This window comes from Schistocerca gregaria, unplaced genomic scaffold, assembly GCF_023897955.1.
Source record: "Schistocerca gregaria isolate iqSchGreg1 unplaced genomic scaffold, iqSchGreg1.2 ptg000204l, whole genome shotgun sequence".
Lineage (NCBI taxonomy): Eukaryota > Metazoa > Arthropoda > Insecta > Orthoptera > Acrididae > Schistocerca > Schistocerca gregaria.
Genome location: NW_026061739.1, coordinates 2,219,020 through 2,507,377, shown reverse-complemented (window position 1 = coordinate 2,507,377; position 288,358 = coordinate 2,219,020). Strand labels below are relative to the sequence as shown.

General features: G+C 41.5%; 1 non-coding gene across 1 annotated transcript; it reads left to right on the top strand.

The window, feature by feature from the left end:
* The first annotated feature begins 122,229 nt into the window (after positions 1–122,229).
* On the top strand, positions 122,230–122,304 carry Trnat-ugu (transfer RNA threonine (anticodon UGU)). Its single transcript has one exon. It is a non-coding gene; the product is annotated as a tRNA-Thr (tRNA).
* The last annotated feature ends 166,054 nt before the right edge of the window (positions 122,305–288,358 follow it).

Here is a 288,358-nt window from a genome sequence, read left to right as displayed (position 1 = left end):
AAAGTCCATAATCGATACCTAAAACTTGAATTGTACTACTTCTTACTGTTTATTTCATCAACTTAAAAGCTTAATCTGTGTTCTACTATAGTGCTTTTAGTGTCTCCGCATACCGCAGCACGCGACATAGCTTTGCAGACGATAAGTACAACCGTTTCAGAGAGAAGAGCGGCCAATGTGACGCACTGCTTTAAGTCGATTCGATAATAAATTACGAAAATGGTCGGATTTCTCAGGTTTTTACTACATATGAACACTTTTCACATCCTCCCGTGCAACTCGGCTGCTAGTCCTCCTTTCATGCAGAATCTTAAGGTCCTAGCTCATGTCCAAGGCACCAAAGCCAGCAAAAAGTACATAATCGATACCTAAAACTTGAATTGTACTACTTCTTACTTGCTATTACATCAACTTAGAAGCTTAATCTGCGTTCTACTATGGTGCTTTTAGTGTCTCCGCATACCGCAGCACGCGACATAGCTTTGCAGACGATAAGTACAACCGTTTCAGAGAGAAGAGCGGCCAATGTGACGATCTGGCTTTAACTCGATTCGATAACAAATGACGAAAACGGACGGATTTCTCAGGTTTTTACTACATATGAACACTTTTCACATACTCCCGTGCAACGCGGCTGCTAGTCCTCCTTTCATGCGAAATCTTAAGGTCCTAGCTCATGTCCAAGGCACCAAAGCCAGCTAAAAAGTCAATAATCGATACCTAAAACTTGAGTTGTACTACTTCTCACTGGCTATCACATCAACTTAGAAGCTTCATCTGTGTTCTACTATGGTGCTTTTAGTGTCTCCGCATACCGCAGCACGCGACATAGCTTTGCAGACGATAAGTACAACCGTTTCAGAGAGAAGAGCGGGCAATGTGACGATCTGGCTTCAAGTTGATTCGATAACAAATGACGAAAACGGACGGATTTCTCAGGTTTTTACTACATATGAACACTTTTCACATTCTCCCATGCAACTCGGATGCTAGTCCTCCTTTCATGCAGAAACTTAAGGACATAGCTCATGTCCAAGGCACCAAAGCCAGCTAAAAAGTCAATAATCGATATCTAAAACTTGAATTGTACTACTTCTTACTGGCTATTACATCAACTCTGAAGCTTCATCTGTGTTCTACTATGGTGCTTTCAGTGTCTCTGAATACTGCAGCACGCGACTTAGCTTTGCAGACGATAAGTACAACCGTTTCAGAGAGAAGAGCGGCCAATGTGACGCACTGCTTTAAGTCGATTCGATAATAAATTACGAAAACGGACGGATTTCTCAGGTTTTTACTACATATGAACACTTTTCGTATCCTCCCGTGCAACTCGGCTGCTAGTCCTCCTTTCATGCAGAATCTTAAGGTCCTAGCTCATGTCCAAGGCACCAAAGCCAGCTAAAAAGTCAATATTCTATACCTAAAACTTGAATTGTACTACTCCTTACTGGCTATTAAATCAACTTAGAAGCTTCTTCTGTGTTCTACTATGGTGCTTTTAGTGTCTCCGCATATCGCAGCACGCGATATAGCTTTGCAGACGATAAGTACAACCGTTTCAGAGAGAAGAGCGGCCAATGTGACGATCTGGCTTCAAGTTGATTCGATAACAAATGACGAAAACGGACGGATTTCTCAGGTTTTTACTACATATGAACACTTTTCACATACTCCCGACCAACTCGGCTGCTAGTCCTCCTTTCATGCAGAATCTTAAGGTCCTAGCTCAGGTCCAAGGCACCAAAGCCAGCTAAAAAGTCAATAATCGATACCTAAAACTTGAATTGTACTATTTCTGACTGGCTATTACATCAACTTAGAAGCTTAATCTGTGTTCTACTATCGTGCTTTAAGTGTCTCCGCATACCGCAGCACGCGACATAGCTTTGCAGACGATAAGTACAACCGTTTCAGAGAGAAGAGCGGCCAATGTGACGCGCTGCTTGAAGTCGATTCGATAATAAATTACGAAAACGGACGGATTCCTCACGTTTTTACTACATATGAACACTTTTCACATTCTCCCTTGCAACTCGGCTGCTAGTCCTCCTTTCATGCAGAATCTTAAGGTAATAGCTCGTGTCCAAGGCACCAAAGCCAGCTAAAAAGTCAATAATCGATACCTAAAACTTGAATTGTACTACTTCAAACTTGCTATTACATCAACTTAGAAGCTTCATCTGTGTTCCACTATGGTTATTTTAGTGCCTCCGCATACCGGAGCACGTGACATAGTTTTGCAGACGATAAGTACAACCGTTTCATATAGAGGAGCGGCCAATGTAACGATCTGGCTTCAAGTTGATTCGATAACAAATGACGAAAACGGACGGATTTCTCAGGTTTTTACTACATATGAACACTTTTCACATTCTCCCATGCAACTCGGCTGCTAGTCCTCCTTTCATGCAGAATCTTAAAGACCTAGCTCATGTCCAAGGCACCAAAGCCAGCTAAAAAGTCAATAGTCGATACCTAAAACTTGAATTGTACTACTTCTTACTGGCTATTACATCAACTTAGAAGCTTAATCTGTGTTCTACTATAGTGCTTTTAGTGTCTCCGCATACCGCAGCACGCGACATAGCTTTGCAGACGATAAGTACAACCGTTTCAGAGCGAAGAGCGGCCAATGTGACGATCTGGTTTTAAGTCGATTCGATAACAAATGACGAAAACGGACGGATTTCTCAGGTTTTTACTACATATGAACACTTTTCACATCCTCCCTTACTACTCGGCTGCTAGTCCTCCTTTCATGCAGAATCATAAGGTCCTAGCTCACGTCCAATGCACCAAAGCCAGCTAAAAAGTCAATAATCGATATCTAAAACTTGAATTGTACTACTTCTTACTGGCTATTACATCAACTTAAAAGCTTCATCTCTGTTCTACTATGGTGCTATTAGTGTCTCCGCATACCGCAGCACGCGACATAGCTTTGCAGACGATAAGTACAACCGTTTCAGAGAGAAGAGCGGCCAATGTGACGCACTGCTTTAAGTCGATTCGATAATAAATTACGAAAATGGGCGGATTTCTCAGGTTTTTACTACATATGAACACTTTTCACATCCTCCCGTGCAACTCGGCTGCTAGTCCTCCTTTCATGCAGAATCTTAAGGTCCTAGCTCATGTCCAAGGCACCAAAGCCAGCAAAAAGTACATAATCGATACCTAAAACTTGAATTGTACTACTTCTTACTTGCTATTACATCAACTTAGAAGCTTAATCTGCGTTCTACTATGGTGCTTTTAGTGTCTCCGCATACCGCAGCACGCGACATAGCTTTGCAGACGATAAGTACAACCGTTTCAGAGAGAAGAGCGGCCAATGTGACGATCTGGCTTTAAGTCGATTCGATAACAAATGACGAAAACGGACGGATTTCTCAGGTTTTTACTACATATGAACACTTTTCACATACTCCCGTGCAACGCGGCTGCTAGTCCTCCTTTCATGCGAAATCTTAAGGTCCTAGCTCATGTCCAAGGCACCAAAGCCAGCTAAAAAGTCAATAATCGATACCTAAAACTTGAGTTGTACTACTTCTCACTGGCTATCACATCAACTTAGAAGCTTCATCTGTGTTCTACTATGGTGCTTTTAGTGTCTCCGCATACCGCAGCACGCGACATAGCTTTGCAGACGATAAGTACAACCGTTTCAGAGAGAAGAGCGGCCAATGTGACGATCTGGCTTCAAGTTGATTCGATAACAAATGACGAAAACGGACGGATTTCTCAGGTTTTTACTACATATGAACACTTTTCACATTCTCCCATGCAACTCGGATGCTAGTCCTCCTTTCATGCAGAAACTTAAGGACATAGCTCATGTCCAAGGCACCAAAGCCAGCTAAAAAGTCAATAATCGATATCTAAAACTTGAATTGTACTACTTCTTACTGGCTATTACATCAACTCTGAAGCTTCATCTGTGTTCTACTATGGTGCTTTCAGTGTCTCTGAATACTGCAGCACGCGACTTAGCTTTGCAGACGATAAGTACAACCGTTTCAGAGAGAAGAGCGGCCAATGTGACGCACTGCTTTAAGTCGATTCGATAATAAATTACGAAAACGGACGGATTTCTCAGGTTTTTACTACATATGAACACTTTTCGTATCCTCCCGTGCAACTCGGCTGCTAGTCCTCCTTTCATGCAGAATCTTAAGGTCCTAGCTCATGTCCAAGGCACCAAAGCCAGCTAAAAAGTCAATATTCGATACCTAAAACTTGAATTGTACTACTCCTTACTGGCTATTAAATCAACTTAGAAGCTTCTTCTGTGTTCTACTATGGTGCTTTTAGTGTCTCCGCATATCGCAGCACGCGATATAGCTTTGCAGACGATAAGTACAACCGTTTCAGAGAGAAGAGCGGCCAATGTGACGATCTGGCTTCAAGTTGATTCGATAACAAATGACGAAAACGGACGGATTTCTCAGGTTTTTACTACATATGAACACTTTTCACATACTCCCGATCAACTCGGCTGCTAGTCCTCCTTTCATGCAGAATCTTAAGGTCCTAGCTCAGGTCCAAGGCACCAAAGCCAGCTAAAAAGTCAATAATCGATACCTAAAACTTGAATTGTACTATTTCTGACTGGCTATTACATCAACTTAGAAGCTTAATCTGTGTTCTACTATGGTGCTTTAAGTGTCTCCGCATACCGCAGCACGCGACATAGCTTTGCAGACGATAAGTACAACCGTTTCAGAGAGAAGAGCGGCCAATGTGACGCGCTGCTTGAAGTCGATTCGATAATAAATTACGAAAACGGACGGATTCCTCACGTTTTTACTACATATGAACACTTTTCACATTCTCCCTTGCAACTCTGCTGCTAGTCCTCCTTTCATGCAGAATCTTAAGGTAATAGCTCGTGTCCAAGGCACCAAAGCCAGCTAAAAAGTCAATAATCGATACCTAAAACTTGAATTGTACTACTTCAAACTTGCTATTACATCAACTTAGAAGCTTCATCTGTGTTCCACTATGGTTATTTTAGTGCCTCCGCATACCGGAGCACGTGACATAGTTTTGCAGACGATAAGTACAACCGTTTCATATAGAGGAGCGGCCAATGTAACGATCTGGCTTCAAGTTGATTCGATAACAAATGACGAAAACGGACGGATTTCTCAGGTTTTTACTACATATGAACACTTTTCACATTCTCCCATGCAACTCGGCTGCTAGTCCTCCTTTCATGCAGAATCTTAAAGACCTAGCTCATGTCCAAGGCACCAAAGCCAGCTAAAAAGTCAATAATCGATACCTAAAACTTGAATTGTACTACTTCTTACTGGCTATTACATCAACTTAGAAGCTTAATCTGTGTTCTACTATAGTGCTTTTAGTGTCTCCGCATACCGCAGCACGCGACATAGCTTTGCAGACGATAAGTACAACCGTTTCAGAGAGAAGAGCGGCCAATGTGACGATCTGGCTTTCAGTCGATTCGATAACAAATGACGAAAACGGACGGATTCCTCACGTTTTTACTACATATGAACACTTTTCACATTCTCCCTTGCAACTGGGCTGCTAGTCCTCCTTTCATGCAGAATCTTAAGGTCCTAGCTCATGTCCAAGGCACCAAAGCCAGCAAAAAGTCCATAATCGATACCTAAAACTTGAATTGTACTTCTTCTTACTTGCTATTACATCAACTTAGAAGCTTAATCTGTGTTCTACTATGGTGCTTTTAGTGTCTCCGCATACCGCAGCACGCGACATAGCTTTGCAGACGATAAGTACAACCGTTCCAGAGAGAAGAGCGGCCAATGTGACGATCTGGCTTTAAGTCGATTCGATAACAAATGACGAAAATGGACGGATTTCTCAGGGTTTTACTACATATGAACACTTTTCACATACTCCCGTGCTACGCGGCTGCTAGTCCTCCTTTCATGCGAAATCTTAAGGTCCTAGCTCATGTCCAAGAAACCAAAGCTAGCTAAAAAGTCAATAATCGATACCTAAAACTTGAGTTGTACTACTTCTCACTGGCTATCACATCATCTTAGAAGCTTCATCTGTGTTCTACTATGGTGCTTTTAGTGTCTCCGCATACCGCAGCACGCGACATAGCTTTGCAGACGATAAGTACAACCGTTTCAGAGAGAAGAGCGGCCAATGTGACGCACTGCTTTAAGTCGATTCGATAATAAATTACGAAAACGGACCGATTTCTCAGGTTTTTACTACATATGAACACTTTTCGTATCCTCCCGTGCAACTCGGCTGCTAGTCCTCCTTTCATGCAGAATCTTAAGGTCCTAGCTCATGTCCAAGGCACCAAAGCCAGCTAAAAAGTCAATATTCGATACCTAAAACTTGAATTGTACTACTCCTTACTGGCTATTACATCAACTTAGAACCTTCTTCTGTGTTCTACTATGGTGCTTTTAGTGTCTCCGCATATCGCAGCACGCGACATAGCTTTGCAGACGATAAGTACAACCGTTTCAGAGAGAAGAGCGGCCAATGTGACGATCTGGCTTCAAGTTGATTCGATAACAAATGACGAAAACGGACGGATTTCTCAGGTTTTTACTACATATGAACACTTTTCACATACTCCCGATCAACTCGGCTGCTAGTCCTCCTTTCATGCAGAATCTTAAGGTCCTAGCTCAGGTCCAAGGCACCAAAGCCAGCTAAAAAGTCAATAATCGATACCTAAAACTTGAATTGTACTATTTCTGACTTGCTATTACATCAACTTAGAAGCTTCATCTGTGTTCTACTATGGTGCTTTAAGTGTCTCCGCATACCGCAGCATGCGACATAGCTTTGCAGACGATAAGTACTACCGTTTCAGAGAGAAGAAGGGCCAATGTGACGATCTGGCTTTTAGTCAATTCGATATCAAATGACGAAAATGGACGGATTTCTCAGGTTTTTACTACATATGAACACTTTTCACACACTCCCGTGCAACGCAGCTGCTAGTCCTCCTTTCATGCAGAATCTTAAGTTCCTAGCTCATGTCCAAGGCACCAAAGCCATCTAAAAAGTCAATAATCGATACCTAAATCTTGAATTGTACTACTTCTTACTGGGTATTACATCAACTTTGAAGCTTCATCTGTGTTCTACTATGGTGCTTTCAGAGTCTCCGCATACCGTAGCACGCGACATAGCTTTGCAGACGATAAGTACAACCGTTTCAGAGAGAAGAGCGGCCAATGTGACGATCTGGCTTTAAGTCGATTCGATAACAAATGACTAAAACGGACGGATTTCTCAGGTTTTTACTACATATGAACACTTTTCACATTCTCCCATGCAACTCGGCTGCTAGTCCTCCTTTCATGCAGAATCATAAAGTCCTAGCTCATGTCCAAGGCAGAAAAGCCAGCTAAAAAGTAAATAATTGATACCTAAAACTTGAATTGTACTACTTCTTACTGGGTATTGCATCAACTTAGAAGCTTAATCTGTGTTCTACTATGGTGCTTTTAGTGTCACCGCATACCGCAGCACGCGACATAGCTTTGCAGACGATAAGTACAACCGTTTCAGAGAGAAAAGCGGCCAATGTGACGCACTGCTTTAAGTCGATTCGATAAGAAATTAAGAAAACGTACGGATTTCTCAGGTTTTTACTACATATGAACACTTTTCGCATCCTCCAGTGCAACTCGGCTGCTAGTCCTCCTTTCATGCAGAATCTTAAGGTCCTAGGACATGTCCAGGGCACGAAAGCCGGCTAAAAGGTCAATATTCGATACCTAAATCTTGAATTGTACTACTCCTTACTGGCTATTACATCAACTAAGAAGCTTCATCTGTGTTCTACTATGGTGCTTGTAGTGTCTCCGCATACCGCAGCACGCGACATAGCTTTGCAGACGATAAGTACAACCGTTTCAGAGAGAAGATCGGCCAATGTGACGATCAGGCTTCAAGTTGATTCGGTAACAAATGACGAAAACGGACGGATTTCTCAGGTTTTCACTACATATGAACACTTTTCACATACTCCCGTGCAACGCTGCTGCTAGTCCTCCTTTCATGCAGAATATTAAGGTCCTAGCTCATGTCCAAGGCACCAAAGCCAGCTACAAAGTTAATAATCGATACCTAAAACTTGAATTGTACTACTTCTCACTGGCTATCACATCAACTTAGAAGCTTCATCTGTGTTCTACTATGGTGCTTTTAGTGTCTCCGCATACTGTAGCACGCGACATAGCTTTGCAGACGATAAGTACAACCGTTTCAGAGAGGAGAGGGGCCAATGTGATGATCTGGCTTTAAGTCGATTCGATAACAAATGACGAAAACGGACGGATTTCTCAGGTTTTTACTACATATGAACACTATTTACATTCTCCCGTGCAACTCGGCTGCTAGTCCTCCTTTTATGCAGAATCGTAATGTCCTAGCTCAAGTCCAAGGCACCAAAGCTAGCAAAAAAGTTAATAATCGATACCTAAATCTTGAATTGTACTACTTCTTACTGGCTATTACAATAACTTTGAAGCTTCATCTGTGTTCTACTATGGTGCTTTTAGTGTCTCCGCATACCGCAGCACGCGACATAGCTTTGCAGACGATAAGTACAACCGTTTCAGAGAGAAGAGCGGCCAATGTGACGCACTGCTTTAAGTCGATTCGATAATAAATTACGAAAACGGACGGATTTCTCAGGTTTTTACTACATATGAACACTTTTCGCATCCTCCCGTGCAACTCGGCTGCTAGTCCTCCTTTCATGCAGAGTCTTAAGGTCCTAGCTCATGTCCAAGGCACCAAAGCCATCTAAAAAGTCAATATTCGATACCTAAAACGTGAATTGTACTACTCCTTACTGGCTATTACATCAACTTAGAAGCTTAATCTGTGTTCTACTATGGTGCTCTTAGTGTCTCCGCATTCCGCAGCACGCGACATAGCTTTGCAGACGATAAGTACAACCGTTTCAGAGAGAAGAGCGGCCAATGTGACGATCTGGCTTCAAGTTGATTCGATAACAAATGACGAAAACGGACGGATTTCTCAGGTTTTTACTACATATGAACACTTTTCACATTCTCCCGTGCAACTCGGCTGCTAGTCCTCGTTTCATGCAGAATCTTAAGGCCCCAGCTCATGTCCAAGGCACCAAAGAAGTGTAAAAAGTCAATAATCGATACCTAAATCTGGTATTGTACTAATTCTTACTGGCTATTACATCAACTTAGAAGCTTCATCTGTGTTCTACTATGGTGCTTTATGTATCTCCGCATACCGCAGCACACGACATAGCTTTGCAGACGATAAGTACAACCGTTTCAGAGAGAAGAGCGGCCAATGTAACGATCTGGCTTTAAGTCGTTTCGATAACAAATGACGAAAACGGACGGATTTCTCAGTTTTCTACTACATATGAACAATTTTTACTTTCTCCCGTGCAACTCGGCTGCTAGTCCTCCTTTCATGCAGAATATTAAGGTCCTAGCTCATGTCCAAGGCACCAAAGCCAGCTACAAAGTCAATAATCGATACCTAAAACTTGAATTGTACTACTTCTCACTGGCCATCACATCAACATAGAAGCTTCATCTGTGTTCTACTATGGTGCTTTTAGTGTCTCCGCATACTGCAGCACGCGACATAGCTTTGCAGACGATAAGTACAACCGTTTCAGAGAGGAGAGGGGCCAATTTGATGATCTGGCTTTAAGTCGATTCGATAACAAATGACGAAAACGGACGGATTTCTCAGGTTTTTACTACATATGAACACTATTTACATTCTCCCGTGCAACTCGGCTGCTAGTCCTCCTTTTATGCAGAATCGTAATGTCCTAGCTCATGTCCAAGGCACCAAAGTTAGCAAAAAAGTTAATAATCGATACCTAAATCTTGAATTGTACTACTTCTTACTGGCTATTACATTAACTTTGAAGCTTCATCTGTGTTCTACTATGGTGCTTTTAGTGTCTCCGCATACCGCAGCACGCGACATAGCTTTGCAGACGATAAGTACAACCGTTTCAGAGAGAAGAGCGGCCAATGTGACGATCTGGCTTCAAGTTGATTCGATAACAAATGACGAAAACGGACGGATTTCTCAGGTTTTTACTACATATGAACACTTTTCACATTCTCCCATGCAACTCGGCTGCTAGTCCTCCTTTCATGCTGAATCTTAAGGACATAGCTCATGACCAAGGCACCAAAGCCAGCTAAAAAGTCAATAATCGATACCTAAAACTTGAATTGTACTACTTCTTACTGGCTATTACATCAACTTAGAAGCTTCATCTGTGTTCCACTATGGTGATTTTAGTGTCTCCGCATACCGCAGCACGCGACATAGCTTTGCAGACGATAAGTACAACCGTTTCAGAGAGGAGAGCGACCAATGTGACGATTTGGCTTTGAGTCGATTCGATAACAAATGACGAAAACGAACGGATTTCTCAGGTTTTTAATACATATGAACACTTTTCACATTCTCCCGTGCAACTCGGCTGCTAGTCCTCGTTTCATGCAGAATCTTAAGGCCCCAGCTCATGTCCAAGGCACCAAAGAAGGGTAAAAAGTCAATAATCGATACCTAAATCTTGAATTGTACTACTTCTTACAGGCTATTACAACTTAGAAGCTTAATCTGTGTTCTACTATGGTGCTTTTAGTGTCTCCGCATACCGCAGCACGCGACATAGCTTTGCAGACGATAAGTACAACCGTTTCAGAGAGAAGAGCGGCCAATGTAACGATCTGGCTTTAAGTCGATTCGATAACAAATGACGAAAACGGACGGATTTCTCAGTTTTCTACTACATATGAACAATTTTTACTTTCTCCCGTGCAACTCGGCTGCTAGTCCTTCTTTCATGCAGAATCGTAAGGTCCTAGCTCATGTCCAAGGCACCAAAGCCAGCAAAAAAGTCAATAATCGATACCTAAAACTTGAATTGTACTACTCCTTACTGGCTATTACATCAACTTAGAAGCTTAATCTGTGTTCTACTATGGTGCTTTTAGTGTCTCCGCATACCGCAGCACGCGACATATCTTTGCAGACGATACGTACATCCGTTTCAGAGAGAAGAGCGTGCAATGTGACGATCTGGTTTCAAGTTGATTCGATAACAAATGACGATAACGGACGGACTTCTCAGATTTTTACTACATATGAACACTTTCCAAATTCTCCCATGCAACTCGGCTGCTAGTCCTCCTTTCATGCAGAATCTTAAGGACATAGTTCATGTCCAAGGCACCAAAGCCAGCTAAAAAGTCAATAATCGATACCTAAAACTTGAATTGTACTACTCCTTACTGGCTATTACATCAACTTAGAAGCTTTATCTGTGTTCTACTATGGTGCTTTTAGTGTCTCCGCATACCGCAGCACACGACATAGCTTTGCAGACGATAAGTACAACCGTTTCAGAGAGAAGAGCGGCCAATGTGACGATCTGGCTTTAAGTCGATTCGATAACAAATGACGAAAATGGACGGATTTCTCAGGTTTTTACTACATATAAACACTTTTCGCGTACTCCCGTGCAACTCGGCTGCTAGTCCTCCTATCATGCAGAATCTTAAGGTCCTAGCTCATGTCCAAGGCACCAAAGCCAGCTAAAAAGTCAATAATCGATACCTAAAACTTGAATTGTACTACTTCTTACTGGCTATTACATCAACTTAGAAGCTTAATCTGTGTTCTACTATGGTGCTTTTAGTGTCTCCGCATACCGCAGCACGCGACATAGCTTTGCAGACGATAAGTACAACCGTTTCAGAGAGAAGAGCGGCCAATGTGACGATCTGGCTTTAAGTCGGTTCGATAACAAATGACGAAAACGGATGGATTTCTCAGGTTTTTACTACATATGAACACTTTTCACATTCTCCCATGCAACTCGGCTGCTAGTCCTCCTTTCATGCAGAATCATAAGGACCTAGCTCATGCCAAAGGCACCAAAGCCAGCTAAAAAGTCAACAATCGATACCTAAAACTTGAATTGTACTTCTTCTTACTGGCTATTACATCAACTTAGAAGCTTCATCTGTGTTCTACTATGGTGCTTTTAGTGTCTCCGCATACCGCAGCACGCGACATAGCTGTGCAGACGATAAGTACAACCGTTTCAGAGAGAAGAGCGGCCAATGTGACGATCTGGCTTTAAGTTGATTCGACAACAAATGACGAAAATGGACGGATTTCTCAGGTTTTTACTACATATGAACACTTTTCACATACTCCCGTGCAACGCGGCTGCTAGTCCTCCTTTCATGCGGAATCTTAAGGTCCTAGCTCATGTCTAAGGCACCAAAGCCAGCTACAAAGTCAACAATCGATACCTAAAACTTGAATTGTACTACTCCTTACTGGCTATTACATCAACTTAGAAGCTTCATCTGTGTTCTACTATGGTGCTTTTAGTGTCTCCGCATACCGCAGTACGCGACATAGCTTTGCAGACGATACGTACATCCGTTTCAGAGAGAAGAGCGTGCAATGTGACGATCTGGTTTCAAGTTGATTCGATAACAAATGACGATAACGGACGGACTTCTCAGATTTTTACTACATATGAACACTTTCCAAATTCTCCCATGCAACTCGATTGCTAGTCCTCCTTTCATGCAGAATCTTAAGGACATAGTTCATGTCCAAGGCACCAAAGCCAGCTAAAAAGTCAATAATCGATACCTAAAACTTGAATTGTACTACTCCTTACTGGCTATTACATCAACTAAGAAGCTTTATCTGTGTTCTACTATGGTGCTTTTAGTGTCTCCGCATACCGCAGCACACGACATAGCTTTGCAGACGATAAGTACAACCGTTTCAGAGAGATGAGCGGCCAATGGGACGCACTGCTTTAAGGCGATTCGATAATAAATTACGAAAACGGACGGATTTCTCAGGTTTTTACTACATATGAACACTTTTCACATTCTCCCATGCAACTCGGCTGCAAGGCCTCCTTTCATGGAGAATCTTAAGGACATAGCTCATGTCCAAGGCACCAAAGCCAGCCAAAAAGTAAATAATCGATACTTAAACTTGAATTGTACTACTTCTTACTGGCTATTACATCAACTTAGAAGCTTCATCTGTGTTCCACTATGGTGATTTTAGTGTCTCCGCATTCCGCAGCACACGACATAGCTTTGCAGACGATAAGTACAACCGTTTCAGAGAGAAGAGCGGCCAATGTGACGATCTGGCTTTAAGTCGATTCGATAACAAATGACGAAAATGGACGGATTTCTCAGGTTTTTACTACATATGAACACTTTTCACATACTCCCGTACAGCGCAGCTGCTAGTCCTCCTTTTATGCAGAATCTTAAGGTCCTAGCTCATGTCCAAGGCACCAAGGCCAGCTAAAAAGTCAATAATCGATACCTAAAACTTGAATTGTACTACTTCTTACTGGCTATTACATCAACTTAGAAGCTTCATGTGTGTTCCACTATGGTGATTTTAGTGTCTCCGCATACCGCAGCACGCGACATAGCTTTGCAGACGATAAGTACAACCGTTTCAGAGAGATGAGCGGCCAATGTGACGATCTGGCTTTAAGTCGATTCGATAATAAATTGCGAAAACGGAATGATTTCTCAGGTTTTTACTACACATGAACACTTTTCGCATTCTCCCGTTCAACTCGGCTGCTAGTCCTCCTTTCATGCAGAATCTTAAGGTCCTAGCTCATGTCCAAGGCACCAAAGCCAGCTACAAAGTCAGTAATCGTTACCTAAAACTTGAATTGTACTACTTCTTACTGGCTATTACATCAATTTAGAAGCTTCATCTGTGTTCATTTATGGTGATTTTAGTGTCTCCGCATACCGCAGCACGCGACATAGCTTTGCAGACGATAAGTACAACCGTTTCAGAGAGAAGAGCGGCCAATGTGACGATCTGGCTTTAAGTCGATTCGATAACAAATGACGAAAATGGACGGATTTCTCAGGTTTTTACTACATATAAACACTTTTCACGTACTCCCGTGCAACTCGGCTGCTAGTCCTCCTATCATGCAGAATCTTAAGGTCCTGGCTCATGTCCAAGGCACCAAAGCCAGTTAAAAGTCAATAATCGATACCTAAAACTTGAATTGTACTACTTCTTACTGGCTATTACATCAACTTAGAGGCTTCATCTGTGTTCCGCTATGGTGATTTTAGTGACTCCGCATACCGCAGCACGCGACATAGCTTTGCAGACGATAAGTACAACCGTTTCAGAGAGAAGAGGGGCCAATGTGACGATCTGGCTTTAAGTCGATTCGATAACAAATGACGATAACGGACGGACTTCTCAGATTTTTACTACATATGAACACTTTCCAAATTCTCCCATGCAACTCGGCTGCTAGTCCTCCTTTCATGCAGAATCTTAAGGACATAGTTCATGTCCAAGGCACCAAAGCCAGCTAAAAAGTCAATAATCGATACCTAAAACTTGAATTGTACTACTCCTTACTGGCTATTACATCAACTTAGAAGCTTAATCTGTGTTCTACTATGGTGCTTTTAGTGTCTCCGCATACCGCAGCACGCGACATAGCTTTGCAGACGATAAGTACAACCGTTTCAGAGAGAAGAGCGGCCAATGTGACGCACTGCTTGAAGTCGATTCGATAATAAATTACGAAAACGGACGGATTCCTCACGTTTTTACTACATATGTACACTTTTCGCATCCTCCCGTGCAACTCGGCTGCTAGTCCTCCTTTCATGCAGAATCTTAAGGTCCTAGCTCATGTCCAATGCACCAAAGCCAGCGAAAAAGTCAATAATCGATACCTAAAACTTGAATTGTACTACTTCTTACTTGCTATTACATCAACTTAGAAGCTTAATCTGTGTTCTACTATGGTGCTTTTAGTGTCTCCGCATACCGCAGCAGGCGACATAGCTGTGCAGACGATAAGTACAACCGTTTCAGAGAGTAGAGCGGCCAATGTGACGATCTGGGTTTAAGTCGATTCAAAAAAAAATGACGAAAATGGACGGAGTTCTCAGGTTTTTACTACATATGAACACTTTTCACATACTCCCGTGCAACGCGGCTGCTAGTCCTCCTTTCATGCGGAATCTTAAGGTCCTAGCTCATATCCAAGGCACCAAAGCCAGCTAAACAGTCAATAATCGATACCTAAAACTTGAATTGTACTACTTCTTACTGGCTATTACATCAACTTAGAAGCTTAATCTGTGTTATACTATGGTGCTTTTAGTGTCTCCGCATACTACAGCACGCTACATAGCTTTGCAGACGATACGTACAACCGTTTCAGAGAGAAGAGGGGGGAATGTGACGATCTGGCTTTAAGTCGATTCGATAACAAATGACGAAAACGGACGGATTTCTCAGGTTTTTACTACAGATGAACACTTTTCACATTCTCCCATGCAACCCGGCTGCTAGTCCTCCTTTCATGCAGAATCGTAAAGTCCTAGCTCATAGCCAAGGCACCAAAGCCAGCTAAAAAGTCAATAATCGATACCTAAAACTTGAATTGTACTACTTCTTACTGGCTATTACATCAACTTAGAAGCTTAATCTGTGTTCTACTATGGTGCTTTTAGTGTCTCCGCATACCGCAGCACGCGACATAGCTTTGCAGACGATAAGTACAACCGTTTCAGAGAGAAGAGCGGCCAATGTGACGCACTGCTTTAAGTCGATTCGCTAATAAATTACGAAAACGGAAGGATTTCACAGGTTTTTACAACATATGAACACTTTTCGCATCCTCCCGTGCAACTCGGCTGCTAGTCCTCCTTTCATGCAGAATCATAAGGTCCTAGCTCATGTCCATGGCACCAAAGCCAGCTAAAAAGTCAATATTCGACACCTAAAACTTGAATTGTACTACTCCTTACTGGCTATTACATCAACTTAGAAGCTTCATCTGTGTTCTACTATGGTGCTTTTAGTGTCTCCGCATACCGCAGCACGCTACATAGCTTTGCAGACGATAAGTACAACCGTTTCAGCGAGGAGATGGGCCAATGTGACGATCTGGCTTTAAGTCGATTCGATAACAAATGACGAAAACGGACGGATTTCTTAGGTTTTTACTACATATGAATACTTTTTACATTCTCCCGTGCAACTCGGCTGCTAGTCCTCCTTTCATGCAGAATCGTAAGGTCCTAGCTCTTGACCAAGGCACCAAATCCAGCAAAAAAGTCAATAATCGATACCTAAATCTTGAATTGTACTACTTCTTACTGGCTATTACATCAACTTTGAAGCTTCATCTGTTTTCTACTATGGTGCTTTTAGTGTCTCCGCATACCGCAGCACGCGACAAAGCTTTGCAGACGATAAGTACAACCGTTTCAGAGAGAAGAGCGGCCAATGTGACGCACTGCTTTAAGTCGATTCGATAATAAATTACGAAAACGGACGGATTTCTCAGGTTTTTACTACATATGAACACTTTTCGCATCCTCCCGTGCAACTCGGCTGCTAGTCCTCCTTTCATGCAGAATCTTAAGGTCCTAGCTCATGTCCAGGGCACGAAAGCCAGCTAAAAGCTCAATATTCGATACCTAAAACTTGAATTGTACTACTCCTTACTGGCTATTACATCAACTTAGAAGCTTCATCTGTGTTCTACTATGGTGCTTTTAGTGTCTCCGCATACCGCAGCACGCGACATAGCTTTGCAGACGATAAGTACAACCGTTTCAGAGAGAAGATCGGCCAATGTGACGATCAGGCTTCAAGTTGATTCGGTAACAAATGACGAAAACGGACGGATTTCTCAGGTTTTCACTACATATGAACACTTTTCACATACTCCCGTGCAACGCTGCTGCTAGTCCTCCTTTCATGCAGAATATTAAGGTCCTAGCTCATGTCCAAGGCACCAAAGCCAGCTACAAAGTCAATAATCGATAGCTAAAACTTGAATTGTACTACTTCTCACTGGCTATCACATCAACTTAGAAGCTTCATCTGTGTTCCACTATGGTGATTTTAGTGTCTCCGCATACCGCAGCACGCGACATAGCTTTGCAGACGATAAGTACAACCGTTTCAGAGAGGAGAGCGACCAATGTGACGATTTGGCTTTGAGTCGATTCGATAACAAATGACGAAAACGAACGGATTTCTCAGGTTTTTAATACATATGAACACTTTTCACATTCTCCCGTGCAACTCGGCTGCTAGTCCTCGTTTCATGCAGAATCTTAAGGCCCCAGCTCATGTCCAAGGCACCAAAGAAGGGTAAAAAGTCAATAATCGTTACCTAAATCTTGAATTGTACTACTTCTTACTGGCTATTACATCAACTTAGAAGCTTCATCTGTGTTCTACTATGGTGCTTTATGTATCTCCGCATACCGCAGCACACGACATAGCTTTGCAGACGATAAGTACAACCGTTTCAGAGAGGAGAGGTGCCAATGTGATGATCTGGCTTTAAGTCGATTCGATAACAAATGACGAAAACGGACGGATTTCTCAGGTTTTTACTACATATGAACACTATTTACATTCTCCCGTGCAACTCGGCTGCTAGTCCTCCTTTTATGCAGAATCGTAATGTCCTAGCTCATGTCCAAGGCACCAAAGCTAGCAAAAAAGTTAATAATCGATACCTAAATCTTGAATTGTACTACTTCTTACTGGCTATTACATTAACTTTGAAGCTTCATCTGTGTTCTACTATGGTGCTTTTAGTGTCACCGCATACCGCAGCACGCGACATAGCTTTGCAGACGATAAGTACAACCGTTTCAGAGAGAAGAGCGGCCAATGTGACGCACTGCTTTAAGTCGATTCGATTATAAATTACGAAAACGGACGGATTTCTCAGGTTTTTACTACATATGAACACTTTTCGCATCCTCCCGTGCAACTCGGCTGCTAGTCCTCCTTTCATGCAGAGTCTTAAGGTCCTAGCTCATGTCCAAGGCACCAAAGCCATCTAAAAAGTCAAAATTCGATACCTAAAACGTGAATTGTACTACTCCTTACTGGCTATTACATCAACTTAGAAGCTTAATCTGTGTTCTACTATGGTGCTTTTAGTGTCTCCGCATTCCGCAGCACGCGACATAGCTTTGCAGACGATAAGTACAACCGTTTCAGAGAGAAGAGCGGCCAATGTGACGATCTGGCTTCAAGTTGATTCGATAACAAATGACGAAAACGGACGGATTTCTCAGGTTTTTACTACATATGAACACTTTTCACATTCTCCCATGCAACTCGGCTGCTAGTCCTCCTTTCATGCTGAATCTTAAGGACATAGCTCATGACCAAGGCACCAAAGCCAGCTAAAAAGTCAATAATCGATACCTAAAACCTGAATTGTACTACTTCTTACTGGCTATTACATCAACTTAGAAGCTTCATCTGTGTTTCACTATGGTGATTTTAGTGTCTCCGCATACCGCAGCACGCGACATAGCTATGCAGACGATAAGTACAACCGTTTCAGAGAGGAGAGCGACCAATGTGACGATTTGGCTTTGAGTCGATTCGATAACAAATGACGAAAACGAACGGATTTCTCAGGTTTTTAATACATATGAACACTTTTCACATTCTCCCGTGCAACTCGGCTGCTAGTCCTCGTTTCATGCAGAATCTTAAGGCCCCAGCTCATGTCCAAGGCACCAAAGAAGGGTAAAAAGTCAATAAACGATACCTAAATCTTGAATTGTACTACTTCTTACTGGCTATTACATCAACTTAGAAGCTTCATCTGTGTTCTACTATGGTGCTTTATGTATCTCCGCATACCGCAGCACACGACATAGCTTTGCAGACGATAAGTACAACCGTTTCAGAGAGAACAGCGGCCAATGTAACGATCTGGCTTTAAGTCGATTCGATAACAAATGACGAAAACGGACGGATTTCTCAGGTTTTTACTACATATGAACTCTTTTCACATTCTCCCATGCAACTCGGCTGCTAGTCCTCCTTCCATGCGGAATCATAAGGTCCTAGCTCATGTCCAAGGCACAAAAGCCAGCTAAAAAGTCAATAATCGATACCTAAATCTTGAATTGTACTATTTCTTACTGGCTATTACATCAACATAGAAGCTTCATCTGTGTTCTACTATGGTGATTTTAGTGTCTCCGCATACCGCAGCACGCGACATAGCTTTGCAGACGATAAGTACAACCGTTTCAGAGAGGAGAGCGACCAATGTGACGATTTGGCTTTGAGTCGACTCGATAACAAATGACGAAAACGAACAGATTTCTCAGGTTTTTAATACATATGAACACTTTTCACATTCTCCCGTGCAACTCGGCTGCTGGTCCTCGTTTCATGCAGAATCTTAAGGCCCCAGCTCATGTCCAAGGCACCAAAGAAGGGTAAAAAGTCAATAATCGATACCTAAATCTTGAATTGTACTACTTCTTACTGGCTATTCCATCAACTTAGAAGCTTCATCTGTGTTCTACTATGGTGCTTTATGTATCTCCGCATACCGCAGCACACGACATAGCTTTGCAGACGATAAGTACAACCGTTTCAGAGAGAAGAGCGTGCAATGTGACGATCTGGTTTCAAGTTGATTCGATAACAAATGACGATAACGGACGGACTTCTCAGATTTTTACTACATATGAACACTTTCCAAATTCTCCCATGCAACTCGATTGCTAGTCCTCCTTTCATGCAGAATCTTACGGACATAGTTCATGTCCAAGGCACCAAAGCCAGCTAAAAAGTCAATAATCGATACCTAAAACTTGAATTGTACTACTCCTTACTGGCTATTACATCAACTAAGAAGCTTTATCTGTGTTCTACTATGGTGCTTTTAGTGTCTCCGCATACCGCAGCACACGACATAGCTTTGCAGACGATAAGTACAACCGTTTCAGAGAGATGAGTGGCCAATGTGACGCACTGCTTTAAGGCGATTCGATAATAAATTACGAAAACGGACGGATTTTTCAGGTTTTTACTACATATGAACACTTTTCACATTCTCCCATGCAACTCGGCTGCTAGGCCTCCTTTCATGGAGAATCTTAAGGACATAGCTCATGTCCAAGGCACCAAAGCCAGCTAAAAAGTAAATAATCGATACTTAAACTTGAATTGTACTACTTCTTACTGGCTATTACATCAACTTAGAAGCTTCATCTGTGTTCCACTATGGTGATTTTAGTGTCTCCGCATTCCGCAGCACGCGACATAGCTTTGCAGACGATAAGTACAACCGTTTCAGAGAGAAGAGCGGCCAATGTGACGATCTGGCTTTAAGTCGATTCGATAACAAATGACGAAAATGGACGGATTTCTCAGGTTTTTACTACATATGAACACTTTTCACATACTCCCGTACAGCGCAGCTGCTAGTCCTCCTTTTATGCAGAATCTTAAGGTCCTAGCTCATGTCCAAGGCACCAAGGCCAGCTAAAAAGTCAATAATCGTTACCTAAAACTTGAATTGTACTACTTCTTACTGGCTATTACATCAACTTAGAAGCTTCATCTGTGTTCCACTATGGTGATTTTAGTATCTCCGCATACCGCAGCACGCGACATAGCTTTGCAGACGATAAGTACAACCGTTTCAGAGAGAAGAGCGGCCAATGTGACGATCTGGCTTTAAGTCGATTCGATAATAAATTGCGAAAACGGAATGATTTCTCAGGTTTTTACTACACATGAACACTTTTCGCATTCTCCCGTTCAACTCGGCTGCTAGTCCTCCTTTCATGCAGAATCTTAAGGTCCTAGCTCATGTCCAAGGCACCAAAGCCAGCTACAAAGTCAATAATCGTTACCTAAAACTTGAATTGTACTACTTCTTACTGGGTATTACATCAATTTAGAAGCTTCATCTGTGTTCATTTATGGTGATTTTAGTGTCTCCGCATACCGCAGCACGCGACATAGCTTTGCAGACGATAAGTACAACCGTTTCATAGAGAAGAGCGGCCAATGTGACGATCTGGCTTTAAGTCGATTCGATAACAAATGACGAAAATGGACGGATTTCTCAGGTTTTTACTACATATAAACACTTTTCACGTACTCCCGTGCAACTCGGCTGCTAGTCCTCCTATCATGCAGAATCTTAAGGTCCTGGCTCATGTCCAAGGCACCAAAGCCAGCTAAAAAGTCAATAATCGATACCTAAAACTTGAATTGTACTACTTCTTACTGGCTATTACATCAACTTAGAGGCTTCATCTGTGTTCCGCTATGGTGATTTTAGTGACTCCGCATACCGCAGCACGCGACATAGCTTTGCAGACGATAAGTACAACCGTTTCAGAGAGAAGAGGGGCCAATGTGACGATCTGGCTTTAAGTCGATTCGATAACAAATGACGATAACGGACGGACTTCTCAGATTTTTACTACATATGAACACTTTCCAAATTCTCCCATGCAACTCGGCTGCTAGTCCTCCTTTCATGCAGAATCTTAAGGACATAGTTCATGTCCAAGGCACCAAAGCCAGCTAAAAAGTCAATAATCGATACCTAAAACTTGAATTGTACTACTCCTTACTGGCTATTACATCAACTTAGAAGCTTTATCTGTGTTCAACTATGGTGCTTTTAGTGTCTCCGCATACCGCAGCACACGACATAGCTTTGCAGACGATAAGTACAACCGTTTCAGAGAGAAGAGCGGCCAATGTGACGCACTGCTTGAAGTCGATTCGATAATAAATTACGAAAACGGACGGATTCCTCACGTTTTTACTACATATGTACACTTTTCGCATCCTCCCGTGCAACTCGGCTGCTAGTCCTCCTTTCATGCAGAATCTTAAGGTCCTAGCTCATGTCCAATGCACCAAAGCCAGCGAAAAAGTCAATAATCGATACCTAAAACTTGAATTGTACTACTTCTTACTTGCTATTACATCAACTTAGAAGCTTAATCTGTGTTCTACTATGGTGCTTTTAGTGTCTCCGCATACCGCAGCAGGCGACATAGCTGTGCAGACGATAAGTACAACCGTTTCAGAGAGTAGAGCGGCCAATGTGACGATCTGGCTTTAAGTCGATTCAAAAAAAAATGACGAAAATGGACGGAGTTCTCAGGTTTTTACTACATATGAACACTTTTCACATACTCCCGTGCAACGCGGCTGCTAGTCCTCCTTTCATGCGGAATCTTAAGGTCCTAGCTCATATCCAAGGCACCAAAGCCAGCTAAACAGTCAATAATCGATACCTAAAACTTGAATTGTACTACTTCTTACTGGCTATTACATCAACTTAGAAGCTTAATCTGTGTTATACTATGGTGCTTTTAGTGTCTCCGCATACTACAGCACGCTACATAGCTTTGCAGACGATACGTACAACCGTTTCAGAGAGAAGAGGGGCCAATGTGACGATCTGGCTTTAAGTCGACTCGATAACAAATGACGAAAACGGACGGATTTCTCAGGTTTTTACTACATATGAACACTTTTCACATTCTCCCATGCAACCCGGCTGCTAGTCCTCCTTTCATGCAGAATCGTAAAGTCCTAGCTCATAGCCAAGGCACCAAAGCCAGCTAAAAAGTCAATAATCGATACCTAAAACTTGAATTGTACTACTTCTTACTGGCTATTACATCAACTTAGAAGCTTAATCTGTGTTCTACTATGGTGCTTTTAGTGTCTCCGCATACCGCAGCACGCGACATAGCTTTGCAGACGATAAGTACAACCGTTTCAGAGAGAAGAGCGGCCAATGTGACGCACTGCTTTAAGTCGATTCGCTAATAAATTACGAAAACGGAAGGATTTCACAGGTTTTTACTACATATGAACACTTTTCGTATCCTCCCGTGCAACTCGGCTGCTAGTCCTCCTTTCATGCAGAATCATAAGGTCCTAGCTCATGTCCATGGCACCAAAGCCAGCTAAAAAGTCAATATTCGACACCTAAAACTTGAATTGTACTACTCCTTACTGGCTATTACATCAACTTAGAAGCTTCATCTGTGTTCTACTATGGTGCTTTTAGTGTCTCCGCATACTGCAGCACGCTACATAGCTTTGCAGACGATAAGTACAACCGTTTCAGCGAGGAGATGGGCCAATGTGACGATCTGGCTTTAAGTCGATTCGATAACAAATGACGAAAACGGACGGATTTCTTAGGTTTTTACTACATATGAACACTTTTTACATTCTCCCGTGCAACTCGGCTGCTAGTCCTCCTTTCATGCAGAATCGTAAGGTCCTAGCTCTTGACCAAGGCACCAAATCCAGCAATAAAGTCAATAATCGATACCTAAATCTTGAATTGTACTACTTCTTACTGGCTATTACATCAACTTTGAAGCTTCATCTGTTTTCTACTATGGTGCTTTTAGTGTCTCCGCATACCGCAGCACGCGACATAGCTTTGCAGACGATAAGTACAACCGTTTCAGAGAGAAGAGCGGCCAATGTGACGCACTGCTTTAAGTCGATTCGATAATAAATTACGAAAACGGACGGATTTCTCAGGTTTTTACTACATATGAACACTTTTCGCATCCTCCCGTGCAACTCGGCTGCTAGTCCTCCTTTCATGCAGAATCTTAAGGTCCTAGCTCATGTCCAGGGCACGAAAGCCAGCTAAAAGCTCAATATTCGATACCTAAAACTTGAATTGTACTACTCCTTACTGGCTATTACATCAACTTAGAAGCTTCATCTGTGTTCTACTATGGTGCTTTTAGTGTCTCCGCATACCGCAGCACGCGACATAGCTTTGCAGACGATAAGTACAACCGTTTCAGAGAGAAGATCGGCCAATGTGACGATCAGGCTTCAAGTTGATTCGGTAACAAATGACGAAAACGGACGGATTTCTCAGGTTTTCACTACATATGAACACTTTTCACATACTCCCGTGCAACGCTGCTGCTAGTCCTCCTTTCATGCAGAATATTAAGGTCCTAGCTCATGTCCAAGGCACCAAAGCCAGCTAAAAAGTCAATAATCGATACCTAAAACTTGAATTGTACTACTTCTCACTGGCTATCACATAAACTTAGAAGCTTCATCTGTGTTCCACTATGGTGATTTTAGTGTCTCCGCATACCGCAGCACGCGACATTGCTTTGCAGACGATAAGTACAACCGTTTCAGAGAGGAGAGCGACCAATGTGACGATTTGGCTTTGAGTCGATTCGATAACAAATGACGAAAACGGACGGATTTCTCAGGTTTTTAATACATATGAACACTTTTCACATTCTCCCGTGCAACTCGGCTGCTAGTCCTCGTTTCATGCAGAATCTTAAGGCCCCAGCTCATGTCCAAGGCACCAAAGAAGGGTAAAAAGTCAATAATCGATACCTAAATCTTGAATTGTACTACTTCTTACTGGCTATTACATCAACTTAGAAGCTTCATCTGTGTTCTACTATGGTGCTTTATGTATCTCCGCATACCGCAGCACACGACATAGCTTTGCAGACGATAAGCACAACCGTTTCAGAGAGGAGAGGGGCCAATGTGATGATCTGGCTTTAAGTCGATTCGATAACAAATGACGAAAACGGACGGATTTCTCAGGTTTTTACTACATATGAACACTATTTACATTCTCCCGTGCAACTCGGCTGCTAGTCCTCCTTTTATGCAGAATCGTAATGTCCTAGCTCATGTCCAAGGCACCAAAGCTAGCAAAAAAGTTAATAATCGATACCTAAATCTTGAATTGTACTACTTCTTACTGGCTATTACATTAACTTTGAAGCTTCATCTGTGTTCTACTATGGTGCTTTTAGTGTCTCCGCATACCGCAGCACGCGACATAGCTTTGCAGACGATAAGTACAACCGTTTCAGAGAGAAGAGCGGCCAATGTGACGCACTGCTTTAAGTCGATTCGATTATAAATTACGAAAACGGACGGATTTCTCAGGTTTTTACTACATATGAACACTTTTCGCATCCTCCCGTGCAACTCGGCTGCTAGTCCTCCTTTCATGCAGAGTCTTAAGGTCCTAGCTCATGTCCAAGGCACCAAAGCCATCTAAAAAGTCAAAATTCGATACCTAAAACGTGAATTGTAATACTCCTTACTGGCTATTACATCAACTTAGAAGCTTAATCTGTGTTCTACTATGGTGCTTTTAGTGTCTCCGCATTCCGCAGCACGCGACATAGCTGTGCAGACGATAAGTACAACCGTTTCAGAGAGAAGAGCGGCCAATGTGACGATCTGGCTTCAAGTTGATTCGATAACAAATGACGAAAACGGACGGATTTCTCAGGTTTTTACTACATATGAACACTTTTCACATTCTCCCATGCAACTCGGCTGCTAGTCCTCCTTAAATGCTGAATCTTAAGGACATAGCTCATGACCAAGGCACCAAAGCCAGCTAAAAAGTCAATAATCGATACCTAAAACCTGAAATGTACTACTTCTTACTGGCTATTACATCAACTTAGAAGCTTCATCTGTGTTCCACTATGGTGATTTTAGTGTCTCCGCATACCGCAGCACGCGACATAGCTTTGCAGACGATAAGTACAACCGTTTCAGAGAGGAGAGCGACCAATGTGACGATTTGGCTTTGAGTCGATTCGATAACAAATGACGAAAACGAACGGATTTCTCAGGTTTTTAATACATATGAACACTTTTCACATTCTCCCGTGCAACTCGGCTGCTAGTCCTCGTTTCATGCAGAATCTTAAGGCCCCAGCTCATGTCCAAGGCACCAAAGAAGGGTAAAAAGTCAATAAACGATACCTAAATCTTGAATTGTACTACTTCTTACTGGCTATTACATCAACTTAGAAGCTTCATCTGTGTTCTACTATGGTGCTTTATGTATCTCCGCATACCGCAGCACACGACATAGCTTTGCAGACGATAAGTACAACCGTTTCAGAGAGAACAGCGGCCAATGTAACGATCTGGCTTTAAGTCGATTCGATAACAAATGACGAAAACGGACGGATTTCTCAGGTTTTTACTACATATGAACTCTTTTCACATTCTCCCATGCAACTCGGCTGCTAGTCCTCCTTCCATGCGGAATCATAAGGTCCTAGCTCATGTCCAAGGCACAAAAGCCAGCTAAAAAGTCAATAATCGATACCTAAATCTTGAATTGTACTATTTCTTACTGGCTATTACATCAACATAGAAGCTTCATCTGTGTTCTACTATGGTGATTTTAGTGTCTCCGCATACCGCAGCACGCGACATAGCTTTGCAGACGATAAGTACAACCGTTTCAGAGAGGAGAGCGACCAATGTGACGATTTGGCTTTGAGTCGACTCGATAACAAATGACGAAAACGAACAGATTTCTCAGGTTTTTAATACATATGAACACTTTTCACATTCTCCCGTCCAACTCGTCTGCTGGTCCTCGTTTCATGCAGAATCTTAAGGCCCCAGCTCATGTCCAAGGCACCAAAGAAGGGTAAAAAGTCAATAATCGATACCTAAATCTTGAATTGTACTACTTCTTACTGGCTATTCCATCAACTTAGAAGCTTCATCTGTGTTCTACTATGGTGCTTTATGTATCTCCGCATACCGCAGCACACGACATAGCTTTGCAGACGATAAGTACAACCGTTTCAGAGAGAAGAGCGGCCAATGTAACGATCTGGCTTTAAGTCGATTCGATAACAAATGACGAAAGCGGACGGATTTCTCAGTTTTCTACTACATATGAACAATTTTTACTTTCTCCCGTGCAACTCGGCTGCTAGTCCTCCTTTCATGCAGAATATTAAGGTCCTAGCTCATGTCCAAGGCACCAAAGCCAGCTACAAAGTCAATAATCGATACCTAAAACTTGAATTGTACTACTTCTCACTGGCTATCACATCAACATAGAAGCTTCATCTGTGTTCTACTATGGTGCTTTTAGTGTCTCCGCATACTGCAGCACGCGACATAGCTTTGCAGACGATAAGTACAACCGTTTCAGAGAGGAGAGGGGCCAATGTGATGATCTGGCTTTAAGTCGATTCGATAACAAATGACGAAAACGGACGGATTTCTCAGGTTTTTACTACATATGAACACTATTTACATTCTCCCGTGCAACTCGGCTGCTAGTCCTCCTTTTATGCAGAATCGTAATGTCCTAGCTCATGTCCAAGGCACCAAAGCTAGCAAAAAAGTTAATAATCGATACCTAAATCTTGAATTGTACTACTTCTTACTGGCTATTACATTAACTTTGAAGCTTCATCTGTGTTCTACTATGGTGCTTTTAGTGTCTCCGCATACCGCAGCACGCGACATAGCTTTGCAGGCGATAAGTACAACCGTTTCAGAGAGAAGAGCGGCCAATGTGACGCACTGCTTTAAGTCGATTCGATTATAAATTACGAAAACGGACGGATTTCTCAGGTTTTTACTACATATGAACACTTTTCGCATCCTCCCGTGCAACTCGGCTGCTAGTCCTCCTTTCATGCAGAGTCTTAAGGTCCTAGCTCATGTCCAAGGCACCAAAGCCATCTAAAAAGTCAATATTCGATACCTAAAACGTGAATTGTACTACTCCTTACTGGCTATTACATCAACTTAGAAGCTTAATCTGTGTTCTACTATGGTGATTTTAGTGTCTCCGCATTCCGCAGCACGCGACATAGCTTTGCAGACGATAAGTACAACCGTTTCAGAGAGAAGATCGGCCAATGTGACGATCAGGCTTCAAGTTGATTCGGTAACAAATGACGAAAACGGACGGATTTCTCAGGTTTTCACTACATATGAACACTTTTCACATACTCCCGTGCAACGCTGCTGCTAGTCCTCCTTTCATGCAGAATATTAAGGTCCTAGCTCATGTCCAAGGCACCAAAGCCAGCTACAAAGTCAATAATCGATACCTAAAACTTGAATTGTACTACTTCTCACTGGCTATCACATCAACTTAGAAGCTTCATCTGTGTTCCACTATGGTGATTTTAGTGTCTCCGCATACCGCAGCACGCGACATAGCTTTGCAGACGATAAGTACAACCGTTTCAGAGAGGAGAGCGACCAATGTGACGATTTGGCTTTGAGTCGATTCGATAACAAATGACGAAAACGAACGGATTTCTCAGGTTTTTAATACATATGAACACTTTTCACATTCTCCCGTGCAACTCGGCTGCTAGTCCTCGTTTCATGCAGAATCGTAAGGCCCCAGCTCATGTCCAAGGCACCAAAGAAGGGTAAAAAGTCAATAATCGATACCTAAATCTTGAATTGTACTACTTCTTACTGGCTATTACATCAACTTAGAAGCTTCATCTGTGTTCTACTATGGTGCTTTATGTATCTCCGCATACCGCAGCACACGACATAGCTTTGCAGACGATAAGTACAACCGTTTCAGAGAGGAGAGGGGCCAGTGTGATGATCTGGCTTTAAGTCGATTCGATAACAAATGACGAAAACGGACGGATTTCTCAGGTTTTTACTACATATGAACACTATTTACATTCTCCCGTGCAACTCGGCTGCTAGTCCTCCTTTTATGCAGAATCGTAATGTCCTAGCTCATGTCCAAGGCACCAAAGCTAGCAAAAAAGTTAATAATCGATACCTAAATCTTGAATTGTACTACTTCTTACTGGCTATTACATTAACTTTGAAGCTTCATCTGTGTTCTACTATGGTGCTTTTAGTGTCTCCGCATACCGCAGCACGCGACATAGCTTTGCAGACGATAAGTACAACCGTTTCAGAGAGAAGAGCGGCCAATGTGACGCACTGCTTTAAGTCGATTCGATTATAAATTACGAAAACGGACGGATTTCTCAGGTTTTTACTACATATGAACACTTTTCGCATCCTCCCGTGCAACTCGGCTGCTAGTCCTCCTTTCATGCAGAGTCTTAAGGTCCTAGCTCATGTCCAAGGCACCAAAGCCATCTAAAAAGTCAAAATTCGATACCTAAAACGTGAATTGTACTACTCCTTACTGGCTATTACATCAACTTAGAAGCTTAATCTGTGTTCTACTATGGTGCTTTTAGTGTCTCCGCATTCCGCAGCACGCGACATAGCTTTGCAGACGATAAGTACAACCGTTTCAGAGAGAAGAGCGGCCAATGTGACGATCTGGCTTCAAGTTGATTCGATAACAAATGACGAAAACGGACGGATTTCTCAGGTTTTTACTACATATGAACACTTTTCACATTCTCCCATGCAACTCGGAAGCTAGTCCTCCTTTCATGCTGAATCTTAAGGACATAGCTCATGACCAAGGCACCAAAGCCAGCTAAAAAGTCAATAATCGATACCTAAAACATGAAATGTACTACATCTTACTGGCTATTACATCAACTTAGAAGCTTCATCTGTGTTCCACTATGGTGATTTTAGTGTCTCCGCATACCGCAGCACGCGACATAGCTTTGCAGACGATAAGTACAACCGTTTCAGAGAGGAGAGCGACCAATGTGACGATTTGGCTTTGAGTCGATTCGATAACAAATGACGAAAACGAACGGATTTCTCAGGTTTTTAATACATATGAACACTTTTCACATTCTCCCGTGCAACTCGGCTGCTAGTCCTCGTTTCATGCAGAATCTTAAGGCCCCAGCTCATGTCCAAGGCACCAAAGAAGGGTAAAAAGTCAATAAACGATACCTAAATCTTGAATTGTACTACTTCTTACTGGCTATTACATCAACTTAGAAGCTTCATCTGTGTTCTACTATGGTGCTTTATGTATCTCCGCATACCGCAGCACACGACATAGCTTTGCAGACGATAAGTACAACCGTTTCAGAGAGAACAGCGGCCAATGTAACGATCTGGCTTTAAGTCGATTCGATAACAAATGACGAAAACGGACGGATTTCTCAGGTTTTTACTACATATGAACTCTTTTCACATTCTCCCATGCAACTCGGCTGCTAGTCCTCCTTCCATGCGGAATCATAAGGTCCTAGCTCATGTCCAAGGAACAAAAGCCAGCTAAAAAGTCAATAATCGATACCTAAATCTTGAATTGTACTATTTCTTACTGGCTATTACATCAACATAGAAGCTTCATCTGTGTTCTACTATGGTGATTTTAGTGTCTCCGCATACCGCAGCACGCGACATAGCTTTGCAGACGATAAGTACAACCGTTTCAGAGAGGAGAGCGACCAATGTGACGATTTGGCTTTGAGTCGACTCGATAACAAATGACGAAAACGAACAGATTTCTCAGGTTTTTAATACATATGAACACTTTTCACATTCTCCCGTGCAACTCGGCTGCTGGTCCTCGTTTCATGCAGAATCTTAAGGCCCCAGCTCAAGTCCAAGGCACCAAAGAAGGGTAAAAAGTCAATAATCGATACCTAAATCTTGAATTGTACTACTTCTTACTGGCTATTCCATCAACTTAGAAGCTTCATCTGTGTTCTACTATGGTGCTTTATGTATCTCCGCATACCGCAGCACACGACATAGCTTTGCAGACGATAAGTACAACCGTTTCAGAGAGAAGAGCGGCCAATGTAACGATCTGGCTTTAAGTCGATTCGATAACAAATGACGAAAGCGGACGGATTTCTCAGTTTTCTACTACATATGAACAATTTTTACTTTCTCCCGTGCAACTCGGCTGCTAGTCCTCCTTTCATGCAGAATATTAAGGTCCTAGCTCCTGTCCAAGGCACCAAAGCCAGCTACAAAGTCAATAATCGATACCTAAAACTTGAATTGTACTACTTCTCACTGGCTATCACATCAACATAGAAGCTTCATCTGTGTTCTACTATGGTGCTTTTAGTGTCTCCGCATACTGCAGCACGCGACATAGCTTTGCAGACGATAAGTACAACCGTTTCAGAGAGGAGAGGGGCCAATGTGATGATCTGGCTTTAAGTCGATTCGATAACAAATGACGAAAACGGACGGATTTTTCAGGTTTTTACTACATATGAACACTATTTACATTCTCCCGTGCAACTCGGCTGCTAGTCCTCCTTTTATGCAGAATCGTAATGTCCTAGCTCATGTCCAAGGCACCAAAGCTAGCAAAAAAGTTAATAATCGATACCTAAATCTTGAATTGTACTACTTCTTACTGGCTATTACATTAACTTTGAAGCTTCATCTGTGTTCTACTATGGTGCTTTTAGTGTCTCCGCATACCGCAGCACGCGACATAGCTTTGCAGACGATAAGTACAACCGTTTCAGAGAGAAGAGCGGCCAATGTGACGCACTGCTTTAAGTCGATTCGATTATAAATTACGAAAACGGACGGATTTCTCAGGTTTTTACTACATATGAACACTTTTCGCATCCTCCCGTGCAACTCGGCTGCTAGTCCTCCTTTCATGCAGAGTCTTAAGGTCCTAGCTCATGTCCAAGGCACCAAAGCCATCTAAAAAGTCAATATTCGATACCTAAAACGTGAATTGTACTACTCCTTACTGGCTATTACATCAACTTAGAAGCTTAAACTGTGTTCTACTATGGTGCTTTTAGTGTCTCCGCATTCCGCAGCACGCGACATAGCTTTGCAGACGATAAGTACAACCGTTTCAGAGAGAAGAGCGGCCAATGTGACGATCTGGCTTCAAGTTGATTCGATAACAAATGACGAAAACGAACGGATTTCTCAGGTTTTTACTACAATGAACACTTTTCACATTCTCCCATGCAACTCGGCTGCTAGTCCTCCTTTCATGCTGAATCTTAAGGACATAGCTCATGAACAAGGCACCAAAGCCAGCTAAAAAGTCAATAATCGGTACCTAAAACTTGAATTGTACTACTTCTTACTGGCTATTACATCAACTTAGAAGCTTCATCTGTGTTCCACTATGGTGATTTTAGTGTCTCCGCATACCGCAGCACGCGACATAGCTTTGCAGACGATAAGTACAACCGTTTCAGAGAGGAGAGCGACCAATGTGACGATTTGGCTTTGAGTCGATTCGATAACAAATGACGAAAACGAACGGATTTCTCAGGTTTTTAATACATATGAACACTTTTCACATTCTCCCGTGCAACTCGGCTGCTAGTCCTCGTTTCATGCAGAATCTTAAGGCCCCAGCTCATGTCCAAGGCACCAAAGAAGGGTAAAAAGTCAATAATCGATACCTAAATCTTGAATTGTACTACTTCTTACTGGCTATTACATCAACTTAGAAGCTTCATCTGTGTTCTACTATGGTGCTTTATGTATCTCCGCATACCGCAGCACACGACATAGCTTTGCAAGGATAAGTACAACCGTTTCAGAGAGAAGAGCGGCCAATGTAACGATCTGGCTTTAAGTCGATTCGATAACAAATGACGAAAACGGACGGATTTCTCAGTTTTATACTACATATGAACAATTTTTACTTTCTCCCGTGCAACTCGGCTGCTAGTCCTTCTTTCATGCAGAATCGTAAGGTCCTAGCTCATGTCCAAGGCACCAAAGCCAGCAAAAAAGTCAATAATCGATACCTAAATCTTGAATTGTACTACTTCGTACTGGCTATTACATCAACATAGAAGCTTCATCTGTGTTCTACTATGGTGATTTTAGTGTCTCCGCATACCGCAGCACGCGACATAGCTTTGCAGACGATAAGTACAACCGTTTCAGAGAGAAGAGCGGCCAATGTAACGATCTGGCTTTAAGTCGATTCGATAACAAATGACGAAAACGGACGGATTTCTCAGGTTTTTACTACATATGAACTCTTTTCACATTCTCCCATGCATCTCGGCTGCTAGTCCTCCTTCCATGCGGAATCATAAGGTCCTAGCTCATGTCCAAGGCACCAAAGCCAGCTAAAAATTCTTTATTCGATACCTAAAACTTGAATTGTACTACATCTCACTGGCTATCACATCAAATTAGAAGCTTCATCTGTGTTCTACTATGGTGCTTTTAGTGTCTCCAAATACTGCAGCACGCGACATAGCTTTGCAGACGATAAGTACAACCGTTTCAGAGAGAAGAGCGGCCAATGTGACGCACTGCTTTAACTCGATTCGATAATAATTTACGAAAACGGACGGATTTCTCAGGTTTTTACTACATATGAACACTTTTCGCATCCTCCCGTGCAACTTGGCTGCTAGTCCTCCTTTCATGCAGAATCGTAAGGTCCTAGCTCATGTCCAAGGCACCAAAGCCAGCTAAAAAGTCAATAATCGATACCTAAAACTTGAATTGTACTACATCTCACTGGCTATCACATCAACTTAGAAGCTTCATCTGTGTTCTACTATGGTGCTTTTAGTGTCTCCAAATACTGCAGCTCGCGACATAGCTTTGCAGACGATAAGTACAACCGTTTCAGAGAGAAGAGCGGCCAATGTGACGCACTGCTTTAAGTCGATTCGATAATATATTCCGAAAACGGACGGATTTCTCAGGTTTTTACTACATATGAAAACTTCTCGCATTCTCCCGTGCAACTCGGCTGCTAGTCCGCCTTTCATGCAGAATCTTAAGGTCCTAGCTCAAGTCCAAGGCACCAAAGCCAGCTAAAAATTCAATATTCGATACCTACAACTTGAATTGTACTACTCCTTACTGGCTATTACATCAACTTAGAAGCTTCATCTGTGTTCTACTATGGTGCTTTTAGTGTCTCCGCATACCGCAGCACGCGACATAGCTTTGCAGACGATAAGTACAACCGTTTCAGAGAGAAGAGCGGCCAATGTGACGATCTGGCTATAAGTCGATTCGATAACAAATGAATAAAAGGGGACGGATTTCTCAGGTTTTTACTACATATGAACACTTTTCACATACTCCCGTGCAACGCGGCTGCTAGTCCTCCTTTCATGCACAATCTTAAGGTCCTAGCTCATGTCCAAGGCACCAAAGCCAGCTAAAAAGTCAATAATCGATACCTAAAACTTGAATTGTACTACTTCTCACTGGCTATCACATCAACTTAGAAGCTTCATCTGTGTTCCACTATGGTGATTTTAGTGTCTCCGCATACCGCAGCACGCGACATAGCTTTGCAGACGATAAGTACAACCGTTTCAGAGAGGAGAGCGACCAATGTGACGATTTGGCTTTGAGTCGATTCGATAACAAATGACGAAAACGAACGGATTTCTCAGGTTTTTAATACATATGAACACTTTTCACATTCTACCGTGCAACTCGGCTGCTAGTCCTCGTTTCATGCAGAATCTTAAGGCCCCAGCTCATGTCCAAGGCACGAAAGAAGGGTAAAAAGTCAATAATCGATACCTAAATCTTGAATTGTACTACTTCTTACTGGCTATTACATCAACTTAGAAGCTTCATCTGTGTTCTACTATGGTGCTTTATGTATCTCCGCATACCGCAGCACACGACATAGCTTTGCAGACGATAAGTACAACCGTTTCAGAGAGAAGAGCGGCCAATGTAACGATCTGGCTTTAAGTCGATTCGATAACAAATGACGAAAACGGACGGATTTCTCAGTTTTCTACTACATATGAACAATTTTTACTTTCTCCCGTGCAACTCGGTTGCTAGTCCTTCTTTCATGCAGAATCATAAGGTCCTAGCTCATGTCCAAGGCACCAAAGCCAGCAAAAAAGTCAATAATCGATACCTAAATCTTGAATTGTACTACTTCTTACTGGCTATTACATCAACATAGAAGCTTCATCTGTGTTCTACTATGGTGATTTTAGTGTCTCCGCATACCGCAGCACGCGACATAGCTTTGCAGACGATAAGTACAACCGTTTCAGAGAGAAGAGCGGCCAATGTAACGACCTGGCTTTAAGTAGATTCGATAACAAATGACGAAAACGGACGGATTTCTCAGGTTTTTACTACATATGAACTCTTTTCACATTCTCCCATGCAACTCGGCTGCTAGTCCTCCTTCCATGCGGAATCATAAGGTCCTAGCTCATGTCCAAGGCACAAAAGCCAGCTAAAAAGTCAATAAGCGATACCTAAAACTTGAATTGTACTACTTCTTACTGGCTATTACAACTTAGAAGCTTCTTCTGTGTTCTACTATGGTGCTTTTAGTGTCTCCGCATACCGCAGCACGCGACATAGCTTTGCAGACGATAAGTACAACCGTTTCAGAGAGAAGAGCGGCCAATGTGACGCACTGCTTTAAGTCGATTCGATAATAAATTACGAAAACGGACGGATTTCTCAGGTTTTTACTACATATGAAAACTTTTCGCATTCTCCCGTGCAACTCGGCTGCTAGTCCTCCTTTCATGCAGAATCGTAAGGTCCTAGCTCATGTCCAAGGCACCAAAGCCAGCTAAAAATTCTTTATTCGATACCTAAAACTTGAATTGTACTACATCTCACTGGCTATCACATCAACTTAGAAGCTTCATCTGTGTTCTACTATGGTGCTTTTAGTGTCTCCGCATACCGCAGCACGCGACATAGCTTTGCAGACGATAAGTACAACCGTTTCAGAGAGAAGAGCGGCCAATGTGACGATCTGGATTTAAGTCGATTCGATAACAAATGAATAAAAGGGGACGGATTTCTCAGGTTTTTACTACATATGAACACCTTTCACATCCTCCCATGCAACTCGGCTGCTAGTCCTCCTTTCATGCAGAATCTTAAGGACATAGCTCATGTGCAAGTCACCAAAGCCAGCTAAAAAGTCAATAATCGATACCTAAAACTTGAATTGTACTACTTCTTACTGGCTATTAAATCAACTTAGAAGCTTCATCTGTGTTCCACTATGGTGATTTTAGTGTCTCCGCATACCGCAGCACGCGACATAGCTTTGCAGACGATAAGTACAAATGTTTCAGAGAGAAGAGGGGCCAATGTGACGATCTGGCTTTCAGTCGATTCGATAACAAATGACGAAAATGGACGGTTTTCTCAGGTTTTTACTACATATGAACACTTTTCACATACTCCCGTGCAACGCGGCTGCTAGTCCTGATTTCATGCAGAATCGTAAGGTCCTAGCTCATGTCCAAGGCACCAAAGCCAGCTAAAAAGTCAATATTCGATACCTAAAACTTGAATTGTATTACTTCCTACTGGCTATTACATCAACTTAGAAGCTTCATCTGTGTTCTACTATGGTGCTTTTAGTGTCTCCGCATACCGCAGCACGCGACATTGCTTTGCAGACGATAAGTACAACCGTTTCAGAGAGAAGAGCGGCCAATGTGACGCACTGCTTTAAGTCGATTCGATAATAATTTACGAAAACGGACGGATTTCTCAGGTTTTTACTACATATGAACACTTTTCGCATCCTCCCGTGCAACTTGGCTGCTAGTCCTCCTTTCATGCAGAATCGTAAGGTCCTAGCTCATGTCCAAGGCACCAAAGCCAGCTAAAAAGTCAATAATCGATACCTAAAACTTGAATTGTACTACATCTCACTGGCTATCACATCAACTTAGAAGCTTCATCTGTGTTCTACTATGGTGCTTTTAGTGTCTCCAAATACTGCAGCTCGCGACATAGCTTTGCAGACGATAAGTACAACCGTTTCAGAGAGAAGAGCGGCCAATGTGACGCACTGCTTTAAGTCGATTCGATAATATATTCCGAAAACGGGAGGATTTCTCAGGTTTTTACTACATATGAAAACTTTTCGCATTCTCCCGTGCAACTCGGCTGCTAGTCCGCCTTTCATGCAGAATCTTAAGGTCCTAGCTCAAGTCCAAGGCACCAAAGCCAGCTAAAAATTCAATATTCGATACCTAAAACTTGAATTGTACTACTCCTTACTGGCTATTACATCAACTTAGAAGCTTCATCTGTGTTCTACTATGGTGCTTTTAGTGTCTCCGCATACCGCAGCACGCGACATAGCTTTGCAGACGATAAGTACAACCGTTTCAGAGAGAAGAGCGGCCAATGTGACGATCTGGCTATAAGTCGATTCGATAACAAATGAATAAAAGGGGACGGATTTCTCAGGTTTTTACTACATATGAACACTTTTCACATACTCCCGTGCAACGCGGCTGCTAGTCCTCCTTTCATGCACAATCTTAAGGTCCTAGCTCATGTCCAAGGCACCAAAGCCAGCTAAAAAGTCAATAATCGATACCTAAAACTTGAATTGTACTACTTCTCACTGGCTATCACATCAACTTAGAAGCTTCATCTGTGTTCCACTATGGTGATTTTAGTGTCTCCGCATACCGCAGCACGCGACATAGCTTTGCAGACGATAAGTACAACCGTTTCAGAGAGGAGAGCGACCAATGTGACGATTTGGCTTTGAGTCGATTCGATATCAAATGACGAAAACGAACGGATTTCTCAGGTTTTTAATACATATGAACACTTTTCACATTCTCCTGTGCAACTCGGCAGCTAGTCCTCGTTTCATGCAGAATCTTAAGGCCCCAGCTCATGTCCAATGCACCAAAGAAGGGTAAAAAGTCAATAATCGATACCTAAATCTTGAATTGTACTACTTCTTACTGGCTATTACATCAACTTAGAAGCTTCATCTGTGTTCTACTATGGTGCTTTATGTATCTCCGCATACCGCAGCACACGACATAGCTTTGCAGACGATAAGTACAACCGTTTCAGAGAGAAGAGCGGCCAATGTAACGATCTGGCTTTAAGTCGATTCGATAACAAATGACGAAAACGGACGGATTTCTCAGTTTTCTACTACATATGAACAATTTTTACTTTCTCCCGTGCAACTCGGCTGCTAGTCCTTCTTTCATGCAATATCGTAAGGTCCTAGCTCATGTCCAAGGCACCAAAGCCAGCTAAAAAGTCAACAATCGATACCTGAAACTTGAATTGTACTACATCTCACTGGCTATCACATCAACTTAGAAGCTTCATCTGTGTTCTACTATGGTGCTTTTAGTGTCTCCAAATACTGCAGCACGCGACATAGCTTTGCAGACGATAAGTACAACCGTTTCAGAGAGAAGAGCGGCCAATGTGACGCACTGCTTTAAGTCGATTCGATAATATATTCCGAAAACGGACGGATTTCTCAGGTTTTTACTACATATGAAAACTTTTCGCATTCTCCCGTGCAACTCGGCTGCTAGTCCTCCTTTCATGCAGAATCTTAGGGTTCTAGCTCAAGTCCAAGGCACCAAAGCCAGCTAAAAATTCAATAATCGATACCTAAAACTTGAATTGTACTACTCCTTACTGGCTATTACATCAACTTAGAAGCTTCATCTGTGTTCTACTATGGTGCTTTTAGTGTCTCCGCATACCGCAGCACGCGACATAGCTTTGCAGACGATAAGTACAACCGTTTCAGAGAGAAGAGCGGCTAATGTGACGATCTGGCTATAAGTCGATTCGATAACAAATGAATAAAAGGGGACGGATTTCTCAGGTTTTTACTACATATGAACACTTTTCACATACTCCCGTGCAACGCGGCTGCTAGTCCTCCTTTCATGCACAATCTTAAGGTCCTAGCTCATGTCCAAGGCACCAAAGCCAGCTAAAAAGGCAATAATCGATACCTAAAACTTGAATTGTACTACTTCTCACTGGCTATCACATCAACTTAGAAGCTTCATCTCTGATCTACTATGGTGCTTTTAGTGACTCCGCGTACCGCAGCACGCGACATAGCTTTGCAGACGATAAGTACAACCGTTTCAGAGAGAAGAGGGGCCAATGTGACGATCTGGCTTTAAGTCGATTCGATAACAAATGACGAAAACGGACGGATTTCTCAGGTTTTTACTACATATGAACACTTTTTACATTCTCCCGTGCGACTCGCCTGCTAGTCCTCCTTTCATGCAGAATCGTGAGGTCCTACCTCATGTCCAAGGCACCAAAGCCAGCTAAAAAGTCAATATTCGATACCTAAAACTTGAATTGTACTACTTCTTACTGGCTATTACATCAACTTAGAAGCTTCATCTGTGTTCTACTATGGTGCTTTTAGTGACTCCGCATACCGCAGCACGCGACATTGCTTTGCAGACGATAAGTACAACCGTTTCAGAGAGAAGAGCGGCCAATGTGACGCACTGCTTTAAGTCGATTCGATAATAAATTACAAAAACGGACGGATTTCTCAGGTTTTTACTACATATGAACACTTTTCGCATCCTCCAGTGCAACTTGGCTGCTAGTCTTCCTTTCATACAGACTCGTAAGGTCCTAGCTCATGTCCAAGGCACCAAAGCCAGCAAAAAAGTCAATAATCGATACCTAAATCTTGAATTGTACTACTGCTTACTGGCTATTACATCAACTTAGAAGTTTCATCTGTGTTCTACTATGGTGCTTTTAGTGACTCCGCATACCGCAGCACGCGACATAGCTTTGCAGACGATAAGTACAACCGTTTCAGAGACAAGAGCGGGCAATGTGACGATCTGTCTTCAAGTTGACTCGATAACAAATGACGAAATTGGACGGTTTTCTCAGGTTTTTACTACATATGAACACTTTTCACATACTCCCGTGCAACGCCGCTGAGAGTCCTCCTTTCATGCAGAATCGTAAGGTCCTAGCTCATGTCCAAGGCACCAAAGCCAGCAAAAAAGTCAATAATCGATACCTAAACCTTGAATTTTACTACTTCTTACTGGTTATTACATCAACTTTGAAGCTTCATCTGTGTTCTACTATGGTGCTTTTAGTGTCTCCGCATACCGCAGCACGCGACATAGCTTCGCAGACGATAAGTACAACCGTTTCAGAGAGAAGAGCGGCCAATGTGACGATCTGGCTTTAAGTCGATTCGATAACAAATGACGAAAACGGACGGATTTCTCAGGTTTTTACTACATATGAACACTTTTCACATTCTCCCATGCAACTCGGCTGCTAGTCCTCCTTTCATGCAGAATCATAAGGTCCTAGCTCATGTCCAAGGCAGAAAAGCCAGCTAAAAAGTCAATAATCGATACCTAAAACTTGAATTGTACTACTTCTTACTGGCTATTACATCAACTTAGAAGCTTAATCTGTGTTCTTTTATGGTGCTTTTAGTGTCTCCGCATACCGCAGCACGCGACATAGCTTTGCAGACGATAAGTACAACCGTTTCAGAGAGAAGAGCGGCCAATGTGACGCACTGCTTTAAGTCGATTCGATAATATATTCCGAAAACGGATGGATTTCTCAGGTTTTTACTACATATGTACACTTTTCGCATCCTCCCGTGCCACTCGGCTGAAAGTAATCCTTTCATGCACAATCATAAGGTTCTACCTCATGTCCAAGGCACCAAAGCCAGCTAAAAAGTCAATTTTCGATACCTAAAACTTGAATTGTACTACTCCTTACTGGCTATTACATCAACTTAGAAGCTTCATCTGTGTTCTACTATGGTGCTTTTAGTGACTCCGCATACCGCAGCACGCGACATAGCTTTGCAGACGATAAGTACAACCGTTTCAGAGAGAAGAGCGGCCAATGTGACGCACTGCTTTAAGTCGATTCGATAATAAATTACGAAAACGGACGGATTTCTCAGGTTTTTACTACATATGAAAACTTTTCGCATTCTCCCGTGCAACTCGGCTGCTAGTCCTCCTTTCATGCAGAATCGTAAGGTCCTAGCTCATGTCCAAGGCACCAAAGCCAGCTAAAAATTCTTTATTCGATACCTAAAACTTGAATTGTACTACATCTCACTGGCTATCACATCAACTTAGAAGCTTCATCTGTGTTCTACTATGGTGCTTTTAGTGTCTCCACATACTGCAGCACGCGACATAGCTTTGCAGACGATAAGTACAACCGTTTCAGAGAGAAGAGCGGCCAATGTGACGCACTGCTTTAAGTCGATTCGATAATAATTTACGAAAACTGACGGATTTCTCTGGTTTTTACTACATATGAACACTTTTCGCATCCTCCAGTGCAACTTGGCTGCTAGTCCTCCTTTCATGCAGAATCGTAAGGTCCTAGCTCATGTCCAAGGCACCAAAGCCAGCTAAAAAGTCAACAATCGATACCTAAAACTTGAATTGTACTACATCTCACTGGCTATCACATCAACTTGGAAGCTTCATCTGTGTTCTACTATGGTGCTTTTAGTGTCTCCAAATACTGCAGCACGCGACATAGCTTTGCAGACGATAAGTACAACCGTTTCAGAGAGAAGAGCGGCCAATGTGACGCACTGCTTTAAGTCGATTCGATAATATATTCCGAAAACGGACGGATTTCTCAGGTTTTTACTACATATGAAAACTTTTCGCATTCTCCCGTGCAACTCGGCTGCTAGTCCTCCTTTCATGCAGAATCTTAAGGTTCTAGCTCAAGTCCAAGGCACCAAAGCCAGCTAAAAATTCAATAATCGATACCTAAAACTTGAATTGTACTACTCCTTACTGGCTATTACATCAACTTAGAAGCTTCATCTGTGTTCTACTATGGTGCTTTTAGTGTCTCCGCATACCGCAGCACGCGACATAGCTTTGCAGACGATAAGTACAACCGTTTCAGAGAGAAGAGCGGCTAATGTGACGATCTGGCTATAAGTCGATTCGATAACAAATGAATAAAAGGGGACGGATTTCTCAGGTTTTTACTACATATGAACACTTTTCACATACTCCCGTGCAACGCGGCTGCTAGTCCTCCTTTCATGCACAATCTTAAGGTCCTAGCTCATGTCCAAGGCACCAAAGCCAGCTAAAAAGGCAATAATCGATACCTAAAACTTGAATTGTACTACTTCTCACTGGCTATCACATCAACTTAGAAGCTTCATCTCTGATCTACTATGGTGCTTTTAGTGACTCCGCGTACCGCAGCACGCGACATAGCTTTGCAGACGATAAGTACAACCGTTTCAGAGAGAAGAGGGGCCAATGTGACGATCTGGCTTTAAGTCGATTCGATAACAAATGACGAAAACGGACGGATTTCTCAGGTTTTTACTACATATGAACACTTTTTACATTCTCCCGTGCGACTCGCCTGCTAGTCCTCCTTTCATGCAGAATCGTGAGGTCCTACCTCATGTCCAAGGCACCAAAGCCAGCTAAAAAGTCAATATTCGATACCTAAAACTTGAATTGTACTACTTCTTACTGGCTATTACATCAACTTAGAAGCTTCATCTGTGTTCTACTATGGTGCTTTTAGTGACTCCGCATACCGCAGCACGCGACATTGCTTTGCAGACGATAAGTACAACCGTTTCAGAGAGAAGAGCGGCCAATGTGACGCACTGCTTTAAGTCGATTCGATAACAAATGACGAAAACGGACGGATTTCTCAGGTTTTTACTACATATGAACTCTTTTCACATTCTCCCATGCAACTCGGCTGCTAGTCCTCCTTCCATGCGGAATCATAAGGTCCTAGCTCATGTCCAAGGCACAAAAGCCAGCTAAAAAGTCAATAATCGATACCTAAAACTTGAATTGTATTACTTCTTACTGGCTATTACAACTTAGAAGCTTCATCTGTGTTCTACTATGGTGCTGTTAGTGTCTCCGCATACCGCAGCACGCGACATAGCTTTGCAGACGATAAGTACAACCGTTTCAGAGAGAAGAGCGGCCAATGTGACGATCTGGCTTTAAGTCGATTCGATAACAAATGACGAAAACGGACGGATTTCTCAGGTTTTTACTACATATGAACACTTTTCACATTCTCCCATGCAACTCGGCTGCTAGTCCTCCTTTCATGCAGAATCATAAGGTCCTAGCTCATGTCCAAGGCAGAAAAGCCAGCTAAAAAGTCAATAATCGATACCTAAAACTTGAATTGTACTACTTCTTACTGGCTATTACATCAACTTAGAAGCTTAATCTGTGTTCTTTTATGGTGCTTTTAGTGTCTCCGCATACCGCAGCACGCGACATAGCTTTGCAGACGATAAGTACAACCGTTTCAGAGAGAAGAGCGGCCAATGTGACGCACTGCTTTAAGTCGATTCGATAATATATTCCGAAAACGGACGGATTTCTCAGGTTTTTACTACATATGTACACTTTTCGCATCCTCCCGTGCCACTCGGCTGCTAGTAATCCTTTCATGCACAATCATAAGGTTCTACCTCATGTCCAAGGCACCAAAGCCAGCTAAAAAGTCAATTTTCGATACCTAAAACTTGAATTGTACTACTCCTTACTGGCTATTACATCAACTTAGAAGCTTCATCTGTGTTCTACTATGGTGCTTTTAGTGACTCCGCATACCGCAGCACGCGACATAGCTTTGCAGACGATAAGTACAACCGTTTCAGAGAGAAGAGCGGCCAATGTGACGCACTGCTTTAAGTCGATTCGATAATAAATTACGAAAACGGACGGATTTCTCAGGTTTTTACTACATATGAAAACTTTTCGCATTCTCCCGTGCAACTCGGCTGCTAGTCCTCCTTTCATGCAGAATCGTAAGGTCCTAGCTCATGTCCAAGGCACCAAAGCCAGCTAAAAATTCTTTATTCGATACCTAAAACTTGAATTGTACTACATCTCACTGGCTATCACATCAACTTAGAAGCTTCATCTGTGTTCTACTATGGTGCTTTTAGTGTCTCCACATACTGCAGCACGCGACATAGCTTTGCAGACGATAAGTACAACCGTTTCAGAGAGAAGAGCGGCCAATGTGACGCACTGCTTTAAGTCGATTCGATAATAATTTACGAAAACGGACGGATTTCTCAGGTTTTTACTACATATGAACACTTTTTACATTCTCCCGTGCAACTCGCCTGCTAGTCCTCCTTTCATGCAGAATCGTGAGGTCCTACCTCATGTCCAAGGCACCAAAGCCAGCTAAAAAGTCAATATTCGATACCTAAAACTTGAATTGTACTACTTCTTACTGGCTATTACATCAACTTAGAAGCTTCATCTGTGTTCTACTATGGTGCTTTTAGTGACTCCGCATACCGCAGCACGCGACATTGCTTTGCAGACGATAAGTACAACCGTTTCAGAGAGAAGAGCGGCCAATGTGACGCACTGCTTTAAGTCGATTCGATAATAAATTACAAAAACGGACGGATTTCTCAGGTTTTTACTACATATGAACACTTTTTGCATCCTCCCGTGCAACTTGGCTGCTAGTCTTCCTTTCATACAGACTCGTAAGGTCCTAGCTCATGTCCAAGGCACCAAAGCCAGCAAAAAAGTCAATAATCGATACCTAAATCTTGAATTGTACTACTGCTTACTGGCTATTACATCAACTTAGAAGTTTCATCTGTGTTCTACTATGGTGCTTTTAGTGACTCCGCATACCGCAGCACGCGACATAGCTTTGCAGACGATAAGTACAACCGTTTCAGAGACAAGAGCGGGCAATGTGACGATCTGGCTTCAAGTTGACTCGATAACAAATGACGAAATTGGACGGTTTTCTCAGGTTTTTACTACATATGAACACTTTTCACATACTCCCGTGCAACGCCGCTGCTAGTCCTCCTTTCATGCAGAATCGTAAGGTCCTAGCTCATGTCCAAGGCACCAAAGCCAGCAAAAAAGTCAATAATCGATACCTAAATCTTGAATTGTACTACTGCTTACTGGCTATTACATCAACTTAGAAGTTTCATCTGTGTTCTACTATGGTGCTTTTAGTGACTCCGCATACCGCAGCACGCGACATAGCTTTGCAGACGATAAGTACAACCGTTTCAGAGACAAGAGCGGGCAATGTGACGATCTGGCTTCAAGTTGACTCGATAACAAATGACGAAAACGGACGGATTTCTCAGGTTTTTACTACATATGAACTCTTTTCACATTCTCCCATGCAACTCGGCTGCTAGTCCTCCTTCCATGCGGAATCATAAGGTCCTAGCTCATGTCCAAGGCACCAAAGCCAGCTAAAAATTCTTTATTCGATACCTAAAACTTGAATTGTACTACATCTCACTGGCTATCACATCAACTTAGAAGCTTCATCTGTGTTCTACTATGGTGCTTTTAGTGTCTCCAAATACTGCAGCACGCGACATAGCTTTGCAGACGATAAGTACAACCGTTTCAGAGAGATGAGCGGCCAATGTGACGCACTGCTTTAAGTCGATTCGATAATATATTCCGAAAACGGACGGATTTCTCAGGTTTTTACTACATATGAAAACTTTTCGCATTCTCCCGTGCAACTCGGTTGCTAGTTCTCCTTTCATGCAGAGTCTTAAGGTCCTAGCTCAAGTCCAAGGCACCAAAGCCAGCAAAAAATTCAATATTCAATACCTAAAACTTGAATTGTACTGCTCCTTATTGGCTATTACATCAACTTAGAAGCTTCATCTGTGTTCTACTATGGTGCTTTTAGTGTCTCCGCATACCGCAGCACGCGACATAGCTTTGCAGACGATAAGTACAACCGTTTCAGAGAGAAGAGCGGCCAATGTGACGATCTGGATTTAAGTCGATTCGATAACAAATGAATAAAAGGGGACGGATTTCTCAGGTTTTTACTACATATGAACACCTTTCACATCCTCCCATGCAACTCGGCTGCTAGTCCTCCTTTCATGCAGAATCTTAAGGACATAGCTCATGTGCAAGTCACCAAAGCCAGCTAAAAAGTCAATAATCGATACCTAAAACTTGAATTGTACTACTTCTTACTGGCTATTAAATCAACTTAGAAGCTTCATCTGTGTTCCACTATGGTGATTTTAGTGTCTCCGCATACCGCAGCACGCGACATAGCTTTGCAGACGATAAGTACAAACGTTTCAGAGAGAAGAGGGGCCAATGTGACGATCTGGCTTTCAGTCGATTCGATAACAAATGACGAAAATGGACGGTTTTCTCAGGTTTTTACTACATATGAACACTTTTCACATACTCCCGTGCAACGCGGCTGCTAGTCCTGATTTCATGCAGAATCGTAAGGTCCTAGCTCATGTCCAAGGCACCAAAGCCAGCTAAAAAGTCAATAATCGATACCTAAAACTTGAATTGTACTACTTCTCACTGGCTATCACATCAACTTAGAAGCTTCATCTGTGTTCCACTATGGTGATTTTAGTGTCTCCGCATACCGCAGCACTCGACATAGCTTTGCAGACGATAAGTACAACCGTTTCAGAGAGGAGAGCGACCAATGTGACGATTTGGCTTTGAGTCGATTCGATAACAAATGACGAAAACGAACGTATTTCTCAAGTTTTTAATACATATGAACACTTTTCACATTCTCCCGTGCAACTCGGCTGCTAGTCCTCATTTCATGCAGAATCTTAAGGCCCCAGCTCATGTCCAAGGCACCAAAGAAGGGTAAAAAGTCAATAATCGATACCTAAATCTTGAATTGTACTACTTCTTACTGGCTATTACATCAACTTAGAAGCTTCATCTGTGTTCTACTATGGTGCTTTATGTATCTCCGCATACCGCAGCACACGACATAGCTTTGCAGACGATAAGTACAACCGTTTCAGAGAGAAGAGCGGCCAATGTAACGATCTGGCTTTAAGTCGATTCGATAACAAATGACGAAAACGGACGGATTTCTCAGTTTTCTACTACATATGAACAATTTTTACTTTCTCCCGTGCAACTCGGCTGCTAGTCCTTCTTTCATGCAGAATCGTAAGGTCCTAGCTCATGTCCAAGGCACCAAAGCCAGCAAAAAAGTCAATAATCGATACCTAAATCTTGAATTGTACTACTTCTTACTGGCTATTATATCAACATAGAAGCTTCATCTGTGTTCTACTATGGTGATTTTAGTGTCTCCGCATACCGCAGCACGCGACATAGCTTTGCAGACGATAAGTACAACCGTTTCAGAGAGAAGAGCGGCCAATGTAACGACCTGGCTTTAAGTCGATTCGATAACAAATGACGAAAACGGACGGATTTCTCAGGTTTTTACTACATATGAACTCTTTTCACATTCTCCCATGCAACTCGGCTGCTAGTCCTCCTTCCATGCGGAATCATAAGGTCCTAGCTCATGTCCAAGGCACAAAAGCCAGCTAAAAAGTCAATAATCGATACCTAAAACTTGAATTGTATTACTTCTTACTGGCTATTACAACTTAGAAGCTTCATCTGTGTTCTACTATGGTGCTTTTAGTGTCTCCGCATACCGCAGCACGCGACATAGCTTTGCAGACGATAAGTACAACCGTTTCAGAGAGAAGAGCGGCCAATGTGACGCACTGCTTTAAGTCGATTCGATAATAAATTACGAAAACGGACGGATTTCTCAGGTTTTTACTACATATGAAAACTTTTCGCATTCTCCCGTGCAACTCGGCTGCTAGTCCTCCTTTCATGCAGAATCGTAAGGTCCTAGCTCATGTCCAAGGCACCAAAGCCAGCTAAAAATTCTTTATTCGATACCTAAAACTTGAATTGTACTACATCTCACTGGCTATCACATCAACTTAGAAGCTTCATCTGTGTTCTACTATGGTGCTTTTAGTGTCTCCAAATACTGCAGCACGCGACATAGCTTTGCAGACGATAAGTACAACCGTTTCTGAGAGATGAGCGGCCAATGTGACGCACTGCTTTAAGTCGATTCGATAATATATTCCGAAAACGGACGGATTTCTCAGGTTTTTACTACATATGAAAACTTTTCGCTTTCTCCCGTGCAACTCGGTTGCTAGTCCTCCTTTCATGCAGAATCTTAAGGTCCTAGCTCAAGTCCAAGGCACCAAAGCCAGCAAAAAATTCAATATTCAATACCTAAAACTTGAATTGTACTGCTCCTTATTGGCTATTACATCAACTTAGAAGCTTCATCTGTGTTCTACTATGGTGCTTTTAGTGTCTCCGCATACCGCAGCACGCGACATAGCTTTGCAGACGATAAGTACAACCGTTTCAGAGAGAAGAGCGGCCAATGTGACGATCTGGATTTAAGTCGATTCGATAACAAATGAATAAAAGGGGACGGATTTCTCAGGTTTTTACTACATATGAACACCTTTCACATCCTCCCATGCAACTCGGCTGCTAGTCCTCCTTTCATGCAGAATCTTAAGGACATAGCTCATGTGCAAGTCACCAAAGCCAGCTAAAAAGTCAATAATCGATACCTAAAACTTGAATTGTACTACTTCTTACTGGCTATTAAATCAACTTAGAAGCTTCATCTGTGTTCCACTATGGTGATTTTAGTGTCTCCGCATACCGCAGCACGCGACATAGCTTTGCAGACGATAAGTACAAACGTTTCAGAGAGAAGAGGGGCCAATGTGACGATCTGGCTTTCAGTCGATTCGATAACAAATGACGAAAATGGACGTTTTTCTCAGGTTTTTACTACATATGAACACTTTTCACATACTCCCGTGCAACGCGGCTGCTAGTCCTGATTTCATGCAGAATCGTAAGGTCCTAGCTCATGTCCAAGGCACCAAAGCCAGCTAAAAAGTCAATATTCGATACCTAAAACTTGAATTGTATTACTTCCTACTGGCTATTACATCAACTTAGAAGCTTCATCTGTGTTCTACTATGGTGCTTTTAGTGTCTCCGCATACCGCAGCACGCGACATTGCTTTGCAGACGATAAGTACAACCGTTTCAGAGAGAAGAGCGGCCAATGTGACGCACTGCTTTAAGTCTATTCGATAATAATTTACGAAAACGGACGGATTTCTCAGGTTTTTACTACATATGAACACTTTTCGCATCCTCCCGTGCAACTTGGCTGCTAGTCCTCCTTTCATGCAGAATCGTAAGGTCCTAGCTCATGTCCAAGGCACCAAAGCCAGCTAAAAAGTCAATAATCGATACCTAAAACTTGAATTGTACTACATCTCACTGGCTATCACATCAACTTAGAAGCTTCATCTGTGTTCTACTATGGTGCTTTTAGTGTCTCCAAATACTGCAGCTCGCGACATAGCTTTGCAGACGATAAGTACAACCGTTTCAGAGAGAAGAGCGGCCAATGTGACGCACTGCTTTAAGTCGATTCGATAATATATTCCGAAAACGGACGGATTTCTCAGGTTTTTACTACATATGAAAATTTTTCGCATTCTCCCGTGCAACTCGGCTGCTAGTCCGCCTTTCATGCAGAATCTTAAGGTCCTAGCTCAAGTCCAAGGCACCAAAGCCAGCTAAAAATTCAATATTCGATACCTAAAACTTGAATTGTACTACTCCTTACTTTCTATTACATCAACTTAGAAGCTTCATCTGTGTTCTACTATGGTGCTTTTAGTGTCTCCGCATACCGCAGCACGCGACATAGCTTTGCAGACGATAAGTACAACCGTTTCAGAGAGAAGAGCGGCCAATGTGACGATCTGGCTATAAGTCGATTCGATAACAAATGAATAAAAGGGGACGGATTTCTCAGGTTTTTACTACATATGAACACTTTTCACATACTCCCGTGCAACGCGGCTGCTAGTCCTCCTTTCATGCACAATCTTAAGGTCCTAGCTCATGTCCAAGGCACCAAAGCCAGCTAAAAAGTCAATAATCGATACCTAAAACTTGAATTGTACTACTTCTCACTGGCTATCACATCAACTTAGAAGCTTCATCTGTGTTCCACTATGGTGATTTTAGTGTCTCCGCATACCGCAGCACGCGACATAGCTTTGCAGACGATAAGTACAACCGTTTCAGAGAGGAGAGCGACCAATGTGACGATTTGGCTTTGAGTCGATTCGATAACAAATGACGAAAACGAACGGATTTCTCAGGTTTTTAATACATATGAACACTTTTCACATTCTCCCGTGCAACTCGGCTGCTAGTCCTCGTTTCATGCAGAATCTTAAGGCCCCAGCTCATGTCCAAGGCACCAAAGAAGGGTAAAAAGTCAATAATCGATACCTAAATCTTGAATTGTACTACTTCTTACTGGCTATTACATCAACTTAGAAGCTTCATCTGTGTTCTACTATGGTGCTCTATGTATCTCCGCATACCGCAGCACACGACATAGCTTTGCAGACGATAAGTACAACCGTTTCAGAGAGAAGAGCGGCCAATGTAACGATCTGGCTTTAAGTCGATTCGATAACAAATGACGAAAACGGACGGATTTCTCAGTTTTCTACTACATATGAACAATTTTTACTTTCTCCCGTGCAACTCGACTGCTAGTCCTTCTTTCATGCAGAATCGTAAGGTCCTAGCTCATGTCCAAGGCACCAAAGCCAGCAAAAAAGTCAATAATCGATACCTAAATCTTGAATTGTACTACTTCTTACTGGCTATTACATCAACATAGAAGCTTCATCTGTGTTCTACTATGGTGATTTTAGTGTCTCCGCATACCGCAGCACGCGACATAGCTTTGCAGACGATAAGTACAAACGTTTCAGAGAGAAGAGCGGCCAATGTAACGACCTGGCTTTAAGTCGATTCGATAACAAATGACGAAAACGGACGGATTTCTCAGGTTTTTACTACATATGAACTCTTTTCACATTCTCCCATGCAACTCGGCTGCTAGTCCTCCTTCCATGCGGAATCATAAGGTCCTAGCTCATGTCCAAGGCACAAAAGCCAGCTAAAAAGTCAATAATCGATACCTAAAACTTGAATTGTACTACTTCTTACTGGCTATTACAACTTAGAAGCTTCATCTGTGTTCTACTATGGTGCTTTTAGTGTCTCCGCATACCGCAGCACGCGACATAGCTTTGCAGACGATAAGTACAACCGTTTCAGAGAGAAGAGCGGCCAATGTGACGCACTGCTTTAAGTCGATTCGATAATAAATTACGAAAACGGACGGATTTCTCAGGTTTTTACTACATATGAAAACGTTTCGCATTCTCCCGTGCAACTCGGCTGCTAGTCCTCCTTTCATGCAGAATCGTAAGGTCCTAGCTCATGTCCAAGGCACCAAAGCCAGCTAAAAATTCTTTATTCGATACCTAAAACTTGAATTGTACTACATCTCACTGGCTATCACATCAACTTAGAAGCTTCATCTGTGTTCTACTATGGTGCTTTTAGTGTCTCCACATACTGCAGCACGCGACATAGCTTTGCAGACGATAAGTACAACCGTTTCAGAGAGAAGAGCGGCCAATGTGACGCACTGCTTTAAGTCGATTCGATAATAATTTACGAAAACGGACGGATTTCTCAGGTTTTTACTACATATGAACACTTTTCGCATCCTCCCGTGCAACTTGGCTGCTAGTCCTCCTTTCATGCAGAATCGTAAGGTCCTAGCTCATGTCCAAGGCACCAAAGCCAGCCAAAAAGTCAACAATCGATACCTAAAACTTGAATTGTACTACATCTCACTGGCTATCACATCAACTTAGAAGCTTCATCTGTGTTCTACTATGGTGCTTTTAGTGTCTCCAAATACTGCAGCACGCGACATAGCTTTGCAGACGATAAGTACAACCGTTTCAAAGAGAAGAGCGGCTAATGTGACGATCTGGCTATAAGTCGATTCGATAACAAATGAATAAAAGGGGACGGATTTCTCAGGTTTTTACTACATATGAACACTTTTCACATACTCCCGTGCAACGCGGCTGCTAGTCCTCCTTTCATGCACAATCTTAAGGTCCCAGCTCATGTCCAAGGCACCAAAGCCAGCTAAAAAGGCAATAATCGATACCTAAAACTTGAATTGTACTACTTCTCACTGGCTATCACATCAACTTAGAAGCTTCATCTCTGATCTACTATGGTGCTTTTAGTGACTCCGCGTACCGCAGCACGCGACATAGCTTTGCAGACGATAAGTACAACCGTTTCAGAGAGAAGAGGGGCCAATGTGACGATCTGGCTTTAAGTCGATTCGATAACAAATGACGAAAACGGACGGATTTCTCAGGTTTTTACTACATATGAACACTTTTTACATTCTGCCGTGCAACTCGCCTGCTAGTCCTCCTTTCATGCAGAATCGTGAGGTCCTACCTCATGTCCAAGGCACCAAAGCCAGCTAAAAAGTCAATATTCGATACCTAAAACTTGAATTGTACTACTTCTTACTGGCTATTACATCAACATAGAAGCTTCATCTGTGTTCTACTATGGTGATTTTAGTGTCTCCGCATACCGCAGCACGCGACATAGCTTTGCAGACGATAAGTACAACCGTTTCAGAGAGAAGAGCGGCCAATGTAACGACCTGGCTTTAAGTCGATTCGATAACAAATGACGAAAACGGACGGATTTCTCAGGTTTTTACTACATATGAACTCTTTTCACATTCTCCCATGCAACTCGGCTGCTAGTCCTCCTTCCATGCGGAATCATAAGGTCCTAGCTCATGTCCAAGGCACAAAAGCCAGCTAAAAAGTCAATAATCGATACCTAAAACTTGAATTGTACTACTTCTTACTGGCTATTACAACTTAGAAGCTTCATCTGTGTTCTACTATGGTGCTTTTAGTGTCTCCGCATACCGCAGCACGCGACATAGCTTTGCAGACGATAAGTACAACCGTTTCAGAGAGAAGAGCGGCCAATGTGACGCACTGCTTTAAGTCGATTCGATAATAAATTACGAAAACGGACGGATTTCTCAGGTTTTTACTACATATGAAAACTTTTCGCATTCTCCCGTGCAACTCGGCTGCTAGTCCTCCTTTCATGCAGAATCGTAAGGTCCTAGCTCATGTCCAAGGCACCAACGCCAGCTAAAAATTCTTTATTCGATACCTAAAACTTGAATTGTACTACATCTCACTGGCTATCACATCAACTTAGAAGCTTCATCTGTGTTCTACTATGGTGCTTTTAGTGTCTCCGCATACCGCAGCACGCGACATAGCTTTGCAGACGATAAGTACAACCGTTTCTGAGAGATGAGCGGCCAATGTGACGCACTGCTTTAAGTTGATTCGATAATATATTCCGAAAACGGACGGATTTCTCAGGTTTTTACTACATATGAAAACTTTTCGCTTTCTCCCGTGCAACTCGGTTGCTAGTCCTCCTTTCATGCAGAATCTTAAGGTCCTAGCTCAAGTCCAAGGCACCAAAGCCAGCAAAAAATTCAATATTCAATACCTAAAACTTGAATTGTACTGCTCCTTATTGGCTATTACATCAACTTAGAAGCTTCATCTGTGTTCTACTATGGTGCTTTTAGTGTCTCCGCATACCGCAGCACGCGACATAGCTTTGCAGACGATAAGTACAACCGTTTCAGAGAGAAGAGCGGCCAATGTGACGATCTGGATTTAAGTCGATTCGATAACAAATGAATAAAAGGGGACGGATTTCTCAGGTTTTTACTACATATGAACACCTTTCACATCCTCCCATGCAACTCGGCTGCTAGTCCTCCTTCCATGCAGAATCTTAAGGACATAGCTCATGTGCAAGTCACCAAAGCCAGCTAAAAAGTCAATAATCGATACCTAAAACTTGAATTGTACTACTTCTTACTGGCTATTAAATCAACTTAGAAGCTTCATCTGTGTTCCACTATGGTGATTTTAGTGTCTCCGCATACCGCAGCACGCGACATAGCTTTGCAGACGATAAGTACAAACGTTTCAGAGAGAAGAGGGGCCAATGTGACGATCTGGCTTTCAGTCGATTCGATAACAAATGACGAAAATGGACGGTTTTCTCAGGTTTTTACTACATATGAACACTTTTCACATACTCCCGTGCAACGCGGCTGCTAGTCCTGATTTCATGCAGAATCGTAAGGTCCTAGCTCATGTCCAAGGCACCAAAGCCAGCTAAAAAGTCAATATTCGATACCTAAAACTTGAATTGTATTACTTCCTACTGGCTATTACATCAACTTAGAAGCTTCATCTGTGTTCTACTATGGTGCTTTTAGTGTCTCCGCATACCGCAGCACGCGACATTGCTTTGCAGACGATAAGTACAACCGTTTCAGAGAGAAGAGCGGCCAATGTGACGCACTGCTTTAAGTCGATTCGATAATAATTTACGAAAACGGACGGATTTCTCAGGTTTTTACTACATATGAACACTTTTCGCATCCTCCCGTGCAACTTGGCTGCTAGTCCTCCTTTCATGCAGAATCGTAAGGTCCTAGCTCATGTCCAAGGCACCAAAGCCAGCTAAAAAGTCAATAATCGATACCTAAAACTTGAATTGTACTACATCTCACTGGCTATCACATCAACTTAGAAGCTTCATCTGTGTTCTACTATGGTGCTTTTAGTGTCTCCAAATACTGCAGCTCGCGACATAGCTTTGCAGACGATAAGTACAACCGTTTCAGAGAGAAGAGCGGCCAATGTGACGCACTGCTTTAAGTCGATTCGATAATATATTCCGAAAACGGACGGATTTCTCAGGTTTTTACTACATATGAAAATTTTTCGCATTCTCCCGTGCAACTCGGCTGCTAGTCCGCCTTTCATGCAGAATCTTAAGGTCCTAGCTCAAGTCCAAGGCACCAAATCCAGCTAAAAATTCAATATTCGATACCTAAAACTTGAATTGTACTACTCCTTACTGGCTATTACATCAACTTAGAAGCTTCATCTGTGTTCTACTATGGTGCTTTTAGTGTCTCCGCATACCGCAGCACGCGACATAGCTTTGCAGACGATAAGTACAACCGTTTCAGAGAGAAGAGCGGCCAATGTGACGATCTGGCTATAAGTCGATTCGATAACAAATGAATAAAAGGGGACGGATTTCTCAGGTTTTTACTACATATGAACACTTTTCACATACTCCCGTGCAACGCGGCTGCTAGTCCTCCTTTCATGCACAATCTTAAGGTCCTAGCTCATGTCCAAGGCACCAAAGCCAGCTAAAAAGTCAATAATCGATACCTAAAACTTGAATTGTACTACTTCTCACTGGCTATCACATCAACTTAGAAGCTTCATCTGTGTTCCACTATGGTGATTTTAGTGTCTCCGCATACCGCAGCACGCGACATAGCTTTGCAGACGATAAGTACAACCGTTTCAGAGAGGAGAGCGACCAATGTGACGATTTGGCTTTGAGTCGATTCGATAACAAATGACGAAAACGAACGGATTTCTCAGGTTTTTAATACATATGAACACTTTTCACATTCTCCCGTGCAACTCGGCTGCTAGTCCTCGTTTCATGCAGAATCTTAAGGCCCCAGCTCATGTCCAAGGCACCAAAGAAGGGTAAAAAGTCAATAATCGATACCTAAATCTTGAATTGTACTACTTCTTACTGGCTATTACATCAACTTAGAAGCTTCATCTGTGTTCTACTATGGTGCTTTATGTATCTCCGCATACCGCAGCACACGACATAGCTTTGCAGACGATAAGTACAACCGTTTCAAAGAGAAGAGCGGCCAATGTAACGATCTGGCTTTAAGTCGATTCGATAACAAATGACGAAAACGGACGGATTTCTCAGTTTTCTACTACATATGAACAATTTTTACTTTCTCCCGTGCAACTCGGCTGCTAGTCCTTCTTTCATGCAGAATCGTAAGGTCCTAGCTCATGTCCAAGGCACCAAAGCCAGCAAAAAAGTCAATAATCGATACCTAAATCTTGAATTGTACTACTTCTTACTGGCTATTACATCAACATAGAAGCTTCATCTGTGTTCTACTATGGTGATTTTAGTGTCTCCGCATACCGCAGCACGCGACATAGCTTTGCAGACGATAAGTACAACCGTTTCAGAGAGAAGAGCGGCCAATGTAACGACCTGGCTTTAAGTCGATTCGATAACAAATGACGAAAACGGACGGATTTCTCAGGTTTTTACTACATATGAACTCTTTTCACATTCTCCCATGCAACTCGGCTGCTAGTGCTCCTTCCATGCGGAATCATAAGGTCCTAGCTCATGTCCAAGGCACAAAAGCCAGCTAAAAAGTCAATAATCGATACCTAAAACTTGAATTGTACTACTTCTTACTGGCTATTACAACTTAGAAGCTTCATCTGTGTTCTACTATGGTGCTTTTAGTGTCTCCGCATACCGCAGCACGCGACATAGCTTTGCAGACGATAAGTACAACCGTTTCAGAGAGAAGAGCGGCCAATGTGACGCACTGCTTTAAGTCGATTCGATAATAAATTACGAAAACGGACGGATTTCTCAGGTTTTTACTACATATGAAAACGTTTCGCATTCTCCCGTGCAACTCGGCTGCTAGTCCTCCTTTCATGCAGAATCGTAAGGTCCTAGCTCATGTCCAAGGCACCAAAGCCAGCTAAAAATTCTTTATTCGATACCTAAAACTTGAATTGTACTACATCTCACTGGCTATCACATCAACTTAGAAGCTTCATCTGTGTTCTACTATGGTGCTTTTAGTGTCTCCACATACTGCAGCACGCGACATAGCTTTGCAGACGATAAGTACAACCGTTTCAGAGAGAAGAGCGGCCAATGTGACGCACTGCTTTAAGTCGATTCGATAATAATTTACGAAAACGGACGGATTTCTCAGGTTTTTACTACATATGAACACTTTTCGCATCCTCCCGTGCAACTTGGCTGCTAGTCCTCCTTTCATGCAGAATCGTAAGGTCCTAGCTCATGTCCAAGGCACCAAAGCCAGCTAAAAAGTCAACAATCGATACCTAAAACTTGAATTGTACTACATCTCACTGGCTATCACATCAACTTAGAAGCTTCATCTGTGTTCTACTATGGTGCTTTTAGTGTCTCCAAATACTGCAGCACGCGACATACCTTTGCAGACGATAAGTACAACCGTTTCAGAGAGAAGAGCGGCTAATGTGACGATCTGGCTATAAGTCGATTCGATAACAAATGAATAAAAGGGGACGGATTTCTCAGGTTTTTACTACATATGAACACTTTTCACATACTCCCGTGCAACGCGGCTGCTAGTCCTCCTTTCATGCACAATCTTAAGGTCCTAGCTCATGTCCAAGGCACCAAAGCCAGCTAAAAAGGCAATAATCGATACCTAAAACTTGAATTGTACTACTTCTCACTGGCTATCACATCAACTTAGAAGCTTCATCTCTGATCTACTATGGTGCTTTTAGTGACTCAGCGTACCGCAGCACGCGACATAGCTTTGCAGACGATAAGTACAACCGTTTCAGAGAGAAGAGGGGCCAATGTGACGATCTGGCTTTAAGTCGATTCGATAACAAATGACGAAAACGGACGGATTTCTCAGGTTTTTACTACATATGAACACTTTTTACATTCTCCCGTGCAACTCGCCTGCTAGTCCTCCTTTCATGCAGAATCGTGAGGTCCTACCTCATGTCCAAGGCACCAAAGCCAGCTAAAAAGTCAATATTCGATACCTAAAACTTGAATTGTACTACTTCTTACTGGCTATTACATCAACTTAGAAGCTTCATCTGTGTTCTACTATGGTGCTTTTAGTGACTCCGCATACCGCAGCACGCGACATTGCTTTGCAGACGATAAGTACAACCGTTTCAGAGAGAAGAGCGGCCAATGTGACGCACTGCTTTAAGTCGATTCGATAATAAATTACAAAAACGGACGGATTTCTCAGGTTTTTACTACATATGAACACTTTTCGCATCCTCCCGTGCAACTTGGCTGCTAGTCTTCCTTTCATACAGACTCGTAAGGTCCTAGCTCATGTCCAAGGCACCAAAGCCAGCAAAAAAGTCAATAATCGATACCTAAATCTTGAATTGTACTACTGCTTACTGGCTATTACATCAACTTAGAAGTTTCATCTGTGTTCTACTATGGTGCTTTTAGTGACTCCGCATACCGCAGCACGCGACATAGCTTTACAGACGATAAGTACAACCGTTTCAGAGACAAGAGCGGGCAATGTGACGATCTGGCTTCAAGTTGACTCGATAACAAATGACGAAATTGGACGGTTTTCTCAGGTTTTTACTACATATGAACACTTTTCACATACTCCCGTGCAACGCCGCTGCTAGTCCTCCTTTCATGCAGAATCGTAAGGTCCTAGCTCATGTCCAAGGCACCAAAGCCAGCTAAAAAGTCAATAATCGATACCTAAACCTTGAATTTTACTACTTCTTACTGGTTATTACATCAACTATGAAGCTTCATCTGTGTTCTACTATGGTGCTTTTAGTGTCTCCGCATACCGCAGCACGCGACATAGCTTTGCAGACGATAAGTACAACCGTTTCAGAGAGAAGAGCGGTCAATGTGACGATCTGCTTTAAGTCGATTCGATAACAAATGACGAAAACGGACGGATTTCTAATTTTTTTACTACATATGAACACTATTCACATTCTCCCATGCATCTCGGCTGCTAGTCCTCCTTTCATGCAGTATCATTAGGTCCCAGCTCATGTCCAAGGCATAAAAGCCAGCTAAAAAGTCAATAATCGATACCTAAAACTTGAATTGTACTACTTCCTACTGGCTATTACATCAACTTTGAAGCTTAATCTGTGTTCTACTATGGTGCTGTTAGTGTCTCCGCATACCGCAGCACGCGACATAGCTTTGCAGACGATAAGTACAACCGTTTCAGAGAGAAGAGCGGCCAATGTGACGATCTGGCTTTAAGTCGATTCGATAACAAATGACGAAAACGGACGGATTTCTCAGGTTTTTACTACATATGAACACTTTTCACATTCTCCCATGCAACTCGGCTGCTAGTCCTCCTTTCATGCAGAATCATAAGGTCCTAGCTCATGTCCAAGACAGAAAAGCCAGCTAAAAAGTCAATAATCGATACCTAAAACTTGAATTGTACTACTTCTTACTGGCTATTACATCAACTTAGAAGCTTAATCTGTGTTCTACTATGGTGCTTTTAGTGTCTCCGCATACCGCAGCACGCGACATAGCTTTGCAGACGATAAGTACAACCGTTTCAGAGAGAAGAGCGGCCAATGTGACGCACTGCTTTAAGTCGATTCGATAATATATTCCGAAAACGGACGGATTTCTCAGGTTTTTACTACATATGTACACTTTTCGCATCCTCCCGTGCCACTCGGCTGCTAGTAATCCTTTCATGCACAATCATAAGGTTCTACCTCATGTCCAAGGCACCAATGCCAGCTAAAAATTCTTTATTCGATACCTAAAACTTGAATTGTACTACATCTCACTGGCTATCACATCAACTTAGAAGCTTCATCTGTGTTCTACTATGGTGCTTTTAGTGTCTCCACATACTGCAGCACGCGACATAGCTTTGCAGACGATAAGTACAACCGTTTCAGAGAGAAGAGCGGCCAATGTGACGCACTGCTTTAAGTCGATTCGATAATAATTTACGAAAACGGACGGATTTCTCAGGTTTTTACTACATATGAACACTTTTCGCATCCTCCCGTGCAACTTGGCTGCTAGTCCTCCTTTCATGCAGAATCGTAAGGTCCTATCTCATGTCCAAGGCACCAAAGCCAGCTAAAAAGTCAACAATCGATACCTAACACTTGAATTGTACTACATCTCACTGGCTATCACATCAACTTAGAAGCTTCATCTGTGTTCTACTATGGTGCTTTTAGTGTCTCCAAATACTGCAGCACGCGACATAGCTTTGCAGACGATAAGTACAACCGTTTCAGAGAGAAGAGCGGCCAATGTGACGCACTGCTTTAAGTCGATTCTCTAATATATTCCGAAAACGGACGGATTTCTCAGGTTTTTACTACATATGAAAACTTTTCGCATTCTCCCGTGCAACTCGGCTGCTAGTCCTCCTTTCATGCAGAATCTTAAGGTTCTAGCTCAAGTCCAAGGCACCAAAGCCAGCTAAAAATTCAATAATCGATACCTAAAACTTGAATTGTACTACTCCTTACTGGCTATTACATCAACTTAGAAGCTTCATCTGTGTTCTACTATGGTGCTTTTAGTGTCTCCGCATACCGCAGCACGCGACATAGCTTTGCAGACGATAAGTACAACCGTTTCAGAGAGAAGAGCGGCTAATGTGACGATCTGGCTATAAGTCGATTGGATAACAAATGAATAAAAGGGGACGGATTTCTCAGGTTTTTACTACATATGAACACTTTTCACATACTCCCGTGCAACGCGGCTGCTGGTCCTCCTTTCATGCACAATCTTAAGGTCCTAGCTCATGTCCAAGGCACCAAAGCCAGCTAAAAAGGCAATAATCGATACCTAAAACTTGAATTGTACTACTTCTCACTGGCTATCACATCAACTTAGAAGCTTCATCTCTGATCTACTATGGTGCTTTTAGTGACTCCGCGTACCGCAGCACGCGACATAGCTTTGCAGACGATAAGTACAACCGTTTCAGAGAGAAGAGGGGCCAATGTGACGATCTGGCTTTAAGTCGATTCGATAACAAATGACGAAAACGGACGGATTTCTCAGGTTTTTACTACATATGAACACTTTTTACATTCTCCCGTGCAACTCGCCTGCTAGTCCTCCTTTCATGCAGAATCGTGAGGTCCTACCTCATGTCCAAGGCACCAAAGCCAGCTAAAAAGTCAATATTCGATACCTAAAACTTGAATTGTACTACTTCTTACTGGCTATTACATCAACTTAGAAGCTTCATCTGTGTTCTACTATGGTGCTTTTAGTGACTCCGCATACCGCAGCACGCGACATTGCTTTGCAGACGATAAGTACAACCGTTTCAGAGAGAAGAGCGGCCAATGTGACGCACTGCTTTAAGTCGATTCGATAATAAATTACAAAAACGGACGGATTTCTCAGGTTTTTACTACATATGAACACTTTTCGCATCCTCCCGTGCAACTTGGCTGCTAGTCTTCCTTTCATACAGACTCGTAAGGTCCTAGCTCATGTCCAAGGCACCAAAGCCAGCAAAAAAGTCAATAATCGATACCTAAATCTTGAATTGTACTACTGCTTACTGGCTATTACATCAACTTAGAAGTTTCATCTGTGTTCTACTATGGTGCTTTTAGTGACTCCGCATACCGCAGCACGCGACATAGCTTTGCAGACGATAAGTACAACCGTTTCAGAGACAAGAGCGGGCAATGTGACGATCTGGCTTCAAGTTGACTCGATAACAAATGACGAAATTGGACGGTTTTCTCAGGTTTTTACTACATATGAACACTTTTCACATACTCCCGTGCAACGCCGCTGCTAGTCCTCCTTTCATGCAGAATCGTAAGGTCCTAGCTCATGTCCAAGGCACCAAAGCCAGCAAAAAAGTCAATAATCGATACCTAAACCTTGAATTTTACTACTTCTTACTGGTTATTACATCAACTTTGAAGCTTCATCTGTGTTCTACTATGGTGCTTTTAGTGTCTCCGCATACCGCAGCACGCGACATAGCTTTGCAGACGATAAGTACAACCGTTTCAGAGAGAAGAGCGGCCAATGTGACGATCTGCTTTAAGTCGATTCGATAACAAATGACGAAAACGGACGGATTTCTAATTTTTTTACTACTTATGAACACTATTCACATTCTCCCATGCATCTCGGCTGCTAGACCTCCTTTCATGCAGTATCATTAGGTCCCAGCTCATGTCCAAGGCATAAAAGTCAGCTAAAAAGTCAATAATCGATACCTAAAACTTGAATTGTACTACTTCGTACTGGCTATTACATCAACTTTGAAGCTTAATCTGTGTTCTACTATGGTGCTGTTAGTGTCTCCGCATACCGCAGCACGCGACATAGCTTTGCAGACGATAAGTACAACCGTTTCAGAGAGAAGAGCGGCCAATGTGACGATCTGGCTTTAAGTCGATTCGATAACAAATGACGAAAACGGACGGATTTCTCAGGTTTTTACTACATATGAACACTTTTCACATTCTCCCATGCAACTCGGCTGCTAGTCCTCCTTTCATGCAGAATCATAAGGTCCTAGCTCATGTCCAAGGCAGAAAAGCCAGCTAAAAAGTCAATAATCGATACCTAAAACTTGAATTGTACTACTTCTTACTGGCTATTACATCAACTTAGAAGCTTAATCTGTGTTCTACTATGGTGCTTTTAGTGTCTCCGCATACCGCAGCACGCGACATAGCTTTGCAGACGATAAGTACAACCGTTTCAGAGAGAAGAGCGGCCAATGTGACGCACTGCTTTAAGTCGATTCGATAATATATTCCGAAAACGGACGGATTTCTCAGGTTTTTACTACATATGTACACTTTTCGCATCCTCCCGTGCCACTCGGCTGCTAGTAATCCTTTCATGCACAATCATAAGGTTCTACCTCATGTCCAAGGCACCAAAGCCAGCTAAAAAGTCAATTTTCGATACCTAAAACTTGAATTGTACTACTCCTTACTGGCTATTACATCAACGTAGAAGCTTCATCTGTGTTCTACTATGGTGCTTTTAGTGACTCCGCATACCGCAGCACGCGACATAGCTTTGCAGACGATAAGTACAACCGTTTCAGAGAGAAGAGCGGGCCATATGACGATCTGACTTGAAGTTAATTCGATAACAACTGACGAAAAAGGATGGATTTCTCAGGTTTTTACTACATATGAACACTTTTCACATTCTCCCATTCAACTCGGCTGCTAGTCCTCCTTTCATGCAGAATCTTAAGGACATAGCTCATGTCCAAGGCACCAAAGCCAGCTAAAAAGTCAATAATCGATACCTAAATTGACTACATCTTACTAGCTAATACATCAACTTAGAAGCTTCATCTGTGTTCCACTATGGTGATGTTAGTGTCTCCGCATACCGCAGCACGCGACATAGCTTTGCAGACGATAAGTACAACCGTTTCAGAGAGAAGAGAGGCCAATGTGACGATCTGGCTTTAAGTCGATTCCATAACAAATTACGAAAATGGACGGATTTCTCAGGTTTTTACTACATATGAACACTTGTCACATAGTCCCGTGCAACGCGGCTGCTAATCCTCCTTTCATGCAGAATCTTAAGGTCCTAGCTCATGTCCAAGGCGCCAAAGCCACCTAAAAAGTCAATATTCGATACCTAAAACTTGAATTGTACTACTCCTTACTGGCTATTACATCAACTTAGTAGCTTCATCTGTTTTCTACTATGGTGCTTTTAGTGTCTCCGCATACCGCAGCACGCGACATAGCTTTGCAGACGATAAGAACAACCGTTTCAGAGAGAAGAGCGGCCAATGTGACGCACTGCTTTAAGTCGATTCGATAATAAATTACGAAAACGGACGGATTTCTCAGGTTTTTACTACATATGAACACTTTTCGCATCCTCCCGTGCAACTCGGCTGCTAGTCCTCCTTTCATGCAGAATCTTAAGGTCCTAGCTCATGTCCAAGGCGCCAAAGCCAGCTAAAAAGTCAATATTCGATACCTAAAACTTGAATTGTACTACTCCTTACTGGCTATTACATCAACTTAGTAGCTTCATCTGTTTTCTACTATGGTGCTTTTAGTGTCTCCGCATACCGCAGCACGCGACATAGCTTTGCAGACGATAAGAACAACCGTTTCAGAGAGAAGAGCGGCCAATGTGACGCACTGCTTTAAGTCGATTCGATAATAAATTACGAAAACGGACGGATTTCTCAGGTTTTTACTACATATGAACACTTTTCGCATCCTCCCGTGCAACTCGGCTGCTAGTCCTCCTTTCATGCAGAATCTTAAGGTCCTAGCTCATGTCCAAGGCGCCAAAGCCAGCTAAAAAGTCAATATTCGATACCTAAAACTTGAATTGTACTACTCCTTACTGGCTATTACATCAACTTAGAAGCTTCATCTGTGTTCTACAATGGTGCTTTTAGTGTCTCCGCATACCGCAGCACGCGACATAGCTTTGCAGACGATAAGTACAACCGTTTTAGAGAGAAGAGGGGCCAATGTGACGAACTGGCTTTAAGTCGATTCGATAACAAATGACGAAAATGGACGGATTTCTCAGGTTTTTACTACATATGAACACTTTTCACATACTCCCGATCAACTCGGCTGCTAGTCCTCCATCCGTGCGGAATCATATGGTCCTAGCTCATGTCCAAGGCACAAAAGCCAGCTAAAAGGTCAATAATCGATACCTAAAACTTGAATTCTACTACTTCTTACTTGCTATTACATCAACTTAGAAGCTTAATCTGTGTTCTGCTATGGTGCTTCTAGTGTCTCTGCATACCGCACCACGCGACATTGCTTTGCAGACGATAAGTACAACCGTTTCAGAGAGAAGAGGGGCCCATGTGACGATCTGGCTTTAAGTCGATTCGATAACAAGTGACGAATACGGACGGATTTCTCAGGTTTATACTACATATGAACACTTTTTACATTCTCCCGTGCAACTCGGCTGCTAGTCCTCCTTTCATGCAGAATCGTAAGGTCCTAGCTCATGTCCAAGGCACCAAAGCCATCAAAAAAGTCAATAATCGATACCTAAATCTTGAATTGTACTACTTCTTACTGGCTATTACATCAACTTAGAAGCTTCATCTGTGTTCCACTATGGTGATTTTAGTGTCTCCGCATACCGCAGCACGCGACATAGCTTTGCAGACGATAAGTACAACCGTTTCAGAGAGAAGAGCGGCCAATGTGACGATCTGGCTTTAAGTCGATTCGATAACAAATGACGAAAACGGACGGATTTCTCAGGTTTTTACTACATATGAACACTTTTCACATTCTCCCATGCAACTCGGCTGCTAGTCCTCCTTTCATGCAGAATCATAAGGTCCTAGCTCATGTCCAAGGCAGAAAAGCCAGCTAAAAAGTCAATAATCGATACCTAAAACTTGAATTGTACTACTTCTTACTGGCTATTACATCAACTTAGAAGCTTAATCTGTGTTCTACTATGGTGCTTTTAGTGTCTCCGCATACCGCAGCACGCGACATAGCTTTGCAGACGATAAGTACAACCGTTTCAGAGAGAAGAGCGGCCAATGTGACGCACTGCTTTAAGTCGATTCGATAATATATTCCGAAAACGGACGGATTTCTCAGGTTTTTACTACATATGTACACTTTTCGCATCCTCCCGTGCCACTCGGCTGCTAGTAATCCTTTCATGCACAATCATAAGGTTCTACCTCATGTCCAAGGCACCAAAGCCAGCTAAAAAGTCAATTTTCGATACCTAAAACTTGAATTGTACTACTCCTTACTGGCTATTACATCAACGTAGAAGCTTCATCTGTGTTCTACTATGGTGCTTTTAGTGACTCCGCATACCGCAGCACGCGACTTAGCTTTGCAGACGATAAGTACAACCGTTTCAGAGAGAAAAGCGGGCATTGTGACGATCTGGCTTCAAGTTGATTCGATAACAAATGACTAAAACGGACGGATTTCTCAGGTTTTTACTACATATGAACACTTTCCACATTCTCCAATGCAACTCGGCTGCTAGTCCTCCTTTCATGCAGAAACGTAAGGTCCTAGCTCATGTCCAAGGCACCAAAGCCAGCAAAAAAGTCAATAATCGATACCTAAATCTTGAATTGTACTACTTCTTACTGGCTATTACATCAACTTTGAAGCTTCATCTGTGTTCTACTATGGTGCTTTTAGTGTCTCCGCATACTGCAGCACGCGACATAGCTTTGCAGACGATAAGTACAACCGTTTCAGAGAGAATAGCGGGCAATGTGACGATCTGGCTTCAAGTTGATTCGATAACAAATGACTAAAACCGACGGATTTCTCAGGTTTTTACTACATATGAACACTTTCCACATTCTCCAATGCAACTCGGCTGCTAGTCCTCCTTTCATGCAGAATCATAAGGACATAGCTCATGTCCAAGGCACCAAAGCCAGCTAAAAAGTCAATAATCGATACCTAAATTGACTACATCTTACTAGCTGTTACATCAACTTAGAAGCTTCATCTGTGTTCCACTATGGTGATTTTAGTGTCTCCGCATACCGCAGCACGCGACATAGCTTTGCAGACGATAAGTACAACCGTTTCAGAGAGAAGAGAGGCCAATGTGACGATCTGGCTATAAGTCGATTCGATAACAAATTACGAAAACGGACGGATTTCTCAGGTTTTTACTACATATGAACACCTTTTACATTCTCCCGTGCAACTCGGCTGCTAGTCCTCCTTTCATGCAGAATCGTAAGGTCCTAGCTCATGTCCAAGGCACCAAAGCCAGCAAAAAAGTCAATAATCGATACCTAAATCTTGAATTGTACTACTTCTTACTGGCTATTACATCAACTTTGAAGCTTCATCTGTATTCTACTATGGTGCTTTTAGTGTCTCCGCATACCGCAGCACGCGACATAGCTTTGCAGACGATAAGTACAACCGTTTCAGAGAGAAGAGCGGCCAATGTGACAATCTGGCCTTAAGTCGATTCGATAACAAATGACGAAAACGGACGCATTTTTCAGGTTTTTACTACATATGAACACTTTTCACATTCTCCCAAGCAATTCGGCTGCTAGTCCTCCTTCCGTGCGGAATCATAAGGTCCTAGCTCATGTCCAAGGCACAAAAGCCAGCTAAAAGGTCAATAATCGATACCTAAAACTTGAATTGTACTACTTCTTACTGGTTATTACATCAAGTTAGAAGCTTAATCTGTGTTCTACTATGGTGTTTTTAGTGTCTCCGCATACCGCAGCACGCGACATAGCTTTGCAGACGATAAGTACAACCGTTTCAGAGAGAAGAGCGGCCAATGTGACGCACTGCTTTAAGTCGATTCGATAATAAATGACGAAAACGGACGGATTTCTCAGGTTTTTACTACATATGAACACTTTTCGCATCCTCCCGTGCAACTCGGCTGCTAGTCCTCCTTTCATGCAGAATCTTAAGGTCCTAGCCCATGTCCAAGGCACCAAAGCCAGCTAAAAAGTCAATAATCGGTACCTAAAACTTGAATTGTACTACTTATCACTGGCTATCACATCAACTTAGAAGCTTCATCTGTGTTCTACTATGGTGCTTTTAGTGTCTCCGCATACTGCAGCATGCGACATAGCTTTGCAGACGATAAGTACAACCGTTCCAGAGAGAAGAGCGGCCAATGTGACGATCTGCTTTGTCGATTCGATAACAAATGACGAAAACGGACGGATTTCTCATTTTTTTACTACAGATGAACACTATTCACATTCTCCCATGCATCTCGGCTGCTAGTCCTCCTTTCATGCTGAATCATAAAGTCCTAGCTCATGTCCAAGGCATAAACGCCAGCTAAAAAGTCAACAATCGATACCTAAAACTTGAATTGTACTACTTCTCACTGGCTATCACATCAACTTAGAAGCTTCATCCGAGTTCTACTATGGTTCTTTTAGTGTCTCCGCATACTGCAGCACGCGACATAGCTTTGCAGACGATAAGTACCACCGTTTCAGAGAGAAGAGCGGCCAATGTGACGCACTGCTTTAAGTCGATTCGATAATATATTCCGAAAACGGACGGATTTCTCAGGTTTTTACTACATATGTACACTTTTCGCATCCTCCCGTGCCACTCGGCTGCTAGTAATCCATTCATGCACAATCATAAGGTCCTACCTCATGTCCAACGCACCAAAGCCAGCTAAAAAGTCAATTTTCGATACCTAAAACTTGAATTGTACTACTCCTTACTGGCTATTACATCAACTTAGAAGCTTCATCTGTGTTCTACTATGGTGCTTTTAGTGACTCCGCATACCGCAGCACGCGACATAGCTTTGCAGACGATAAGTACAACCGTTTCAGAGAGAAGAGCGGGCCATATGACGATCTGGCTTGAAGTTGATTCGATAACAACTGACGAAAAAGGATGGATTTCTCAGGTTTTTACTACATATGAACACTTTTCACATTCTCCCATTTAACTCGGCTGCTAGTCCTCCTTTCATGCAGAATCTTTAGGTCCTAGCTCATGTCCAAGGCACAAAAGCCAGCTAAAAAGTCAATAATCGATACCTAAATCTTGAATTGTACTACGTCTCACTGGCTATCACATCAACTTAGAAGCTTCATCTGTGTTCTACTATGGTGCTTTTAGTGTCTCCGCATACCGCAGCACGCGACATAGCTTTGCAGACGATAAGTACAACCGTTTCAGAGAGAAGAGTGGCCAATGTGACGATCTGGCTTTAAGTCGATTCGATAGCAAATGACGAAAACGGACGGATTTCTCAGGTTTTTACTACATATGAACACTTTTCACATTCTCCCATGTAACTCGGCTGCTAGTCCTCCTTTCATGCAGAATCATAAGGTCCCAGCTCATGTCCAAGGCACAAAAGCCAGCTAAAAAGTCAATAATCGATACCTAAAACTTTAATTGTACTACTTCTCACTGGCTATCACATCAACTTAGAAGCTTCATCTGCGTTCTACTATGGTGCTTTTAGTGTCTCCGCATACTGCAGCACGCGACATAGCTTTGCAGAGGAAATGTACAACCGTTTCAGAGAGAAAAGCGGGCAATGTGACGATCTGGCTTCAAGTTGATTCGATAACAAATGACTAAAACGGACGGATTTCTCAGGTTTTTACTACATATGAACACTTTCCACATTCTCCAATGCAACTCGGCTGCTAGTCCTCCTTTCATGCAGAATCGTAAGGTGCTAGCTCATGTCCAAGGCACCAAAGCCAGCAAAAAAGTCAATAATCGATACCTAAATCTTGAATTGTACTACTTCTTACTGGCTATTACATCAACTTAGAAGCTTCATCTGTGTTCCACTCTGGTGATTTTAGTGTCTCCGCATACCGCAGCGCGCGACATAGCTTTGCAGACGATAAGTACAACCGTTTCAGAGAGAAGAGCGACCAATGTGACGACCTGGCTTTAAGTCGATTCGATAACAAATGACGAAAACGGACGGATTTCTCAGGTTTTTACTACATATGAACACTTTTCACATTCTCCGTGGAACGCGGCTGCTAGTCCTCCTTTCATGCAGAATCTTAAGGTCCTAGCTCATGTCCAAGGCAAAATAGCCAGCTAAAAAGTCAATATTCGATACCTAAAACTTGAATTGTACTACTCCTTACTGGCTATTACATGAACTTAGAAGCTTCATCTGTGTTCTACTATTGTGCTTTTAGTGTCTGCGCATACCGCAGCACGCGACATAGCTTTGCAGACGATAAGTACAACCGTTTCAGCGAGAAGAGGGGCTAATGTGCCGATCTGGCTATAAGCCGATTGGATAACAAATGACGAAAATGGACGGATTTCTCAGGTTTTTACTACATATGAACACTTTTCACATACTCCCGTGCAACGTGGCTGCTAGTCCTCCATTCATGCAGAATGTTAAGGTCCTAACTCATGTCCAAGGCACAAAAGCCAGATAAAAAGTCAATAATCGATACCTAAAACTTGAATTGTACTACTTCTTACTGGCTATTGCATCAACTTAGAAACTTCATCTGTGTTCTACTATGGTGCTTTTAGTGTCTCCGCATACCGCAGCACGCGACATAGCTTTGCAGACGATAAGTACAACCGTTTCAGAGAGAAGAGCGGCCAATGTGACGCACTGCTTTAAGTCGATTCGATAATAAATTACGAAAACGGACGGATTTCTCAGGTTTCTACTACATATGAACACTTTTCGCATCCTCCGTGCAACTCGGCTGCTAGTCCTCCTTTCATGCAGAATCTTAAGGTCCTAGCTCATGTCCAAGGCACCAAAGCCAGCTAAAAAGTCAATATTCGATACCTAAAACTTGAATTGTACTACTCCTTACTGGCTATTACATGAACTTAGAAGCTTCATCTGTGTTCCACTATGGTGATTTTAGTGTCTCCGCATACCGCTGCACGCGACATAGCTTTGCAGACGATAAGTACAACCGTTTCAGAGAGAAGAGCGACCAATGTGACGATGTGGCTTTAAGTCGATTCGATAATAAATTACGAAAACGGACGGATTTCTCAGGTTTTTACTACATATGAACACTTTTCACATTCTCCGTGCAACGCGGCTGCTAGTCCACCTTTCATGCACAATCTTAAGGTCCTACCTCATGTCCAAGGCACCAAAGCCAGCTAAAACGTCTATTATTGATACCTAAAACTTGAATTGTACTACTTCTTACTGGCTATTACATCAACTTAGAAGCTTCATCTGTATTCTACTATGGTGCTTTTAGTGTCTCCGCATACCGCAGCACGCGACATAGCTTTGCAGACGATAAGTACAACCGTTTCAGAGAGAAGAGCGGCCAATGTGACGATCTGGCTTCAAGTCGATTCGATAACAAATGACGAAAATGGACGGATTTCTCAGGTTTTTACTACATATGAACACTCTTTACATACTCCCGTGCAACGCGGCTGCTAGTCCTCTTTTCATGCACAATCTTAAGGTCCTACCTCAAGTCCAAGGCACAAAAGCCAGCTAAAAAGTCAATAATCGATACCTAAAACTTGAATTGCACTACTTCTCACTGGCTATCACATCTACTTAGAAGCTTCATCTGTGATCTACTATGGTGCTTTTAGTGTCTCCGCATACTGCAGCACGCGACATAGCTTTGCAGACGATAAGTACAACCGTTTCAGAGAGAAGAGCGGCCAATGTGACGATCTGGCTTTAAGTCGATTCGATAACAAATGACGAAAACGGACGCATTTTTCAGGTTTTTACTACATATGAACACTTTTCACATTCTCCCAAGCAAGTCGGCTGCTAGTCCTCCTTCCGTGTGGAATCATAAGGTCCTAGCTCATGTCCAAGGCACAAAAGCCAGCTAAAAGGTCAATAATCGATACCTAAAACTTGAATTGTACTACTTCTTACTGGCTATTACATCAACTTAGAAGCTTCATCTGTGTTCTACTATTGTGCTTTTAGTGTCTCCGCATACCGCAGCACGCCACATAGCTTTGCAGACGATAAGTACAACCGTTTCAGAGAGAAGAGCGGCCAATGTGACGCACTGCTTTAAGTCGATTCGATAATAAATTACGAAAACGGACGGATTTCTCAGGTTTCTACTACATATGAACACTTTTCGCATCCTCCGTGCAACTCGGCTGCTAGTCCTCCTTTCATGCAGAATCTTAAGGTCCTAGCTCATGTCCAAGGCACCAAAGCCAGCTAAAAAGTCAACATTCGATACCTAAAACTTGAATTGTACTACTCCTTACTGGCTATTACATGAACTTAGAAGCTTCATCTGTGTTCTACTATTGTGCTTTTAGTGTCTGCGCATACCGCAGCACGCGACATAGCTTTGCAGACGATAAGTACAACCGTTTCAGCGAGAAGAGGGGCTAATGTGCCGATCTGGCTATAAGCCGATTGGATAACAAATGACGAAAATGGACGGATTTCTCAGGTTTTTACTACATATGAACACTTTTCACATACTCCCGTGCAACGTGGCTGCTAGTCCTCCATTCATGCAGAATGTTAAGGTCCTAACTCATGTCCAAGGCACAAAAGCCAGATAAAAAGTCAATAATCGATACCTAAAACTTGAATTGTACTACTTCTTACTGGCTATTGCATCAACTTAGAAACTTCATCTGTGTTCTACTATGGTGCTTTTAGTGTCTCCGCATACCGCAGCACGCGACATAGCTTTGCAGACGATAAGTACAACCGTTTCAGAGAGAAGAGCGGCCAATGTGACGATCTGGCTTTAAGTCGATTCGATAACAAATGACGAAAACGGATGGATTTCTCAGGTTTTTACTACATATGAACACTTTTCACATTCTTCCATGCAACTCGGCTGCTAGTCGTCCTTTCATGCAGAATCATAAGGACCTAGCTCATATCAAAGGCACCAAAGCCATCAAAAAAGTCAATAATCGATTCCTAAAACTTGAATTTTACTACTTCTTACTGGCTATTACATCAACTTAGAAGCTTCATCTGTGTTCCACTATGGTGATTTTAGTGTCTCCGCATACCGCTGCACGCGACATAGCTTTGCAGACGATAAGTACAACCGTTTCAGAGAGAAGAGCGACCAATGTGACGATGTGGCTTTAAGTCGATTCGATAATAAATTACGAAAACGGACGGATTTCTCAGGTTTTTACTACATATGAACACTTTTCACATTCTCCGTGCAACGCGGCTGCTAGTCCACCTTTCATGCACAATCTTAAGGTCCTACCTCATGTCCAAGGCACCAAAGCCAGCTAAAACGTCTATTATTGATACCTAAAACTTGAATTGTACTACTTCTTACTGGCTATTACATCAACTTAGAAGCTTCATCTGTATTCTACTATGGTGCTTTTAGTGTCTCCGCATACCGCAGCACGCGACATAGCTTTGCAGACGATAAGTACAACCGTTTCAGAGAGAAGAGCGGCCAATGTGACGATCTGGCTTCAAGTCGATTCGATAACAAATGACGAAAATGGACGGATTTCTCAGGTTTTTACTACATATGAACACTCTTTACATACTCCCGTGCAACGCGGCTGCTAGTCCTCTTTTCATGCACAATCTTAAGGTCCTACCTCAAGTCCAAGGCACAAAAGCCAGCTAAAAAGTCAATAATCGATACCTAAAACTTGAATTGCACTACTTCTCACTGGCTATCACATCTACTTAGAAGCTTCATCTGTGATCTACTATGGTGCTTTTAGTGTCTCCGCATACTGCAGCACGCGACATAGCTTTGCAGACGATAAGTACAACCGTTTCAGAGAGAAGAGCGGCCAATGTGACGATCTGGCTTTAAGTCGATTCGATAACAAATGACGAAAACGGATGGATTTCTCAGGTTTTTACTACATATGAACACTTTTCACATTCTTCCATGCCACTCGGCTGCTAGTCCTCCTTTCATGCAGAATCATAAGGACCTAACTCATGTCAAAGGCACCAAAGCCATCAAAAAAGTCAATAATCGATTCCTATAACTTGAATTTTACTACTTCTTACTGGCTATTACATCAACTTAGAAGCTTCATCTGTGTTCCACTATGGTGATTTTAGTGTCTCCGCATACCGCTGCATACGACATAGCTTTGCAGACGATAAGTACAACCGTTTCAGAGAGAAGAGCGACCAATGTGACGATGTGGCTTTAAGTCGATTCGGTAATAAATTACGAAAACGGACGGATTTCTCAGGTTTTTACTACATATGAACATTTTCACATTCTCCGTGCAACACGGCTGCTAGTCCTCCTTTCATGCACAATCTTAAGGTCCTACCTGAAGTCCAAGGTACCAAAGCCAGATAAAAAGTCAATAATCGATACCTAAAACTTGAATTGCACTACTTCTCACTGGCTATCACATCTACTTAGAAGCTTCATCTGTGTTCTACTATGGTGCTTTTAGTGTCTCTGCATACTGCAGCACGCGACATAGCTTTGCAGACGATAAGTACTACCGTTTCAGAGAGAAGAGGGGCCAATGTGACGATCTAGCTTTAAGTCGATTCGATAACAAATGACGGAAACGGACGGATTTCTCAGGTTTTTACTACATATGAACACTTTTCACATTCTCCCATGCAACTCGGCTGCTAGTCCTTTTTTCATGCAGAATGTTAAGGTCCTAGCTCATGTCCAAGGCACAAAAGCCAGATAAAAAGTCAATAATCGATAAATAAAACTTGAATTGTACTACTTCTTACTGGCTATTACATCAACTTAGAAACTTCATCTGTGTTCTACTATGGTGCTTTTAGTGTCTCCGCATACCGCAGCACGCGACATAGCTTTGCAGACGATAAGTACAACCGTTTCAGAGAGAAGAGCGGCAGATGTGACGCACTGCTTTAAGTCGATTCCATAATAAATTACGAAAACGGACGTATTTCTCAGGTTTTTACTACATATGAACACTTTTCGCATCCTCCGATGCAACTCGGCTGCTAGTCCTCCTTTCATGCAGAATCTTAAGGTCCTAGCTCATGTCCAAGGCATCAAAACCAGCTAAAAAATCAATATTCGATACCTAAAACTTGAATTGTACTACTCCTTACTGGCTATTACATCAACTTAGAAGCTTCATCTGTGTTCCACTCTGGTGATTTTAGTGTCTCCGCATACCGCAGCGCGCGACATAGCTTTGCAGACGATAAGTACAACCGTTTCAGAGAGAAGAGCGACCAATGTGACGACCTGGCTTTAAGTCGATTCGATAACAAATGACGAAAACGGACGGATTTCTCAGGTTTTTACTACATATGAACACTTTTCACATTCTCCGTGGAACGCGGCTGCTAGTCCTCCTTTCATGCAGAATCTTAAGGTCCTAGCTCATGTCCAAGGCAAAATAGCCAGCGAAAAGTCAATAATCGATACCTAAAACTTGAATTGTACTACCTCTTACTGGCTATTATATCAACTTAGAAGCTTAACCTGTGTTCTAGAATAGTGCTTTTAGTGTCTCCGCATACCGCAGCACACGACATAGCTTTGCAGACGATAAGTACAACCGTTTCAGAGAGAAGAGCGGCCAATGTGACGATCTGGCTTTAAGTCGATTCGATAACAAATGACGAAAACGGACGGATTTCTCAGGTTTTTACTACATATGAACACTTTTTACATTCCCCCGTGCATCTCGGCTGCTAGTCCTCCTTTCATGCAGAATGTTAAGGTCCTAGCTCATGTCCAAGGCACAAAAGCCAGATAAAAAGTCAATAATCGATAAATAAAACTTGAATTGTACTACTTCTTACTGGCTATTACATCAACTTAGAAACTTCATCTGTGTTCTACTATGGTGCTTTTAGTGTCTCCGCATACCGCAGCACGCGACATAGCTTTGCAGACGATAAGTACAACCGTTTCAGAGAGAAGAGCGGCAGATGTGACGCACTGCTTTAAGTCGATTCCATAATAAATTACGAAAACGGACGTATTTCTGAGGTTTTTACTACATATGAATACTTTTCGCATCCTCCGATGCAACTCGGCTGCTAGTCCTCCTTTCATGCAGAATCTTAAGGTCCTAGCTCATGTCCAAGGCACCAAAGCCAGCTAAAAAATCAATATTCGATACCTAAAACTTGAATTGTACTACTCCTTACTGGCTATTACATCAACTTAGAAGCTTCATCTGTGTTCCACTCTGGTGATTTTAGTGTCTCCGCATACCGCAGCACGCGACATAGCTTTGCAGACGATAAGTACAACCGTTTCAGAGAGAAGAGCGGCCAATGTGACGATCTGGCTTTAAGTCGATTCGATAACAAATGACGAAAACGGACGGATTTCTCAGGTTTTTACTACATATGAACACTTTTCACATTCTCCCATGCAACTCGGCTGCTAGTCCTCCTTTCATGCAGAATCTTAAGGTCCTAGCTCATATCCAAGGCACCAAAGCCAGCAAAAAAGTCAATAATCGATACTTAAATCTTGAATTGTACTACATCTTACTGGCTATTACATCAACTTAGAAGCTTCATCTGTGTTCTACTATGGTGATTTTAGTGTCTACGCATACCGCAGCACGCGACATAGCTTTGCAGACGATAAGTACAACCGTTTCAGATATAAGAGCGGCCAATGTGACGATTTGGCTTCAAGTTGATTCGATAACAAATGACGAAAACGGACGGATTTCTCAGGTTTTTACTACATATGAACACTTTTCACATTCTCCCTTTCAACTCGGCTGCTAGTCCTCCTTTCATGCAGAATCTTAAGGACATAGCTCATGTCCAAAGCACCAAAGCCAGCTAAAAAGTCAATAATCGAAACCTAAAACTTGAATTGTACTACTTCTTACTGGCTATTACATCAACTTAGAAGCTTCATCTGTGTTCCACTATGGTGATTTTAGTGTCTCCGCATACCGCAGCACGCGACATAGCTTTGCAGACGATAAGAACAACCGTTTCAGAGAGAAGAGGGGCCAATGTGACGATCTGGCTATAAGTCGATTCGATAACAAATGACGAAAATGGACGTATATATCAGGTTTTTACTACATATGAACACTTTTCACATACTCCCGTGCAACGCGGCTGCTAGTCCTCCTTTCATGCAGAATCTTTAGGTCCTAGCTCATGTCCAAGGCACCAAAGCCAGCTAAAAGTCAATAATCGATACCTAAAAGTTGAATTGTACTACGTCTCACTTGCTATCACATCAACTTACAAGCTTCATCTGTGTTCTACTATGGTGCTTTTAGTGTCTCCGCATACTGCAGCACGCGACATAGCTTTGCAGACGATAAGTACAACCGTTTCAGAGAGAAGAGGGGCCCATGTGTCGAACTGGCTTTAAGTCGATTCGATAACAAATGACGAAAACGGACGGATTTCTCAGGTTTTTACTACATATGAACACTTTTTACATTCTCCCGTGCAACTCGGCTGCTAGTACTCCTTTCATGCAGAATCATAATGTCCTAGCTCATGTCCAAGGCACAAAAGCCAGCTAAAAAGTCAATAATCGATACCTAAAACTTTAATTGTACTACTTCTCACTGGCAATCACATCAACTTAGAAGCTTCATCTGCGTTCTACTATGGTGCTTTTAGTGTCTCCGCATACTGCAGCACGCGACACAGCTTTGCAGACGATAAATACAACCGTTTCAGAGAGAAAAGCGGGCAATGTGACGATCTGGCTTCAAGTTGATTCGATAACAAATGACTAAAACGGACGGACTTCTCAGGTTTTTACTACATATGAACACTTTCCACATTCTCCAATGCAACTCGGCTGCTAGTCCTCCTTTCATGCAGAATCTTAAGGACATAGCTCATATCCAAGGCACCAAAGCCAGCTAAAAAGTCAATAATCGATACCTAAATTGACTACATCTTACTAGCTATTACATCAACTTAGAAGCTTCATCTGTGTTCCATTATGGTGATTTTAGTGTCTCCGCATACCGCAGCACGCGACATAGCTTTGCAGACGATAAGTACAACCGTTTCAGAGAGAAGAGAGGCCAATGTGACGATCTGGCTTTAAGTCGATTCGATAACAAATGACGAAAATGGACGGATTTCTCAGGTTTTTACTACATATGAACACTTTTTACATTCTCCCGTGCAACTCGTCTGCTAGTCCTCCTTTCATGCAGAATCGTAAGGTCCTAGCCCATGTCCAAGGCACCAAAGCCAGCAAAGAAGTCAATAATCGATACCTAAATCTTGAATTGTACTACTTCTTACTGGCTATTACATCAACTTTGAAGCTTCATCTGTATTCTACTATGGTGCTTTTAGTGTCTCCGCATACCGCAGCACGCGACATAGCTTTGCAGACGATAAGTACAACCGTTTCAGAGAGAAAAGGGGCTAATGTGCCGATCTGGCTATAAGCCGATTGGATAACAAATGACGAAAATGGACGGATTTCTCAGGTTTTTACTACATATGAACACTTTTCACATACTGCCGTGCAACGCGGCTGCTAGTCCTCCATTCATGCAGAATGTTAAGGTCCTAACTCATGTCCAAGGCACAAAAGCCAGATAAAAAGTCAATAATCGATACCTAAAACTTGAATTGTACTACTTCTTACTGGCTATTACATCAACTTAGAAGCTTCATCTGTGTTCCACTATGGTGATTCTAGTGTCTCCGCCTACCGCTGCACGCGACATAGCTTTGCAGACGATAAGTACAACCTTTTCAGAGAGAAGAGCGACCAATGTGACGATCTGGCTATAAGTCGATTCGATAATAAATTACGAAAACGGACGGATTTCTCAGGTTTTTACTACATATGAACACTTTTCACATTCTCCGTGCAACGCGGCTGCTAGTCCTCCTTTCATGCACAATCTTAAGGTCCTACCTCATGTCCAAGGCACCAAAGCCAGCTAAAACGTCTATTATCGATACCTAAAAAAGGAATTGTACTACTTCTTACTGGCTATTACTTCAACTTAGAAGCTTCATCTGTATTCTACTATGGTGCTTTTAGTGTCTCCGCATACCGCAGCACGCGACATAGCTTTGCAGACGATAAGTACAACCGTTTCAGAGAGAAGAGAGGCCAATGTGACGATCTGGCTTCAAGTCGATTCGATAACAAATGACGAAAATGGACGCATTTCTCAGGTTTTTACTACATATGAACACTCTTTACATACTCCCGTGCAACGCGGCTGCTAGTCCTCCTTTCATGCAGAATCTTAAGGTCCTACCTCAAGTCCAAGGCACCAAAGCCAACTAAAAAGTCAATAATCGATACCTAAAACTTGAATTGCACTACTTCTCACTGGCTATCACATCTACTTAGAAGCTTCATCTGTGTTCTACTAAGGTGCTTTTAGTGTCTCCGCATACTGCAGCACGCGACATAGCTTTGCAGACGATAAGTACAACCGTTTCAGAGAGAAGAGGGGCCAATGTGACGATCTGGCTTTAAGTCGATTCGATAACAAATGACGAAAACGGACGGATTTCTCAGGTTTTTACTACATATGAACACTTTTTACATTCCCCCGTGCAACTCGGATTCTAGTCCTCCTTTCATGCAGAATCGTTGGGTCCTAGCTCATGTTCAAGGCACCAAAGCCAGCAAAAAAGTCAATAATCGATACCTAAATCTTGAATTGTACTACTTCTTACTGGCTATTACATCAACTTAGAAGCTTCATCTATGTTCTACTATGGTGCTTTTAGTGTCTCCGCATACCGCAGTACGCGACATAGCTTTGCAGACGATAAGTACAACCGTTTCAGATATAAGAGCTGCCAATGTGACGATCTGGCTTTAAGTCGATTCGATAACAAATGACGGAAACGGACGGATTTCTCAGGTTTTTAATACATATGAACACTTTTCACATTCTCCCATGCAACTCGGCTGCTAGTCGTCCTTTCATGCAGAATCTTAAGGTCCTAGCTCATGTCCAAGGCACAAAAGCCAGATAAAAAGTCAATAATCGATAAATAAAACTTGAATTGTACTACTTCTTACTGGCTATTACATCAACTTAGAAACTTCATCTGTGTTCTACTATGGTGCTTTTAGTGTCTCCGCATACCGCAGCACGCGACATAGCTTTGCAGACGATAAGTACAACCGTTTCAGAGAGAAGAGCGCCAGATGTGACGCACTGCTTTAAGTCGATTCCATAATAAATTACGAAAACGGACGTATTTCTCAGGTTTTTACTACATATAAACACTTTTCGCATCCTCCCATGCAACTCGGCTGCTAGTCCTATTTTCATGCAGAATCTTAAGGTCCTAGCTCATGTCCAAGGCACCAAAGCCAGCTAAAAAATCAATATTCGATACCTAAAACTTGAATTGTACTACTCCTTACTGGCTATTACATCAACTTAGAAGCTTCATCTGTGTTCTACTATGGTGCTTTTAGTGTCTCCGCATACCGCAGCACGCGACATAGCTTTGCAGACGATAAGTACAACCGTTTCAGAGAGAAGAGGGGCCAATGTGACGAACTGTTTTTAAGTCGATTCGATAACAAATGACGAAAATGGACGGATTTCTCAGGTTTTTACTACATATGAACACTTTTCACATACTCCCGTGCAACGCGGCTGCTAGTCCTCCTTTCATGCAGAATCGTAAGGTCCTAGCTCATGTCCAAGGCACCAAAGCCAGCTAAAAAGTCAATAATCGATACCTAAAACTTGAATTGTACTACTTCTCAGTGGCTATCACATCAACTTAGAAGCTTCATCTCTGTTCTACTATGGTGCTTTTAGTGTCTCCGCATACTGCAGCACGCGACATAGCCTTGCACACGATAAGTACAACCGTTTCAGAGAGAAGAGCGGCCAATGTGACGATCTGGCTTTAAGTCGATTCGATAACAAATGACGAAAACGTACGGATTTCTCAGGTTTTTACTACATATGAACACTTTTCACATTCTCCGTGCAACGCGGCTGCTAGTCCTCCTTTCATGCAGAATCTTAAGGTCCTAGCTCATGTCCAAGGCAACATAGCCAGCAAAAAGTCAATAATCGATACCTAAAACTTGAATTGTACTACCTCTTACTGGCTATTACATCAACTTAGAAGCTTAACCTGTGTTCTAGTATGGTGCTTTTAGTGTCTCCGCATACCGCAGCACACGACATAGCTTTGCAGACGATAAGTACAACCGTTTCAGAGAGAAGAGCGGCCAATGTGACGATCTGGCTTTAAGTCGATTCGATAACAAATGACGAAAACGGACGGATTTCTCAGGTTTTTACTACATATGAACACTTTTCACATTCTCCCATGCAACTCGGCTGCTAGTCCTCCTTTCATGCAGAATCTTAAGGTCCTAGCTCACGGCCAAGGTGCCAAAGCCAGCTAAAACGTCAATTATCGATACCTAAAACTTGAATTGTACTACTTCTTACTGGCTATTACATCAACTTAGAAGCTTCATCTGTATTCTACTATGGTGCTTTTAGTGTCTCCGCATACCGCAGCACGCGACATAGCTTTGCAAGCGATAAGTACAACTGTTTCAGAGAGAAGAGCGGCCAATGTGACGATCTGGCTTCAAGTCGATTCGATAACAAATGACGAAAACGGACGGATTTCTCAGGTTTTTACTACATATGAACACTTTTCACATTGTCCCATACAACTCGGCTGCTAGTCCTCCTTTCATGCAGAATCTTAAGGTCCTAGCTCATGTCCAAGGCACCAAAGCCAGCAAAAAAGTCAATAATCGATACGTAAATCTTGAATTGTACTACTTCTTACTGGCTATTAAATCAACTTAGAAGCTTCATCTGTGTTCTACTATGGTGCTTTTAGTGGCTACGCATACCGCAGGACGCGACGTAGGTTTGCAGACGATAAGTACAACCGTTTCAGAGAGAAGAGCGACCAATGTGACGATCTGGCTTTAAGTCGATTCGATAACAAATGACGAAAACGTACGGATTTCTCAGGTTTTTACTACATATGAACACTTCTCACATTCTCCGTGCAACGCGGCTGCTAGTCCTCCTTTCATGCAGAATCTTAAGGTCCTAGCTCATGTCCAAGGCAACATAGCCAGCAAAAAGTCAATAATCGATACCTAAAACTTGAATTGTACTACCTCTTACTGGCTATTACATCAACTTAGAAGCTTAACCTGTGTTCTAGTATGGTGCTTTTAGTGTCTCCGCATACCGCAGCACACGACATAGCTTTGCAGACGATAAGTACAACCGTCTCAGAGAGAAGAGCGGCCAATGTGACGATCTGGCTTTAAGTCGATTCGATAACAAATGACGAAAACGGACGGATTTCTCAGGTTTTTACTACATATGAACACTTTTCACATTCTCCCATGCAACTCGGCTGCTAGTCCTCCTTTCATGCAGAATCTTAAGGTCCTAGCTCATGGCCAAGGTGCCAAAGCCAGCTAAAACGTCAATTATCGATACCTAAAACTTGAATTGTACTACTTCTTACTGGCTATTACATCAACTTAGAAGCTTCATCTGTGTTCTACTATGGTGCTTTTAGTGTCTACGCATACCGCAGCACGCGACGTAGCTTTGCACACGATAAGTACAACCGTTTCAGAGAGAAGAGCGGCCAATGTGACGATCTGGCTTTAAGTCGATTCCATAACAAATTACGAAAACGGACGGATTTCTCAGGTTTTTACTATATATGAACACTTTTCACATTCTCCCATGCAACTCGGCTGCTAGTCCTCCTTTCATGCAGAATCTTAATGTCCTAGCTCATTTCCAACGCACCAAAGATAGGTAAAAAGTCAATAATCCATACCTAAAACTTGAATTGTACTACTTCTCACTGGCTATCACATCAACTTAGAAGCTTCATCTGTGTTCTACTATGGTGCTTTTAGTGTCTCCGCATACTGCAGCACGCGACATAGCTTTGCAGACGATAAGTACAACCGTTTCAGAGAGAAGAGGGGCCAATGTGACGATCTGGCTTTAAGTCGATTCGATAACAAATATCGAAAACGGACGGATTTCTCAGGTTTTTACTACATATGAACACTTTTTACATTATCCCGTGCAACTCGGCTGCTAGTCCTCCTTTCATGCAGAATCTTAAGGTAATAGCTCATGTACAAGGCACCAAAGCCAGCTAAAAAGTCAATATTCGACACCTAAAACTTGAATAGTACTACTCCCTACTGGCTATTACATCAACTTAGAAGCTTCATCTGTGTTCTACTACGGTGATTTTAGTGTCTCCGCATACCGCAGCACGCGACATAGCTTTCAGACGATAAGTACAACCGATTCAGAGAGAAGAGCGGCCAATGTGACGATCTGGCTTTAAATCGATTCGATAACAAATGACGGAAACGGACGGATTTCACAGGTTTTTACTACATATGAACACTTTTCACATTCTCCCATGCTACTCGGCTGCTAGTCCTCCTTTCATGCAGAATCTTAAGGTCCTAGCCCATGTCCAATGCACCAAAGCCTGCTAAAAAGTCAATATTCGACACCTAAAACTTGAATTGTACTACTCCTTACTGGCTATTACATCAACTTAGAAGCTTCATCTGTGTTCTACTATTGTGCTTTTAGTGTCTCCGCATACAGCAGCACGCGACATAGCTTTGCAGATGTTAAGTACAACCGTTTCAGAGAGAAGAGCGGCCAATGTGACGATCAGGCTTTAAGTCGATTTGATAACAAATGACGAAAACGGATGGATTTCTCAGGTTTTTACTACATATGAACACTTTTCACATTCTCCCATGCAACTCGGCTGCTAGTCTTCCTTTCATGCAGAATCAAAAGGACGTAGCTCATGCCAAAGGCACCAAAGCCAGCAAAAAAGTCAATAATCGATACGTAAATCTTAAATTGTACTACTTCTTACTGGCTATTACATCAACTTAGAAGCTTCATCTGTGTTCTACTATGGTGCTTTTAGTGTCTACGCATACCGCAGCACGCGACATAGCTTTGCAGACGATAAGTACAGCCGTTTCAGAGAGAAGAGCGGCCAATGTGACGATCTGGCTTTAAGTCGATTCCATAACAAATTACGAAAACGGACGGATTTCTCAGGTTTTTACTACATATGAACACTTTTCACATTCTCCCATGCAACTCGGCTGCTAGTCCTCCTTTCATGCAGAATCTTAGGGTCCTAGCTCATGTCCAAGGCACCAAAGCCAGCTAAAAAGTCAATAACGATACCTAAAACTTGAATTGTACTACTTCTTACTGGCTATTACATCAACTTAGAAGTTTCGTCTGTGTTCTACTATGGTGCTTTTAGTGTCTCCGCATACCGCAGCACGCGACATAGCTTTGCAGACGTTAAGTACAACCGTTTCAGAGAGAAGAGCGGCCAATGTGAAGATCTGGCTTTAAGTTTATTCGATAACAAATGACGAAAACCGACGGATTTCTCAGGTTTTTACTACATATGAACACTTGTCACATACTCCCATGCAACGCGGCTGCTAGTCCTCCTTTCATGCAGAATCTTAATGTCCTAGCTCATTTCCAAGGCACCAAAGATAGCTACAAAGTCAATAATCCATAACCTAAAACTTGAATTGTACTACTTCTTACTGGCTATTACATCAACTTAGAAGCTTCATCTGTGTGTCCACTATGGTGATTTTAGTGTCTCCGCATACCGCAGCACGCGACATAGCTTTGCAGACGATAAATGTAATCGTTCCAGAGAGAAGAGCGGCAAATGTGTCGATCTGGATTACAGTCGATTCGATAACAAATGACGAAAACGGACGAATTTCTCACATTTTTACTACATATGAACACTTTTCACATTCTCCCGTGCATCGTGGCCACTAGCCTTCCCTTCATGAAATATCTTAAGGCCCTAACTCATGTCCAAGCGCCAAAGAAGGGTAAAAAGTCAATAATCGATAGCTAAAACTTCAATTCTACTACTTCTTACTGGCTATTACATAAACTTAGAAGTTTGATCTGTATTCTTCTATGGTGCTTTTAGTGTCGCTGCATACCACAGCACGCGACATATCTTTGCAGACGATAAATGTAGCCGTTTCAGAGAGAAGAGCGGCCAAAAGACGATCTGGTGTTAAGTCGATTCGATAACAAATGACGAAAACAGACGGATTTCTCAGTTTCTTACTACATATGAATACTTTTTCGCCCGAGGACCGCGGCTGCTAGTCCTCCTTTCATGCAAAATCCGAAGGTCCTAGCAAATGTCCAAGGCACCAAAGCCTGCTAAAAAGTCAATAATCGATAACTAAAACCTGAATTGTACTACTTCTTACTGGCTATAACATCAACTTATAAGTTTCATCTGTGTTCTACTATGGTGCTATTAGTATCTCCGGATACCGCAACACGAGACATTGCTTTGCAGACGATAAATGTAACCGTTTCAGAGAGAACAGCGCCCAATGTATCGATCTGGCTTTAAGTCGATTCGATAACAAATGACGAAAACGGACGGATTTCTCAGGTTTTTACTACATATGAACACTTTTCACATTCGCTCGTGCAACGCGGCTGCTAGTCCTCCTTTCATCCAAAATCGTATAGTCCTACCTCATGTCAAAGGCACCAAAGCCGGCTAAAAAGTCAATAATCGATAACTAAATCTTGAATTGTACTACTTCTTACTGGCTATTATATCAACTTAGAAGCTTTATCTGTGTTCTACTATGGTGCTTTTAGTGTCTCCGTATACCGCAGCACGCGACAGAGCTTTGCAGACGATAAATGCAACCGTTTCAGAGAGAAGACCGGCCAATGTGACGATGTGGCTTTAAGTCGATTCGATAACAAATGGCGAAAACAGACGGATTTCTCAGGTTTTTACTACATATGAACACTTTTCACATTCGCCCGTGCAACGCGGCTGCTAGTCCTCCTTTCCTGCAAAATCGTATAGACGTAGCCCATATCCAAGGCACCAAAGCCGTCTAAAAAGTCAATAATCGATAACTAAAACTTGCATTGTATGACTTCTTACTGTCTTTTACATCAACTTAGAAGCTTCATCTGTGTTCTACTATGGTGCTTGTAGTGTCGCCGCATAGCCCAGGACGCAACATAGCTTTGCAGAAGACAAATGTAACCGTTTCAGAGAGAAGAGCGGCCAATGTGACGATCTGGCTTTAAGTCGATTCGATAACAAATGACGAAAACGGACGGATTTCTCAGGTTTTTACTACATATGAACACTTTTCACATTCTCCAATGCAACTCGGCTGCTAGTCCTCCTTTCATGCAGAATCATAAAGTCCTAGCTCATGTCCAAGGCAGAAAAGCCAGCTAAAAAGTCAATAATCGATAACTAAATCTTGAGTTGTACTACTTCTTACTGGCTATTATATCAACTTAGAAGCTTTATCTGTGTTCTACTATGGTGCTTTTAGTGTCTCCGTATAACGCAGCACGCGACACAGCTTTGCAGACGATAAATGTAACCGTTTATGAGAGAAGTGCGGCTAATTTGACGATATGGCTTTAATTCGATACGATAACAAATGACGAAAACGGACAAATTTTTCAGTTTTTTGCTACATATGAACACTTTTCACATTCTCCCCTGTAACGCGGCCACTAGACTTCCCTTCATGCAAAATCTTGAGGTCCTAGCTCATGTCCAAGCACCAAAGAAGGGTAAAAAGTCAATAATCGGTAACAAAAACTTGAATTGTACTACTTCTTACTGGCTATTACATCAACTTATAAGCTTCATCTGTGTTCTACTATGGTACTTTTAGTGTCTCCGGATAACGTAGCAGGCGACATAGCTTTGCAGACGATAAATGTATTCGTTTCAGAGGGAAGAGCGGCCAATGTGACGATCTGGCTTTAAGTCGATTCCATAACATATGACGAAAACGGAAGAATTTCTCAGATTTTTACTACATATGAACACTTTTCACATGCCCCCCTGCAACGCTTCCACTAGACTTCCCTTCATGCAAAATCTTAATTTCCTAGCTCATGTCGAAGCACCAAAGAATGGTAAAAAGTCAGTAATCGATAACTAAAACTTGAATTGTACTACTTCTTACTGGCTATTACATCAACTTAGAGGCTTCATCTGTGCTCTGCAATGCTGCTTTTAGTGTCTCCGTATACCGCAGCACGCGACAGAGCTTTGCAGACGATAAATGCAACCGTTTATGAGAGAAGAGCGGCTAATATGACGATATGGCTTTAATTCGTTACGATAACAAGTGACGAAAACGGACAATTTTTCAGGTCTTTACTACATATGAAAACTTTTCACATTCCCCTGTGCAACGCGGTTGCTAGTCCTGAATTTCATGCAAAATCTTAAGGTCCTATTTCATGTCAAAGGCACCAAAGCCGGCTAAAAATTCAATAATCTATAACTAAAACTTGAATTGTACTACCTCTTACTGGCTATTACATTAACATAGAAGGTTCATCTGTATTGTATTATGGTGCTTTTAGTGTCTCCGCATACCGCAGCACCGGACATAGCTTTGCAGACGATAAATGTAATCGTTTCAGAGAGAAGAGCGGCCAATGTGTCGATCTGGATTTAAGTCGATTCGATAACAAATGACGAAAACGGACGAATTTCTCAGATTTTTACTACATATGAACACTTGTCACTTTCTCCCCTGCAACGCGGCCACTGGACTTCCCTTCATGCCAAATCTTAAAGTCCTAGCTCATGTCCAAGCACCTAAGATTGGTAAAACGTCAATAATCGATAACAAAAACTTGAATAGTACTACTTTTTACTGGCTATTACATCAACTTAGAAGGTTCATCTGTGTTTTACTATGATGCTTTTAGTGTCTCCGGATAACGTAGCACGCGACATAGCTTTGCAGACGATAAATGTAATCGTTTCAGAGAGAAGAGCGGATAATGTGACGATCTGGCTTTAAGTCGATTCGATAACAAATGACGAAAACGGACGGATTTTCAGGTTTTTACTACATATGAACACTTTTCACATTCGTCCGTGTAGCGCGGCTGCTAGTCCTCCTTTCATGCAAAATCTTAAGGTCCTAGCTCATGTCCAATGCACCAAAACCGGCTAAAAAGTCAATAATCGATACCTAAAACTTGAATTGTACTACTTCTTACTGGCTATTACATGAACTTAGAAGCTTCATCTGGGTTCTACTATAGTGCTTTTACTGTCTCCGCATACCGCAGCACGCGACATAGCTTTGCAGACGATAAGTACAACCGTTTCAGAGAGAAGAGTGACCAATGTGACGATCTGGCTTTAAGTCGATTCGATAACAAATGACGAAAACGGACGGATTTCTCAGGGTTTTACTACATATGAACACTTTTCACATTCTCCCGTGCAACGCGGCTGCTATTCCTCCTTTCATGCAAAATCTTAAAGTCCTAGGTCATGTCCAAGGCAACAAATAAGGCTAAAAATTCAATAATCGATAATTAAAACTTGAAGTATACTACATTTTACTGGCTATTACATAGCCGACTAAAAAGTCAAAAATCGATAACTAAAACTTGAATTGTACTACTTCTTACTGGCTATTACTTCGACTTAGAAGCTTCTTCTGTGTTCTACTATGGTGCTTTTAGTGTCTCCGCATACCGCAGGACGGGCCATAGCTTTGCAGACGATAAATGTAACCGTTTCAGAGATATGAGCGGCCAATGAGACGATCTGACATTAAGTCGATTCGATAACAAATGACGAAAACAGACGGATTTCTCAGGTTTTTACTACACATGAACACTTTTCACATTCTCCCGTGCAACGCAGCTGCTAGCCCTCCTTTGATGCAATGTCTTAAGGTCCTAGCTCATGTCTAAGACCCCAAAGCCAGCAAAAAAGTCAATAATCGATATCTAAAACGTTATTGTACTACTTCTTACTGGCTAATACATCAACTTAGAAGTTTCATCAGTGTTCTACTATGGTGCTGTTAGTGTCTCCGCATACCGCAGCACGCGACATAGCTTTGCAGACGATAAATGTAACCGTTTCAGAGAGAAGAGCGACCAATATGACGATCTGGCTTTAAGTCGATTTGATAAGAAATGACGAAAACGGACGGATTTCTCAGGTTTTTACTACATATGAACACTTTTCACATTCTCCCGTGCAACGCAGCTGCTAGTCCTCCTTTGATGCAAAGTCTTAAGTTCCTAGCTCATGTCCAAGACCCCAATGCCAGCTAAAAAGTCAATAATCGATATCTAAAACGTTATTGTACTACTTTTTACTGGCTATTACATCAACTTAGAAGTTTCATCATTGTTCTACTATGGTGCTGTTAGTGTCTCCGCATACCGCAGCACGCGACATAGCTTTGCAGACTATAAATGTAACCGTTTCAGAGAGAAGAGCGACCAATGTGACGATCTGGCTTTAAGTCGATTTGATAAGAAATGACGAAAACGGACGGATTTCTCAGGTTTTTACTACACATGAACTCTTTTCACATTCTCCCGTGTAACGCAGCTGCTAGTTCTCTATGGATGCAAAATCTTAAGGTCCTAGCTCATGTCCACGACCCCAAAGCCAGCTAAAAAGTCAATAATCGGTATCTATAACGTTATTGTACTACTTCTTACTGGCTATTACATCAACTTAGAAGTTTCATCTGTTTTCTACTATGGTGCTGTTAGTGTCTATGCATACCGCAGTATGCGACATAGCTTTGCAGACGATAAATGTAACCGTTTCAGAGAGAAGAGCGACCAATGTGACGATCTGGCTTTAAGTCTATTTGATAAGAAATGACGAAAACGGACGGATGTCTCAGGTTTTTACTACATATGAACACTTTTCACATTCTCCCGTGCAACGCAGCTGCTAGTTCTCTTTTGATGCAAAATCTTAAGGTCCTAGCTCATGTCCAATACCCCAAAGCCAGCTGAAAAGTCAATAATCGGTATCTATAACGTTATTGTACTACTTCTTACTGGCAATTACATCAACTTAGAAGTTTCATCTGTTTTCTACTATGGTGCTGTTAGTGTCTCCGCATACCGCAGCATGTGACATAGCTTTACAGACGATAAATGTAACCGTTTCAGGGAGAAGAGTGACCAATGAGACGATCTGGCTTTAAGTCGATTTGATGAGAAATGACGAAAACGGACGGATTTCTCAGGTTTTTACGACATATGAACACTTTTCACATTCTCCCGTGCAACGCAGCTGCTAGTCCTTTTTTGATGCAATATCTTAAGGTCCTAGGTCATGTCCAAGGCCCCAAAGCTAAATAAAAAGTCAATAATCGATATATAAAACGTTATTGTACTACTTTTTACTGGCTATCACATCAACTTAGAAGTTTCATCTGTGTTCTACTATGGTACTGTTAGTGTCTCCGCATACCGCAGCACGCGACACAGCTTTGCAGACGATAAATGTAACCGTTTCAGAGAGAAGAGCGGCCAATGTGACGTTCTGCCTTGAAGTCGATTTGATAAGAAATGACGAAAACTGACGGATTTCTCAGGTTTTTACTACATATGAACATTTTTCACATTCTCCCGTGCAACGCAGCTGCTAGTTCTCTTTTGATGCAAAATCTTAAGGTCCTAGCTCATGTCCAATACCCCAAAGCCAGCTAAAAAGTCAATAATCGGTATCTATAACGTTATTGTACTACTTCTTACTGGCAATTACATCAACTTAGAAGTTTCATCTGTTTTCTACTATGGTGCTGTTAGTGTCTCCGCATACCGCAGCATGTGACATAGCTTTACAGACGATAAATGTAACCGTTTCAGAGAGAAGAGTGACCAATGAGACGATCTGGCTTTAAGTCGATTTGATGAGAAATGACGAAAACTGACGGATTTCTCAGGTTTTTACTACATATGAACACTTTTCACATTCTCCCGTGCAACGCAGCTGCTAGTTCTCTTTTGATGCAAAATCTTAAGGTCCTAGCTCATGTCCAATACCCCAAAGCCAGCTAAAAAGTCAATAATCGGTATCTATAACGTTATTGTACTACTACTTACTGGCTATCACATCAACTTAGAAGTTTCATCTGTGTTATACTATGGTACTGTTAGTGTCTCCGCATACCGCAGCACGCGACATAGCTTTGTAGACGATAAATGTAACCGTTTCAGAGAGAAGAGCGGCCAATGTGACGTTCTGCCTTGAAGTCGATTTGATTAGAAATGACGAAAACTGACGGAATTCTCAGGTTTTTACTACATATGAACACTTTTCACATTCTCCCGTGCAACGCAGCTGCTAGTCCTCCTTTGATGCAATGTCTTAAGGTCCTAGCACATGTCCAAGACCCCAAAGCCAGCTAAAAAGTCAATAATCGATATCTAAAACGTTATTGTACTACTTCTTACTGGCAATTACATCAACTTAGAAGTTTCATCTGTGTTCTACTATGGTGCTGTTAGTGTCTCCGCATTCCGCAGCACGCGACATATCTTTGCAGATGATAAATGTAACAGTTTCAGAGAGAAGAGAGACCAATGTGACGATCTGGCTTTAAGTCGATTTGATAAGAAATGACGAAAACTGAAGGATTTCTCAGGTTTTTACTACATATGAACACTTTTCACATTCTCCCGTGCAACGCAGCTGCTAGTCCTCCTTTGATGCAAAATCTTAAGGTCCTAGCTCATGTCCAATACCCCAAAGCCAGCTAAAAAGTCAATAATCGGTATCTATAACGTTATTGTACTACTTCTTACTGGCAATTACATCAACTTAGAAGTTTCATCTGTTTTCTACTGTGGTGCTGTTAGTGTCTCCGCATACCGCAGCATGTGACATAGCTTTACAGACGATAAATGTAACCGTTTCAGAGAGAAGAGTGACCAATGAGACGATCTGGCTTTAAGTCGATTTGATGAGAAATGACGAAAACGGACGAATTTCTCAGGTTTTTACTACATATGAACACTTTTCACATTCTCCCGTGCAAAGCAGCTGCTAGTCCTTTTTTGATGCAATATCTTAAGGTCCTAGCTCATGTCCAAGGCCCCAAAGCCAAATAAAAAGTCAATAATCGATATATAAAACGTTTTTGTACTACTTTTTACTGGCTATCACATCAACTTAGAAGTTTCATCTGTGTTCTACTATGGTACTGTTAGTGTCTCCGCATACCGCAGCACGCGACACAGCTTTGCAGACGATAAATGTAACCGTTTCAGAGAGAAGAGCGGCCAATGTGACGTTCTGCCTTGAAGTCGATTTGATAAGAAATGAATAAAACTGACGGATTTCTCAGGTTTTTACTACGAATGAACACTTTTCACATTCTCCCGTGCAACGCAGCTGCTAGTTCTCCATTGATGCAAAATCTTAATGTCCTAGCTCATGTCCAATACCCCAAAGCCAGCTAAAAAGTCAATAATCGGTATCTATAACGTTATTGTACTACTTCTTACTGGCAATTAAATCAACTTAGAAGTTTCATCTGTTTTCTACTATGGTTCTGTTAGTGTCTCCGCATACCGCAGCATGTGACATAGCTTTACAGACGATAAATGTAACCGTTTCAGAGAGAAGAGTGACCAATGAGACGATCTGGCTTTAAGTCGATTTGATGAGAAATGACGAAAACGGACGGATTTCTCAGGTTTTTACCACATATGAACACTTTTCACATTCTCCCGTGCAACGCAGCTGCTTGTCCTTTTTTGATGCAATATCTTAAGCCAAATAAAAAGTCAATAATCGATATATAAAACGTTATTGTACTACTTTTTACTGGCTATCACATCAACTTAGAAGTTTCATCTGTGTTCTACTATGGTACTGTTAGTGTCTCCGCATACCGCAGCATGTGACATAGCTTTACAGACGATAAATGTAACCGTTTCAGAGAGAAGAGTGACCAATGAGACGATCTGGCTTTAAGTCGATTTGATGAGAAATGACGAAAACGGACGAATTTCTCAGGTTTTTACTACATTTGAACACTTTTCACATTCTCCCGTGCAACGCAGCTGCTAGTCCTCCTTTGATGAAAGGTCTTAAGGTCCTAGCTCATGTTCAAGAACCCAATGCCAGCTAAAAAGTCAATAACCGATATCTAAAACGTTATTATACTACTTCTTACTGGCTATTACATCAACTTAGAAGTTTCATCAGTGTTCTACTATGGTGCTGTTAGTGTCTCCGCATGCCGCAGCACGCGACATAGCTTTGCAGACGATAAATGTAACCGTTTCAGAGAGAAGAGCGACCAATGTGACGATCTGGCTTTAAGTCGATTTGATAAGAAATGACGAAAACGGACGGATTTCTCATGTTTTTACTACATATGAACACTTTTCACATTCTCCCGTGCAACGCAGCTGCTAGTTCTCCATTGATGCAAAATCTTAAGGTACTAGCTCAAGTCCAAGGCCCCAAAGCCAGCTAAAAAGTCAATAATCGAAATCTAAAACGTTAATGTACTACTTCTTACTGGCTATTACATCAACTTAGAAGTTTCATAAGTGTTCTACTATGGTGCTGTTAGTCTCTCCGCATACCGCAGCACGCAACATAGCTTTGCAGACGATAAATGTAACAAATGTAACCGTTTCAGAGAGAAGAGCGACCAATGTGACGATCTGGCTTTAAGTCGATTTGATAAGAAATGACGAAAACGGACGGATTTCTCAGGATTTTACTACACATGAACACTTTTCACATTCTCCCGTGGAACACAGCTGCTAGTCTTCCTTTGATGCAATGTCTTAAGGTCCTAGCTCATGTCCAAGACCCCAAAGCCAGCTAAAAAGTCAATAATCGATATCTAAAACTTTGTTGTACTACTTCTTACTGGCTATTACATCAACTTAGAAGTTTCATCAGTCTTCTACTATGGTGCTGTTAGTGTCTCCGCATACCGCAGCACGCGACATAGCTTTGCAGACGATAAATGTAACCGTTTCACAGAGAAGAGCGACCAATGTGACGATCTGGCTTTAAGTCGATTTGATAAGAAATGACGAAAACGGACGGATTTCTCATGTTTTTACTACATATGAACACTTTTCACATTCTCCCGTGCAACACAGCTGCTAGTACTCCATTGATGCAAAATCTTAAGGTCCTAGCTCACGTCCAAGGCACCAAAGCCAGCTAAAAAGTCAATAATCGAAATCTAAAACGTTATTGTCCTACTTCTTACTGGCTATTACATCATCTTAGAAGTTTCATCTGTTTTCTACTATGGTGCTGTTAGTCTCTCCGCATACCGCAGCACGCGACATAGCTTTGCAGACGATAAATGTAACCGTTTCAGAGAGAAGAGCGACCAATGTGACGATCTGGCTTTAAGTCGATTTGATAAGAAAAATGACGAAAACGGACGGATGTCTCAGGTTTTTACTACATATGAACACTTTTCACATTCTCCCGTGCAACGCAGCTGCTAGTCCTCCTTTGATGCAAAGTCTTAAGGTCCTAGCTCATGTCCTAGACACCAAAGCCAGCTAAAAAGTCAATAATCGATATCTAAAACGTTATTGCACTACTTCTTACTGGCTGTTACATCAACTTAGAAATTTCATCTGTGTTCTACTATGGTGCTGTTAGTGTCTCCGCATACCGCAGCACGCGACATAGCTCTGTAGACGAGTAATGTAACCTTTTCAGAGAGAAGAGCGTCCAATGTGACGTCCTGGCTTTAAGTCGATTTGATAAGAAATTACGAAAACGGACGGATTTCTCAGGTTTGTACTGCATATGAATACTTTTCACATTCTCCCGTGCAACGGAGCATCTAGTCCTTCTTTGATGCAAAATTTTAAGGTCCTAGCTCATGTCCAAGGCCCCAATGCCAGCTAAAAAGTCAATAATCGATATCTAAAACGTTATTGTACTACTTCTTACTGGCTATTACATCAACTTAGAAGCTTCTTCTGCGTTACTATGGTGCTGTTAGTGTCTCGGCATACCGCAGCACGAGACATAGCTTTGCAGGCGATAAATGGTACCGTTTCAGAGATAAGAGCGGCCATTGTAACGTTCTGGCTTTAAGTCGATTTGATAAGAAATGACGAAAACGGACGTATTTCTCAGGTTTGTATTACATGTGAACTCTTTTCACATTCTCCCGTGCAACGCAGCTGCTAGTCCTCCTTTGATGCAAAATCTTAAGGCCCTAGCTCATGTCCAAGGCCCCAAAGCCAGCTAAAAAGTCAATAATCGATATCTAAAACGTTATTGTGCTACTTCTTACTGGCAATGACATCAACTTAGAAGCTTCTTCTGTTCTACTATGGTGCTGTTAGTGTCTCGGCATACCGCGGCACGCGACATAGCTTTGCAGGCGATAAATGGTACCGTTTCAGAGAGAAGGGCGGCCAATGTAACGTTCTGGCTTTAATTTGATTTGATAAGAAATGACGAAAACGGACGGATTTTTCAGGTTTTTACTACATATGAACACTTTTCACATTCTCCCGTGCAACGCAGCTGCTAGTCCTCCTTTGATGCAAAGTCTTAAGGTCCTAGCTCATTTCCAAGACCCCAAAGCAAGCTAAGAAGTCAATAATCGATATCTGAAACGTTATTGCAATACTTCTTACTGCCTATTACATCAACTTAGAAGTTTCATCAGTGTTCTACTATGGTACTGTTAGTGTCTCTGCATACCGCAGCACGCGATATAGCTTTGCAGACGATAAATGTAACCGTTTCAGAGAGAAGAGCGACCAATGTGACGTCCTGGCTTTAAGTCGATTTGATAAGAAATGACGAAAACGGACGGATTTCTCAGGTTTTTACAACATATGAACACTTTTCACATTCTCCCGTGCAACGCAGCTGCTAGTCCTCCTTTGATGCAAAGTCTTAAGGTTCTAGCTCATGTCCAAGAACCCAAAGCCAGCTAAAAAGTCAATAATCGATAATTAAAACGTTATTGTACTACTTCTTACTGGCTATTACATCAACTTAGAAGTTTCATCTGTTTTCTACTATGGTTCTGTTAGTGTCTCCGCATACCGCAGCATGTGACATAGCTTTACAGACGATAAATGTAACCGTTTCAGAGAGAAGAGTGACCAATGAGACGATCTGGCTTTAAGTCGATTTGATGAGAAATGACGAAAACGGACGGATTTCTCAGGTTTTTACCACATATGAACACTTTTCACATTCTCCCGTGCAACGCAGCTGCTTGTCCTTTTTTGATGCAATATCTTAAGGTCCTAGGTCATGTCCAAGGCCCCAAAGCCAAATAAAAAGTCAATAATCGATATATAAAACGTTATTGTACTACTATTTACTGGCTATCACATCAACTTAGAAGTTTCATCTGTGTTCTACTATGGTACTGTTAGTGTCTCCGCATACCGCAGCATGTGACATAGCTTTACAGACGATAAATGTAACCGTTTCAGAGAGAAGAGTGACCAATGAGACGATCTGGCTTTAAGTCGATTTGATGAGAAATGACGAAAACGGACGAATTTCTCAGGTTTTTACTACATATGAACACTTTTCACATTCTCCCGTGCAACGCAGCTGCTAGTCCTCCTTTGATGAAAGGTCTTAAGGTCCTAGCTCATGTTCAAGAACCCAATGCCAGCTAAAAAGTCAATAACCGATATCTAAAACGTTATTATACTACTTCTTACTGGCTATTACATCAACTTAGAAGTTTCATCAGTGTTCTACTATGGTGCTGTTAGTGTCTCCGCATGCCGCAGCACGCGACATAGCTTTGCAGACGATAAATGTAACCGTTTCAGAGAGAAGAGCGACCAATGTGACGATCTGGCTTTAAGTCGATTTGATAAGAAATGACGAAAACGGACGGATTTCTCATGTTTTTACTACATATGAACACTTTTCACATTCTCCCGTGCAACGCAGCTGCTAGTTCTCCATTGATGCAAAATCTTAAGGTACTAGCTCAAGTCCAAGGCCCCAAAGCCAGCTAAAAAGTCAATAATCGAAATCTAAAACGTTAATGTACTACTTCTTACTGGCTATTACATCAACTTAGAAGTTTCATAAGTGTTCTACTATGGTGCTGTTAGTCTCTCCGCATACCGCAGCACGCAACATAGCTTTGCAGACGATAAATGTAACAAATGTAACCGTTTCAGAGAGAAGAGCGACCAATGTGACGATCTGGCTTTAAGTCGATTTGATAAGAAATGACGAAAACGGACGGATTTCTCAGGATTTTACTACACATGAACACTTTTCACATTCTCCCGTGGAACACAGCTGCTAGTCTTCCTTTGATGCAATGTCTTAAGGTCCTAGCTCATGTCCAAGACCCCAAAGCCAGCTAAAAAGTCAATAATCGATATCTAAAACTTTGTTGTACTACTTCTTACTGGCTATTACATCAACTTAGAAGTTTCATCAGTCTTCTACTATGGTGCTGTTAGTGTCTCCGCATACCGCAGCACGCGACATAGCTTTGCAGACGATAAATGTAACCGTTTCACAGAGAAGAGCGACCAATGTGACGATCTGGCTTTAAGTCGATTTGATAAGAAATGACGAAAACGGACGGATTTCTCATGTTTTTACTACATATGAACACTTTTCACATTCTCCCGTGCAACACAGCTGCTAGTACTCCATTGATGCAAAATCTTAAGGTCCTAGCTCACGTCCAAGGCACCAAAGCCAGCTAAAAAGTCAATAATCGAAATCTAAAACGTTATTGTCCTACTTCTTACTGGCTATTACATCATCTTAGAAGTTTCATCTGTTTTCTACTATGGTGCTGTTAGTCTCTCCGCATACCGCAGCACGCGACATAGCTTTGCAGACGATAAATGTAACCGTTTCAGAGAGAAGAGCGACCAATGTGACGATCTGGCTTTAAGTCGATTTGATAAGAAAAATGACGAAAACGGACGGATGTCTCAGGTTTTTACTACATATGAACACTTTTCACATTCTCCCGTGCAACGCAGCTGCTAGTCCTCCTTTGATGCAAAGTCTTAAGGTCCTAGCTCATGTCCTAGACACCAAAGCCAGCTAAAAAGTCAATAATCGATATCTAAAACGTTATTGCACTACTTCTTACTGGCTGTTACATCAACTTAGAAATTTCATCTGTGTTCTACTATGGTGCTGTTAGTGTCTCCGCATACCGCAGCACGCGACATAGCTCTGTAGACGAGTAATGTAACCTTTTCAGAGAGAAGAGCGTCCAATGTGACGTCCTGGCTTTAAGTCGATTTGATAAGAAATTACGAAAACGGACGGATTTCTCAGGTTTGTACTGCATATGAATACTTTTCACATTCTCCCGTGCAACGGAGCATCTAGTCCTTCTTTGATGCAAAATTTTAAGGTCCTAGCTCATGTCCAAGGCCCCAATGCCAGCTAAAAAGTCAATAATCGATATCTAAAACGTTATTGTACTACTTCTTACTGGCTATTACATCAACTTAGAAGCTTCTTCTGCGTTACTATGGTGCTGTTAGTGTCTCGGCATACCGCAGCACGAGACATAGCTTTGCAGGCGATAAATGGTACCGTTTCAGAGATAAGAGCGGCCATTGTAACGTTCTGGCTTTAAGTCGATTTGATAAGAAATGACGAAAACGGACGTATTTCTCAGGTTTGTATTACATGTGAACTCTTTTCACATTCTCCCGTGCAACGCAGCTGCTAGTCCTCCTTTGATGCAAAATCTTAAGGCCCTAGCTCATGTCCAAGGCCCCAAAGCCAGCTAAAAAGTCAATAATCGATATCTAAAACGTTATTGTGCTACTTCTTACTGGCAATGACATCAACTTAGAAGCTTCTTCTGTTCTACTATGGTGCTGTTAGTGTCTCGGCATACCGCGGCACGCGACATAGCTTTGCAGGCGATAAATGGTACCGTTTCAGAGAGAAGGGCGGCCAATGTAACGTTCTGGCTTTAATTTGATTTGATAAGAAATGACGAAAACGGACGGATTTTTCAGGTTTTTACTACATATGAACACTTTTCACATTCTCCCGTGCAACGCAGCTGCTAGTCCTCCTTTGATGCAAAGTCTTAAGGTCCTAGCTCATTTCCAAGACCCCAAAGCAAGCTAAGAAGTCAATAATCGATATCTGAAACGTTATTGCAATACTTCTTACTGCCTATTACATCAACTTAGAAGTTTCATCAGTGTTCTACTATGGTACTGTTAGTGTCTCTGCATACCGCAGCACGCGATATAGCTTTGCAGACGATAAATGTAACCGTTTCAGAGAGAAGAGCGACCAATGTGACGTCCTGGCTTTAAGTCGATTTGATAAGAAATGACGAAAACGGACGGATTTCTCAGGTTTTTACAACATATGAACACTTTTCACATTCTCCCGTGCAACGCAGCTGCTAGTCCTCCTTTGATGCAAAGTCTTAAGGTTCTAGCTCATGTCCAAGAACCCAAAGCCAGCTAAAAAGTCAATAATCGATAATTAAAACGTTATTGTACTACTTCTTACTGGCTATTACATCAACTTAGAAGTTTCATCTGTGTTATACGATGGTGCTGTTAGAGTATCCGCAAACCGCAGCACGCGACATAGCTTTGCACATGATAAATGTAACAGTTTCAGAGAGAAGAGCGACCAATGTGACGATCTTGCTTTAAGTCGATTTGATAAGAAATGACGAAAACGAACGGATTTCTCAGGTTTTTACTACATATGAACACTTTTCACATTCTCCCGTGCAACGCAGCTGCTAGTCCTCCTTTGATGCAAAATCTTAAGGCCGTAGCTCATGTTCAAGGCCCCAAAGCCAGCTAAAAAGTCAATAATCGATATCTAAAACGTTATTGTACTACTTCTTACTGGCAGTGTTATCAACTTAGAAGCTTCTTCTGTGTTCTACTATGGTGCTGTTAGTGTCTCGGCATACCGCAGCACGCGACATAGCTTTAAAGGAGATAAATGGTACCGTTTCAGAGAGAAGAGCGGCCAATGTAACGTTCTGGCTTTAAGTCGATTTGATAAGAAATGACGAAAACGGACGGATTTCTCAGGTTTGTACTACATGTGAACACTTTTCACATTCTCCCGTGCAACGCAGCTGCTAGTCCTCTTTTGATGCAAGATCTTAAGGCCCTAGCTCATGTCCAAGACCCCAAAGCCAGCTAAAAAGTCAATAATCGATATCTAAAACGTTATTGCACTACTTCTTACTGGCTATTACTTCAACTTAGAAGTTTCACCAGGGTTCTACTATGGTACTGTTAGTGTCTCTACATACCGCAGCACGCGATATAGCTTTGCAGATGGTTAAATGTAACAGTTACAGAGAGAAGAGCGACAAATGTGACGGTCTTGCTTTAAGTCGATTTGGTAAGAAATGACGAAAACGGACGGATTTCTCAGGTTTTTACTACACATGAACACTTTTCACATTCTCCCGTGCAACGCAGCTGCTAGTTCTCCTTTGATGCAAAATCTTAAGGTCCTAGCTCATGTCCAAGGCCCTAAAGCCAGCTAAAAATTCAATAATCGGTATCTAAAACGTTATTGCACTACTTCTTACTGGCTATTACATCAACTTAGGAGTTTCATCTGATTTCTACTATGGTGCTGTTAGTGTCTCCGCATACCGCAGCACGCGACATAGCTTTGCAGACGATAAATGTAACCGTTTCAGAGAGAAGAGCGACCAATGTGACGATCTGGCTTTAAGTCGATTTGATAAGAAATGACGAAAACGAACGGATTTCTCAGGTTTTTACTACATATGAACACTTTTCACATTCTCCCGTGCAACGCAGCCGCTAGTCCTCCTTTGATGCAAAATCTTAATGCCGTAGCTAATGTTCAAGGCCCCAAAGCCAGCTAAAAAGTCAATAATCGATATCTAAAACGTTATCGTGCTACTTCTTACTGGCTATTACATCAACTTAGAAGCTTCTTCTGTATTCTACTATGGTGCCTATATTGTCTCCGCATACCACAGCACGCGACATAGCTTTGCAGACGATAAATGTAACCGTTACAGAGAGAATAGCGGCCAATGTAACGTTCTGGCTTTAAGTCGATTTGATAACAGATGAGGAAAACGGACGGATTTCTCAGGTTTTTACTACTTATCAACACTTTTCACATTCTCGCCTGTGCAACGCAGCTGCTAGTCCTCCATTCATGCGCAAAACTTAATGTCACAGCTTATGTCCAAGGCACGAAAGACGGCTAAATAGTCAATAATCGATAACTAAAACTTGAATTGTACTACTTCTTACTGGCTATTACATCAACTTAGAAGCTTCTTCTGTGTTCTACTATGGTGCTTTTAGTATCTCTGCATACCGCAGCACTCGACATAGCTTTGCAGACGATAAATGTAACCGTTTCAGAGAGAAGAGCGGCCAGTGTGATGATCTGGCTTTAAGTCGATTCGATAACAAATGACGAAAACGGACGGATATCTCAGGTTTTTACTATATATGAACACTTTTCACATTCTCCCGTGCAACGCAGCTGCTAGTCCTCCTTAGATGCAAAATCTGAAGGTCCTACCTCATGTCCAAGGCCCCAAACCCAGCTAAAAAGTCAATAATCGATATCTAAAACGTCATTGTACTATTTCTTACTGGCTATTACATCAACTTAGAAGCTTCTTCTGTGTTCTGCTATGGTGCATTTATTGTCTAAGCATACCACAGCACCCGACATAGCTGTGCAGACGATAAATGTAACCGTTACAAAGCGAATCGCGGCCAATGTAACGTTCTGGCTTTAAGACGATTTGATAAGAGATGAGGAAAACGGACGGATTTCTCAGGTTTTTACTACTTATCAACACTTATCACATGCTCCCGAGCAACGCGGCTGCTGGTCCTCCTTTAATGCAAAATCATAATGTCCTAGCTCATGTACATGACACCAAAGACGGCTAAAGGGACAATAATCGATAACTAATACGTGAATTGTAATACTTCTTACAAGCTATTACATCAGCTTAGAAGCTTCTTCTGTGTTCCACTATGGTGCTTTTAGTGCCTCCGCATATCGCATCACTCGTCATAGCTTTGTAGACGATAAATGTAACCGTTTCAGAGAGAAGAGCGGCCAACGTGACGTTCTGGGTTTAAGTCGATTCGATAACAAATGACAAAAACGGACGGATATCTCAGGTTGTTACTACATATGAACACTTTTCACATTCTCCCGTGCAACGCGTCTGCTAGACTCCCCATCAAGCAAAATCTTAAGGTCCTAGCTCATGTCCAAGGCACCAAAGAAGGGTAAAAGGTCAATATTCGATAACTAAAACTTGAATTGTAGTGTTTCTTACTGGCTATTACATCAACTTAGAAGCTTCTTCTGTGATCTGCTATGGTGCTTTTAGTGTCTAGCCCATACCGCAGCACACGACACAGCTTTGCAGACGATAAATGAAACCGTTTCAGAGAGAGTAGTGGCCAATGTAACGATCTGGCTTTAATTCGATTTGATAACAAATGGCGAAAATGGCAGATGTCTCAGGTTTTTAGCACATATGAACACTTTTCAAATTACCCGTGCAAAGCGGCTGCTAGTCCTTCATCATGCAAAAACTTAAGGTCCTAGCACAAGTCCAAGGCGCCAAACCCGTCTAAAAAGTCAATAATCGATTACTAACACGTGAATTGTACTACTTCTTACTGGCTATTACTTCAACTTAGAAACTTCTTCTGTGTTCTACTATGGTGCTTTTAGTGTCTCCGCAAGCCGCAGCACGCGACATAGCTATGCAGACGATAAATGTAACCGTTTCAGAGGCAAGAGCGGGCAGTGTGACGATCTGGCTTTAAGTCGATTTGATAACAGATGAGGAAAACGGACGGATATCTCAGGTTTTTACTATATATGAACACTTTTCACATTCTCCCGTGCAACGCAGCTGCTAGTCCTCCTTAGATGCAAAATCTGAAGGTCCTACCTCATGTCCAAGGCTCCAAAGCCAGCTAAAAAGTCAATAATCGATATCTAAAACGTTATTGTACAACTTCTAACTGGCTATTACATCAACTTAGAAGCTTCTTCTGTATTCTACTATGGTGCCTATATTGTCTTCGCATACCACAGCAGGCGACATAGCTTTGCAGACGATAAATGTAACCGTTACAGAGTGAATAGCGGCCAATGTAACGTTCTGGCTTTAAGTCGATTTGATAACAGATGAGGAAAACGGACGGATTTCTCAGGTTTTTACTACTTATCAACACTTTTCACATTCTCGCCTGTGCAACGCAGATGCTAGTCCTCCTTTCATGCGCAAATCTTAATGTCACTGCTTATGTCCAAGGCACGAAAGACGGCTAAATAGTCAATAATCGATAACTAAAACTTGAATTGTACTACTTCTTACTGGCTATTACATCAACTTAGAAGCTGCTTCTGTGTTCTACTATGGTGCTTTTAGTATCTCTGCATACCGCAGCACTCGACATAGCTTTGCAGACGATAAATGTAACCGTTTCAGAGAGAAGAGCGGCCAGTGTGACGATCTGGCTTTAAGTCGATTCGATAACAAATGACGAAAACCGTCGGATATCTCAGGTTTTTACTATATATGAACACTTTTAACATTCTCCCGTGCAACGCAGCTGCTAGTCCTCCTTTGATGCAAAATCTTAATGCCCTAGCTCATGTCCAAGGCCCCAAAGCCAGCTAAAAAGTCAATAATCGATATCTAAAACGTTATTGTACTATTTCTTACTGGCAATTACATCAACTTAGAAGCTTCTTCCGTGTTCTACTATGGTGTTGTTAGTGTCTCGGCATACCGCAGCACGCGACATAGCTTTGCAAGCGTTAAATGTTACCGTTTCAGATAGAAGAGCGGCCAGTGTGATGATCTGGCTTTAAGTCGATTCGATAACAAATGACGAAAACGGACGGATATCTCAGGTTTTTATTATATATGAACACTTTTCACATTCTCCCGTGCTACGCAGCTGCTAGTCCTCCTTAGATGCAAAATCTGAAGGTCCTAGCTCATGTCCAAGGCCCCAAACCCAGCTAAAAAGTGAATAATCGATATCTAAAACGTTATTGTACTATTTCTTACTGGCTATTACATCAACTTAGAAGCTTCTTCTGTGTTCTACTATGGTGCATTTATTGTCTAAGCATACCACAGCACCCGACATAGCTGTGAAGACGATAAATGTAACCGTTACAAAGAGAATCGCGGCCAATTTAACGTTCTGGCTTTAAGACGATTTGATAAGAGATGAGGAAAACGGACGGATTTCTCAGGTTTTTACTACTTATCAACACTTATCACATTCTCCCGAGCAACGCGGCTGCTGGTCCTCCTTTAATGCAAAATCTTAATGTCCTAGCTCATGTACAAGACACCAAAGACGGCTAAAGGGACAATAATCGATAACTAATACGTGAATTGTAATACTTCTTACTAGCTATTACATCAGCTTAGAAGCTTCTTCTGTGTTCCACTATGGTGCTTTTAGTGCCTCCGCATATCGCATCACGCGTCATAGCTTTGTAGACGATAAATGTAACCGTTTCAGAGAGAAGAGCGGCCAACGTGACGTTCTGGGTTTAAGTCGATTGGATAACAAATGACAAAAACGGACGGATATCTCAGGTTGTTACTACATATGAACACTTTTCACATTCTCCCGTGCAACGCGTCTGCTAGACTCCCCATCAAGCAAAATCGTAAGGTCCTAGCTCATGTCCAAGGCACCAAAGAAGGGTAAAAGGTCAATATTCGATAACTAAAACTTGAATTGTAGTGTTTCTTACTGGCTATTACATCAACTTAGAAGCTTCTTCTGTGATCTGCTATGGTGCTTTTAGTGTCTAGCCCATACCGCAGCACACGACACAGCTTTGCAGACGATAAATGAAACCGTTTCAGAGAGAGGAGTGGCCAATGTAACGATCTGGCTTTAAATCGATTTGATAACAAATGGCGAAAATGGCAGATGTCTCAGGTTTTTAGCACATATGAACACTTTTCAAATTGAAACTTCCTGGCAGATTAAAACTGTGTGCCCGACCGAGACTCGAACTCAGGACCTTTGCCTTTCGCGGGCAAGTGCTCTACCAACTGAGCTACCGAAGCACGACTCACGTCCGGTACTCACAGCTTTACTTCTGCCAGTATCCGTCTCCTACCTTCCAAACTTTACAGAAGCTCAGCTATTACATCAACTTAGAAGTTTCATCAGTGTTCTACTATGGTGCTGTTAGTGTCTCCGCATGCCGCAGCACGCGACATAGCTTTGCAGACGATAAATGTAACCGTTTCAGAGAGAAGAGCGGCCAATGTAACAATCTGGCTTTAAGTCGATTTGATAACAAATGACGAAAACGGACGGATATCTCAGGTTTTAACTACATAAGAACACTTTTCAAATTCTCCCGTGCAACGCGGCTGCTAGTCCTCCTTTCATGCAGAATCTTAAGGTCCTAGCTCGTGTCCAAGGCACCAAAGCCGGCTAAAAAGTGAATAATCGATAACAAAAACTTGAATTGAACTACGTGTTACTGGCTACTACATCAACTTGGAAGTTTCCTATGTGTTCTAGTATAGTGCTTTTAGTGTCTCCGCATACCGCAGCACGTGACACTTCTTTGGAGACGATAAACGTAACCGTTTCAGAGAGAAGAGCGGCCAATGTAACGATCTGGCTTAAAGTCGATTTGATAAAAAATGACGAAAACGGACTGATATCTCAGGTTTTTACTACATAAGAAGACTTTTCACATTATCCCGTGCAACGCTTCTGCTAGTCCTCCTTTCATGCAAAATCTTAAGGTCCAAGCTCAAGTCCAAGGCACCAAAGCCGGCTAAAAAGTCAATAATCGAAAGCTAATACTTGAATTGTACTGCTTCTTACTGGGTATTACATGAACTTAGAAGCTTCTTCTGTGTTCTACTATGGTGTATTTAGTGTCTCCGCATACCGCAGCACGCGACATAGCTTTGCACACGATAAATGTAACCGTTTCAGAAAAAAGAGCGGAAAATGTGACGATCTGGCATTACGTCGATTCGATAGCAAATGACTATAACGGTCGGATTTCTCAGGTTTTTACTAGATATGAACACTTTTCACGTTCTCCCGTGCAACGTGGCCGCTAGACCTCCTTTCATACTAAATATTAAGGTCCTAGCTCATGTACAATGCACTGAAGCCATCTAAAAAGTCTATAACTGACAACTAAAACTTGAATTGTACTGCTTCTTACTTGCTATTACATCAACTTAGAAGCTTCTTCTCTGTTCTACTATGGTGCTTTTAGTGTCTCCGCATACTGCAGCACGCGACATAGCTTTGCACACGATAAATGTAATCGTTTCAGAGAGAAGAGCGGCCAATGTGACGATCTGTAATTAAGTCGATTGGATAGCAAATGACGAAAACGAGCGGATTTCTCAGGTTTTTACTAGATGTGAACACTTTTCACGTTCTCCCGTGCAACGTGGCAGCTAGATCTACGTTCTTACTAAAACGTAAGGTCCTAGCTCATGTCCAGTGCATTAAAGCCATCTAAAAAGTCAATACTCGGTAACTAATACTTGAATTGTACAGCTGCTTACTGGCTATTAGATCAACTTAGAAGCTTCTTCTCTGTTCTACTATGGTGCTTTTAGTGTCTCCGACTACCGCAGCAAGCGACATAGCATGGCACACGATAAATGTAACCGTTTCAGAAAGAAGAGCGGAAAATGTGACGATCTGGCATTAATTCGATTCGATAGCAAATGACGATAACGGGCGGATTTCTCAGGTTTTTACTAGATGTGAACACTTTTCACATTCTCCCGTGCGATATGGCTCATAGACCTCCCTTCATACTAAATCGTAAGGTCCTAGCTCATGTCGAATGCACTAAAGCCTTCTAAAAATTCACTAATCGATAACTAATACTTCAATTGTACAGTTGCTTACTGGCTATTACATCAACTTAGAAGCTTCTTCTGTGTTCTACTATGGTGCTTTTAGTGTCTCCGCATACCGCAACACGCGACATAAGTTTGCACACGATAAATGTAACCGTTTCAGAGGGAAAACGGCCAATGTGACGATCTGGCATTACGTCGATTCGAAAGCAGATGACGAAAACGGGCGGATTTCTTAGGTTTTTACTGCACATAAAAACTTCTCACTTTCTCCCGTGCAACGTGGCTGCCAGACCTCCCTTCATGCCAAATCTTAAGGTCCTAGCTCATGTCCAAGGCACCAAAGCCGGCTAAAAATTCAATAATCGATAACTAAAACTTGAATTGTACTGCTTCTTACTGGCTATTACACCAAATTAAAAGCTTCTTCTGTGTTTTACTATGGTGCTTTTAGTGTCTCCGCAAACCGCAGCACGCTACATAGCTATGCAAACAATAAATGTAACCGTTTCAGAGAGGAAACGGCCAATGTGACGATCTGGCATTACGTGGATTCGAAAGCAGATGTGAAAACGGGCGGATTTCCTTGGTTTTTAGTACATATGAACACTTTTCACATTCTCTCGTGTAACGTGGCTGCCAGACCTTGTTTAATGCCAAATCTTAAGGTAGTCGGTAATTTCACTGGCACCAAAGCCGGCTAATAAATCATCTACATCTACATCTACATGACTACTCTGCAATTCGCATTTAAGTGCTTTTCAGAGGGTTCATCGAACCACAATCATACTATCTCCTACTGTTCCACTCCCGAACAGCGAGCGGGAAAAACGAACAGCTACACCTTTCTGTTCGAGCTCTGATTTCTCTTATTTTATTTTGATGATCATTCCTACCTATGTAGGTTGGGCTCAACAAAATATTTTCGCATTCGGAAGAGAAAGTTGGTGACTGAAATTTCGTAAAAAGGTCTCGCCATGACGAAAAACGTCTATGCTGTAATGACTTCCATCCCAACTCGTGTATCATATCTGCCACACTCTCTCCCCTATAACGCGATAATACAAAACGAGCTGCCCGTTTTTGCACCCTTTCGATGTCCTCCGTCAATCCCACCTGGTAAGGATCCCACACCGCGCAGCAATATTCTAACAGAGGACGAACGAGTGTAGTGTAAACTGTCTCTTTAGTGGACTTCTTGCATCTTCTAAGTGTCCTGCCAATGAAACGCAACCTTTGGCTGACCCTCCCGACAATATTATCTATGTGGTCCTTCCAACTGAAGTTGTTCGTAATTTTAACATCCAGGTACTTAGTTGAATTGACAGCCTTGAGAATTGTACTATTTATCGAGTAATCGAATTCCAACGGATTTCTTTTGGAACTCATGTGGATCATCTCACACTTTCCGTTATTTAGCGTCAGCTGCCACCTGACAAACCATACAGCAATCTTTTCTAAATCGCTTTGCAGCTGATACTGGTCTTCGGATGACCTTACTAGACGTTAAATTACAGCATCATCTGCGAACAGTCTAAGAGAACTGCTCAGATTGTCACCCAGGTCATTTATATAGATCAGGAACAGTAGAGGTCCCAGGACGCTTCCCTGGGGAACACCTGATATCACTTTAGTTTTACTCGATGATTTGCCATCTATTACTACGAACTGCGACCTTCCTGACAGGAAATCACGAATCCAGTCGCACAACTGACACGATACCCCATAGCTCCGCAGCTTGATTAGAAGTCGCTTGTGGGGAACGGTGTCAAAAGCTTTCCGGAAATCTAGAAATACGGAATCAACTTGAGATCCCCTGTCGATAGCGGCCATTACTTCGTGCGAATAAAGAGCTAGCTGCGTTGCACAAGAGCGATGTTTTCTGAAGCCATGCTGATTACGTGTCAATAGATCGTTCCCTTCGAGGTGATTCATAATGTTTGAATACAGTATATGCTCCAAAACCCTACTGCAAACCGACGTCAATGATATAGGTCTGTAGTTAAATGGATTACTCCTACTATCCTTCTTGAACACTGGTGCGACCTGCGCAATTTTCCAATCTGTAGGTATAGATCTATCGGTGAGCGAGCGGTTGTATATGAGTGCTAAGTAGGGAGCTATAGTATCAGCGTAATCTGAAAGGAACCTAATCGGTATACAATCTGGACCTGAAGACTTGCCCGTATCAAGCGATTTGAGTTGCTTCGCAACCCCTAAGGTATCTACTTCTAAGAAACTCATGCTAGCAGATGTTCGTGTTTCAAATTCTGGAATATTCCATTCGTCTTCCCTGGTGAAGGAATTTCGGAAAACTGCGTTCAATAACTCCGCTTTAGCAGCACAGTCGTCGATAACAGTACCATCGGCACTGCGCAGCGAAGGTATTGACTGCGTCTTGCCGCTTGTCTACTTTACATACGACCAGAATTTCTTCGGATTTTCTACCAAATTTCGAGACGATGTTTCGTTGTGGAACCTATTAAAGGCATCTCGCATCGAAGTACGTGCCAAATTTCGCGCGTCTGTAAATTTTAGCCCATCTTCGGGATTTCGCGTTCTTCTGAACTTCGCATGTTTTTTCCGTTGCCTCTGCAACAGCGTTCGGACTTTTTTTGTGTACCACGGGGGATCCGTTCCATCTCTTACCAATTTATGAGGTATGAATATCTCAATTGCTGTTGCTACTATGTCTTTGAATTTGAGCCACATCTCGTCTACATTCGCATAGTCAGTTCGGAAGGAATGGAAATTGTCTTTTAGGAAGGCTTCTAGTGGCACTTTATCCGCTTTTTTAAATAAAATTATTTTGCGTTTGTTTCTGAAGGATTTGGAAGAAATGGTATTGAGCCTAGCTACAATGACCTTGTGATCACTAATCCCTGTATCAGTCATGATGCTCTCTATCAGCTCTGTATTGTTTGTGGTCAAGAGGTCAAGTGTGTTTTCGCAACCATTTACAATTCGCGTGGGTTCGTGGACTAACTGCTCGAAATAATTTTCGGAGAATGCATTTAGGACAATCTCGGAAGACGTTTTCTGCCTACCACCGGCTTTGAACAAGTATTTTTGCCAACATACCGAGGGTAGGTTGAAATCCCCACCAACTATAACCGTATGAGTTGGGTATTTATTTGTTACGAGACTCAAACTTTCTCTGAACTGTTCTGCAACTGTATCATCGGAGTCTGGGGGTCGGTAGAAGGAGCTAATTGTTAACTTAATTTGGCTTTTAAGTATAACCTCCACCCACACCAATTCACACGGAGTATCTACTTCGACTTCACTACAAGATAAACCACTACTGACAGACACAAACACTCCACCACCAATTCTGCCTAATCTATCTTTCCTGAACACCGTCTGAGACTTCGTAAAAATTTCTGCAGAATTTATTTCAGGCTTTAGCCAGCTTTCTGTACCTATAACGATATCAGCTTCTGTGCTTTCTATTAGCGCTTGAAGCTCAGGGACTTTTCCAGCGCAACTACAACAATTTACAACTATAATTCCGACTGTTCCTTGATCCAAGCACGTCCTGTAATTGCCAAGCACCCTTTGACATTGCAGCCCATCCCGCACTTTCCCGAGGTCTTCTAACCTAAAAAACCGCCCAGTCCACGCCACACAGCCTCCGCTACCCGTGTAGCCGCCAGCTGAGTGTAGTGAACTCCTGACCTATTCAGCGGAACCCGCAACCCCACCAGCCTATGGCGCAAGTCAATGAATCTGCAGCCAATAAGGTTGCAAAACCGTCTGAGCCTCTGATTCAGACCCTCCATCCGGCTCTGCACCAAAGGTCCGCAGTCGGTTTTCTCAACGATGCTGCAGATGGTCAGCTCTGCCTTCATCTCGTAAGAAAGACCGGCAGCCTTCACCAAATCAGATAGCCGCTGGAATCCAGAGAGAATTTCCTCTGATCCAAAGCGACACACGTCATTAGTGCCGACATGTGCCACCACCTGCAGCTGGCTGCACCCTGTGCTCTTCATGGCATCCGGAATGACCCTTTCCACATCAGGAATGACTCCTCCCGGAATGCACACGAAGTGCACACTGGATTTCTTCCCCTCCTTAGCCGCCGTATCCCTAAGGGGCCCCATTACGCGCCTAACATTGGAGCTCCCAACTAATCGATAACTAAAACCTGAATTGTACTGTTTCCTACGGGCTAATTACATCAACCTAGAAGCTTCCTCTATGTTCTACTGTGTTGTTTTTAGTGTCTCAGCATTCCTTAGCACGCGACATAAGTTTGCAGACGATAAATGTAACCGTTTCAGAGAGAAAAGCTGCCAATGTAACGCTCTGGCAATACGTCGATTTGATAGCAAATGACGAAAACGGGCTTATTTCTTAGGTTTTTACTACATATGAACACTTTTCACATTCTCTCGTGTAACGTGGCTTTTAGGCCTCTCTTCATGCAAAATCTTAAGGTCGTCGGTAATGTCAAGGCACCAAAGCCGGATAATAAGTCAATAATCGATTACTAAAACTTAAAGTTTAGTGCTTCTTACTGGCTGATTACATCAACTTATAAGCTTCTTCTGTGTTTTACTGTGTTGCTATTAGTACCTCCACATAGCGCAGCACACAACATAAGTTTTCAGACGATGAAGGTAACCACTTCACAGAGAAATTCCAAATTCTGTGTCTGTGTCTACTGCCTGCTCATATTGTTTAAAGCAGGTTGCTCTAAATGCCCAGTGGATCTGATTCCCTTGATACCCATTCTAAACAATCTCGGATTGGGAAAGACCAAGCTCTGCTTATACTTATAGTCTGAGAAGTTGACATATCTTAGACAGTAAAATATGATGGTTAAAGATGTCCACTGAGTATTCCCATATACACTGAAGTTAGCTTTGAACAACAAATTATTAATTGGCCACCTACTCTTGACTCAATAGCTACTAAGATCTTTCACTGGTGAAGGAGGTGACAACGTTGTTACGTCCATTAGAGGCTTCTGTAGTTTGCTGAGAATGGTGTGATATAATTGTGCCTTGTGATTTTCTGTGGAGTTCCAGAGTAAGTTCTACACTGGTGCAGGACATCCATTATTGCTGTTCTCATTCGAGGCAATCCTGGATTCTAAATCTCAAGCACCAGAGGATTAGAAACAGCAATGCAACCTCTGTCTTCCTGGCTGTCCACTATTTCAAAGTGCTGTGGTTGACAGTCTCTTCTCATTGTGCAGTGCTTGTAGATTATTGTAAATGGATAAACTGCAATATTAAGAACATCTCATTCTAAACTTTCTAAAGAACGAGACTTTTCTGTCACGACCACTTTTTGTGTGAGGTGATAAATACCAGGAATTTGGTTGTATTTTGAGAACCTAATGGTGACATACATTAGTGTCTGTGTAAATTAATGGAACTGGATTTTTCCTGAGGTCGGCAGTTTTCCGAAGGTCGGCGTTTTCCCACGAGGTCGGCGTTTTACCCCGAGGTCGACGTTTTTCCCTCGAGGTCTGCGTTTTTCCCCGAGGTCGGCGTTTTTTCCCTAGGTCTGCGTTTTTGCACTGAGGTCGGATCGGCGATTTTTTCCCCGAGGTCTAGAAATCTATCGGTATATTGAAAATCCAAAGTATTTTGATGTATATCGAACTATACTGATATGTCAAGTCAACTTGAAACATATATCCGACCACTAGATATCGGTATTTATCGAGATAGCGATATATTTCGATATACCTATTTATTTCGAGAATCGTTTTCTTAGGGGTACAGATTTTTTTCAAGACGTCCATTCTTTCCCATTATCGATTCATTTCGATATATCGACTTATGTCGAAGCACTCATTATATCGAGATGTCGATTTATTTCGAGATATCTATCTATATTGAGGCATCCATTTATTTCGAGGTATCAATTGATTTCGAAGTATCCGTTTATGTCGAGATATCGATTTAGTTTGATATACCGAAACAAATCGGGTTGTCTGTTTATTTCGAGCTATCGATATATTATTCCATGTATCGGTGTACTTCATATATCGATCCCTTTCGAGATATCGATATATTTCAAGAAACCTCTATATCTCAAGTAATCCATAAATTTCTAGATATTGTATTTTTAGAGATATCTTTATATTACTAGGTACCAATATATTTCAAGATATCGATATATTTCTATACCTCGATTTATCTCGAGAGGTCCGTGAGATTCGAGATATCGATCTATATGGTAAGCTGAAATGCGTCTAGATGTCGATATATTTCGGGATATCTAATCATTTCGATGTAGCTGTCTTTTGGAGGTGTCGATTTATTTCGAAGTTTCGATTTTTTTCATGGTGTCGATTTATTTCGAGGTTGCGATTTATTTCGGGTTGGCGATTTATTTCTGGGTGTGGATTTATTTCGAGGTGTCGATATATTTCGAGGTGACGATATATTTCGACGTTACTTGTCAACTGCATCAGCTTAGAACCTATTTCGTACAGAGTGGTGCGACTGCATACCTCAGAAGGCGACATTGATATCCAGACGATGAATGTAAACGTTTCCGAGAGAAAAGCGTCCAATGTGACGAATTGGCACTACGTCATTATGAAAACAAATGACGGAAACGTGAGGTTTCTGCCACTCAAAGTGCTGCCAACTTTCACCCCACCCCCTCCTCACTCTCCCCAGTCGTGGCGATCAGCTGGTGTGATAGAAATGGACACAGGAAAGTAATAACGTTCCATGAAATCCCATTCTAGGGAGGTTCAAGGGTAAATGTTCCAGACGGTTTATTTGCATTAAGACACGCATACTGGACATCTACAATGTCACATCTGCCAGATCGTTTCTATTGTCAGCAGTGGAAAACAAAACAGCGTACTGAAAAAGCCATAGTGAGACGCGGTTTTTGGTAGACGAAATAATTGGAATACTCTAGGCACTGATAATGATGATCTAATGAGAATTCTGGTATTGTTTTGAAAGATGCATTTAAATATGCATTGAACGTAGCTCCAAATTATTTTGAGAATTATAATTGCGGTATGATGGATCTACATTGGAGATTTGGTAATGCAAAACATTTCGATCTGAGAGTACTTTACGTGATGGAACGGCATTGACCTTGTGTGTCATTAGGGTAAAGTTAATTTGCCGCCATTAACATAAAATTTATCCGCCATTAACATAAAATCTATTTTTCAGCTTACTTCAATAAGGACTCACTTCAGATGATTGGACAACTAAAGAGAACTCAAACCGTTATTTTAATAGTATTCGTAGGTCCAATGCAGCATTTACCGTGGACAGTCCCTGAGTCAAGACTGTCAGTTTTATGTAGGGAGCACTCCTTTAAGAAAGCACTCCGTGTTCAGGCCACAAGTGGCCAATCAGGACCATCCGACCGCCACGTCATTCTCACTGAGGGTGGAGGAGGAGCTGGCTCTCCCACTCGTTGTGGTAGTTTCCTTTGACTGGAGCCGCTACTATTCGGTCGAGTAGTTCCTCAATTGGCATCGCAAGGCTGAGTGCAACCCGAAAAATGGAAACAGCGCATAGCGGCCCGGATGGTCACCCATCCAAGTGCCGACCACGCCCGAAAGTGCTAAACTTCAGTGATCTGACGGGAACCGGTGTATCCACTGCGGCAAGGCCGTTGCCCCTACCACTTTTACATGATATTTTTGATCGTAGATCAGGTCTGATGGCTGGAAAGAATGGACATTTACCATGTTATGCACATTTATATTTTCACTACGTCGACACAGCTGGTCCAATTTCGACCAGCGGTGATGGTAGCCATAATGATCGAGCCAAGCATCCTGTGTACATTGGTTGCACCCAAGTGTGTGGGGATCACAGCATTCGTGACATTTAAATTTGTTACTTCTTTGCTACTATATTCGCAATAAATTTTGCAGACAGTATCCGCATATGACGCTGAATGCACCTACAAAATTATATCATTGTACGACACATGTTTCAGGAGATACGTCATAAAAACTCAGGACAAGGCCAGACGCTGCATAGTACGGACGTGGACGCACAGCTGTAAATAAATGCCTGGTCAACACCAAGCTTTTCCGCTAGTCATCTATAAAGATAAAAAATCCCCAATATTGTCCACCAGCATATTTTTGAAAAACCTTTATTTTGTCATCCATTTTTTTTTCCTGTAAAAATCGTAAAAGCCGCATCATTGTGTTTTTAAAAATCGTTTCCTATTGTCATCTCTTTTTATGTATTTTAAACCATCTATCGCTTGTGTAACGTGTGGCTACAAGTCCATTCCGTTTATGGGGTAATCGAAATAATAAACAACGGAAAATGTGTGGGTCAATTTCTTCCTCATTTTTTGGAACTTTTGATAATAGTAAATCGTTGGCTCTTTGAGGGCGTGGTAGGTACATACAAGAGATTAGTGTAAGATTAGAATTTGGGTTAGATACAGTGCCAGGAGGTTCTGTTTCTATCTGGCTAGCTTCAAAGTACTTCACCATCTACTAAGTGATGCGTTTCATTGTGAATGGTGTGGTCTGTGCTAGGTCTACCCTTTACTCCACAATGCTGTTCCTTCGATGCTATTAAAACCAGGATGTTATCAAAATATATGCACAGTGGCAGACTGGAGTCTGCAGAAATATTTCCAGTGGTGGGGAGGGGGGAAGGCGCGTCGGGGCTGGAGTGCATGATTCTGAAACTGGCACTCTGTGTACACATTAGCTGGTCAGTTACGAGGTGCATCAAGCTACAAGACCCTAACTCTATAAGCGCTACAACTGGTCAAAGCTAAGGTTTAGCAGTATTGTGGAGAATTCTTATCTGGAAGAGTATGAGTACACTGTAACGAATAAAAACTCTTCACTCCAGATTCCAAGGATGGTTAGGGGCGATGGGTGAAAGCGCCCTTTTGCCTATCCTCCCCTACCCACCTCCTCCCCTCCACCTCCCCTTCCACTCCCCTCCCCCTCCCCTCCCCCTCCCCTTCCCCCTCGCGGACGCCAATGGCTGGCCCGTTCATTTTGAGAACATCAGAGCTGCAGTAACCTTTCTGAGAAACTGTTCTAGATGTCCGTGCACGTCAATCTTACCACTCAGAACAGCAGTGGGAATGTCGGTTATCGCAGAAACAACTGGTTTTCGGCTCTTATCAGTTTCCCAGCCTTACTTTAACCTAATTGTTAAAGCCCGTCACAATACCAGTTCTTGTAAAAACCGATTTTCAGTCTTTTATTTACATTATTTCCTCTTGTAAACGTAGAAATCAAACAAAGATTAAAAAATTTTTACTTTCTCAGTTTCTTGATAAATGGAATCAAAACGTCAAATACGTTTATGATGACCTGCAGCCGTCCAGAACGAAATTAGAATTATATTAATACCGTCAGCTGCTCACGAGTGTCGATATATATCAACGGGGACAGGCGACAATGTGTGCCTGTCTGCGACTCGAACCCGGGATCTCCTGCTTACATGGCAGGCGCTCTGCCCATCTGAGCCACCGAGGGCACAGACGATAGTGTGACTGCAGGTACTATCTCGCGCATGTCTCTCGCGAGACTCACATTCTCACCCTGCATGTCCACACACTACATTTGTAGTGTCCCACACCAACACACTCATTACTCGTGGAACACATTCTTACCAAGTCCCGTAACAGTTTGGGGAATACTTGTGCATCTTCATAGAAGAAGGTCATGGCTGGTATTGCCAGAACCATATATTTATATGGATATGGACATGTCTTCCACGAGGAATGAGTGTGTTGGAGTGGGACTCTACGACTGTAGTGTATGGACATTCAAGGTGAGAATGTGAGTCTCGCAGGAGGCGTGCGCGAGATAGTCCCTGCAGTCGAACCATACACTGTGCCCTCGGTGGCCTAGATGGATAGAGCGTCTGTCATTTTAGCAAGAGATCCCGGGTTCGAGTCCCGGTCGCGGCAGACATTTTCACTTGTCCACGTTGATATTTATCAATGCCCGCGAGCAACTGACGGTATTAATATAATTCTAATTTCTTTAAATTAAATAGTCCAATAAAACTTTGTCCGATGTACGCTGCTTCTCTCAAAATATAGCGAGTGCTTCTATACTACAGAAAACTGCCAGTATTATCCTACTGATTTTAGTTTTTAGAACTCTGCTCAAAAATTATATTGAAATCGGTTATCACAGCACTATGCGGGCATTACGAATAGTCCAGCGATAAAGAGTGAAAACTGCGGCAGGAGAACTCTCTTTTTCGTTTTAATTTCTCTGTTAAGGGCTAAAAGCAGATAACGGCATACTACGTAGACACAGGCAGCAGATCAGGCACTTTCTATTTTTATCCTGAACTATGAATGATTTGTAAAATTTTAACTTTTTTCCTTGTATGATGTCGCAAGTCGACCAAATCGACCATTGTGCTTCAGAGGTACTGCATATCGTAAAATACTTCCAGGCTTCCAGATGGTGCCATTCTGCGTTACAACTGACGTTCGACAACAGCGAGAAACTGCGTCCATTCTCGCGCTCTGCTTGTATAACAGGCACAGTATTGTCTCGGCAATGTTGGACCAATTCATTTGTTGCTCGTTTCTATCAGCAGTGTTATTAAAATGGCATACATCACTTTTCCCATTTTTTCTGTAATAACGCAGTATTTCAGAGCTATGGAAATCTTACGAATAAAAATTACTCGTCTTTTTTAAAAAAGGTTTATTTGAAAACTAAAAATTTTACTATGACAGCTGTGGCTAATTGGTATATCTGTCTTTACATGGTTATCAGGAAAAAATAAAAAGATACTTGTTATAACCGAGGGCAAACAAATACCGAAAGAAATCGGTTATTCAGAACTAAAATACCCATGTCGTTTTAACTGATCGGTTTTTCTATCTCTAAACTGCAGTGTCGCCACAGAAGAGTGTGTCGTTCCATCAATGTCCATAGCAACTTTGAGATATGTAAGTGTTTATGCGCAATACCGGCAAATGGAAACACGAAGAGGTAATAAGCACCTGAGCGATAGAATTTATTTCACAGTCAGAAAAGTCGAGTGACAGACAAGACTTAATCACTGTAATAGAAATTATATGGAAAGCTGTGTAAAGGAAAATTTCCAGTTCTTTCGTGGATTCCAAAATTGAAGCAAATTCCGGGACATCAAGGTGACATAGTCTTATACGGATAGTATTCCATGACTAACGTAATTGGCCCACATACTGTACTGGTATACTGATAATATTACACTACTAAGGTAATTTACCTGAAATAATTTACAAACATATTACTATAACATTCGCTACTACTCATTACGCTAATTGACCTTCAGCCATTAAGCGCAAGCGCAGATCTCAGTTATGATACGTGCGCCATCCAAAAATTTATCAAGGTGGTAACTCAACACAACTACAAACGATCATTGTGTGCAAAATAAATAGAACACCTCATAAGAAGAACATGACGGGTTTGAATCATTCCCACCGCAAAGGATGAAAAATTCAGGCTTGCACATAAGACCACTTGATAACTAACCAGAAATTCAGATTAGTTGTAGCTTCGGTGACAATCGCTTTTTTACATTTTCCCCGTAAACTAGATAATTATGAAACGTAACAACTACTCTAAAATATCTGCAGCAATGGACTTGCCGCGGAGGTTGCATCGGATCACGTGAGATCACCGAAGTTAAGTGCGTTGTCGGGCGTTGAAGGCACTTGGATGGGTGATCATCCAGGCCGCCATGCGCTCTTGCCATTTTTCGGGGTGCACTCAGCCTCATGATGCCAATCGAGGAGCTACTCGACCCAATAGTAGCGGCTCCGGTCAAAGAAAACCATCATAACGACCGGGAGAACAGTGTGCTGACCCCCGCCCCTCCTGTTCGCATCCTCCACGGATGATGACACGGCGGTCGGATGGTCCCGTACCAGTAGGCCACTCGTGGCCTGAAGACGGAGTGCTTACAAAGCAAACTACTCTCCAGTGGATGGTCGTACTACTGAGACCTTGATGCCTGGCATCAATAACAGATGGCAGCACAAGAGGTTGCCTTACGCCTACTGCCGAATTTTGCGATCTGTCGTAAGCCTGCGTAAGTACGTGGGGCCTTCCGTCTTAAGTGCAAGCATATCCATTGCGTTTTCTGCCGCGCGACTTGGGTGGAATGTTTCATTATTTCTGAAATATTATAGAAATGTTTTTCGTTGTATATCCTCACCATCGGTACTGAATTTACTGTAAAATTACTTGCTCACTTTTCAGAACTTCCGTTCATAGTAAATCGATACTATTTGAAGCCGTGGTGGACACGAGTCTAGTGTGCTTCACCTTCAGCACCTTCTGTGTCAGTCTCGGTTCCTATGTCGCTGATTTCACAACGAACAGTTCGTTGTCTACGGAGTATACTGTCTGTTGCACGACACTATCCCTCCCACGCTCCTAAATGTAGGTCGTCGGCAAAATATGACTGCAGTGGAACAAGGGCGTCTGCAGAAATTTCTCCAGCAGGTGGTGGTGGCATTGTTAGTGGTGTGTGTGTGTATGTGTGTGTGTGTGTGTGTGTGTGTGTGTGTGTGTGTGTGTGTGTGGAGGCCATTACTATGAAATTCACACAGTCCAGACCGCAAAGGAAAATAAACCTTGAGATTTGGAAAGTGTGTTGATCCTATACCGCGTATACTGCATATTTCGAAATTCCACCTCTAGGGGGGATACACAGGAAATGAAAGGATTTTTGAAACATGTAGCTGTTAAGGTAATTTTGAAGCTAGGCCGACGAAAATTTGTTTCTGGTTTCTAGGTCAGAAATAAAGAAATATGTGTTCCAGTATTATTGGGAATTTAAGTCTATGAGGTGAAATAGTGGATGAACATTTTATTTTGAGATAAATAGTTATGGAAGAACTATGGAAGTACTTTTAGGGCTAAATCTACGAAAATTGGTATTTGACTTCAAGGTTACAAATAAGAAAACACGTATTTTCGTGTTTTTGGAAGTTCAACCCCTAAGGGGATGAAATAGAGTGAGCTGGTGCGTTTCTGGCGCCAGTTTCCGTCGATCGTTGTTTCGATCTTTGAGTCGTGGTCCAGAGGACACTGCTCCCTAAGCGACTGTAGTAGCTCTCTGTGCAGCCCAACATCGGGCTTACCGTGCTTACACTGGACACAGTTGCCAACAAATCGCCTGCCATCGCCATATAGGTTGAGCCAAAACATGTGTTCCCGAACTCTGTTCAAGGTCTTGTAGAACCCCAAATGATCCCCTACCGCCGAATCGTGGAAATATCTGAGTGCCATGCTAACTCGTTCCTGTGGAATACAGACCTTCCCTTCACCACGGTTGTCTTCCCCTTTACACAAGACCCCACCCCCCGAAGACCTCGCCATCCGCCAACTGCTGCCGAATCGGTCCCCACCCGGGGTCCTCGGCCTGTTTGCCGGCTAAGTCGCAGAAGAAGCCGGGAATCTCAGAGAGAAGGAAATTCACCCCAAGATCCGGCTCCACGTGGCCCTTGCCTTCCCCAGACTCTGCCGCGAACATACGGCTGAGAGCGTCGCCAATTCATTGTCTCTGCCACTAATATGCCGAACCTGGAGATAAGTCTTGTCATCTTAACTTCGGTATGATTTTTAGCGATCTTATTAATCAAAGTTTAATGGCTGGCACTGGCCAAGTAACTCACGGAGGCTCATTGGTTTCAGTCCAGTTGTATTGCTCACCTGTTCTCCAGATAAGGTTGTGTAGTTTATGTCTCAGAAAAGTGTCTGCCCATCATGTGTGTTGTGTTAGAGATAATTGGCAGCGGTCGACGCTAGCATACAGGGAGCAGAGCACCACGGCGGCAGAGAGATATTTAAGGCCATGTCCTCTCTTTTACATCTTGGGTTATGTTGTCACTTTTGCGTGATTCCATCTTTCCGGTGCTGAACTATAGCATCCAAAGTTCAATTGCATTGCCAAGTTGAGTATATTTCTATGTCATTCTGTGCCTCGTGGATCTCTTGTATTGATTTGAATCCTTGGTCTGCTCGCGTCTATCGCCAATTCACACGAAATATTGAAGCAACCTTATTTTAAGGGTATTGTCATATAGTCATGTTCTAGTTGTAATCTTTCTAAGAATATTGTTGATTAATCAACTGAGTAAGTAAATTTGAAGGTCCGTTTGGTCGAAATTAAAGGACCCCCTTAAATGTTTTAGTCACTTTTATATAGTTTTGTTTAGGAAAGTTGGCTATCCGAACGTTAAATTTCTGTATTCTTACGCTTAATCTGTTTCTCCCCTGATTGCAAGTAGTGAGAGTTCTGCTATGAATTTTATGGACATTTGTGCTATTTAAGTAAAGTTTTACCTAAGTATTTTTACCTAGTCATATTCAAATTTCAAGTTTTAAGGGTCTCGTTCCACTTAACGAAATTTATTTATTATTTGTCCAACTGATCTGGCCTTGTAAGGCAGTCTCCTCTATTATTGTGATTGTGATTTTGTAATGCTTTTGATTGTAATAAAATATGTAGCAACTACAACGGATTACTATTGTGATTTTGGTGTGTCACTACCATACCCCATTTCATAGAGGATGAAATGTTTCATGAAATATATGAAAACCTGTTTTTGATACATTCAACCATTAAGACGGGTGGAATATAGGATGTAATGTTTTATGAAAGTATTTCAGTGCGAAGGAATTTTTAAAGCAAAATCTATGAAAATTCTGTTATTGAAAAATACGTGTTTCACTGTTTTTGGAACTACAACCTCCAAGAAGGTGCAATAGGGGCACAGGTTTCACTGACCCATAGCCTTCCAGCCCAACCTGCAAAGTATACGGACTTGAAATTTGTGGAAGGTGTAAATCTTACGCTGAAAGCGTCATTTAAGAAGAGATTGTTCGAAATTTCACTCCTAAGGAGGTGAAATATGGGTTGAAAGTTTTTTTTTTTAATATGTCCCTATGTCGCTATTGAAGCTATAACTACAAAACTACGAAAATTGACATTTGGTGTCTCAGACAAAAAACAAAAAGGAAACAGGATTTTAGCATTTTCCGAAATTCTTCCAATGGGGGATAAAATAATTAGTGAAGGTTTTTTGAAAATAAATCATTATTAAAGAACTACTGAAGCCTTTTTATAGCTACATCTATGAAAATAGGTACTTGACATTTCGGTTGGATGTTAAAAAAATGTGTTTCGTGGCTTTTGGAAATTTATCTGACTAATAGAGTGAAATAGGGGATGAAAAGTTTTATGAAATATTTCACTATGAAAGCATTTTTAGAATTAAATGGATGAAGATTTGAATTTGACTCCTCGGTTCTAAATAGAAGAATACGTGTTTAACTGTTTTTGAAAACCCAACCCCTAAAGGGTGTGAGATGTTTCAGAAAAAGGTTCATTATGAAAGCATTACTAAATATATCAGACAATTCATATTCGGCTAATGTGTTACAATTTTTAAAAACTACGTGTTTTTCTGGTTTTGGAACTTCGAGCATAAGGGGATGAAAATTTTAATGAAATATTTATTGCGTTTTATTAAAATATTTTAAATCTGCATCTATGAAAACCGGTATTTCACTTCTCAATTAGATATAAAGAAATATGCGTTAGGGAATGAAAGACTCTACGGAGATATCACCACAAGAATACAAAACGGCTTGATTAACAAAAACCTTGGACTCCAGCTGTCAGCATTGCTTTTTCGTCATTCAGTAAAAGACCATGCTTCAACGGCGTTAAGTTTAGAAAGTTTAGAAAGTGTTGCAGTTTATAAAAGACATAAAAAAACGATTAAAGAAAAAATTCTTTGCAGACCATGAACGGTCTACGCAAGTAAAGAAGCGGATGATAAGCTAGCTCTTTATGCAAATGAGTTGGTCAGTTTAAGTTCCGAGACATGTCACGCAGCAGGAACGGAATCCTATAGTTGCTACGATTGGCTAAAGGAAAAGTTTTGCAGAATCACGCAAAATCACTTCTGCAAGTGGCTGAGAATCTCGTAATGAATAAAGATTCTGTACTGAGAATTCCAAGGTGGGAGATGCAAGATTCCTCCCCCCCCCCCTTCCCCTCCTCACAATGCTATCCTTCTTTACCTACAGAAAAATAAATAAATAAATAAATAAATAAAACTAGAGAAATTTCTACTGTGAAACTATTTGCATACAAGAGAACGGCCCTTGAAATTTAACTCTTCAAAGTTTTAAGCCCTGATCATTTCGGATATTGATCAGAAAGTGTTAATCCACCTGTGAAACCTGAGTATATAATCCCTGTGACATTTGATCAACGGTGTTCCATAAGGACAGGTTCTCATTCAAAACGTTCGAAAATTCAATTTCTTTGTAGTTGCAATTTTTAAAGGTGTACTTGTCTAGACCCTTGGAACGGATAGGTTTTTATTTTTTTAATCCGTGCTTTACAAAAGTTTCTACAGCCCATTGTTTGAAGCAGTGTCATGGCTGCCATGAGCCGCGCGGGGTACCCGCCATGTCTCCAACGCCTTGTCACGGTTCGCGCGGCTCCCCCCGTTGGAGGTTCGAGTCCTCCTTCGGGCATGGTTGTGTGTGTGTTGTCCTTAGCATAAGTTACTGTAAGTAGTGTGCAAACATACGGACTGATGGTTCAAATGGCTCTGAGCACTTTGGGACTTAAGATCTGAGGTCATCAGTTTCCTAGAACTTAGAACGACTTAAACCTAACTAACCTAAGGACATCACACACATCCATGCTCGAGGCAGGATTTGAACCTGCGACCGTAGCGTTCGCGTGTCTCCCGACTGAAGTGCCTACAACCGCTCGGCCACATCGGCCGGTCTATCATGTGATCTAGAAGAGCTGTACGGTCGTCAGTGGCGCCTGTTCTTTCGAGAACAGTTACTATCCTCATATCTATGGTTAAACGTTTCCCAGCCATTGACCTTCGTCTGTGCGAATGCGCACAGGCTGCCGGAACTCTTACGGGAATCGTCACCTTAGTGTGAGCCAGTAATGAGTGGATGGACAAATACCTATTAAGTACATTACGTAATCGGATTGTGGACGGTTGGGGATGTGAGTCTCACGGGAAGCGTGCGAGGGATAAATTCCTGCAGTCGTGCTGTTCATTTGTGCCCTCGATAGCTCAGATGGATTGAGCGTCTGCCTTGTAAGCAGGAGATTCTGGGTTCGAGTCCCAGTAGGGGCACACTTTTCAGCTGTCCCCATCGAAATATATCAACAACACCTGTCGGCAGCTGAGGGTTTCAATTAATTATCAGTTGTGAAGGTGATTCGATGAACCCTTTACCAGGCACTTAAATGTGTTTTGCAGGGTTTCCATACAGATGTAGATGATAACTCGTCCCGTGTCGCACGTGCTCAAAAGGATTCATACTGCAGAATGCATGCAAACATACTCACCGAAAATACGGGCGAATATCAAGTGCAGGCTGCCGAGTGCTGCATATCCACCTTAGACAGATCGGCTTTTCCTGCCAAGAAGAACAGGAAGTTGCTGTCTAGGAACAATCAGAGCTAGAGGAAGGGTTGATAAATACTCTTTGAATTGCAGACTAAACGTAAATAACGAAAATACATTTTTGGTAAAAATTGGTCAAAACATAATCGTTTGCCCTCCGTATTGGATTAGCTGTTTTGAATATTGAAAATCTGACTCCAGATTCGTTTTCAGCGACATTAAAAATATATATGTAACACTCAGTTCATGCAAATCGAAGTAATAATATAACTAAATGTTTTCCCTAAACTTTGAACACTTTTTTTTCGAGTAACGATTTTCTCAGAACGGCATGCAGCATAAATTAAAAGTGGTTCGATCTCTTAACTTCTACCTCTGACCCCTAAATGTAAACACTTTTCTTAGGAACTTATAGCTATAATATGACATTTGTTAATATTAACTAATTTTTGTGTAGGCATAAGGAGTGAAACAAACCCCCAAAAATCGAACTCAAAGTTCGAATTAGCACTGTATCGTTAAATTTAAGGTTGTTTCATTGCGGTTAGGTAAGTGCTCCCATAAATTTTATGTATTATCGACTGATGTTATCCATTTTCAAATTCAGAGAAATAATGTAGTATCAACTGATGTTACCCATTTTTGAATTCAGGTAACATCTGACGTGGCACACTGCACGCACTCTGCGTACTCCAGTCTCGCAGGCCCTTGATCAAATCATAATTACGGGCGCCATTTTTTATTGAAAATCTAAAATTAAGCTCATAGTATTATCACTCGTAATTCCCAAACAGATCCTTCGAATGTATTTTCATTGTCTCAAAAAAAAAATTTCAAATGTACCCTTTTTTGCTCATTTGTATGAGAACCTGGCCGTAACGCCGGAATATAGTCACGAGATTTTTTTTCAGAGACGCTGTACGTTCGCGAGAAGACTTTCGTTCTGCGCGTGTCGAAGGACATTCCCCAGATATTACTGTGTGTGTGCTACTCAGTCGTGCCATTTAAGTGTACATCTTTGCATAGTTTTCCTTTCACGATGTAAACAGTGTTCCGCTCAGTTGCTAACTGGCCAGTGAGTGGTTCCGAAGGTGTCGGATTTGCGGTGCGTTCGGTCTGCTAGGACAACAGCAGACTAGCGTGGTGCGATGGCAGAAGCAGACACTGAGGGAGCTAGCTGCTGGGACGCCAGCGAACAATTTATGCCAAGTAAGACGAAGAGGACTATTCTAAAATTACGAGCCGTCTCAAAAGTGTTTACCATTGGTAAATCTTGCAGTTGAGTCTGACAAAACTGGCAGTTTTGCCTAGAGATACATTACAGAGAGAGATACAGGAAATCCCCCCACCCCCCCTCAATGAATTTTTGGTTGTGATGACAGGCCGATTGGTAGTGTAGCCCGAGATCTAAGTTAGGTTGGAAGGTGGTAATTTGATTGAGAGTTGTTTACGCCAACGATTATGAATGCCGACTAAACGTTGTGCGAGCAGATTGCCCTGTAGCGTAGCCTAGTGTTTCCGTACGCGCCACATTTAACACACTTTCTCTAACTGTGTACAAGTGTCTCACAACAGCCACGATAACTACGTTTCTGGTGGGGGGAGGGTAGAGTCCACTATGTAACTTTCACTGCAAATTTTAGTAACAGCATAAACTAACCGAAATAGAAGCGTAATTTTAACTATATTTCCTTTTGTGGGGAAAATAATGGTTCTCCTCTTTCGGCAGCAACTGTAATATGTAGGCAACTTATTAGTTTTTTTTAACTCTGAATCATGATCTCAATAGACGCAGTGCTTTTTTTACGTTACTTGATTTGTGGTCTATAGTAAACCATGCAACGAATTGGTAAATTCTTTGAAGTTTGACGTGTGTTACATAGACGACGTCTGCAATGTTCGTAAGGCCAAGTTTGCATATATTCGGTGTCTGTTTTTTTTGGCCATGTACTGTATAATTAAGGGGAGGAGGATTATGTTCAAGGAGCAGTGCATTAGCAGTCTATGGATAAATTGAGAATTTGGATCTAACGAACGGCATGCTCGGGCAGTTTGTGCTATTATGTTGACCACTGCGTAATTCGGACACAGTGATCATTGCCTCTCCCTAATAACCAGGGGACTCGGTTGCTAATCCTGGTCTGGCACGAATTTTCAACAGTGCCCATTGACTAAAGTCTGTGCCCATTGTATGCTAATATCATTGTTTCGGTGTTAAATTGTATTTTGTTCACGATACGTCGTTTAGCTTTTTCATGGATAACAGCTTTGAAAAGCGTACAGGTTGTAATGATATTCGCTCGTCGTTAGTCCAAGGCAACTATAGCGATTTATAAACACACTTGTAGTTCGTATTAAGCCTACATACTTAATAGTGTCCTGTGTTTCTTTACCAAGAACTACTTCGTAAGTAATTCCCCTGTAGTCGTATTTTGTTTTAGTATTTTGTTTAAATATTTATAGACTGCAGGCTTGGATGAAATATGAAATACATGTCCGAAGTTCCTGTTCATACTGCAGATACTGTTTCATCCGTACTAGGGCCCAAAACATTTCATCTAATACAGAAGGACACAATTTGTCTCGAGATTTAGCTATTTCTCGTAATAGAGGCCTTGCTTCGATATATTTTTTTCTAATTCTTGTTTGGATTTAATCTTAAAAGACACTAACTCTTCCACCAGTTATTCGATATGTGGTTTCATCCCTTTCGTAGCCTACAGTTCCTAAACGGTCGATAATATTAATGATTTCCTTTCTCAATTTTATTTTCTGTAAAATCTCCTGTTTATGGTTATTGCTAACATGTTTCACGTTCTCACTTTTATTATTTTTATTTTTCTAGTTTTGTGACTGGTAGCCAAATTTTTTTTGAATCTAGTTTTTAATTCTGAAATAGTAACAGTTGAAGGTCAAGAGAAGATTGCGATCTATTTGAGGAGAGTGGCTTGGAGATTTTTTATAATAGACGTACACAGGTCATGGGGATCCTTACCTATATAAATTTACTTCGAGTGTGATGTAGCCCATTCTCTTGTCATGATCTCGGCTGTATCGTAGCACATTGTCTCGGTTAGGTTGGAGATTTTAGTTGAGAGTTGCCGAAGTCAACGAAAGTGATTACAAAGTAAAGACTGTGCTAACAGAACGATCTGTAGCGTAGGCCAACACGTTCTTTCTGTCCTTTTAAAGCCTCTTTTAATTAAAAATAACTAAAGCTGCAAGATACAATCACAAAAACTGTGTTAGGTAATAGAGTAACCCCAGACTATTGTTGTGTAAGTTGTGTGCGTACACTATTTTTTTTTTTGTCAGTGAATATACATTTTTTTACTCATTTGCTGGGTTTCAGTTTTCCCGTTTTCCGGCAAAAAACGTTTTCCTGTGAAGGGCCCATTAGCTTGTCGGTTATATTTGTGACTTTCTCGACGGTCAGTAATTTCGTGATAGTCCATCCACCGGCGTCATTGTTAACATCGAATATAGATTTAAGTATTACGAAGGCTAATATGAAGCTAATGCATGAGTAGGTCTAATAATTAATAAAAATAGGAATGCGGGTAAGCTACTACAAACAGCATAGTGAATGCATTGTTGTGGCCAAGATAGCCACGAATCCCACGCCTACCAAAGTCGTAAAAGTAGTCCTCAGATGATGAAGAAATTGATGAAATGTGTGATGAGATAAAAGAAATCATTCAGATAGTGATGGGAGATGAAAATTTAATATTAATGGGTGACTGGAATTCGACAGTAGGAAATGGAAGAAAAGGAAACGTAGTAGGTGAATATGGAATGGGGGTAAAAAATGAAAGAGGAAGCCGCCTGGTAGGCTTTTGCCCAGAGCATAACTTAATCATAGCTAACACTTGGTTCAAAAATCATGAAAGAAGGTTGTTTACGTGAAAGAGACCTGGAGATACTGCAATATTTCATATAGATTATATAATGGTAAGACAGAGATTTAGGAACCAAATTTTAAATTGTATGACATGTCCAGGGGCAAATGTGGACTCTGATCACAATATATTGATTATGAACTGTAGATTAAAACTGAAGAAACTGGAAAAAGGTGTGAATTTAAGGAGATGGGACCTGAAAGAACTGACAGAATCAGAAGTTGTAGAGTGTTTCAGGAAGATCATTAGGGAACGATCTACGGGAATGGGGGAAAGTAATACTGTGTGATGGCGGATCTGAGTGGTGTACTGTCAAGGGGAGGGGTTTCCTCCGGGATCAGTGTTGGGGCCCCTCCAGTTCCTTATTTATATAAATGATATGCCCTCAAGTACTACGGGTAACTCTAAAATATATCTGTTTGCTGATGACACTAGCTTGGTAGTAAAGGATGTTCTGTGCAACATTGACTCCGTTTCAAGTAGTGCAGTACATGACCTCAGTCCATGGCTTGTAGAAAATAAACTAACGTTAAATCACAGTAAGATTCAGTTTTTACAGTTTCTAACACACAATTCAACAAAACCTGACGTTTTAATCTCACAGCATGGGCATATGATTAGTGAAACTGAACGGTTCAAATTCCTAGGTGTTCAAATAAATAGTAAGGTGTTGTGGAAAGCCCACGTTCAGGATCTTGTTCAAAGACTTAATACTGCCATTTTCACTATTCAAACGGTACTGACAGTGAGTGATACTTCGACAAGTAAATTAGTCTACTTTGCTTATTTCCATTCACTTATGTCGCATGGTATTATGTTTTTGGGTAACTCTTCCCATTCTAGAAGGATATTTTTGGCTCAGAAACTGGAGGTTCGGGCAAAAAGTGGTGTGAGTTCATGAAACTCTTGTCGACCTCTGTTCAGGGAGTCTGGGTATTTTGACGTTGGCCTCTCAATATGTATATTCCTTACTGTCGTTTCTTGTTACCAATATTAGTTTATTTCCAACAATAAGTAGCTTTCACTCGGTTAATACTCGGGAGAAATCAAACCTCCATTTGGATCGGACTTCCTTAACTCTTGTGCAAAAATGTGTGCAGTATACTGCTGCATCCATTTTCAATAAGCTGCCACTCGAATTCAAAAATCTTAGCAGTAATCCACGCGCTTTCAAATCGAAACTGGAGTGTTTCCTCATGGGTCACTCCTTCTATTCTGTCGAGGAGTTAATTGAAAAATTAAGCTGATTCTCATTGTACTGCTGATAGCGTTTGCTTAAACTTATCCACTGATTTTCTCTCAGGTTCATGAATATGTATTTTTATCTCTTATTACTTTTATGTTGTAAGTTCATGTGTCGCCCTAACCGCCGTCTGCTTCACGTCTGCTGTTCAGCGAGCTACCTTAATTTAAGTATTAACTGTATTTTTCTTACTTGTCACTTCTTCTTCCGTGTGTTTTTGCTTTTAGGGAGCTTTGATTGTCGAGTGCTAGTAATAGAGTTACATAGATTTCGTGTTTGTTTTGAATACAGTCAGAGAGAGTCCTTGTAGTCAGCCATAGTGCCAGTAGTGCTAGTGTTTGTTTCGAATGCAATCCAGAGACAGGTAGTGCTATTTTCATTGTTTTCTACAAAAAGAGGTTAGCAATCACAGTTTAGTCAGTAATCAGCCGCCCTTAATGAATTAGCAGTCTACTTAAAAGTTGATTAAGTCTCTTCAGTAAATTGATTCCTTAGGATGGATAGGATGTGTGACTTATGTGTACGGACGCTGGCCACTCTTCGCGAACAGCTGAGCGTGTTGATGGCCGCGGTCAGCCGTCTTCAGGCTGCTGCCCCGGAGTGTAGCGGCAGTGGGGAGTCTGGTGCGTCACATGGTGCACCCCAGGTGTTAGACGCTTCACCCACTGTCCCTGCTGTCGAGACATCTTCGCGGGTACCGGGCGCGGTTGGGCCACCCTCTCCCCAAGAGGAGTGGCGGGTTCAGCGGCGTTCGCGGCGCACGAGGCGGAGGGTCAATGTTGAGGCTGGCCGTGTGGCATCGCCCGCTCTGCCTGTGAATGGACATGTGGCTGCTCCTTCAGCAAGGTCCAAGCAGGCACACGGGGGGAGGGGTTTATTAGTTATTGGGAGCTCCAACGTTAGGCTGGTGATGGAGCCCCTTAGGGAAATAGCGGAAAGGTCGGGGAAGAAGGCCAGTGTTCACTCTGTCTGCTTGCCGGGGGGTCTCATCCGAGATGTGGAGGGGGCCCTACCGGCGGCGATAGAGAGCACTGGGTGCACCCGACTGCAAATTGTTGCTGATGTCGGCACCAATGACTCCTGCTGTCTGGGTTCAGAGGTCATCCTCAGTTCCTACAGGCGGTTGGCGGAGTTGGTGAAGGCAGAAAGCCTCGCTCGCGGGGTGGAATCAGAGCTGACTATTTGTAGTATCGTTCCTAGAACCGATCGCGGTCCTCTGGTTTGGAGCCGAGTGGAAGGCTTAAACGAGGCTCAGACGATTCTGCGGAGAGCTGGGGTGCAAATTTCTCGACCTCCGCAATGGGGTGGAGAAATGTAGGGTCCCCCTGAATAGGTCAGCCGTGCACTACACGCCGGAAGCGGCTACAAGGGTAGCGGAGTACGTGTGGAGTGCACATGTGGTTTTTTTTTTAGGTTAGAGAATTCCCTCCCTAGGCCCGACAAGACGCCTCCTGAGACGCGGCAAGGCAGGAGTAGGCAAAATGCAACAGGGAATAACAATATTAATGTGCTAATAGTAAACTGCAGGAGCGTCTATAGAAAGGTCCCAGAATTGCTCTCATTAATAAACGGTCACAACTCCCATATAGTACTAGGGACAGAAAGTTGGCTGAAACCACATGTAAACAGTAATGAAATCCTAAACTCAGATTAGAATGTATATCGCAGAGAAAGGCTGGACAGTAAAGGGGGAGGTGTGTTTATAGCGATAAGAAGTGCAATAGTATCGAAGGAAATTGACGGAGATTCTAATTGTGAAATGATTTGGGTGAAGGTCACGGTTAAAGCAGGCTCAGACATGGTAATTGGATGACTCTATAGGCCCCAGGCTCAGCAGCTGTTGTGGCTCAGCACCAGAAGAATAATTTGGAAAATATTTCGAGTAGATTTCCCCACCATGTTATAGTTCTGGGTGGAGATTTTAATTAGCTGGATATAGACTGGGAGACTCAAACGTTCATAACGGGTGGCAGGGACAAAGAATCCAGTGAAATATTTTTAAGTGCTTTATCTGAAAACTACCTTGAGCAGTTAAACAGAGAACCGACTCGTGGCGATAATATATTAGACCTTCTGGTGACAAACAGACCCGAAATATTTGAATCAGTTAATGCAGAACAGGGAATCAGCGATCATAAAGCGGGTACTGCATCGACGATTTCAGCCGTAAATAGAAATTTTAAAAAAGGTAATAAGATTTTTGTGTTTAGCAAAAGTGACAAAAAGCAGATTACAGAGTACCTGACGGCTCAACACAAAAGTTTTGTCTCAAGTACAGATAGTGTTGAGGATCAGTGGACAAAGTTCAAAACCATCGTACAATATGCGTTAGATGAGTATGTGCCAAGCAAGATCGTAAGAAATGGAAAAGAGCCACCGTGGTACAACAACCGAGTTAGAAAACTGCTGCGGAAGCAAAGGGAACTTCACAGCAAACATAAACATAGCCAAAGCCTTGCAGACAAACAAAAATTACGCGAAGCGAAATGTAGTGTGAGGAGGGCTATGAGAGAGGCTTTCAATGAATTCGAAGGTAAAGTTGTATGTACTGACTCTGCAGAAAATCATAAGAAATTTTGGTCCTATGTCAAAGCGGTAGGTGGATCAAAACAAAATGTCCAGACACTCTGTGACTAAAATGGTACTGAAACAGAGGATGACAGACTAATGGCCGAAATACTAAATGTCTTCTTCCAAAGCTGTTTCACAGAGGATGACTGCACTGTGCTTCCTTCTCTTGAAGTCGCACAGTTGACAAAATTGTAAATATCGAAATAGACGACAGAGGGATAGAGAAACAATTAAAATCGCTCAAAAGAGGAAAGCCCTCTGGTCCTAATGGGATACCAGTTCGATTTTACACAGAGTACGCGAAGGAACTTGCCCCCCTTCTTGCAGCGGTGTACCGTAGGTCTCTAGAATAGCGAAGCGTTCCAAAGGATTGGAAAAGGGCACAGGTCATCCCCGTTTTCAAGAAGGGACGTCGAACAGATGTGCAGAACTATAGACCTATATCTCTAACGTCGATCAGTTGTAGAATTTTGGAACACGTATTATGTTCGAGTGTAGTGTCTTTTCTGGAGACTAGAAATCTACTCTGTAGGAATCAGCATGGGTTTCGAAAAAGACGGCCGTGTGAAACCCAGCTCGCGCTATTCGTCCACGAGACTCAGAGGGCCTTAGACACGGGTTCACAGGTAGATGCCGTGTTTCTTGACTTCCGCAAGGCGTTTGACACAGTTCCCGACAGTCGTTTAATGAACAAAGTAAGAGCATACGGACTATCAGATCAGTTGTGTGCTTGGATCGAGGAGTTCCTAGATAATAGAACGCAGCATGTCATTCTTAATGGAGAGAAGTCTTCCGAAGTAAGAGTAATTTCAGGTGTGCCGCAGGGGAGTGTCATAGGACCGTTGCTATTCACAATATTCATAAATGACCTGGTGGATGACATCGGAAAGTCTTTGAGGCTTTTTGCAGATGATGCTGTGGTGTATCGAGCGGTTGCAACAATGGAAAATTGTACTGATATGCAGGAGGATCAGCAGCGAATTGACCCATTTTGCACGGAATGGCAATAGAATTTCAATGTAGACAAGTGTAATGTGATGCGAATATATAGAAAGATAGGTCCCTTATCATTTAGCTACAAAATAGGTCAGCAACTGGAAGCAGTTAATTCCATAAATTATCTGGGAGTACGCATTAGGAGTGATTTAAAATGGAATGATCATATAAAGTTGATCGTCGGTAAAGCAGATGCCAGACTGAGATTCATTGGAAGAATCCAAAGGAAATGCAATCCGACAACAAAGGAAGTAGGTTACAGTACGCTTGTTCGCCCACTGCTTGAATACTGCTCTGCAGTGTGGGATCCGCACCAGATAGGGTTGATAGACGAGATGGAGAAGATCCAACGGAGAGCAGCGCGCTTCGTTGCAGGATCATTTAGTAATCGCGAAAGCGTTACGGAGATGATAGATAACCTACAGTGGAAGACTCTGCAGGAGAGACGCTCCGTAGCTCTGTATGGGCTTTTGTTGAAGTTTCGAGAACATACCTTCACCGAAGAGTCAAACAGTGTATTGCTCCCTCCTACTTATATCTCGCGAAGAGACCACGAGGATAAAATCAGAGAGATTAGAGCCCACACAGAAGCATACAGAGAATCCTTCTTTCCACGTACAATACGAGACTGGAATAGAAGGGAGAACCGATAGAGGTACTCAGGGTACCCTCCGCCACACACCGTCAGGTGGCTTGCGGAGTACGGATGTAGATGTACATACTGACACGTTCCATGACCTTGAAGATTTGCTCCTCAATTTGGGCCTACTGAACTTGACATGCGCTAAGAAAGAGGGTAACAGAAGATATATTGAATTTAATTTATGAAAGGAGAAAATACAAAAATGCTGTAAATTAAGCCGACAAAAAGAAATTCAAACGTCTCAAAAATGAGATTGACAGGAAGTGCAAAATGGCTAAGCAGGGATATCTAGAGGACAAACGTAAGGATGTAGAGGCGCATATCACTAGGGTTATGATAGATACTGCCTAAAGGAAAATTAAAGAGACCTTTAGAGAAAAGAGATTCACTTGTATGCATATCAAGAGCTCAGATATAAACCCTGTTATCAGCAAAGAAGGGATTGCAGAAAGGTGGAAGGTGTATATAGAGGATCTATACAAGGGCAATGTACTTGAGGACAATATAATGGAAATGGAAGAGGATGTAGATGAAATGGGAGATGACATACTGCGTGAAGAGTTTGACAGAGCACTGAAAGACCTTAGTGGAAATAAAGTTCCGGGAGTAGGCAACATTCCATTAGAACTACTGACAGGCTTGGGAGACCCAGCTCTGACAGAACGTTACCTTCTGAGGAGCAATATGCATGAGACAGCCGAAATACCGTCAGACTTCAAGAAGAATGAAATAATTCCAATTTCAAAGAAAGCTGGTGTTGACAGATGTGAAAATTACCGAACTATCAATTTAATAAGTCACAACTGCAAAATACTAACGCAAATTCTTTACAGACGAATGGAAAAAATGGTAGAAGCCGACCCCAGGGAAGACCAGTTTGGATTCCGTAGAAATACTGGATCATGTGAGGCAATACTGACCCTACGACTTACCTTATTAAGTAGATTAAGGAAAGGCAAACCTACGTTTCTAACATTTGTAGACATAGAGAAATCGTTTGACAATGTTGACTGGAATATTCTTTCAAATTCTGAAGGTGGCAGGGGTAAAATACAGGGAGCGAAAGGCAATTTACAATTTGTACAGAAAGCAGGTGGCAGTTATAAGAGTCGAGGGATATGAAAGGGAAGCAGTGGTTGGGAAGGGAATGAGACATGGTTGTAGACTATCCCCAATGTTATTCAATCTGTTTATTGAGCAAGCAGTAAAGGATACAGGAGAAAAATTCTGAGTAGAAATTAAAATCCATGGATAAGAAACTAAAACCTTGAGGTTTGCCGATGACGTTCTAATTCAGAGACAGCAAAGAACCTAGAAGAGTAGCTGAACAGAATGAAGTGTCCTGAAAGGATGATATAAGATCAGCATCAATAAAAGCAAAACGAGGATAATGGAATGTAGTCGAATTAAGGTGGGTGATGCTGAGGGAATTAGATTAGGAAATGAGACATTTAAAGTAGTAAAGGAGTTTCGCTATTTAGGGAGCAAAATAACTGATGACGTTCGAAGTAGAGAGGATATAAAATGTCGACTGTCAATGGTAAGAAAAGTGTTTCTAAAGAAGAAAAATTTGTTAACATCGAGTATAGCTTTAGGTATCAGGAAGTCTTTTCTCCGAGTATTTGTATGGAGTGTAGCCACGTATGGAAGTGAATAATGGACAATAAATAGTTTGAACAAGAAGAGAATAGAAGCTTTCGAAATGTGGTGATACAGAAGAATGTTGAAGATTAGATGGATAGATCACATAACTAATGTGGAGGTATTGAAAAGGATTCTGGAGAGGAGAACTTCGTGGCACAACTTGACTAGAAGATGGGGTCGGATGGTAGGACACGTTCTGAGGCATTAAGGGATCACGAATTTAATATTGGAGGGCAGCGTGGAGGGTAAAAATCGAGGAGGGAGACCAGGAGATGAATACACTAAGCAGATTCACAAGAATGTAGGTTGCAGTGGGTACTGGGAGATGAAGCTTCCGCAAGATACAGTAGCATGGAGAGCTGCATCAAACCAGTCTGTGGACTGAAAACAACAACAACAACAACAACAACAAAAACAACAACAACAACAAAAACAACAACAACAACAAGGTATTTGTCTGATGTGTAACCTTCAACAGAATTGGGGCAGAGAAGAGGGTTAGATTATATGTACTTTCCATTGAAATTGATCCATAATGGGGAGATACTCAATGGGAAAATAATATGCTACTTTATTATCCACAGACCGCAAATGGACTGATCATGAACGAGGAATGAAAATTTAGTCACACTTCTGATTGTACACGTATTATTTGACCCCCCCCCCCCCCTCTCTCTCTCTCTCTCTCTCTCTCTCTCTCTCTCTCTCTCTCTCTCTCTCTCTCTCTCTCTCTCTCTATCGCGCGCTAGTTCTACTAAATAATTCAATTCATTAATGGTGTAGGAAGAGATGGTTAGCAAGAAATTCTTTAGGCTCCTCGTAAAGTGAAATCTGTCAGTAGTAAAGCTTTTTATGGCTGCCGGCAAGTTATTGAAAACATCGTTCTCCTTAATGATGGAGACTTTCTTGCACCAAAGTAATTAACTTACCAATTTTTCATGAATAATATATTCATAGTGAAATTTTTAGAAAAATTTTGAAAGACAGGTTTTGCGGGCAAATTTCAAACATAAAAAGACCATAGTGTTCATTATAATACAACTTCTCCATGGTTTTTAATTCCTACTCCGAAGTTTTCTTTTGTTTCCTTTACTTCTTGCTCAGCAGACAGATTGAATAACATCGGGGATAGGCTACAACCCTGTCTCACTCCCTTCCCAACCACTGCTTCCCTTTCATATCCCTCGACTCTTCATGCCCTCGAGTAAGAAAACTGACCGTTAGAATTCCATGGTTCTGGGATAAATAGTTTGAGAGGAAAGGTACATTTAGTTAGAAAAGTTACGGAAAATTTAAAGTTGTATTGCACTTAAAAACGTACATGCACTCATTTAAATTCATAGTTTCTTTCACTTTGCAATAGTACGCATGCTGTACAAAAACATAACATTTGTTTCATGATATTTACTTTTTTTATTTCTTGCAAGTCTTCTAGAACTTCTCTCGAAAACTTTGTGGGTAGATCTTGGCATTTGTTTTGTTCAGAAACGTTATTACTGTAGCAAACAACTGACTACGAGACAAGAAAAAATGTATTCAATAGGTGAAAGCTCAAAGCTACGGGTAAAATGTCCCTAGGCTTATCATCTCAAAGAAGAGCTGGCACAGAGAAACAAGTGGGCATGTCTTACATAGCAAGCTGCCATTTAAACCGACATTTAGGACATTCAAATAAGGATTTGGACTAAGATACTTCCATATTCGCACTAAGTGTAAATAAAACTGGTACAATCACCAATAAACAAAATTATTTGCATTGTTTTCGGGGTTCCTTTTGCCTTTCGGAATAAATATATTGCGAATCAGTAGTTAACGTACCTGGTTCCCCAAACAGGAGACGACTAGAAACTTCCGTAATGTGGTGATGTAGAAGAATGCTAAAAAAGTTTTGATCGAATAGCTGATGGGGAGATACGAAATCAGATTAGGGAGCAGAGAAATTAATGGCACAAATTGACAAAAAGAAGCGATCGTGGGTAAATGTCATATTTCGATTCCACCCATCCGCTGTGACCCATGACGTTCTGCATGACGTTGATTAGTTGCATTTCGAAGGATACCAGTGGCCTTATTAAATGTTAACTGTTATTGCCTTCGTTTCTAGAGCAATTTATAATGTTAGTTAACTATGATTTTTTTCGGAATATATCGTGATGAACTCTGGGAGGAACCACAGAACACAGCTTAAATTGTCCTTGAAGAAACGAGTAGTGATTGTATTTTTATCTTTCTTATCTGACACGTTGGGGAATCCAAGGTATAATGGGGTACACAGTTGATAACTTTGATTAAATGTACAAAATTGATAAATAAGAGAGTTACAAATTTTTATATGAACACGTTATGATGTATTAATCACAAAAATACAAGAACATTGCCATAAAATAAAACAACAATATTTTCTCACTCAAAAACAGAAATTTATAACATTTGCACGCGTCACAATGGGGTAGTAAATACAAGTGATTACAAAAACCTATAAAATTATCCGAAATGCAGAAAATATTGGCTTGCTCGTTATTTTTTTTAGTTTAAAGTGAGTATTAATGTCAAACTACAGTTTTCATGAATCGTATCCTTTTCTTGAGGCTGTTTACAAAATTCACACACGGGGAGACACTCATCATCTTCGCTATCTATTCCTGCACAAGAATCGTGTGTCAGTTTTTTGCAGGTGGAACAAGCGACCCAACTTCCAACTGATTTTGAATATAACCCACCACAGTATACACATTGACAGTCAGAACTTTCCTCGTAATCACTCTCGTTAGTATTGTATTCTCTCTCCTTTTTTCCATTTACCTTCAGACTCTTTCTCTCTTTTTTGAGTTCTTAATTTTATTCTCTTTCCAAAAAGTTTTCTGTTTGCTCTTTCTTCTTTGTCAAAGTTCTTTTTTCTATTTCTCCCATTAATGACTTTTAACTCTTTTTTTGTACGGCGAATCAGTTAAAACAACGTTGTTCCCCCTTTTCAGTCTCGCTCTTTTCTTGCTTTCGTTAACTTTTGACAGGAAAATCAGAATCTCAGGTGAAATATGAAATGAGGAGGTTGTGTTGTCAGTTGTCATCAAAGAACACCCAAGATTAGAACAATTAGCCTCAATAACTTTGTTATTCTTAGGCGGCAGTTCATTGTAACAATTTGCTGAAACCTCGTCCGCTTGATTATCCAGCCCGTTTGAGTCGTCTTTTTCAGCTGGTGTGCTAGGTGGAGGCAATTCCAATTGTTCAGATATAATAACCTCTTTATCTGACGGCCTATCACGTCCGCTGTCAGTTGTGTCTGCCGGGAGGAAGTGTGCGTCGTGAATATGGATGGGTCCGTGGGCCATATTGCAGTAGCTTCGAATCCTTTAATAGCGGTTTTCATTGTTGCGCTTTAGACGAAAGCTGAACCAAAAAGCGTTGAAATTTGAAAGATAGTTACGACTTTCCCTGCGTGGCTTCGCAGCCATATTCGAAGCTGATCACTATAACGAGGATTTATAAAACAAACATCAAGCGGCTGAAGTCTGTGAGAGCAATGTGGTGGTAAAGAAACGCCACTCTCCCTCGCGTAGTCCATAACGTCATTGTTCGTGGTATGAGCTGAGTGGCCATCTGATATAAGGAGAACTGGGACGTGCTTTGATGCCTTAGAAAATACCACAAATTGTGGAAACCATACAAAGAATGACTCTGTGGCCATCCATGCGGTGCTGTGGACCTCAGCGCAACCTCCTGCTGCCAGTCATAATCAAATTCTTCCTGCTTCTTCTTTCGTGGAAAAATAATCGTAGGAGGAATGTCAGCTCCGCTTGCTGACGTACTAATGAGGATGGTTGCAGTTTCGCCCCTTTCTGCAGAGGTTAACGATCGCACTGGACGGTTCCCTTTGCAAGCTGCGATGTTAGATTAGTTTTTAGCATTAACCGAGAAGCCTGTTCCATCACAGTTAGTTATTTGAGAAGTAATTAGTTTGTGATTGTCAGTTACATCTGTAAGCAACGAAAAAAACCTATCGACAGCTACTTTATTAAAATCCATGATTCTTGTACCAGATGTTGCTTCGGGCTTGCGAACAAACCCGCATTTGCTTCTTCATTGTTTCATGATGTAATAAAGATTTCGATTTGTTTTGCTCGAAATTTTCGAAAAGGTATCTGTGAAACGTGCAAAAATTGAAATGGCAAAACTGTGCACCTGCCGAAATACGAGTGCGTATACTCATTTGAAAAAATGTTCCTAAACTGCTTCTGATACGCTAGAGGTTACCGCAGAGTAAACAGCAATTGCAGTTGACCGTTTGCCTGCACCGTATAAAGTACGGCCAATAAAATATTTTTGTAGGGAGGACACATCATCTCATCCTGAATGGAGAGTTCATCTATACGTGTAAAAGTAACCACTTGTGCCAGAGGGAAGTGTGTTGGGAGCCTTACTGTTCATGTTGTATATTAACATTACAGATAATATAAGAAATCTCACATATTTCGAAAATGATGCAGAAATCGACATTGAGGTAACAAAGTTCGTGTGAAGCGATATGCACATACAGGGGATAGCAAAAATGTGACCACCTATACTTGCATCTACATGGATACTCTGCAAATCACATTTAAGTGCCTGGCAGATAGTTCATCGAACCATCTTCACAAGTCTCTATTATTCCAATCTCGCATAGCACCCGGAAAGAATGATCACCTATGTCTTTCCATACGAGCTCTGACTTCCCTTATTTTATCGTTGTGGTCGTTTCTCCCAACGTAGGTCGGTGTCAACAAAATATTTTCGCATTCGGAGGAAAAAGTTGGTGATTGGAATTTCGTGAGAAGATTCCGTCGCAACGAAAAACGCTTTTCTTTTAAAGATGTCCAGCCAAAATCCTGTATCATTTGTGTGACACACTCTCTCATATTTCGCGATAATAGAAGGACGTGCTGCCTTTCTTTGGACTTTTTCGATCTACTCCGTCAGTCCTATCTTTTAAGGATCCCACATTTCCCAGCAGTATTCTAAAAGAGGACGGACAAGCGTAGTGTAGGCAGTGTCCTTTGTAGGTCTGATACGTTTTCTAAGTGTTGTGCCAATAAAACGCAGTCTTTGGTTAGCCTTAACCGCAACATTTTCTATGTGTTCTTTCCAATTTAAGTTGTTCGTTATTGTATAATAATAATGGCGTGTGACGAGGGTATCCCATCGGGTAGATCGTTCGCCTGGTGCAAGTCTTTCGATTTGACGCCACTTCGGCGACTTGCGCGTCGATGGGGATGAAATGATGATTAGTACAACACAACACCCAGTCCCTGAGCGGAGAAAATCTCCGACCCAGCCGGGAAACTAACCCGGTCTTTTAGGATTGACAGTCTGTCGTGCTGACCACTCAGCTACCGCGGGCGGACGTTAGTTATTGTAACACCTAGTTACTTAGTTGACTTTAGGGCTTTTAGATTAGACTACAACTTCTCTGATAGTGATTCGTCCATTCTGCTTCACCAGCAATATTGCGGGATCAGTAACGACCTGATTTGCGGATATTGCGGGCGTACCTTAACTGGCTTCTGTCTTCATTGATTAGCGGCTACCTTTGAAATGGTTGTACCACTCCTTTAGCCCTGCAGTACCCATTACTTTGTCCACAAACACACGATGGTTTCAACTTGAGAATCGCCAAGCTTGGAGCCAAATGTGATGTAAAGACGTCATTTTGCTCAGAATACTAAATCCAACGTGTACGACTTGCAAGTGTTCCGAAGTAGTGGAGAAAATCAGGTATGTGTGCTAAATATGCCTGAAAACATGAGCCCATGCGCTCCCTGATACCATTGTTGATTTCAACAATTAAAAAAGGTCGGATATTTTTTGAACAGCTCATGTATATAAGCCATCGCCAGTGATGTCGAAAGAGCAAGATACCCCTAACTACGGCAGTTGCATAGGTAGTTCGAATGGAGCGGTCTATTGTCTGACGTATCTACATAACAGCTCCGAACCGAATACCCCAAAGTCCGACAAATGGTGCAAATGGCTCTGAGCACTATGGGTCTTAACATCTATGGTCATCAGTCCCCTAGAACGTAGAACTACTTAAACCTAACTAACCTAAGGACATCACACAACACCCAGCCATCACGAGGCAGACAAAATCCCTGACCCCGCCGTGAATCGAACCCGGGAACCCAGACGCGGAAAGCGAGAACGCTACATTCACGTCAGGAATCAAGTTGTGCTCAGAAGGGCGCAAGTCCGGGGCTGTCTCAGGCCGATACTGATCTTCGGCCTGACGTGGCTGCTTGTCCTGTTCCAGGGGTTGCCCCTCAGTCTGCAAAGATCCGAGCAGTCGCAGAGGGTGGTCTTACTGGTAGTTGGGAGCTCCAACGTCAGGCGCGTAATGGGGCCCCTTAGGGATATGACAGCAAGAGAGGGGAAGAAAACCAATGTGCAATCCGTTTGCATACCGGGGTGAGTCATTCCAGATGTGGAAAGGGTCCTTCCGGATGCCATGAAGGGTACAGGTTGCACCCATTTGCAGGTGGTCGCTCATGTCGGCACCAATGATGTGTGTCGCTATGGATCTGAGGAAACCCTCCCTGGCTATCTGATTTGGTGAAGACTGCCAGTCTCGCTAGCCGGATGAAAGCAGAGCTCACCGCTCACCATCTGCAGCATCGTCGACAGGACTGACTGCGGACCTTTGGTAAAGAGCTGAGTAAAGGGTCTGAATCAGAGGCTGAGATTGTTCTGCGACCGTGTGGGCTGCAGATTCCTCGACTTGAGCCATAGGGTGGTGGGGTTTCGGGTTCCGCTGGACAGGTCAGGAGTCCACTACACGCAACAAGCGGCTACACGGGTAGCAGGGGTTGTGTGGCGTGGGCTGGGCGGTTTTTTTAGGTTAGATGGCCTTGGGCAAGTACAGAAAGGGCGGCAGCCTTAACGAGTTCGGGGCAAAGCAGGACATGCGGGGACCAAGCAGCAATCGGTATTGTAATGGTAAACTGTCGAAGCTGCGTTGGTAAAGTACCGGAACTTCAAGCGCTGATAGAAAGCACCGAAGCTGAAATCGTTATAGGTACAGAAAGCTGGCTGAAGCCAGAGTTAAATTCTGCCGAAATTTTTACAAAGTTACAGTCAGGTAGAAAGGATAGATGGCATGCAACCGGTGGTGGAGAGTTAGTCGCTGTTAGTAGAAGTTTATCCTGTAGTGAAGTAGAAGTGGATAGTTCCTGTGAATTATTATGGGTGGAGGTTACACGCAACAGCCGAGCTAGGTTAATAATTGGCTCCTTTTACCGACCTCCCGACCCAGCAGCATTAGTGGCAGAACAACTGAGAGAAAATTTGGAATACATTTCACATCAATTTTCTCAGCATGTTATAGTCTTAGGTAGAGATTTCAATTTACCAGATATAGACTGGGACACGCAGATATTTAGGATGGGTCGTAGGGACAGAGCGTCGAGTGACATTATACTGAGTGCGCTATCCGAAAATTACCTCGAGCTATTAAACAGAGAACCGACTCGTGGAGATAACATCTTGGACCTACTGATAACAAACAGACCCAAACTTTTCGACTCTGTATGTGCAGAACAGGGATTAGTGATCATAAGGCTGTTGCAACATCCCTGAATATGGAAGTTAATAGGAATATAAAAAGAGGGAGGAAGGCTTACGTGTTTAGCAAGGGTAATAGAAGGCAGATTTCAGTCTACCTAACAGATCAAAACGAAAATTTCTGTTCTGACACTGACAATGTTGAGTATTTTTGGAAAAAGTTCAAGGCAATCGTAAAATGCGTTTTAGACAGGTACGTGTAGAGTAAAACTGTGAGGGACGGGATAAACCCACCGAGGTTCAACAACAAAGTTAGGAAACTACTGCGAAAGCAAAGACAGCTTCACTCCAAATATAAACGCAGCCAAAACCTCTCAGACAAACAGGAGCTAAACGATGTCAAAGTTATCGTAAGGAGGGCTATGCGTGAAGCGTTCAGTGAATTCGAAAATAAAATTCTATGTACCGACTTGACAGAATATCCTAGAAAGTTCTGGTCTCACGTTAAATCAGTAAGTGGTTGGAAACAGCATGTCCAGACACTCCGGCGTGATGATGGCATTGAAACAGAGGATGATAGGCGTAAAGCTGAAATACTAAACATCTTTTTCCCAAGATGTTTCATAGAGGAAGACCGTAGTGCAGTTCCTTCTCTAAATCCTAGCACAAACGAGAAAATGGCTGACATCGAAATAAGTGTCCAAGGAGTAGAAAAGCAACTGGAATCACTCAACAGAGGAAAGTCCACTGGACCTGACGGGGTACCAATTCGATTCTACACAGTACGCGAAAGAACTTGCCCTCCCTTTTAACAGCCGTGTACCGCAAGTCTCTAGGGGAACGGAGGGCTCCAAATGATTGGAAAAGAGCACAGGTAGTCCGAGTCTTCAAGAAGGGTCGTAGAGCAGATGCGCAAAACTATAGACCTATATCTCTGACGTCGATCTGTTGTAGAATTTTAGAACATGTTTTTTGCTCGAGTATCATGTCGTTTTTGGAAACCCAGAATCTACTCTGTAGGAATCAACATGGATTCCGGAAACATCCATCGTGTGAGACCCAACTCACTTTATTTGTTCATGAGACCCAGAAAATATTAGATACAGGCTCCCAGGTAGATGCTATTTTTCTCGACTTCCGGAAGGCGTTCGATACAGTTCCGCACTGTCGCCTGATAAATAAAGTAAGAGCCCACGGAATATCAGACCAGCTGTGTGGCTGGATTGAAGAGTTTTAACAAACAGAACACAGCATGTTGTTGTCACTGGAGAGACGTCTACAGACGTTAAAATAACCTCTGGCGTGCCACAGGGGAGTGTTATGGGACCATTACTGTTCACAATATATATAAATGACCTAGTAGATAGTGTCGGAAGTTCCATGCGGTTTTTCGCGGATGATTCTGTAGCATACACAGAAGTTGCAGCATTAGAAAATTGTAGCGAAATGCCGGAAGATCTGCAGCGGATAGGCCCTTGGTGCAGGGAGTGGCAACTGACCGTTAACGTAGACAAATGTAATGTATTGCGAATACATAGAAAGAAGGATCCTTTACTGTATGATTATATGATAGCGGAACAAACACTGGTAGCAGTTACTTCTGTAAAATATCTCGGAGTATGCGTGCGGAACGATTTGAAGTGGAATGATCATATAAAATTAACTGTTGGTAAGGCGCGTACCAGGTTGAGATCCATTGGGAGAGTCCTTAGAAACTGTAGTTCATCAACAAAGGAGGTGGCTTACAAAACACTCGTTCGACCTATACTTGAGTATTGCTCATCAGTGTGGGATCCGTAGCAGATCGGGTTTGCGGAGGAGATCCAAAGAAGAGCGGCGCGTTTCGTCATAGGGTTATTTGGTAACCGTGATAGCGTTACGGAGATGGTTGACAAACTCAAGTGCCAGACTCTGCAAGAGAGCCGCTCTTCATCGCGGTGTAGCTTGCTCGCCAGATTTCGAGAGGGTGCGTTTCTGGATGAGGTATCGAATATATTGCTTCCCCCTACTTATACCTCCTGAGGAGATTACGAATGTAAAATTAGAGAGATTAGAGAGAGCACAGGGGCTTTCAGACAGTCTTTCTTCCCGCGAACCATACGCGACTGGAACAGGAATAGGAGGTAATGACAGTGGCACGTAAAGTGCCCTCCGCCACACACCGTTGGGTGGCTTGCGGAGTATAAATGTAGATGTAGATGAGTGTGGTGCGTGATGCGGCGCTCCCCATCCCCATATACCGATGAAATCAGTCACGACTTGAACCGAGCGTGCCCGAACATTGTCCTGCCAAATGATGGCCGCCTCCTGCCGAAAGTGACGCCGCTGCTTTCTCTCAGTTACTTTTCTACTTTGTAACACAGTCTGTTTCGTTTTCGAGTCCAAACCGCTTAACAGATATTGTTCAAATTTGGCATGGAGACAGTTTGAACCCTGAGAAAGAACATAGCCCACTTTAAAAAGCAAGAAATTTTTTTTTGCATCAGTGAACGTAAACTACATTAAAACTTACTTATTTTGCTTGTATAACTTAAGAATTCTATAATGTATAAGTACTTCAGTAGTCGCCGCGCGGGATAGTCTCTCAAACGAAATTGCTCCCACGTCCGAGGCCTTTCAATATCACTTCTTCCATTCCGCTTGTAGTTCATAATCTTTTGTGGAAGTCTGGGACGTAGCATTCTCACCAGTCTTCACGATATTTTTGAATTTTTTAGTTTCTGTTGAAAATACTTACTTTTTTTCTAGTACCTTCATTCCTAATCATTTCTTGTTGTGCAGCTCTTCGAATTTCTTAGGAATCTCATCTCTGCCGTGTGATTTATTTTGCTTTTTTTTAAACCATGTTTTCGCTTTCATAGCATAATACAGGAACCGCGACCACGTTATAGAATTTCGGGACAATCTTTTTGTACTTTATTGCCCAATGTTCAGATAATAGTGTCACAGACAGCTTAGAATTTGTGTAATCTATTTTAAGTATCAGAGTAAAAATCAGATCTTACAGCGTAGCCTAAATGAAATATTAAGAGACCAGTTCTAAAGCAGGATTATCGAAAACTAGTTTTAAAATGACTGAGTATTTTTCTCGGAGTGCACTTATTTTCGTTTTATTACTAGAAATTTTAAAGTTGTATTCATTGCATATTTCGTTCAGGTGGTATATAGATCTTTGGAGGTCATTTCGTGAACGTGAATCATGTCATCTACAAACAGAAGCACAATCATGTATTTCTCATTCGTTATCCCAATTCCTTTGTCTTGTAGTAGTTCCTGCTTTCATTTATGAAGAACGAAGTCAATATAAATACTAAAAATGCTGACTTAATCTGCTCATTTAAATGTATACCGAACGAGCTGCGGCAGTGGTTAGTACATGGTATGATGATGATGATGATGATGATGATGTTTGGTTTGTGGGGCGCTCAACTGCACGGTTATCAGTGCCTGTACAAAGCCCCAACCTTTACACAGTCCAGTTTCGCCACCTTCACGAATGATGATGAAATGATGACACCACAGACACCTACTTCCCGGGCGGAGAAAGCAACCCAGCCGTGAATCGAACCCAGAATCCCATCACCAGCAACGCTAGCTTCTACACGACGAGCTGTCAACTAGTACACTAGACTCGCATTCGGGAGGATGACGTTTGAATCCGCATCCGGCCATCCTTATACGTTTTCCGTATCTTTCCTGAATCGCTCCAAGCAAATGCTGGGATGGTTCCTTTGAAAGGGAACGGCGGACTTCTTTTACCCTTCCCTGACGCAGTGCCAACTCCTGCTCCGTCTCTAATGACCTCGACATCGATAGCACATTAAATGCAATCCTCCTTCCGTCCTTCATTTAAAGGCATAGGTTTACGCAATAAGTCGGGCGTTAAAAGTTAAAAACTGCGTACTCGTCTAAGGCAGCATAATTTCATGGCGTGCAAATTATCGAGACTATATTCACCGAGCATTTGTGAAAGGCAGCACGTGGCGACTTCCAACAAACTTCACACATAATTACGAAACTTGGCGAAACCTTTTTTCCCCTCTGACATCCCTGACATAATGATGAAAGGAAAAAGACTTTTATCACTTCTACATTTTCGCTGTTCGTGCAGTAAGGTGTCAGCATCAGGCTTGATGTTTCACTTTATTACTTCTTTACTACTCACTTTATTCGCAACACATTTGTCAGACAGTATCCACATACGTCGCCGAATGTACGTGAAACTTATAGAATTGTACAACACCTAGTTCAGTACATAAATATTGAGACGTTTTCGAAAAACTAGCTTCTCTTACAACAGAGCGTCTTCAACTGCAAAGGGTTATGTTTCTTCAGGTCAAGTTTTTAACACATTAACTGATACGGAAAGTGAACGAACTTCTAAAGGTGGTTTACATATGGGACTTCCAGTTTTCAGACAGCAATTTGGAGGGGAGAAGGGGGAGGTGGTTACGCGATCTATTTGGAACTTCAGTGTTTCCGCAAATGATGCAGTTGCCTGTAATAAAGTTCTGTTTGAAAGAAGCCACGCCCTCATAAGATGTCAGTGTAGTGCAAAGCATGACAACTTAGTTTAAATGTTCCCGAAATGTAAAATTGTTCGGTTCACAAAACGATATAACCTTATCCTACGAGTATAGTGCAGCGAGTCAAATTCGCAATCGCTCAACCCACATGAATACCTGGGTGGAAAAATTTCTAGAGATTTTAAATTGAACCGTCACATAGTCGCAGTCTTAGGGAAATACGGTGGCTGGCTGCAATTCGTTGGTAGAATTCTAGGAAAATACAATAAGTGTACAAAAGAAATTGCTTACAAATCACGATTGCGAGCCATCCCCCAATATTGCTCGAGATTCTTGGATCCCAATCAGATACAACTGCCAGGCGATACTGAATGTATACAGAGAAGGGCGGCACGAATGGTCACAGGTTTTTTGACCCGTTGGAAAATGTCACACAGTTTCTGATCAAATTGAACAGGCAGGCGCTTGGAAACAAACGTAAAATATCCAGAGAAAGACTATTTGGAATATTTCCGGAGGAATCCTTAACTGATGAATATAGGCGAATGGTAGTCAATGGAGGGAATGACTGCGGATGCTCGTTCGATTTGCGTTCTCTTCCGTAGGCTGCGATGCAAACCAATCCTGGTCATGTTCCCGGTGTGAGATGTAGTTGGCAGCTCTGTAAATGCTGACCGGTGAGTCGCTTAAAGCCCACGTGAAATTAATCTCGGAGGGACACATGACGCTCTCAACCGACTAAGCATATCCCCTAAGGATCGCCTAGAGCCTGTGACTAGTGCATTGAATGTAAATACGGAAAACTGCAAAAACTCACTTTTTGAACTATTTGTAATTCCATTAACTAGTTTTGTAACCTTTACAGACTCATCTTCAAATGTGGCACACAGAATTTCCGTCTCTCTGACGTGGAGACAGAGCGACAGTTACAAGGCGACATGTGCCGGAAAACCAGTTATTCCACTTACTGACTAACGGACAGTTCATGGTAGACACAGACTATCCCGTGGAGAGCAAAGTATCGCGAGGAGACCTAATTAGAAATTTTCTAGAACTGACGTTACACGATGAATTTAGTAATGGAATATACTGAAACTGCCTACGTATTGTAACTGTAGGAAGCGTGAAGACCAGAAGAGACTAAGCACAGCACGCACAGAGGCTTTTAAGCAGCCACAGTTCGCACGCTCCATACGTCAGTGGAGTGGGAATAAGTCCTAATAACTGGTATACTGGCAAGTTCCATCTGTCACGCAATTCACGGTCGTTTATAGACTACAAATTATAAGCTGCCTATGTTTTGTTTAAATTTGGATTACAAGAAAATGGGCGTTTTGCAAAATATCCTACATAAGTCTCCTCTTCACCACCACCACCACCACCACCACCACCATGAGTGTTCTGCCCTAGGGCAGGTCTTCACATGTAGCTCTCCATGCAGTCCCATCATTTGTTACCCTCTTGTTTTCTCACAACTATTTTCTGTTCTTACGCTGTCCACCACCTGGTATGTTCTGCGTCTTCTTCTTCTTCTTCTTCTTCTTCTTGCATTCACCATTTCCTCCATACCATCAATAAACAATCTCTTCTCATTCAGTGTCCATGCCAATTGTGTTTGTTCATCCTGCTACCTTTAAAATTTCTCTCTGTTCTCCCACTCAACACCACCTCATTTCTCACTGTACCTGCCTATTTTATCCCCTATCAACGCACCCACATAAAAGCCTCGTGTTATGAAACGTCTCGTTGGCAATTGCTATACGTATTTTCACCTCCTTATTACTTCCAATGTCGTCCATAACAGCACGTCGCAGTTATCTAAACACACTAAATTATTGTGTATCTTCCTGCCTAACATTATAGTTGTTCTTGCTTTTCTTGCACCTATCACCGGACATTTTGCGTTTTTCTTATTATTTCTCATTCCAATTTACTCACGTCTCTTGTTCAATTCTTTTAACATCTCAGTCATACTTATTTTGCTCTCTGCCAATAACACCACATGATCCGCGAGTCTAATACATTCTGCTCTCCTAACAACAACCCGCTCCCGTCCATGTCGTTTCAAACGTTTTTGAATGACATGCTCCAAATATATTTACACACTAGGGAGAATAAACGTATCCCGGAGGACTTACCCCAGCGCGATGGAAATCGATACACGTGATGTTCATTCATGCCCAATAGTATCCGAACGACCTGAATTGAATTTCGCCTGATTCACATGCAACCCACATAGCGCAACTGTCTAGCAGGTCTCCTTATCGCTCCTTGGTACAGTCGTTTGACTATAGAAAGTGGTTCCAACAAGTCACCACGAGAAAAAACTGTTCTGTATCGCAATAACTGAAGATGTAAAGTAATACCACGATACTACAAATATCACGGAACACCTTATCACACATAAGACTGCCCTTAAGGCTTGTATCTCACATTTATTACAATAAATGACATACCTGACATTTTACCACTCTCATTATTACGTCAGATAGGTAATGCACGTAGTAAATTCGTTGTATTCATGATTTACTCTTCAAAGTAACATACCGTACTTATTATTTAACACAAAATAAGATTAAAAATTAAAGGTATTCACGAGCAGCTAATTGAGAATATTTATGTACTTCAAGTGAAACGTCGAACCGTCTCGTTCTGCATATGGATGCAAACTCAGGTCATGCAGACTAAGCAATGATTTCGTGCCTGACGGATACTAACTGTCACTCCTGATTAGGCATACAGAGAGTAATATACCTCGATTTTTGACAGAGCCAGTTTGCAAATTCCAACTTTACATTTCATAGCGCAAGCATTTTTGCCGGACGCGAATTTCCTACCCAGCACCTATTGTCCCTGTTAACGAACGACGAGAGATGTTGAATCTTGGTTCTTAACAAGTAACTTACTTGAATTGCCGTGAGGTAAGGCTTTGTATTGGGCTGGGATTCGAAGTCAGAACTTAATCGGATAGATATCGACGCACAATCAACTGTGACATTTCGGATTTTCTCGGCAGTAGCTAGATGTTTTAACTGAAATGACGAGAGGAAACATTATTTTTTTTCCTTCCCAAGACTCCAACCCGGCATCTATCGCTGTTATATTCTAGAGAAAACGAACGTTAAATATGGGTTTGTTGCACCAGCAGCGACATTTGAGCGTGTTTGAACTAGAAATAATATGACGAAGAGTTCAGTGCTCACTGGGAATACAGCTCCACACATCATATCGCTTTTGACTACACACAAAGATACGTCAGCTTCCGAATTTTTGTCCAGATCGGACTAACATCTTGAACTTACAGTGATCTTGCAAATAGTTCTGTGTCTCACTGGGTGTCAAAACGTCACATATCGTTAGTGTTGACAACGAATGAAAATACATTAAACATTAAAATAATTATCCACCAGCAGATAGGTGTTCTCATGCTAGAGCTTGATAATACATAATGAAATCTATAGTGCCGGGCCAGGATTTTAACCCATTCACGCACAGAATGTGGAGATGTTGAGGAATCTGCAGTTCTGAACAAACAACAAATTGTAGCCGTGCTGTATTCTCACGAAGTGATCAAATTCAGCGTTAAGTACGGTCTAAGTTGCATTCCCAGTTCAGAACCGATTTTATTGACATACAGAAGCTCAGATAAAATATTGACTAAGTGTCCTGTGAGCCTACATAGCGTTTGTTTCGTCACTAGAAATAAATAACAAGTATAAGAAAGGTTTCTTCGTGTCGCCGCTCCAGTCTTTATTGTGATTCATCCTAACGTCTACTTTGTAGAAAAGGAATATCATTTTTCATGTTAATTTCAGACCACAATGTCATTATATCTTCTTCACTTGGTGTAGCCAGAAGAGAATGGAATCTGTCTCTCCTTATCTAAAATCATTGACAGAAGTTGGAATCGAACCCAGTCCATAGATATACAAGCATATTATAAGTATGTGGCTCATTTTTCTATCGTAACGCCGTTGCACCCCACTGGATGAGAATTCTGACACACAGGCTTCCTGTAGTAATTTGCAGCAGGTTCAGTAAATTCATTTACTTGGTTGACCGAATCACAATGAACTAGCTGCCTCGACTACCCAGTGCATACATTCGACTTTATTTTGTAATCACCGAAATAAAATCACGTACCTGCCACCTACACAGAACAGCCAACAGTCTAGGATGTGCAAATTTAAATAGGAAGTGTTTCTTTCCACTTGGTCTGCTGTATTGCGCCATCTCTTTGTTGAAAACGTCGTGCAGTGCAAATGTCGCATTTCATAAGTAAAGTTTTGTATTCCTAGAAACCCAAAATTTGCTTGTCAGCGGCGGGAAGAGGAGTTACCTGTTGTGCAGCATTGTAAGTTTTCACTATTGCACTATGAGCCGAAAGTAATTTTTTGCGATTTCCTTATCGATGTTTTATCTGACTGCTTGTAGCTCTTTCACAGAAGGGATAAAAACGTTACAGTCAGTGAGACTGGAAGTGCGAACCATAACAGATGCTTTTTCTCAGGTCAGCGCATTACCACAGAGCTGGCGTAGAAGTACGTGTCTTAGCTTACTCTTACGAGATCGATAATGTCTAGCTCTCGTAAACCGCTATTTAAAGGACGAGATTAGTTGCGATTTCCACGTGCAACGACTTTCCTGGGCTGAAAACCGTAAATTTACAATCTTTTGTTACACCTAAAGCGATAGTAAATCAGATTATTCAATGGAAATGACAGGTAAAATCAAGTGAACTTTGAGGATAAATGCCGTGCACACCAGGAAGCAACTGGTCGATCACAGAGTTGCCAAACATACGTTGAATTGTTGTCAAATCTCAGTTACAGTACCAGCAGAAAGAAGACGAACCGATGTGATCGTACAGCGGGCTGGGAAGTGACCATAGCTGGTGTCTCCAAGTCGCGGCTGCTACGGCCTGGAATACGTAATGCGTCTGATTCGCATTTCTGTAACTAGGTTTAGGGACTGGAGCGTGGTTACTAATAATACTCGGAACTGACTGAAAACTAAGCATCATATATCAGTAACTCTCACAGTTATTTTTATATTTATTTCGTAAGTGTACTAAAAACTAAGAAGCTCATTCAGAGACGTTTTGATGCCTCGCCGATAGTCGAGCAAAACAAACAAATAAAGAAAAAAAGAATGTGTGTGTGTATGATAGAGAGAGAGAGAGAGAGAGAGAGAGAGAGAAATCAAAAAGAATGAGAGAGAGTAAGAAATTGTTGTAAAGAAATTGAATCATGGTATGTAAAGAAATCTTTCATTAAAATTACACGTTACACATCATTCCGAAATATCATATTCATGATCTATGAAACAAAAATTGATCTAATGTAATCTAATCATATCATATTGATGGCTATCCATGAAGAGTCATGAATTACCAAATTTTTGCCAATACCAGTAATGAAATCTAAACTTGAAAATAAAAGACGACAATTTTTGTAATAAACCGGGACTCCTAACAAGACAATTTCGTCCCTGTTAACTAACCACGAAAGATGTCTGATATACCTCCATGCTCAAGTAACAAAGAGCGCATGCATTTAAAGATTAAGTGCATGATGTGAAGTTATATGACGGAGATACGAACCCAACACGTAATCGTATTGTTAATTAAGTAAAATCAAATGTTACGTATCGGTTTTCCTTACCAGCTGCTAGGTGTTTGAATCTAAACTAAGGATACAAACTTTTGTACCTAAGCGACAATCTAACTACACGCCTACCGTGCATCCACAATTATAGCTTAAATATCAGTTGCTTACTCACCAACGGTAAGGTGTGTGCGTGTTTGACAAGAAATAATGACACCTATTGCGATTGTTGGCAACACATGAATAGACATTAAAAGCGCACGTTGGTTTTCACTAGCGGGACGGTGTGCACGTTATAGGGCTTGAACTGAAACTATGAATATTTTTGTATTGGATCAGGATTCGGACCCACATACTTACCTTTGGAGGAGACCTAGAGAAGGTTGCAGTCTTGCGAAAAGGGACGAAGTGGTTGAACTATAATGTCCCGAGAGATTCAGATCCTCGAAAGAGGAGAAACGAATTCGAATCACAGTCCAGCACCAAATTTTTCAACGTCTCTAGTTCAATCAATTACAAGTAAAATAAGAGCCCCATCCTTTAAATGGATATCGGTTCATAAAATAAAATAAAATTTTCTAATGTAAGTAAGTTTACTGGCGACTGTATTTCTGTTTACGATGACTTCCGCTATGTCATTTCCCAACGTAACCTGGCTCTGCCCAGTTGGTAATGATGGAACGTGATTTGTATTGCGAATTCTAGATTATAACGTCTTTCTTTTGAGGTTACCAGACGCAAAGTAAATCTGTTTGTGCTTCTTAAAAGTAAATGTCTGAACCCACGCATTGCTCCTGTGATAGTTCCACCAGGCCATTGTGCCCATATTTCCCAGCCCCAGGAGTGAGCTGCAACGGATGATGTGCTGAGCTTACAAAAGTAGTCACGGTGGATAAAACGCGAGTCTATTAAATGTTTAAGTAGAAACAAGCTTCTGACGCGGAGATTATGCTATTCTCATGTCAGCAGGATGTAAAGACCCTTGTAGGCATCATAGGCTCGATGTGAAGCCATTTTGAAATGTTCACAAATTCAGATATTTTCTTAGTTCGTGAAGATCCACTGGGAAGTGTGAAGTTACCGGATAATTGGATTATTACCGTCATTATTACTATCATTTTCTTCATGTCGCTGCTGGAACACTGTACTTGAATATCAGTTCGTGCCTTTTGGTCACTATACAAGTAGTTTACCAAGAAGAGGTTCTTTCTCTGTCTACAGAATTCTTTTCATGTTAATATCTATGAGTAATTACTCATAGATTACATTAAAACTAAAGTAATCGATGAAGACATTACTTGATAACAATAACGCTCTGCCTTTCTTCTATTACTTGCGCCTAGAAATGGCTGTCGAGTACTGCCAAACCAAAAGCCAAGAGATCTTACTGCCTGCCGATATACGCCGCTGGCAATTTTTTCATATGATTTGGTCGACGTGACCTGTTTCAAGTTGTGTATGACAGAGAATGTTTTAGAAAATCAATTGTTTTCCTTTGCAATAAAGAAAAAGATTTTAATTCTAAGCTATCCAAGTTCAAAATTTTTGGAATATTAGTTCCAGTTTAATATTCGCTTCTATAATGTAGGAAAGTATTTCGCACTTGCTAAACTCGGATCCGGCCCACTGACCTTACACTCAGCCGCCGGCCATAAATTCTGGCTCAGAGTGACACCAGATTAAGTAACCTAATTTAGCGAAGATTATTTGCCAGTGCTCTCTCTCACCGGAAAATACGCAGTTCTCTCATTAATTGGGCTCCATTAGTACACTGTAACAGTAATTTCTGTGTGTCTGCAATGCATACGGATTGTGGAATTTAGCGGTGCTCTCTCTTCCACTTCTTTATACAACATGACTGACCTAAACGGGCCCTTTATCGTTACAGGCCCTGAGCAGTGCTACATCATACTGACAACAGTAATGTTCTAATACTGACAATCTGACTGGTCGTTTTACCTGATTTTGTAATCATTTAAATAAGACAACATGACCTTCCAGTGGGAGACATTTCGTTCTCCATTTTCCTTCTGTGACATTTTTCCGTAATCTATTTGCCTTCCAATCAGCGAAATGCGGTAGAGTACGGCCGGTAAACGATTTACAAATCACGATTTAGTCCCGTTAAGACGGTTTCTTCAAACATTGTCGTTGCTAAAGGAATTTACTTTCGTCTTAAATCGTCTCAAGCAGCAACGTTCACAGACATCCCAAATACGTAAAAGCTCATTATCCTGGTACGAAGTTTGTAAAACAAACTTCCCACAGTTTGTGTCAGGTTGATCTTTCCGTCTGATAGCACTGCCTAAGTATCACAAGTAGTGTCCCTGTAGCTGTGGGAATCATTGGTTAATAACGAGTTTAACACCAATGGGTATAGTATTGCTAAATATTCAAATTAATTATCAACCCAAGTCTGAGTTTATCCGCAGACTGTAGTGATTTTATAATACTGAAGCTAGCCTTTGTATCCTTGTCCTCCTTGAGTGGGCATTGGAAGGCGTTTGCACACACGAACACAACACTATGAATACTTCGAACGCCATAGTTAACGTTGCTCTCATAAACTACTTTTGTTATTTTAATTCTTCTAGGTGTTCAGGATGCAATATGTGTTGTAGATACAGCCTTAGAGCAAAACATTGACCGCCGAGCCGTCCACATAAGGTGGACAACACAGTCGTGCTCCTCTCAGGATACTGTGTCCAGCAGTAAGTTCGATCTGCAACATTGTAGACTGCGGCACCTCCCAGAGGAAGTCTTGAGTTCAGTCTTAGTACATTATTCTTGACTAAGGCCGTAGTCTTGAGGTAAAACGTGAGACTAGCTAATATGACGTCTGGCGACCGGAAGCAGACAACGACAAAATTTTTATCGCCCCTTTCCTCTCGGTGCTGAAGCTATGCGTGTAATTCAAGCGAATCTACAATATATTTCGCTTTGTGTCACACTGGTAATAATAGTTTGGTTCAACAATGTTTTAGCGAAAGATTTCTTTACCGAGCATCTGCCTCTGAACACCGCATGCGTCTGAGTTCTCTGGGACCCGTTTGCTGCCTACCGGCGGGGGCTGAGGCACTGCGCTGCCTTCTGCCGACAACATCTGCTCCACTCCACACTCTCAACCATGTAAAATGCTTTAATGTTGTTGAGTAGTGACCCATAAAATCTGTCTACGATTTGTGTTTCACTCTTGATAGCAAAGGAGGCACAAAACCGTTTTTATTTGATGATTATTTTATTACATTAGAATGCAGTACATCAATGTGACACAGAATTAATTTCATTGTTTCTGATCCAGTGCGCTATAATTAAAGCGTCCCATTCTTTTCTTTTCCTTGCACAGGAGATTCTTCAAATAATTTATTATTGTCATGGATTCATATGTGTTACTCAAGGCACAGGGAGTAAATGCAATGTAATGTTTGGTTTCTTTCTTTGATTTTCTATGGTAAATGGATGAAAAAGATTGCGTCAATTCCTATCAGAACCTGCTCTATAGCTACTAAGGCAAATTGCTTCTTTTGAGGTCCATAAATTAATTAATGGAGAAGTGAACGCTGTTCACAAATGATATTTAGAATATTCAATTGGATTTAAGGCGACAAAACTGCCACATTTGAAGCTACCCAGAGAAAAAGTAAGTTGCTAGAGACACTGTCAGCACATGTCTGCAGGAAAGTTTAGCATAGAGTAATCAAGAGGCTCATTTCCTTCATACTTATCACCCTGGAATGTGAGTCTTAAGTGAAGAACAATATTGAAATTCGTATCGTTGATGATCGATTCGAATTTCTTCAGAGACGCTGGTATTGCGAAGCAGCTTGGAAGTCAGAACGCCATGACCTATGACGATTAACACAACTTACTGAGTCGAGCTACCAAGAAGATTTGATGTGTAAAGGTTTTCTTCCGATTTCGATACAGAATTTTTTCTGGAAATTCGCAGCTCCTTAAAAAAAAAAGCTCGCACACGATGGTCCCTACCTCAGTTGGAACTGACGACTGATTGAGCCGTTCTGACACGAGACATGGGCGGTACCACCGGGTTACAGACACACTGCTACCTTTGCACCACTCTCATCATGGTATTGGTCGCTCAGCCTCATAACGCATCGTGAAAGATAATAAAAGTTGCCACTTATGTGAAGAATAGCATTTCTTTAGCCAAAAAATTGAATTTTCTGCCTCAGTATCTTAGTTTACGTAAGGATTATACAGCATGAGCCATTCAAATGGAAAGGTAATATCAAGTAAATTTAGTGAGCCAATTCAGTACCATAGGCGGAAGTGATTGCATTGTCACAGTGTTGCCTAATGTTTGTGACGATGTTGCCAAATCTCAGGTGTGCTAGGAACAGCTGTGTAGCGGTATGCGTGGAGAATCCCCTGCTCGTGTCTTACGGGGATATGGAGAGGAACCGCAGGGTTTGGTTAGGATGCAGCGTTTTCTCCTAGCAGTTGTGTCAAACATTAAGGTGTATAATCTTCCATCACGATTACAGTTTCCTACAAAATATATACAAATAAAACACTTACCTTGTTTCTATACGACAAAAGATTATTTCAGTACGATAAAAAGTTTTTGGAAATCTCTTATGCCCACCTGTCACCAAAGTAAGATAAACACTTTGCACCTCGAAATCGATTGCATGTATGTGCAGTCTTGTGATGCTTAAATAACGCTCAAAGGACATTTAGTCCATATTTTATCTGAGCTTCTGTATGTCGATAAAATCGGTTCTGAACTGGGAATGCAACTTAGACCGTACTTAACGCTCAATTTGATTCCTTCGTGAGAATACAGCACGGCTACTATTTGTTGTTTGTTCAGAACTGCAGATTCCTCAACATCTCCACATACTGCGCGTGAATGGGTTCGAATCCTGGCCCGGCACTATAGATTTCATTATGTATTATCAAGCTCTAGCATGAGAACACCTATCTGCTGGTGGATAATTATTTTAATGTTTAATGTATTTTCATTCGTTGTCAACACTAACGATATGTGACGTTTTGACACCCAGTGAGACACAGGACTATTTGCGAGATCACTGTAAGTTCAAGATGTTAGGCCGAGCTGGACAAAAATTCGGAAGCTGACGTATCTTTGTGTGTAGTCAAAAGCGATATGATGTGTGGAGCTGTATTCCCAGTGAGCACTGAACTCTTCGTCATATTATTTCTAGTTCCAACACGCTCACATGTCGCTGCTGGTGCAACAAACCCATATTTAACGTTCGTTTTCTCTAGAATATAACAGCGATAGATGCCGGGTTGGAGTCTTGGGAAGGAAAAAAATGTATGTTTCGTCTCGTCATTTCAGTTAAAACATCTAGCTACTGCCGAGAAAATCCGAAATGTCACAGTTGATTGTGCGTCGATATCTATTCGATTAAGTTCTGAGTTCGAATCCCTGCCCAGTACAAAGCCTTACCTCACGGCAATTCAAGTAAGTTACTTGTTAAGAACCAAGATTCAACATCTCTCGTCGTTCGTTAACAGGGACAATAGGTGCTGGGTAGGAATTCGCGTCCGGCAAAAATACTTGCGATATGTAATTTAAAGTTGGTATTTGCAAACTTTCTCAGTCTAAAATCGAGGTATATCACTCTCTGTATGCCTAATCACGAGTGACTGTTAGTTTCCGTCAGGCACGAAATCTTTGCTTAGTCTGCATGACCTGAGTTTGCATCCATATGCAGAACGAGACGGTTCGTCGTGTCATTTGAAGTTCATAAATATTCTCAATTAGCTGCTCGTGAATACCTTTAATTTTTAATCTTATTTTGTGTTAAATAATAAGTACGGTATGTTACTTTGAAGAGTAAATCATGAATTCGACGAATTTACAATGTGCATTACCTATCTGACGTAATAATAATGAGAGTGGTAAAATGTCAGGTATGTCATTTATTGTAATAAATGTGAGCTACAAGCCTTAAGGGCAGTCTTATCTGTGATAAGGTGTTCCGTGATATTTGTAGTATCGTGGTATTACTTTACATCTTGAGTTATTGCGATACAGAACAGTGTTTTCTTGTGGTGATTTGTTGGAACCATTTTCAATAGTCAAAAGACTGTACCAAGGAGCGATAAGGGGACCTGCTAGACAGTTGCGTTATGTGGGTTGCATGTGAATCAGGCGAAATTCAATTCGGGCGTTAGGATAGTTTTGAGCATGACTGTACGTGTAGGGGCAAATGAATGATTAGAGTTGAAGAAAAACTGGATGATTAATTCAAGACAAAGAGATTCACAAATTGATAAGTCGATAATGTGTTGGGCCACCTCTGGCAGTTACTAGGCTTGACATTGACTAATAAAGTTAGTGGATACCCTCCTGATGGATATGGTACCAAATTCAGTTCAGTTGGTTCATTACATCGCCAAAATCGCGACCTGCTTTAAAGAACCTGCCCATTGTGCTCCAAATGTTCAAAATTGGTGAGAGTTATGGCTATCTTGCTGAGCAATGTATTGCCTTGCATGTACAAACACGTAGATACGATCTCCGTGTGTGGTGCGTAAATTGTCGGCAGGCACCTCACTTAGTGTCCCGAGCAGAGTTCAAGCCGCCATAGAGACAAAGGTTGGACACACTGCATATTAATGTCCACTAATAGGTGTCTGTACACTCATTGATAGGATAGTGTATTTCGAAATGTTAGCAGATAAAGCTTACGTGGGGCGAGTCGTAGAATCTCTAAAAAGAGACACCTCTGGCAACACTAGTTGAAAGTGGCCTTCAAACTAGCCGTGCTGCGCTCTCTACCTCCGGCTATTCTCGTGGCCGTCAGAGCGGCCGTAGCCGAGACGCCCCCTGGGTAAACGCTACGGACGTCTGCAGTCGTGCCTCACGATCTGTCACAAATTATGGAATGTATTCGCAGATACCAATTGTAACACGACAACGGCTATACAGTTGCTGGAAACGTACAGGATGTTCTGAAATTCCCATCACTACCTGCTAGAATTTGTAGAGGGGACTGAGTACATAATACTCATATTTTAAATTGTAACCCGTCTCCCGAGACGTACCGTATACTAGAACCATTTGAAAACATGTTGGTAAGGCTGTCACATTGACAAGTAATTTGTTACACTGTGGAATCAAAGAAATATCGTTTAAGGTCCCCGCGAGCACGCAGAAGTGCCTCAACACGCCGTGGCATGGACTCTACTGATGGCTGAAGTCGCGCTGCAGGGAACTGACACCATGAAACCTGCAGAGCTGCCCATAAATCCGTAACAGTAAGAGGGAGCAGAGATCTCCTCTGATCAACACTTTGCAAGGCATTCGAGATATGGTAGTTAATGCTATAAAATTTACTAGAGACGTACGGTATGTTTGGGGAGTTTGGTGGCCAGCGAAAGTGTTTAAGCTCGGAAGAGTGTTCCTGCAGCCACTCTGTAGCAATTGTGGTTGTGTGGGCCGCTCCTTTGTCCTGCTGGAATTACCCACTTCCGTCGGAATCCACAATGGACACGAATGGATGCAGGTCATTAGACAGAATGTATCTAGACGTGTCAGGGATCCCACATAACTCCGAATGCGCACGCTCTACAACGTCACAGAGCCTCCACCAGCTTGAACAGTTTCCAGCTGACATGCAGGGTCCATGGAGTCATGATGTCGTATTCATACCCATACACTTCCATACTGTATATACATTTTGAAATGAGACACGTCCAACCAGGCAATATGTTTCGAGTCATCAACAGTCCAATGTTCGTACCGATGGGCCCAAATGAGGCGTAAAGCTTTGTGCTGTGCAGCGAGCAAGGGTACACGAGTGGGCCTTCGGCTCTGAAAGCCCATGTAGATGATGTTTCCATGAATGGTTCGCATGCTGATACTTGTTGATGGTCAAGCATTGAAATTTTCAGTTATTTTCGGAAGGGTTGCACTTTCGCCACTCTGAACGATTCTCTTCAGATTCCATTCTTGCAGGATTTTTTTTCTGGCCGCAGAGATGTTGGAGATTTATTGTTTTACTGGATTGCTGATATTCAGGGTGCCCTCGTGAAATGGTCGTACAGGAAAATCCCCACTTCATCGCTACCTCGTAGATGCTGTGTCCCATCGGTCTTGCGCCAAGTATAAAACCACGTTCAAAGTCATTTAAATCTTGATAACCTGCCATTGTAGCAGCAGTAACCGATCTAACAACTACGGTAGACACATGTCTTACATAGTCATTGCCGGCGGCAGCACCATATTAAGCCTGTTTACATATCTCTGTGTTTGAATACGCATTATTATAATAGTTTCTTTGGCATTTCAGTGTAGATGTGGCCGAGTACATCTATTGTTCTACAGTTTCACTCTTTAATAACCAAAGAATCAAAAAAATCGGTCTTCAGAGACACTGTTTTTACAGGAGGGCCTTTTCCAATTTGAAATTAGAATGATATTATTTCCTTCAGCTGCTGACGGGCGTTGATAGATATCAACGAAGACAGGTGAAAATGTGTGCCCCGACCGGAACTTGAACCAGGGATCTCCTGCTTACATGGCAGTCGATCTATCCATCTGAGCCACCGACGGCACAGAGGATAGTGAGACTACAGGAATTATCTCGCGCACGCCTCCCGCGAGACCCACTTTCTCACCTATGTATGACCACACACTACATTCGTAGCGTCCTTTCGGACATGTCCGAAAGAACAGACACCATATCCATATAAATATATTTTCCAATTCGCGTGCGCTGCGTCTCCACAGGCACCACACACGCACCTGATGACGTTGAAGGCACCCTTACTCGAAGACGTTGTGCAATGGTAACGAAAAGCGTGTGGGGAGGAGTCAGACGCTGTGGACAACGATCTTGATAAACGCGACCAGCAGCTCTTCCAGTACTGTGAGCTTCGCCACACAGAATACTCGTGTCGGTATATTCGGCAAAAGTGTACTCAGCAATGTTCCTCTAACACTCACAGAAACATGAACGAGACTCGAACCAGGTCAGAGAGGAGACAGCTGTCAAATGACATCATACGATCCGACGTAAGTAACCCCCCTCCCCCCCCCCCCCCCAGTGATTATAACCCTGTTGCATACCACATTAGCGAAGGTGTATTCATACGGCTGTAGCACGGATATACCTTTCCATACATGGGCTCCTCTTCAAAATATCATTACTCATTTCCCTAGAAGTTTTTAACGTGATTTTGGAACATCCTGTATCTCTCCAGTAACTATACAGCTGTTTCCAGAATTAGTTCCCTCTGGAGCGGAGTGTGCGCCGATATGAAACTTCCCGGCAGATTAAAACTCTTTGCGGGACCAAGATTCGAACTCGCTACCTTTGCCTTTCATGGGCAAGTGCTCTACCATCTGAGCTACCCAAACACGACTCACGCCCCGTCTAAACAGCTTTACTTCTGCAGTACCTCGTCTCCTACCTACAGCTGTTGTACCACATTCGAAATATACGGATGTATTTCAGAATTTCGGCGTAATGCTACTTCGCAGAAACATGGCTGAATTTTCCTGTATATTGTTATCATTAAAACCAAGCACCGTCTCTGTCTCCATATCAAAAAGTATTAGGTAATATTTTCATCATTTCTAGCACTATTAAAGTTGGTAGGTGTAGGAAAAAATACTACTATCATTCTGAAAATATCGTTGAGAAGCGATAGAATTCCTACAAACAAATTTAAGAAAATCATTTTGGGTACTAGGCCATGTCATTATACAACAGTGAAACAACTAAAATAACGACATTTCGACCATCATTTGAACGATTCTCTTCAGAGCGAATAAGTGCCACGAAATTTCAAATCAGCAGCAGCGAAATGAAAGGTCGATTTGGAAACAATTTCTATTTCTTCTTTCTTATCTTCGATTAATTTCCCAAATATCTCGTTCGTTTCGTATGTTGCTTTCTTTATACAAGGTGTTCAACATTTCTAGAGCTTGCAATTTTACCTAGTAACTCATGCATGCAAACGTCATCTAACGAGGCTACAGAGCATCAAAATACAGGCACCAGCCCCGGCGAATGTATGTAAGTAGTGTGTGATGCCGTGATTATTTATCAATTTGATCATGTATCATGTTCCGGAAGTTACAAGGGAATATCGTTATCATACCTCTGACGGCGGAATACAAGTACTGGTACTGTTGTTGCTAACTTTCATAGGTGGTAGTATGGATCAAAGTAAGAAAAAAATGTCCGGTAAACATGGGCTACAAAATGCATACCTGAGGCGCTATGAGCACTTGTTCAACAGTGGAGATATGTTTTATGCTAGCGAAGATGAACAAGTCCTCACAGCTCTTAAGGTATGCATTTTACAGCCCATGTGTACTGGACATTCGGTCCATACTACCACCTCTGAAAGTTTCCTGCCCTACATCTTAGCTGCAACACTACCGGTACATACTGTCACACGTAACAGGAATGTCTTCTCTTCCAATTTTTCGTTATAGGGACATAACCTCAAATTTATCCATCTCCATCATCATAGAAAATTGCTAACATCTTCATTGGATCTCCCTGTGTACACACATTTTACAGACTACAGCGCCTGTAACTTTGATACTCTGTAGCCTCGCTGGATGACGTTTCCAGACATCGATTCCCAGGTAGGTCCCCTCTACAAACGCGATTAGTGTGTCGCACGACGTGTGAAACTTTCTGTATGCAAACTCACTCTCTCTCTCCCTCCTCAACTATCAACTACCAGCTTTCTTATAAGTCTTACATCTGCTGGCTGATTTTTGGCAGAGCTCTAGATAACATGCCGCTCACTGTATTTTATCGCTGGTTGCATCTTAAATTCAAACTATATTTTGGTCAAAACTGTGAAAAGTTATTTTCTACATCTATAGATGTTATAAATATGGGTTGAATTTCTTCAACCGATCTCTAGCGGCTAGTGTGTTCGATTTTCCTATAGCTCGTCTCCTCTAATGTGTTCCATTCCTCTGTAAATATTTTGGATCAGTATTTTCAGCCAGGACGTATGAAAGAGATGGTTCGGTAGTATTCACAATTATCACTATTTGCCATATTTGGTGTTATTTTTTTCGTTTATTCTGAAGTCTTAGCAGCATATCAGCGAGCATAGATGTTGAGCAGTGAAGCAGCAAACGCCGACAGAGTGAGTCCTCGCCGATGCTGATAGAGCCCTCTGGTAGCGAAGCTCTGCACTACAGGCAACGAAGTGTGTGAGGTACTAGTAGCGACACGTAGCAGCGAAGTGATGAACCGCAAAATGGCCGCGAATATTGAGTGACTTAAATGTCTAGTTGCTGTTTATTTCTTCCTTTACACTATTATTACAAAACAGACTACAGCATCACTGCTCGGTTTGTCTGTTACCGTATTTTTGTGTATTTCACACATTACAAAATAATTCTGTTCTCGTAACATATAATGCAAACTACATCTCGAGCGACATTAATGTATGCAGCATGTTACATTCATCATTCCCTCTTCGTAATTTAGTATTACTAATAGTTTTGTCCACAGTTTTAAGCATTAAAAATGGATATGTGGCTCGGAACAGGGCTACTGTTATATTAAATGTTAACAAAATAATCGCACGGTATAGTGAGTTAAAGATTATTGAACAGCAACGAGAACTGTAAGTAAGTTTATGCAATGCAACGTTAGTGATATAATAGTACAACAGTAATAGACGTTTGTCATCCATTTTTCCTATTTTACAGTTTCACTCATTACTGATGGCAAATGCCTTGCAGAGAAGGTAACATTCTGCATCTTCGGCTAAGGCCTTTACAATCTCTTTCATTCAACCAGACTTAACTCATAGAAGTAGTAACATAATTTCTTTTCTGATCCAAAAGATACTTTTACATAAAGTAGAGGCAGAGAGGTTGTCATATAACTATTAATCGAAATATTATATCAAATATATGGGCTTGTTAGTGAAATCCCCAAGAAATTCCTCTTGTTAACGTTAAGTATTATCTGTTTGATTCAGCATTCAGCTCACATAAAACCACGAGAAATAACGTTTTTCATACAAAAAAGAGTTTATCTCTTTAGTGACCTGTGTCACATCAAACATCTCATTTTGATACTAGAATAATTTGAGAAAAAAGAAGGCCTTTGTTCGTTTTTGAAAATGCAATTAGTGAAAAGTATTTTTAAAAGATATTGTCAACTATTACGAAACGATTTCTTATACAGGATTTATTTATCACATAGTCAATCATGATACTAAAAATAACACAGCGTTGGCTTGTGATTTGCTATTGATGTAATATTTTGTATTTTCTTATGACGTTGAAATAATTATTACTTTTTCAGCACTGAGAATGTGTGAAATACAGTATGTAATATATGAATCAGTATGATAACCTTTTTTTCGAATATTCACTGGTAACTACAGGAAAATGGCACATGTTTGGGTATTAACCTCAGCAGTATTCAGTACACGAAGGAAAACAAAATCTTTTTTTTTTTTTTGTAAGGGTTTTATTTCATAGTTGTAATCCTACAAATATACCAAGCAGTTTCTTTTGATAGTGAGATATATTAAATACCTTAAAATATATGTAGATGAAGTCTGGTGAAGAAAGTGTGCGAATTAAAATTTTAAATGTTTGTAGCAGCATAATCAGGTACAGTTTGTAGTGTGGGAGTGAGCTCCACGTGGGATCCAAAGCACGGACCCCACGGGGGTGCCTGACATGCGCCACATGCCAAGGCAGAGGTGGAGGCTAGTGTTCGGAAGTCTGAAAATTCCAGCGCCGGCCGGGGATTGAACCCCGGCCCGGCTGGGGCGAATAGCCCCAGCCGAGGCGCTGGAACGTTTCAGACCCCCTTACCACTAGACCACCGGGGACCCCGGCTGTTTCCTGCTCTGGAGTCCAGCTAGTGGTCGTGCACTTCCTGCTGTCCTCCGTGTTTACACCGAGGCAGCAGTGGCGTGGTGTAACAGGAAGTGTTTACCTGCGTCCGCTGGATGTCCACTTAGTGTGGGACTTATTTACCCGGCTGACGTTCGTGTCCTATAAAGTCCTTAGTTGAGTTACAATTATTTCCAGAGACCGAAATCTGCCTATGCAGTTCCACACAGTCGCGTCTCACTATTTGAACCTCTGTAATTCGATCGTGTTGTCAAGACCCATGTAAGAACTTCTGTTTACCGAAGAAACCTCCTGTGTTCGGTACATTCCATAAACGGAAGCGACTGTCATAACAGACAGCCCCGTAAACATTTCGTAATGAAGTGCCAGCCGGTACGTAATACTCGATATCTGGAATTGTTTTATCGGTTATTAAGATAATCGTTTCATCTCTAAACACTTTGAAAAATTTACGTGTTTTCTCAATAAAGCATAAGCACAGTACATAGATCCGCCGTGAAAATGACATCGAAGAAGTACAAGTGTTCGAGTGCCACAGAAAAGAAGTTCGTCCTTGAAGGTGTGGAACGAAGAGCAGTACAAAAGTAAGATGTCACGTTTCGGGATTCCCTCATACTCGCTGTAGACACTCCAGAAGCAGGAAAATAAGTTTGATGATGTCTCATGAGGAGCGAGGAATAAATTCACTCTCATATAACTACTGTACGAGGTGCCTCGCCGCCTCTTAAAGGGTGTCATGGGCTTCTGCGGCCGTGAGTCAACGTGGTGTTTCTGGCCACATACATTTTAGCTGCGGTTTCTCCGACCTGCAAAGGAAGCCGCGACAATGGGGAGGCTCTGCCTGTTGTTTTGTAATAAGATCGCCCCTCCACATTTTATCTAGGCTTAAGGCTGTGCATAGCCGTGTTTAAAAAAATATTATTTTTTACATTTTCTGTTCTACAACATTACTTCTGTCTTATTTTACGAACTTTTCGTACGAATGACGTAAATTTTAAACTCCTTAAATCCACCAAGTCATTATGTATTCTTAAAATATCTTCTAACTCCTTTTCAACACGGATTTATTTTTAATCTCTTTCACTGAAGAGGCTAACCGACGGATTACATTTTTTTAAATTTCAGGTATTGATTTTATTACATTCTCCTTTAGCATATTGATCAGAAATTGTAGGTTCAGATACCTTTGCCTGATTGAGTATCGTTTGCTATGCCAAACTTCGACAGTATTCATGGTCCTGTGCATCGAATTGATGACGGTAGATAGCTGACCGAAATCACTTCGAAATAAATTCTCTGAACGCAGATGTGTTAGCTATCGAGGTGTTACCTAACGCAACTGAAGACAAGTTAAGAATGAATTTATTTCGATATAATTTCGGTCGACTGTCTGTCTTCACCAATTCCACATTTCAGATGGTGTACTAGGATTTTCCATCTATTGACTGACTATATAGTCTACGAATTCATGACCTTTTCGTCACCGGGCATTTACTACGCTGTTACCATCCATGCATCATCAAGGCAGTCCGGTGGAAGATGTGCTCTACAGCATACATGCGGCAAGACAATCGAACTACTTCTTCATCCCTGTATTTCTCCACTAATCCATTGCAGTTAATATCCATCTGACAACTTGGTTTTAGTTGTATATTGGCCACTGGTCAATCTCTCTTCATTGTAAATATAAATACGCATTGTCACCATATATCACCAGCATAACGTTTAATACAGATGTACATTACAAAGATCATCACTTAAAAATACAGCATACTTTGCTCTGAAACAATTTTTTGGATTTTTGTGCTTATAACACGACGGCGTGCTGAGAAGATAATGACTCGGTCTGTTTTATTTGATGAAGTCAGTAACATTCTACATCTTTACTTTGGATATCTGCAGCCCTCTGATTTTGCGTAAGGAGCGTTTTGTAACAAGTGTTTATCCTTATTTTGGATAGTTACCTCTCTTATCTGAGTGACTATGTTGGTGGGTGAGAAAGAGCTCACAAAACTAAAAGAACGAATTCGAAGACTTCGTCCGCATGTGGAGCACACTCTCCTTGAGCACGGCAGTGCCAAACTACACACGATCGCTGCGGCATCTGCAGCAAGCCGACGTCCTTGCACTGCCGTCGATCATCCTACACACAGTCTCGATTTTCGTCTATCGCAAAACTAAGAAAATCTTTGAGCACTTCAGTTGTTTCAAGCGGTGCAAGCAGAGGTAAGGTTGTGGCTCTGTTAACATAGTCAAACAGTACACTGTGACGGTGTCAACAAAATAGTATCTAGTTGGGGAAATTTTGCTGGTTCCGAGGGTGAGTGTCTTGAGAAATAAATTTATAGACGTGAAGAATACAATGTAGAATGTTAATGAAGTTTGTTTTATTTAAAAAGCTTTGAGAGTTTTCACGTAAAACATCTGTCGACATTACTTTTCAGTGCGTCCTCGTACGGTGGATGTCTGAGAAAATAAATACATTGATTAAAATAAGTGGTGACATGAGTGCTGTTAAGAGCACTAGGTTCAAAAAATTTTAACTGTATGCCAATTGCAGATTAATTTTAAAGGCAGCTAGCGCGATTATATGAGTGGAGTATTAAATTTAATGGTGAGCATTTATGTAATTTTTAAGCATTGTCATTCTTCCTCTCTTAAGTACCTCGTCCTCCAGTAACACTGCCGATCGAAAGCATGATCTGTTGTCCGTCCATGGTTTTTCAGAACATTGATTCAGTGCTGAACCCAAACTGCTGGTTTGAGTTATTTAGCCAGGTTAATCCTATGCGTCGTGGATCACATATTCCATTAATCTTTCAAAAAATGGTTCATATGGCTCTGAGCACTATGGGACTTAACATCGGAGCTCATCAGTCCCCTAGAACCTACAACTACTTAAACCTAAGTAACCTAAGGACATCACACACACCCATTTCCGGAGCAGGATTCGAACCTGCGACCGTAGCGGTCGCACGGTTCCAGACTGAAGCGCCTAGAAACGCTCGTCCAGACTGCCGGCCATTAATGTTTCCTTGAATTATTAATTTCAACAGGTTTTATTTGTTGTTGCGGAATTGCGCTACCAAAACAATCGAGTTCTGCTCTCTGGATGCTGTTGAGAATTTCTACATTTTCGTACCGCCGTACTTTTGACTAAATCTGTCGATGGTATCCTTAATATTTTTCCATACGATCGCATTTCAAATGCCTAATACAGTCCATGACTCAGCTCCATAGAGTAGGACACCGAACGTGTAACATCGAAGTAGTAGAGTGCGAATCCTAATGACTGCTCTGAAGGTTCTCAGCAGTCGCTACGGACTAAATGACTTCAGGGGACTCGGTTCATTGGCTACAAGTCTTTTAGTAATTCTGGAGATTTTCCTTTGGACTAAGTGCGAGGTAGTCCCTCGTTGCTTAGATCGTGCAGTTTTCAGACCGTTTGTGTTACTATGGATACACTACTAACTGTGTGTCGACCACCGTATCAGTAGATATAATGAAACGGCGGCACTCTTTCGTTATGTCTTACAAGGAGATTTCTCCAGGGGTAGGATCGACTTTCTGTAACCATCTATACGGTTATGTAGGTTAAGCACCCAAGTATCACACAGTGCAGCCATTCATCCTGGTGGGTAGACGTTTTCGAGGAACTGACGAGAAAAGAAATTCGGAATTTTGTGTGAGACTCAATAACGTGAAGAAAGCCGAATGACCTAGGTAGGTTGTGAGGGTATTGGAAAGGATACTAGCTTCACATGCATGAGGTTGTGGGTTCAAATCTCACCAGAGGTAGAAATCTATGCTAGGTGTTTATCGAAGTGATATTGATAATCATTTTCATTCAACTGATGTAAATATATTTTTTTTTTATTTCCGCTCCTCGGTCACGTGATTCAATAGTGATATGAACTTCTTCATTTGGTCTAATTTTTCTTCTTATCATCCATTTTCCACTGGAAATATTTGTTCGTGAACTTTTAATTATCTTCATGTACTAATTCCGATTTAATTTCTCCTATTTTTATGGCCCTGTGTTTTCGTTATTGTGTTCATTATATGGATTTCTCACATTGCTTGAATTTTGTTTTACTTAGAAAACCTTCTCTCATTCATATCATCATCTACCATACATTTCCATAGTACACAAAGAATTTAGGTAATGTTTTAAATATTTGTATGTCGATTACCATGCAGAAAAAGGCACGTCTTGTAATGAAAAATACGTTTTTCACGTTAATGCACAGTCAATATAAATAGATTATTTCGTCTTTTGTTTTTTTAATTAATTTATCGGAGTTTTGAAGTAATTGAATAGTCAAACAGATAGGTACAATAAAATACACATTCACAAAAATTCCGATTGGAAGAAGAATGATGCAAAGAAAAATGAAACAAATGGAAAAGTTCATACGGTGATTAAAACGATGTGACAAAGGAATAGAACGAAAGAAATTACATTTAAAACAATAAATTGAGTAAAAATAGGCACCAAAGTCATTTCGATAAGGATTTTAAAAAAATTTTACTGCACCTGACGAGGCATGGTTAAGCTTCTGTCCTAACCATTATGACACGCAACAAGACTATGGAATAAGACTTCCTTAACGCTATATAGCATGACGCAAAATTCCAAACTCTTCTGCGTCAGTTACTTGCAAACGGAGGCCCACCTGGATGCAGGGTCTGATACTGGGGGTCTTGAGTTACACTACCGCTTATTTGGTTTCAAAAAGTCGACCCCACCGCTGGGGAGCTCTCCATGTTGGTTTTAAGAGTAACAAACGGCACATTTCGAAAGAACAGTAATGTCGCAGTCCAAAAGAAGCAACTAGCGGTGGCTCCTGCAAACTTAAAAGACGGCTCTAGCAAAGGCAAAAAAAAAAAAAAAAAAAAAAATTACTGTAGTAAGTAACCTGGCAACGCTACACACACGTTTAACCAACAGAACAACAACGAAATAATAATAATACCAAGCAACAAACCTAGCAACCAATACAACTGGATACAGATCACAAGTATACACAACATTTCCTACCAGATGCCCAGATTTAAAATTTTTAACAGAACAACGACTAGCTGATCAGATCCGTGTAATAATCAGAATTAGAAAACATCAAACAACGAGAACAACAAATACTGGAACAAAATAATGCCCAATCAGAAGAAGAAAATAATACAGTAATGGACTCACACATTCCAGAGCAAACAAACAAAGAACAACACGCATCAATTAAACAATCAGAGGAAAACGAAATCTTAAGACTGCCACCAGAACAAGTACAAATAGAACACGAAGTGACACACATGTTAGATATAAAAGAAAAATTTTAGCTGACATATATAGAATACAAAGACACAAATACAGACATTAGACCATTCTTGCATACACCGCCAAATAACCCACAAGTCGAAACAACAATAAAAACTATCAACACAATCATACACAACAAAATAAATGGAAACACAACTATGGGAGAGTTACAACTACTGGTTTAAATAGGAGCACTCTCTACACTAAATTTACACACTAGACAGACATCAGAACCAACCAACACACAGAAGAAACCCACAACACCTGCATGGCAACACAGGCTACAGATCGGAATAGAAAAACTGAGAGAAGACATCAGACAGCTAACACAATTTCTAAGAAAAGAAATATCATATAAAAAACCAAAAAGGTTAGGTAAAATCTCACAACAAGAAGCGATAGAGCAATTAGATGAAAAGAAGCAGAAATTAGAAGCATTGGCCAAACGACTTAGAACATACAAAAAAAGTGAAAATAGAAGGAAACAAAACCAAACATTCAACACAAACCAAAAGAAATTTTACCAGACAATAGATAACACACGCATTAAAATAGACAATCCACCAAACATAACAGACATGGAACACTTCTGGAACAACATATGGTCAAACCCGGTACAACATAAAAGACATGCACGGTGGATACAAGCGAAAACAGAGACATAAAAGATGATACCACAAATGCCTGAAGTGATAATTTTGCAACATGAAGCGACCAAAGAATTAATTCTACACACAATTGGAAAACCACTGGAAAAGATAAAATAGCAAATTTCTTCCTAAAGAATTTCACGTCAACACATTCACATCTAACTAAATAATTTAACAGTTACATTGCAGACCCATACACATTCCCTGATACACATACACAAGGAATAACTTGTCTGAAACCTAAAGATCAAGCACACACAGCAAACCCAGCAAATTATTGCCCCATGACATGCCTACCAACAATATACTAAATATTAACTTCAGTCATTACACAGAAAATAACGATACATACAACACAGAACAAAATTATAAATGAAGAACAAAATGGCTGTTGCAAAGGAGCACGAGTATGTAAAGAGCACCTGATAATAGACGCAGAGGTAACATATCAAGCTAAAACTAAACAAAGGACGCTACACTACACATACATTGATTACTGAAAAGGTTTTGATAGTGTACCCCACTCATGGTTACTATAAATATTGGAAATATACAAAGTAGATCCTAAATTGATACAGTTCCTAAACATAGTAATGAAAAACGACACTTAATATCCAAACAAATTCAAATAATATCACATCACAGCCAATACAGATTAAGCGTCGAATATACTAAGGAGACTCATTAAGTCCTTTCTGGTTCTGCCTTGCTCTGAACCCACTATCCAACATGCTAAATAATACAAATTATGGATACAATATTACTGGAACATACCCACACATGGATGATTTAAAACTACTGGCAGCAACAAATCAACAACTCAACCAATTACTAAAGATAACATAAGTATTCAGCAATTATATAAATATGGCTTTTGGAACAGACAAATGTAAGAAAAATAGCATAGACAAGGGAAAACACACTAAACAAGAAGATTACATATTGGATAACCACAGCGACTGCATAGAAGCGCTGGAATAATCAGATGCCTATAAATATCTAGGATGCAGACAAAAAATAGGAATACATAAGACAAATATTAAATTTAGGAGAGTATATTTTATGTTGTACAACTTCATGTGGTTGTCCCGTACCTCATATTGTCACATTATGACAGTTCACCTCTCCATGTAAATGGAGTGTTGCCTCGTCACTAAACACTAACTGTGGGAGAAAACAGCCATGCTCCACCTTGCCAAGAGTGAAATTACGGAACTTCACACGATGTTAGCACCCTCACGAACAGCTCGCAGTAGCTGAATTTAATATTGTTTGATGCAGAAACGTCGACGCATAGACGCCAGACGGACATCGGGGGCGTGCTGAGCTGTCGAGCTGCACGGCGAACGGATTTCTGCGGACCCCTCGTGAAACTGTGGCGGATGCGTTCGACGTCTGTATCATTCACTCGGGGACAGCCCGGCGGTTTGCCTTTATGCAAACATTCTGTTTCTCTTAACGCTAGGATGCATGGTGCCGAAAACACACGTGAATGCATATGCAGGGCCTCCAAGGCCCTGAGCTAATTTAAAATTTTCCTCTTTCCACATATTCATTCTTTGGAGTTAAATTTCGTTCTGTCAAATTTTTTGTCATATCGCAAGATTCCTAAGATACAGAGACAGGATCTGGTGGGCCTGATTAACATTTCTTATATATAAAACTCTAAGAGTGAATTTTTATTAGTTACTTTCCTTTACAAACAACATATACAAATTATTTTATTAATTCACTTATAACTTGCAGTTTACATTTTAAAACACTTATTACAACCAATTTCTTCAATTAAAACATGCTCATTATTCACAGTATTATGTGTATAGGCAATATTTTTATAAAAAGTTATTATTCATTGTTCACATAAAATTGCATCTTTCTTAGTTTTCAACATGTGACAAACAAGAAGCACAAAGAACGCCACTATGTTCCTTACAAAAGTTGGGTTTGCACTTAATGCATGTCATAGCACTTTTCCTGTGTTTCTTATATGGACAATAATTGCATCTTCTTCTTTTTCCTGAAACATGTAGTTGGTTTGGCAATATGACATCTTCGCATATCATCAACGATTTTCTTTGGAAGATTAGGGATCTGAATATGAAGTTCCATTAGAGGTCTTACCATTTCCTCTGCTAAACCTCTTAGGAACAAACGCCTTTTATTACTTCTTCCACTATGGTATGTCAGATGTTGGGCGGAAAATAAAATTTCAGTGGTCATTGCTGCGATGTCCATCATATTCATCCATAATGCAAATGGACATCTTCTCGTTTGTCTCTTGCAAGTGTAATAACGAATATTCTGGTCCATTTATCTACTCCACCCTTCGTAGAGTTATAGAAGTTTATTGCATCTGGTTTCTTTTTTGCATGAGTTTCATCAATGTTTCTGTCGTATTGCATTGTGCTAATGAGAACTATAGACTTCTTCTTATTGGGAAGATAACTCACCATTGTAATGACACCTATAAATGCAAACAAAGAGGAATGAATTGCTCTTGAGACAGATGGTTTCATCTCATTAGGAATTTCTGGTTTATTTTGTTTGATTGTTCCCACCACTGTAATTTGCTTCTGAAGCACACTAGTAAAGAAGTTGTCAACGGTAATATTTTTTGATGATCATTGAATGCTTTTAGCAAGATCTTTCACTACATTCAATCCAAGATTTTTCTGAATAAATTAATGGGGCTTCCTTCTCGTGTAAACAGTTCCCTCTAAAGCATATGATCACATAACAAAAATATTTTTATGCCACACTTGGCTGGTTCAGAGGGCATATACTGGGTGAAGCTGCATCTTCCACGGATTAGGACTAGCTGTTCGTCAACTGTGAGCGAATGATTGGGATTCATTCTATTTCTACACTTGTCAAGAAATAGTTCCCATACATAGCGAACTGCTGCGTCATCTGCAGATCGAGCTTCACGGGTACGCCTGTCATCAAATCTAATCATTCTCCTTATATCCTCGAATCTATTTACTGGCAAGGTAGCCTTCTATGTAGGATTTTCCTTTTCATCCTAGAATAATTCTCTAATAAGGACATCCCAAGTCTTCTCATCACCAGAAAGCAGTAAAAGACCAAGAAAACCCACCATTCCAGGAAGCAAAACGTTTTTCCACGTAAAGCAGCCACTCTTCTGCCTTCAATATTTGTGCAGATGATCATTTCCTTGGAGATGAAATTGTCCCAGGCATCCTTAGGTTTACTGGTATTCAAACCAAGGGCTGGACTAGGTGCCTTCTTTACGATGTTATGGACAGGCGTACGAAAAGTTGCAGGAGGATCTAATTTCCAAATCGCTCCATTCCGACTAATGTATGTGTGGTCTTCTATACCTTTTTGTAGTGGTGTTCCATTTTCAGACTCTGATGAAGTAATATTATCGGAAGGACTGCCATCTGCCTCAATATTCACATCTGCAGGTTCATTGGCTAATTCTTCACTACTTGCATCTTCAAATATATTTCCTTCCTCGCAAGAATCATCTTCTTCAGACCACTGAGCCACAACACTTCTAGAGCTTGCAGTTTTACTTAGAAACTCATGCCTGCGAACGTCACCCACCGACGCTGTGGAGCATCAAAGTCACAGGCGCCAGCTCCGGTAAATGTATGTATATGCAAGATGATCCGTGATTGTGTTACAAACTTCCTAGTATGATGGAAACAGACAAATGTATCGATTTGAGGTAAGGGCCCCTGTACCGGAAAGAAACGTGTCGAAAGTTGTAAGTGAAAATCGTTATCCTGCCTCTGACAGTGGAATACGTGTCCTGTACTGTTGTTGCTAGGATTGTAGGGTAGGCAACGTTCAGAGGCGGCAGTATAGACCGAAACAAGAAAAAAAGTGCAGTAAACATGGACTCTAAACTGCATAATTCTGGAGCTGTAAGCACTTGTTCAATAGTGGAGATGGCTTTCACGCAAGCGATGATGAACAAGTGCTCATGGTTCATGATGTATGCATCTTACAGCCTATGTGTACTGCACATTGTTTTCTTCTTTCGTTCCATACCACCGCCTCTGCAAGTTTCCTGTCCTACATCCTAGCAACAACGATAACGTTACATGCTGTCAGAGGTAACAGAAAGGTTTTCTGTTATAATTTTCCGGTGCAAGGACATAATCACAAATGTACGCATTTATCCATCTGCATCATCTTAGAAAGTTTGTAACATCTTCGTGGGATCCATCTATTTTTGTAGATGCCGGTTCCTATAACTTTGACGTTCTGTAGCATCGCAAGATGACGTTTTCAGAAGTAGATTCCTATGTAAAACTTGATCAGTTAAATCGCCTGTACAGTCCCGAGTAGTGTGAAACACCCTGCATATAGAATGAATAACATCAGGCAATGGACTAGAACGCTGTCTCACTCACTTCTCACGTATTGCCTTACTTTTATGTCCTTCGACTTGTACAGCCTCTGTCTCATTTCTGGTGGAGTTCTAAGTAATGTTTCTCTCGCTATATTTTATTCCTGGTTGCATCTTAAATTCAAACTGCATATTCTGGTCAACATTGTCAAAAGTTTCTGTATCTAAAGATGTTATAGATATGGGTTCTGTTCCCTCCAAATGGATTTTCCTCTAGATCGGCTTCGGTAAGGTGCTCCCTTCCGCTCTAAATAGTTTGTAGCAGTATTTTCAGCAAGCAGTTATAATAGTGGTGGTTTCGCTGATCACGATTTGCCTTATGTAGCATTGGTGCTATTACGCTTCTCGTTTAGTGTGAGGATTTAGCGGGTATCTCAGCTGGCGTACTCGTTCAGGAGTGGAGCAGCAAATCCCGGCAGAGTGAGTCGTCGCCAGCTCCGCTAGAGCCCTCTGGTAGCGAAGCCCTGCGCTACAGACAACTGACTGTGTGAGGGACCAGTAGCGACACCTAGCAGCGATGTGGTGAAAAGGAAATAGTATTGCTAAAAGTTTATCCACGCCTTTTAGCATTTAGAATGGAGATATGGCACGGAATTTAATAGCAAAAGAAAACAGCTATAGTAGCAGTCTCTCTCTCTCGCAATGCAACAATAGTACAACAACAATAGACCAACTGAATCTGTAGAGGTAGTAATAAAATTTCTTTTCTGACCTGCAAGATACTTTTATATAAAGCTGAGCCTGAGAGGTTGTCATGAAACTACCAACAGAAATATTATATGAGACATGTAGACCTGTCAGTAAAATTCGTTTTTTTAAATGTTAACTGTTTAATTTAGCATTCAGCTGACATAAGACCAGGAGAATTATCCTGTATCATACAAACAAAGAGTTTATCTCATTAGTGACCTGTATCCTATCTTAATCTCATTTAGACACTTGAATAATTTGAAAAAAAGGCCTGTGTTCGTTTTGAAACTACAATTGCTGACAATATACACTTATAAATGGCACTGAGTGTGAACGGTTACGAAACGATTTCTGATACAGAATTTATTTATTATCGTATAATCAATCAGGATAATAAAAAGAAAAGGCAGACTGAGACACCTGAAAATATCTTGTGTGATGGTATTGATATAATATTTTGCATTTCTTTGACATTGAGATAATTTATTCAGTATTATAGCCAAACTTACTTTCATAATTACCTACAAGAAAATGAAAGCTGTTTTGGTATTTATCTTAGCAGCATTTAGCACAAAAAGGAAAATAAAACTTATTAGTTTTTTTAGTGAGGATTTCATTTCATTGTTGCAATCCTACAACTGTTCATGATACTATGCAGTTTCTTTTGACAGTGAGATATAATATGTAGAAAGTACCTGGAAAATATATGCAGATGTGGTCTGGTGAAGAAAGTGTGCGTATTAAAATTTAAAATAAGTGATTGCAGCAGCATAATGAGGTATATTTTGTAGTGAGGGAGTGAGCTCCACGTGGGATCCGAAGCACGGACCCCACGGGGGTGCCCGGCATGCGCCACATGCCAGGGCAGAGGTGGAGGCTAGTGTTCGGAAATCTGAAAATTCCAGCGCCGACCGGGGATTGAACCCCGGCATGGCTGGGGCGAATAGCCCCAGCCGAGGCGCTGGAACGTTCCAGACCCCCTTACCACTAGACCACCGGGGACCCCGGCCGTTTCCTGCTCTGAACTCGGTCTGGTAGTCCTGTCACACTTCCTGTTGTCGGCTGTGTTTACATCGGACGCTGAGTGGCATAGTGTAGCCGGCAACATTAGAACGCTGTGAGGGGGAAGTGTTTACCTCCGACTAGTAGCTGTCCCCCCTACCCAGGTGAAGTAGCTTTACAGTTACCAAAGACATTTGAAATCAGCCTTTGCGACTGTATGCAGTCGACGGTTGTTAATCGTTTGTTTCAACCTGTTCCCAAATGCCTCGAGAAAACCGAAGTAACTTCTTCACTAATCGAGGCGACTGTCATATGAAAACGACCCGCAGACATTCTATAATTACAAGTCAACGCCTAGCTTACACCAGATAATTCTGTCTGTTTCATCAGTTGTTTTAACAGTGCACGAAATACCACAGCATATTATTAATCCGTTGCAAATAAATTTCTGTGTGTGCAGTTCAGGTCTGGGCCGTAGAGTTTTCGTGAAAACGTCGGGATAAAATCGTAACATGTGTTTCATATTAATATGAAATTTAGTTAACAATATCTTTATTACAGTGGTCACACTCACAATTTTGGACTTTTCAGTGGCTGGGGTACGATATAGCCTTTGAGTACGTTATCGCGTTGCGCAATTTCTTCCTTTTTTTCCGACTCTGAGGGAGCTGTCACCTTCTCTCAGCGCTGCCCTATTTAGGCTTCTGGGAGGGCTTTTCTCACGTTTTCTGTAATTTAGAGCATATTTACAAGTCCTGAGACGAACTCTTCCTATGTGTCGTAGGTTTAAACTCAATATAGATTTTCGTTTATATTCCAGCGAATATTTTTATTTTCTGTTACTCCTAGCGGCGCTCCCTAAGCTGTTCATCGCAATGACACACAAATGAGAATCCTAGCTAACAGCTTCACCAGTTTATAATTTTACATAAAGATGATTCCTAACAATGACCCGCATATGCCAATACAGGCAATAAGTGACAACCACGTGGACTTAACCTTTGTTTGCGCACTGTCAGTCTCGTAATTAATAGTGATTCAAATCTGACGCCATTTTGTCACACAAGGAACTTCGACCACGGAGAAAGTAGACGTTTTTCACTTTAGGATATTTTCCAGGAAGTTTCCGACATTCGTAAAACAGAAACGAGTTTCGACGCTGTGGAATGCAACGAGAAGTAGCAGGTAACGAATTGTTTCGGGATTCCACCATCCAAGCTGCAAACGATCATCGAGCGGAAAGATAATGTTGCTCATAAGTATTAAAAAGCGGGAGCAAGCAGACCGGGCGAGGCGAAAGTTTATAGTATTGCCTTACTCAATGCAGGGTACAAAAGGTATTTGTCGGAACGCTAAGACATTTACGGTTAGTCTGGGAACAGAAGTCTCAGATACAAATAAGGAGTGACACGCTAGCTCCAAAGACATAAGGTTCTTTATGAGAAACTTAATTGACAAAAAGCAACCATTCGTGACAGTTGGTTCAGCATTGAAAAATGAATGAAGCTGAATTTATGTATTTTCGAACATTTGTGTGTACCTTCCGTTTCAAATACTAAAGCAAAAAAACATGTAAGAAAACTGGAAATACGTTAGTAAAAAAAAAATCAAAATTTTATTTCGATTTTTCCTGATTTCATCTAGAGTAAAGTCGAGTTAATTATTCGAACTTCGAATTGTGCAGACTCGATTGTAACGGTCATTTGCGCTTCGAATTTTCTACTCAGGAGTAATGTCTAAAAAGTAAAAACAAATCTTTTCGTACTACTATCCACGTTGCAGTGGATGCTGGTTTGGTTGTCCTTTTTAGTATATCAGTATGATCATAGAGTCATAATCAACGTACACAACGCTGTTACGGTATAAAAGTACTTTGGTAAAAATAAAAGTCGCGTAAGAATGCGCTTTTGCCATGCATCCCAACTCCCTAAATCCGCCATCAGGCAAAAGAAAGTGAATACTCTTTCCTTTGCTTTCACCCTTCATCAATGACAATTGATAATGACTTGGCAGCAGAGACCTGTTTAGCTTGAGTGAGTGCTTAAACGGAAGGCATTGACGAATAAAAATACAATACATATATACGTAACGTCACGTAACCATGAAGAAAAGCAGACTTGGTTTATTTTACCATATAAGTTAATTCTTTTAAAACATCGTAAGTAGAATTAACAATTTCGGTCGCTTTCAACATCTAGGAATGTTCTTTATAATAGATAAGTTTCTGATATTTACTTATAGCATTCTTGTGTCTTTTCCCCTTGCATTTGGAGTTGTCTTCTCTGACTGCAGATTTTTGAGCAGCAGTGATGTCATTATCCTACATTTATGTTGGTCTGCAGCGCTGAGGTTGATCCCTCACCTGTGGTCGAGTGAGAGATCATTCCAAAGTATGGCAGGCAGCGAAAGACTTTGCGAGGGGCCGATCGTAGGGCCTCCAGAGGAACCTTCTTGGAACGCAAATTCGTGGTGTTCACAGAAGGTGAGTTTGCTGGTGGTTCGGAACTCCAATAATAGGCGCGTAATTGGGCCCCCTTAGTAACATGGCTGCCAAGGTGTGGAAGGATGGCAGTGTGCACAAGGTGGGGGAGTCAGTCCTGATTTCTAAAGAGTGCTTCCGGATGCCATGAAGAGTACAGGGTGCACCCAACTGCAGGTGGTGGCCCCAGTCGATGCCAGTGGCTTGTGTCGCTTTGGATTGGAGGAGATTCTCTCTCCTTTTGTTTAGCGGATATGGTTAAGCGAGTTTAAGGCGGAGCTCATAATCTGCACCATCATCGACAGAACCGACTGTGGTCCTTCGGTGCAGAGCCGAGTGGAAGGTATGAATCATAGGCTCAGGCGGTTATGTGACTGTGTAGGCCTCAGATTCCTTGACTTGAGCCATAGTGTGGTGGGTTTCCGGATTCCGCTTAATAGGTCAGGAGTCCACTACACGGGTAGTGGGGGCGGATTTTTAGGTTAGAGGGTCTCAGGAAAACATAGAAATGGCGTCTGTCTAAAAGGGGGCAGGTAACACACAGTAAGGTGGTTGTAGAAACGATCGGTGTTGTAAATTATCGTAGCTGTGTTGGGAAAGAACCAGAGCTCCAGGCCCTAATAGAAAGCACTGAAGCTCAAACAGTTATAGGTACGGAAACCTGGCTAAAGCCGGAAATATGTTAAGCCGAAATTTTTTCAAACGACCTAACAACGTTCAGAAGGGATAGATTAAACATAGTTGGTGCTGGAGTATTTATTGCTGTCAGAAGTAGTTTACCTTGTAGTGAAACTGAAGTAGATAGTTCCTGCGAAATAGTTTGGGTAGAGGCTGTACTTGTCAATCGGACTAAACTGGATCGTTTTACCGACCCCCGAGTGAGAGGATATAGTTGCTGAACAGTTCAAAGAAAACGTGAGTCTCATTTCAAAAAGTACCCCACTCACACAATTATAGTCGGTGTTGATTTCGATCTATCCTCGATATGCTGGAAAATTTATACCTTTAAAGGCGGCGGTACGCATAAAACGTCAGCCGAAATTGTACTGAATGCTTTCTAAAAAAATTATTTTGAACAATTAGTTCGTGAGCCCACTCGAAGCATAAATGGTTACGAAAGCGTACTTGACCTCATAGCAGCAAATATTCCTGGATGAATAGGTAGTATCATGACGAATACAGGGATTAGCGACCACAAGTCAGTTGCCCGTACACTGAATAGTGTAACACCTACAACCATCAAAAAGAAACTTAAAGTACATCTGTTTAAAAAAAGCTGACAATGCTCTTAACGATTTTTAAGGAAACAGCCTCCACTCCTTCCGATCTGATCATGTAAGCGTAGAAAAGATGTGGAATGATTTCAGAGAAATAGTATCGATTGCAATTGAGAGATATATATACCACATAGATTAATAAGTGATGGTACTGATCCCCCATGGACAAAACGGGTGAAATCGCTGTTGCAGAAGTAACGAAAAAGCATGCCAAAACTAAAAGAATCCAAAATCCGCAAGACTAGCAATGTTTTGCAGAAGTTCTAAATATAGCGGTTACTACAGCGAGATGCTCTTGATAATTTCCGCAACAAAACTCTGTTTCGAAATCTGGCGAAAAACCCAAAGAGATTCTGGTAATGCATGAAGTACACCAGTGTCAAGACGCAATCAGTACCTTCACTGCGCGAAAGTAACGGTGGAGTCACTGATGACAGTGCTACTAAAGTAGAGTTAAGAAACGTGGTTTTCCGAAACTCCTTCAGCAGAGAATACGAAGCAAGTATTCCCGAAGCCCAGTCAACAGAAAGTGCCAAAATGAGAAGCATATATCCTCAGTGTAGCAAAGCAGCTTAAATCACTTATTAAAGGCAAGGTTTCCGTTCCAGATTGTATACCAGTCAATTTCCTCTGAGTGTGCTGATACAATAGCTCCATGTTTAGTAATTATATACAACCGCTCACAGAAAGATCCGTACCTAAAGACTGGAAAATTGCTCAGGTCACACCAATTTCTTAAAGTACTGCCTTTTGTGATGTTTAACAAAACTGTTGGCAAGCGTACTTGTTATACAAATGGGCACGGCAAAGGCTTAAGGTCGTAAAAAAAATTTCAGCGTTAAACTGGAAATAGTTGTAGGAGAGTATCAGAAGTAATAACCTAATGACATCTTTAATTTCTTGTACATTAGGTTTTTGTGTTGGAGAAGATTCTCATCAGTAATTTTAATAGTCTCATAAATGTGAATGTTAACAAGTAAATTAACTACGTTAAAGGATACGGAATTACCATCATCAGAAATGGAAAAGTTTTTAATTTTAGCTGTTAGTTAAAGGGAATTTTTGACAGTGTAGTTTTCTTCAAAAACATAATATTCTTTAAATGGTGTATATAATTTTTTGCCGATTTCGTAGAAGCGCCGTCTGTATAGTTAACACTGTGGACAGGAAGCGAAGGCGGCGTGCAGTCGGAGTCGATGCTGGGCACCAATTGTCGGCTACGACGGGACTGCCCGGGAGGCACACTTACACTCCAGAGGCCGCACGAGTCACGGTGGATGCAGCGAAAGGTCCGCAGCAGCAGTGATACTGTCGCGGTTGTGTGCACCACCTGTTCTAGTGTCTCGTGTGCACCAAGGACCTCTGCAGACCGAGTTGCAACTTTCTTAGCTCGCTGGACTGTGCAGTTGCTAATTTACAGGGGCTGTGCCCGATGCAGCCCGCCTGGCAGTAGTGTGTTGCAGCGTGGCGTCAGCGCCTGACAGCTTCCGCAACTGGACGAATGAACTGGCGGTAAAAAAAAGTCACAACTACTTTCCTTTTCTGACAAAGGCTATAGCCAAAAATTTAGTTATAGAGTTTGATGGTCTTTTCTATGTGCCTGAGCGATCATCCTTACGGTGAGTTGCTGACTACTCTCAGAGTATTTGCTTGAGTTACCCGTTGCGTGTGTTATCGCCGCGGTCTCATTTCATCGACGTGGTGACTGTGACATGTGAATGGCTGGCCACATGAATGGACTTTCGTGGCGGGCCAAAATTGCAGGCCATTTCTGTGGGTCTCTCTAACGGATCGGGCCTGCCGATTTAAAGCCCATAGTTTGCCACTAATGTGCGGGTACTACCATGGACCTAGGACTGTGGTGCCCCTCCTCGGCCCCAGGCGATGTATTTCGGGCATCGTGACTGTCTCACAGCAAGTACATTGTACAGTGCGGCGTTTGATACAAAATTTATTTATTATAGTATATTTTGGCACTTCGAAAGTAGTTTATATATTTGAAAGAATGGACGATAAGAAAAAAAAAATTGTGGCAATCGCAGGCAGTTTGTACACTATGAAGTCATGTATTTATTGAAAGAAAAAGAATCACACAATACCTGTAGATAATAGACATAACTCAGTGAGTAATAACCGACAATTACGAACATAGAAGCATAATTTTATTAGCAGTCACCTACAGTGTTGGTTGACACACCTCTTCCCCACCTTGTACATTTATTTCGAGAGGCCTACTTTTTTTCTGAGATTATTTTAAATACCATCACTGCTTTCAGGAATGTGTCTCGCAACTCCAAGAAAATGCATATTTTCGTCACCAAATAGGTTTCGCTTTATGAAAATAAAATCAGTGATCTTAATTAAACATATCTACCATTGGGCTTCCTTTCTCCATCTACAAGCAGTTCATTACACAACATTTTGATGTTAGTACTTAAGATTTTTGTTCACACGTTCAGAAACACAGAGGTCATTACTTTTTTTTTTTTTTTTTTTTTTTTTTACAATTTAGGTCTTTCACTTGGGGGAAAGTTGTGGCAACCCTGTAATAGGTTTCAATTTTCAGTCTCATTGCAGCATTGTTATTTAAGACAAGGCATAAGAATGTAATGGGTTTGAATCATTGCATGTCAGTCATCCATGAACTGCCAAATCTTACACGTCATTAAGACACATTTTCAAAAGAGAAAAAAGGTACATTGCATAATATACAAAAAAAAAAACGAAAAAATGGACTCGCTCGGTGAGGATGTTATACAAACTTAATTATGTATGTAGACAGTTCATACGTTCCGGGAGTAGAGAATCTCGACTATTTTCACCCGTTATCGACATTGATCCTGGCAAGATACCGATCCCACGGATTAAAAGATTTTCGAGAATGTTTTCATTTTAATAGTATAAATGTGACAAAGTCATGCAGGAAGCAGGCGACCAGTATTATTATTTTAATAATGAACAGCCTCTGTTGCACCGCTTACCTAGACTTTACCCAGGTTTCAGTAGGGATAACTCAACCTTCTTCAGAATAACAGTGTTTACTGTGTGTTCATAGTGGAGATCCAGTACAGCACTCGTGGCTGCCGTATCGCGGTCGCGAAGTGGGGCCGAGGCAGTGCCAGATAAGTTTTACAGTCTGGCGATAGTTTATGAATTAGTAGTATTAACTTGGCGATGTCCACTATGGACAGACAGTAGATATGTTATTGTGAAGAAGGTTGGGTTATCCCGGCTGAAACACAGGTAAATTCTAGATAAACGGTGCAACTGAGACTGTTCATTATTAAAATTAATGTTTATACAGTTGGTGACAGGACCGCGAAATGTTGAAGATATTTAAGTATTACTGTTATTAGAGTAATTAGAAGTTTTGCATTGAGGCTAACTGAGTCTATTCTGCGAAATTTTGCTTCACATGCAACTTTGAACGACATATGCACATGCAGTAATCGCATATGGATATCTGATGACGGCTACATTCCGAAACACAATACTGCCATTCCTTGCGCGATATTTGACGTTTAGTATTGGGACCCAGTCAACATGAACGCAGAACTACTGATGTTGTAATTTGAAGTTCGATGTTGGATAACAATTTCCGTGTGATATAATAACAAATTGCCAGTTTTCGGATTTTTCCTTTACGTGTACTGTAAAACCTTGCTCCTTGCTAATTTTCATTAGTGTAGGTCAACAGAAAGTGCCCTCTAGGTCTGTATATTTTACACCGTGAAGGGAACACGACCTCTGTATGTGAAAAAAATTTCAACTTGATACATCTCCCCGTTCCCGAAGCAAAGGATCTGCAACAGACAGACGAAAACAAGGGTAAAAGATTAAGTGGTATATTTAGCCAAAAACATGGCACACTGCACTTAAAAATACAAAAAAGAAAGGCACCGAGATTCGAACTAGCGACTTCTACTGTTCCTGCACGCTCATTATCGCTAGACTACCAAGCCCGACATTTGCTTTTTTATGCTTATGGGGGGGGGGGGGGGGAGGATTTATTTTAATTGGTTGTGATGCCCAGATAACATACACGTAAACGCGATCCTGTTGCCAGTTACAGAGCAGTAAAACGCCCAACTCACATCAGTATATTGCTTTATTTGTATCAGATATTCGAGCACAATTTCCATCTGTACTTGTGTAAACTTTTAAGAAGCGAATCGCCATAACTACGCTTACGTCTTTGGTCACGAGATATTTTTTGTACGCCTACTGTCAAACTCTGTATTACCTTTTGCGTCGGTAATCACGTGCTGATTACCAAGTAGCAGCCGACAGTTAATAAGTGTTTTACTTTTTAGCAGCGCACCTTGTATTCACGCATACGACTGTGTACAGTTCTCAGAGATTATCAGCATTAACTTCCAAGCTATCCACAAGGAATCAAGAGTGGCATTAGAGCCACCCTGAAGTCTAGGCTGGTCTTCACGGTGGCACGAAATCTTGGTCAAGCAGAAAATTTATAATTCTGAACTCAGGCGTAACGAGTTACCTCAGACTGAATGAGCTCCCACCTGCTAAGCAGCATTGATTCCGAAAACATCGACTACGTGCAACCCGACTCGAACGACAGTCTGAAAACCAGAGATCAAGGCAGACAGGGGAAAACGGTGTTTACTGATTTCCGAAACGCATTTCACTCACCAGGACAACTGTGCTTTTTAAGTGAATTGGGTTTTGCATGATCTATATTCTCGAAATTCATGCTGGCTCGCGTTGAGGTCGTTCTGTTTGACCTCAGAATATGTTCTAAGGTACTACAGCAAATCGATAGCGAAAAATAAAACTGTGCAGTTAAACAGGCGAAAAAATGCCGTACCCTATTACCGTGATGCCAAAGAGTCGCAGTTGTAACAGCTGAAATCATACAAATACATTGTTGCAACACTTAATAGGTACAAGAAATGTCACGACCACAATAGTCTGAGTTGTAGGTAAAGCAGCAAAACAGTGCAGCTGACAATCCCCGCGAATTTCCGCTAGCCCCTTGTAACTCAGGGCAGGCTGCTGCTTCTTGTGGTCGAACAGCCAACCCCTTACTGCATTCCACGGTTACGCCGATGGCGAAGGCTGTGGTACTGAGATGAGAAGAATTTAGTGCACGAAGGCTGAGGGCTTACACATCCACACTATGTTCGTTTAGGACTTAAGCTCACGTTCTCTAAACACTTCCATAGTGGAAAATGATGAAAGGTTTCTGTTCCAGTAGTGTGCTGCAGCGTTGGCTCTTGCTATACCGTGCCCAGTTGGCTGTGTTTTGCCTTGCAATGCATAACACACTCATCCACTCGCCACTTTTATTTATCATCATCCCAATGAACCATGAACCATGGACCTTGCCGTTGGTGGGGAGGCTTGCTTGCCTCAGTGATACAGATAGACGTACCATAGGGCAACCAAAACGGAGGAGTATCTGTTGAGAGGCCAGACAAAGGTGTGATTCCTAAAGAGGGGCAGCAGCCTTTTTAGTAGTTGCAGGGCAACATTATGGATGATTGACTGATCTGCCCTTGTAACACGAACCGAAACGGCCCTGCTGTGCTGGGACTGCGAATGGCTGAAAGCGAGGGGAAACTATGGCAGAAATTTTTCCCGAGGGCATGCACATTTACTGTATGGTTAAATGATGATGGCGTCCTCTTCGGTAAAACATTTCGGGGGTAAAATAATCCCCCATTCGGATCTCTGGGCGAGCTCTACTCAGTAGGATGTCGTTATCAGGAGAAAGAAAACTGACGTTCTACGGAACGGAGCGTGGAATTTCAGATCCCTTAATCGGGCAGGTAGGTTAGAAAATTTAAAAAGGGAAATGGATAAGTTAAAGTAAGATATAGCGGGAATTGGTGAAGTTCGGTGGCAGGAGGAACAAGACTTTTGGTCAGGTGACTACAGGGTCATAAACACAAAATCAATGAGGGGTAACCAGGAGTAGGTTAAATAATGAATAAAAAAAATAGGAGTGTGGGTAAGCTACTACAAACAGCATAGTAAACGCATTATTGTGGCCAAGATAGACACGAAGCCCACGCCTACCACAGTAGTAGAACTTTATATGCCAACTAGCTCTGCAGATGACGAAGAAATGTATGATGAAGTAAAAGAAATTATTCAGATAGTGAAAGGAGACGAAAATTTAATAGTCATTGGTGACTGCAATTCGGTAGCAGGAAAAGGGAAATAAGGAAACGTGGTAGGTGAATATGGATTTGGGGGGGGGGGGGGGGTGAGAAATGAAAGAGGAAGCCATCTGGTAGAATTTTGCTCAGAGCATAATTTAGCTATGATTAACACTGGGTTCAAGAATCATGAAAGAAGGTTGTATATGTGGAAGAGACCTGGAGATACTGCAATATTTCACATTATATAATGGTAAGACAGAGATTTAGGAAACAGGTTTTAAATTGTAAGACATTTCCAGGGGCAAATGTGGACTCTGGCCACAATCTATTGGTTATGACCTGTAGAAACTGCAAAAAGGTGGGAATTTAAGGAGATGGGACCTGGATAAACTGAAAGAACCAGTGGTTGTACAGAGCTTCAAGGAGACCGTAAGGGAACAAATGACAGGAATGGGGGAAAGTAATACAGTAGAAGAAGAATGGGTAGCTTTGAGAAATGAAGTAGTGAAGGCAGCAGAGGATAAAGTAGGAAAAAAGATGAGGGCTGCTAGAAATCCTTGGGTAACAGAAGAGTTATTGAACCTAACTGATGAAAGGAGAAAATATAAAAATGCAGTAAATGAAGAAGGCAAAAAGGTATACAAATGTCTCAAAAATGAGATCAACAGGATGTGCAAAATGGCTAAGCAGAGATGGGTAGAGGACAAATGTAAGGATGTAGAGGCTTGTCTCACCAGGGGTAATATAGATACTGCCTACAGGAAAATTAAAGAGAACCACTTGTATGAATATCAAGAGCTCAGATGGAAACTCAGTTCTAAGCAAAGAAGGGAAAGCTGAAAGTTGGAAGGAGTATATAGAGGATCTATACAAGGGTGATGTACTTGAGGACAATATTGTGGAAATGGAAGAGGATGTAGATGAAGATGAAATGGGAGATATGATACTGCATGAAGAGTTTGACAGAGCAGTGAAAGACCTGAGTCGAAAACCTTCCATTAGAACTACTGACAGCCTTGGGAGAGCCAGTCCTGACAAAACTCTACCATCTGGTGAGCAAGGTGTATGAGACAGGCGAAATACCTTCAGACCTCAAGAAGAGTATAATAATTCCAATCCCAAAGAGAGCAAGCGTTGACAGATGAGAAAATTACCAAACTATAAGTTTAATAAGTCACAGCTGCAAAGTACTAACGCAAATTCTTTACAGATGAATGGAAAAACTAGAAGCCAACCTCGGGGAAGATCAGTTTGGATTCCGTAGAAATATTGGAACACATGAGGCAATACTGACCCTACGACTTACCTTATAAAGTAGATTAAGGAAAGGCAAACCTACGTTTCTAACATTTGTAGACTTAGAGAAAGCTTTTGACAATGTTGACTGGAATACTTGCTTTCAAATTCTAAAGGTGGCAGGGGTAAAATACAGGGAGCGAAAGGCTATTTACAATTTGTACAGAAACAAGATGGCAGTTATAAGATTCGAGGGACATGAAAGGGAAGCAGTGGTTGGGAAGGGAATGAGACAGGGTTGTAGCCTCTCCTCGATGTTATTCAATCTGTATATTGTGCAAGCAGTAAAGGAAACAAAAGAAAAGTTCGGAGTAGGTATTAAAAGCCATGGAGAAGAAATAAAAACTTTGAGGTTCGCCAGTGACATTGTAATTCTGTCAGAGACAGCAAATGACCTGGAAGAGCAGTTGAACGGAATGAATAGTGTCTTGAAAGGAGGATATAAGGTGAACATCAACAAAAGCAAAACAAGGATAATGGAATGTAGTCGAATTAAGTCAGGTGATACTGAGGGAATTATATCAGGAAATGAGACACTTAAAGTAGTAAATGAGTTTTGCTATTTGGGGAGCAAAATAACTGATGAGAAGTAGAGAGGATATAAAATGTAGACTGGCAAGGAAAGCGTTTCTGAAGAAGAGAAATTTGTTCACATCGAGTATAGATTTATGTGTCAGGAAGTCGTTTCTGAAAGTATTTGTATGGAGTGTAGCCTGGTATGGAAGTGAAACATGGACAATAAGAGAATAGAAGCTTTCAAAATGTGGTGCTACAGAAGAATGCTGAAGATTAGATGGGTAGATCATATAACTAATGAGGAGGTATTGGATACGATTTGGGAGAAGGCGAGTTTGTGGCACAACTTGAGTAGAAGAAGGGATCGGTTGGTAGGACATGTTCTCAGACATCACCAACTTAGTATTGGAGGGCAGCAGGAAAGGTAAAAACGTAGAGGAAGACCAAGAGCTGAATACAGTAAACAGATTCAGAAGGATGTAGGTTGCAGTAGGTACTGGGAGATGAAGCAGCTTGCACAGGATAGAGCAGCATGGAGAGCTGCATCAAACCAGTATCAGGACTTAAGACCACAACATCCCAATGATCAAATTTGTGCTGTATTCATATTAATTTATCTCATTTTTAATACAATATACAACAAATAACTGTTTTTATGACACAAGAAATTATGTGCTGGACAGACCTATTCCTTGAAGTTGTGATTTCATTTGCCACATCATATATTTTTCTACAGTTGAGCAGAGCTATTCACTTATACTTTAGTGACACTTGTTAAGCATGTGGTTATTGATCTTCTTATGGGCTTGCAAGACACATTCACTGATGAAATTTTGTTCATCACATGAAATTAAATCCTTATACATTTGTGCACAGCTATTCACTTATGCTGTAATAACATTTGTCAAGCATGTTGTTCTTTATAACAGTTTTAAATTTATCCTAATTTTCCAGCTCTTTGATATGTTTTGGTAGTGCATTAAAAAGTTTGATGCCTTGATTACATACATGTTTCTGACTTTGGGTCCTTATTACAGCCTGTAAGTGGAGATTTTTACATTGCCGTGTATGGTAACCTGTATTGGTTTTTCATTTTGTCGCGATTTTGTTTCATCACCGACAGACATTTCAGAATGTATAATGATGGAATTGCAAAAATTTCCAATGCTTTAAAAAGGGGCCTACAACGTGTTTGATGTGGGCTCTGGGTCGTTATCTGAATAGGGTGTTTTTGTAATTTGAAAATCTCATTTAAACAACAATTTGTTTTTCCTCAAGGATACTATCCTATAGGCCTCAATTGACTGGAAATAGCCAAAATATACTAATCTGGTACAGTCATTACTACAAACTCTTGAAATTATTCCAAGTACAAAACATGCTGAATTGGGTTTTAGTGCTAAGCTCACCACATGGTCCTTCCAGTTTATCTTCTCATCAATGTGCATACCCAGGAATTTTGCTCACTGAACTCTTTCAAGTTGTTTCCCTCCATAGTGAGATGTAGGTCGTCATGTTCACTTATTCTTACATATTGCACATAATTAGTTTTTTTTTTGCATTCAGTGTTAGCTTGTTTGCACCGAGCCATTTTTGTGTATCTTGTAGGACATGGTCCACAATAGTGTGCAATGACTGCTTCATAAAACAAACAATTAAACTAGTATCTTCAGCAAAACAACTTGATTCTAGCTTTTCTCTCTGGCACATGAATATAATTAATGTAAATGGGGAACAGCAAGGGGCCTAATACACTTCTTTTGGTGCTGTAATTCCAACCACCGTCATCCTCTTTTCCAGATACTACTCAAGCCACTTTTTGTTCCGGTCCTCTGATACCTATAGCTTCAAGCTTTTCCAAAAGTATGCTGTGGTCAACAGTGTCAAAGGCTTTTGACAGCTCTAGATTTATCCTGACAACACTTTTTCCCTCTCCCAATTTACTAATTATTTCTTTTGGGTTTTTTCCAGTAAAGCTGTTTCGGTACTACTCCCAGCTAGAAATCCATGCTGATTACTGTTTATCAGATTCCATAATTAAGATAATGTGTCACTCTATATTTGATTAGTATCGCCAAAACCTTAGAGAAAGTTGGGAGAAGTGAGACAGGTCTGCAGTTTTCTGTTTCAAGATTATCACTCTTTTTCAACAGGGGAACGAATTTAGAAATTTTCGTTTCTGTGGAAAAAACTTGCATATTTTTTGACAAAATACAGTTGATATGCTACACTGGGTTTTTTCTTTATTGTGTAGATACACGGTCTGGTCCATAATATTAATGTGACCACTGCCTGCAATCAAAATCGACATGCAGTAATCACTCACAGACAACACCACTAGCAGTGAAGGGTATACAAAGCATGTTGGGAGCCAGAGAAAATAGTGCAGTTGTCACTGTAAGGAGGAGACAAAATGTGCACTGTCATTGGCTTTTGGGGAAAGGGTGGAAGCATTTGGGAATGAGTAAGTCTGTAAACTGTTTGCATGTCAGTGTGGTTAAAGTATACTGTGCTCAGCAAAATGGTGCTATTCAGAATTGGTGCCGTGGATACTGTTGTGTATTCATGGGCCACAGATGACAGGGGTGAGTGTCAGCTGCAGAGACGTGCATCTGTTAAACAACTGACCACCCAGATGAACCGAGAGGCTTTTCAAATGACAGATGGCCATTGGCATGCACATTGTTAAATGTCTGAAAGCAAAACACACTGCAACAACTGTCAGAATGGGGCACAACAGGGGAGGGAGTCTGTGGCATTCCCTGGGTGGTGATGATATTCTGGGAGGCACAAAGGATCAACAGATGTATCCGTCTGTCCTCGAGGGCCATGTCCACCCGTACACACAGTTTGTTTTTATTCAGCATAGTGACATTTACCAGCAGTACAATGCAACACAGCTCGCAGTGTACATGTGTGGTTCAAACAGCAACAGGACGAGTTTATTACATGCCTCTAACCACCAAAGTCCTCGGATTTAAACCAACTGAGAATCTGTGGGAACCCCCCTGCCAGGGTGTATTGTCTGTGGATCCTCACATGAGAAACCTAGAACACCTGGACTTGGCAATGAAATAGTAATGGCTCCACACCCCTGTTAATACAGAACCTCACAGCCACGTGGGGGAGCCCCGTTTGATACGGGATTTTTGTGTCCTTGGAAAGTGGGCATTGTGTTGTTCTTGTCATCAACAAGCATGTCTCAAAAGCAGCATAAAATGAAAAGAATTGCAGTAGGCAACTGATCGAGCCTGGATGGGGTCTGCCAGTCATTAATGCCATATGATCATTTCCATGAATCTCTTCCTGCATGTCTCGCAATGGTGTGCACTGCAAAAAGAGGTTATTCGAGGTCTTGACGGGTAGTCACATTAACGTGTCTGGACAGTGTATTTTCAGAAGAAATGAAGGTAACAAACTAAATAAATCATAATTACATTATTACTTTGCAGTGAGCCACAGGAGACCAAGGTCCATTGTACCAAAATACTCATAAAACATCTTTGAACCACCACCTGAATTTTATCAGTGGAGTTCATCTCACCCTTTATGTAGGAGAAAGTAAAAAACCTCCATAGACAATTTCAGAGGAGCCTCATATCTGATAGTACACTGATAAGATATCTTTTTTCGGTTGCTACTTTGGACTTCTGATCACTGTATGTTTCTGAGGAAAGGCCATAATGTTCAGACTTTGGTGACCAAGGTAGACAAAAGCTTTTAAATTTTGAAATAGTATCCTTGTTTGTTTATAGCCCAACACATTTAGCATATTTGGTCACTGTTCCTCTTTGGTACGTTTCCCTTTCTAATGCTCTAGGTGGAATGAAGTGGTCATATGGACATTGATACCTGGGAGTCACTTGCTGGGTAAGTTTCGCTGACAAGTTGCAGGTCTTTTCTGTTGACACCACGGTGGGTGACTTTCATGCTGGCGATGATGAATCAATAATAAGGACAACATATCACCCACTCCCTGAGCAGAGAGAAGGTGTGACATGACTGGAAATGAACTGCATGGCAGTCAGATATGCTGACCACTCAGTGAAGTGGGTCGATAGGTGCTACTCAACGTTATTTGCCTCCCTTCATCACATATTTTATAATGTGCCTTTTACATGCTCTTTCCTCAACCCTCCTCGTATGGGATTATTCTCTCCCAAATGCTTGTCTACAAGGAATGTTGTACCACACAATGTGGCCACATTAAGATCCTAACTCGTAGTTAGTCATCGAGATGAACATTGTAAGTTGCCATTGACAGTCAGTCTCAAACACAACAGGAATCACTGCAGACCCATGTCTACTAGTTTTCAACCAAATAATGTGATGGCAAGTTGCATGCAGTGGGACCCTTGCAGAAGACTATTGAGGCATAAAAATGTATATGTTGTCAGTGGAGCAAACACCACATAAACTGGACAGCAGGTGACTTGAAATGTGTGGTGGTTTAGCCTCTTTCTGAGAACATATCAAGGGCTCTGACAGCACAATAAGGTTTTTAACCTGCAATGGGCAGAGGATCTCAAAAGTTACAGAACACTTATGTTGTGTAACAGCATGCAAACAAATTTGACCTAAGGTATTGTCACAAAGTTTTATGCAGTTTAATCAATTTCAACATGTGGGCACAATTTCCAGTCTGTTATCAGGATCGATCCACATTCAGCACATTATATCTGCATCACCTGTGGCAAGGACAGAAATGATTTTGTTCATTAAATTTTTGATGTGGTTGACAGCTGCTTGTTAGAATCTGTCCTTGGTATGTGCTCACAGAAACAAGCCCACGTTTCTAATGCCTGTTGGCCTAGAACACCAGGGAATAGGACCACCCCTGCCATTTCAGCATACCTCGTAACACCTGGTCCGCAACATCTGCCGCAGTGCACCATATTGCTGGAAAAAGACTGTGTCTCGGGAGTCAGCCAGTCATAGTAACAGCCTGAGCATATCAAGGTAAGAGGTTTTTTTTCTGAGGATAAAATGGTCCCAGAATACCATCAACCACCAAACAACAGAACACATTCCCTGCCATGTACCTCTTCCATCACAGTATGTGGATTGGTAACATATCATTATCTTCTCACTGGATATGTATATACTCTGAATTGCCAACAAAACTGGCTTAGGCATGCGTATTCAAATAGGGGGATTTGTAAACTTACAGATTATGGCACTGCAGTCGGCAATGCCTATATAAGACAACATTTTTCTGGCACAGATGCTAGATTGCTTAGTGCTGCTACAATGGCAGCTTATCAAGATTTACGTGAATTTGAATGTGGTGTTATAGTTGGCATATGAGCAATGGGACAAAGCATCCCCAACGTAAGAATGAAGTGGTTATTTTCATGAGCATTCAGTGAATATCCGGAATCTAGTAAAACATAAGATCTCCGACATCATTGCAGCCGAAGAAAGATCCTGCAAAAACAGGACCAACAACTGAAGAGAATCATTCAAAGTGACAGAAGTGCAACCCTTCTGCATATTTCAATGCTGGGCCATGGACAAGTGTCAGAGTGTGAACCATCACCGATATGAACTTTTGTAGCGGAAGGTCCACTTGTGTACCCTTGATGACTGAACGACACAAAGCTTTATGCCTCACCTGGGTCCATCAACACCGATATTTGACTGTTGATGAGTGGAAACGCATTGCCTGGTCGGACAAGTCTCATTTCAAACTGTGTCGTGCAGTTGGACACGTACAGGCATGGAGACAACCTCTTGAATCTATGGACACTGCATGTCAGTAGGGGACAGTTGTAGCTGGTGGAGGCTCTGTAATGATGTAGGAGGCATGCAGTTGGAGTATATGGCTAGGTATGACCCTGAAAGGTGACACATACATAAGCATCCTGTCCATTGGGAATTCTGATGGACTCGGTCAATTCCAGCAGGACAATGATACAGTTGGCAGGTCCAGAATTGCTACAAAGTGGTTCCTGGAACACTCTTCTAAATTTAAACACTTCCACTGGCCACTAAACTCCCCAGATTTGAACATTGAGCTTATCTGGTATGATTTGCAATGTGCTGCTCAGAAAAGACACTCACATAGCCCTCTATGCAGCATTCAAAGTGTCAATTCCTACCATCACTACTTCAGACAACAGTCATGCCCATGAGGCACAATCGATTACTAAACTTAGCCAGCACTGTACAACTGATGCGTGTTATGAAGATATAACATACTTTGCTCAGAGACAATAAAAGTGTGTGGGTAAATACTTTTATCAAAACTGAACATGAATGCCCAAAAATAGAGTTAAGTTCCAATATTTGCAGCTCTTGCTATGTAGATGAAGTTTACTTTTAAAAACAAGAGTAGAAGGCTTAGATATATCATGCAAGATTATTTATAGTGATATTAATGTAGGTAAGATGTAAAGAGAGATAGGGGGGCAGGTTTTTTTTTAATTTAATTATTTTTGAAATATAAAGCCTTCATAGTTGTGAAGGCAAAATTTGTCATTGAGCAAGTAGACTGGTGCTGTATCTCTGTTGAAAGATATTTCAGTTCCTTCAAGAAAGTCAGATTTCTTGCCTGGTTCTTTTCTACACTGATTGCCACAATTCTTGCCCAGTAACTCATTCTGCAAAGTCAGATTTGTTTTGGATGTTAAGACAGAGTGCATCCCTGTGCTTCTACCAGTTTGTTTATTGCAGAAGTTTGGACATACCTGACTTGTGATATTCTTGCTTAGTGCTTTCAGTATTGTGTTGCTTGTGAAGAAGCTTATTTTTATGTCATACAACTTGAAGAGGTTGGCATGAAATCTTCCTTGAGGAAGGTCAGCTTATTACAAAGATGGTCTTCCTGTTTGTGGGTGGTTGGTTTAATTTATGTATTACAGCGGGAATGTATTCATAACTGGAGGCAGCTGATTTTACAATTTGTGTTTCTTTTTATATTTCACTTGTATCCATTGGATCATTACGCATGTGATTAAACATTCTTCTGAAGAACACATTTTTATATTGATATGGATGGTAACCCTGGTAATTGTTGGCTTCCTGGAAATTTCAGAATTTTATATAAAAAGTTTTGTTAATGTTTCATTCCTACAGTGACATGAAATGAATTGAATTTTGTGGTGTAATTTATTAATTTCTTCAGCTAGCTTTTCCATTTCCTTTGGTTGTTCTGTTGAAAATAACGAAATGAGAGTGTCGCAATTTTCTGTATTCTCAATGAATAAACTTATTCTAGGTCCCTACAGCTGTTGTGTGATAATCTAGTGTAAATTCCTGCAGATAAGAAAGGGATTTTGAACTCATGTCCACATAGTTTCCATAAGCTGCACTCATATGCGATACTTATAGAAATGATTCTGGTTGTTATTGAGTACAGTGGTTCTACCTGACAGCAGTTTCTATTGATTTAATACATTTGCTGTCCCAATAGTAATTTTTGCCAGGACCTGCCAAGAATAACACTGCTGCCTTCCGACAGTTCTCTCAAAACCCGGTGATGTAAGCACGGGCATTAGAATGCTTTTGAGTCTCGCAGCGAGACCACTAACAAGGTTTTGCCCCCTGCTGAACACCAAACCCACAGACAGTCTGGTTTTCTTTTTGTGAAAGTGAAAATTGAACCATTGTGGGTGCTATGATTGTCAGTTTCCATTAACATGACACAAGCAGAGTGGCAGGTATTATAAAAAACGGTGCCATATCTTGGCGAACTTCTTTGATTTGTTAAGCACTGCCCTAAAAACAGCAGAATGCCAAAGTTATGAGGTGATGTGAGATATTATGCTTGATATCATTACAGCCCACTATAAACTAGAGATTGCTTCTGCCAAGTAATCAAAATGTGGTCTATAAAGAAACTTTGTTATTCCAGTAGGCAGCGGGTCATTGATGTTTAGTATGCTTGAGAGCTGTTCTTTGTTCACACAGTGTTACTCATGAAAAATGACATCTTAGGCATGTATTGACCTAACCAATGACAACTGGCTTTGGCGAAACTTATTACTAGTCAATACCTGTTATGTGTTCAGTTGACGTATTTACACATTTGTCTATCTGGCATAGCAGTTCACAATATTTTTCCCTTTCTTCTGTGGTGGTTTGTTCTCTCACACCCCTAGTCAAGAGGACCAACTGTCATGGTCTTAAATAGTCCTTGATTGGCATACATAATCCTTCCTAGTGTCTCTAGATCTTTCAAAGGAACATAAACATCTCACTTCATTTTTCTGTCTCTTCTCAGCCTTGAGAACCCAGTTCCGTGCACCACCAAGATTATATAGCCACTGGCCTAATTGGAGTGATTCTCACACATTCTAATTTCTCATTTCATCGCCTTTTAGTTTTTTCTTTGCTTTCTACTAAATCACAAGTTCTAGAAAACTTGTCTATTAAGTAAAACATATGCTCCCAACATAAACGAACTTGCAGACCACACAGAAGACCTGAAAATTTAGTTTGATTTTGGAGCAGAACAACTGGTGTTGGCAGTAAAAAATTTTATAATTTTGGTGTGGAGCAACCTTACTTACCTTCTATTGTTGTGACAGAAATACTAATAAACATTTAACATGTATTTGGTCCAAAGAAGTTTATTTCTACAGTGTCTGCTAGGATGCCATTGTTTATCAGTGAACAATGTATACCACAAAAAAGTAAATGAGAATAATAGGGTTTAGGAGCATACTTGTCACAACCATTGTAGTGGAAGTGCTTCTGCTATGACTAACATTGTGTGAATGTTTCTAACTGGATGACAGTAAGACCATGGTCAGTACTGGAACCTGAAAGTACCTTATCTTGCTCCTGCCCTTCTGCAGTAATATAAAAATGAAACAGAGTGTCTTCCAGTGTAGAATTTTAACATTTTAAAGTAGTTCCTAGAACATGTTTCAGTATTCAGGTTGCAAAAGAAATTTTTGGAGCATCTGTCAACGTTTTCAATTGTATAACTGTGTCAAAATGTACGTACGTCTTGTTCAGCAGTATTCAGTTTGTAAATATTTCAAGAGAGATGCTCTTTTTAATTTATTAAATGCCACATCAGTAAAGTGGCAATCTATGGGATCAAATTGAGGCAGTTTTAATATTGGAACTGGTATGGCCTACAGATGCACCATTGGTTATTTATACTAAACACAAGCCTTAGAACAAAATGAACAGCACTGAAGGTAAACAAAATTTGAAAGAGGTAAGTGCTGGCACAGATTGCATTGACTTGTTTATCAAGTTTTGTATTGTCATCAGAGCTAATAAAGTTATTGCCAATAACAATGAACATGAAGGAGTTATAAGTCTGTCTTGTATCAACTGGCCAAAATTGAAAACTAACCGGTTAATGTGAGAACAAGGGGACATAAGTGACAACATAATCTCGATCTTGGTGAAACAAACTCAAATGAATACAGATATTATTTAGTTACATTTACTAGCTATTCTAGTTCCCCACAACAATGTACAACTGCCTTTGGCTATGAGATTTAGCTTTATTGCAGCAAGAGAGAATGGATGCAAGGTATTTCAGTGTGTACTACAAGTATTTTGATGAATTTTCATTTTCAACAAGTAGTACATTCTGGCTGTAGGCATACAATTTTAAATGTATTGGGCCTAATTATTGTTTCTATTGTAAACATGACTAGCATTAGTGGTCATGTAAAAACAGTAGCACATATTATGTAGCTCTATTTGCTGAAGAGCTACTCAGGTCAGAATATTACAACCTATTTGTAGCCCACCTTATTGGTGAAATTACTGTAGCTGTGAAGTTGTCATTTGGAACAGAAGCGCACAATAAAGTATTTTGAGACCAGCAGAAGTGCTTTTTACCAATGTATGTAGGTAGTTCTAACAATTTTTCGTCCAGTGAGTCTTCCACCTAGCTTATGGTTTAACACTATGTAGCAGTGACAGACTGCAGGGAGATAACAGGTGACCATTGGCACGATTAAATGTTTCTTAACCAAACTGTTTCTGTAAGTTGATAAAATTAACCCTTAAGTAATAAAAATGGTCATGTATATAGTTGCACACTGAAGTCCCAAATTATATTTATAATGCAGTGTTTGTTAATGTTGTAATGTGCCTACGAAACATTTATGGTTGAAATTTACTGTAAAAGATAGATGAATTTAAAAAAAATGCTAATGGTCTTCTTAATTTTGTTGGTTCCATTGTTCCCATCACCTATTACGTATGTGAGAAATATTAGCAGTGAGGCTGTTTTGTTTTTTCGTATGGCATCGAGTAATTACTTCGTAGCTTATCCCAAGAGGTTAAAAATGTTGTACTGCATGAAAGGCTTGGTAATTCTACACAGTTGGAGTTGCACTACCTTTGAGCTGTGTACATTTTTTAAAATACAAGCAGGTATCAGTTTTATGCTGTAAATGTCTTGGTAAGCTTTCCAGTGGAACAACCAGAAATCTGTGTGCAAATTAACACCATGCAAGCAGTGTAGGTAATGGTGACAGCTCTTTTAATACACCCTGTATATGAAAACAAACTACATACACACAATTTTCGAGTGTTTAGGAGAGGAAAAGAAGCTTTTTTTATGTGACTGCCTCTAAATTTCTTTTTTTATAGGGGGAGATGATGATGGTATATGAAGCACTGGTTACCAGTTCAGCTGAATGCATTGTCACTATTTCAGCAAGCATATTCCAGTTGTGCCGTAATGTAGACAGGCGATATTTTCTGAATTGCCCCTATACCAATAGTCACACCATATCTTGAGCATTACTAACATCTCTGACCCCACAAATTCTTTGTAAATGTAGATTTTTGTACACAATGTATGCAATTTTTTTTAGGAGCACCTGCTGGCCAGAGAGTAACAACCTCAGGATAAAAGCAAGTAGCTGTACAGGACAGAAGGGTTGGAGCTTGACTAAGGTAACTCAGAAAGTACCTTTGTCCTTGATTCACATTACCTGTCATGACTAGAGAGAGATAAACAAAACAAAGATAGTTCAACTGTTAATTACCCCCCTTGCCACACACACAGCTTAAACATAGTTTCCATCATAAGCAAAAATTTACATTAAAAGGTGACAGGCACTTCCCTTGAAGTCCTAAGTATGAGGTGCATCCTGAAAGTAATTGCCAAATCATTCTACTGCCACTGCAGCACTTGTGTTGTAGGTTCACACATTTCTCTGGTTCATTGTCTTGACACTGCAGCTCAATTTTGTGGTATTTATATTTGTTAGTGATCAGTCAAAATCTTTAGGACAACCTCTGAGCCCAGTGACTGTGAAGTGTGCTCTGTTATGTTTAGTTCCAACACACAGAACATTAAGCCAGCTGAAATTCATCAACTTGTAGACATTTACGGTGAGAAAGTGGATGAGACAGTTGAAGAAACACTCATGACGAAGCATGTGTTGGACAGCCTTCTGTTGTCACTGATGGTATGGGTGAGAAAACACATGGTTCACAATAAGAATGTATTTCAAAAACTGTTTTGCATGACTCAGTCATAAATTGCTTAAATTTTTGTGAATTGCGTTTGAAAAATGCTTTCAAAATTATGTACCTTGGCAGAGTTTTGACATTTCAGCACTGAATACAGTGATAAGGAAGATGAGGTCTTAAATAGAATCGTGACTGGTGATGAAACTTGGGGTCTTCATGACACTCCAAAATAAAATCAACAATCTATGGAGTGAAGGAACTGACAGTCCGACAATCCTCCACCACCCCCAAAAAAGAAATCATAATGAAGTTGCAAGTGCAAAAAGTCAGGTGAAATGGATTCTGCGACCAACAAGGCATTCTGCTTGTTGAGTTCCTTCTCAGAGCTGAAACCATGAAAGCGGTATGATACTGCAAAACACCGAGAGAACTCCATCACACTATTCAAAACAAAAGATGCAAAACTCTCAATCGAATCATTATGATGCTTCATTTCTGCTGGTGGCACTGAAATCCTTACTAAACAATTCACTTGGGAACAGTGAGACCACCTGCCAATCAGTGCTGATCTCACATCTTCGGACTACCACTTTTACTTCATCATCAGTCAGGATGAAGGTGCTTGAACACCTATGATGATGTAAGCAAGTGTGATCAGTATTGGAGGTCTTAACTGGTATTATCTTTCTATGAAAAGGGCATAGAAAAGTTGGATTACTGCTATGACAAATGTCTGAACAGTGGTGGCTGTTACGGTCTGAAGAAATGTTTTCATGAGTCCTTTCCCACAATGGTACTTACTTTTCTGGCATGCCTTGTATATTTTCATGCCTTTTGGCATACCAGTGTGGGTATAAAAGCTGACGGAGAACACCCCACATCCTCTTCTTTACAGTAGTCACATAATGGGGATACTCAAGCCAATATGAACCACCTATTTTCTATCAGCAGCCATGTGGTTGAATCTTCTGGATCATACACAGGGTTATTCAGCTGCCCCTGCCATAAAGTTTTATGGAACCTGCAACATCTTCAAGAACCACACCCATGATTTTAATCTTCTCTCCTCTCCTCCCTACATGCACACTATTAGTCCTGCAAAAACAATGAACAGAACCTTTTCGTATCAAAATTAACTACATTACATTTTGTACTTTGCTGGACACCACACTTTCTGTGGCATTGAAGAAAAAAGGCATTTGAATGCCTGTCTTCTACTTTTTGAATTATTTAACAAAAACTATGGCTTCTAGCAAAAATGTATCCCCTCCCAAAAAGAAATGACTACATTAAATTTCCCACAAAGACATCCTGTTCATTTTTTTTATGTAGGACTGGTAATTTGCACGTATTGGGTGACAGAAATGAAAATCTTGCCCATGACATTTGTAGGCATTGCAAGTTGCATAAAACCCATGGGTAGGTGTAGTTTAATCATCGTGTACAGGTTTTTCATGCCAAAAGAACTAATATAAGATTTCTCTGGCTTCATAAACAGCTCAAGAAACATTTTACACCACATTAATGTATAGTGTTTGCACTTTTCTTAATCAGAAAATCATTTCTCATTGCTTTCCTGACCACAGAAAATTCCTACACACAGCCAACTGTTTTTGTTGTTGTGGTCTTCAGTCCAAAGACTGGTTTGATCCAGCTCTCTATGCAAGCCTACATCTATTTGAACCTGCTTACTGTATTTCCCCCCTCAACAGTTTTCCCTCCTCTCACTCAAATCCCACCAACACCAAATTGATGATTCCTCGATGCATCAGCGTATGTCTTATCAACCAGTTCCTTCTTTTACTCATGTTGTGCTGAAAATTTCTTTCAGTACTAGGTCCCTGGTAATTTGATCTGCAACTGCATAATTATTCCATTAGCCACCTCTAGGTGCAGTGCAGAGGGTGTCGAGTGCCAGTAATAGTCATCTATCCACTTATTGACTACCTCTGTAACTTAGTGTTCACTGCTGCTGCCTATCATGGCGAGGACGCAGGTTTAGATTCCCTGTACTGCCACGGATTTTTCTGGGTGAGAGGATTGGGAAAGTGTACATTCACCCTTGTGATGCCAACTGAGGAACTCAAGGACAAGAAAACTGACACAGGCAGGATAGTGGTGTGCTGGACGTCATTGGTAAACGATGACACGGTGGTCGGCCAGTACCAATGGACAGAGTTTACCTTATGTTTTATCCACGTAATCATCAAAATTTCTTCCTAGAAACACATTTCAAAAGATACCATCCTTTTCTAGCTTCAACTGCTTGTTGTTCACATCTCGTTTCGGAGCAAGGCTACACTTCACGCAGATACCTCCAGAAAAGACTCCGTAACATTTACATCCACTCGTAACATATTCCTCTTTCTCAGATATACAGTCCAGCCTGCATTTTATATCCTCTCTGTGTCAGCCAAAATCAATTATTTTGTTACCCAAATAACAAAACACTTCTATTATCTTCAGTGTCTCATTTCCTAATCTGCGAGGTTTGTCCGAAAAATACATATAAAAGTTGCATAATAACTTTATTTTACAATTATTCAGGTATTACAATATGGTCTCCTTCAAAGTGCTCACCCTGAGACGTGATACACTTCTGCCAACGCCATTTCCACTGTTGATAACATTGCTGAAAGTCTTCAGTTGTGATGTTGTTTAGTTGCCATGTCGTTTCCACATCTCCCAATGCCACACCATTACGCATTTTTGGGAACATGAAGAACTCACACGGGACTAAATCCAGTGGTGATTGAGCTTTGGGCCAAAAACACAACGAGCGACATGTGTGCGGGCGCATTCTTGTGATGAAGGGTCAAACTCTTGCCACAAGAGCTCCGAGACGTGTCAGAACTTCAACGTAAAAATTTCCGTTCACTCTCTTGCTGGGAGGGACAAATTCCTTGTGAACAATGCTCCAAGAATCAACACTGTCATCACATTGGACCTTGATTTTCGCGACTCATTTGTTCTCGGTTCTCCTGCTAGTTTCCATTCCCTGCTTTGAGCTCCACATCGAATTTCTAATACCAGGACACGTCTTCAGTGATGACTCGGTTGAGAAAGTCACCTCATTCCTCTGCTTCCAACCAATCCCTACAGCACTCAACCCTCTTTGCTTTCTGTTCTGGTGTCAAGAGCTTCGGTACAATTTCTTCATTTCAAGTTTTTGTGAACAATTGTTTTGAGGGTTGACAGCTCGTCAGCAATCATTCTGTCAATCCACGGTCTTTAAGAACACAATCTGCTGCACACTCCCACCTTCACGCAGAGTGCTCTGACTCGAACTGAGCATTGATTTGATTGATTACAGCAGTAGTCTCACCTGATGGTGACTGCAACCTGTAACATAAAGACATTATTCAACCTTTATACGTATTTTCCGGACAAACCTCGTATAATGGACAATGAAAAACTTCCAATTCTAATTAGTTATATTAGTTGTTCCATGGATCATGAACACGATTCTTTCGTAATGATGTGGAATGTGTCACCTGCCATATTCTCCAGATCTGACTGGGTCAGACTTTTTCCTTGTCCCAAACCGAAAAAAAAATACCTCAAAGGATGATGATGATGCAGTGACTGATGCTTTGTTGCAATTGAAATCAAAGATCTTTTCTTTGAATGGTTTGCAGAAGTTATCTGAGCATGCCTCCAAGTGTATTGGTGTACACAGGTATTATATATACAAATAAATTTATATTATGAAATTTCTTTCACTCTTTATTTGTTAGGGTAGAAGCTTTTTCACCCCTCCTCGTACAGCTTTCAAATGCAAACTCGCTGATCATCCCTCGTTATTCATTCCGCATCTCCTGATTCAACTTGACTACATTCCATTATTCTTGTCTTATGTTCATCTTAGAACTGCTCTTTAACACACTACCCATTCCACTGTCTGCCTCCTTAGCTGTGCCATTCGACTAACTGCCAGAGATTTTTCCTCGGGGGGGGGGGGGGGGGACTGTGACTGGTACAAAATGCAGTCAGTCTTGTGAGGAGCTGCTTGACCGAGTAGTAGTGGTTTCACAGTAAAAAAAATCCTAGGACAGAGGTGTGCTGACCAGCTGCCCCTCCATGTTGCGTCACATCACATCACACCACACCACTGGCAGGGGGAAATATGTCGGTTGGTGGAATTTTAGCATTTTTAAAACAACCAACGGAAATTCCAGGTAGGAATGTCAAAAATTTCTGATTTTTATCCCTTCCATTCCATTCAACTTATCTTCCAAGACCCTTCCTGCCTCTGATATCAAGAGCTTTATTTCTTCTCTCTTCCTGTGTATTATAAGAGTCCCGTTACTCACTCCAAACAACAAGAAAATATTGAAACGATGTAACACTTGTTTGTCAGAACTGTCTGAAGTGTAATGTTGGGATATGACACTGTAGGATAGAGTTCCAATGACATTTGTTGCATAACCTAGAAAACAGTATCAACAATCATCGACATGATTTGAAGTATTTTGTGGCTCAGATCACCATCCAAATATATTTAGAAGTACAATTCATGTGGGCTCTAGGTCATATAGTTTCAGTTAATATCTTGACTTGCTGATGAAACAACATTGTAGCTTTTGATAAGCCCAATTCTCCAAATGTAATCAACAGCTAACACCACATTTCTAAAGCTTTGGCAACTGGCTAAAAAAGAGTCACTGATTTCAAAGTTGCAGAAGTATAAAAGCAAATTACAGTTCATGATATACACTGAGTTCACATTACTCAGTCCAACAGATAAAACTGCACTTGGTTCCATGTGACATCAAGTCCAAGACAACTACTCTCATTCAGTAACCTCACTAAAACTATTGAGAAAGTTAACAACGATAGCACAACTCAACTCACGGGTGCAAAGCATCAAAGGTACATTTTTACAATATTAACTTCAGGAACTGTTCTAGTGGTTATGAAAAATTATAACAGTTTCTATTTGACACAGAAGTGCTATGAGGCATTTTCATAACCAAATAATTTGAAACACATGAAATTTATAATCTCAAACATCAAAGAAACAGAAAGAAATTTCAAACAAAATATCAATCCAAAAGGCTTCCATTTTTGAACAGCAGATTTGCAATTATTGAAAAAACATAGCTGAAAATTTAATGGAATCAGATACTTTGTTGGCCAGAATATTTATCATAATCTACTATTGAACAGAAGTCTCTGTGAGACAGATTCATTAAAATCTTCAACTGTGTTGTCTGTAAACATGCTCTGAAGGATCATTTCAGGCTTATCTACATTGTGAGTGTATAGCAGCATGATAAGTTGCCTGTCAATTTGTCATACACCACAGTGACATCATTCAAACAGAGAACCACTACTGTGAGACAAACCATCTTCCAGTGGTAGCCTGGAGTCGACAACCTGTTTAGAGCATAAGAGTTGTGGCTCATAGGCACCCACAAGAAAATGCAAAAGAGCTGTGCACTGCCCATTTAGAAGGCAGCTGTATTAGTACAGACCAGACACCAAGTTTTTTCTGAACTAAATCGGGATATTTTTTAAAAAACCAAGACTAAACACACACAGGCTACAATTCAATGTTTTTTTTTTTTTTTTTTTTTTTTTTTTTTACCTTATTGAGATTTTTGCTCACTTTTCAATCTCCTTCATAGAATCTTCTCTTCTTCCTCAATAAAACTGGAGACATGTAAATCACTAAACCGTCTTCATTATTATTATTATTTCAGCTTCTAATGTTGCTGCTGGGAAAAGGTTCCTCTCAGCTCACCAAGTGTTCACCATCATCTGAAACAAAACGGAAAAGTTTTAAGAAGTTGTCATAGTTTTCATAACAATGAAAAAAAATTCCTTCCACTAATCAGATTTCAGCTTGAAAAGTTCTTCTCTTCATTCTTGAGAAAGTTCTTTAACTGCACACATTCTTCAAACATCAAATCCCCATCTACAAGAAATAACTTCTAGATATTCTGAAACTGAGCTCTGTTTCACTGTCAGTGAAAATGGTTTGAAAGTCCTGTAGACACTTTCTTCAAAGTCAAATCATTTTTCAACATAGTTTAGACTGTGCTGCAAGTAAACTGCCATTTTGTTGTGGTTTGCCTACTTTGTTCCTTTGTTGTCCTCGGTGTCTACATACTGGCTGAAAACATAGGGGTGTGCAGTACTGTCTACTGTAAATGATGTAGCCGACAGATGCACACTTGCGTTTCACAGTCTTCTACTTTCACTTTTCACATCCTCCCAATAATACACAGTTATGTATGGCCAGTGCACAACTTCCCATTTATATTTGTTTATAAGTCAACATCGGAATTAAAGTTACATAAAAATGACTGATTTTGCCCTATAATAAAAGATACTAGCTAGGAATACTCAATATGAATTACACAGACAAAATTCAACCTGAGGGGGCTGCCTTTCTCTTTTATGAAAATGCAGATTACAATTCACATATGTTAATGGTAATTAGTTGAAAGTGAAGAAACAAATTTGAAGGAGGCATATTGAAAAACAAGGGGGAAGTAAAAATTAAAAAATTATCCCAGCTTCCTTCGTCACAATTTCTCTTTCGAATGTTTTGATAAGATCATCATGACGACTAAGGCTGCCACAGGGGAAGGAAACTGCACAACCCTATTCAATTTTTTCAGCAGAGAATTACAAAGCACTGTCACGATTGACCTCTGATGCACTACTCAAAAACAATGGCTATTTAGTCAAGTATGGCCACTTAGCGCTGTTAATAAAAGGATGAGTTTAAGTCAGTAACTCATACAAGACTGCCCCTCATTAGAAATTGGTAATGAGCAATTTGAAGTGAAGACCACATCATTTTATATAATGTTGTCCATTTTTATGTAACCAGGAATTTTATCTATCCCAACAAAGTACAGTTGGGAGTTGGGTTTCCAACCAGATATCTGGGATATCAGGCAACTATGGTCAAGACAGAATCCAAGTCTCCACATTATCAATGTGGCCTCAGATAGCACTAGCATCCCTCCCCCAAAGCATTGGTCTGTGGAGTTGGGTATGGGAAAACACAGAATGGGTACTCAGTCAGCAGAGTAGGATTCCATTCACTGATGCATCCAGGAGTAACCTGACATCTGATGATTGTCAAAGAAAGGTGTGAAAGCAGCAGGAAACTATGAGACTTCAGAAAGAAAGTTACCTGTTACTATGGCAGACTGAGTAACTTTTACTGTATGCTGCAATACAATTCAAAGTGATGCAGATACTACTTTTCACTACAGTCACTAAAACCTGTAAACAACAATTGTAACATCCCACAAACTGTTCAGTTTCTTGAAAATATAAACGTGTGCCTCAGTCATGGAACAATTTGAGGATTGCTGTGTGAATTTCCTCTTTGATGGAAAATCTCTTTCCTGTCAAATATCCACTGAGCTTGCTGGAAAGACTGAATGGTCTTCATCAAATTGTTGGCACTGTTTCACTACGACTGGATGCTACATTGCATTGCACCATACACTGCAAGAATTCCATGGCGAATTTGTGTGCAATTTATATGTTTGGCTAACAAGAAACTTACTGTTCCTTGTACCTCAACTTTGGAGTGCCATTTCACTCCCATAATGTGATGAACCTGTTGTCCGTACTGCAGCAGAATTGTCTCTCAGGAAATTGGTAACATGCCCAGTCTTCTGAAAGGGTGCCGTGCCTGTTGCATAACTTAATTTCAGAAGTCCCTATACCTCAAGTATGTCTCTTGAATGAATCAATAACCATCCAAGACCATTTCTTCAGCAATTCCTTTGGATCAGTGCTCATTGTGTAGAAGCAGAAGAAGATACATTCATGTGTGTGAGTCATGAGGCAACGGTTCAAATCTGTGTTCTGTAACTAGTGCAACATTATTTAATAATTCTCCTGATACTGTGTTACTATCACATTTTTACTGTTAAACGTTTGTTTGCTGATGGGGTGGTAGGGTCAACCAATAACCCTCTGGAAATTTATACAGTGAGATAATCACAAGCCTATTTGGGGCCCACCCAAACAGAACCCTGCTTGCCCCAGTACAGCATATTCCATAGCACTTACTCAGTAATGATTGTTTCACTCCCCTCAACCCTTATTGACAAATGGTGCATTTTCAAAATTATTTCTCTCCTACAATGTTCACAGTTCAGCCAATAAGATCAAAATCCCATGCACTATGGCGTACAATGTTCCATTACTGTGTCATTGGATGGCAGGCAAAAGCATGTCCAGAGCTTAGAGTAGTAATCCACTGTTCGTGTTAACAAGTCCCCAGCTCATGAAATCCATGTTTGACAAATGTGCACCCAGTCAATGAGACTGATCTCATCAAGATGGTCAACATTTGTCATGACCCAAAAATCAAAAGTAGCATAAAGAATTATGAGGGCATAGCAAGCATTTACCATGCACCCTGCCCCCCCCCCCCCCCCCCCCCCACCAAGTGTTTTCTGGAAGTTGAGGAAGGCAATTGTAACCTGAGAGCTTTTATCGTCTGCTTTTCTGGGGTTCCCATTGCACAGCATTAGTTCATGCTGACTATGTACTGAACTTTGTTGCTGTCTTAATCCTCAACAAAATTTTATATGAGGAGCTTACATGCAAAAGCAAGCATGTCAGGAATTTAAAATAAATGAGACACAGAATGGAACAAAACAAACAGGATAGGCAGAACCTAGATAATCATACAATTTAAGTGAAATCAAACATTTGCCAAGATACAAGCCTAGGAAAATAAATGTGTGTCCACATACACATTTTGTGTGAAGGATAACTAATCCATTACATCCAGTCGAGTGATTTCCATTCCAGTCACACTGTTTCTCTAATGCAGAGCAACTGTTTGTGCTTCCGTGCTCCCTCATAATATGATGCATAGCACTACTTTTTATTATTATTAAAAGGACACAGTTACTTATGCACTGACTCCACTTTTGATAGAATAGGAAAACTTCTAAGAAAAAGGCCAACAATTGTAACAAAAGAGGAATACAATGAGATCTACAATCAGTGACTCAGCTAAGAAACCTTGCTCGCCGATGTACATCTTGTAGGTCCTTAGATAGGGATTTCACATTAAATATGTGAAATAAAATGCATTTCCATACACAAGTACAAAGCTATGGGAAACACTCATACTGATGTTGAGACAAATGCATTCTAGAAGTCCCAACTAGATGTAAAAGAGCAGATGAACCACTACAAAACCCTTTCCTTGGACAAAAGCCCAAGTACTTTTCAGCCATCCAGTCTAAGATAATAGGAAAAAAGATGTTGATGGTTTACAGTAAACTATTTTTTAAGAAGCCTGCCAAAATCACTAGTACTTAAGTTGGAACACAACCATCACCGATGATATTTCCATGTTGCTTGTGACTGTTAAGAAAATTATTCTTTTTTGCATGTAACATTTACGTCAAAGAATACTTCTAAAGATAGTTAATGCCACAGTTACATCATTTTATTCTGGCATGGTGATCTGAAACATTTTAAATAATTGTGAAGTAATAATAAACCTGAAATTTGAATAAAATATTGAAAACGAATATTAGTACTATAGTGGCCACTTTACAGTTTTTTCTATGGTATCACATACTACACTATAAAAATATGTGAAATGATATGATATGGTATAACAAGCATTATACAATAAGAGGTAAGTTATTTTGAAAGAAAGAAGAAGATTTTTGGTTTTGAAAATCGCTCATGGTTTATGTAATGAGAACATGTCCATATTTAAATGTGCTTTTTAAAGGAATATTTTCATTGTAGATTTGATTTACAGATATGAACTGCCTTTTGGCCTAAAAGTAAAAGGCATTCACACTGCAGTATGCTATTTTCATTCTTATGTATGCCCAAAATAAGTTTCATGTTGACTGTGATAAATTGCATTTAGTAGATATGTTCATTTTTGGATGTCACCTTCTCATAATTTGCTTGGGCCTTTGCCCCGCTTCAACACGGGGTTGACCCTGTTACTATAGAGTTGGCAATGTTAGTGTCACAGAGTGTTGTTGCCAGATGCCCTTCTTGTCACCATCATGTACCCCCCAGGACAGAAGTAATGTACCCTAGCTGTCTGCGTCTAGTGTAAGCCATGAAATAGTGCCAATGTTTTTCAGATGTCTGTAAGTTGTGTAACTGAGGTGGTACATGGGGACCAGCCCAGTATTTACCATGTGGGATGTGGAAAACTGCCTAAAAACCACATTCAGGCATGCCGTCCCTCGTTGTTAACCTGCTGGGCTGATTCAGTCCGGGGCCGGCCCGCCTACCGAAGTCCAGGAAGCAGCACATCAGTGCTCGTGGCTAACCTGTTGTTTCCTTCTCAGAAATTCATCTATGGAATAGCACTTGTCAACTTTCATTATCATCCAGCACCTTGTTAATTAAAGGGAGGTGATCAAATATTTTTATGGCTGCATGATATGCTTCTTTCTGTGCTACAACAAGATTAAGTCCCACTGTTTTCCTCCTAGTATTGTATTTATGAATGCTAGTATTATTTTCAAATTGTGCTGATCCTTCAAAACAAACTTTGTAAGAGTGTATGTGTTGTGAGGCTACCTAATTTCTTTATGTATGTGAAGTTTGAGGATAGGCACTGTGCGTTTGTGAGTGTGTGTAGGGGGAGGGGGGGGGGGGGCGGGTCAGAGGCCCCCATTCTAAATATGACATCAATGAAAGAAGGAAGTTAAATTTTCTAGTGCTGTCATTGCCACTTATGGCAATCAAATTTAGAGCAAATGTTGCTGCACTCAGTTTTCTAATTCTTGTTCTCATCACTATGTACCCCCAAGTATTTTTAACAATCAGTCTTCACATATTTCTTTTCCGTAATGCTTCATTATTAGTGATGATTTGTCTTTCCTTGTACAAAACTGAATAAGATGCCTTTTCTTTGTAAATGATGTGCTAGACCATTTATTGAGAACCAATGAATGACACTTTCAAATATTTCATTTATTGCTCCATCTGATATCGAGGTCGGTTATCGTGCTTTTGAGGTGAATTAAGAGAACTATTTTGCCTTTATCAGTAAAGTTTCAGGCAATTACCCTTCATCAAATTCATGTTGAGACCTAGAGAAGACAATTCTGGTCTATAAAGTGTGTCACAATTCAGAAATGTTAACTGTGTTCTTTAATGCTTCAACAGATTGTTATCCATAATAAAGGCCTGCAAGTAAGTGCATTTGCCTTGCAACCATTCCAGAAAATGGGAATGGTGTGTCCTTTTTAGTCACAATGCCTTGTTGCTCCAGTGATATACAATTAACTGCCACAAGAGGAGGGGATCTCAGACTAGATTACATTAATTATTTATTCCACAGACCCACGAAAGAGGGTATCCTCCTGGGTGTGGAACATGTCCAACAGTATTGGAATAGTACCTCACAATCAAACGAAACAGGAGGTCCTGCCTGAGACCCAGGTATAGCTGCTTTCATTAAATGAAACTATATGGTTCCAGAGAGGAATCCCCATTTCATTCAAAACTGAGGTGCTATTCCATGACAGTTTGACATCCTCTGTGGTGCTCTTTGTGTTTTGGGGAAATAAGTGGACTGAGTTGTGAACAGGATTTTGGACTGAGGAGGGAGGCATGCTGGGGCAAACAGTGCAGAGCCACTGTGCCAGGGTGGTGTAGTGGTTCGTGCATCTGCCCAGTGAGCAGAGGATCTGGGTTCAAATTTTCATTCATCTCTTCAGTCTACATGTATACTGCATAGTTGGTTGAGACTTGTAAAGGTCCATGGAACCATAAAGTTTCTTTTCTTTTTGATGATCATTCATATCAATGTTATTTTCAGTTTCAAGTGACAACTGAAAGAACAAACTAATAGTCTTATCTCCCTTAATAATACACTTTTTGGCGACAGAGAGAATACAGGCAAATGATTTAATAGTGATGCATCATCATCTAATCCAATTTAGTTAGTAGGATACATGTTCTATGGATCATAATGATGAGGAATGAGTCATTTTACATTCATTTGCAAATTAATTTATGCATATGGTTACATTATGAACATTTCTAATGTTGAGAATATCATGATTTTGCCATGTATAAAAAAATATGAGGCGTACATAAAGACCACAAACACTTTCAATTATTTATTGCACAAGAACCAAACAGTGTGCACCTATCATACATGTGTCATTTCAAAGAGACACTGAAAGTTTTTTTTAATGTATACCACCACAGTGTAGTTTCGTAACTTGAGGATAGTCACCAAAAGTCACAAACGTGGTGTGTTGGCGTCCAACAAAAACTAGTGTGGTAAGGAGCCACCAACAAGGAAGGCCATTTACCACTGGCACAACAAATTTGTTATGATGGGTTGCTTGTGCCCGGGAAAGAGAAGCAGATGTCCCAGTGTGAGTGAAGTGAATGAGGAGTGCATACGAGAGTCATCTATAAGGAGTCCGAGAAAATCTGTGCGTCGTGCATCCCATGATCTCAAAATAGCTCCAATGACATAGTGAAAAGTCCTGCTACAGAAGGTGTCAATGAAATCATTCAAACTGGAGCTAGTGCAGGAACTCAATGATGATGACAAAGAGAAGCATTCAGAGTTGCAAAAACTGAATGGGGATGGTAATGGCTTTGATTACATAATATTTAGCAGGGAAGCCACTTTTCACACTAATGGGAAAGTGAACAGGCATAATTGTCATATCTGGGGGTACAAAGCATCCACACGAATGCATTGAATTTGAGCATGAGTCCCCAAAAGTAAATGTTTTTTGTGCCTTGTCGTACCAAAAACAGTACAGGCAATTCTTCTTCACTGAGAGCACTGTTACTGGATATTCCTACTTGGATGTGTTGCAGCAATGGCTGATACCTCAAATGCAACTGGACCCTTCATTCATTTTTCAGCAGGATGGAGCTCCAACCCATTTTCATCGTGAAGTTTGTGGGTGTCTGAACACAGAGCTGCTGCATCGATGGATCGGCCTTGCTACAGAAGAGGACAGGTGTTTCACTAAATGGTTCCCCAATCACCACATCTCACTCCATGTGACTTTTTTCTGTGGGGACGCATTAAAGATCTGGTGTATGTACTGCCTCTACCACATGATGAAGCAGTGCCCCGTTTGTTTGGAAGTTTTTTTACAGTTTCGCTTCAAATTGCAATATGTATGATATCTGTACAATGTTTAGTTCTTGTGCAGTAATTACTTGAAAGTGTTCCTGGACTTTATATAGGGTGTACATAAAGTATGATAGGAGTGGCAGGCTTGTTAACATGGTGCTGAAACATACAATGGTAGCTAACGAAAAGCTCTGTTTGATGTGTTGCAGACACTACTGGCTATAACAACTCCCAAATTTAGGTATTTAAATATTATTCTAATGTTATCGTAAGATAAGGCATAGTATTCATTATACTATTGTTAAAAACAGCATTGTTTATTAAACATGTTATCTTCTATATGAACCGTAAAAATTGTATACATTTCATTTAAATTTGTTGCCAATTTGTTTCAGCTATTGCCACATGATGTACAGTCACTTCAACTTAAAAAATATACGAAAAAGGAGACATAAACATTTTTTTCAAGGCACTTTCTTGATCCTAAATTACCACAGCATTACATTTAAATGTTTAGCAGCCAATACCATTTTTCACAGCACCTGATAATTCTTGTAACTGTACCCAAGATGTAGTCTGGAATGTCTGAAACACCATTATCATTAGTTACCTTTATAATTCAGTCAATATATGTATTATTTTTTACTTTTAAACACATTTGGCAAAATAAAATGGATTTTTTCTTTAGCAACAGTCCTTCTCACACAGGCAAGCAAAGCCACAAACATTTCATCCTGGTTACTGTAAATGCACTCCAAGAACTAGCACCTCTACTTTGAGCAGTACTGTACTCTGTTTCACCCATAGCAGTTCACTATACCAGACTGCAGACAGAATGTTCACCACATCTTGTACTTTTTCTGTAAAATGTATGTGTTTCTGACCCTGCACAATTTGTCAGATACTCCAAGCAGTACACACTTTTAGTATTAATCAATTCCCAGGGTAGCTTGCTTGGAATCATTTCAGTTCAGACACTCATTCCATGTGATCTTCACTGTCTTGGGGTGATTTCCATGCTTCAATGTAGCAAGCTGTACAATGATAACTGTAACTGAATGCAGAAAATTAAGAATTGGAAATATAACAATAACAGACACAGTGTAATCCAATGAGCAATTGTACGTTCACTCACTCATTTATATATCAGCTTTGTATTCAATTGGAGGCTTTTTCCCCCATCATTTGTAATGAATAACCATGTCTCTGAGCTGGCACACTTCTAGGGATACGAGTTGTGACATTTCACACCTTCCAAAAGCACATGAAAATATTCTGAATTCAAATTTTGAAGATGGAACATTTTGGTGCTACATAGGCACTGTAATACACAGATGGAACACGATTCAACAGCAGAAACATATTACAAAATTAGATACTGTTATAAAGAGAAGATCCCTGATTTTGTTGTAGCAACTCAATATCATTCCTGTGTTTAGTCACTTCTCTGCCAATTCAGTTACAGTTACCTTGACAGAGAGAACACTTAAAATAGCAGTATGTCTGTGCTAGTAGTAAGTGGCATACATTCTAATCTCTTACAAAGGTTGAATTTCAATCACAGAATTCCATTTCTGAGGTTTGGAAGCAGTTTATGTTGGGATCACTATAAAACCACGTACATGCTACTTGGGCCCTTGAGATGTGCCAATGACTCGGATGGCTTGCTGTCAGATGCATTTTGATCTTTTTGGGTGTCCAAGGGCTGTGGTCCAGATGATCACACACATTGTCTACGAATTTTAGATGCTAAAGTGAAGAAAAGTTTTCAGTCACAGCTATTGATTTGCGTTAACACAGGAATTTAACTTTGAGTATTGCACCATAAACCTGTTTTGATAGTAAAACATGCAAAAACTAAGCTCATTCTTCACCCAGAGAGGTGCTGGTGAGTCTCCACAACACTGGTGGCCTTTACCTAAGAGGGTTCCATTTAAATAGGTCTCATTTCTTTTGCTGCCTTTGTACACTGTGTGTACCTAGAAGTGAGTTTCTATACTTGTTCAAGTTCATGCTGTATTGCATCCTAACAAGATGGAAGGAGGAGGTCGGAATTGAAAAAAGTGCTGTAATTGTAGCTCTGCATCACAAAGGCTATTCTAGCAAGGCAATAGTAACAAATTTTGGCCTAACCAAGCCTACAGTAGTGTATACATTGCTCTGGTGCCAGCTCAAGTGTTTGACAATCTGGAAGACCCTGAGTAACACGGTAAAGCAAAGATTAGTTCCTATGTGTACAGAGTAAATGTGAAGAATCCTCCTGCACCTATAATTAATAATAAAGTAAACAATATGTGAGAAGCTCCAACCTTTGTCTCAGCAGAGCAATGCCATTTGTGTGACCATGACTTACATGGATGGATAGAGAGAAGTTGAATTGATTGCAATGGTCCAAGGATTAATCGAGTTTTAAATTTGTAAGCCTTCACTGAATGTTTACTCATTGACATCGTGGAGAACGTATGAAGTCAGTACTGATCAACAATTCAGTTCAATCTGCCAAGAGGCATATTAGTTGTGGGTTGATCTGCAGCAAGACAATGATCTCAGACAGACTTCTAAATTGTGCCAATAGTAAGTCAATAGAGGAAAGAAATTTGGGAAACTGAAGAATATGGTCTGGTGAAGTCAGCCGCCTCACTTAAATCCCATCGAATACTTACGGGATGAACTTGAGGAAGGGAGATTAAACACTAATGTCCCATTGAAAACAAGGTTATTAGAGACGGAGCACAAGCTTGGATTAGGGAAGGATGGGGAGGGAAGTCCACTCTGCCCTTTCACAAGAACCATCACGGCATTGGCCTGAAGTGATTTAGGGATATCACAGAAAACCTAAATCAAGATGGCTGGACATGGGTTTGAACCGTTGTCCTCCCGAATGCAAGTCCAGTGTGCTAACCACTGCTCCACCTCACCCACTGGGTTGAACATGGCAGAGAGATCAGAGAACTGGCATCATCTAATGTTGAAAATCTATGGATTACAGATGCATGGGACTGTAATCTCTGCAAAAATATTATCTCCATAATGCCAACAGTCTGCGCAGCTGTTCTTAGCACGAAGAGTACTTAATGACAGAGAGAGAGAAAATATTTGTATTGTTAGCCTATTTAGTTTGAAGAGTGTAGTTGTCTATTAAAATAAAGTGCACAGCTTTTTTCATAGGTGATCGAATAATTTTGACACTTAGTAACAACAATAAACAGATATTGAGATCCTTGTCAAGGAAGGTGATTTATTTACTAAACTAGAAAGGTTACAATGAAATGCATACCATTTACTCTGCTGAAAGAAGAAACTGCAACACCCTCAAGGAAATGGTCATTTTGGTCATACGATGTGACATCACTGTAATTCAGGTCAAATGGAACATGTGTCACAGTGAAGGGTGTCCTGTCACATCACTACAATGCATACCACTCTCTGATGGCAATGCAGGTGTATATTCTGACACATAAAGGTGCCAAATGCCATCCTGTGATACATTGCCCCATAGCATCTTGGGCTGTTTGTTGGCACAATCTTTCATTAACTCACGATATATAGCGAAGTTTTGCTAAAGTTAAAAAGTGATTTTTACTGCTGAGTGTATATTTTTTGTTTTTTTCAAAGTACGACAACAATTACTGCAAAATGGCCGATACACAGCTCAGTGGAGACAACATGGCGTGTAGAGACATTGTCAATAATAGATCAACTCTATGCATTGTTTGAATAACATTACATACAAGCCAAACATTGTAGAGACGAGTTTAAAAAAAAAATCTTATTACTATTGATACGGTCATGACTCACAGAATGGATAACATAAACAGTTTGCCTACTGCAAGTTCCATATCCAATGAAGCAGCATAGAATTAAATTACACTTGCTCAAACAAGTGAAACAGTAAATGAAATACAGAACCTAAATAATCTAGCCGTAAGAACCGACAGCAACATAGAGTTGCAAGATATGGAAAGTGGATCACAAGCAGTAAATTCTCACGATTTACCGGGAGCAGATAATGTTCAAACAGTAAATTTCTCACAATTTATCAGTGCCATCATGCAACAATTTCAGCAGATGAATACAAGTTTACAGAACAATGAGAAACTGTTTACGGAATAATTTCAGGAAATAAAGAAAAAACTTGACAGTAATGACGCTAAATTAACCAAAATTGGTACTGACTTGAACAAAAGGATCACTCAAATGGCCACCTAGTTTTCAAAACTAACAGTTTTAGCAAAACATAATGAAATCAATGTCAAACCTTTAAGTAGCACATAATGACAAAAGTAGGAAAGTGCGTTACCCCTCATGATGACATCACGAGGCGTGTCACACAAGTAGAGGCAGATTTAGAAACCATGGCCAAGACAATCAAATCAGAGACAGACAGATGTTTTTCTAAAATGAATGAAAATAAACAAACTAATTAATTTCACACCACTTTGGCGAATTGTGCTTGGATGGGGATGAATAGGTGATTATCTGGACAACACAACACCCAGTCCCTGAGTGGAGAAAATCTCTTATCCAGCTGGGGATCAAATGCAGGCCCTTAAGATCGACAGTATGTCACACTCACCACTCAGCTAACGTGGGTGGACAATGATTTAATAGAAACAAGCAGGCTGCAAACTGACTTATTCAACAACCTTGGACACTGGAGCCAATAATCAGTCTGTATTAATATGTCCAAAAGTATGTGATCCGTTTGTTTTGTTTACACAATCAATGAGAAACATCAGCTTAAAAAAGTAAAATTGCATCATAGTGTTGTCAGAATTTATTCTCAGTAACTATTCCTTTTCTTTGCTCCCCTTTCATTTTGCAGTCCGTCTATCCCCCCCCCCCCCCCCCCCACACACACATCTCCACCATCTTCCCCCTCCCCATATATGCCTATCATGTACAATGCAGTTAGCTTTCAGCTCATATTGACTCCAAGTGACCTTTTTTTTCCAGTAAATTGTGTCTTGCTGATTACCGCATCTTCCATCGTTAAGCTCTCAGGTTTTCAAATCTCATCCAGCGCAGGCACCAAGGATCAGTCTCTCCTTCTCATCCTGTCTGGTAAGTCTCCTCTGACCTATGGTTTTGGGCAACTTTTCCATAACTCTCTCCCTTTCTTAAGTCTTGCCAGTCTTCTTTCTTTCCCTTCAAATCTTCTGCTAGAAGGAAGAGCCATTGGCTCTGAAAGCTTCCACATTTCTATATCCTTTGCATATAGTTTCTGCTGCCACCAGTGTGGTGAGTAGATCATCTTATTTATCCAATTATACTGCAGCCATCTTCATGATAGTGCTGGCAACATGGCTGTGGATGAGGTCATGTTTGGTATGAGAGTCAGCTACCATCTGACATCGGTTTACGAGTACTCAACAAAAAGCTTGTGAGAATTCAATTCCATACAGCTGGAACCAAAAGAAAATTGGTAGTTCATACCAGCACAAGACCATAAATGAAAAAGTTGTTATTAATAATCTGTGTCCCTGACACTCTGTCTACAAGTATGTTAAGTAAGTTTCAATATACCGTTTCACACTTAGCACTTATTCTGCTTTTAACACTATTTTACTCAACTCCAGTTGCTTGTGACAAATGGACTGATGCATCAAACAGGCTACAGTACATTTTATTACATGATACATTATTCTCTTTTTCGCAGTTTTGGGAAAATGGTGTACACTGACACTTAAGTAAAATGCTAATCCGTGTGCATGCATAGAACTTTATTGCAGGTTTCCTAATACAAACTACTCTATCAATAATGTATTGGACTGAGTGTAATGGAGCAGCTTGTCTTTTATTGTTAGCCAAAATTAGCAGCAATGGCTTTGTGTACATGGTAGCTCCAAACTGTGACAAGCTTTGAGAGCACTTGCCTGCTAAAGGCAAAGGATCTGAGTTTAAGTCTCAGTTTTAATCTGCCAGGAAGTTTCACATCAGCACACATTCCACTGCAGAGTGAAAATTTCATTCTGTAAACATCCCCCACGCTGTGACAAGCCATGTCTTTGCTATATCCTTTCTTCCAGCATTGCAGGACAGCTTCTCTGAAGTTTGGATGGTAGGAGATGAGGTACTGGAGGAAGTAAAGCTGTGAGGATGGGTCATGAGTCATGCTTAGGTGGCTCAGTTGGTAGAGCACTTTCCCACAGAAGGCAAAGGTACTGAGATAGAGTCTCAGTACAGCACATAGTTTTAAATCTGTGTACACTTTACTGCAGAGAGAAAATTTCATTCTGGAAGCTTTGAGAGGTTGTGTGTTTGGGTGGGAAGGAGTGTTTTACGACTGTGGAACATGTATTGTGATTAGTTGGTTTATGAGCACAGAATAGAACTACTGAAACTAATAAGTTATTGGAGGTAATTTGTCACACTTTTTGTGGATTTTAGAAGCAGAGTGTTCACGACTTTGCAATACAAATATTCCGAATGAATCTCTGAGATTGTATTTACAAGATGACTTGAAGTTCCCTTGATACCATTCAGTAGCAGCAGACCACTTCTGTGGCTGGCCAAATATTTGACAAGTCTCCTTACACATCAGTGTAGCAACTGTGAGGAGAGAAACCTCAAATTGCCAAATTTTTCTATATGTGCTTAATTTTACTGGCTGTGCTCTGGATCTTCCAAGCTCTGACTGGGAAAAATGCTCCTCAGAGAGCACAACTCCCCTTCCCTGGGCTATGTTTTACTCGGGCAACCATTGCTTCCATTTCTGCTATACCCCTTGGAAAAAGTCATGCCTCACTATTCGTATCTCTCTCCCGTGTCAGTGAGGCAGCTTCCTTTTAGCTCTCTGTCACTCTGAAAAACATCAAGATGAACCACTGTCCAAAGGTCTTAAATCCCTAAACAAAATTTTTGTAAGAGTTATGTGCTTGGTGGCATTTAAAAGGCCTAGCTGGGAGTTCACCTGTAAGACAGCAATCTCTGGCACACATCCAAAAGCCAGATTTTCTGCATTTGGCAGTCAATTGCATCTTTCACAAACATTACTTCTCACTCCAACACGTAAAATATTTGTGTGAGTGAACAATGCAGAATGTCTTGACTCTTGTCCATCCACACGGTGGTGCCATTAGGGATCACAAAGACACTTACTGGGCCAGGCTGCCACAGTGAAAGTTTCCCCTCACCGCCGCTTTCCAGACGAGCTCAGCCAGATCCCCTTATTCCCAGCTATTGTACAAATCTCTTTTAAATTACTCTCTAAACTGACTATCACTCAGACATTTAATATCAATACCGTGCTTCATTCGTAATTAATTGCACGGCTCAAGGTGGACCTCTACTATGAACTCACAAGAACTTGTGTATGTTGTATGACAGTGTTGAAAAGTTGTCCTGTAACGATTATAATAGCTTCATAGTTAGGTCTACATCATTTTATGGCCACAGAAAGAAAGTTCCTGTTTCAATTGAAATTTTAGCTTGGAATGTGAAATATTTTAAAATGTTGTGTAAATGCCCCATTCCATCACACGAGTCAGTTTAGGTGGTTGTTGGTCACAGTTTGGAAGAGTCCATTCAGGATAGCAGACAGCTGGTCATACGTCGTACCATGCACGAATAGAGTGTAAGGAGATTTGCTAGCTGATTCTCAAGGGAATGAAATATATGGTGGGAACCTGGTATCAGGATGACATACAAATGTACTAGCATATGGTTTAAGTTAAGTGATTAATAGCATACTGTTATTCGAAGCAAACACAAAATTTTGACCACGATACTCTTACTTCTCACATCAAGCTATGATGAAGTGGGCAAATTTCTGTTGAAAGATGTAGCCAATTTTCACAAAGCGTGTAAATGTTGGTAAGTGAAGTATTCATTTGTTAGCGAGCAATGTAGTCAAATACATTGGGACCGTAATAAAAAACTATGGTTGTGGGATTAGACATGTCTGTTATCCAGCTTGGCAGCAAAATTCTGAGCCCTGTAAGAAACCACGTGTGATTTTAACAGACGCACATCTCGATGAAACATTGTGAGTGAAGCTCTCTGTACTGTGCTGTTTGGGCAAGGTTCAATAAGGGTGCACGCAGTCCTTGTAAGGCCAACTGAGGAGCTACTCGACTGAGAAGTAGCATCGCCGTTGCCAAAAACTGGCAAGGTCCGGGACAGAGGTGTGCTGACCGCGTGCCCCTCCAATTAATTTGGTTAGCTGAGGATGACACAGTTGTCAGTCATCACTGTTGAGACGTCCGATGCCTCTTCGCATATATCTTTTTTTGGGGGGGTTCTAGTCATGGCTGAAAAGTACTGATTGTTATTTAATTTTTTTTTTTTTTATGGAAGAGTAAAATATATGATTATTAAGCTGTTGTTATAAAAGTGTGCTTGTAGTCCATCATATGTACAAAGACTCTCTAAAAGAAGGAGGCTAAAAGACTGACAGTATGCACAGGTTCCTAATATATCTAAACTTCAGCTAATGCTCAGTATTGCTGCATTATTCAGCTTTTCCGTAAATTCACAATGGGGCACTGACTGGCTTCTAAATAAAGTTCAAAATTTCATAACGACAAAAATAAATATAGATCAACCCAGAGCACAATCTTTTTTAAATCTTGTCTTTACAAGAAACAAGTAAAGTTGAGTTACACACTGGTTCCAGATGTGGACAACAGCTAGTTATGTCTTTAGATTTTTCTGTTCTCTTCATAGATTAATTCTTAAATTCCATGAGTTTACACCTCTTAAATACAAGAAGTCTCACATTTTTGTAACTTTAAAGTGGAAATTCAGGCAGTGTGTAGCACAGTCGTCATTTCTCTTGAACGACTAACTACACTGCTAGGTTAGGCATGTGGAGGCTGGCTGTCCAGCCACGCCCACTCGTCTGTGTGTCACTCCTCCGACGGCATCTGAGTGAGCTCACCGGAGGAGGGGTTCACAAGTGTTGGACACATTAGGGAAATATTGTTCAGAGCCAGAAAGATAGCCAATATGCACTCAGTAGGTCTGTCAGGGAGCCTCATCTGAGATGGGGCATCTTTGCCTGTGGCTATTGAGCTTGCAGGGTGCAGTCATCTCCGAGGAGTGGCGACAGTGCCTTTTGCGAGGTTTCCGAGGTCATCCTCAGTTCATTCAGATGACTGGTGGAGGCTGCTGGCCTCTCATATGGAGTGAAAGAACAGCTCACGATTTGCAGCACAGTTTCCAGAGTTGACTGGGGTCCTAAGGTCTGGAGCCGAGTGGACAATCTCGGCCAGAGGCTTTGTTGAGTCTGACAGTCTTGGCTGGACCTCCATTATTGGGTGGATAATTGTAGGACTCTCCTAGACAGGTCAGGGTACACTACACAAAGGAAGCAGCTACTCAGTTAGGTAAGTACTTGCGGGGTGCACATGGTGGTTTTTAGCCTACATGGTAGTCTGAGATACTCTGATGAACACAAAGCAGTTGACATACAGATAACAAAATCAGACAGCATTCAGAGTGAAGAAACTTCGACAAATTTTATCAGTTAACTGTTGTAGTTTTTGCAACAAAATTCCCTAACTTATTTATTTATGGCTTATTTACCCTGACTAGATTAGATGCTTCAGGCGCTAACTTACACATGACCAGGAACAATATTACACAGAAAACAAAATAATAATAACACTAACATTAATAATGTATTATAATAATACGTTAAGACACAACAATATCAATGCTAATAATTTGGATTATTAATGAAAAGTACACCCCCCCCCCCCCACCCCAAGAAACATGGACCTTGCCATTGGTGTGGAGGCTTGCGTGCCTCAGCGATACAGATAGCCGTACTGTAGGAGCAACCACAACGGAGGGGTATCTGTTGAGAGGCCCGACAAACATTGGTTCCTGAAGAGGGGCAGCAGCCTTTTCCGTAGTTGCAGGAGCAACAGTCTGGATGATTGAATGATCTGGTCTTGAAACACTAATCAAAATGGCCCTGCTGTGCTGGTACTGCAAACAGTTGAAAGCAAGGGGAAACTACAGCCATAATTTTTCCTGAGGGCATGCAGCTTTACTGTATGGTTAAATGATGGTGTCTTCTTGGGTAAAATAGTCCCCCATTATAATCTCCAGGAGGGGCCTACTCGAGGATGTCATTATCAGGAGAAAGAAAATTTATTAAATTCATTTGGTCTTTATATTACAACCACTGAAATAACAAGGCTTCATTATAAAGGTACTGGTACATGTATTGACAATATATTTGTATCAAATGAGTTAGTGCATCTGAAGTCAGACGTAATTAAGACCTGGGTATCTGGCCACTGACTCAGTGCACATGGCAGGAAAGAGTGTATGTGTGGTCAATTATGTTAATCTAAATATGTTTAAGTCTAATATTGATAAAAGTTATTGGTTGCAAGTTTATCGAGAACATGCAATAGGTATAAAGGTGGAAGAACTCATATCTACTCTTTCTGTATATGCTAAGATGTCGTTTCCCATTAACGTACCAAATTATAAAAAGGCACTAAGAGTAAATAAGGTCAAGGGTGAAAAGGTGTTGGAGATCAAGAGGGAGTGTGATCAATATTATGCCTGTACAAAAGTACAGGTTCTCAAGTATTTAAAGACATGCTCACAGTGAAAAAGGAAAGATTAAGACAGGCCTTAAAGGAAGCTAGGTGTATGAAGATATAATACTAACATCAGAAAATAATATCATTAACAGTCAATGCAACAGGAAAATGACTTCACAGGCTGAAGGCAGCAATCTGAATGCTGCACAGTTAAATACATCCTTCACTGAGAAGGTGATTGGCACTTACAATATAGTCACTGACCATAAATACTGCCTGGAAACACCACAAAACCTGGAAGTACATTTAGCTTTAAATTTGTCAAGGTACAGGATGTTACCTATATACTGAGGAAAATGAAGAACAGTTTTACTGATGACGTTTATGGTTTAAGTTCAGCCATGTTAAATGTGATTCAGTTCAGCTGCCAGAATTGATAACACATGTAGTAAATACATGTATTTTGGAGGCTCAGTTCCCCAGGGCAGTAAAGTCACTCGAAAACACAAAAAAGGCAGCCTCCAAAGTTGTGATAATTTTAGGCCTGTTTCAATTGTGCCAGTCTTGTCTAAAGTGATAGATGCTATATTAAATAGTAAAATACTTTGAAGGAAACTATATCTTCAGTGATAGACAATTTGGCTTCAGATCAGGGTTAGGAACTGTTAAATCTGCCTTATCACTTTTAACACAGTGTGTGAAGCAACTAGAAAGCAAGCTCATGGTTCATAATAAACTCTGTGATTTATGAAAAGCTTTTGACACTGAGTCTCATGAAATCTTATTGAACAAAGTGCAATTCTATGGCTTTACACGAAGTGCTCGGGAATTGATAAAATCCTATCTAAGTAATAGAGTGCAGAAGGTGGTTTTTAATGGTACAGAATCAGATTACTTACTTGTGGGCATGTTCTGTACTTGGCCCAATTCTATTTATTATTTATATATATGACTTATCATGTAACATAGTTGGGCCATCAGCTAGGAGTTACTTATTTGCAGATGATCTTGCAGTCTGTATAACTGCAGAAACAGCACAGAAGGTCAAATATTAAGCAGACCAGTGCACTGTCAAAGTTGAAAACTGGTGTAAAGCTAATTCCCTTTGTGTAAAAAAAAAAAAAAAAAAAATCAAGACCTGTATGTATCGTGGAATAATAACACTGAACTTGAGCAGAGCTCAAATGCTGTTGATTTCCTAGGAATCTCAATTGATTCAAAAAGGTGGGAAGCAGCATTAGCAAAGGAATATTTTCTCCAAGGAAGCTGTGTCTTTGTCTAAATGTGCCAGTACTTAAAGCAAAAGAAACCACAGTCACATTTACTGTGGGGACATCAAAGCAAGGCAGCTAATGTCTTCAAACTACAAAATAAGGCAATAAGACAGATATGTAGCTTGGCACCAAGAGCTCACTGTAGACCAAGCTTTAAAAAATTACAGATTATGACCCTGCTGTCAATATTTATACCATAGTGTGTAATGCATACCAAGGAAATCTATCCGAAGTATCAACAGTATGACATGCGGCATAATTATAACACAAGAAACAAGCAAGACCTAGTTTCTTTCTGATGTAACTATAAAAAAACACAAAAGTGCTCTTTATACAAGCCCATAAAATTTTTTAATGCCATACCCCAACATATCACAGATCTTCCAATAAAAAAAAAAAGTAAAAGAATTTCTTCTTGAACTCAACATTTATGAAACGGATGAATTTTGAAGGGAGGCAAAGAATATGGCATGACCACACTTTGTGATCAGTTTTTACATGCTTCTATACATGAGTAAGTCTGTAATTGGCTAAAATTACTATGCAATATCAATTTGTACCAGAAGTTTCTCTGTTTTGTAATGCCTCTGAGGTCTCTACAACAATAAAAATCAATCAATTGTAGACTTCCTTGAGAGTTTCATTTGCTTTCTCTTAGAGGAGTTCTCTTGTTTTCTCACTGACTATATTATTGCTGTCATCAGTGAAAAGAATTTTTTCACCATGAGTAACACTACTGGGAAAGTCATTGATGTACATCAGGAATACTATTGGTCCTCATTTGATACCTTGCGGAAACCCCATATTAATGTATTTTTCGCTGGCCGTGGTGGCCGAGCAGTTCAGTCCAGAACCGTACGACTGCTACGGTCGCAGGTTGAAATCCTGCCTCGGGCATGGATGTGTGTAATGTGCTTACATTTGTTCGGGTAAGTGTTTTACTAAATGTTAAGCTCTATTTGAAGTATGTGTTATCACTATTCTTTGTACCCTATCTGCTAGGTATGATCAAAACCAGTCCTTAGCTACCACTCTTTCTCCTAATGCTTCTAATTGATTTAATTGAATCTTGTGGTCGACTGCATCAAAGGGCTTAGAAAGATCATAAAGGAACCCTCTGACAGACTCTTCTTTATCAAGAGCATCAAGTACAACTACGACAGCTGACTCCGTATTTTTGCCACATCACAAACAAAACTGTGATTCACTTAAAAGATTGTATTTATTCAGGTAATTCATTAATCTGTTTTTCATAATTGCTTCTATTATTTTTGAGAATGGTGACAGCTTGTAATTTTCTGCATTACCTTTCTTAAACAAAGGCACAACTCTTGCCTGTTTTAACTGCTGTGGAAATGTCCCTGGTGTACAGGATTCATTTATTATGTGTGTTAAGGGACCTTCTACAACCTCTATGCATTGTTTTAGTACACACATTGATACTTCATATAAGCCTACTGGCTTCATTATCTGTGATTTGAAGTAACATCATTGTATTTAGTGCAACATTTTTTACAGGGGTTATATTTGTTTTGGGGAATTCTTGCCGTAACTTCCCTAAAATACTTGAAAAATGCTCATTTACATACTTTGATAAGTGTTGTGGCTTATTTATTACCTTATCCTCCTCCCTTAGGAATATGTTATTCTGTCGGTCTTTCTTTGCCTCTCCCTGTTCCCGTTCCCGTTTTTATAACATCCCAGACTGCTTTGCTTTTATTCCCTGCATTATATATTACTGTGTCATTAAACGATTTTGTTGCAGCTATCAGCACCTTCCTATGGATCATTGTGACTCTTTTCCATGGAAGTGAGGTATTTAATTGTTTGGGAGGACTTCTTAGTACCTGCTGTTATCCATCTACTTTTGTGTGACGTTGATACAGACATGCATACTTTTGGAAATGCCTTTTCAAAGTTCAATTTAAATAATGTGGATTCTTATTCACATTGGTTTCCCTATACACTTCATCCCAGCGTTTTTTTTTGTTTTTTTTTTGCTAGTTCCTTTGAAAAATCTTTTATTTTCATTTCCAATGGATGTCATTTGTAGGCTTGTAGTTTATGGGATGATTTCATGTCTCATATTACTGTTGTTGTTTGACAGAGATGGTCTGATAATCCGAGATCTTTTACAGCTACATCACATTTTTCCCTGCCCATATTTGTGGCAACATGGTCAATTACTGATGAAGTCATTGTAGCAACCCTTGACCAATAGGGAGAGGCCAAAACTTTGAAGTATATTTATGAAGGTGCTGCTGGATTCATTTATGATATTCATGTTGATTTTAATGTCCCCACACAGAATTGTGCTGAGCTTTGTACTTGAGACTTTATATAGAAATTCTGTTAATTTATTGAAAAACAGTGTCCACACTATCTCTGGGAGATCCATACAAACACAAAATTATTAATATCTTGGTGATATCAAGCCCTGTTAATTCAAACTGCTGGAGACACTCTTTAGGCAGGGGAACCTGTTGTCTGGATTTATCCTAAAAAAGACCTACTTCTCATACTGATGACAACAGGTATTTGACCATGTGTGGCCCGAGATCCACCCCCTATACTTTCACGAATCAGCTGTACCAATCTTCCTTTGCCAGTCCTGTTTAGGTATAGGCCACACCCAGTGAAACCCCATCTGTCGATAGTCCCGACGGGCATGTGAGCAAAGTTGGCTTCCCTAACCCCAAATTGATTCGCCTCACATCTCCATCAAGGTTTGGCCAATCGTGACACCGGAACAGCTCAACAAAGTGTACTGCCACAAGTCAGGGAAGCTATCTTGCCCAGGTCACCACCTATGTCATGTGCCCTATCCCTGTGCAAACTGTTTCCTGCCCCACCCACTATCACTACATGGTCTTCTTCTGTAAAGACCTTAAGTCCTCTATCACATGACTTTGCCCTGCATTTGGCTGGAACATACTGGTGGCCTGGTATGTTGCCCCTAAACATTCCTGTAACTCGGGGCCTACAACTCACCCATGCCTAATACCTAGCAGCAGCACTTTCTTCTTCCTAACATTTTGTATATTTCTAAGCTTCTTGGCCTCAGTTGAAGTGTGCTGCACATTTCTTGCTCCGTGTTCTACCAGAGGCTCTGGCAGTGGTAGACACACAGTTTTATCATCAACGCCAAAAACATCAGATCATGTTCTCTTTCTTCCTACCCTCCTACAAGCTGCCAGTTCACAACCACCCTCCTCCTCCCTATCTCTCTTGATCCTTATCAGTTCCTTCCTTGCTTCCTTCAACTGTGCCACAAGGGCACAGATTTTCCTTTCCTGTACCCCAACCAAAATGTTCCTACTGCATACTCTGCAGTTCCAAGAGAGAGCCTCTTCTGTTCTCCCAAGATTCTCCCCCCACCTCTCCCTCCCCCAGTGAAAATATTTCCTACAAGGTTAGCAACAAATCCCTCTACTCACAATGCTATAACAGCTTCCACATTTCCCACTCATGATCAGTTTCAAAAGAATAATTAAGTTTTAAATTTGTCCAGGACACGAGATTGGCTATATGTATGCAAAAATGACATGGAGGTCTTACAAGCCATTGTTGTTGTTTTTGTACTGATTTAGAGATACAATGACAGGAGAGTGAATTATTAATTACTTTGCTTTTAGAGAATTTACTTTAGTGTTTGGTCAGGTTTTAAATTTATGCCTAGATCGCCTCTAACTAGTGAACAATATGAAATGTGTTAGTTAAATACAATTTAAAAAACTTTTAATTATACTTTTATTGTAACAATAGGCACTGATGAAACTAGTAGCTGCCTTTCTTAAACGAATTTTCCGCTATCAAGAAAATTTTAATACAATTTTTTGTGTTTTGGAATGCAAAATTTCGCATTATGTCACAATTATCGTGACTTCAGATTACACAATTTTTTTTTTTTTCAAGAATAATCTCTATGGGGACGCAAATATTCAGTTTTGTGACAAGAATGGACACTACAGCAAATATACAAAACAAAGGAAATTTAAATTTGACACTATTTCCTCTCAAATAAGTTCTTTTAGTGGACGAAGAAAACACCTGTGATCTCACTCGCTGGACATCTTGTCTTCCTGTTTGTTTACTTACTGGGCGTGAAGGGTAGGCTTTTGGCTTAAAAAAGGTAGCTGGAGATTCCACACAGCACACCAGGTATGAGATTAATTATGTAATATGCACTATACTGAAATGCCTTGTGAGACGTCTATAAATTCAAATATGCTCAATGTTACTTTCCTGTTTCAATACACAATGCCTGCATTCTGATTTAGTGTTTACTTATTTGCTTACAGGACCTGTCATTGGGTGTGAGGGATAAGCTTTTGGCATACCATGGCAGCAAGAGCATCCAAACAGCACACCATATATGCAACTGATTGTGTGTAAGCACAATACTGAAATGCCTTGTGAGTCATCCCTATATTCATATGCCCAATGTTGCTTTCCTCTTCCGATACACAATGCCTTACAGGACTGTCAGTAAATGAGTGTGTTGGAGGCCAGCTCTGTCCATCACTGTGGCTGTCGGATAGAGAGACCAACAGCTATGCAGGGGCTCCAGGTGCAATTCCTGACCAATTTGAGAATTTATCCTCTCAGAGTTTGGGTGTTGTGTTGTGCTTATCACCATTTTACCATTTCTTTAGATGCAAAAATAAGCAGTATCAACTGATGTAGACTTGCAGTAGGCAGCCGATTTCTCCTGCATACGATCTCCCGGCCAGAAATGCCATACTGTCATTTCATTTCACGCTACGTATGAAACTGATTCTCTGATATGCACATTATTGAATTGTGAGTCATCTCTTAATTTGTATATGCTCAGTTGGTTTAATATTAATTTCCAGGGCTCTAGAGTAAGCAGTGTGTAGTTGTGTGCACTATGGTGAGTTGTCGTGTCACCTAGCATGGCAATACAACATGCGACTGCAACAGTGCCAACAGCACTGGGTAGTGTTGTCTACTTCACTGCATGAGAAATAGAGCTGTCACGATGGCCAGTCTGACCTCAGTACTACATGTTTGCATTTTGGCCAGTGGATACTTGGAGCTAATCCAGTAATACTCACATATGAAGATTCGTTTATCTTTAACATCACAGAATCATGTTTCTATATCTGCTCCATCCCCATTCCCCAGTGGAAGGGGGTCACAATTATTTTGTGCACATGAGGCTGCTAGCAATTGGATCCTTTCTACTTTTCAAAATTGCATTAACTTTCCCGTGCTCATCCATCCCTGTCCTCAATCCTTTCCCTTGCTTACATTGGCCTGGCTATCTTTTTTTTGTTGATATCCCTTACAGTATTATTCCTCTTGCTTTACAATTCCCTTTTTGGAAATTTTGGTCCCTCTTTGTGGATTGAACTACTCTAAATTTTATCTCCATGGTGTGAGCCAGCTGTGGAACAACACCATACATGAAGTCTTTGGCATGTGGGCTTACCACCTCTTCCATTTTTTACCAGAAGCCATTGCCCTTTTTGTGCTGTACAGCTAGCACAGTAGTCATTTCGTGTGCTTGGGGTGTTATGTACTCTTTTGATGGAGTCCTCTGAAAACAGGGATGACAGTTCTGATACATGAGCTGCTACCTCCCTGTGTATTCCTAGGAGTAGTGGCTTGTCATTCTGAAGCATTTGAACTCCCAGCAACAGCCCCTATGGCATTGGCCCTTGGTGTGGCTGAGTAGTGCACAAGGGGAGAGCCCCTGATTGGTTTTGGTGCTATTAGGGTCTACACTTTGTATCAAACATATCAGACTTAAAAAACCGGCCGTCTTTGGCTGACCTTTAGTCAGGAACGACTTTTCATGGTACCCCTTTTCAACTTACAACTATCCCCTCATGGGAGGAGGGTCAGACTCGCTTGCTTGGGGTCAAATCTTTTCCCCATTACCTGGTCTGCATCAAGACTGACAAGGACACCTTCCCACCATGAACCCATTATTTTGGTAGAAACTATCAAAGACAAGTTTGGCAAACCATTACTCCTCACTAGCCTTTGAATATGCTTCAGGGTGTCTTTTTCATAGAGACCTCATCTTCCAAACTGGTGAAGCGTGGGCCAGTCTGGAGTGGCAAGGCATTCATTTTGTTCATCATATTCAGAAAGGCACTAAGGACAACCACACTGATAATGACCACTTTATTCTGGTCTTTGAAGTGGATACCCCCAAGACAAGGTCAAGGTTATGGCTTATCACTGTGCACTGTGATGTATGTCCTGCCACTGCTAAAATGTTTTTGGTGTTTATGATTTGTACACATGTATTAATCCTGTATGCAATGAATGAGGATGCCCAGGTGTGCCTTTGTTCTACTGACCACATGTATTCATTGTCACAACTGTCGCTGGTTTGTAAGAAGGAAAGAATATATTGGGGTTTACGATCAGCTTCGCCTTGTGTCTACAAAAATCTACTATTGACTCTGTTACATCCTGTCCCCCACCTTATCCCAGTGATGCCTCACTCTTCTCTCCCTCTCCCCTCAACTTACATCTTCCTCCCCTCCAACTGTTGCTCCTTTCATCCACCAGAGAAGTGCCTCTTCTCTGGTGTCTGCTGCCATTAGGGCCTCCTCTCAGTCCAAGAGTCTGCTGGTACACATTGGACATGGAACCGTCAGCTCTAGCATCCCCAAGGTTGCCTGGTCTCTCTTTATAGAACTAGCAGAAGCCTCTCTCCCCCCTTACCTCTCTGGCATCTAGCGTGTGTCCTCCTCTACTTATGAAAGAGAAGAAGGAACATAAGTCCTGGGATAAGGACACTCCATTGCTGAGGAGGATGGCATTCCATAGGGTTCAGTGAAGTATCCTTTTCCTCATCACTATTAAAGGACTTGTGACCTCCGTCAAACTGTTGGTCACCCCTGCTCTGCATGTGGATGACTTCTGTGTTAAATAACTCAAACACTTGGTGGCTTTTGTGAAGTGACAGTTCCAGGGTGCCATGTGGTATGCTTCTGCATGGACCTTCTCACACAGTTTTCAGTTTTCTCCTCTTAAATTGTGGGTGGTGCATTTCTGTCACCATATTGTGTACGATACCTACTGGAGCTCTATCTCGAGACCCAATTTCTGATTGTGGTCCACCACTTCCATTTCTTGGGTCGTCTTGTGACATTTACTTGTGTGTGTGTGTGTGTGGGGGGGGGGGGGGGAGGGGGAGGCTGAGGGGGCATGGTAGCCAAATTTAGGGCTCAGTTGCTCCTTCCATACTGATCCTCTTGGAGCAGGTCCACCATTGTGGTATCTATCTGATCATCAGTACCTTTTGCACTAACCGTATTGTTTCCTGGTTGAAGCTGGGATTGTCCCCCACTCACTGCCCTTCTGGTTCAACAGTCTAAGCTTCTTGTTTCCTATGCCATCACCATCTTCTCTTTCCCCACACATCCCTTATATTTTATACTTTAGCAGCAGGAAATTGCTCACTCTTCAGGTGAGTTTAACAGTTGGGCTCCAGCTTGCAGTCCTTTGCCATGATTTTTATCTTCCCTCTTTGTCCTGTTCCCCGTTCTCTCCAAAAACCTCCTCCTCCCCCTTGGTTAGTTCCTTGATCCCAGATTCAGAGGGGTCTGTGTTTCATTGTTTGTTCTGCCAGCTTTTATGGGAGTTTCAGGCTGCTGTTGTGTTTTAATGGAATGGCTCTAGGCTCTAAATCTGCTAATTAGAAGGAATGTGCCTTCTGCTGGCAAGTAACACCATCTCTTACCTGCCCCATGTAGCATGTGTACTGCATAGCTAATGGCCATTTACCAGGTTCTTTAGTATGTTTAACAGTCCTCTCCCACCCACGTTATGTGCAGACTCGATAACTGCCCTTGAGGCTATCAGGCAGTGGTTTTCCCTCCCTCTTCTTGGTCTATGACATCTAAGACCACCTTACCAATCTTGACCATGCTGGTTGTTCAGTTGACTTTCTTTGGGTTCCCACTCATGTGGGTATCCCAGGTAATGAACTGCTGATCCTGTGGCTGGAGGGTGTGCCCCTTTTGTGTGACCTCTCTGGTGCTGGGTTTGCAGCCTCATGTCCAATTCCTTTTTGCTCAGCCTTGAGCTGACTCTTGGAGGCCAACCCCCTGCCTAATAAACTTATTGCGATAAGGGGACTCTTGCCACATGGCCCACTGGGGATCTACCATCCTCTGCGAACTTCGTATTGGTCATACAAGGTTGAATCTAAGCCTCTTACTCCATAATGATCTGTAACACCCACATTTTATGAGACTCCCCTACCATTTGGCCTTTTGCACTAAACACACTCTTCCATTCTCCATTATCACAGATGGTAGCATACAACCTTACATAGTTACATCTGTCCTTGGTTTTCATCATAAAAGTGGTTTGTTCCATGGATTTAAGTACCTGAATTGTCTTCCACAATTGAAGGCTTTCATCATTGCTTTCATGCTGGTCAGGTTTTCCTCTCCATTTTGTGCTGTTTCATCACCACCCCCTCTTCTTGTGTCATCCCCCATTGTGTCGCAATCATGGTATGAAGTGGGAACTGGGGTGGGTTAGCAGTGATTCCAGCACCATGTCACACATAGCACCATTGGGGTGTCTTATGATCTCCCCCTTCCTCCCTCCAGTTCTTTAATCTTCCTGCCACCCCAGTGTTCCATCTCCATTTGCCTGTTTTGCTTCGCCATCAAATAGATTGTGCTGTTGGTTTGCTGCTCCCACAGTCTCTGCCACTTTGGATCTTGGGACAAATGATGTCACTGTTTCGTTCCTCTCCTCATTCAGACAATCAATCAACATCTGCAGCAAGCAGTGAGACTTGGTATCTGCTCTCTTAGCATCTGTGTCAGGGTGTTACTAGCATTAATGACAAGTTTGAAATTATTACTTGTTTCCAAATAAAAACAGCCACTTTGGTGACCTGGTGAACTAGAACTACAAAATTATATGCTTAAATTTAGGAAATAATGGCCCGCTAAAAACAGAAAATTCTGGAATATGAGTTATTTGGTTACAGATAACTTTTCAAAAAGGGGGATTTTTTTAAAAAGTAAAATTATACTGCAAATTGGAACGTGAAAGGCTTTCAGTTGGGTTATATTGCTAATTCATAATTACTCATTCCTAATTCCAACTGCATGTGTTTGTACTGATATTGAAATTATTATTTATTCACCAAATTTATTTTTTGGTAAATGAGTTACATTATCAGGAAAATTGATTGTTCACAATCAGATGTTAGTGTATTCCTTGCTAGAATATGAAAATATTTAATCTGTTTAACAGTTGCACTAGTGTTACCCATCTAGCTAGATCAAAAATAAATATATATTACAAGTTGACGATTGCAACTCACTCTGTTGTCACGTTGGGACAGTTGTCAAATGTGTGGCCATCACCAGCAGTGCGCTGAGCCTCAGTCACAGTCATCACTGCCCAGCACGGCTTGGGAGGGGGCTGACCCAGTGATGCCAGCATTCTAGGCTGCTGGCACAAGCCGCAGCAGTTTCTGGTGGTCCCATGTGTCAGCAGAACTGCCGCACCAGATGCCAGTGAAGAAGGAAGGAATATCGACATCTGACATTCTGTCAACAGTGAGGCCGTCAGAGACAGAGCATAAGCTCTGACTGTTTCAAGGATGGGGGAGAAAATTGGCCTTGGCCTTTCAAAGGAACCATCCCAGAATTTGCCTTGATTGATCTAGGGAAATAATGGAAAACCTAAAACTGGATGGCAGGACACGGAATAAAGCCATCATGTTCCTGAATGTGAGATCAACACACTAGCTAATGTGGTGTAAACCTTCATCCAGAAGTGTTCACAGTTTCTTCTGTATCAGGAACTGCCATGAGTATGCAGCTTGAGGAATTTGTTTTCTTTGCTCAAAACAGTCTCCTCTGTACTGCAAGTTTTCTCTTGTGACTCCTTTGTGGGCTATTGAAAGAGACGCCAGTACTGGCATGAACAGCACCTACACTAGCCTTCAGTGAAGTTACCATTTTGTTGGCCAGCTAAACTTCAGTAACTGAAATACCAGAAACAATTTCTGCCAGTACCTCTGTGTCACAGGAACAAACTGGCTTCAGAATTTTCCTCTCCAACATTCATAAGTAGTACATCTGGTAATTCAGAAATTTCAAACGGTTTTTCTTCTATACTCTCTACTTCATAAACATTATGTATATGCTTGCACGTATTTAACTTAATGCTATAATCAATACATGCATAGTAATATCTATGAATTCTTACTTTACAGTCAGTGCACACTAATTTGGAGTTACAGTGGATAATATTTTCTTCCACAAGGTAAACTTCAAGTGATTTTGTGGCTGGTACTTTCCAACCTCAGCCTACCTTTCTAGTTGAGTCCTTATTCATCAAAATACTGGATTCGTGCTTATGGTGGATGTTTTCATTTTGCTTGTTAGTTTTTCTTTCACAATGACAATGAGCCTGTCAAACAGATTTGCTGTTACAAGCAACGTGAATGCAAGTACACCTTTATCCAAATGTTTCACCTGCTTTGCATTACCATGTAGAGTAAGTGGTGGTAATATGCACCCCCCCCCCCCCCTTAATATCTTAATAATATTTAGCTGAACTCTAGTAGTGTATTAACATACCATTATTGGTTAATACTTAGTAGATTGCATCTAAGTATTGGCAACAGTTTCAAATAGATTAAAAGTATGGTATTATTGCATTTACAAGGTGTAAGTGACTGTAATGTGGACCTCAGGGTCCATATTATAAGCAGACCGTAAAATGTTTTTATTTCTGTTTTCAGATGCCTAGGACTAATCTGGCACCTAAATGAACCCGTAAAAGGCAGGTGTGGGATAAAAACAAAATGCGAGAGGCAGTGTCTGCTGTTGTAGTAAAAATCATGGGAGTTAAAAAAGCAAACATTGCGCTGTCCCAAAAACAACTCTGTGCCAGTATGTGTATGAGGCTAATACCTGACAGATGTTGAAACTAAAAAGTTTGGAAGAAAACCAGCTGCCCTGGAAAGAAAACTAGTGGTTTACATACACTATATGGAGGCCAAATTCTATGCTTTTACTAGTATGGATGTTAGAAAAATGGCCTACCAACTTGCAGTTGGGAATGGAATTGCAACAAACTTCAGAAATGAAATTGCTGGAAGGCCTTGTCTTGACCATTTTCTTCGATGTCATCAAGATAAGCTTTCAATTAGAAAGCCAACTGGAACATCATATGCTCGAGCAAAACGCTTTTCGCATGAGAGAGTTAACTCATTCTACGACTTGCTATAAGCTGAATTCTGGAAACATAAGTATCCAGAAGATCGTGTATGGAACGTTTAGAAAACAGGCCTTAGTGTAGTTCAGACTGATACTGCAAGCAGAGGTAAACGCCAAATTTGTTCTCTGACTGCTGCTGAGTGTGGGTCTCTAGTAATGGTCGTCTGTTTGCTGAGTGCAGGAGGTTCTTATGTTGCCCTGATGTTCGTATTCCCGAGAATGGATGAGGGGAAAGACCATTGTTTCAACTGATTTGCTGTACAAAAAAGAGTTAGAAGTCATTATTAAAGAAAAGAGAGGAAAAGAACTTTGCCAAAGACCCCCTAGTGAGATAAGCTTCTACATCCTTACATTTGTCCTCTAGCCATCCATGTCTGCTTAGCCATTTTGCGCTTCCTGTCGATCTCATTTTTGAGACGTCTGTGTACCTTGTTGGCTGCTTCATTTATTGCATTTTTATATTTTCTCCCTTCATCAATTAAATTCAATATCTCTTCTGTTATCCAAGGATTTCTAATAGCCCTCGTCTTTTTACCTATTTGATCCTCTGCTGCCTTCACTACTTCATCCTTCTACTGTATTTCCTTCCCTTGCCAAAGAAACACACTATATCATAGGATCCAACAAGTTTGCTTTCATGGAGCATCCACTGCCAAATATTCTCGCTGTAGTGAGTCTTAAGTGCACCCATAAATGTACGATCTAACAGTTGCAGGACTAGAACAATTAGCCTCAATAACTTCGTCATTCTTGGGCGGCAGTTCATAGTTACAATTCGCTGAAACCTGCCAGCTTGATCACCCAACCTGTTGGCGTCGTCTTTTTTACCTGTTCAGCTCCAGATACAATAACCTCTTTATCTGACGGCCTCTCAATTCCGATGTCAGTTTTGTCTTCCGGCAGGAAATCTGCATCGGTGAATACGGACTGGTCCGTGGGCCATGCTCCAGTAGCTTTCAAACCTTTAATAGCAAATAGCATTGTTGCACTTTTGATGAAAAAAGCGTTGAAATTTGAAAGACCACCGCGGCCTGCACATCCCTCGGTCCATACGCGGAGTCGTTGGAGGGGAGAGGCGACAGGTATATATACGACACCGCCCGCCGGCATAGGACGTCAGTCAACAGGAGTAATCTGATGATGATGGCACGCTACGCCGTGACTGGAACACGATAGTGGGAAAAGGAAGAGAAGGAAACGTAGTAGGTGAATATGGATTGGGGTTAAGAAATGAAAGAGGAAGCTGCCTGGTAGAATTTTGCACACAGCACAACTTAATCGTAGCTAACACTTGGTTTCAGAATCATGAAAGGAGGTTGTATACATGGAAGAACCCTGGAGATACTAAAAGGTATCAGATAGATTATATAATGGTAAGGCAGAGATTAAGGAACCAGGTTTTAAATTGTAAGACATTTCCAGGGGCAAATGTGGACTCTGACCACAATCTATTGGTTATGACCAGTAGATTAAAATTGCAAACAGGTGGGAATTTAAGGAGATGGGACCTGGATAAAGAGAAAGAACAAGAGGTTGTACAGAGTTTCAGTGAGAGCATAAAGGAACAATTGACAGTAATGGGGGAAAGAAATACAGTAGAAGAAGAATGGGTAGCTTTCAGAGATGAAATAGTGAAGGCAGCAGAGGATCAAGTAGGTAAAAAGACGAGGGCTAGTAGAAATCCTTGGGTAACAGAAGAGATATTGAATCTAACTGAAGAAAGGAGAAAATATGAAAATACAGTAAGTGAAGCAGGCAAAAAGGAATACAAACGTCTCAAAAATGAAATCGACAGGAAGTACAAAATGGCTAAGCAGGGATGGATAGAGGACAAATGTAAGGATGTAGAGTCTTGTCTCACCAGGGGTAAGATAGATACTGCCTACAGCTGCATGCCCGAGAGACCTTCAAGCACATTCATATTATATTAATATCCAGAAAAACTTGAATTTCAACACAGTCTAACATGTGTTGGACTGTGACGATACGGTAACAACTTTGATACAGCTTCCAGTTTGCGGAACTGGCGGCTGTTTAGGGGAGGCCCTTTGGGCCGGACTTGTTCTGGGTGACATCCTGGCGCTAAGGGCACGTGTCGGTTATGCCATCGGCACCCGGACTGTTCATTCGAACGTAGAGCTTTGAGAAGGCCGAGTTTATATCGTCATAGCATGGAAAGCGCACGCTGGGGAGTCTTTCCAAACGTGCAGCGCAATATCAAGCAAGACAGATATTCTGAAAGTGTGTTCGAACATTGACCAAAGAGATGGAAGAACGCCTTGTACGCCATATGCACGCCATCTTTCTTCAGTACAGACTCGCCATACACCATACTGGCTTTCAGTTGGTGTTGGTTTCAAGGTATAGTCTGTCTGTAAACTCAAGAGCGAGCAGCGCTTTTGGTGGGGGAAGCGGCCTTTTCCGGGAGAACCCTGCCACTGGCCTACAGGGGCACCCAAAATCAGTTGCCTGTTACTTGTCTAGCGGCGTAGATCGGCGTGGAGTGGTGTACAATACGTCGTTTCTGTTCGTGAGATCCTTGTTGCCAGCATCAGTCACTGACATACTTCGGTATCTGGAAGTGCTGGATAACAGCGTCGCATTGCAAGAAAATTGCAGAAGACGAAGAGCTAGGCTCAATACCATTTCTTCCAAATCCATCAGAAACAAACGCAAAATAATTTTATTTAAAAAAGCGGATAAAGTACCACTAGAAGCCTTCCTAAAAGACAATTTCCATTCCTTCCGAACTGACTATGCGAATGTAGACGAGATGTGGCTCAAATTCAAAGATATAGTAGCAACAGCAATTGAGATATTCATACCTCATAAATTGGTAAGAGATGGAACGGATCCCCCGTGGTACACAAAAAAGGTCCGAACGCTGTTGCAGAGGCAACGGAAAAAGCATGCGAAGTTCAGAAGAACGCGAAATCCTGAAGATGGGCTAAAATTTACAGACGCGCGAAATTTGGCACGTACTTCGATGCGAGATGCCTTTAATAGGTTCCACAACGAAACATTGTCTCGAAATTTGGTAGAAAATCCGAAGAAATTCTGGTCGTATGTAAAGTACACAAGCGGCAAGACGCAGTCAATACCTTCGCTGCGCAGTGCCGATGGTACTGTTATCGACGACTGCGCCGCTAAAGCGGAGTTATTGAACGCAGTTTTCCGAAATTCCTTCACCAGGGAAGACGAATGGAATATTCCAGAATTTGAAACACGAACATCTGCTAGCATGAGTTTCTTAGAAGTAGATACCTTAGGGGTTGCGAAGCAACTCAAATCGCTTGATACGGGCAAGTCTTCAGGTCCAGATTGTATACCGATTAGGTTCCTTTCAGATTACGCTGATACTATAGCTCCCTACTTAGCACTCATATACAACCGCTCGCTCACCGATAGATCTGTACCTACAGATTGGAAAATTGCGCAGGTCGCACCAGTGTTCAAGAAGGGTAGTAGGAGTAATCCATTTAACTACAGACCTATATCATTGACGTCGATTTGCAGTAGGGTTTTGGAGCATATACTGTATTCAAACATTATGAATCACCTCGAAGGGAACGATCTATTGACACGTAATCAGCATGGCTTCAGAAAACATCGCTCTTGTGCAACGCAGCTAGCTCTTTATTCGCACGAAGTAATGGCCGCTATCGACAGGGGATCTCAAGTTGATTCCGTATTTCTAGATTTCCGGAAAGCTTTTGACACCGTTCCTCACAAGCGACTTCTAATCAAGCTGCGGAGCTATGGGGTATCGTCTCAGTTGTGCGACTGGATTCGTGATTTCCTGTCAGGAAGGTCGCAGTTCGTAGTAATAGACGGCAAATCATCGAGTAAAACTGAAGTGATATCAGGTGTTCCCCAGGAAAGCGTCCTGGGACCTCTACTGTTCCTGATCTATATAAATGACCTGGGTGACAATCTGAGCAGTTCTCTTAGGTTGTTCGCAGATGATGCTGTAATTTACCGTCTAGTAAGGTCATCCGAAGACCAGTATCAGCTGCAAAGCGATTTAGAAAAGATTGCTGTATGGTGTGTCAGGTGGCAGTTGACGCTAAATAACGAAAAGTGTGAGATGATCCACATGAGTTCCAAAAGAAATCCGTTGGAATTCGATTACTCGATAAATAGTACAATTCTCAAGGCTGTCAATTCAACTAAGTACCTGGGTGTTAAAATTACAAACAACTTCAGTTGGAAGGACCACATAGATAATATTGTCGGGAAGGCGAGCCAAAGGTTGCGTTTCATTGGCAGGACACTTAGAAGATGCAACAAGTCCACTAAAGAGACAGCCTACACTACACTCGTTCGTCCTCTGTTAGAATATTGCTGCGCGGTGTGGGATCCTTACCAGGTGGGATTGACGGAGGACATCGAGAGGGTGCAAAGAAGGGCAGCTCGTTTTGTATTATCGCGTTATAGGGGAGAGAGTGTGGCAGATATGATACACGAGTTGGGATGGAAGTCATTACAGCATAGACGTTTTTCGTCGCGGCGAGACCTTTTTACGAAATTTCAGTCACCAACTTTCTCTTCCGAATGCGAAAATATTTTGTTGAGCCCAACCTACATAGGTAGGAATGATCATCAAAATAAAATAAGAGAAATCAGAGCTCGAACAGAAAGGTTTAGGTGTTCGTTTTTCCCGCTCGCTGTTCGGGAGTGGAATAGTAGAGAGATAGTATGATTGTGGTTCGATGAACCCTCTGCCAAGCACTTAAATGTGAATTGCAGAGTAGTCATGTAGATGTAGATGTAGAGCTATTTGCGGAGTACATTTCCCCACCATGTTCTAGTTTTGGGTGGAGATTTTAATTTGTCAGATACACCAGGTGACCAAGAAGTCAGTATAAATTTGAAAACTGAATAAATCACGGAATAATGTAGATAGGGAGGTACAAATTGACACACATGCTTGGAATGACATGGGATTTGATTAGAACAAAAAAAAAAAAAAATACAAAAGCTCAAAAAATGTCCGACAGGTGGCGCTTCATCAGATCAGAATAGCATGACAAAGCAAAAATGATGTTCGTTACAGGAAATGCTCAATATGTCCACCATCATTCCTCAACAGTAATTGTAATCGAGGAATAATGTTGTGAAAAGAACTGTAAAGCATGTCCGGAGTATGTGGTGAGGCATTGGCGTTGGATGTTGTCTTTCAGCATCCCTAGAGATGTCGCTCGATTACGATACACTTGCGACTTCAGGTAACCCCAAGGCCAATAATAGCACGGACTGAGGTCTGGGGACCTAGGAGGCCAAGCGTGACGAAAGTGGCGGCTGAGCACACGATCATCACCAAACGACGCGCATAAGAGATCTGTCAGACATTTTGTTAATTTGTTTTTTCTAATAAATCCCCATGTCATTCCAAGCATGTGTCTCAATTTTTACCTCTCTATCTACATTATTCCATGGTTTATCACTTTTTCCAATTTATACTGACTTTTTGATCACCCGTTAGACTGGGAGACTCAAACGTTTATAACGGGTGGCAGGGACAAAGAATCCAGTGAAATTTTTTTAAAGTGCTTTATCTGAAAAACTACCTTGAGCAGTTAAACAGAGAACCGACTCGTGGCGATAACATATTGGACATTCTGGCGACAAACAGACCCGAAACAGTTAACGCAGAACACGGAATCAGCGATCATAAAGCGGTTACTGCATCACTGATTTCAGCCATAAGTAGAAATATTAAAGAAGGTAGGAAGATTTTTCTGTTTAGCAAAAGTGACAAAAAGCAGATTACAGAGTACCTGACGGCTCAACACAAAAGTTTTGTCTCAAGTACAGATAGTGTTGAGGATCAGTGGACAAAGTTCAAAACCATCGTACAATATGCGTTAGATGAGTATGTGCCAAGCAAGATCGTAAGAAATGGAAAAGAGCCACCGTAGTACAACAACAGAGTTTAAAAACTGCTGCGGAAGCAAAGGGAACTTCACAGCAAACATGAACATAGCCAAAGCCTTGCAGACAAACAAAAATTACGCGAAGCGAAATGTAATGTGAGGAGGGCTATGCGAGAGGCATTCAATGAATTCAAAAGTAAAGCTCTATGTACTGATTGGCAGAAAAACGTAAGAAATTTTGGTCTTATGTCAAAGCAGTAGGTGGAGCAAAACGAAATGTTCAGACACTCTGTGACCAAAATGGTACTGAAACAGACTGAAGGCCGAACTACTAAATGGCTAATTCACAGAGGAAGACTGCACTGTAGTTCCTTCTCTACACTGTCGCACATATGACAAAATAGTAGATGTCGCAAGAGACGGCAGAGGGATAGAGAAACAATTAAAATCGCTCAAAAGAGGAAAGGCCGCTGGACCTTATGGGATACCAGTTCGATTTTACACAGAGTACGCGAAGGAACTTGCCCCCTTCTTGAAGCGGTGTAGCGTTCCGAACGATTGGAAAAGGGCACAGGTCATCCACGTTTTCAAGAAGGGACTTCAAACAAATGTGCAGAACTATAGACCTATATCTCTAACGTCAATCAGTTGTAGAATTTTGGAACACGTATTATGTTCGAGTATAATGACTTTTCTGGAGACTAGAAATCTACTCTGTAGGAATCAGCACGGGTTTCGGAAAAGACGGTCGTGTGATACCCAGCTCTTGCTATTCGTCCATGAGACTCAGAAGGGCATAGACACGGGTTCACAGGTAGATGCCGTGTTTCTTGACTTCCGCAAGGCTTTCGATACAGTTCCCCGCAATCGTTTAATGAACAAAGTAAGAGCATACGGACTATCAGACCAATTGTGTGATTGGATTGAAGAGTTCCTACATGACAGAACGCAGCATGTCATTCTCAATGGAGAGAAGTCTTCCGAAGTAAGAGTGATTTCAGGTGTGCCGCAGGGGAGTGTCATAGGACCGTTGCTATTGACAATATACATAAATGACCTTGTGGATATCATCGGAAGATCACTGAGGCTTTTTGCGGATGACGCTGTAGTATATCCAGAGGTTGTAACAATGGAAAATTGTACCGAAATGCAGGAGGATCTGCAACGAATTGACGCATGTTGCAGGGAATGGCAATTGAATCTCAATGTGGACAAGTGTAATGTGCTGAGAATACATAGAAAGATAAATCCCTTATCATTTAGCTACAATATAGCAGGTCAGCAACTGGGAGAACGCATTAGGAGTGATTTAAAATGGAATGATCATATGAAGTTGATCGTCGGTAAAGCAGATGCCAGACTGAGATTCATTGGAAGAATCCTAAGGAAATGCAATCCGACAACAAAGGAAGTAGGTTACAGTACCCTTGTTCGCCCACTGCTTCAATACTGCTCAGCAGTGTGGGATCCGCACCAGATAGGGTTGATAGAAGAGATAGAGATGATCCAACGGAGAGCCGCGCGCTTCGTTACAGGACGATTTAGTAATCGCGAAAGCGTTACAGAGATGACAGATAAACTCGAAGACTCTGCAGGAGAGACGCTAAGTAGCTCTGTATGGGCTTCTGTTGAAGTTTCGAGAACATACCTTCACCGAGGAGTCAAGCAGTATATTGCTCCCTCCTACGTATGTCTCGCGAAGAGACATGAGGATAAAATCAGAGAGATTAGAGGTCACACAGAGGCATACCGACAATCCTTCTTTCCACGAACAATACGAGACTGGAATAGAAGGGACAACTGATAGAGATACTCAAGGTACCCTCCGCCACACACCGTCAGGTAGCTTGCAGAGAATGGATGTAGATGTAGATGTAGATGTAGATGTAACGAGCGTTCGATCGTCTGTTACGTTACAGCGTGTGTTAAGGAGGTGACACGAAAATAACTGTTACCCGTTCCAAGCAAAGGGCTCCAATTTATGCAAACGTCTGTCACGCCTAAGGAAGGAAAGCAAAAATAAACCGCGTGGTTTACAGGGATCGCCACGAAGGAAAACTAGTAATTTTGGGAGGAAACCCGTCGTCGTAGACAATTTCATAAAATCGATCCTTCCACAGACGATGGAGGGCTTTTACATCAATCTAAAAATAGTGCCGACATTACGGAAAGTAGGTTACAGTACCCTTGTTCGCCCACTGCTTCAATACTGCTCAGCAGTGTGGGATCCGCACCAGATAGGGTTGATAGAAGAGATAGAGATGATCCAACGGAGAGCCGCGCGCTTCGTTACAGGACGATTTAGTAATCGCGAAAGCGTTACAGAGATGACAGATAAACTCGAAGACTCTGCAGGAGAGACGCTCAGTAGCTCTGTATGGGCTTCTGTTGAAGTTTCGAGAACATACCTTCACCGAGGAGTCAAGCAGTATATTGCTCCCTCCTACGTATGTCTCGCGAAGAGACATGAGGATAAAATCAGAGAGATTAGAGGTCACACAGAGGCATACCGACAATCCTTCTTTCCACGAACAATACGAGACTGGAATAGAAGGGACAACTGATAGAGATACTCAAGGTACCCTCCGCCACACACCGTCAGGTAGCTTGCAGAGAATGGATGTAGATGTAGATGTAGATGTAACGAGCGTTCGATCGTCTGTTACGTTACAGCGTGTGTTAAGGAGGTGACACGAAAATAACTGTTACCCGTTCCAAGCAAAGGGCTCCAATTTATGCAAACGTCTGTCACGCCTAAGGAAGGAAAGCAAAAATAAACCGCGTGGTTTACAGGGATCGCCACGAAGGAAAACTAGTAATTTTGGGAGGAAACCCGTCGTCGTAGACAATTTCATAAAATCGATCCTTCCACAAACGATGGAGGGCTTTTACATCAATCTAAAAATAGTGCCGACATTACGGAAACTACAAATTGTCGTGAAACAAAAAACTCCAGTTTTACTCGTAACAGGCTCGCCAAAAGGAATATTTAACTTTTCTAAAATTCCATACTCTTTATGTAAGAAAGATTCTCTAATCTGTTTTTACACAAAACAAATAATCGTTGATGCTACCAAAACACATGTATCCTTTTTGACAGCTGATAATAGAGCAAATAGCCAATGCGTATAACATTGTCCACATACTTTTCACGTACGTTTACGAAGGCAGTGACAAAAAATGTAGTGCAAATCGGACTAGTACAACACAAGAAATTGTAAATTTCTTGTTACTTTTTAAACATTCATCGTGTTGCAAGACCTGTTAAGTTTCAACGCAATCCTTCAAAGGAAACTTCTATCCTTTAGTAGAAACACAAAGTGAGAATAATTCTTAAATTCTACAGTTTCATTGCGCTTTATGGGGTAGAAGTAGAGGAACGTACATTCACATGAACAGGCATTCGGTTCCATGTTTGTAGTAAAATCCCGACTTACGTTCATATGTTAATATTATTTACTCTATAGCGTTATGTTTCGGAAGAAGCTATCGTCTTTTGTATTCTTCACGGTACTAAAACACTCGTCTAAAAATTAACGCTGCCGGGCCGTGTATGCAGACGGCGTCGCCGCCGACTTAAAGCGCGCGCCGCGGCAGGGCGGTACTGCGTCGTGAGACAGCCTGTGGAGGCGCCCGGTGACGTGGCTGGGTAGCCAGAGTGGGGACAGACTGTAAACGGGCACAGTGAGGATCCATAAGAAACGCATTGTCGTTGATACAATCTGTCATATTTCAGTGTCAGTTAATAACGTATCTACCATTAAAACTTTCAGTCGGTCAGATTCAATGTATGGCCATTCGAAAGTCACAGTCGGTAGAGCGAAATGATGAGGTAGCTGGTAATGTGATTCTTGTTTGCGCCTCAGTGGATCCGAATATTTTTATTACTAGTCTTCGCTTTTTCTGTTAGGATCTGATACTTTCTTTTCAGTGCAATAAAAGTATATTCTCTAATATTCGATGTTACATATGTACGTTCCATCTGAGGATGGAGTTTGTTCGAATGGTTTAATCTACAAGACAGATTGCACTACATGCAGTAAGATATAAGAAGAAAGTGTAAAACAATTCTTTTTTATTTCACATGTTGTGAAGATTCTGCTGCTGAATAGGAACAAATATAAAGTAAGACTTTGAATCGCGCTATTTGTTACGGAGCTTCTCTTTCTGCCTTATAACATGTCCGTGGACACTACACGCAGAACAACGTGACTCTCACGTGGACAAGAGAGGAAAGGCGCGTTTTAATAGCGCTAGCTTAAGAATTTTACGCCCATGCATTTTGTAAAGTGGGTGACAGAGAGAAACGTGTGACGAGGGCCTCCCGACCGCTCGCCTGGTGCAGGTCTTTCGACTTGACGCCACTTCGGTGACATGCGCGTAGTTGGAGATGAAATGATGACGATTAGGACAACATGACACCCAGTCCCTGAGCAGAGAAAATCTCCAACCCAGCCAGGAATCGAACCCGTCTGTCACGCTGACCACTCAGCTACCGGGGCGGACAACCGGGTGATGTGTGACCCAGATGCTGCCGCTGCGGTCGCGTGTACCACGTTGACACGCACATGCTGTATGCACAAGTCAGAGCGTTCGGCAGCACTTTCAACTTGGCACGCTCAAGACTGACGTTCACAACACCGTCCGTGTAGTGACGGCATTACACTTTCCTAAAACAGTGCACGGAGATCGGCGTAAATACTGTTGAGTGGTACTTAAGATAGGGAAATAAATTAGTGAAATCAAGGTGAAGTGAAGTAGAAATTTAAAATTAATGAGAAACTTCGTTTAGCTTAGAAGAGTTACACTCTGGCAAACAACGGGCAGATCAGAAGAGGCAATGACCGCGAAGTCAGCACATTCAGGAGAAGCTATCGTCCTCCCCCACGTAAGCAGAAGCTGTCGATTCAGCCGTCAGGGCATCGCCCGTTCGGCTCACGTGTTTCACAATTGTCACACGTCATCAAAGGCTCTCGCCTACATTCCGAGAGCCAATGAACGACGTTAAGAAGATTCTTCGCGAAGCTTTTCGACGTGACAGAAGAGGCAACGACAGCGATGTTGTTCACCTCCAGTGAAGTGAATAAGTACGCGAGACGCAGTGGGCCCGACAGGAGTAGCTTTCAGTTCAGTTCCGGTACAGTCGGTGCTCAAGACCGTCATGCAGGAAGATACTACATCGTACACAGAAGCACCGAGTCCGCCGCTGTAATGGAATAGCAAGCAGCAGCCTCGGCGCCAGAAGACAGAAGGTATTTGAGGCCAGATTTTATGTACCCGAGTGACTCGTGAGGACGGGAAGGAGACAGCGCACATTAGCAGTCACATCCGAGTCGTCACCGTCCGATTCACGACTTCTTCCTCAATAATTAAACGTACCACCTCGCGATGCGCGTCTCCAGTCAACTGGGCGAAACGGCGGCACGAGATACACACCGCCGTGCGTAATCAGACGCCGTCGCTCACGCAAGCAGAAGGCTTCGCAAACGACACAGCTGCCAGTATCCCAGCCAGAAACCCTTGTACAAAACTTTTATTGAAAGTTATCTTATGTAAAACTGCTGTTTCATTCTACCTCAAACCTGAGCCAAGGATGAACCCACCCTGCAAAAATGTTGTTAAGAGAGAAAAAGTTATTTAGTGTTTTTCACCCTGACATAATGCTTTAGAATCAAATGCCCTTTGCAGTAGTGCTCATCCTGACAGATGACCATCACAAACAGAGAAAACCCAGTTACAGTACGGAGTAGAGAGGAGCGGAGAGTATTCGTTGTGAAGGGGTGCCGTCGAGAATAGATACGATGTGTCAGGGGACGAAAAGCAGTTCGCTATAAAATTAACGAAGAATGCCAACAAGTTAGGAATTACTACAATAATAGCGATTGCGATATTTCTCTCGGCAGTTTAAACCGAGTAGGTGAGCGTGTAAGGTAACAAGGAAAATAACAATAGCTACAGTTGTATGCTATAGCATACAATGTAAAGAATTTCAGGCAAATAGTTACCACATGTTACAGGTCCTGTACTGGCCTTTCTGGATACAGAAAATTTTCGACTGATGCCCTGGCCAGCACATTCTCCAGATCTCTCACCAACTGAAAAGGCCTGGTCAATGGTAGCCGAGCAACGGGCTCGTCACAATACTCCAGTCACTACTGTTGATGAACTGTGGTATCGTGTTGAAGCTGCATGGGCAGCTGTACCTGTACACGCCATCCAAGCTCTGTTTGACTCAATGCCCAGGCGTATCAAGGCCGTTATTACGGCCAGGGGTGGTTGTTCTGGGTACTGATTTCTCTGGATCTATGGACCCAAATTGCGTGAAAATGTAATCACATGTCAGTTCTAGTATAATATATTTGTCCAATGAATACCCGTTAATCATCTGTAGCAATTTTAATGGCCAGTAGTGTATAAGAACAGTAATAGGACGGACCTGCAAAATTACAGTCCAATATCGTTGACATCCATTTGCTGCAGAATTCTTGAACATACAGCTACGGAAAAAATCGCAACACCACAAGCAGTTGTGAGAGATAAACGAAAGTTGGTAGGCGTGTTTCTACAATTGAAAAATGGTGTCGATTTAAATTTCGCGCCAGTCGCATAAGAATGGTGTTAGTAGGGGCACTGTGAGGGTGCAGATCAGGTCTGCTGTAAATACACGCCGTGGCGGTTGTGAGCGTTAGTTACCTTCTAGATTGGACGTGGTGGTTCGATCTTAGCCAAGAATGCCTTTGAGGAGACAGAGACGCCATTACGATCATCTTAACGAGTTTGAACGAGGTCGTGTAATAGGGACACGAGAAGCTGGATGTTCCTCCAGCGATTTCGCAGGAGACTTGGCAAAAATGTAGCACTGTATACTGGCAGCGGTGACCGCGAGAATGTACGGTTGCAAAAAGCTCGGGCTCCGACCGGTCACGTGGCGCTACCAAGAGGGAAGGCAGTCGTGTCTGGCGTACGTCTCTGGCACATCACATTTCTTCTGCAGTAGCAATTCGAACAGCAGTCGACGACATAACGAAATAATAATCGATTACTTCAGGGACAGCCCCGAGCCAAGGCGCCCAGTAGCATGCATTTCACTGACCCCCAAACCACCGGCATTTGCGACACAAAACTGACATCGCACACCATTACAACACAATGCATGCCCGTTTCGATGTTTGCATTCAACATTATGATCGTTACATCTGTTATTAACTTACCAGCATGTCACTTTTGCAACGGCTTATTTCGCGCTTACGTTGCCCTGTGATGCTGCAATGTTAATTACTTAAATATCCTACATAGACAGACGTATTCCCGAAATTTCATTACTCTACATGATTTTTTGTTAGTTTGTTGCTGTGATTTTTTTTTTTATCGCCAGTTCATTTGTCCAGTCGCGGAAGCCGTCAGGCTCTGATGCCACCCTGCAACATACCTCTGCCAGGCAGGCTGCATAGAGCATAGCCCCTGTAAATCAGTAACTGCACAGTCCAGCGGGCTAAGAAAGTTGCAGCTCGGTCCGCAGAGGTCCTTCGTGTACACGAGACACTAGAACAGGTGGTGCACGCATCCGCGACAGGGTCACTGCTGCTATGGACCTTCTGCTGCATCCACCGTGACACGTGCGGCCACGTGAGTGTGCCTCCCGGGCAGTCCCGTCGTAGCCGACAATTGGTGCCCACCGCTACGAACCCAGCATCGCCTCCGACTGCACACCGCCTTCGCTTCCTGTCCACAGTGTTAACTATACAGACGGCGCTTCTATGAAATCGGCAAAAAATCTCATACACCATTTAAAGAGTATTATGTCTTTGCAGAAAACTACACTGTCAAAAATTCCCTTTAACTAACAGCTAAAATTAAAAACTTTTCCATTTCTGATGATGGTAATTCCGTATCCTTTAACGTAGTTAATTTACTTGCTAACATTCACATTTTTGAGACTATTAAAATTACTGATGAGAATCTTCTCCAACACAAAAACCTAATGTACAAGAAATTAAAGATGTCATTAGGTTATTACTTCTGATACTCTCCTACAACTATTTCCAGTTTAACGCTGAAATATATTTTACGACCGTAAGCCTATGCCGTGCCCATTTGTATAACAAGTACGCTTGCCAACAGTATTGTTAAACATCACAAAAGGCAGTACTTTAAGAAATTGGTGTGGCCTGAGCAATTTTCCAGTCTTTAGGTACGGATCTTTCTGTGAGCGGTTGTATATAATTACTAAACATGGAGCTATTGTATCAGCACACTCAGAGGAACTTGACTGGTATACAATCTGGAACGGAAACCTTGCCTTTAATAAGTGATTTAAGCTGCTTTGCTACACCGAGGACATATGCTTCTCATTTTGGCACTTTCTGTTGACTGGGCTTCGGGAAGGCTTACTTCGTATTCTTTGCTGAAGGAGTTTCGGAAAACCACGTTTCTTAACTCTACTTTAGTGGCACTGTCATCAGTAACTCCACCGTTACTTTCGCGCAGTGAAGGTACGGATTGCGTCTTGACACTGGTGTACTCTATGCATGAACAGAATCTCTGGGTTTTTCGCCAGATTTCGAAACAGAGTTTTGTTGCGGAAATTATCAAGAGCATCTCGCACTGTAGTAACCGCTATATTTAGAATTTCTGCAAAACATTGGCAGTCTTCCGGATTTTGGATTCTTTTAGATTTGGCATGCTTTTTCGTTACTTCTGCAACAGCGATTTCACCCGTTTTGTCCATGGGGGATCAGTACCATCACTTATTAATCTATGTGGTATATATATCTCTCAATTGCAATCGATACTATTTATCTGAAATCATTCCACATCTTTTCTACGCTTACATGATCAGATCGGAAGGAGTGGAGGCTGTTTCCTTAAAAATCGTTAAGAGCATTGTCAGCTTTTTTTAAACAGATGTACTTTAAGTTTCTTTTTGATGGTTGTAGGTGTTACACTATTCAGTGTACAGGCAACTGACTTGTGGTCGCTAATCCCTGTATTCGTCATGATACTACCTATTCATCCAGGAATATTTGCTGCTATGAGGTCAAGTACGCTTTCGTAACCATTTATGCTTCGAGTGGGCTCACGAACTAATAGTTCAAAATACTTTTTTTAGAAAGCATTCAGTACTATTTCAGGTGACGTTTTAAGCCTGCCGCCGGCTTTAAACGTGTAAATTTTCCACCATATCGAGGATACATTGAAATCACCACCGACTATAATTGTGTGAGTGGGGTACCTTTTGAAATGAGACTGACGTTTTCTTTGAACTGTTCAGCAACCATATCCTCTCAGTCGGGGTCGGTAAAACGATCCAGTTTAGTCCGATTGACAAGTACAGCCTCTACCCAAACTATTTCGCAGGAACTATCTACTTCAGTTTCACTACAAGGTAAACTACTTCTGACAGCAATAAATACTCCAGCACCAACTATGTTTAATCTATCCCTTCTGAACGTTGTTAGGTCGTTTGAAAAAATTTCGGCTTAACTTATTTCCGGCTTTAGCCAGCTTTCCGTACCTATAACTGTTTGAGAGCTTCAGTTCTTTCTATTAGGGCCTGGAGCTCTGGTTCTTTCCCAACACAGTTACGATAATTTACAACACCGATCGTTTCTACAACCACCTTACTGTGTGTTACCTGCCCCCTTTTAGACAGACGCCATTTCTATGTTTTCCTGAGACCCTCTAACCTACAAATCCGCCCCCGCTACCCGTGTAGCCGCTTCCTGTGTATAGTGGACTCCTGACCTATTAAGCGGAATCCAGAAACCCACTACCCTATGGCACAAGTCAAGGACTCTGAGGCCTACACAGTAAGATAACCACCCGAGCCTATGGTTCATACCTTTCACTCGGCTCTGCACCGAAGGATCACAGTCAGTTCTGTCGATGATGGTGCAGATTGTGAGCTCCGCCTTAAACTCGCTTAACCATATCCGCTAAACAAAACCAGAGAGAATCTCCTCCAATCCAAAGCGACACACGCCATTGGAACCGACTGGGGCCACCACCTGCTATTGGCTGCGCCCTGTACTCTTCATGGCATCCGGTACACTCTTTACAAATCAGGAATGACTCCCTCACCTTGTGCACACTGCCGTCCTTCCCCTCCTTGGCAGCCATGTTACTAAGGGGGCCCAATTACTCGCCTATTATTGGAGTTCCGAACTACCAGCAAATTCACCTTCTGTGAACGCCCAGAATTTGCGTTCCAAGAAGCTTCCTCTGGAGGCCCTACGATCAGCCCCTCGCAAAGTCGTTCGCTGCCTGCCACACTTTGGAATGATCTCTCACTCGACCACAGGTGAGGGATCAACCTCAGCGCTGTAGACCAACATAAATTTAGGCTAATGGCACCAGTGCTGCTCAGAAATCTGCAGTCTGAGAAGACAATTCACAAATGCAAGGGGAAAAGACACAACAATGCTGTAAGTGAATATCAGAGACTTATCTATTATAAAGAACGTTCCTAGATGTAGAAAGCGACCGAAATTGTTAATTCTACTTACGATGTTTTAAAAGAATTAACTTATATGGTAAAATAAACCAAGTGTGCTTTTCTTCATGGTTACGTGACGTTACGTATATATGTTTTGTATTTTTATTCGTCCATGCCTTCCGTTTAAGCACTCACTCAAGCTAAACAGGTCTCTGCTGCCAAGTCATTATCACTTGTCATCGATGAAGGGTGAAAAACAAAGGAAATGTATTCACTTTCTTTTGCCTGATGGCGGATTTAAGGAGTGGGTATGCATAGCAAAAGCGCATTCTTACGCAAATTTGGTAAAAATAAACGTACGTTTATACCGTAACAGCGTTGCGTACGTGGATTAGGACTCTAGAATCATATTGATATACTAAGAAGGACAACCAAATCAGCATCCGCTGAAAAGTGGATAGTAGCACGAGGAGATTTATTTTTACTTTGCAGACTCTAGAAAATTCGAAGCCCAAGGGCCAGTTACAATCGAGTCCGCACAATTCGAAGGATGTAAGAAAAAGTTAGAATTAATTATTCTATTTAACTCGCCTTTATTCCAGATGGAATCAGGAAAAATCGAAATAAAATTGCGACTTTTTTTCTATTGTGTCCCCAGTTTTCTTACATGTTATTTCCTTTTGTATTTGAAACGGAAGGCACGCACAAATCTTCAAAAATACATAAATTCAGCTTCATTCATTTTTCAATATTGAACAAACTGTTACGAATGGATGCATTTTGTGAACTAAATTTCTTATAAACCACCTTATGTCTTTGGATTTAGCGTGTCACTTCTTATTTGTATCTGAGACTTCGGTTCCCAGACTAACCGTTAATGATTTAGCGTTCCGTTAAGCTATAACCTCAGACAAATACCCTTGCTACCCTGCATTGAGTAAGCCAATTCCATAAGCTTTCAGCAAGAGGCGGGAACTCGCCTCGCCGGTCTGCTTGCTCCCGCCTTTTAACAATTATCAGCAACATTATCTTTCTGCTCGATGATCGTTTGCAGCATGGATAGTAAAATCCCGAAACAATTCGTCACCTACTACTTCTCGAAGCATTCCACAGCGTCGAAACTCGTTTCTGTTTTACGAAAGTCGAAAACTTCCTGGAAGGTATTCTGACGTGAAAACGTCTAGTTTCTCCTTGGTCGGAGTTTCTTATATGACAAAATGGCGTCAGATTTGAATCACTATTAATTACGAGACCGACAGTGCGCAAACAAAGGTTAAGTCACGTGGTTGTCGCTTATTGCCTGTGTTGGCATATGCGGGTCATTGTTAGGAATCATCTTTGTGTAAAGTTGTAAGCTAGGATTCTCATTCGTGTGTCATTGCGATGAACAGCTTAGGGAGCGCCGCTAGGAGTAATAGAAAATAAAAGTATTTGCCGGAATATAAACGAAAATCTATATTGAGTTTAAACCTACGACACACAGGAAGAGTTCGTCTCAGGACTTGTAAATATGCTCTAAATTACAGAAAACGCGAGAAACGCCTAAAAAGGGCAGCGCTGAGAGAAGGCGACAGCTCCCTCAGAGTCGGAAAAAAAGGAAGAAATTGCGCAACGCGATAACGTACTCAAAGGCTATATCGTACCCCAGCCACTGAAAAGTCCAAAATTGTGAGTGTGACCACTGTGATAAAGATATTGATAACTAAATTTCATATTAATATGAAACACATGTTACGATTTTATCCCGACGTTTTCACGAAAAATCTACGGCGCAGACCTGAACTGCACACACAGAAATTTATTTGCAACGGATTAATAATATGCTGTGGTATTTCGTGCACTGTTAAAACAACTGATGAAACAGACAGAATTATCTGGTGTAAGCTAGGCGTTGACTTGTAATTACAGAATGTCTGCGGGTCGCTCTGTTATGACAGTCGACTCGATTAGTGAAGAAGTTGCTTCGGTTTTCTCGAGGCATTTGGGAACAGGTTGAAACAAACGATTAACAACCGTCGACTGCATACAGTCGCAAAGGCTGATTTCAAATGTCTTTGGTAACTGTAAAGCTACTTCACCTGGGTAGGGGGGACAGCTACCAGTCGGAGGTAAACACTTCCCCCTCACAGCGTTCTAATGTTGCCGGCTACACTATGCCACTCAGCGTCCGATGTAAACACAGCCGACAACAGGAAGTGTGACAGGACTACCAGACCGAGTTCAGAGCAGGAAACGGCCGGGGTCCCCGGTGGTCTAGTGGTAAGGGGGTCTGGAACGTTCCAGCGCCTCGGCTGGGGCTATTCGCCCCAGCTGGGCCGGGGTTCAATCCCCGGCCGGCGCTGGAATTTTCAGATTTCCGAACACTAGCCTCCACCTCTGCCCTGGCATGTGGCGCACACCGGGCACCCCCGTGGGGTCCGTGCTTCGGATCCCACGTGGAGCTCACTCCCACACTACAAAATATACCTCATTATGCTGCTGCAATCACTTATTTTAAATTTTAATACGCACACTTTCTTCACCAGACCACATCTGCATATATTTTCCAGGTACTTTCTACATATTATATCTCACTGTCATAAAGAAACAGCATAGTATCATGAACATTTGTAGGATTACAACAATGAAATAATATCCTTACTAAAAAAACTAATACGTTTTATTTTCGTTTTTGTTCTAAATGCTGCTAAGATAACTAGAAGAAATTGGAAGCTGTTTTGGTATTTAATAATCAGTAATTAGAAAAATAAATTTGGCTATAATACTGATACATATATTACATATTTACTTAGTGCATTCTCAGTGCAGGAACAGGATAAATTGTTTCAATGTCAAAAGAAATGCAAAATATTATATCAAATTGTTTTTAATTATTCAAGAGTCAAAATGAGATTATGATATGACACAGGTCACTAATGAGGTACTCTCTTTCTTTGTATGAAAGAGGATAATTATCCTGGTTTTATGTGAGCTGAATGTTAAATTAAACAGATAACATTTAACATTTAAAAAACGAATTTCTTGACGATTTTACTGACAGGTCTACATGTTTCATATTATATTTCTGACGGTAGTTAGCTGACATCCTCTCAGGCTCAGCTTTATATGAAAGTATCTTGCAGGTCAGAAAATAAATTTTATTACTACCTCTACAGATTCAGTTGGTCTATTGTTGTTGTACTATTGTTGCATTGCGAGAGAGAGACTGCTACTATAGCTGTTTTCTTTTTCTATGAAATTCCGTGCCATAACTCCATTCTAAATGCTAAAAATCGTGGATAAACTTTTAGCAATACTATTTCCTTTTCACCACATCGCTGCTAGGTGTCGCTACTGGTCCCTCACACAGTCAGTTGTCTGTAGCGCAGGGCTTCGCTACCAGTGGACTCTAGCGGAGCTGGCGACGACTCACTCTGCCGGGATTTGCTGCTTCATTCCTGAACGAGTACGCCGGCTGAAATACCCGCTAAATCCTCACACTAAACGAGAAGCGTAATAGCACCAATACCAAATAAGGCAACTCGTGGTCAGTGCGAATATTTTCAAACCACCACTATGATAACTCCTAGCTGAAAATACTGATACAAACTATTTGCAGAGGAATGGAGCACCTTACAGAAGCTGATTTAGAGGAAAATCAATTTGGAGGGTACAGCACCCATATTTATAACATCTTTCGATACAGAAAAAACTTTTGACGATGTTGACCAGAATATACAGTTTGAATTTAAGATGCAACCAGGAATAAAATATAGCGAGCGAAGCATTACTTAGAACTCCACCAGAAACGAGACAGCAGCTGTACGAGTTGAAGGACATGAAAGAAAGGAAATACGTGACAAGTGAGTGAGACAGGATTCTAGTCCATTCCCTGATGTTATTCATTCTTTATACAGGGTGTTTCACAAATCATGCTTCACACTACTCAGGGCTGTTCAGGGGACGTAACTGATGAAGTTTTACATAGGAATCTACTTCTGAAAGCGTCAGCCAGCGACGCTGCAGAGCGTCAAAGTTATAGATACCGGTGCCTACAAAAATAGAGGGATCCCACGAAGATGTTACAACCTTTCTAAGATGATGCAGATGGAAAAATGCATAAATTTGAGATTATGTCCTTGTACCGGAAAATTATAACAGAGAACCTTTCTGTTACCTCAGTATGTACCGTTATCGTTGTTGCTAAGATGTAGGACAGGAAACTTTCAGGTGTGGTGGTACGGAACGAGAGAAGAAAACAATGCGCAGTACACATAGGCTGTTACATGCATACATCAGGAACCATGAGCACTTGTTCATCTTCGCTAGCGTTCTTTGTAGGAACTATATCGCTTCTGTCCGATATTTTGAGAATGATACAATTATTTTTTCCTAAAACCTAGCAGCTGAATAGTGCTTGAAACGATATAAATGGTACTTATGATTTATGGTATGGAGACAGAAACGGTAGTTCACTTTAATGATAACAATATACAGCAAAATTCAGTAATGTTTCTGCAAAATGCCATAACACCCAAATCCTGAAACATAATCGGATATTTCGAATGTGGTACGACACCAGCTGTACAGTTTACTGGACAGATACAGAGTTTTCCGAAATTCTAGCACTTTTAGAGGGAACTAAGCGACAATATTTTTAATTTGAACCCCGTACGGAAACGTATACTTTCCGTGCTACAGCCGTTTGAATACATGTTTGCTAGGTGGGTATGCAACAGGGTAGCCATCGTGGGATGGCGGAAGGGGTGGGGGAAGATGCTTACGTCGGATGTCATTCACCGTCAGCCCTGCCACTCTGACAAGGCTCGTGCGTCACTCAAGTGTCTGTCAGTATTAGAGCAATATTGCGGAGTGCACTTTTGCCGAATACACCGATATGATCCTACTGTATGGCCAGTGTGAACGATCCATCGTTCAGCAATCGTTTGATTTAGAAATTCCCACACTTCCAGATGCCACTGTCGCGGTGCCCCATCGCATTGGAAAATGAAGTCGTTCGAATCAAACTGTGGGAAGAGAAAGTTTTCAGGCATATCGAGATATATGCTTACTGTAACAGTGTTTCCGGCAAAGAAATATGAATCATACACATTTTCCCTCTAAACTGTACAAAATACATTAAATTTAGGAGAGTCTATTTTATGTTGTACACCTTCATGTGGTTGTCCCGTACCTCATATTGTCACATTATGACAGTTCACCTCTCTGTGTAAATGGAGTGTTGCCTCGTCACTAAACACTAACTGTGGGAGAAAACGGCCATCCTCCACCTTGACAAGAGTGAAATTATGGAACTTCACACGATGTATCGCCCTCACGAACAGCTCGCATTAGCTGAATTTAATATTGTTTGATGCATAAACGTCGACGCAGAGACGCCAGACGGACATCGGGGACGTGCTGAGCTCTCGAGCTGCACGGCGAACGGATTTCTGCGGACCCCTCGTCAAACTGTGGCGGATGCGTTTGACGTCTGTGTCAGGCATTCGGGGACGGCCCGGCGATTCGCCTTTCCGCAAACCTTCTCTTTCTCTTAATCGTTGATGCCATCATCTAATGCTCTGTGCTGTAGGAGGATCATCATCGTACCTTGTACGAAAGTCACGTCGAACACTTATTACTGCCCACACTGCGCAAAATGCAGAACACAAAACGCTTCCTGTCGCCGCGACACCATTTTTACTAGGACTGAAATGGTCGGACAGTGCTGCTGCCAAGCGGTAACCATGTAAAGCCGTAGGGTTTGCTCTTTCCAGCAGTACGCTATTCACGCACATATGTCGAATAACATAATAGTTACTTTTTAAAAAAAAATTCGGTTGATCCTTTTTGATACACCCTGCATATTTACACCCTAAGCAGTACCACCAATAAATTATCCCAGTGTGAAGGAAATCGTTAGATGTGATGTACGTGTAAAGGCAAACAAATGATAACAATTGCTGTTAAATTGGGTGACTCATTCAGGAGAAAGTCATAACGCGTTGGGCCACCTCTGGCCCTTAAGGAAGCAGCTATTCGACTTGATCTTTATTGATAAAGTTGGTGGATGTCCTCCTGACGGATGTCGTACCATATTCAGTTCAATTGATTTGTTACATCGTCAAAATCTCGACCTGGTTGCAAGGATAATCCCATATAGCTCCAAAATTGGGGAGAGAGGTGGAGATCTTGTTGGCCAGTGTATTGTCACGTACGTACACACAGATGAAACTCTCAACATGTGTGATGCATAAAATATCGTCTACACTGAAAGCGTTCCCAGCAGAGGTTAACCCCTCGTAATGGCAAAAGGTGGTCATACCGCATATTGAAGTCCACTACCAGGTGTCTGGATACTTTTGATCCGATAGTGTATTTCAGAATGTTAGCAGTGGCCAAAATTTGGGACATTCGGCTTTGAGCTTAAAGCTGGTGCGAGGCGGTTCAAGATACCTCTAAAAATAGACACATCTGGCAGCATTAGAGTGAAATGTCCATCAAAGAAGCTGTGTTGCGCTCTCTACCTACAGTTGTTCTCGTGGGCGTCAGAGCCCCCGTACGCAAGAGGCCCCCTGGGTTTTATACTGCGGACACGGTAGTCGCGCCTGATGAGCTCTCAGAAATTATGAAATGTATTCGAAATTTCTATTATGGTGGAACAACAACTGTACAATATACCGGAAACATGCACGATGTTCCGAAATTTCCGTTACAAACTCCTAGTGTAGATGGGGAATCAGTACACAATACTCGTATTCTGAATTGGAACCCATCTCCTGTAACGCACCGTTTCCTCGCTACAGCCGTCGGAAAACATGTTAGTAACGCGACCACTTGTACAAGTAAGTCATTAGCTGTGACCCAGTACATCGATAGTTCCACAATTCCACTCACCCTTAGACTACTAGACTCCAAGGTCACCGCACCCGACTATATGTGATTATATATGTATGGTTTTGTAAGAGACTCTTTATGTACCTACATTACCAACAGCAATAAATGAACTGAGACATCGCATAACAGCACCTGTGGAAACTGTAACTCCAGACATGCTTGCTGCAGTGTTGGTACAATTTGAACACCGCATTGACATGTTCCGTGCATCTCAACGATGCATATTGAACACCAATGAAAAGGATGAAAATAACTTTTTTAGTTTTCGTACATCAAAGGACAAAATTCATTGTATTCATTGTATATGTTTCTTAGTTCCAGAAATATAGACGGCCCAGGTCGGATGATTGTTTTTGATACACCACGTATAGATAATGCACTTCAAAACCTCCCAATAATTAGGCCACTACCAAGATGGGAGACAACAAGTAGTCACACATGCGTCTTTGCATGTGTTGGATAAAAAGTGGTAGCACAATGCCATAATATGACGGATGTGAGTCATTCGGTACGCACACTTTCTGTTGCTGACAGATGGTGGGCTGAAGTAGTAAAGTCAGCAGCACAAGTCGTGTTTGAGTCAGTTGCAGTGTGTACTCTCTCAGAGATGGAGAGGCTAGCTCGAGTGCCTTAATAGTATGTTTGGGAAACACGAAAAACGTGCTTGGGTGCAGACTGGAAGGGCACGTGGTCGGAGCGCGCAACAATCTTTCCTTCCAGTGCTGCATTCTACCAACTTACACGACGCCAAACGACGAGCCCTGTGCAGGAGCACCGCATACGTGGCAGCGGGACATACTGGGACATCCACCGTATTCATCCGGTAGAGTCCCCCCAATTATGGCCTGATCACCCAAATGAACGAAGTATTTCGTGGCACGTCTTACAGCAAATGATAAGACACCATATGGCGGTCCTAGCGAGACATCATCACAGATGGATGCACAGACAGTGTATGAAATCTTTCATGTGGGTGTGGAAAGTGATCGAGACGCGAGACGGAAATGTGAGAAAGTGAATTTTAGTCAATGAAGACTGACATGAATTATAGCCAAACTGCCACTATTTTTCATTCACCTCCATGTATATTACCATACCCGTTTATTTTTACTCATAAAAATTTGTCAGTAATCTTGTATGAAATGTTTTCACAATTTTGGTTTGTTTTCTAGATGTATAGCAATTCGGTAAGAAAAATGGAAGAGTTTGATTTTTACTTACAATACTGCTCTGGCTGCACATTTTTCTGGGATCGGAACTGATGCCCTTAGCGTGAATGTACTTTGGCTTGCACCACAGCACATTTACTTGACGCAAAATACGACGAAATACTCTGCCAATACAGTTCGATTACCGTCTCGTAACTGTTGGACCTGGTGGTCTACCGGCACAGCGCGTGCCTGCAAATCGAGAATCTCGGGATCGAATCCAAGATGAACAAATAAATTTTTCTGTCTGCTTTTAATACAGCCTTCACCTCTCAATGATATGAGGAGTCGGTAGAAACAACATGTGGTGCGGATTCCACGTTAAACTGCCGATTCCCTTTCCCCGGTTGGACAACTGGAGTACGTTAATGATAAGCATGTCTTCAAAGTGCCGTCCAATTGAAACACTTAAACGAGGGCACTGAAATAAGCGAAATTTAATATTATTATTACACTGTCCAGTCGCAGTAATCTGACCACGTGTTAAAATACGCAATAAACACCTTCTGCAGCACGAGACGCACAGGAATAGAGTCAATGATGTAACGACAGTCATAAGAAGCCATTCCTACCCCAGTACTTGTCATGCTGCGATAGAATTCTATCGATTGAGGATCCGTGGCACAAACTACTCGATCGAGGTGACCTTTCAGATTCTCGATAGGGTTTAAAGGCGGAAAATTTGGTAGTGAGGGCAGTACGGTAAATTCATCCTAGAGCTTTCAGAACCACGCACATACACTGCGAGCTATGTTACACGTGCATCTAGGGGTGTATTTGGTCCCCAAGGGTAGGTGCGTACTAGGGTTGATCCATTGTGCCTTTCAGAACAACGAGACCACCCAGGGAGTGCCACGAAAACATTGCCCACACCATAACACTCCCTCAGGGTTGCAGGGCGTTTGCTTTCAATCTGTCCGATGGAGCACAAAATGTGGTGAATATGGAGAGGCCACCTGTAGCACTCAGTGGACTTTCAGTTGTGGTACCGGCGTGCAAATGCAAGCTTTCAACGCCAATGAAGAGCAGTCAGCGTGGGTGCAGGGACCAGGTGCCCACTGCGGAAGCCCATAAGTTGTTGAGGAAACATTGGTGGCAGCCCTCGGTTCGCCTGGGCTGTCAGCTGCACAAAAGTTGCACGTCTTCTCGCCAGCACACACATCTGCAGCTATCGTTCACCTGTGTCGCCTACTGCCCGTAGTCCAACACACTTGCCTTGGAGCCGGATTAGAATACCGAGATTTTGCCACTCACGGTTTACTTTACATACAGTGGCATGTGAAAAGATTACAGATTTTGCCGTTTCGGAAATGCTTCCACCCTTGGGAAGAAAACCAACGATTATGCCCTGTTGGACGTCACATAAATCGCCCCTTTTACGCATTATGACAACGACTTCACTGTTTCCAGCCTCCTCCCCCCACCCCCATTCATCACCTACTAATGCTATCTCCTGGAGTCTATGGGTTATTACACGTTGACCTCGAAAATAGGAGTTGGTCATATTAATATGACTGGATCTATTATTATTATTATTGAAACTTCCTGGCAGATTGAAAATGGGTGCCGCACCGAGACTCGAACTCGGGACCCTTGCCTTTCGCTGGCAAGTGCTCTACCAACTGAGCCACCCCAGCACGACTCACGCCCTGTCCTCACAGCTTTACCAGTGCCTCGTCTCCTACCTTGCAAACTTTACAGAAGCTCTCCTGCGAACCTATTATTGTTATTATTTCGTTGTTGTTCAGTTGCCTACAGTAATTTACTTGCTACAGTAACATTTTCTTTGCCTTTGCTGGAGTTGCCTTTCAAGTTTGCAGGGTCCGGCGCTACTGGACTGCGATATTACTGTTATTTCAAAATGAGCCGTTTGTTACTCTTAAAACTAACAAGGAGAGCCCCCAGCGGTGGGATCGACTTTTTGAATCCAAATAAGCCGTAGTGCAACTTAAGATCCCTGCATCCAGGTGGCCCTCGGTTTGAAAGTAACTGACGGAAAAGATTTCAAAATTTTGCGTGATGCTACATAGCGTGAAGGAAGTCGTATTCCACAGTCTGGTTACGTGTCAATGGTTACGATAGAAGCTTAACCATGCCTCGTCAGGTGCAGTAATTTTTTTTTAAATCTTTATAGAAATGACTTTGATGTTTATTTGTACTCTATTTATTGGTTTAAATGTAATTTATTTCGTTCTATTCTTTTGTCACATCGTTTTAGTCACCGTATGAACTTTTCCATTTGTTTAATTTTTCTTCCAATCGGAATTTTTGTGAATGTGTAATTTATTATACCTATCTGTTTGACTATTGAATTACTTCAAAACTCCGATAAATGAATTAAAAAACAAAAGACGAAATAATCTATTTATATAGACTGTGCATTAATGTGAAAAACGTTTTTCTTTGGGAGACGTGCCTTTTTTTGCATGGTAATCGATATACAAATATTTAAAACATAACATAAAATCTTTGTGCACTATGGAAATTATAGTGTAGATGAGGACATAAATGAGAGAATGTTTTCTAAGTAAAATAAAATTCAAGCAAAGTGAGAAATCGATATAATGTACACAATAACGTAGACGAAAATACAGGGTAATAAAAACAGGAGACATTAAATCGGAATTGATACATGAAGATAATTAAAAGTTCACAAACAAATATTTCCAGTGGAGAAGGGATGATAAGAAGAAAAACTAGACCAAATGAAGAAGTTCATATCACTATTGAATCACGTGACCCAGGAGTGGAACTAAAAAAATAAATATATATATTTACATCAGTTGAAGGAATATGATTATCAATGTCACTTCGATAAAGACCTAAAATAGATTTATTTCTCTGGTGAGATTCGAACCCACAACCTCATGCATGTGAAGCTAGTATCCTTTCAATTATCCTCATAACCAACTTATGTCATTCGGCTTTCTTCATACTATCGAGTCTCACACAAAATTCCGAATTTCTTTTCTCGTCACTTCCTCGCTAACGTCGACTCACCAGGATGAATGTCTGCAGTGTGCGATACTTGGGTGCTTAACCTACATAACCGTATAGATGGTTCCAAAAAGTCGATCCTACCGCTGGAGATATCTCCTTGTAAGGCATGACGAAAGAGGGCCGCCGTTTCATTATATACCCTGATATGGTGGTGGATACACATTTAGTAGTGTAGCAATACTAACACAATCGGTCTGAAACCTGCACGATCTAAGCAACAAGGAACGACTTCATACTTAGTCCAAAGGAAAATCTCCAGAATTACTAGAAAACTTATGGCCAATGCATCGAGTCCCCTGCAGTCATTTAGTCCGCGGCGACTGCTGAGAACCTTCAGAGCAGTCGACTACTTCGATGTTACACGTTCGGTGTCCTACTCTATGGAGCTGAGTCATGGACTCTATTAGGCATTTGAAATGCGATCGTATCGAAAAATATTAAGGATACCATCGACAGAGGGGTAAAATACAGGGAGCGAAAGGATATTTACAATTTGTACAGAAACCAGATGGCAATTATTAGAGTCGAGGGGCATGAAAGGGAAGCAGTGGTTGGAAAAGGAGTGAGACAGGGTTGTAGCCTCTCCCGATGTTATTCAATCTGTATATTGAGCAAGCAGTGAAGGAAACAAAAGAAAAATTTGGAGTAGGTATTAAAATTCATGGAGAAGAAGTAAAAACTTTGAGGTTCGCCGATGAAATAGTAATTCTGTCAGAGACGGCAAAGGACTTGGAAGAGCAGTTGAACGGAATGGACAGTGTCTTGAAAAGAGGATATAAGATGAACATCAACAAAAGCAAAACGAGGATAATGGAATGTAGTCAAATTAAATCGGGTGATGCTGAGGGGATTAGATTAGGAAATGAGACACTTAAATTAGTAAAGGAGTTTTGCTATTTAGGAAGTAAAATAACTGATGATGGTCGAAGTAGAGAGGATATAAAATGTAGACTGGCAATGGCAAGGAAAGCGTTTCTGAAGAAGAGAAATTTGTTAATATCGAATATAGATTTATATATCAGGAAGTCGTTTCTCCGAGTATTTGTTTGGAGTGTAACCATGTATGAAAGTGAAACATGGACGATAACTAGTTTGGACAAGAAGAGAATAGAAGCTTTCGAAATGTGATGCTACAGAAGAATGCTGAAGATTAGATGGGTAGATCACGTAACTAATGAGGAGGTATTGAATAGGATTGGAGAGAAGAGAAGTTTGTGGCACAACTTGACTAGAAGAAGGGATCGGTTGGTAGGACATGTTTTGAGGCATCAAGGGATCACAAATTTAGCATTGGAGGGCAGCGTGCAGGGTAAAAATCGTAGAGGGAGACCAAGAGATGAATACACTAAGCAGATTCAGAAGGATGTAGGTTGTAGTAGGTACTGGGAGATGAAGCAGCTTTCACAGGATAGAGTAGCATGGAGAGCTGCATCACACCAGTCTCAGGACTGAAGACAACAACAACGCCATCGACAGATATAGTCAAAAATATAGCGGTACGAAAATGCAGAAATTCTCAACAGCATCCACATAGCAAAACTCGATTGTTTTGGTAGCGCAATTTCGCAACAATAAATAAAACTTGTTGAAATTAATAATTCAATGAAACATTAATGGCCGGCCATTGTGGACGAGCTGTTCTAGGCGCTTCAGTCTCGAACCGCGCGACCGCTACGGTCGCAGGTTCGAATCCAGACTCGGGTGTGTGTGTGTGTGTGTGTGTGTGTGTGTGTGTGTGTGTGTGATGTCATTAGGTTAGTTAGAACTACTTAAACCTAAGTTCTAAGGGACTGATGACCTCAGATGTTAAGTCCCATAGTGCTCAGAGCCATTTGAACCATTTCTTTGAAAGATTAATGGCATACGTGACCCACGACGCACAGGATTATCCAGGCTAAATAACTCAGACCAGCAGTTTGGGTTCAGCACTGAATCAATGGTCTGAAAAACCATGGACGGACAACAGATCATGCTATCGATCGACAGTGTTACTGGAAGACGAGGCACTTAAGAGAGGAAGAATGACAAGGCAGAGAATGTTTAAAAATTACATAAATGCTCACCATTAAATCTAATAGTCCACTCATATAATCGCGCTAGCTGCCATTAAAATTAATCTGCAATTGGCATAGAGTTAAAATTTTTTGAACCTAGTGCTGTTAAAAGCATTCATGTTAACACTTATTTTGATCAATGTACGTATTTTTTGAGACATCCATTGTACGAGGACGTACAGAAAAGTAATGTTGACAAGTTTTGAGTGAAAAGTCACAAAGATTTTTAAATAAAACAAACTTCATGAACATTGTGCATCGGTATTCTTCACGTCAATAAATTTAGTTTTCAACACACTCACCCTCGGAACCAGCACAATTTCCCCACCTAGATACTATTTTGTTGACACCGTCACAGTATATTGTTTGACTATGTTAACAGAGCCACAACCTTACCTCTGCTTGCACCGCTTGAAATAATTGAAGTGCTCGAAGGTTTTCTTAGTTTTGCACATAGACGAAAATCGAGACTGTGTGTAGGATGATCGACGGCAGTGAACCAAGGACGTCGGCTTGCTGCAGATGCCGCAGCGATCGTGTGTAGTTTGGCACTGCCGTGCTCAAGGAGAGTGTGCTCCACATGCGGACGAAGTCTTCGAATTCGTGCTTTTAGTGTTGTGAGCTTTTTCTCACCCCCAACATAGTCACGTCACACACCGCTATGTAACGCGGTACGAAGCAGAGGGCTGCAGATATCCATAGTAAAGATGTAGAATGTTACTGACTTCAAATAAAACAGACCGAGTCATTATCTTCTCAGCACGCCGTCGTGTTATAAGCACAAAAATCCAAAAAATTGTTTCAGAGCAAAGTATGCTGTATTTTTAAGTGAAGATCTTTGTAACGTACATCTGTGGTAAACGTTATGCTTGTGATATATGGTGACAATTCGTATTTATATTTACAATGGAAAGAGATTGACCAGTGGCCAACAGACAACTAAAACGCAAGTTGCTAGATGGATATTAACTGCAATAGCGCCCACGCTGCCACGGTAAGTAGGTGTTTTGGTTTCGCGATACATGTCGCCGTTTAACTGCCGCTCATGGCGATACATTAAAGAGTGCTCTGTCTTATTGTCAAAGAGCCAGTACCCAGATTCACTCTAAAGACATAAAGACGCGAATTCTGTGCGCCACATTTTCAGATGACCCTCAAACGGTTCCAAAACTAGTTAACCCGAATTAAAAAAAATATTCAAAAAGTGAGTTGTGTCAGTTTTCCACATTTATGTTCAGTATACATTCACAGGCAGTTGAACAGTGGTTCCCAGCCTTTCTTAGACCGTTGCTCCTGACTGTCATCAGACATTTGCCAGTACCCCCTGTCCTACCCCCCCCCCCCTCCCTACCTGAGGTCTGTGGCCTTCCCTCCCTCTCCCCCACATTATCACTAACTTTGGCACATAAATAAACTGTACAGTGAACAACTTTTCTAGGAACACTTTTATTTTCAAAATCATGAGAGGTGGAGGGTATTGTGTGGGGGGGGGGGGGGGGGGGGAAGGCGATATTAGACTGAACGACGAAGGAATTCGTGATGCATTTCAAGGGCTAGCCACAATTACTTCTCAGATAAGAAAGCTAACTATCCAAAATAAGGATAAACACATGTTCCAAACGCTTCTCTTGCTCAACCTCTCTACAGTACGGTACTTGCTTGATCTGCACGTTGCAACCTCAATTAAAATCAACCGAGCAAAAATGTGTGCACGTACTGTTCATAAATCACTTGATTGTTACGCTCCTTGCTTCTGAAATATAAGACTTCAGGCTTTTAAATCTTGGTATCCGAACACAACATGTGAAGCTATTATCCTTTCCATTACACCTCACAACCAACTAACGTCACTCAGCTTTCTTAATGCTACGGAGTGTCACACAAAATTCAGAATTTCTTTTCTCGTCAGTTACTCGCAAACGTGGAGCCACCATTTTGAGTGGCTGCAGTGTCTTAACCTACATAACCGTACAGATGGTTTCAGACCAAGTGTTACTTGCAGAGCAGTAGGATAACGAGCTATCGGCCTGGCAATTGAGTTTGAGTTTGGCCGAAGCAACTTTAGGCACGAAGGGGATAATGATGTGTCCCTCCGAGAATAATTTCGCGTGGGCTGTAAGCGGCGCACAGCTCAGCGTTTACATAGTTTTCCAATTACATCTCACACAGGGAATATTATTATTAAGCCCAGTTTCAACAGCAGCGAATGGAAGCGAACTCAAGCGTACGAACATTTGCAGACCACTTGCCTGTATTCATTACCTTTCGTCTAAGAGGTCTGTTTAAAAAATTCCGGAACTTTGTCCACAAAAATTTTCTACGCTTACATTCACATATTTGTATATGATCACCCCCACGACTGATAAACCGTTTCCACTTCTGGGAGCAGACTTGGTTCGCCTTTCGCTGGACCGTGCGTCTATCGTTACAAATCTTCGTCCTCTCAACTTGGTTTTCAACTTTGAAAATAAATGTCTGCAAGGGCCAAGCTGACCTGACAAGCTATTTTATATGTTGATCATTCAGAACATTTCCCTACACATTGTGAAGATTGAACCTTCATGACAACGTCATAACTGCAGACCCATCACCAGTTATAATTTTCTTAAGGAACATCTCGTTCTCATTTGGGTGATCCTAAGGCTCTTCTCAGATTGGGAGGTGGAGGTCTTTCTGCTCTTGACTCGTGAGCCGTGGCACGAACTTGGCGGCAACACGATACATTGCAAGATGCTGTATTAGGATTTCACGATCCAACTGCAATGTTACATTCTTCTGCAATCTCTCGGACAGTCAGTCTTCGTTCAGCACGCACAGGATCGTTGACGTTCCTGACACAAGCGTTGCTGGCAGAAGTCGGAGGACGAGCGTCGTCTTTAGCTTCCGTCCGGCCGTTCTTAAACCGTGTGAACCATCCGTAACACCGAGTGCGGCTTAAGCACTCATCACCGTAGGCTTCCTGCATCATTTGGCGTGTCTCTGTAGAGGTGTTCTTGAGTTTAGCTCTTATGTTCCTATGGGACCAACTGCTGATGTCATCAGTCCCTAGGCTTGCACCACTTACACACACCCACGCCCGAGGGAGGACTCTAACCTCCGACAGAGGGGAGCCACACGAACCGTGGCAAGGCCCCTAGACTGCGCAGCTACCCCGAGCGGCGGTTTTCTTGAGTTTCACGCAAAATTTATTGCAGGTGCATTGCTCCTCTAACTATACCCTCTCGAAGTTCGCCAACTGTGCGACACAACGTTCTAGTCAATACAGCACTGAACAATAAGCTAACAGACATACAACAGTGAAACTTCCCGCAGTTACACATTAAGCACACGCGCGTGCAGGGATGTCAACTGCATTTCGCCCTAACACGCCATTGGCGCGAAATTACGAACGTTCCCAATTTTTTTAACACACCTCGTATATTCAAAATTTACGGTATGTTCTAGAAATTTGGCAAGTAAGCTTTCTCGGGATAGCTTATGTGTATCTTCAGGCATCTCCCAATTTCTTCAGCATCTCTGTTACATTCTCCTGTGAGCCAAACAAACCTGTGCTGTCTTTATTATGAACAGTTCAATATCCCCTGCTACTCGTATATGGGACAGGTCCCACACCATGGAGCAATATTAGAGTATGGGTCGCACCAATAGTTCAAAAAAGATCATCTTTGTGCACTGATTATATTTCTCTTTAATTCTAACAATAAATTACAGTTCGCCACCACCTTTATCTTTGACCGACACGATGTGATGGTTCCATTTCTTACTTCGTTATCACCAATGTTAAGACTCTCGCTTTTCCCGTTTATGCTTCATCTCATCACTATTGTCTTTGATTTACTCTGACCCCTAATTCTACACTCATTATATTGTATATTTCATTCATCAGATCCTGTAGTAATTCACTTTCACTGACAAGGATAATATTATCAGCAAACACTGTCACTGATATCCTTTCAACCCGTATTTCAGTGCGAATCTTGAACCTCTCTCTTATTTTCTTCATTGCTTCTTTGATACAAACATTGAACAGTATAGGCGAATAACTACATCAAAGTCTTACTCTCTTTTTAATCCTTGCACTTCGTTCTTGATCTTCCACTCTTATTTCCTCTTGGGTCTTGTACTAATATATACCCGTCTCTGCCTAGAGCTATTTTCTTCACAACTTCGATCTTGCACCATTTTACATTGTCGAACGCTTATCCAGGTGTAGAAATCGTTTGAGTTTTATTCAGTCCTGCTTCCATTCCGTATCCTTACAATGTGTTACACCGAGGTATTTGTGTGAGCTGACCGACTGAAAATGAGAGTTATTGATGCTGTAGTCATAGGACACTATGATTTTTCGTTTTGTGAACTGCACAATTTTAGGTTTTCGAACATCTAAAGCAAGCTGCAAAAACATCCGGAATTCTGTTTGAGTCTACGTACAAAAATGCATTGTTAGGAAAACAAACTAAACCAAGGAGGGACAAAATATCAGTAACGAACAACGTAGAATCTCTGTGGCTAATCTGGATTAAACTGCTCCATCATCTTCAGCAACAACCAGGGCACAATCCAAGGAGGGATCTACACCCACATGGATATTGTTCAAATCATATCTAAGTGCCAGGCATAGGGTTTATCGAATCACCTTCACAATTGTCTATTATTCCAACTTCATGTCTTGAACTGCCCAAGGTGTGGTGAAGACTAAAACGAGTCTGTCACGGAAGACTGTATTGAGTGTGATGTCTGCTCCCAACAGTGGCATGAAGAATGCACAGTTTACGAAAGTCATGGTGCATTTTCTTGTTATTGGTGTTAGTGCGTACTCTTGCCAGATGATGCAGCTACGAGCAGTGTCATATATATGACATTTAAGGTTTGGGTTAAACGTTACTCAGCTGTATCTGATAAATGTTGTTCCTAAATAAATGAGCAATGGTTTGCTACTTGTTTGTTTTAACTTTCTCATCAACTAGAAATGACCGACTAAATACTAAGCGCATACTCCTTCGTGAGTTTCCCCTGCAAAGCAAATTAATGAAGTCGAATAGTCCGTAGGAAGAATTTTTGTAGTTTCATGACTTTAGGATGGCATGACTGTGATGAGCTAAGAGCGGCTGACAAAAAATAATTGTTTTATTTATAACCTTAATGTTGCAATTGAGAATGGCGTGTCTGGTTGAAGTTTCCACATTAACTGAGCAACGTTCAACGATGCGTTTTCCCTTTCAGAAGGCAGAAAACGGCCGAAATATTTTCTCTAACGTTTTTTCAGTATGGTCGAAGCTGTGCGAAAGACGGAAATTTTTGATAAATACGTAGGACAGTTCAAAAACAATCTAACTTCAGTGACTAATAAAAAAACACCGTGGCCGGCCAATTGAACTGTCTCTTCCTTCGCTTAAAGCCGGCTCTGACGACATTACTCCTGATGGCCGACGTGTTGCAGTAGAACTGAATAGCAAAATAGCTGCAACAGGTAGTGGCACAGTCCACAACGTCGTCATTGACATGCTCAAGTACAGCGAAACAAGTCCAACGTGGGTCCCGAGAGAATTCACACAACACAAGGAAACAAAGAGTGCTATGAACGTGAAGGTGAACCTTTTTCGAACGAGATTTTAACGTTTGATTAAACTTTCGTTCAAAATGGGGAACCCGACTCGAAAAGACAAGGAGTGAAATGGAAGCACACTAGTTCACCTGTCCGAAAGGAATTCAAACTCGAGCATCAGCGAGGAAAGTGATGCTGGCCATCATTTGGATGCCAAAGTAGTTGTATTTTGGTGATTATTTGGAAGATCAGCGTACAGGATGCAGCGCTGACCACTCACACATAGTGATGAGCAAAGTAAAGCCGAAAACGAGAGGAAAGGGTCGCCAATGTCAAAGAAAAGACGTGATACTATTACACAACAACGCTCGCCCAAACATAGCGCAGCTGATCCAAGAAACCACTGGAAGGGAAAAGAAACAGTAATGGGTTGGGAGACTCTGCGTCATTATCGCTACAGTCCAGATTTGACTTTCGTGAATTTTCATTTTCATATTGCTGATATTATGGAGAATGGAAGCTGTCTGCATTGTACTTGACTGGTAAGAAAAACTTCAAAAGTCAACCTCACTTGTAGAGCATTTATTGCTACCTGTTTGACCCGCTCAAGGACGCATCGCTTGGAAAGGATTCGGCGACAGCGAAGAAGTTAAAACAATTTCAGTTTTACTTGCTTCATTCGCATTTATCGCCTTTCTCTTGCCCAGCAGTATTTCGCAAAGGACTGGCAAAAGCGCAAGTTGCAGCCGTATATAACGAGATCAATATACATTTGCCTTCTGAATATTACACCTGTAATGGGTCCAACCTAAGGCAGTTTAAAAAATCGCAGGTGACACTCGTGTAAAAGAAGAGTAACAGAAAGGATGTGCAAAATTACAGACATCGATTTTCTGCAGAATCCTAGAACGTATTCTAAATATGATTATAATAAATTTCCTAGACACCGAAAAGCTTACGTCCAGAAATCAGCACGGTTTTAGAAAGCTCGTGTGAAACGCAGCTTGCCCTTTTCGCACATTATATACTGCGAACCACGGATGAAGGGTCCCAAGCACATTGCACTCTCCTATATTTGAGAAAAGCCTTTGGCACGGTGCTCCACTGCACACTGTTAACCAAGGGCCTCGTATGAGCATACGGAGTCGGTTCCCAGATATGAGAGCGGCTTCAAGTCTACAACAGATACCAGTACGTTCTCGACGGCGAGCGTTGATCAGACACAAGGATATCGTCAGGAGTGTCCCAGGAAGTGTAACAGACAGCTGTTATGCTGTATAGACATAAATGAGGTGACAGGCTGAGTGAACAGCAGTCTGCGGCTGTTGATGATGCTGACGTGTACGGGAGAGTGTCGTCATTGAGTCACTGTAGGGGGGTACGATTAACGGGAAGCGCGGACAACTGAGAAACGCGCAGGAGTCAGTGAGGTACTGAGCCATGCCGACGCCGGTGCCTTAGTTAGCTGCGCTACGTTTTTCGGTTGAGGACCCAGGATACGAAGAGCTTCATCGAGGTGGTCCCACATATTCTCGATTCCGGGAAGCCTGGTGGTCGGCGGAGTACAGCAAACTCATCCTGGTGCTTTTCACACTGCAAGCTGTGTCACAGATTTAGTTGTTCTGCTGGTAGATTCCGAGGGAAAAAAGACTCGATGTAGGTGTGGCAACGGTTCCGACCGATATTTCTGCTCATCCACTGTGCCTTCCAGAACGACTGGAGTGTCACGATAACGTTTGTGAGATCGTAACGATCCTTCCTCCTGTCCTAACCCTGCCGCCGACTGTTGCAGGGTGTTCACTTTCAGGTGAATCGCGCCCTACACTCCATCGTCTGTCTGTCACTTGGAAAGCCCGCAGGTCACCGTTCAGTGGACGCCCAGTCGCAGAACTGGCGTAAAAATTCCAGCCTTCGTCGAGGACGAACAGCAGTCAGCATAGGTGTGTGGACCAGGAGTCTGCTGTGGAGACCCACACATAGCATTCTTCGCTGAGTGGTCTTAGAGGAGACACTGTCGGTAGGCTCTTCGGTTCACGTGCATGGTCAGTTGCTCAGCAGTTGCACGTTATTCACCTGCGGTCTCCTTTAACTCCTGTCCTCTGTGGACCGTGGGGCACCACAACGGCCTCAGCGTCGGCTCTCGACAGCGCCATGCGCGGAGTGCTTTAAATATGGCAACACGCCAACATTTTACGAACTCTGCCGTTTCGAAAATGCATCCACCTGTGGCCCGAAAGGCAATGATCACGTCCTTTTGGATGTCACATAAGTGGCTGAGTTTCCGCGTTACGCATACCCTACTCATTAGCGTCGGACACAGGCGGTGATCACGTTAATGTGACTGGAGCCTGTGGTTAGAAAAAGGAAAGGAAAAGGAAACAGAAAGGGGAAAGGATGGTAAGCGGTGCCAGGAGCACCGGAAATGTAATTATACGAATTGCTTGTACAGGAACTCCGAACGGAATAGGAGCAGCGGCAGTTTAAAAATTGTAAATGGTAGAATCACGGCTCAACAGTAAGTTTCTCGCCCAACCTGACGAAACAGATGTGGAGATTGAGAAACGAATGCATAACTGCTGGGAAACAGTCTGCGGTGAGTAGACAGTGCCTTTTTTCGGAGGGTTTAAAGAGCAATTTCAAGATTTGCGAGATAAAGGTTTAGATTACGTCGCAAGTATAACGAATTATGAGAAAGACTGCACTGTGTAAGGGAAGCTTCTGGGATGTCCCATAACCGTGGCAGTAGTTCAGGGATTCGGCAGCACGAAGATATTTTGAAAGTGACTGAAGTTTTTTTGGAGACTGATAATAACCCTGTTCCTGACAAATGAATCCTGGTGATCAGTTACGAAGAAGGGGAGAAAATGTTTGAAAATAAAGCTCTTCTTATGGACGGACGTTTCAGAGGTGTTCGAAACAACTTGTTGATACCTGAAGCACGGAAGACCAGCTTTTTTACCAGAGGAAAGTCAAAATAATTGTGAAATATTTTTTCTCAACAGAGAAATGTCATAACTTGGTTGTCATTTAAAACTGCATTGCTTTACTTCGAAATGATTGCAAATTAAACTATGAAAACAGTGTTATCCGAGACATTTATTTTACAGTTGTAATTTTCATTTCAAGCAATGCCTGTGGAAGACATACAAGAACTGCGATTAGTGGAGCAATACAGGGATGAAGAAGTAGTTCGTTTGTCTTGCCGCACGTGTGCTGTAGAGTCCATCTTCCACCGGACTGCCTTGATGAAGCATGGAGAGTAACAGCGTAGCAAGTGCCCAGTGGCGTAGACTATTTAATCAGTCAATAGATGGAAAATGCTAGTACACAACCTGAAATGTGGAATTGGTGAAGACAGACAGTCGACTAAAATTATTTCGAAATAAATTCACTCTTAGGTTGGCTTCAGTTGCGTTAGATAATACTTCGATACCTAACACTACTGTATCAAAGTTATCTGCGTTCAGAGAATTTATTTCAAAGTGATTTCGGTCAGCTATCTACCGTCATCAATTCGATGCACAGGACCATGAATGCTGTCGAAGTTTGGCATAGCAAACGATACTCAATAAGGCAAAGGTATCTTAACCTACAATTTCTGATCAATACGCTAAAGGAGAATGCAATAAAACCAATACCTGAAATTGAAAAAAAATCTGTTGGTCAGCTTCTTCAGTGAAAGAGGTAAAAGATACATATGTGTTGAAAAAGAGTTAAAAGATATTTTAAGAATACATAATGACTCGGTGGATCTAAGAAGTTTAAAATTTATATCATTCCTACGATAAAATGTGGAGAGGCGTTCTTATTACAAAACGGCACGCAGAGCCTCCCCATTGTCGCGGCTTCCTTTGCACGTCGGAGAACCCGCAGCTAAAATGTATGTGGTCAGAAACACCGCGTTGGCTCACAGGTCGCCGAGTCCACGGCTGCAGAATCCCATGACACCCTTCAAGAGGCGGCGAGGCATCTTGTACAGTAGTTATTTGAGAGTGAATTTTTTCCTCGCTCCTCAAGAGACGTCATCAAACGGATCTTCCTGCTTCTGGAGTGTCTACGCGACTATGAGGGAATCCCGAAACGTTACATCTTATTTTAGTTGTGCTCTCCGTTCCACACCTTCAAGGACCCACTTGTTTTCTGTGGCACTCGAACACTTGTACTTCTCCGATGTCATTTTCGCGAGGGATTTATGTACTGTGCTTATGCTTTATTAAGAAAACACGGGAATTTTTTAAGTGTATAGGGGTGAAACGATTATCTTAATAACCGATAAAACAACTCCAGATATCGAGTATTACGTACCGGCTGACACTTCATTACAAAATGTTTACGGGCTGTCTGTTATCCCAGTCGCTTCCGTTTATGAAATGTACCGAACACATGAGCATTCTTCGATAAACAGTTCTGACATGGGTCTTGACAACACGATCGAATTACAGAGGTTCAAATAGTGAGATGCGACTGCGTGCAACTGCATAAGCAGATTTTCAGTCCCTGCATGTAATTGTAACGGAACTAAGGAGATTATAGCGACACGAACGTCAGCCGGGTAAATAAGTCGTACACTAAGTGGACATCCAGCGGACGCAAGTAAACACTTCCTGTTACACCACGCCACTGCTGCCTCGGTGTAAACACGGAGGACAACAGGAAGTGCTCTACGACCACTAGCTGGACTATGGAGCAAGAAACAGCCGGGGTCCCCGGTGGTCTAGTGGTAAGGGGGTCTGGAACGTTCCAGCGCCTCGGCTGGGGCTATTCGCCCCAGCCGGGCCGGGGTTCAATCCCCGGCCGGCGCTGGAATTTTCAGACTTCCGAACACTAGCCTCCACCTCCGCCTTGGCATGTGGCGCATGCCGGGTACCCCCGTGGGGTCCGTGCTTCGGGTCCCACGTGGAGCTCACTCCCACACTACAAACTAAACCTGGTTATGCTGGTGCAAGCATTTTAAATTTTAATTCACACACTTTCTTCACCAGACCACATCTACATATATTTTAAGATACTTAATATATCTCACTATGGTATCAGTAATATTTGTAGGAAACTATGAAACAAAAACCTTACCAAAAAAATGATTTTTGTTATCCTTCGTGTGCTGAATACTTCTGAGGTAAATACCCAAACATCTGCCATTTTCTTGTAGTTAACAATGAATATTCGAAAAAAGTTTATCATACTGATTCATATATTACATAATGTATTTTACTCATTCTCAGTGCTGAAAAAGCAGTAATTATTTCAAAGTCATAAGAAAATGCAAAATATTGTATCACAAGCCAACAAGGTGTTCTTTTTTGTATCATGATTTACTATGCGATTAATAAATTCTGTATAATAAATCGTTTCGTAACAATTGACAATACCTTTTAAAAATACATTGTTTTCACTTATTGCATTTTCAAAAACTAAAACAGGCCTTTTTTTCTCAAATTATTCTAGTGTCAAAATGAGATGTTTGATTTTACACAGGTCACTAATGACATAAACTGTTTTTTTTTATAAAAACGATATTTCTCGTGGTTTTATGTGAGCTGAATGCTGAATCAAACAGATAACACTTAAAATTAATAAGAGGAATTTCTTGGTGATTTTACTAACACGCCCATATAGTTGATATAATATTTCGATTAATAGTTACATGACTACCTCTCTGCCTCTACTTTTTGTAAAAGTATCTTGTAGATCAGAGAAAAAATTGTATTACTACCTCTCCAGGTTAAGTGCAGTTCAATGAAAGAGATTGTAAAGGCCGTACCGAAGATGCAGAATATTACGTTCTCTGCAAGGCATTTGCCATCAGTAATGAGTGAAACTGTAAAATAGAAATAAGGGCTGAAAAACGCCTATTACTGTTGTACTATTATATCACTAACGTTGCACTGCATAAACTTACTTACAGTTCTCGTTGCTGTTCAAAATTCTTTAACTCACTATACCGTGCGATTATGTTGTTAACATTTAATGTAACAGTAGTCCTGTTCCGAGCCACATATCCATTTTTAATGCTTGAAAGTGTGGACAAAACTATTACTAATACTAAATTACGAAGAGGGAATGATGAATGTAACATGCTGCGTACATTAATGTCGCTCGAGATGTAGTTTGCATTATATGTTATCAGAACAGAACTATTTTGTAATGTGTGAAATACACAAAAATACGGTAACAGACAAACCGAGCAGTGATGCCGTAATCTGTTTTGTAATAATAGTGTAAAGGAAGAAATAAACAGCAACTAGACATTTAAGTCACTCAATTTTCGCGGCCATTTTGCTGTTCATCACTTCGCTGCTAGATGTCGCTACTAGTTCCTCACACACTCAGTTGTCTGTAGTGCAGGGCTTCGCCACCAGAAGGCTCTATCAGCACCGGCGAGGACTCACTCTGTCGACGTTTGCTGCTTCACTCCTCAACATCTATGCTAACTGACGTGACTGCTAAATTTTCAGACTAAACGAAAAAAATAACACCAACACCAAATAAGGCAAATAGTGATAAGTGCGGATACTATCGAACCATCACTTTCATACGTCCTGGCTGAAAATACTGATCCAAAATATTTACACAGGAATTAGAGGAGACGAGCTAGAGGAAAATCGATTTTGAGAGAACACACTAGCCGCTAGAGATCGGTTGAAGAAATTCAACCCATATTTATAACATCTATAGATGTTACAAAATAACTTCTGACAATTTTGAGCAAAATATACAGTTTGAATTTAAGATGATGCAACCAGCGATAAAATACAGTGAGCGCCATGTTATCTAGAGCTCTGCCAGAAATCAGACAGCAATTTTAAGACTTAAAAGACATAAAGGAAAGCTGGCAGTTGATAGTTGAGAAGAGAGAGTGAGAGAATGAAAGTGAGAGAATGAGAGAGACAGAGAGAGAGAGAGAGAGAGAGAGAGAGAGAGAGAGAGAGAGAGAGAGAGAGAGAGAGAGAGATAATGGGAGGGGGGGGCGGTTCGGTTCTAGCCCATTCACCCATGTTATTCACTTTGCATACAGAATGTTTCACACGTCGTGCTACACACTTATCGCGTCTGTAGAGGGGACCTACCAGATGAAGTTTTACATAGGAATCGATGTCTGGAAACGTCATCCAGCGACGATACAGGGTATCGAAGTTACAGGCGCTGGAGTCTGTAAAATATGTGTACACAGAAAGATTCAATGAAGATGTTACCAATTTTCTATGATGATGGAGATGGATAAATGTATAAATTTGAGGTTATGTCCCTATAACGGAAAATTGGAAGAGAAGACATTCCTGTTGCGTGTGACAGTATGTACCAGTAGTGTTGCAGCTAAGATGTAGGGCAGGAAACTTTCAGAGGTGGTAGTATGGACCGAATGTCCAGTACACATGGGCTGTAAAATGCATACCTTAAGAGCTGTGAGGACTTGTTCATCTTCGCTAGCATAAAACATATCTCCACTGTTGAACAAGTGCTCATAGCGCCTCAGGTATGCATTTTGTAGCCCATGTTTACCGGACATTTTTTTCTTACTTTGATCCATACTACCACCTATGAAAGTTAGCAACAACAGTACCAGTACTTGTATTCCGCCGTCAGAGGTATGATAACGATATTCCCTTGTAACTTCCGGAACATGATACATGATCAAATTGATAAATAATCACGGCATCACACTCTACTTACATACATTCGCCGGGGCTGGTGCCTGTATTTTGATGCTCTGTAGCCTCGTTAGATGACGTTTGCATGCATGAGTTACTAGGTAAAATTGCAAGCTCTAGAAATGTGAAACACCTTGTATAAAGAAAGCAACATACGAAATGAACAAGATATTTGGGAAATTAATCGAAGATAAGAAAGAAGAAATAGGAACTGTTTCCAAATCGACCTTTCATTTCGCTGCTGCTGATTTGAAATTTCGTGGCATTTATTCGCTCTGAAGAGGATCGTTCAAACGATGGTCGGAATGTAGTTATTTTAGTTGTTTCACTGTTTTATAATGACATGGCCTAGAACCCAAAATGATTTTCTCCAAGTTGTTTGTAGGAATTCTATCGCTTCTCACCGATATTTTCAGTATGGTACTGGTATTTTTTTTCCTACACCTACCAACTTTAATAGTGCTTGAAATGATGAAAATTGTCTCCATATCAAAAAGTATTAGGTACTGAGACGGTGCTTGGTTTTAATGATAACAATATACAGGAAAATTCAGCCATGTTTCTGCGAAGTTGCATTACGCCGAAATTCTGAAATACATCCGTATATTTCGAATGTCGTACAACAGCTGTAGGTAGGAGACGGGGTACTGCAGAAGTAAAGCTGTTTAGACGGGACGTGAGTCGTGTTTGGGTAGCTCAGATGGTAGAGCACTCGCCCACGAAAGGCAAAGGTCCCGAGTTCGAGTCTCGGTCCCGCACACAGTTTTAATCTGCCGGGAAATTTCATATCGGCGCACACTCCACTGCAGAGGGATCTAATTCTGGAAAGAACTGTATAGTTAGTGGAGAGATACAGGATGTTGCAAAATTCCCGTTAAAAACTTCTAGGGAACTGAGTGACGATATTCTGAAGAGGAGCCCATGTATGGAAAGGTATATCCGTGCTACAGCCGTATAAATACACCTTCGCTAATGTGGTATGCAACAGGGTTATAATCACTGGAGGGGGGGGGGGGGTTACTTACGTCTGATCCTATGATGTCATTTGACGGCTGTCTCCTCTCTGACCTGGATCGAGTCTCGTTCATGTGTCTGTGAGTGTTAGAGCAACATTTCTGAGCACACTTTTGCCGAATACACCGACACGAGTATCCTGTGTGGCCAAAGCGCACAGTAGTGGAAGAGCTGCTGGTCGCCTTTATCAAGATCGTTGTCCACAACGTCTGACTCCTCCCCACACGCTTTTCGTTGCCATTGCACAACGTCTTCGACTATGGGTGTCTTCACCGTCAGCAGGTGCGTCTGTGGTGCCCCATGGAGACGCAGCGCACGCGAATTGGAAAATATATTTATATGGATATTGTGTCTGTTCTTCCGGACATGTGCGAAAGGACGCTACGAATGTAGTGTGTGGACATACGAAGGTGAGAATGTGGGTCTCGCGGGAGGCGTGCGCGAGACAGTCCCTGTAGTCTCACTATCCTCTGTGCCGTCTGTGGCTCAGATGGATAGAGCGACTGCCATCTAAGCAGGAGATCCCTGGTTCAAGTTCCGGTCGGGGCACACATTTTCACCTGTCTTCGTTGATATCTATTAACGCCCGTCAGCAGCTGAAGGAAATAATATCATTGTAATTTCAAATTGGAAAACGCCCTCCTGTAAAACCAGTGTCTCTGAAGACCGATTTTTTTGATTCTTTGGTTATTAAAGAGTGAAACTGTAGAACAATAGATGTACTCGGTCACATCTACACTGAAATGCCAAAGAAACTATTATAATAATACGTATTCAAACACAGAGATATGTAAACAGGCTTAATATGGTGCTGCCGCCGGCAACGCCTATGTAAGACATGTGTCTACCGTAGTTGTTAGATCGGTTACTGCTGCTACAATGGCAGGTTATCAAGATTTAAATGACTTTGAACGTGGTTTTATACTTGGCGCAAGACCGATGGGACACAGCATCTACGAGGTAGCGATGAAGTGGGGATTTTCCTGTACGACCATTTCACGAGGGCACCGTGAATATCAGCAATCCAGTAAAACAATAAATCTCCAACATCTCTGCGGAAAGAAAAAAAATCCTGCAAGAATGGAATCTGAAGAGAATCGTTCAGAGTGGCGAAAGTGCAACCCTTCCGAAAATAACTGAAAATTTCAATGCTTGACCATCAACAAGTATCAGCATGCGAACCATTCATGGAAACATCATCTACATGGCCTTTCAGAGCCGAAGGCCCACTCGTGTACCCTTGCTGACTGCACAGCACAAAGCTTTACGCCTCATTTGGGCCCATCGGTACGAACATTGGACTGTTGATGACTCGAAACATAATCCCTGGTTGGACGTGTCTCATTTCAAAATGTATATACAGTATGGACGTGTATGGGTATGAAGACAACATCATGACTCCATGGACCCCGCATGTCAACTGCGGACTGTTCAATCTGGTGGAGGCTCTGTGACGTTGTAGAGCGTGCGCATTCGGAGTGATGTGGGATCCCTGATACGTCTAGATACATCCTGTCTGATCACCTGAATCCATTCGTGTCCATTGTGGATTCCGACGGAAGTAGGTAATTCCAGCAGGACAATGGAGCGGCCCACACAACCACAGTTGCTACAGAGTGGCTGCAGGAACACTCTTCCGAGCCTAAACACTTTCGCTGGCCACCAAACTCCCCAAACATACTGTACGTTTCTAGTAAATTTTATAGCATTAACTAGCATATCTGGAATGCCTTGCAACGTGTTGATCAGAAGAGATCTCCGCTCCCTCTTACAGTTACGGATTTATGGGCAGCTCTGCAGGTTTCATGGTGTCAGTTCCCTGCAGCGCGACTTCAGCCATCAGTAGAGTCCATGCCACGGCGTGTTGAGGCACTTCTGCGTGCTCGCGGGGACCTTAAACGATATTTCTTTGGCTCCTCAATGTAACAAATTACTTATCAAAGTGACAGCGTTACCAACATGTTTTCAAGTGGTTCTAGTATACGGTACGTCTCGGGAGACAGGTTACAATTTAAAATAAGAGTATTATGTACTCAGTCCCCTCTACAAGTTGTAGCAGGTAGTGATGGGAATTTCAGAACATCCTGTACGTTTCCAGCAAACTGTATAGCCGTTGTCGTATTACAATTGGTATCTGCGAATACATTCCATAATTCGTGACAGATCGCGAGGCGGGACTGCAGAAATCCGTAGCGTTTACCCAGGGGGCGTCTCGGCTACGGCAGCTCTGACGGCTAGTTTGAAGGCCACTTTCAACTAGTGTTGCCAGAGGTGTCTCTTTTTAGAGATTCTACGACTCGCCCCACGTAAGCTTTAAAAAGGTAGACCAAATGCTCCAACTTCTGGCCTCTGCTAACATTTCGAAATACACTATCCTATCAGTGAGTGTACAGACACCTGTTAGTGGACATTAATATGCAGTGCGTCCACCCTTTGTCTTTATGGCGGCTTGAACTCTGCTCGGGACACTAAGTGAGGTGCCTACCGACAATTTACGCACCACACACGGATATCGTATCTACGTGTTTGTACACGCAAGGCAATAAATTGCTCAGCAAGATCGCCATATCTCTCATCAATTTTCAACATCTGGAGCACAATGGGCAGGTTCTTTAAAGCAGGTCGCGATTTTGAGGATGTAACGAACCAACTGAACTGAATTTGGTACGATATCCATCAGAAGGGTATAAACTAACTTTATCAGTGAATGTCAAGCCTAGTAACTGACCGCGGAAAGGCCAGAGGTGGCCCAACACGTTATCGACTTATCAATTTGTGAAGCTCTTTGTCTTGAATTAATCATCCAGTTTTTCTTCAACTCTAATCATTCATTTGACCCTACACGTACAGTCATGCTCAAAACTATCCTAACGCCCGAATTGAATTTCGCCTGATTCACATGCAACCCACATAACGCAACTGTCTAGCAGGTCCCCTTATCGCTCCTTGGTACAGTCGTTTGACTATTCAAAATGGTTCCAACAAATCACCACAAGAAAACACTGTTCTGTATCGCAATAACTCAAGATGTAAAGTAATACCACGATACTACAAATGTCACGGAACACCTTACCACAGATAAGACTGCCCTTAAGGCTTGTAGCTCACATTTATTACAATAAATGACATACCTGACATTTTACCACTCTCATTATTACGTCAGATAGGTAATACACGTAGTAAATTCGTCGTATTCATGATTTACTCTTCAAAGTAACATACAGTACTTATCATTGAACACAAAATGAGATTAAAAATTGAAGTTATTCACGGGCAACCAGTTGAGAATATGTATGAACTTCAAATGACACGACGAACCGTCTCGTTCTGCTTATGGATGCAAACTCAGGTCATGCAGACTAAGCAATGATTTCGTGCCTGACGGATACTAACTGTCACTCCTGATTAGGCATACAGAGAGTGATATACCTCGATTTTAGACAGAGCCAGTTTTCAAATTTCAACTTTAAATTACATATCGCAAGTATTTTTGCCGGACGCGAATTCCTACCCAGCACCTATTTTCATTGTTAACGAACGACGAGAGATGTTGAATCTTGGTTCTTAACAAGTAACTTACTTGAATTGCCGTGAGGTAAGGCTTTGTACTGGGCAGGGATTCGAACGTATATCGGCAGGCAGTAACATCTCTTAGCTTTTGGTTTGGCAGCACTCGACAGCCATTTCTAGGCGCAAGTAATAGAAGAATGGCAGCGCGTTTTTGTTATCAAGTAACGTCTTCATCGATTACTTTAGTTTTAATGTAATCTATGAGTAATTGCTGATGTTTGATATTAACATGAAAAGAATTCTGTAGACAGAGAAAGAACCTCTTCTTGGGAAACTACTTGTATAGTGACCAAAAGGCACGAACTTATATTCAAGTACAGTGTTCCAGCAGCGGCATGAAGAAAATGATAGTAATAATGTCGGTAATAATCCAATTATCCGGTAAATTCACACTTCCCAGTGGATCTTCACGAACTAAGAAAATATCTGAATTTGTGAACATTTCAAAATGGCTTCACATCGAGCCTATGATGCCTACAAGGGTCTTTACATCCTGCTGACATGAGAATAGCATAATCTCCGCGTCAGAAGCTTGTTTCTACTTAAACATTTAATAGACTCGCGTTTTATCCACCGTGACTACTTTTGTAAGCTCAGCACATCATCCATTGCAGCTCACTCCTGGGGCTGGGAAATATGGGCACAATGGCCTGGTGGAACTATCACAGGAGCAATGCGTGGGTTCAGACATTTACTTTTAAGAAGCACAAACAGATTTACTTTGCGTCTGGTAACCTCAAAAGAAAGACGTTATAATCCAGAATTCGCAATACAAATCACGTTCCATCATTACCAACTGGGCAGAGCCAGGTTACGTTGGGAAATGACATAGCGGAAGTAATCGTAAACAGAAATACAGTCGCCAGTAAACTTACTTACATTAGAAAATTTTATTTTATTTTATGAACCGATAGCCATTTAAAGGATGGGGCTCTTATTTTACTTGTAATTGATTCAACTAGAGACGTTGAAAAATTTGGTGCTGGACTGTGATTCGAATTCGTTTCTCCTCTTTCGAGGATCTGAATCTCTCGGGACATTATAGTTCAACCATTTCGTCCCTTTTCGCAAGACTGCAACCTTCTCTAGGTCTCCTCCAAAGGTAAGGATGTGGGTCCGAATCCTGATCCAATACAAAAATATTCATAGTTTCAGTTCAAGCCCTATAACGTGCACACCGTCCCGCTAGTGAAAACCAACGTGCGCTTTCAATGTCTATTCATGTGTTGCCAACAATCGCAATAGGTGTCATTATTTCTTGTCAAACACGCACACACCTTACCGTTGGTGAGTAAGCAACTGATATTTAAGCTATATTTGTGGATGCACGGTAGGCGTGTAGTTAGATTGTCGCTTAGGTACAAAAGTTTGTATCCTTAGTTTAGATTCAAACACCTAGCAGCTGGTAAGAAAAACCGATACGTAAATTTGATTTTACTTAATTAACAATACGATTACGTGTTGGGTTCGTATCTCCGTCATATAACTTCACATCATGCACTTAATCTTTAAATGCATGCGCACTTTGTTACTTGAGCATGGAGGTATATCAGACATCTTTCGTGGTTAGTTAACAGGGACGAAATTGTCTTGTTAGGAGTCCCGGTTTATTAAAAAAATTGTCGTCTTTTATTTTCAAGTTTAGATTTCATTACTGGTATTGGCAAAATTCATGACTCTTCATGGATAGCCATCAATATGATATGATTAGATTACATTATATCAATTTTTGTTTCATAGATCATGAATACGATATTTCGTAATGATGTGTAACGTGTAATTTTAATGAAAGATTTCTTTACATACCGTGATTCAATTTCTTTACAACAATTTCTTACTCTCTCTCATTCTTTTTGATTTCTCTCTCTCTCTCTCTCTCTCTCTCTCTCTCTCTCTCTCTCTCTCTCTCTCTCTCTCTCTCTCTCTCTCTCTATCATACACACACACATTCTTTTTTTCTTTATTTGTTTGTTTTGCTCGACTATCGGCGAGGCATCAAAACGTCTCTGAATGAGCTTCTTAGTTTTTAGTACACTTACGAAATAAATATAAAACAACTGTGAGAGTTACTGGTATATGATGCTTAGTTTTCAGTCAGTTTGGAGTATTATTAGTAACCACGCTCCAGTCCCTAAACCTAGTTACAGAAATGCGAATCAGACGCATTACGTATTCCAGGCCGTAGCAACCGCGACTTGGAGACACCAGCTATGGTCACTTCCCAGCCCGCTGTACGATCACATCGGTTCGTCTTCTTTCTGCTGGTACTGTAACTGAGATTTGACAACAAGGCAACGTATGTTTGGCAACTCTGTGATCGACGAGTTCCTTCCTGGTGCGCACGGAATTTATCCTCAAAGTTCACTTGATTTTACCTGTCATTTCCATTGAATAATCTGATTTATTATCACGTTAGGTGTAACAAAAGATTGTAAATTTACGGTTTTCAGCCCAGGAAAGTCGTTGCACGTGGAAATCGCAACTAATCTCGTCCTTTAAATAGCGGTTTACGAGTGCTAGACATTATCGAACTCGTAAGAGTAAGCTAAGACACGTACTTCTACGCCAGCTCTATGGTAATGCGCTGACCTGAGAAATAGCATCTGTTATGGTTCGCACTTCCAGTCTCGCTGACTGTAACGTTTTTATCCCTTCTGTGAAAGAGCTACAAGCAGTCAGATAAAACATCGATAAGGAAATCGCAAAAAAATACTTTCGGCTCATAGTGCAATGGTGAAAACTTACAATGCTGCACAACAGGTAACTCCTCTTCCCGCAGCTGACAAACAAATTTTGGGTTTCTAGGAATACAAAACTTTACTTATGAAATGCGCCATTTGCAATGCACGACGTTTTCAACAAAGAGATGGCGCAATACAGTAGCTCAAGTGGAAAGAAACACTTCCTTTTCAAATTTGTGCATCCTACACTGTTGGTTGTTCTGTGTAGGTGGCAGGTACGTGATTTTATTTCGGTGATTACAAAATAAAGTCGAATTTATGCACTGGGTAGTCGAGGCAGCTAGTTCATTGTGATTCGGTCAACCAAGTAAATGAATTTACTGAACCTGCTGCAAATTACTACAGGAAGCCTTTGTGTCAATTCTCATCCAGAGAGGTGCAACGGCGTTACGATAGAAAAATGAGCCACATACTTATAATATGCTTGTATATCTATGGACTGGGTTCGATTCCAACTTCTGTCAATGATTTTAGATAAGGAGAGACAGATTCCATTCTCTTCTGGCTACACCAAGTGAAGAAGATATAATGACATTGTGGTCTGAAATTAACATGAAAAATGATATTCCTTTACTACAAAGTAGACGTTAGGATGAATCACAATAAAGACTGGAGCGGCGACACGTAGAAACCATTCTTATACTTGTTATTTATTTCTAGTGACGAAACAAACGCTATGTAGGCTCACAGGACATTTAGTCCATATTTTATATGAGCTTCTGTATGTCGATAAAATTGGTTCTGATCTGGGAATGCAACTTAGACCGTACTTAACGCTGAATTTGATCCCTTCGTGAGAATACAGCACGTCTACAATTTGTTGTTTGTTCAGAACTGCAGATTCCTCAACATCTCCACATACTGCGCGTGAATGGGTTCGAATCCTGGCCCGGCACTATAGATTTCATTATGTATTATCAAGCTCTAGCATGAGAACACCTATCTGCTGGTGGATAATTATTTTAATGTTTAATGTATTTTCATTCGTTGTCAACACTAACGATATGTGACGTTTTTGACACCCAGTGAGACACAGAACTATTTGCGAGATCACTGTAAGTTCAAGATGTTAGTCCGAACTGGACAAAAATTCGGAAGCTGACGTATCTTTGTGTGTAGTCAAAAGCGATATGATGTGTGGAGCTGTATTCCCAGTGAGCACTGAACTCTTCGTCATATTATTTCTAGTTCCAACACGCTCACATGTCGCTGCTGGTGCAACAAACCCATATTTAACGTTCGTTTTCTCTAGAATATAACAGCGACAGATGCCGGGTTGGAGTCTTGGGAAGGAAAAAAATGTATGTTTCGTCTCGTCATTTCAGTTAAAACATCTAGCTACTGCCGAGAAAACCCGAAATGTCACAGTTGATTGTGCGTCGATATCTATCCGATTAAGTTCTGAGTTCGAACCCCTGTCCAACACAAAGCCTTACCTCACGGCAATTCAAATAAGTTACTTGTTAAGAACCAAGATTCAACATCTCTCGTCGTTCGTTAACAGGGACAATAGGTGCTGGGTAGGAATTCGCGTCCGGCAAAAATACTTGCGATATGTAATTTAAAGTTGGAATTTGCAAACTGGCTCTGTCTAAAATCGAGGTATATCACTCTCTGTATGCCTAATCAGGAGTGACAGTCAGTATCCGTCAGGCACGAAATCATTGCTTAGTCTGCATGACCTGAGTTTGCATCCATATGCAGAACGAGACGGTTCGTCGTGTCATTTGAAGTTCACAAATATTCTCAATTAGCTGCTCGTGAATATCTTTAATTTTTAATCTTATTTTGTGTTAAATAATAAGTACGGTATGTTACTTTGAAGAGTAAATCATGAATACGACGAATTTACCACGTGCATTACCTATCTGACGTAATAATGAGAGTGGTAAAATGTCAGGTATGTCATTTATTGTAATAAATGTGAGCTACAAGCCTTAAGGGCAGTCTTATCTGTGATAAGGTGTTCCGTGATATTTGTAGTATCGTGGTATTACTTTGCATCTTGAGTTATTGCAATACAGAAGTTTTTTCTCGTGGTGACTTGTTGGAACCACTTTCAATAGTCAAACGACTGTACCAAGGAGCGATAAGGAGACCTGCTAGAGAGTTGCGCTATGTGGGTTGCATGTGAATCAGGCGAAATTCAATTCAGTTCGTTCGGATACTATTGGGCATGAATGAACATCACGTGTATCGATTTCCATCGCGCTGGGGTAAGTCCTCCGGGATACGTTTATTCTCCTTAGTGTGTAAATATATTTGGAGCATGTCATTCAAAAACGTTTGAAACGACATAGACGGGAGCGGGTTGTTGTTAGGAGAGCAGAATGTATTAGACTCGCGGATCATGTGGTGTTATTGGCAGAGAGCGAAAGTATGACTGAAATGTTAAAAGAATTGAACAAGAGACGTGAGTAAATTGGAATGAGAAATAATAAGAAAAACGCAAAATGTCCGGTGATAGGTGCAAGAAAAGCAAGAACAACTATAATGTTAGGCAGGAAGATACACAACAATTTAGTGTTTTTAGATAACTGCGACGTGCTATTATGGACGACATTGGAAGTAATATGGAGGTGAAAATACGTATAGCAATTGCCAACGAGACGTTTCATAACAGGAGGCTTTTATGTGGGTGCGTTGATAGGGGATAAAATAGGCAGGCACAGTGAGAAATGAGGTGGTGTTGATTGGGAGAACAGAGAGAAATTTTAAAGGTAGCAGGATGAGCAAACACAATTGGCATGGACACTGAATGAGAAGAGATTGTTTATTGATGGTATGAAGGAAATGGTGAATGCAAGAAGAAGAAGAAGAAGAAGAAGAAGAAGAAGAAGACGCAGAACATACCAGGTGGTGGACAGCGTAAGAACAGAAAATAGTTGTGAGAAAACAAGAGGGTAACAAATGATGGGACTGCATGGAGAACTACATGTGAAGACCTGCCCTAGGGCAGAACACTCATGGTGGTGGTGTTGATGAAGAGGAGACTTATGTAGGACATTTTGCAAAACGCCCATTTTCTTGTAATCCAAATTTAAA